The 242,013-nt window shown below is 34.7% G+C and overlaps 2 protein-coding genes and 7 long non-coding RNA genes across 17 annotated transcripts; 2 read left to right on the top strand and 7 right to left on the bottom strand.

Annotated features, from left to right (window-relative positions):
• Window positions 1–19,269: 19,269 nt before the first annotated feature.
• LOC109612095 (uncharacterized) lies at window positions 19,270–20,466 on the bottom strand. Its single transcript, XR_002194322.2, has 2 exons — window positions 19,888–20,466; window positions 19,270–19,657 (listed from the first exon to the last, which is right to left on the bottom strand). It is a non-coding gene; the product is annotated as an uncharacterized LOC109612095 (long non-coding RNA).
• A 4,625-nt stretch (window positions 20,467–25,091) lies between these two features.
• Window positions 25,092–39,015, bottom strand: LOC101889953 (uncharacterized). 4 transcript variants are annotated; one of them, XR_009342226.1, is made up of 8 exons: window positions 38,586–39,015; window positions 38,423–38,479; window positions 38,228–38,365; window positions 34,528–34,647; window positions 32,567–32,636; window positions 31,973–32,085; window positions 29,249–31,443; window positions 25,092–25,479 (listed from the first exon to the last, which is right to left on the bottom strand). It is a non-coding gene; the product is annotated as an uncharacterized LOC101889953 (long non-coding RNA). The 4 variants fall into 4 exon arrangements; XR_009342224.1 differs by having other exon boundaries at window positions 38,423–38,453; window positions 38,586–39,014; XR_009342223.1 differs by lacking the exon at window positions 38,586–39,015 and having other exon boundaries at window positions 38,423–38,579.
• A 1,073-nt stretch (window positions 39,016–40,088) lies between these two features.
• LOC101890117 (rabankyrin-5) lies at window positions 40,089–95,484 on the top strand. Its single transcript, XM_059122838.1, has 6 exons — window positions 40,089–40,306; window positions 40,407–41,149; window positions 63,001–63,135; window positions 63,191–63,285; window positions 63,367–65,685; window positions 95,115–95,484. The coding sequence occupies exons 1-6, from the start codon at window positions 40,303–40,305 to the stop codon at window positions 95,251–95,253; spliced, it is 3,435 nt and encodes a 1,144-aa protein (XP_058978821.1). The 5' UTR covers window positions 40,089–40,302; the 3' UTR covers window positions 95,254–95,484.
• LOC105262399 (uncharacterized) lies at window positions 44,182–52,204 on the bottom strand. 2 transcript variants are annotated; one of them, XM_011297352.3, is made up of 4 exons: window positions 51,394–52,204; window positions 51,123–51,334; window positions 44,578–44,792; window positions 44,182–44,526 (listed from the first exon to the last, which is right to left on the bottom strand). In XM_011297352.3, the coding sequence occupies exons 1-4, from the start codon at window positions 51,414–51,416 to the stop codon at window positions 44,338–44,340; spliced, it is 639 nt and encodes a 212-aa protein (XP_011295654.2). In that variant the 5' UTR covers window positions 51,417–52,204; the 3' UTR covers window positions 44,182–44,337. The 2 variants fall into 2 exon arrangements, 1 of the variants encoding a protein (XP_011295654.2); XR_002195383.2 differs by lacking the exons at window positions 44,182–44,526; window positions 51,123–51,334; window positions 51,394–52,204 and adding an exon at window positions 44,850–45,290 and having other exon boundaries at window positions 44,653–44,792.
• On the bottom strand, window positions 77,871–86,073 carry LOC131802485 (uncharacterized). Its single transcript, XR_009342227.1, has 3 exons — window positions 85,362–86,073; window positions 79,399–79,737; window positions 77,871–79,330 (listed from the first exon to the last, which is right to left on the bottom strand). It is a non-coding gene; the product is annotated as an uncharacterized LOC131802485 (long non-coding RNA).
• A 45-nt stretch (window positions 95,485–95,529) lies between the features above and the next one.
• LOC131802487 (uncharacterized) lies at window positions 95,530–102,279 on the top strand. Its single transcript, XR_009342229.1, has 2 exons — window positions 95,530–95,774; window positions 95,857–102,279. It is a non-coding gene; the product is annotated as an uncharacterized LOC131802487 (long non-coding RNA).
• On the bottom strand, window positions 95,590–129,413 carry LOC131802486 (uncharacterized). Its single transcript, XR_009342228.1, has 2 exons — window positions 128,917–129,413; window positions 95,590–95,990 (listed from the first exon to the last, which is right to left on the bottom strand). It is a non-coding gene; the product is annotated as an uncharacterized LOC131802486 (long non-coding RNA).
• A 78,011-nt stretch (window positions 129,414–207,424) lies between these two features.
• Window positions 207,425–212,207, bottom strand: LOC109614060 (uncharacterized). The gene is made up of 3 exons (XR_009342202.1): window positions 211,804–212,207; window positions 207,673–209,658; window positions 207,425–207,585 (listed from the first exon to the last, which is right to left on the bottom strand). It is a non-coding gene; the product is annotated as an uncharacterized LOC109614060 (long non-coding RNA).
• An 8,523-nt stretch (window positions 212,208–220,730) lies between these two features.
• Window positions 220,731–226,204, bottom strand: LOC131802452 (uncharacterized). Of its 5 annotated transcripts, XR_009342199.1 has the most exons (3): window positions 224,399–226,204; window positions 223,621–224,152; window positions 220,731–221,087 (listed from the first exon to the last, which is right to left on the bottom strand). It is a non-coding gene; the product is annotated as an uncharacterized LOC131802452 (long non-coding RNA). The 5 variants fall into 5 exon arrangements; XR_009342198.1 differs by lacking the exons at window positions 223,621–224,152; window positions 224,399–226,204 and adding an exon at window positions 223,225–223,614; XR_009342200.1 differs by lacking the exons at window positions 223,621–224,152; window positions 224,399–226,204 and adding an exon at window positions 222,076–223,218.
• Between the last annotated feature and the right edge of the window lie 15,809 nt (window positions 226,205–242,013).

A 242,013-nucleotide genomic window follows, 5' to 3' on the forward strand; every position in this document is an offset into this window, starting at 1 on the left:
CAAAGATTACCAAAAAACACCGTCTCATTCTGGGAACAGACGGTCAAAAACAAATCGGCACTGTCATCATGGAAGGATTTGGATCATTTCCTTATGGAACGGATTCAAACCCTTACGTGTCTCCGAGATATTCGTGGCATAGATTCCTCTAGAAAATCTAAAAAGAAGGTGCGAGCTCATTTTACGAAGACAGCTCCTTCTGTTAATTCTTCTCATGGTCCTTCATGTAGAGTGTGCGTTCTTTGTCCGAAATCTGTTCATCCTTTGCGTTCGTGTCCAGAATTCAACAAATTATCAGTAGAAGGTCGCTTTTCGGTACTCAAACGGTTCAATTGTTGTATTAATTGTCTTACGATTGGTCATGGGGTCAAAAAATGTGTAAGTAAACAGAACTGCGGTAAAAAATGTTATTTTAGGAAGTAATGGTTCATTTAATTCATCAAGGTATAACATATCCTGCTCGTGCCTTAATTGACCCAGCTTCTGAAGCTTCCTTCATTACTGAAACTTTACAACGTCGTCTTGGTATTTCTACTACGTCGACACAAGCTACTATTTCTGGCATAAACCAAACTTTGTCCACTACATCAAGCAAATTGTGTTCGTTATGCATAGGTTCTCCAATCGATACATCAATATTCATGGAATTGTCAGCATTAGTGGTTCCCGCTATTTCTGGCAATTTACCATCTTTTTCACTTGGTGGTGACTTAATTTCCCGTTTACCAAATATCCGTTTGGCTGATAGAAATTTCTTTGAATCTAGATCAGTTGATCTACTCCTAGGCGCTGATTTATATCCTAGAATTCTTCTTCGAGGAATTCAATCCAACATTTTAGGGTCATTATGGCTCAAAATACTGTTTTTGGCTGGATCATTACTGGTCCAATTCCCTCTTCCAACATAACGGTATTAACTACCACATTAAATTATTCCGAAGATAATCTTAACAAGACACTTCTTCGATTCTGGGAATTGGAAGAACATCCAAAGCGCGCAATTCTGTCTCCTTCGGACAAGTTTTGTTAGGAAAATTACAAAAGTACAACGTGTCGGGACTCAAATGGCAGATATAATGTCAAACTTCCCATTATACCAGAATTCTCAGGTCAGCTTGGTCATTCCAGGACCAACTATTTATGTCAATTTTCCGTAATGAGGCTTCCCTCATTAGAAAACCACAAATTAAAACCATTTACGATGGGGTGGTCCGGGAATATTAGAATTAGACCACATGAGACTGGTTTCGACTCCGTCAGCAAGCTCTACGGTTTGCTACCTACCTCACCATCCGGTTATTAATCCGGATAAACAAATAACTAAATTGCGTGTGGTTTTCAATGCCTCAAACAAGACTTCTAATGGAAATAGTCTAAATGATATTCTTTATGCCGGCCCAACCCTTCAGTTGGATTTAGTGCTCCTTATTCTAAGATGGAGACTTTTAAAATTTGTTTTTTAACTGCGACATAACACAAATGTACAGCCAAATTAAGTAGATCCTGCTCACACCCACCTCCAAAGAATTGTTTTTCGGGATTCTCCCAACAAGCCGGTTCAAGATTTTGAACTTCAAACCGTAACATTCGGAGTAAATTATGCTCCATATCTTGCCATTCGGACCTTACTGCAATTGGCCGATGACACAGAAAATGAATTTCCATTAGCTGCACACATCTTTCGGAAGTGCGTGTACGTAGATGACGTCTTAACCGGCTATCACGATTTGGAGAAAGCGCACAAATCTAGAGACCAACTAATCGGTGCTCTATCTTCCGCCAAGTCTGAATTACGTAAATGGACAGCCAATGATCCCAGTATTTTACAACCACATCCTTCAGATCATCTTTACGATGCTCAGCTTCTAACTTTCGTAGAAGCTAGCAGTTCAAAACCGCTGGGTATTCGTTGGAATGCACAGCTGCACCATTTTTATTTCAGTGTAAACGCGCTGGAACATCGGTGCAAATATACTAAACGGGAACCATCGCTAAGCTCTTCGATCCAGTAGAATGGTTAGGACCAGTAATTGTTGTAGCAAAAATCATCATGCAGCGTATTTGGCTAGACAACATTGGTTGGGACGATTCGCTTCCGTCTTCGAAAGAACGCGAATGGGAAAAATTTGTGATTTCTTATCAGGGTGTTAATTCCATATCCATTCCTCGTTGGGTCCAATATTCACCTCTTTGTCATGTCGAACTTCAAGTCTTTTCCGATGCCTCGGAAAAGGCCTACGCGGGGGTAGCGTACATTCGTGTCGTTGCTTCAAATGGGAAAATTTTCACAAATTTGCTGACTTGCAAAACAAAAGTAGCTCCGCTTAAGTCCATTTCCCTACCTCGCTTAGAATTTTGCGATGCTGTATTAGCATCAGAACTTGTCAAGGGTATTTTGAGTGAAATTGACATATCTTTTAATAATATCCTTTGTTGGACCGATTGTACGACTCTATCTACATGGTCTACTTTCGTTGCAAATAGGGTATGTCGCATTCAAGAGAACGTTGTGCAAAATAAATGGTTTCATGTTCGATCTGAAGACAATCCTGCTGATTTAGGTAGCAGGGGGCTTTCTCCTTCGGAGTTGGCCTCTTCTCAAATTTGGTGGCACGGTCCTCATTGGCTAAGCCTTAATAGTTCTAGCTGGGAAATTCAAAATGTTTCTGTTGACACTGAGGTCGAACTTCGTCCTGGTAAAAGTCATGTCACTTTTATCAAAGACTATGATGATGTTTTAAATAGATTTTCGATTTTTCCACAATACACATTCTTTTCATAGAGGTAAACATCATTATGAGGGTTCCGCTCCTAACAATTCAGAGATCCTAGCAGTAAAATTACGTCTTGCTGCGCTTGCTCAAAGGCATACTATTCAGAGGAATATTATGCCTTACTTCATAAACGAACACTTAATCCTAAAAGTGCTATTTTATCTCTAAATCCATTTCTGGATAAAGAAGGGGTAATGAGATTGAATGGACACCTATCGCAGTCTCCGACTCTCTCCTATTCTGAACGGCATTCTATTCTCTTACCTTATCATAGTAAATTCGCAAGACTGTTGTTGGAACAAATTCATATAGATTCGCTCCATGGAGGAAACCAATTAATGCTCCGTATGCTTCGCGCTACTTCACTGATTAGGTTAACCATAAGACATTGCAAATTGTGCGTTTTAGCAAAGAAACGTACTTGTACCCAAATTATGGCATGTCTGCCTCCAGAAAGAACGGTTTTGGTTAGGCCTTTCACTTCTACAGGTATCGATTTCGCTGGCCCATTCGTCGTTAAATCCTTTATAGGTAGATGTTGTAAAATTACAAAGGGGTATGTATGTGTCTTCGTGTGCTTCTCTACGAAAGCAATACATATAGAGCTAGCCTCGGATTTATCTACCACCACCTTCCTGGCTGCATTTAATAGATTTATATCTCGTCGTGGATGTCCAAAGACTATCTTCTCGGATAACGGCACTAACTTCGTTGGTGCATCTCGAGAGATAAAACGGGAATTTAAGCAAGCATTAAATGAAATTCGCTATAATTTCAAATATACGTTTGAAGAGTTTTCTACATTGCTAACAAGAATTGAGGCATGCTTAAATTCTCGTCCGCTCTGTCCCATGAATGATAGTCTTGACACTACGGTAGCCCTTACACCTGGGCATTTCCTTATAGGATCTCCGATCCTCGCTCCTCCGGAGCCCATAATAAATGAATCTCAATTGGATATCGTTAACCGGTATAGAAAATTAAAAGCGCTCTCACAACAATTCTGCCTTCGGTGGTAAGAAGAATATTTAAAGAGCCTGCACCATCGTTACAAGTGGAAATTTCCGCAACGAGATATTCATGCGGACGATTTAGTAGTCCTTCGACAGGAACATTTACCTCCCACAGCGTGGAAATTAAGTCGCGTTGTCAAAGTTTATCCGGGAATTGACGGTCACGTTCGCGTCGCTGATATAAAAACGGAAAACGGTATCGTAAGACGACCTGTAGTTAAGATGGTCATTTTGACCGACGACGATTAAAATTTTCACCTCTCTACCATGCCATCTGCACTTTTTCAAAGATGGAAAATTTGAGTCACATGGGCTCTGGGCTCCCAAGACTCCGACATACGGGGGGTTAGCAATGCTGCCGGGAACCTGCACCGGCACTGCCAAATCAAACGGCTCTACGGCCGATCTAAAAGTTTCTGCGTCTCCTCTACAGGAGAATAGCACCGCAGAGCTTGCACCTAATCCGGGATCTTCGTCCCAAACGGCAGAAGATACCCCTCAGGTGGTCCTGGGCTCAACCAGTGGTCTTTCGACCGCAGGTGCAGACACCGCTGCTCCTCTACGGGAGATTGCACCAGCGAGGTCTGCATCTCACCAAGTCTCTGCCTGGACCGTCGGTACGGCGTCTCCTCTACGGGAGCTTGCACCCGTCGTACACGAACTTCAATCGACAGATGTGGCTACTACAGGCGGAGAGGTTGCTCCTATACGGGAGACTAAACCTTCCACTTCCGCCGAAACTCCTCAAGGCAAAAGCACAGTGGCCAGATCCATTCGACAACAAGGACCTAGATGTGTTTTGTGCACACAGAGGCACGTCCTTCGGGAATGTCCCAAATTTCTTAAATTGACCTGCGAAAAAAGAATTCGATTTGTGCTTCAGGAGAATTTCTGTTCCAATTGTTTCGGCAGGTCACCCTCCGAAAATGTTTGAGTCCACATCGTTGTCAGAAGTGTAAAGGCGACCACCATACACTTCTTCACCTCGGCAAAAAGCCCCTATCCAAAGGAAAAGTCCGACCTTCGGGTAAAAAAGATTCCACGTCTCGTCCATCCACCTCGTCGCATATACCCACTTCGAAAAAGTCCGTTCCAAAGAAGTCCTCTAAACTAAGTTTGTCCGCTCCCCCTTGTATCGTCCAAGCCGTCGAGCTTTGTTGTTCCGACTATACAGTCCATCCAGCCCATTGTTACGCTGGGGCCGACAATGGTGGTTAATATTATCCTTCCGGATAGAAAAGTACAAGTCAGAGCGCTGTTGGACCCCTGTGCTGGACATAGCCGTATATGCTCAACGCTGGCTAGTAAGCTTCAACTCAATTCTCTGAACGTTGGCCAAGAGCTTTATTGCCAACTTACTTTGCAATCATTTCATGATTCGTCCCAACTTCTGCGCGTTTCCGCCAGAAGTATGTCCTTGAGGCATATGGTCACGCCGTCGCAATCAGCCCCCGACTATTTCAAGGACCATTATGCCGGGATACAATTGGCAGATCCCGAATTCCATAAGTCCGCTCACGTGGGGCTCATTCTTGGGCCTGACGTGTACCCGAAGGTAATAAAGTCACAGACTTATTCGAGTCCCGGGTTCCCCTGGGCTCAATTAACCATTTTTGGTTGGGTGATATCGGGTCCTTGTCCACTGTAGGATCGCCAGAGATGATCAGCCAACATCTGTCTCTATCGCCAAGCTGATTATTGGAGGCAATCTTCTATTGTCTCGATGGTTATACGACCATCAATTGTTTTTTGAAAAAATTAAGAAAAATAAATAAAAATGAATTTTTATGCTCAAAATTGACGGTTACGCCTCATATTTATTATAATTGTATTTTCAATTTATTATAAGTTAAGATTTGTTTTGTTGTAACAAATCTAGGCTTGTTCGCTACTTTTTAGCTACTTGTTTTCGGATCTTCGTCCTAACAACAACGCAGCAACACCAATTGTCCAACAAAGTAAATTATATATTGGTTTATTCGACTAATATAAATCATCAATAAAACCGCCAATTTTTAATTTTAAAAATATTAATTTTCCTGTGTTTTATTTCCTTCTTTATATTTACACTGCCCCGCAACACTTAGGTTCTCGGTATTTTAGACAAAACTCTTGAATAGTTCGTATCCCTTGGGTTTTCGGTATTTTAGGTTTAATCCATGAAGAGTTCGTATTCCTTGGGTTCTCGGTATTTTAGGGTTAAACTATTGCGTAGGAACAGTCCGTATCTTCTGGGCCCTCACGGACATTAACCGTACTTGAGACCCCTAGAGTATTCTCTCTCTCCCTCTGTAGTATCACTCAAAGAACTAAAGAGCAAAGAGGTTGACCGTTAGCAATATAATTGGAAGGGCAGGTCAGGTCAGCCAGGTCACCCCCGTGAACGAGATACGTAGTACGGGTGAACTTATCCAGCAAAGCAAGAACTTTAAATACCCTCCGCCATTTGGAACGAATATGGATATAAAATCCCTAACATATTCTGTTAAAATTTTAAAAATACCGAATATAGCCGTTATATTGGTGTCTATACGACGTGGATCTACATAGGCATTGTTCGTCATAAGTCATTACCAAATTCGGAATATGAAATAAACGGTTAATAATGTAGCAAAAATCATCAAAATATCGTACATAGGGATATACCGTTATATCGGAGTTTTGCGAAGACCTGGACCAGCATAGACAATTTTCGGTCACAGACTTTAGTTTCCATTACAAACTCTAAATGCGTAATTTGCAACAATTTCGTTGAAAATGACGCTAAAATCACTAAAATACCGAATATAGGGAGGTGCCGTTATATGGGGGCTAACGAAGACGTGGACCTGCACAGACAATTTTCTGTCTTAGGCTGTAGTCTCCATTTCAAACTTTTAATGCCAAATTTGAAACAATTCCGGTGAATAATATCGCTAAAATCATCAACATACCGAATATAGAGAGGTACCGTTATATGGGGGCTATATGAAAATGTGGACCTACCTGGCCCATTTACGAACATAACCTGCCTACTGAAAAAATAAACATGTCTGCAAAACTTTAGCCTTCTATTTCAATTCGTTCGAAAGATGGCGTGATTACAACAGACAGACAGGCGGACATCGTTAAATCGACTTAGAATTTTACGCTGATCAAGAATATATATACTTTGTTGGGTCTGACAAGAGTATTTCTAGGAGTTACAAACGGAATGACAAACTTAATATACCCTCCATAGTATGGTGGAGGGTATAAAATGAACATTTTATGAATATGGATTATTAAATTTAAAACGAAAAGAACAGTTCTTAAAAGATCCATATTCGGCCCTATTATGGTTATCATGGAAAAACTATTTGAAATTTTGGTTTCCGAATTGGAAAAAAACCATGTTTGGCAAAAGGATTTACCAAAAGCAATGTTCCAGCAAATTAATTCAGATTGGGAATCCATTGTACAAAATTAAAAATTAATTAAAACAAAATTAAATTTTCTAAAATTCTTCTAGGTTTGGAAAAATTTAAAACTAAAAAGAAACTTGTGCACAACAAGGGTGAAACCAGCAGCAATGGAGGTGGCATTTTTAAGCAAATATCTTTGTCGCCTTTTGAGTCTGTCGCGAATATAATACAGTTTCAAAAGTTATTGAATCCACCAGGTCGTGCACTAGGAATAGAAAATAAGGAAAACATAAGTGTAATAGACAAACGTCTATTCATGAAAATGAGCAAATGGACAATGCTGATGACGAGACTGATGTAACCTACTATTGAAGCTTCTCGATCGCCCAGAAAAAAACAATAGTAAAAAGTCATCAAGGAAAGTAGAAACTATTGAACTCTTGAAAGAGCGGCGTAAACTTTTGGAACAACACAATCAAGAGCCAGGCAATACAAATATGTTATGTTGGCTGCCTTAACACTCGCCGCTGCACTACTAATACATTCTTCTCTTCATCCTCACTTGAACTTAAGATATGTAACGCATTTATAATCTTCATTTTTTTCACTATATTTTTTATTTTTCCGAAAGAGTCGAAATTAGAATTCAAAATAAAAAAAAATATCTTTTTTTGGTAATAACAAGGGATTGTTGCCAACGTTTTTTTAATTGTAGCCAACTTTTATTTTAAACTGTCAATGTCGCTTCTATGCCTTACCATAATACTATTTTTGAATCGAAGCGACGACGACTATAGTAACGACAACCGTAATTGAGCCGATTATTCTCCAGAATGTGTAGTTGGTAGCTGTAGGTGCAAATCTCTGAACACCTCAAGCAATCGCTAGAAAATCTTGGAAAAAGCAACATCTCTTTCAAATTTAAACCACACTGCATTTATACATAAAGTATTCTAAGTTTTGCAATTTTAGGAAACGCTGTTCCTTAATAGCAAACTTTTCTATTATTGCGCAAAAAAATTTTTCACACTGCCCTGTACACAGTCTGTTGTGTTTTTCTTGAATAAAAAATTAAATTATTTGAAATTCAACTGCAAGAGAAATGAATATTTTCTACGTTAATGGGTAACAAATGGTAAAATTTTCGGATAGAACCATATTGGTCTACTGTCTCAGATTCAATTTTATGAAATAACCACAACAAAATTAAGAAAAAGACCAATGCTTTGAATTTGTCCTAGTTTCTTGAAGTTGAGCAATATAGTAATTTCACATTTAATCCGGTTTTTTAAATGTGCGACAGAACCACCGATTTAAAAATTAAAATAAAACAAGTAAAAAAACATTAACTTCGTCTGGGCCAAAATTTTAATAGCCTCCACTTTAGGGCAAAGGAAACATTAGAGCCCATTATGATCCACATATACCAATTTTTAGACAGATTCGTGGGAAAATGTGCCAAAAATCATCAAAATACCGAATATCGGGAAATACGGCTATATGAGGCTATACAAAAACGTGGACCTATACATACAGTGTTTCGCCACACGAACTAGAACCCATTAAGACCAATAAATATCAATTTCTGGACAAATCCGCGAAGAAATGTGGCAAAAACCATTAAAATGCCGATAATCAGGAGGTACCGTTATATGGGGACTATACCAAAACGTGGCCCTACACGAACTGGGACCCATTATGACCTACAACTACCAATTTTCAGAAAAATTCGTGAAAAAATGTGTCAAAAATCATTAAAATACCCATTATCGGGAGTTACCGTTATATGGGGACTATACCAAAACGTGGACCTATAATGACAATGTTTCGCCACACGAAGTAGGACTCATTATGACCTACAAATACCAATTTTTAGACAAATCGGTGAAAAAATGCGGCAAAAACCATCAAACTACCGAATATTGTGAGGTACCGTTATATGGGGGCTATACCAAATCGTGGGCCCATACATGCAATGTTTCGCCACCGGAGCTGGAACCTATAATAACCAACAAATACCAATTTTTAGACTAATCCGTGAAAAAATGTGGCAAAAATAATCAATATTCCGAATATCGGGAGGTACCTTTATATGGGGGCTATACCAAAGCGTGGACCTATACATGCCATGTTTTGCCACACAAACTAGGACTCATTATGACCTACAAATACCAATTTTCAGACAAATCCGTGAAAAAATGTGGCATAAATCATCAAATTACCGAATATCGGGAGGTTACGTTATATGGGGACTATACCTAAAAGTGGACCGATATATCTCATTATCAATACCAACCATCCTAGACACAATACAAATTGCTCTGCTAAATTTTGGTTACGTCTACGTCAAATAATGTTGGCTGTATCGTGATTTCAGCAGACAGACAGACGGACATCTTTAAATCGACTTAGAATTTTATGCTGATTATGTATTTATATACTTTATGGAGTCTACGACGAATATTTAAGGATGTTACAAACGGAATGACAAAGTTAATATACCCTCCTTTCCAAGGTGGAGGGTATAAAATACAAACACAAATAAAACAGAAACTGCAACACAACGTAAATGAAGGCTTAACACAACGTAAACGAAGGCCAGGGTAAAAAACTAAAAACTAGAAAATAACAAGTAAACAAAGGCTATAGACGTGCGGGGCCGACCATGTGATACCCCACAACACTACAACATGTTAGATGCCCCCTTATGACCAAATCCATTTTGGAAGACTTCGCTTTTGAAATCATGTCATGATGCCAAAATTTAGCAGAGCTATTTGCATTGTGTCTAGGATGGTTGGTTTTGAAAATGAGATATATCGGTCCACGTTTTGGTATAGCCCCATATAAAGGTACCTCCCGATATTCGGTATTTTAGTTTTTTTTTGCCACATTTTTTCATGGATTTTGTCTAAAAATTGGTATTTGTGGGTCATAATGGTTTCTAGCTCCGGTGGTGAAACATTGCATGTATGGGTCCATGATTTGGTATAGCCCCCATATAACGGTACCTCCCGATATTCGGTAATTTGATGATTTTTCCAACATTATTTCACGGATTTGTCTGAAAATTGGTATTTGTTGGTCATAATGGGTTCCGGCTCCGGTGGCGAAACATTGCATGCACGGGTCCATGATTTGGTATAGCTAATGTGACCATTTATATTTTTCGTCAGAGCGGGACGCCTGCGGAATTTTGTACAAAAAAAAATATGCATTTAAAAACAAATTTTATTCAAAAACGGAGAGAATACGTATAAATCTAATTTATGAAATTAATCTTATGTCTAAGTATTTGTTTTATATTTGTCAGCAGAGCAAATTAGTTTTAAAATATCGGGTCTAGTTTTCAAGTAGGAATGGAGCTGATTACATTGTTTGTTGATGTTAGTCTTAGTAATTAAAATAGCTTTTAAAACTGTCACACTTAACTGCGTTTTTTCACTTGTCCATATTTTATTCATTAGGGAAAAAACTCTTTCGACAGGTGCGTTACTTCCAGGCATACATAAAACATACTCAATAATTGTGCGAAAGTTTGTGCAGTTGAGATTATTAGCACGGAAGTGTTTAAACAGCTCCACCCAACGGTCTTCAGTAGCAACATTCTCATCGTTCCAGCTTTTGATTTTTTCAACTGTGACGTAACTGGAAATAAGCGAAAACTCATCGAACACCTCCTTATCTTGGCTACTGCTAAGAAATCTTTGTGTGATCAGCAAATCCGTCACATTCTGTACGTCTTCCCAAGTAGGGACTTTTCTCAAATTTGACCATTCAAATACTGCTAGTTGTGCATTGAATTGGCACCACTGTTCCAAGTATTCTTTACTTGTCTTATAAAAATCCGCTGCCGCAGTTTTCACATTCTGCTCATCAACAGCAACGTCAGTTTTTTGTAATTTTACCAGTAGATTGAGGACGGAATGAGGAAGGAAAATCGAATTCTCTTTAAGTTCTAAGTTATCTCGGAGACGATTAATTTCATTCGCAGACTCTATTGCGGACACGTTTTGTCCCTCGATTTTCAACACGGCTTGATGAAAAATCGTTGTCTGTGCGTGCAAAAAATATAACCACAATTCAGAGCTGGGATTTTCGAAAAACGTTTTTAAAATAGTAGGGCATTTATCTATGCTCAGAAAATAGGTTTTCAAAGGCTGAAACATTTTTAAAATTCTCTCAAGCACCGGCATTAAAGCAAGCCACCTTGTTTTACTGTAGCCCAACAGTTTCTGATACTCTGTGTCGGTGGAATCACAGAACTCTTTCAGAACTTCTACCCGAATGCTGTAGATGTAGAAGAATGAATAAATTTTCACAATGATGCATTCGAAGTCAACAGGGAGACAATCTGCGGCTGTTTTGATAGCATTATGAATTATATGGGCTCCACACCCAATCCCAATGAGCTGCCTTCCGACGGATAGGTTCAATTTGGCGTAAACATTATTTATCCCTTTTCTATTCTTTCCTCCGAAATTGCAGTTTGTATTGTCTGCACAAAATGCCACAATTTTCTTATTCAAATCATTGCAAGATAATACTTCTTTCAAATAATCCACAATTATATCAGATGATTCGCCTGGCTGCTTTTGAAACTCTAAAATCCTGACTCTCACGCCTTCGTATGGTACAAATAGCGAACTAAAACAGGGAACAATTTTATTGAGCAATGATTGGAAGCATCGGTTAATAAAGATATGCAGTGGGCTTCGTGAAGGTGTTCTTTCAATTCGTCCATCGCCATAGGTGCCAGCACATTTACAACTATAGCTTGTGATTTTGTACGGGCACATCTAAATTTTTGCTCAAAACATGTTTGTATTAGATTTGAAGCACAGTCATTCGAACGAAAACTGTGGTTTTCTTGCACTGTGTGGTACGCCCACGCACCCTACGCTGCAGCTATATCCAAGTCTTTGGAAGTCGCCAAATTTGTTCTTTTAAAAAAAGAAAGCATTGACGAGCTTGAAGCGGCAGCTTGATCAGAAAGCTTGTGTTTTTCCGATTTTAAATGCTTCTCAATATCACTGGCACCACCATGTCCAACACTAAAATCAGTACGACATTTTTCACACGTAACGTCTGATTCACCACTTCTTTGTTTTATAAATGGATACTTATTTTGCAAAGAAATGTTAAAAGTACACTTGCGTTTAGGCATTATTGTAATGTTACAATCACTAACATTGAAAATAAATTGTTTGACTTTGCTCGCCTTCTCCGACTCCGCGATGAAAATATACCAGAACAATTTAGAGCGTCTATGCTTAGGGTACTGACAGAGTGACAGAAACTTTTTCTGTTTTTATAAGCATTTTTAATTTGGTGATTTCCCTTGTTATGCTGAAGTTAATGTCAACGCAGTCGACGACGCCGAAAAAGTTGAAACAGATTGAACTTTTTCGGCGTCGAATTTCTTACGGCGTTAAGATTAACTGCTCTCATAAAATTTCATACGATTCAATTTTTTTGACATTTGACGGCGTCGACGACGTCGACATTAACTCCAGCATTAGCATTACAAAATCTTTCGAGTTAATTTTAATGTTAATGTTGCTTGAAAAATACTATGCAAATAAATTATATGTTCACGAGGAAAAAAATAACTCATGTATTTTTCATCAATATCAATATCCAGTATTTTCGAAAGCGGGACATTTTTGCTCTCGCTGGGGACAGCGGGACAGATAACCTCAAAGCGGGACTGTCCCGCCCAAAGCGGGACGTATGGTCATGTTAGGTATAGCCCCCATATAACGGTACCTCCCGATATTCGGTAATTTGATGAATTTTGCCACATTTTTTCACGGATTTGTCTGAAAATTGGTATTTGTTGGCCATAATTGGTTCCAGTGGTGGCGAAACGTTGAATGTATGGGTCCATGATTTCGTATAGCCCCTATATAACGGTACCTCCCGATATTCGGTTTTTTGGTGGTTTTTGCCACATTTTTTTACTGATTTGTCTAAAAATTGGTATTTGTGGGTCATAGTGGGTCCTAGTTTGTGTGGCGAAACATTGTAATTATAGGTCCACGTTTTGGTATACCCCCCATATAACGGTACCTCCCGATATTCGGCATTTTAATGGTTTTTGCCATATTTCTTCTAATGTTTCTTTTACCCTAAGGTGGAGGGTATTAAAAGTTTGGTCCGGCCGAACTTAATGTTTTTTTACTTGTTTTGAATTTGTTTGAAATCGTTGAAAAGATTTTTTCTGTCGCACAGTTGGAAGAAAAAGATGGAATGCAAAATTTTGATATTCTGAGTCACCTTGTAGTTTTGGTGAAAATCGATAGTAAGCAATGTTGCGAACCTGCGTGAAGTTAGCAACGTTGCTAACTATCGATAACATCGACTTTCACCAAAACTACAGGGTGACTCAAAACATCGAAATTTCACATTTAACACTTTTTTTCAACTGTGCGTCAGAGAAAAAAACTGGAACCGTTTTGAAAACAAAATTAATTTATAAAATTATGAATGAAAAAGTCCATGAAATAAACAAATTTTGTTCGATAACGAATTCTTATAACCCAGTTATTAATTCCATGCATAACATCACAAATCAGTTTATGATACAACAACATTTTCAAATTCTGATATTTCACTGGTGGTCTGGACGGTAATCTGCCTCTGGAAGCCTCCATATAAAAACGTCCAAAAAACTGTGAATGCCAAATGAAAGTGGTAGCCCTTACGAGCATTTTGGCATATAAAATGTTCTCCAAGTCAGTTTTTGGTAGAACAAATTTTCCAATTTTCTCATATTCCACTGGTGGACAGGACGGGAATCTGGCTCTGGAAGCCTCCATATAAAAACGTCCAAAAACTGTGAATGCCAAATAAAAGTGGAAGCCCTTACGAGTATTTTGGCATATAAAAGTCAGTTTTTGGTAGAACAAATGTTCCAATTTTCTGTTATTCCAATGGTGGTCAGGACGGGAATCTGGCTCTGGAAGCCTCCATATAAAAACGTCCAAAAAACTGTGAATGCCAAATGAAAGTGGGAGCCCTTACGAGTAATTTGGCATATAAAATGTTCTCCAAGTCAGTTTTTGGTAGAAAAAATTTTCCAATTTTCTCATATTCCACTGGTGGTCAGGACGGAAATGTGCCTCTGGAAGCCTCCATATAAAAACGTCCAAAAAACTGTGAATGCCTCCATATAAAAACGTCCAAAAACCTGTGAATGCCAAATGAAATTCGAAGCCCTTACGAGTAATTTGGCATATAAAATGTTCTCCAAGTCAGTTTTTGGTAGAACAAATTTTCCAATTTGCTCATATTCCAGTGGTGATCAGGACGGAAATGTGCCTCTGGAAGCCTCCATATAAAAACGTCCAAAAAACTGTGAATTCCAAATGAAAGTCGAAGCCCTTACGAGTATTTTGGCATATAAAATGTTCTCCAAGTCAGTTTTTGGTAGAACAAATTTTCCAATTTTCTCTTATTCCGCTGGTGGTCAGGACGGGAATCTGGCTCTGGAAGCCTCCATATACAAACGTCCAAAAAACTGTGAATGCCAAATGAAAGTCGAAGCCCTTACGAGTATTTTGGCATATAAAATGTTCTCCAAGTCATTTTTTGGTGGAAAAAAATTTCGAATTTTCTCATATTGCACTGGAGGTCAGGACGGGAATCTGGCTCTGGAAGCTTTCATATAAAAACGTCCAAAAAACTGTGAATGCCAAAAAAAGTGGGAGCCCTTACGAGTATTTTGGAATATAAAATGTTCTCCAAGTCAGTTTTTGGCAGAACAAATTTTCCAATTTTCTGATATTCCACTGGTGGTCACTGGAAGCCTCCATATAAAAACGTCAAAAAAAAAAAAACTATTGTGATTGGAACTAAATGTAAGATTTAATTGAAAAATGTTTAATACATTTTCTAAAAAACACTTCGATTTAACACTTAGTTGACAAAGGTCAGCATCTATGGGGGTAAGTTGAGTATCGGATGTGAGAATTTTATCAATGACAGCGGACAGTGTTGTAAGACCTAGAATGCAGCGAGGCTGACCAACCATTACATTTGTAAACAGATGACAGAATTCGTAATCTAAAATATAAGAAAAATAGTAAGACATTCAAAACTGACTAAAACATAGGTACTCACAGTAAATTTGTCGTATTTCTGAAACAAATGCAGGTGTGGATCAGGTCAAGGCAAATTGCCGAACCGTCACAATTTTAGAAAAGTAAGTTCCTTATCCTTTTATACCCTCCACAATAGTATGGAGGGTATATTAAGTTTGTCACTTCGAAATATACATTTTAGAATCCACAAAGTAGATATATTCTTAATCAGCATAAAATTCTATGTCTATTTAGCTATGTCCTACTACCTGTATTTTTCTACCATGGGTAAACCGTGTGTAGAAAAATACAGGTGGTCACATCACAGCTGCTGGGACAATAAATTGTCAAACCAATTTTGGAATTAAAAATGTTAAATTAAAAATTATTTGGTTCTTCTTCTATTGAGCTTACTCGGCATTTGGGTAAAAAAGTTTTTTTTTTTTGCCATAGAAGCTATATTTAAAATAACTTCTGGGGACAATATTTCAGAAAAAAAAAACAACGGATAAGAATTGGTGGCTCTTTCCGAAACGTGGGTATTCCCTGCTTTACCACCTGGTAAACATTTTTATAAAAAAAATAAAAAACAATAAAAGGATTAAGCCTGGCCATTTTGCAACAACAGAATTATTGAAATTTGTAAAAATTGTTGAAAAATACATATCATAACAAACTCTGATTTGCATCGTATAAGAATACATATAAAAAATCTACTTATTTTTGACATAACATTTTAAATTTTTTGAAATACCAAGCGTTGCTGCATCTACCTGTATTTTTCTACCATTGGTTAACCCGCCGAATATATTAAACCCTGTGAGTTAATCATCTATAGTCTAAAAGTACCATTCATTGTACAATCGTGTGTGCTAACTCCAAAGCATGGTAGAAGAATATAGGTAGACGCATCGACACAGCTGCTGCTACAGTGAACTGACAAACCAAGTTTGGAATTGAATATGTTGAATGAAAAATTATTTAAATTTGTCAAAATTGTTGAAAAACGCAAATTATAATAAATTCCGAATGGCGTCGTATAAGAAAACATACAAAAATCTAGTTATATTTGAAAAAACATTTATGATTATTTCACATATCAATGTTTCCAAGCGTTGATGCATCTACCTGTATTCTTCTACCATGCTCCAAAGATAGGAGAATGAAAAGCGCACTATTTTAAATATTTAGACGGCGACAACCGCCGTCGAACTAAGTCAACCTAAAACTCCTTTGTTCATCTACAAAGAAGCCAGCCGATGACTTCAGCCGGTCAAATATGCGCTTTATGTATTTCTACACTAAAGGTAAGGTCACATTGGGCAAATATTTGACGAAAAATGTGAAATATTTCTTTGTCACAATCTGACCACCAAATATTATTTGACGGTAAATACAAAAACAGCTGATTTTGGGAAAACAAAATTATTTGCTGGAAAACAAACATTTGACCAATGTGTCCATAATGTGAACATATATGATCAATTATTTTCCTATTTTTTGGTCAAACATTTATTTGACGGTGCAAATGTTTTGTAAGGATAAACAAGGGAAAATATCAGTTTAAAACTTTGGGCAACATTTTGCTTTAAGAACAGGAGCATTTGTAGCATGATGTTTAATGAATAGAAAAACAAAGGAATACAATAAGTGGCTTTGTTTATTTGATATTTTTGAATTAACTGAATTTGAATGTTTAGTAAAAATGTTTATATTTGGTCTGTTCCAGAACTGCGAGAATGTAAGTGTTTTTACTACGATAACCGATTTTCCCTTTATTATATCGAAGAAAATTGCGAAACTAGTAGATTCTTGCAGGTTCTCGAACAGGATATAGGTAGATGCATCAACGCTTGAAACAATGATATGTCAAAAATTTTGAAATGTTTTTATAAAAATAAGTAGATTTATTTTCCTATACGGCGAAAAATCGGAGGTTGCAATGATATATATTTTTCAACAATTTTTACAAATTTAAATAATATTTTATTCATTATTTTCAATTCCAAAATTGTTTTGACAGTTCATTGTCCCAGCAGCTATGTCGATGTGACTACCTGTATTCTTCTACCATGATACAAACAAAAATGCAAAAAAAATTGTTCTGACAAGGAATTTATTTCACAACAGCTGGTCTTTTGCTTCCCTTCTCCAAATAAATTATACCCGAAACTATATTTTCTTTATGTCTCTCATTCACTCTCCCTGTCTATTTTTCTCGGCCAAATAAACTTATGTTTCCTCACAGTTTGATCGAACAATTTAATGGGAAAATATATTTTACGAATGTGAACATGTGTCAAACATGTTTTCCCATAGCACTGTTTGACGCTGTTTGGTGACTGCTTGAACAAACAAAATCTGTCAAATATTTGACTGTAATGTGAACATCGAATCAACTCTGTATGAATTTCACATTAGTTCAGTCAAATATGGGAAAAAAATTTCGATCAAATATTTGCCCAGTGTGACCGTACCTTAAGAAATGTTGGTCAACTTCGAAGAATCTAAGAAAGTTCAACTCTGTGCTGGAATCCTTTAGTGTCAAATAGACTTTTATATATGCAACAGTTGATTTTGTTAATGTTTATTTTTTTAACAAAATTCTTATATTGGGGAAAATCCGCGAAACAAGAATGGAATTTTGGGGTTATTCCAAGATTGAATCTAATAGAGCAATACAGTTTATGCCAAAATTTTACAATGTGTTGCCCATGGCTCAATAAGAAAGGTTGCACAACTTCAAGAAAACTGGAAAAATGTATCTCTGTAATATAGACTTATTATGACAAATATACTTTTTAAACATGAACAATTGGTTTTGTTAATCAATAATTTTTTCACAAAAATATTATATTGCGGAAAACCACAAAACTTTAAGGGAATATTGGGATTTCTCAACAAAATTGAATCCAAGATAGTAGGACAAGATTGTTTTATTCCACATTAATACAATTTGTTACGTGCTAGCATTAAAAATATGCATTTTTTATTGTCCCTAAATTTGAAATAATTTCAAATTATTTTTCTTTTTAATCAAAACATGTTGCAAGGCCATGTCCGGCCCTGTAAACAAAAAAATGCGTGGAAAGGCCTTAAGCTGAGACCAAAACGGAGGACAACAGCGGCATCTAGGAGGAAGGACATCAACCACATTTATCCCATGCTTGTCGCTATTTTTAAAAAAGGTAGGAAATAAATTTTCCCAACATTTATTTGAGATAAAAAAAAACTGACCGACCGCCATCTATGGGTCAGTACCTGTTATCTCTCTAGTCTCCACTCATTCCAACTTCAACACCAACATATTAACTTGACCGAGACAAAAAGTCAATTAAAACAGGCGAATTTGCCACATTTGCGCTCGTCAAAATATTATAAAAACGACGAAAATATATATAAATTCTAGAGCCCAAGAATTATACCAAGATCCTTACAATAACGCTGTGATTGCTTTGGAATGTTGATAACGGAATGAGAAACAACATAAGTCTATTCCAAAACATCACCTGAGACCACATCAAATTGAAACTGATTTTCACGGTTTATATTATATTAATTTTGCATGACATTACTATATATTAATTTTACATGATTTTATTATTTATTAATTTTGCTTGATTTTGATAAATAGTTATTAATATTTATATTTAACAACATTGTATTTGTTCTTTTAGTTATAAATATATATTTATTGACTTTTTATGATTGCATAATATTCTCCACAGCAATTTCAAAACTAATTTTAATTGATTCGCCCTTAACAGCCTTCCAGAAAAGAGCTCTTTTTACGACGACATTAGAGTGGGAAGTGTTATTTAAAACATATTTTTTCATCTTGTCTAAATTCTGTGTTTGTTTGCTTTGCAATTGAAGTTCTACAACTATTATCAGTGGATGAACTCAAAGTAATGATATATTGTCTGGTGGTCTTAAGACCGTTCGATTCAGTCATTCCATACAGGAAGTACGTTTGCGTTAAAAAAATCTTAACAGAAACTAATTTCAAAACAACTTTTTATTATTTTGTATTTATTTTTATTCAATTTTTTTCCAACGATGCATTAGGTTAAGGAAGGTCATGACGAGTACAACCCATCATATTATTTGTCCTACAGTGTTATAGGTTTACACGAGGTAGTAGCAAAACGTATGATGATTTAAAAAATATAGTATCAGCTTAGTACTTGTTGTAGTGATTCAATTCTACATACATATACAGATATAAGCATAACGTATCTAAGGTTGATGTATCTATTACAGTGGGATTGAGGGATACTGCCGTTGGTAGAGCATATCCAGTCACAAAAAAGGTTGTAGTAGTATCTACGTATCAATTGTTAGCATCAACATCATTGAAAACCATTTTGAGGGCTTTAAAACCGCCTCGACTTTTAATCCTCCTGAAAAAAATTAAATAGAAAATAAATAACTGAATTTACAATCAATTTCCTAAACTTTATAGTAATACTTTGTGTGAAAACTTGTTAAATAGTCTAAAGAGGAAATTTGATGGTGTTTGAGTGGTATGAGCTGTGAAACTCGTGCAAGAGCAAAGAATCGGCCTACAACTTTTGATTCGAATCGGTCGATCATAATCGAAAATAAGAAGAAAAAGGACAACAGTACTGACCCCGACATGGCCGAAGCTAATCCCAGTGGAGATAGGATAATTCGGGACCTTTCCCAGACCATAAATGTGAGTTCACCGGTGTCTAATTCCATAGGGCCCGTTTTCCTTCAAGGTGGATCGGGATAGTCGCGTCAAATTCAGGATGCATCAGGATTCTCATTCCGGGATAATGTCTTAGGACATCGTCTAATAGAAAACGAAATACAAAATCTTCAGAAGGAAATGAGTTAAATAAAGAAATCTTTAATAGAATTAAACACCGGGAAAACAAATGAGTCTGAATCAACACTGAACTCTCGGGAAATCGACAGCCAGGTTCTGCTAGGGCTATGAATATCCTTCCACCGATGACTTCCTCTATCTCAAGGATGCTTCCAATTCCGAATCAGAGTAACCCCACCGTGTTTCATATAAATAAAACAAACCCAAATCTGACTGAGCCAAGGACAACCCAGCCAATGGCAAATATGCCTTGTCATAATGGGACGCATGTCGCTAAAGGCCCTGTAGGCAACATGTCTCCAGTAGGAACATTTGACCCTAGGTACGGATTTGGGATAAAAAAAATTAGGATTGCAATTTGATGATAGTTCCTCGGGATTGGGTGTTGAAGAATTTGTGTATTGATTGGAGTATTTTCAATTGCACTATAACATACCATGGTCTGAGATAATCCGAGATTTCCCATTGCTACTCACTGGTAGAGCGGAATCTTGGTATTGGCTTTTCCAAAAGACCAATCGATTTCATGACTGTGAAGGATTGAAATATAGTCTATTGAGCCAATATCAATCCTCAAAATCGAACTTTGGAATCATAACCGAACTAGCACAACGAAAGCAACAACACAATGAGTCAATTAATACCTATTTTCATATCATGGGTCAGATTCGGGCAAAGCTTGTACAGCCAATATCAGGGAATGTGCAGATACAGTCCGGTCCCTCTTCTTTTATAAATGCGGTAATCCTGGCACTACGACTACGAAATGCAATTAACCCATTAATGTTAAGGAATCTTAAATTCATAAATTATGAAAAAAAAAAAATAAAGAGAAGAGAAAGGAAATGAATTTAATTGTAGATTCAGTCAAAAACATAGATCATGTGGATCATATATTATATGCAGAGGTCGAAATTAATTAATGAGCTAAAGATAGATAACATACCAAAAGAGATACTCGAAGACGAAGCGAACAAAATGAATTCCCATGAACTATCCACCAAACAACAACAACTCGACGATCTCATCAAGAACTTTGCGACGTTTGAAGAAAAGGGTCTCGGTAAAACACACCTGGACATACGATCCAATTGATTGAGGGAGCACAACCCGCCAAAGATCGTCACTATCCGTTATCCCCTGCCGTCCAGGCAATTATGTATGAAGAGATAGATAAGATGCAGCGGCTGAATATTATTGAAGAGAGCAACAGCTCGTGGAGCAATCGCACCACTGTGGTTAGAAAGGTTTTGCCCGGACGCTAGAAAATTAACAAAACAGAGATGGTATGGAAGGCCCGTATACCAATTCAGGGTTATGCCATTCGACCTCTGTAACGCAGCGCAGCGATTATGCAGGCTAATGGATAAGGTTATTCCTCAACAACTAAAACAACATGTTTTCATTTATCTAGGTGATCTGTTGGTGATCTCCAGTTACATCAACGAGCACTTGCGTCTTCTCAATGAAGTGGCAATATGCCTAAAGAGGGCAAACCTCACTATAGGAATAAAAAATCGCAATTTTACTTCAAAGAAATTGAGTACTTAGGGTTCATCGTAGGACAAGGCCAACTGAAGACCGATTTTTCACGACATTTTTATATCCAGCGCGATGCATCAAAGCATGGTATAGGGATTGTTCTTTACCAATTGGATGACAATCAAGGAGAGCATCCCATTGCGTTTTACTCCAAAAAGTTGAATTCTTGTCAACGAAATTATACGGTCACGGAGAAAGAATGTTTAGCAGCAGTAATGGCCATAAAAAGATTCAGACCTTATGTCGAAATGATGCCGTTTACGGTTATCACTGATCACGCATCTCTAAAATGGCTTATGTCGTTGAAACATTTAAGTGGGCGCTTGTCTCGTTGGTCACCTTTATTACAGTCTTACGATTTTGATATTAAGCACAGAAATGGATCATGTGGAATATTTCGATTTTGAATCGGAGAATTTAAGAGTGATGAGTACAGGGACTTGATAAAAGCCATTACTGCCAATTCAGAAAAATTACCTGATCTCAAGGTAGAAAACGAAATAGTTTTTAAAAGACATCTCTCTAACCAGGAAGTAGATGGCGGGGGTGGACAATATGGCTTTCAAGTGGGATCACACAAAAGGTGATAGAAAAAAATCATGACGCAACTACTTTATGTCACGGAGGGGTACAAAAGACTCTTGAAGGGATCAAAAGATTATTATATTGGCCAAATATGACCACACAAATAAGGCAAAATATGCGCTTTATGTATTTCTACACTAAAGGTAAGGTCACATTGGGCAAATATTTGACGAAAAATGTGAAATATTTCTTTGTCACAATCTGACCACCAAATATTATTTGACGGTAAATACAAAAACAGCTGATTTTGGGAAAACAAAATTATTTGCTGGAAAACAAACATTTGACCAATGTGTCCATAATGTGAACATATATGATCAATTATTTTCCTATTTTTTGGTCAAACATTTATTTGACGGTGCAAATGTTTTGTAAGGATAAACAAGGGAAAATATCAGTTTAAAACATTGGGCAACATTTTGCTTTAAGAACAGGAGCATTTGTAGCATGATGTTTAATGAATAGAAAAACAAAGGAATACAATAAGTGGCTTTGTTTATTTGATATTTTTGAATTAACTGAATTTGAATGTTTAGTAAAAATGTTTATATTTGGTCTGTTCCAGAACTGCGAGAATGTAAGTGTTTTTACTACGATAACCGATTTTCCCTTTATTATATCGAAGAAAATTGCGAAACTAGTAGATTCTTGCAGGTTCTCGAACAGGATATAGGTGGATGCATCAACGCTTGAAACAATGATATGTCAAAAATTTTGAAATGTTTTTATAAAAATAAGTAGATTTATTTTCCTATACGGCGAAAAATCGGAGGTTGCAATGATATATATTTTTCAACAATTTTTACAAATTTAAATAATATTTTATTCATTATTTTCAATTCCAAAATTGTTTTGACAGTTCATTGTCCCAGCAGCTATGTCGATGTGACTACCTGTATTCTTCTACCATGATACAAACAAAAATGCAAAAAAAAATTGTTCTGACAAGGAATTTATTTCACAACAGCTGGTCTTTTGCTTCCCTTCTCCAAATATATTATACCCGAAACTATATTTTCTTTATGTCTCTCTTTCACTCTCTCTGTCTATTTTTCTCGGCCAAATAAACTTATGTTTCCTCACAGTTTGATCAAACAATTTAATGGGAAAATATATTTTACGAATGTGAACATGTGTCAAACATGTTTTCCCATAGCACTGTTTGACGCTGTTTGGTGACTGCTTGAACAAACAAAATCTGTCAAATATTTGACTGTAATGTGAACATCGAATCAACTCTGTATGAATTTCACATTAGTTCAGTCAAATATGGGAAAAAAAATTTCGATCAAATATTTGCCCAGTGTGACCGTACCTTAAGAAATGTTGGTCAACTTCGAAGAATCTAAGAAAGTTCAACTCTGTGCTGGAATCCTTTAGTGTCAAATAGACTTTTATATATGCAACAGTTGATTTTGTTAATGTTTATTTTTTTAACAAAATTCTTATATTGGGGAAAATCCGCGAAACAAGAATGGAATTTTGGGGTTATTCCAAGATTGAATCTAATAGAGCAATACAGTTTTATGCCAAAATTTTACAATGTGTTGCCCATGGCTCAATAAGAAAGGTTGCACAACTTCAAGAAAACTGGAAAAATGTATCTCTGTAATATAGACTTATTATGACAAATAGACTTTTTAAACATGAACAATTGGTTTTGTTAATCAATAATTTTTTCACAAAAATATTATATTGCGGAAAACCACAAAACTTTAAGGGAATATTGGGATTTCTCAACAAAATTGAATCCAAGATAGTAGGACAAGATTGTTTTATTCCACATTAATACAATTTGTTACGTGCTAGCATTAAAAATATGCATTTTTTATTGTCCCTAAATTTGAAATAATTTCAAATTATTTTTCTTTTTAATCAAAACATGTTGCAAGGCCATGTCCGGCCCTGTAAACAAAAAAATGCGTGGAAAGGCCTTAAGCTGAGACCAAAACGGAGGACAACAGCGGCATCTAGGAGGAAGGACATCAACCACATTTATCCCATGCTTGTCGCTATTTTTAAAAAAGGTAGGAAATAAATTTTCCCAACATTTATTTGAGATAAAAAAAACTGACCGACCGCCATCTATGGGTCAGTACCTGTTATCTCTCTAGTCTCCACTCATTCCAACTTCAACACCAACATATTAACTTGACCGAGACAAAAAGTCAATTAAAACAGGCGAATTTGCCACATTTGCGCTCGTCAAAATATTATAAAAACGACGAAAATATATATAAATTCTAGAGCCCAAGAATTATACCAAGATCCTTACAATAACGCTGTGATTGCTTTGGAATGTTGATAACGGAATGAGAAACAACATAAGTCTATTCCAAAACATCACCTGAGACCACATCAAATTGAAACTGATTTTCACGGTTTATATTATATTAATTTTGCATGACATTACTATATATTAATTTTACATGATTTTATTATTTATTAATTTTGCTTGATTTTGATAAATAGTTATTAATATTTATATTTAACAACATTGTATTTGTTCTTTTAGTTATAAATATATATTTATTGACTTTTTTATGATTGTATAATATTCTCCACAGCAATTTCAAAACTAATTTTAATTGATTCGCCCATAACAGCCTTCCAGAAAAGATCTCTTTTTACGACGACATTAGAGTGGGAAGTGTTATTTAAAACATATTTTTTTCATCTTGTCTAAATTCTGTGTTTGTTTGCTTTGCAATTGAAGTTCTACAACTATTATCAGTGGATGAACTCAAAGTAATGATATATTGTCTGGTGGTCTTAAGACCGTTCGATTCAGTCATTCCATACAGGAAGTACGTTTGCGTTAAAAAAATCTTAACAGAAACTAATTTCAAAACAACTTTTTATTATTTTGTATTTATTTTTATTCAATTTTTTTCCAACGATGCATTAGGTTAAGGAAGGTCATGACGAGTACAACCCATCATATTATTTGTCCTACAGTGTTATAGGTTTACACGAGGTAGTAGCAAAACGTATGATGATTTAAAAAATATAGTATCAGCTTAGTACTTGTTGTAGTGATTCAATTCTACATACATATACAGATATAAGCATAACGTATCTAAGGTTGATGTATCTATTACAGTGGGATTGAGGGATACTGCCGTTGGTAGAGCATATCCAGTCACAAAAAAGGTTGTAGTAGTATCTACGTATCAATTGTTAGCATCAACATCATTGAAAACCATTTTGAGGGCTTTAAAACCGCCTCGACTTTTAATCCTCCTGAAAAAAATTAAATAGAAAATAAATAACTGAATTTACAATCAATTTCCTAAACTTTATAGTAATACTTTGTGTGAAAACTTGTTAAATAGTCTAAAGAGGAAATTTGATGGTGTTTGAGTGGTATGAGCTGTGAAACTCGTGCAAGAGCAAAGAATCGGCCTACAACTTTTGATTCGAATCGGTCGATCATAATCGAAAATAAGAAGAAAAAGGACAACAGTACTGACCCCGACATGGCCGAAGCTAATCCCAGTGGAGATAGGATAATTCGGGACCTTTCCCAGACCATAAATGTGAGTTCACCGGTGTCTAATTCCATAGGGCCCGTTTTCCTTCAAGGTGGATCGGGATAGTCGCGTCAAATTCAGGATGCATCAGGATTCTCATTCCGGGATAATGTCTTAGGACATCGTCTAATAGAAAACGAAATACAAAATCTTCAGAAGGAAATGAGTTAAATAAAGAAATCTTTAATAGAATTAAACACCGGGAAAACAAATGAGTCTGAATCAACACTGAACTCTCGGGAAATCGACAGCCAGGTTCTGCTAGGGCTATGAATATCCTTCCACCGATGACTTCCTCTATCTCAAGGATGCTTCCAATTCCGAATCAGAGTAACCCCACCGTGTTTCATATAAATAAAACAAACCCAAATCTGACTGAGCCAAGGACAACCCAGCCAATGGCAAATATGCCTTGTCATAATGGGACGCATGTCGCTAAAGGCCCTGTAGGCAACATGTCTCCAGTAGGAACATTTGACCCTAGGTACGGATTTGGGATAAAAAAAATTAGGATTGCAATTTGATGGTAGTTCCTCGGGATTGGGTGTTGAAGAATTTGTGTATTGATTGGAGTATTTTCAATTGCACTATAACATACCATGGTCTGAGATAATCCGAGATTTCCCATTGCTACTCACTGGTAGAGCGGAATCTTGGTATTGGCTTTTCCAAAAGACCAATCGATTTCATGACTGTGAAGGATTGAAATATAGTCTATTGAGCCAATATCAATCCTCAAAATCGAACTTTGGAATCATAACCGAACTAGCACAACGAAAGCAACAACACAATGAGTCAATTAATACCTATTTTCATATCATGGGTCAGATTCGGGCAAAGCTTGTACAGCCAATATCAGGGAATGTGCAGATACAGTCCGGTCCCTCTTCTTTTATAAATGCGGTAATCCTGGCACTACGACTACGAAATGCAATTAACCCATTAATGTTAAGGAATCTTAAATTCATAAATTATGAAAAAAAAAATAAAGAGAAGAGAAAGGAAATGAATTTAATTGTAGATTCAGTCAAAAACATAGATCATGTGGATCATATATTATATGCAGAGGTCGAAATTAATTAATGAGCTAAAGATAGATAACATACCAAAAGAGATACTCGAAGACGAAGCGAACAAAATGAATTCCCATGAACTATCCACCAAACAACAACAACTCGACGATCTCATCAAGAACTTTGCGACGTTTGAAGAAAAGGGTCTCGGTAAAACACATCTGGACATACGATCCAATTGATTGAGGGAGCACAACCCGCCAAAGATCGTCACTATCCGTTATCCCCTGCCGTCCAGGCAATTATGTATGAAGAGATAGATAAGATGCAGCGGCTGAATATTATTGAAGAGAGCAACAGCTCGTGGAGCAATCGCACCACTGTGGTTAGAAAGGTTTTGCCCGGACGCTAGAAAATTAACAAAACAGAGATGGTATGGAAGGCCCGTATACCAATTCAGGGTTATGCCATAGATAGATAAGATGCAGCGGCTGAATATTATTGAAGAGAGCAACAGCTCGTGGAGCAATCGCACCACTGTGGTTAGAAAGGTTTTGCCCGGACGCTAGAAAATTAACAAAACAGAGATGGTATGGAAGGCCCGTATACCAATTCAGGGTTATGCCATTCGACCTCTGTAACGCAGCGCAGCGATTATGCAGGCTAATGGATAAGGTTATTCCTCAACAACTAAAACAACATGTTTTCATTTATCTAGGTGATCTGTTGGTGATCTCCAGTTACATCAACGAGCACTTGCGTCTTCTCAATGAAGTGGCAATATGCCTAAAGAGGGCAAACCTCACTATAGGAATAAAAAATCGCAATTTTACTTCAAAGAAATTGAGTACTTAGGGTTCATCGTAGGACAAGGCCAACTGAAGACCGATTTTTCACGACATTTTTATATCCAGCGCGATGCATCAAAGCATGGTATAGGGATTGTTCTTTACCAATTGGGTGACAATCAAGGAGAGCATCCCATTGCGTTTTACTCCAAAAAGTTGAATTCTTGTCAACGAAATTATACGGTCACGGAGAAAGAATGTTTAGCAGCAGTAATGGCCATAAAAAGATTCAGACCTTATGTCGAAATGATGCCGTTTACGGTTATCACTGATCACGCATCTCTAAAATGGCTTATGTCGTTGAAACATTTAAGTGGGCGCTTGTCTCGTTGGTCACTTTTATTACAGTCTTACGATTTTGATATTAAGCACAGAAATGGATCATGTGGAATATTTCGATTTTGAATCGGAGAATTTAAGAGTGATGAGTACAAGGACTTGATAAAAACCATTACTGCCAATTCAGAAAAATTACCTGATCTCAAGGTAGAAAACGAAATAGTTTTTAAAAGACATCTCTCTAACCAGGAAGTAGATGGCGGGGGTGGACAATATGGCTTTCAAGTGGGATCACACAAAAGGTGATAGAAAAAAACCATGACGCAACTACTTTATGTCACGGAGGGGTACAAAAGACTCTTGAAGGGATCAAAAGATTATTATATTGGCCAAATATGACCACACAAATAAGGCAAAATGTTCGTAATTGTCAAAAATTTCAGGAATCAAAGTCCTGTAATCGAAATTCAATGCCTCAAATTGGAAAGGAAGTTATAACGGAAAGACCGTTTCAAAAGTTGTTCATCGACTTTTTAGGGAAATACCCTAGGTCCAAATTGGGAAACACATATATATAGTAGTGGATCATTTCTCAAAATTCACCTTTCTAAAGCCAATGAAAGACGTCACTACGGCCAAAGTAATTAAGTTCCTTGTGGATGAAGTTTTTCATAAATTCGGAGTGCCTGAAGTCATCCACAGTCATAACGGGCTCAATTTACATCGAAAGCTACAAGATTACGCACATAAAAATCGCGTTCTATTCCCCACAGTCAAACGCATACGAACGCGTTATCGAATGTGCGCTACGTAACTCGGTGCACTCTGCAACTGGAACCACACCATTCTTTGCCCTTTTCGGATTCCACATGTATTTGAGAGGAACCAATTATGAGCTTGTCCGAAAACTCATGTCGATGACGGATCATGAGGTTAAAGAGTTGCAGAGGCCCGAGAAACTCGAGCTTCTGCGCAACAAAATAAAAGAAAACTTACACAAAGAGTATTTAACCAGTTCCGAGAAGTATAACAAGAGGACAAGAGTGGTATAAATTAGACCAGGGCAAGAAGGGTATCGCCTAAAAATCGTGCAGTCTGACTTCTCAAAGAATTTAAACGCTAAATATTGCAAAAAGTTTATTAGATGTCGGATTGTGAAACCCTTAGGCGAGAACATGTATGAACTAGAAAATTTAAAAGGTATTCTCGTAATCGTAAATGCAATATAAAGAACGATAAAATTAGGATTAAGCATTCATGTTGGCGATGTCCTAACAGTATTTAAACCTTAAAGTTGTAGTGCAATATAACGATTTCCTGACTGTGATATACGAGGTACCTGAATCTTTTATGAACGTAATTGTCCGACTTTATTTTTACACTCTCCACTAATTATGGGCTATACCCAATTTAAATATTTGGGAGGTATTTTAAAATAAGGATTTACAGTTTGAGATACCACAGTAGATCCATCCTTGCCCAGAAGCCCTAAGCTGGTTCGTCCATACACCTGAAACGATACACACATTTCACAAATGTAATTGAATTACGTCGAAAAATGGCATATTTATACTTCCCTAAAGTTATGGTCCGGCTTTATCTCAGGCTGTGAGAGTTTCCCACGTTGGCTGCAGAAACTACCAAGGTCGAGGACCACGCAGCGTTGGGGTTTTGTTGCGGGGACCGTCTAAAGACCAAATCCGGCCCTGTACACAAAAACAAATTTTGCGTGGAAAGGTCTCAAGTTGAGACCTTTTTCTCCCGTGGCGGTCTCAATATCCACGCAAAATTTTTTCATAACTCCCACATATATGGGGGGATTTTATCATTAGACAATGTTTGTGTTTTTTGGGGCACTTCAGGAGGGTAACTATAGGATGGTGGTATGGTTAGCCATGCCCATTGCTAATTATTGTGCTTTGGGTGGCAAAGGTTATCCCAGTCCCTTGCCACCGATGTGTGTCTTGTCTTTTGTTAATGGAAGACACTATTGTCATGCCTAGGTATGCTCAGCCAGGACTTTTGGTGGAGATAACCGGACTTCCACATGTGAAAAAATGAAGCGGTCCCCAATCCCCAATCAGTGGATGTAGTTGCGACCCGGAAGGACGGGAAGCAAGTCCATGAAGATTTATTTTTAGAAAAGGTTGGAATTAAATTTTCCCAACATTTATTTGAGATAAAAAAAAAAACTGACCGACCGCCATCTATGGGTCAGTACCTGTTGTCTCTCTGATATCCACTCATTCCAACTTCAGCACCAACACATTAATTTGCCCGAGATACAAAGTCAATTAAAACAGGCGAATTCGCCGCATTTGCGCACGTCAAAATATTCTAAAATGAATATTTTTAAATATATATAAATTCTGGAGCCCAAGAATAACACCAAGTTCCTTAAAATAACGCTGTGATTGCTTTGGAATGTTGTTAACGGAATGAGAAACAACATAAGTCTAATTCCAAGGCTAAATCAAAACATCACATCAACTGAGACCACATCAAATTGAAACGGATTTTCACGGTTTTTTTAAATTTTTAATTTGCATGATTTATCCATATATTAATTTTGCTATATATTAATTACTATATATTAATTTTACATGTTTTTTTTATTTATTAATTTTGCCTGATTTAACTATTTATTAATATTTATATTTAACGACATTTTATTTGTTCATTTATTTATAAGTATATATTTATTGATTTTTTATGATTGCATGATTTTCTCCACAGCAATTTCAAAGCTAATTTTAATTGATTCGCCCTTAACAGACTTCCAGAAAAGATCTCTTTTTACGAGGACAATAGAGTGGGAAGTGTTATTTAAAACAGATTTTTTTCATCTTGTCTAAATTCTGTATTTGTTTGCTTTGCAACTATTATCAGTGGATGAACTCAATCATCAAAAAAGTAAAGAGATATTGTCTGTTGGTCTTAAGACCGTTCGATTTAGTCATTCCTAACAGGAAGTGCGTTTGCGTTAAAAAATCTTTACAGAAACTAAATTTAAAACAACTTTTTATTATTTTGTGTTTCTTCTTATTTAAAATTTTTTGGTTTTTTTTTGTTTTTTGTATAAAATTTTTAAGAAAATTTATAAATACCTTTGACGATATTGAAGATTTTTGTTAGAATTAGGAGTTTTTTTTTAATAAACATGATGTGACTTATATAGTATAGTATAAAATGTTAAACAAAATATGGAGGATTAAAAGGATGAGGTAAGTGATGGATGTGGGCGGTTCATAGGGGTCACTGGGAGTATGATAGAAATGCAGTGATCATAGTAATGTGTTCGAACTTAAAGCCATCGGGTTTAGGTTTCATTGATGTTGTTGCACTTTTATTTTAGCTTCATTTTGATTTTGGTTTCCTAGTTTTTATGTTGCGTGTCAGGGGCTGATGGTATCCGGGTTGGGAGTACACCCTAGAGAATAAGGCTGGGTTGGCCGGAGTCCGAATGGGAAACATCCCCAAGCCGCCTCCTTGGCGCACGTAACAAACAATGCACAAAATGTGTATATGGGGCACCTAAAGGAAAAATATATTTAGGGGGTAGCTTTGTTCTACATTCTGTAATTGTGCCATGGTATTACCCAAATACGTCAAGGCCATATCTTAAATTCATGCAATCATATGATTACAATTTTGTCAAATATTATTCATTTGACAACATTTTGGCAATTTGTATTTATAAATCCATTGTATATACACAAACCAGAGATGGGAACCTGTTTCTATATTGTAAAATGTGACAAGGTAAATTACAGAAAATGCAGAAATGGGTATTTTTGAAATGACGTTATCTTCTTAATTTTACCATGGATTCTTTCAAATATAAGAAAAAATGTATTTAGGTAGTAACTTTTTTCTACATTATGTAATTGTGCCATGGTCTTACCCAAATACATCAAGTCCATATCTTAGAATCTACCATGGTAAAATAAAATCAAGGTAAGGCTATGATACCATAATAAATCGTTTAATTTTCAATGCTGAACATTTTCAACTTTGAAATTTTTATACGCCCGACTTATTTGGGTAACACTCATATAAATACATGTTTTCAAATTATGCGGTAAAAATCGTCGACTCAGGGCGTCGAATTTTAGGTTCCACTGTTAGGTATCGCTGTAACCATGGTAAAAGAATACAGGTAGTCGGATCACACACCTACAAAACCAAATGAAAATCAGATTTTATTGGTGCGCTATAGAAAAAACATACTTCGTTTGCCAAAATCGACCATTTGAGAAAAGTCGGCATATAACAACAATACAAAATTAAGTTTTATTGACGGGTATATACGGCTGCGTGTGATGGATAAAAATCAAAGATGTAATTTTAAGCTATAGTGTTGTCTAATGTCGTTTGTAACAAGTGTTGTGTCCCTTCAATTTAAGATGCCATCAGATTGCAAGCCATTGCGAGGCCTTCCAACAGTTTACGCGGAAGGTCGCCTTATTTAAACCGGCTATATGTCATAAAAAATTTGTGCCGACATCTAAAATTCCTATTATTGCCAGCAGATTGATGCGACAGTGTCCGTTGTGCCAGAAAAGGGCCATATAATTTCCGCCGACATAAGTTCCCACAAGCTAATTAAGTATCTGGCCAAGCAGGCAACGAAGATAAAAAATTTTTAAATAGTTACCTCAGGTTATTCGGAACCGGCACCGAAGCGCTTTATCAACGGGTGTGAGGTGACCGCTAACCAATTTGACCTGAAATAAATTAACAAAGAAAATTAAATAATTATTCAATTGATTCGACGTAAAATTTAAGTATTATTATTGTGAGGAAAATTATTACCACGAAACTTGTTCGACGTGAGTGAAGGAACGCCCTCCACGTTCAACTAGGTTTAGACGAAACGTTTTTTTTAGACAGGTTAAATAAATGTCTAACACTACCTAATCGAGCTCCATTAGGCAGAATATCTTAGATGAGTAAAAATAGCCCGAGTTGGGCGAATACCTAGTGTGAAAATTGTTGTCGTCCAGAATATTGACTCACATTCCTCGTGTTGTTTGGTGTTAATAATCCGTTAAGAAACCATGATAAAGGTAATGTTAATAAATGTATATGTTTGAATGTTAAAATTCTTTCTAACTTGAACTTAAATTCTTTCTAACTTCTTGTGGAAAAAGGGGCCCTTGAAACCAATGAGAATGGGTGCAAAGGATCAAGGTTGGGTGGGCAGAGTGGAGGAGTCATAACCACCAAGCTCTTTTTGCCATGAGTGCGTGTCGTGTTTGTGATCGTGTTGTTTTATTTGTGTTTTTCCCCTTTACATTTTGATTGTTAGTACCCTAGGCCTAAAGGTGGAAGGGTGGAGAACCCCCTGAGAGTTGCATTCCTGAGCTAGATGGAACCCCACCTTAAGCACCACTGCAGGCGGTACATAACAAAATTTGAAAGGAATTTTATTTTAATTCGTTAAAGATGTTAAAAAATGCATATCTTAAAAACATCGGATTGTCGTCGTATAAAAAAACATTCTTCAAATTTTTGCATATCAATGTTCCCAAGCGTTGGTGCATCTACCCATGGCTAAATAAGAAAGGTTGCTCAACTTCAAAGAAACTAGAAAAATGCAACTCTGTGCAGGAGTCTTATAGTGTCAAATAATATTTAAAATATGCAACCGTAGGCTTTGTTTCATAGTCGCTCATCAACTTCTGTTGACTGTAGAATTTTTCGCGACATTTAAAAAACAACAACAAATCCCAAAAACGAACAAACAATTTTCGCAAAAATAAACACAAACATACGTGCCTTTTTTGAATTTTTTCATTTCTGAAGAGGATTTGGATATCCTCCGCCTTTGCGGAAACAAAACAAAAGGAAAGCTAGTAGAATTGCAAATGAAACAAAAGTATTAAAAATCAATAATGGAATGCCGGTTAATACTCCAAACACCAATACAAACGCACTAGTAAAAACACAGATGAATACAATTACACCGTATTATCCTGGCCCTTTCTTTGTATTAGTTTCTTCAGAAACCCCTATTAGTACAAGAAAGAAAAATTGCGTTCTACACCTCTATGCCAAATTTCAGAAAATAAACATCACAGATTAGCCTGCAAAAATATTGGTTACAACACCTTAACGTTTACCTTTAATAACGCAATCTCAGCAAACCTTTTTAGCCCAAAATGCAAATTTAAAACAAATAGGTCTCAATCAAAGACTTCATTCCGGAAGGGTTCGTGCAACGTTTCTACACCATCAAAAACGTACTACCGCTATTACGATAAAACAACAAGTTGAAGCCAACAACGATATGGACGTAGTCTCAGTTTATCGGTTCTCAAGAAAACCAAAAAAAATATTTTTGAATACACTGAAACCATTAAACATATACGATGGCGTACCCACTGAAATAGTTATATGTGGAACAAAAATAATACCAGAACTGTATGTGCCTCCTTTACGCCTCTGTTTGAATTGTGGACGTCAAGGACACATTGCCATTTATTGCAGGTTAACAAAAATGCCTAAATTGCAATAAAATGATAATTTTAGACATATGCAGCTCGCCGCGTTGTATTCTTTGTAACAGTATTGGCCACTTTGCAACGGACTCAAAACTATGTCAAAAATACTCACCTCTCTCAATAGTACAGAAGGTTTAAACGTGTTAGAAAGCTTCCAGCAATATCTACTCCCATTTGCAGCAAGAAAACCATTTATAGAATCCAAAACACAATGCTCATAAAAATACATAACCTGTAAATTAACATTTTTATACAAAACATGAATCTACTACAATATAATGTACAAAGTTTAACAAAAAACAAACATTAAAATAGATATATGATTACTTAGTGAAATATTTAATTAATTAATTAAAATTAATAAAAGTAAAAATTTATCACCTTTCAAGTGATAAGTATGTTGGCGTAGTCATACTCTTTAAAAGAAACATTAATTTCCAAAAGATCTCATTTGAACCCCCTCTTAACATACTCATATGTCAAACTAACAATTTAACTTTAGTTTCAGTTCATTAATACCTCTAGTTAATATCAACCAAACACTCATATGTGGTGACTTTAATGCGAGACTTCTGCCCATGGTAATATATTTGTTTCACAACGTGGGAATACTATAAATGAAATTTTGATGCTACAAAATTTCGATGTTTAAGTGATGGTAGCCATACCTTTAAAAAAAGCTGTTATTGACTTAAGAGGATTCGGTTTGGACCTATCCTTTACAAATTCTAATTTACCCATACAATGGAAAAAAAATTCTGTGATTTGTGTGTTCACGGATAAGTGAACATGTTTTTATAATAAAAAAGAATAGCGGGGCTACCTAGTGCAGATGAGAGGGATTTGTTAAACAGGGATCTTAATACAGTCCACATTAAATAAAAAAAGAAAATGCGGTGAGCAGACCTTCGAGTTAGAAATAAATAATATAGAATTTTCAATTGCTGCATGTGTTATGGTGGAGTTAGATTAGGGGATGTAATATTTACTCAGACTGATAAGCAAGTGCAGAATGTTTGCTTGCCACATGTGAGATAGCTATGCGTGTTTATGACCTCCCCCTAAGGTTTATGGTGCATAGGCATGTGTACAGTTGGTATCTATCTCTCTCTCTCTCTGTCATTTACACTCAATGATAATTTAGATAAAGTCATGTTATCATAAGTAGTTCTTAAGAAATATTTTTAATAAATAAATTTAATGTCTTACAAACGCTCAAACGGCAAACAATTTGCGTCTTTTAATTATTGATCCCGGTTTACATTGGTCCTTCGAGCCGGATCGGTAGAGGATAGTGGAGAAAAAAATCTCCGCATACATGTTGAAGAATTTTAATGTCGAGGAAGTCCTGTCAGCTAGGCTAAATTTGGAAAAATTACCGAGCTAAAACTACAGCAGGAATTGATCTCATACAGAGGAAATTTACAAGTCAAATAAAAGGATGCGGAGTCAAAAAGAGACTTCAGCACAGAAGACTGTGGGGGCGGTGTACACCGAGTCATATTTGAAGACAAAAGGGGTGAGGCATATACCCAGGAGGAAGAATCGGTAAAATGACCGCCAATGATGAAAACAAAGGAAGAGGTTGCCACTCTTCTTGAGTACATTAAAGACGGAAGAAGCCATAGAAGGCGTATTTGACTTCGCCAAAGAAAAACTTATGGACGCGGCAAGAGACGTGATATGCTATCCAGGCGTTCATAGGCGGTTTTTAGAGATGCTTCTAAAGAAGTCCAAACTAGCCGCTGCTACCAGAGCAAGTCAACTGAATGCGACAGCGAGGCTGTATTCGGAAGATGTTAAGGTCATCCTTACAGTCACGCAGGCTCTTAATGTGGAGACCAAAGAGAAAGTCCTTGGCTTGAAGAAACAAATGGTTTATGGTGTATAGGCATGTGTACAGTTGTTATCTATCTCTCCTTTTCTGTCATTTACACTTAATGATAATTTAGGTCAGCTATGGGCAGCCTCGAACGAAAAAGTATAAGTAAACCAACACGAACTCGCAATGAGAATAAGAATCAGTCGTCGATGAGACACCGACGAATGAAGACGCGTTTCGCTCTACGCATTGCTACCGTTGATGCACTTAGCGAAACAATTGTTTCATTTACATTTTTCATTTCAGCTTAACTACATGCCAGAATGCTACAATCATATTTTATGGTTAAAAATGCTTTTGGCAATATTCAATGCATTTTATGTGGCAAAACATTTATGCATAAAAGTTATGACGAATTGAGACGTATTTTAACAATTTTCATACAGTGAATTGTTTATTTACATATAATTTTTTATTTACGTTTTTTGGTTGAATTGAAATTAAATTTATATATTTGTATTTATACAAAACATTTCCCCCTATAATATGCTAGTACACTGTAAAAATAATATCATTATGCATTAGTTGGCGCTAACAACTCATGAATGCTAACTGAAATTTCTTTGAGTATACGTTCTCTCTCTCTCGCACCAATACACATTCATTTTTAGTTTTGAGCATCCCTGATTTAGGTTAAGTCATATTATCATAAGTAGTTCTTAAGAAATATTTTGATAAATATATTTAGTGTCTTACAAACGCTCAAATGGTAAAGACTTTGTGTCTTTTAATTATTGTTTACAGGTGGAAGCCACCAGCTTCCCATATTACTAAAATGTAAGAACATCAAAAGCAAAGGGAAAACATTTTTGGCAAAAACAACTGTTTCATAACTTAGGGAAACTATCTTTAAAACCAAATTTTAATGAAATTCAATCCAAAATTACGACTTATACCTTTAAGAAAAACAAAACTCCAAAAATTTGGTAGAATGCTTATGTTAGGAGGCAATACCAACTTCAATTAGCCGCACAAAAAACGTATGATATACACAATAATGATACTAATGCAAGAAATTATTTGAAATGTAGTAAAGTATGATAAGGAACAAGCACTTGAGGCTCCGCTGCCGGCTTTAATGGTATTACTTACGATATAATTCAGATTCAGCAAAGGTAACCCTATTTGAAGCAATGAATCAGTTAGGGAAAAAATGCGAAATCCGAGACGACGGGAGAAAAAGTAAAATAGTCCCAATATCAAAGAAAGGAAAATATCTGGAAATGTTCAGCAATTTCAGTTCCCTTTAAATTATTAATCTTACAATAAAAGAATGCAAAAATCTGTTGATGATAACAATATACTGCCACACATGCATATATAAAACATATGTCTTTTTCCATGTGCATCAAAAAAATACTACACACTATTAATTATCATAAAAGCAAACGTGAAAAGATTATCATTCTATCAGTAAATGTTGAAAAGGCTTATAATTGTGTCAACATAGAAATTATTCAAAAAATTCTGCATGAAATCAATTCCGCCTTATCAAATTTCTTAGTCGTCGAATACTGGCAATGAGAAATGATTCTATAGACATCTACAATCGACCTCCCTTAGACAGTTGTTTAAGTCCTATGCTCTTTAACATTTGCATTCTCGGCTTATATGGAATTTTCATCCTCAACACATTTATTTCAATTTGCGGACGAATTTATTTTATTATCTGCACACAAAGATTTTGAATCAGCAAATCAAAGTCTTCAACAAAAAGCTACAGAAATTCATAATTTACTCTCTGCTAAATCTAAAATATAATACATACGACCGACATTACCGATGACCACAACGTTTTCTTTAAAATACCAAAAACCATTCTAACAGAAAGAAAGAATGAGTGCCAAATTCTATAATACAATTCTGTTCAAAACCATCTGGCTAACGACATTCTGCGAAAAGTGAAGAATAGTGATATATCTCTACTCACCTTTATTTGGACCCATTCCCCATAGGCATTCCCGCTAAGGAACGGGCTAAATGTTTTGCAAAGCACGCCGCTCATGTCGGTGCCATCATACATACAGAACTTTCCGTTAAGGATGGTTTCTTTTTAATCTACCAGCACCTAAGGAGAAAATGGAATGAGCATTATAAAAATTTAACAACTACAAAAGGCACCTACTTTTCACAGTTTTCCGGTACAAACCTGACTCCTGGAAACATAAAACTAAGCAATAGACTTTTCAACAGGAACACCGAACACCGACAACAACCAGATTTTTATATGTCCAAACACAACAATGAGAGGAAAAATTACAAGATATATACAATATTCTTAGACTTACTTCTTAAAACTTTGTCCAGCGATCATTTTAATGAATTGTGTAAATTCTTTAATAAAAACAACATCCAGCTGTAACTTTTAAAATTACTACAAATAAGTGACATAAAGTAACAAGCAAAGAATACATAAACGGTAACCAGTAACCAAAAACACTAAGTATTGGTACATGAATACTTTGGGTATCGTACAAACCATGGTAAAAGAATATAGGTAGACGCATCGACACAGCTGCTGGGACAATGAACTGTCAAACCAATTTTGGGAATGAAAATGTTGAATGAAAAATTATTTAAATTTGCAAAAATTTTTGAAAAACGCGAATTATAATAGCCTCCTTTTGACTTAGAATAAGAAAACATATAAAAATCTACTTATATTTTAAAAAAACATTTCAATTTTTTTGACATATCAATGCTCCTAAGCGTTGATGCATCTACCTGTATTCTTCTGCCATGGTACAAACATAGCTCATCATAAAAGAAAAAAAATGTGTTTGGGGTAGCTTTGTTCTACTTTGTTCTGTAATTGCGCCATGCATCTATCCATGGTACAATGATATTAAGGTAGGGCAATGATACCATATGATTTCAATTTTTTTATTTTCTTGGCTTAATATGTCATCTTTATTTGTTTATGTATGTGTTTTCTTTTCAATAATAAAAAAATTGTTCAGAAAACATTCAAATTCGGATGTTTTCAAAATGTTTATTTCATCGTATGCATCGACAAAATCTAGAGTTTTTGTAGTGAAATAATCCTTAAGAGATATATAGAACCTGGTTTTGAAAAGAAGTGTTGACCTTTCATTCAGTTTTCGCGGTTTTCAATTATTTATTCAAAATAAATGCAACAAGTTGTTTGATTTTGTTATTGTTTTGATACTATTTCTGACATTACAAGCCAAACAGGTAGACCTCTATACTTTCAATTTTTTCAAAGTTGACCTACCTTCTCTTCATTGTACCATGCATGGTAGGTCAACTTTGAAAAAATTGCAAGTATAGAGGTCTACCTGTTTGGATTGTAATGTCAGAATTACTATCAAAACAATAAAAAAGCAAACAACTTGTTGAATTGATTTTGAATAAATAATTTAAAACCGCGAAAACAGAATGAATGGTCAAAATTTCTTTTCAATATCATGTTCTATATATCTCTTATGGTTTATTTCGCTACAAAAACTGTAGATTTTGTCGATGCATTCGTTGCAATAAGCATTTTGAAAACACCCGAATTTGAATATTTTCTGAACAATTTTTTATTATTGAAAAGAAGACACATACATAAGCAAATGAAGTTGACATATTAAGCCAGAAAAATAAAAAAATTTAAATCATATGGTAGTTCTGCCCTACCTTGAATTCATTGTACTATGGTACAATGCATCTATCTATAATCTACCATGGCTGCAACTTTTGTTTTGAAACGTAGTTTACCAACAGCTGTTTTCACAGTGGAAGTAGGTTTTTAGAACCCTTTATGCAGATTTTTACATTCTAAAAGGCTATCTGTACTTGTCGGGTTTTTGTTTTGATTATAAATTTTATCAGGCATTTTTGCTTGGTCGATTTTTTTTTCTCCCTACTTCTCATTTTTAAATGAGCTCCAGTTGTGTTTTCGTGTATTTTGCGTGATTAAAAAAGGAAATTATTTTCAAATTTCAATTGATTTTCATCTAAATTTGTTCATTTGTAGTTGGAAAAAGCTTCGGCAGCACAATGAGTATGAAATTTAAATTTTTCTGACATTTGTGTGAATTTTCTAAAATATACCAAAAATATGGGCGTTGCATTATTCAATACAAATTTCTCATTTCGAATAGGTGGATCACCGGATGTTGCTACGTTACAAAAACTAGAGAAACATTTAGCGCTGCTTAAACAAGAATACACCAAACTACAAAAAGGATATGCGGACTTAGAAAGGAAATACAGTAAAGCGGTTGCCTCATCCGACTCAGAATCGGTTGGCGAATTTAGTAGCTTTGTTTCTCGGCTGGTGTTAACAGTTGCTTCCTTGTATGGGCGAACGGTATACTCGGACTTAACTATTAAAATGAATACAAAAGTTATGCCTGCCCATAAGTTCGTTCTTCATGCAAGGTCCGAAGAATGGCGGGAAGATGTCTTATCCGACGTCAACCAATTAGATTGGAGTGATATGGATGAGGAAATATCAATAGCGCTATTACGATGGATTTATACGGATGTTGTAGATCTACAACATGACCGTCTATCATTAGGTCTTCTGAAAGCATCCCACCGCTTTCGTCTTCCTGGTTTATTGGGATTGTGCGAAAGAGCCTTGGTGGCATCAGTGGGTGTTCGTTCCTGTGTACGATTCTATTGTGTAGCAGAAGAGGTTGGTGCAGCCAGTCTTCTTGATTACTGTTCTGGACTAATTTCTACACATTGGGAAGATTTAACTCCTCAAGACTTTGAGCATATGTCTGGACCTTTACTTTTTAAAATGTTAAAGAGCAAAACAAAATATCCCCTGCATGCTGCTATACGTCTATTGCGAGAAGATGTTGTATTCCTATGCCTTGTAGAAAATGATGGCAAGGTAAGGTAACATAATGGATTCTAATCTAAAGAAAATAAAAAAGTGGCTCCTCGATTAGTAAAATTTAAGTTATGTAGGATACCATTTATAAAAGTTTAAAATTTTAACATGTAGCCACTCTTGGAAATATTTTCACATTTATTAGAGATGGGACTCCCACTAGAGTGAATCGTTATGGTTTGTGTTTATACCCTTCAAAACACTGTGAAGCATGGTATTATGTCTTTGTCGCTTTGTTCGTAACATGCAAAAGGAATATATACCCATAATTTCGTTAGATCTCCACAGTAGAATTATATTCTCAGTCGATTTATTTCTGCTTGTCCGTCTCCTTTATTGTGCATCAAAAAACATAAGGCCGAATTCAACCTAGAAGTAAGTCTGTCAAATCAGACTTACTTCCAGGTTGAACTGAAAGTCGTAATATTTCCCCATATCAATATTATTTCGTAAAATGCGGAATATAAACTATATATCTCCACAGTAGAATTATATTCTCAGTCGATTTATTTCTGTTAGTCCGTCTCGTTTATTGTGCATCAAAAACATAAGGCCGAATTCAACCTAGAAGTAAGTCTGTCAAATCAGACTTATTATTATTTAATATTTTCAGACAAATAATTTCACCAAGTTTTTCAAAATATCTTGGACACAACCCATTAAACTCTGTTCCAGAACCTGCAATAATCTACTAGTTTTGGAATTTTTTTTCGATATCATAAATAAAAAGGTAGATTATCGTAGTAAACATTTTTACACTATTGCAGATCTGAAACAGAGCATTAGTTTTACTAATAAACCGTCCCTAAAATAGAAATGAGTAAATAAATGCGGTTATATATTATATGATATTCACCGATTGTTGTATGCTAATCATACTTGGTCTTTTCCAGAACCTACAAGAATCTATTAGTTTTGCAATTTTTCTCCATATCTTAAGGGGAAAATCGGTTATTGTAGTAAAAACTTTTACATTCTACCAGTTCTGGAAAAAAACAACTGTTTAACGAGCTGAGTCGACCTAGCCCGGTCACTTCCCGGCAAAGAAGCATAGGGTAAGTGTACCAGTAGTCGGCACTTTTAGAATTTCCAATGTTTCAATCTTTCAACATTCTGAGTGAAATCTTTCAATTGCAGAAAAAAAATGTTCAGATTCCAAATTTTGTTTAGTTTTCGAAATAATAAACAACAATTGAATTTGTTTTTATTAAATTGGCAAAATTTGCTATTTTACTAAAATAGTAGTTTTTTGCCAGTAGTCGGCACCATTTTCCAATGCTCGGCATGTCTATTTGCCAGTAGTCGGCATATAGTATTTCAGTAAAAAATATTATTTTGTATTTTTTTTTATTTCTAATAGTATAAAACAATGCTATATTACTAATTCACAGTTCAATTAATTAATTTCGTTTTTAAATAGTGTTTTATTTAATAATCATTCTAAACCAAATACAGGTAGAAAATCAAGAATAGTATGGTTACCTTCAGTAACGTATGGATTTTCAATTAAAATAAAAATGAGATTAAATAAAAAAGAAAAAAGGTTTTTTTTATATTTGGAATTTGTGAATTGATCTCTTACCTTTCTTTAAAAATGCCACCGTTATCTAAAACGTCAAATAGCTGATTTAAAAAACCTACTTAATTTAGAAAAGTTGGTCAAAAAGCACAAATAAAAACAACTGCCGACACAAAAATATTTTTTTATTTGTGTAGTTTTTGGATATTTTTTAATAGTTTTCTCAAGTTTTGGTGAAATGGGTCAAAAATTATATTTTTCTAGTAATCGGGTCCCCCTGCCGACTACTGGCAAATCTCTTTTTTTCTGTTCCTAATGTCGGCATTAAATAATGTAACAGAAAAATGCTTGATTTGTATATTTTTTAAGTTATAAAATGATCTTTAGACTGTTATTTACTTTAATAAAATATTTCTGATTCCAAAAGTTTTAAATTTAATTTACTTAAATCGATTATTTAGTTGACACCACCACTAATTTTTTCTTTACAAACAAGCACTATCGCATGCGTTGGAAGACACTCACTGACGAAAACCGTTATTCTCTCGTAATAAATGATCGGAGCTCATTGTTTTTTTTTTACAGAAAGAGAGCAGAGAACACTGTTGACGTTTGTTTGCATTTATTTCATTATTTGGTCAATTCTATTCTTAGTTATTTAAGTTTAAATTTCAAAACTGCCGACTACTGGGACATGCCGACCTTAGGCGCACTTACCCTATACAGGATTTGATCTTTACATTGAAGTTATTTTCGTTGATATTTAAAGTCAGATTAGGATATTAAAATCGGATATTTATACATTACTAGCTGAACCGGTCGCCATATATAATGTATACATTTGAAACTTTACACAGGCGTTTATATTATTCTTTGGTATATATTGGTTCTCTCATGTTAGTTGATACATTCTTCGACTCAGGTCTGCAAACCACTTGTCGGCTTGGGTTCAGTGTTATGTATTAATGCATACATATCCAGTTTTGCACACAAACTCCTTGTCAAAATATATATTTCATTATATGATTTTTACTGTATGTTATAAGAAACTAATACAAAATAATAAAGCGCTTTTAACGTTTCGACACAAATTCCTAATTTTGTTGAACCAAACCATTTTTTTAATTGAAATGTTTTTGTTCATTTACGGAAATAGCGGTTCGGTTCAAAATTAGTTCGGTCCAACCATTAAATGGTTGAAGATTATTTCATGTAAATGTTGACTGCAACTGCGCCTCAAATAGTCCATGCGCTTAGTCCGATTTTTTATTTCTCTTTCCGACATTTCTCACGTATAAATACTTCAATCTTATCGAAGTTCACATTGTGCCTAAAATGTGAAAAAAGCGTGCGAAGAACTTCCTTAACAGATCATGTATTTTGATGTATGTAGAATATGTATATTCTATGATATTCAGGCGCTGTTGTTTTGTAAGACCATTCTTGACTAAGTTTTGGACAAAACTGTAAATGATATAGAAACAAAACGCGAAACGTATATATATAGCCTGGTTTTATTTTTCACAGTTTCGTAAAAACTTATCCTAACTTGTATTCATTGTACCATGAACAAACTGTTTCATTGGCTAAATGAAACGGGATTTGTCAATTATATAATACTTTATTTCAAAATTAGAAATAACAATAGATATTTCACTCAATTGAAAGTCTAAATAAATTTAGTAAGAAGAGCGAAAATAATTATGTGTTCTATTTTTGAATGTATAAAATACATTTTAGCAGAATTACACAAATTTCCTCGGCAATAGCAGTTCAAATTGTTTTTATTTTTGACACAGTCTTGCGGATATATTTCCTCAACAGTAAATTCCTCTTCCCAAAATCCGTTTCGTAGAACCTATAACATAGTTTTTAATTATAGTTGTTGTACATTGAATCTGATACTTACATGACGAGTTTGTCTTTGTGGAGCACATCCCAAAGTAAATGTATGTAGCGTAATTCCATTATTCAGGTACAGAGTATAGACTGTCCTTAGGCACATAGTAGAATAAGGACAATCGACGATAAACTGGTGAGATCCGTCAAAATGGGAGCATGGAGGTAATACATCGATGCCACTTGTTACTGAGCATCTAAAACATTGGATCGCTATAGTTGGACCTATTTTAAAATTGAAATTAGATTTGGGAGAATCTAAGCCTTTAAAACAATATGTACCAATTGTGAGAAACATTATAATAACTGTTTGCAAAATATGAATATTTTGGATGGGGATTGAATACATTTTTCCCAGCGCTGTTTCCCGATTAAGTGTTAATAGCACGAACAAAATTCTTGGATATTTTTTGTTATACTTATTCTTTTATATGACTAATAATGACACATGTCGACCTTTTTCTTATCGGGTACATTTTTATGTCTGAGTATTAAGTAAAGAGTGTATGATATTTCATACTTTTTGTTAGCGCAACGAAACCACATTGTTGAGTGATTTATAATTGGATGTTGAAATTGTATGAACCAAATTATGGATGTTATATTTATATTGAAATGACCAATGAAAGCGTGATAGTGTGATTTCTCTATATTTGGCTGGAAAACTACAAGTGGCTATCGTTAGAGCATTTCAGCATTTAAATGTGAATAAATCTTTTGTGTCTGTACCATCGCTCGTTATCGTGATACTGGTAGCGTAGCCCGACGTCAAGAAAGCGGACGGAAGAAAACAGCAACATCAGCAGAAACGGTTCGAAAAGTAAAGAAGCGACTTGATCGAAACCCGCGTCGCAGTGACCGAAAAATGGCTCGCAAGATTCCATTCGGCAAATATTGAAAATGAATTCGGGGTAAAGCCATTGAAATTCTAAAAAGTGCAGCAACTTACACCGCAACTGACAGAAAATAGAGTCAAAAGAGCTAAAAAGTTGTTTAGCTTGGGCGAAGGTAGTGAACTGCCGAATTTGGTTGTCTCCAATGAGAAAACATTCGTTGTCCAACAGTTTGTAAACAAGCAAAATGATCGTGTTTACTTACTAGGAATAACAATAGACATTCCACTCAATTGAAAGTCTAAATAAATTTAGCAAGAAGAGCGAAAATAATTCTGTGTTCTATTTATACCCTACACCACATAGTGGTAAGGGTATTATGTCTTTGTGCATTTTTTGCAACATGGAGAAGGAAATGAGATAGACCCATAGTTCCTTTTTGTGATCAGCTTAGAATCACATTTTATTTTTGTAAACAAAATGCAGGTCGCATTTATTATTCGATTGAGGTGAAATTTTCTAAATAACATTTGTTTAGCTCAAGGACGAACCCTATTGTAATTGGAGAAAATCGGCCCAAAACCTAGATATAGCTCCCATATATATCTTCATCCGATTTCAGGTTTATTGTGCACCAAATGGCTAATATTAGTCCAAATGGATTTTCGCACTTCAACCGAATTTAGCATAGAAGCAAGAATTTCAAATTTGCTCCCATATATATGTTTCATCCGATTTGGTGTTTAAATCGCCAACATTCGGAATATGCACTCTACCATAATCATATGTTGTACCAGGTATCTCATAGAGCTCAGAAATGCCCAATATAAACGTTTCTTTTACGAAAGCTCTACTAAATATGCATAGCGGTGTATGGTATCATATAGTCGGGCCCGCCCGACTTTTTAACTTTCCTTACTGGTTTTGAATGTATAAAATACATTTTAGCAAAATTAGACAAATTTCCTCGGCAATAGTAGTTCAAATTGTTTTTATTTACGACGCAGTCTTGCGGATGTATTTCCACAACAGAAAATTCCTATTCCCAAAATCCATTTCGAAGAACATATAACATAGCTTTGAATTATAATTGTTGTTGTACATTAAATCTAATACTTACATGACGAGTTTGTCTTTGTGGAGCACATCTCAAAGTAAATGTATGTAGCGTAATTCCATTATTCAGGTACATAGTATAGACTGTCCTTAGGCACATAGTAGAATAAGGACAATTGACGATAAACTGGTGAGATTAACTCCATATACTTTCTTCTGATTGTTATTTTCATCGATGCCACTTGTTACTGAGCATCTAAAACATTGGATCGATATTGTTGGACATATTTTAAAATTTAAATTAGATTTGGGGGAGTCTAAACACTTTAAATCAATATGTACCAATTGTGAGAAACATTATAATAACCGTTTGAGAAATATGAATATTTTGGATGGAGATTGAATACATTTTTCCCAGCGATGTTTCATGATTAAGTGTTAATAGCACGAACTAAATTGTTATACAGGGTTGATAGCACGAACAAATATATATATTTACAGGGTGAGATAAAAAAACTGCAACAATGTCAAACGCCATAATTCTTAAATTTCATTTTAAAAATGTCGGAAAAAGCAACATTTTAGAATAAGTTTAGATATCTTCGAATTGGTCACCTTTGGCACGAATTATGGCCTTCAAACGGCCAATTAAACCGTCACACGCTGCCCGAATATTGTTCTGCGGTATTTTGGCCCATTCCCGGCAAAGCGCTTGCTTGAGGTGATCGACACTTTGGTATTTTTTAGTGCCAACCTTGCTTTCCAAAATGCCCCAGACAATAGTCCAACGGATTGGTATCCGAAGATTTTGGTGGCCATTGTGCGATGGTGCTGAGTCATGTTGGAATTTCCAAGATCTGCGGCCAAAATGTTTGCGTGCCCAAGGCTTTAATACACGCTCCAGAATATTTTCGCGATAATATTCCGTATGTATTCTGATGCCACGGTCGATTAATACGAGCGGAGAGCGACCATCGTCTGTTATTGGCGGCCCACACCATCACCATGGCCGGCGCTTGAGCTCTGGTGGCCAACCGAAGGTGCACCTCTTTGGCAAGTAAACACGATTTTTTTATTTACAAACTGCTGGACAACGAATGTTTTCTCATCGGAGAAAACCAAATTCGGCAGTTCACCACTTTCGGCCAAGCGAAACAACCCTTTAGCTCTTTTGAGTCGATTTTCTTTCTGTTGCGATGTAAGTTATTGCACTTTTTGGAATTTCAATAGCTTTACCCCGAACTCATTTTTCAATATTTGCGGAATGGAATATTGCGAGCCATTTCCGAACCATTTCTGCTGATGTTGCTGTTTTCTTCCGTCCACTTTCTCGACTTCGGGCTACGAGCGATGTTACGAGACACAAAAGATTTATTCACATTTAAATGCTGGAGTGCTCTACCGATAGCCACTTGTGATTCTCCAGCCATATATAATGAAATCACCCTTGAATTCCATCATGAATAACTTTTTTCTGGAAAATTCTCAACAAAATGCTTTTTTACGCTTGTAAACAATATAATGAGCTGTCACTGGAATAATTATAACAACTGTTGGAGGAGTGGCTTAGAAATGAAAGCAGCCTAAAGTTAGTTTCAGTTTTTTCATGTCACCCTGTATATATAAAAATCAATTGTTGTTCGTTGGTAATGGAATCAGTTGAGAACGGCAGGACCGATTTGCCTTATTTTTTGTACAAACGTTCGTCATACCCCGAGTTAGGTTTTTAAGGAAAAAAATTGACCACTCCTACTTTTACGCCCACTATTACGATTTAACTAGAATCTACCCGGTGTGTGACCCCAAACCTACCCAACTTATTCCAGAAGATATTTAGGTTCAGCACGTTAAAGTACTTGAATTTTTAAACCTGAATCAGGGCTGCCAACAGCAAAAATCGTTAATTTTTCAGAAAAAATCGGCATAATCGGCATTTGCATTTTTAAAAATCGTCATTATTTTTTTCTACTGAACTTGCATTACACATTTTCAGTAATTCATTGTCAAATTTGGTATTAAAACAATTTGAGTTATTTAATTCCAGAATAAAGTATTCCTTTCAATTAATCATTCTCAAGTAAGTTTCTAATTTCAACGTTATTAAGGTTTACATAACAAAAAATTCGTTCCAAATTTGCCATTATCTTTTGTACGAAAATGGGATCCCAAAATGGGATCCGTTGGCAACCTTGTTGTGTGAAAGTTGATAATTTTATTTGTGCTCAGTCTTAAATAAAAAAAATATTTTAATTTGTGGCTATTTTAAGATAATTGTGCTTAAATATAAATTAATCTCTTCATAAGTATACATATACTTATTGGTGTACTTATTGATGTTTAAGTGTTTTGTGTTACTTACAAAATAATCTTGTAAATATTTTTTTGTCTAACAAGAAGCATTTCCCTATTCCATTTTGAACTAGCTTTTGTTTTTTCTGTTTTTCTATCATTTTTGTTTTGTTCTTTTGTGTATTTCATAAACAGAGTTGCCATCGTGCAATTTTATGAAAATTACGCGTCATTGATTATTAAGTCTATAGTATAAAATATTTTATTGCTGTTTAATAATTTTTAGTTTCTTTACTGCTTTATAAATTTTAACATATCTAAAATGTTCTGCTCGTATGATAATTGTACTAATCCCACAGACTCCGATAATACAATTTAATGTGCCTCAAACGGTCACATGCTATTTGCGCAGGAATTGATGCAAAAATAGCTGATGCACTCAATTTAGAATATAACGGACTAAGGTGGTGTTGTATAAAATGTCGTCATATAAGTGTAGAATTTTATAATTTCGCAAGGGATATTTCTTCTGAAATAGTTAGAGATATCTGGCATTTTTATCTCAGAATTTCTCATTTTAATTCAATTTTTGAAAAATTTCCCATACTGGATGAGTTACTGTCTTCTCAACTCGTGTCTGAACCGAAGCGTAAACGGCATTCTAAGAAGTCGTCGGCTAAGCCAGTGGCTTCAAATGCTCCAAACGCTACAGTCAGCGTACCCACACCGGTTTCTACTAATTGCGATGTAGAAACTGGTGGGACGAATTCGTATGCTGCTGTTGTGTCCGAAGTATGTATGCCAATCCCAACTGCCGTAGCAGATGTTGTCGCAGGACTTACTAATCCTTCCTTTGCAGCGAGTATATCTACTCCAACTCTAAGGAGGGGGAAACTTTAAAAGTTTCTTCCAATTGTACGAGCGAAGCTAGTTCATGGACTCCATCTCTTAGGAGAAAGGCAACCAGACAAACTTCCACAAGGACACCCTTACCGGCAACTACTTCAGCACAGACATTGCATTCTGGCAATAAACCATTGTCGATGGCCCCAGCTATGAAAATGGTTTTTGTCTATAGGTTTACACCAGACACTTCTACTGAAGACATTAATTATTATATTAAATCTGAATATTTTAAGAAATCATGAATTTTTTTTAAGAAGTTACAAACTTCGTTCGTCTTTCTCAGAAAGTAGATCATCTTTTAAAATTGTTGTTCCACCTGAAATTTTTGATAAAATAATATCGAATCGATCTCAATCTTTATCAATTAAATAATATAACTAATGCTTATAATAAAATACTAGATCTTGCATATGTTAACACTGCGCAATATTTCGATTTATTTAGAATCTCACCAGTATCGATTCCCGAAGATAATCATCACCCTACTTTCTGCATATCTATGTCTTATAGCAGCTTATTGAATCGCACAAATTCTTATGGTTCTAGACCCCCTAAAACATTTCTATACTATAAAAAACGAATTTTGGTCAACTAAATTCACTACTGTCTTCCGTAGATTGGGTCTCCCTATGTACTTCCAAAAATTGTATTGATTACGAACTTAGCATCGAGAAATTTTATGAAACGTTAAATAAATATATAATAGAATGTGTCCCTAAAATTCAGAAAAGTTGTTCAAATAAGTCACCATGGATAACATGTGCGTTGATGAGGTTGAAGAACTTGAAGAATAAGCTTTTCCGTAAATTTAAAAAATCGGTATCTGAATTTGACTGCGCTAATTACTCTATTTCAAGGTCTAAGTACACTATAGAGTCTCGTAGATTGTATAAAAACTACCTTGATAAAATTAAAAAAAATTTAAAACTAATCCAAAATCGTTTGGCCTTCTTGATTTCACCGTTGTACTTGTTGAAGTCTGATTTGTAAGCCTCCCAGTCCGTACCCAGTTTGGTCATGTTGGCCCTATTGTAAAGGCGTCTGTTTATCGTCCTGAGCTGGGCTAGGTCTTTCGACCACCAGGCAGGTTGGCACCTTTTTTCCAGGAAGGTAAGCGGACAAGCTCTTTCATAGTTCCCAATCAGGATTTTAGTTAACAAATTCGTCCTCATGGGAGGTGTAGTCTACCGGGAGAAAACCAGTAGATCTCAGCTTCCATGCAGTGTGCTCCGCAAATTTATCCCATCAAGTCTTTCTCGGGTTCCTATGCGGTTTTTGATGCAATCCCTCTACCGATACCTGGAATGGTTTCTTCCGACGATCCGAAAAGGAACAATCGGTGGATACTTTCCAGCTCACTATGAGTGACTCATCCAAGTTAGTAAGGGTGAGATCTTTTGAAAAGTTGCCTCATTTCCCCTGTTACATATTTTGAGATTATGTGTTAAAATAAAATAAAAAATGGACTCACCTCTTGCGTTCGTATCCTTACTGCCCCATTGAAAATGGTGAGCTTTAGCATCACATCCAACGACGAGATTGCCTCTGCTTCCCAGCTCCGTGAACAGCCTCTCTACTACTTCGCTTGGCGGGTCGGGGTACTCAAAGGGTAGGTAGATGGAGCCAACAAAGAGTACCCTTCCGGCTCGTGCTTCCATCCTAACCGCCGTGGTGTCTCCTCCGCTGAAATTGCTGAGGAAGATTAAATTTAAGTTCTTTTTAGCGACGATACACGTTCTAACCTTATCTCCATTGGAGGTAGCATAGGTTATGAAACGCTCACTCCTAGCTCAGTCACTCTATTTTTGACTATATAAGGTTCCTGGACTTCAAACTTGGTGAGGGACAAGAGAAGTTCAGCTGCAGCAGCCTGCAGATGCAGATTAATCTGCACAACGTTGAGCAGCTGCGGCTTTCTTCCTCTTACTTCGACATCGGCGTTAGACGGAATCGAATTCATCCTGTGCCAAAGTGCAGCTTTCCCGCACGAGCCTGAAGGTAGTCCTGGCCAGCTGTATCAATAGATACTTTGACGACCAGGCCTCCCCCATCCGTGCTTGAGCCGACTCTCCGTACTGAGGTTGGGATTTTGATCCGTATGTTACCAAGCAATTGTTTGTATCACTTGTTCTGCCTATATTAGAATATGCTTCAGTCGTATGAGATCCTAATTATGCCATCTACTCCTATAAAATTGAATCGGTGCAAAAACAATTTCTGCTTTTTGCGCTGAGGGATTTTCATTGGAACAGGGGCTTTGCATTACCGCCCTATACTAGCAGACTAAAATTAATTCGATTACCTACATTAAAAAGTAGACTATTATGTTCAATACCATAATGGCGTATAGAATCTTAAATGGTAACGTGCCTTCGGACTCTCTTATTTCCTCTTTCAGAATTAATATCCCATTTAGATTAAGTAGGTATTGTCAGTTTTTAAATATTGAGTTTCACCGAACTAATTACTCTATGGGTGAACCTATAAGTAGAACGTGTCTAGACTTCAATTCTTTGTATGATGTCATAGATTTCGGTACTAGTATTGACATAATAAAATCTAGAATAATTATGTATCTAAATGAGTAGCAATAGATTTTTTTCTATTTTCTGTAGCTGGTATTTCAATGCCTACTAATTTTCCACCATGGTACGGATCATGATGAGTACGCGATCCCTACGTAATGGGGAGGTCGCCCCCACGGTGGGTTGGGGTGGGAAAGAGTGGCGTTGGGAACGTTCGAAAGAAAAAATCCCCACGTTTCATTTCAAAACTTGAAAATGTTAACTCCCTAAGCTCGGATTCTGAAGATTGTTCATCAGATTCTAAAATTAAAGTGTGCACATTTTTAGAAATGTCTAGCAAAAAGAATTATTTCTCTTCTTATTACACTTCCAGTATCAAAAAGTCTTAATCACTAAAACAATTTTAAATTAAAATCAAATAGTTCCAATATTTGAGTTGCAAGTTCTATATAAAAAGTCACGCACTAATTTTGAAGTGAAGTCTGGTAAACTTTTAAGTACAGAATATGTAGTATAGAAGTTTCTGCTGCCTACTATATATCTACGGGTACCTTGAGGTTCTATCGGTTATAGGAGACCTTGAGGTCTTTTGTTGACTATAAGAGACCTTGAGGTCTTTTTTTTCTATTGACAATAGAAGAGCCTGAGATTCCTATTAGCTATAGAAGAGCCTGAGGTCCCCTATTGGCTATAGAAGAGCCCGAAGTCTCCTATTGCTATAGAACAGCCTGATGTCTATGGGCAATAGGAGATCTTAAGGTTTTCTATTGGTTGTAGGAGACCTTGATGTCTTTTACACGTTGAGTGCCACCGTACAATCTCAAAATATATTAGTTTTAGGGAATCGCTTAAAACGCTAGTAAATCAATTTGATTATTTATATTGCGAATTTAGGTTGATTCTTTTTGAAATAGTCTTACTATTTACATTGAGAATATACTTAAAATAAGGCATATGTATTTTATTTAGATGTTCTAAAATGAATTAAGCAACTTTTAATTACGTATTGAATTCTAATGGAAGAAAATTTGTGTCGACCGTTAAGATATCGTCATTTTTGAACATGAAATTGGCAAAATCGGGTTTTTATATTTTTGGAGTGAAAAATAGTCAAAATGCCGATAAATCGGCAAAAATGGCAGCCCTGGCACGAAGCTTTAACCAGATTAGCAGCATACAAACATCCACATGTACTACAACAACAACAACATTATTTTTCCCTGTGCCAGGCTGAATAGTACTCAGTCTAACGCGGTCTCAGAAGTCATGGAAGGATTTAGAATTAATACTGTTCTAGGAGGCCATCCAATTCCCACCGCAGTTTTAGAGCTGTGCCGACAAACCCAGAACATCTGCCCAGCTTCTGGCACAGGGCACATGACACGCTGCACCTATTTCGCTGAATGACTAAAGGTGAAAGAACATAAAAAGCTTTTTTGAATGGCTTAAGTCATAGGCTGGCTTCTTCGTAAAGAAACAAACGAGTTTAAGGTTGATCTAGTTCTGTTTCGGGCCTAGGCTCCATTGTTCTTTTTCCAAAGAAGCCAGACGAAGACTTAAGCCAGTCAGAAAAGCGTTTTATGTATTCTCACCTTAAGTCTCGAAGCGACTTTGCCAGTGTTATCTCCTTTGCCTTAATCCAACGTTCCACACGATGATGATAGGTACACAATAAAATAAATTGTCAATCAAACGTCTGACCAAGATACATCTCAAATCCACATCAGCCTCAGCTAATAACGAGTTTAATTCGAAGTGATTTAGGATTATAATACATTTTCCTAATTTGCGTTATTACTGCTGCCAAATTTGAAACAAAGGGTTGCAAATATTAGATCATGTATATTGTACCTGATCGCAATAATTAATAAAGGAAACTCACTAACCAACATATAATCAATTAATGAAGTCGATCTTCTGCCTAGATCAAAATGTGTTGTTTTTGAATTGCCTTAGAAATTTTTAACAAATTATAGTTAAAATCTTCCTATATGGCAATGTTATAATACTCGGAAAATATGTCCACATGAAGATGTTCAAATTCATACAATTTTTTTTTGTTTACAAGAACATCTCTTATACTATAGATTTTCAATAGATGATTCATCAAAAATTTATTTACATGCTGGCTGAGATATTTGTAACACATTACATTGCAATAATGTATAGCCAGATATGGATAGTGTACATTACATATGTCAAACTGCAAAATTTCTTATAATTTCACTGTTCCATAGCTAGTCTGCGTTATGACAAATTCCAAGTGGATTTGACTCGTTTCTTACTCGTTAATGAACCAAGACCTCATAAGAGTTTTGTTTGATAATTTTGAATCCTACTCCCCTCCCCTCACATTCCCACCCCTGCCGACCGAGGGGGCGACCTCCCTTTACTCAGGGATCGCGTACACATAATGGTCCGCATCATAATGGGAATTAGTAGGAAATTGAAAACCAGCTACAGAATCTAATTCATCATCTAGTATGTCAAATAATAAAACATGCATTTTAATTGTTTAAAAGTAAGATATTACCATTTAATATTTTTAGTACAAACATGGAGTTCGACATAATACGTCTGCTTTTAAGTGTAGGCAAACTAATTAATTATAGCCTGCTAGCATAAGAAGGCAAAACAAAATTACTATTCCAATGTAAACCTCGTAAGAAAAATAGCAGAAATTGTTTTTGCACGGATTCTATCCCCAAATGAATATTCAGTTGATAATGAATGACCGTCAATATTATATTACAACTAGCTGATGAATTTAGATTCTGTAGCTGGTTTTCAATTTCCTACTATATTCCCATTGTGATGCAGATCATGATGTGTACGCGATCCCTTCGTAAGGGGAGGTCGCCCCCTCGCTCGGCAGGGGTAGGAATGTGAGGCGTGGGAACGTTCGATAAAAAAATATCAGAGAAGAAGATCTGGAGAAGCACATATGCTTACATTTGCTTGAATTTAAATCCGTACAATTTAACCTGCTCCATTGAAAAAGGCTATCCAAATCGTTTTGAAGTAAACTAGCTTGTTTATCTCAGTTATGGGAAATGAATAATTTAACATCATCTGCGTACATTAACAATTTCGAGTAATTTAGGGAATTAGGTAAATCGTTGATAAATAAAAGAAAGAGGGTCGGTCCAAGGTGACTTCCTTGCGGAACACCCGATGGAACGTTAATTGATTTGGATAGATACCCTTCAAACAAAACTAGTTGTGATCTATCTTGTAAGTAAGATGATATCCAGTTGACTAAGTTTTGTGTTAAGAGTTCATGGTTAACCCTATCAAAAGCTTTATTAAAATCAGTATAAATGATTTCAGTTTGTTTACGCTGAATAGATCCTTTTATTACTGTTGACGAAATTGTATAAGATTTGTTGTAGTAAACCACTACGAAAACCATGCTGATTTGGACTCAATATAGATTGAATTTTCAGTGAAATTACTGCAGTAACTAATTTTTAGAACAATTTTGGAATGGCACTTAATTTTCAGGCACAACGATTTTGAAAGAAGATCTACTTTCAAAAATTGCAGATCGGAGCTTATAACATCTCAAAAAGTAATCTCCCTCAATTTTTGATTTTATGTAATAGCTTATGTCATCGGCCGTTGTTTCGGGTGCAAACCTTGTCGCAAATATCATTTTCATGGCGGGAGCCATAGATTAGATAATGATCTTTGGACAGGTTGAGTTTTGTCAGTAACAGTCTCAGGACGATCACTAGATATGGGAAGTGATAATTCCTGAATGTCATGAGTGGATTTTTTTTTCGAACGTTCCCACGCCTCACATTCCCACCCCTGCCGACCGAGGGGGCGACCTCCCTTTACGAAGGGATCGCGTACACATCATGATCCGCATCATAATGGGAATTCAGTAGGAAATTAAAAACCAGCTACAGAATCTAATTCATCAGCTAGTTTGTCAAATAATAAAACATGTATGTTAATTGTTTAAAAATAAAATTATTCTAGATTTAATAACTTCTAAACTCATACAAAAATCTACATTACAATACACAGAATTAAAGTCAACACACATTTTATTAAGAGATTCACCCATTGAATAATTCGTGCGGTGAAAATCAGTATATAATAATTGGTAGTATCTACTAGATCTAAAAGGAACATTAATTCTAATAGATGAGATTAGGAAATCTGAAGGTATATAACCATTTAATATTTTTAGTACAAACATGGAGTTCAACATAATACGTCTGCTTTTAAGTGTAGGCAATCTAATTAATTTTAGCCTGCCAGCATAAGAAGGCAAAACAAAATCACTATTCCAATGTAAACCTCGTAAGGCAAATAGCAGAAATTGTTTTTGCACGGATTCTATTTTATCTGATTATATTGCATATTGAGGATCCCATACAACAGAACCATATTCCAATATAGGTCTAACAAGAGACGTAAATAACTGTTTTGTTATATATGGATCAGAAAATTCTTTGGCGTTTAACAAAACCTAAAACACCATTTGCTTTATTTACCATTGTTATTACATGGCTATTAAAATTTAATTTTGGATCCATCAAGAGGCCTAGATCGACAAATGAATCTATAGTTGATAATGAATGACCGTCAATATTATATTGTAATATCAGAGAAGAAGATCTGGAGAAGCACATATGCCTACATTTGCTTAAATTTAACTCCATACAATTTAACTTGCACCATTTAAAAAGGCTATCTAAATCGTTTTGAAGTAAACTGGCTCGTTTATCACAATTATGGGAAATGAATAATTTAACATCATCTGCGTACATTAACAATTTCGAGTAATTTATGGAATTAGGTAAATCGTTGATAAATAAAAGAAAGAGGACCGGTCCAAGGTGACTTCCTTGCGGAACACCCGTTGGAACGTTAATCGTTTTGGATAGATACCCTTCAAACAAAACTAGTTGTGATCTATCTTTTAAGTACGATGATATCCATTTGACTAAGTTTGTGTTGAAACCCATATAATTTACTTTATATATTAGGAGTTCATGGTTAACCCTATCAAAAGCTTTACTAAAATCAGTATAAATTCTATCAGTTTGTTTACACTGAACAAATCCTTTTATTACTGTTGACGTAAATTGTATAAGATTTGTTGTAGTTGAAAGAACACTACGAAAACCATGCTGATATGGACTCAATATAGATTGAATTTTCTGTGAAATTACTGCAGTAATTTTTCAAACAATTTTGGTATGGCACTTAATTTTGCAATTCCTCTATAATTTGACACATTAGTAAGACTACCAGACTTATGTAAAGGTATAATATAAGATTTTTTCCAGAAAGTAGGAAAGTGACCAAATTTCAGTGAATAATTAAACAATATAGTTAACGGAAGTGCTAATGTTTCTGAACAATATTTAAGAATTATATTAGGTATGCCATCCGGTCCTGGACATTTAATCGATTTTAAACTACGCAGACTATTGTACACATCCTGACGTTGTAGAAAAGGCATGCAAATTTGATCAGCCTGTGATAACTTATAAGGATACGAATCTTTAATTTGGCAAGATGTACTGGAATATGTTGTGGCAAAAAATCTGCGAAACATTCAGCAATATCTGTGCCTGTGACAAATTCTTTATTGTTATATTTCAATACTGAGGGCTTTGAGGAAACTTTTCGTTTTAGATTAACAAAATTATAAAAAGATTTAGGATTGGATTTAAAATTATTTTTAATCTTGTCTAGGTAAAGATTATACAATCTACGAGACTCTAAAGTATATTTAGATCTAGCAACAGAGTAATTAGTGTAGTCTATTGTTAAGCCTGATTTTTTTATATCTACGAAAAAGCTTATTTTTAGAGTTTTTTTAAACTTGATAACTCAGAGGTTATCCATGGATATTTATTTGAATTTTTAACTCTAGTGGTTGGAACACATTCCAGTTTAAATCTATTTAAAATATCATAAAATTTATCAATTACATATTCTAAATCTTTATGGCTGTTACACAGGCACACAGAACGAGACGTTTTCTTAGAAACCTCACTATCAATACTCATAACATCAGGATTATTTACCCCTTTATTTATATCGCTGTTAATTGCCGGAACTCGGAGTGTAACAACGCTGGCATACGCGACTGTTCACGCCCAGTTTCAGTTGTATCAGTGGTCTTAACTGAAACCGGTTGTGGAACAGTGTTCTCCACAGAATATTTTGCCATCAACCCAAGAATTGTGTAACTCTTTTTTCAGCTGTGTAATATGTATTATCCGATCAGCGTAGTTTTTTGCCAGCATTAATCTTGGAGGAGTTAGGTTAAAATTGAAGTTATTGCTGGTGCAGGATTACTTTTCATTTATTATATTTTAATATATTTTTTCCATTAATAATATGTTTATTAAGTCTAAATTCCTAATATACACATATACATACATTATAATTATATAAGTATGTATCATAAAATAACTATAGGATCTTTATCTAAAGTTGAATGAGAGGGCCGATATGCAATTTTTGACAGACCATCTTACAAGAAGTATCTATTGATTCGTTTTTGATAGGGGCTTTTGAAATCGGCTCAACATCAAAATCGTTTGGATATTGAGTCATTTCTACGTATTTTTAGCAGATCTTTCATTGTGGGCCATTTTTACAAAACTTTGTGGTAAACTACAGTTCACATAATAATGTTATGAACATATATTACTGAACGTAAATATCATGTAATTGTTTTTTGTGATAATTTAAGTTCAAAATCATAGTAAGGAGAAAACATTGTTTGAAAAAACGTCCCGATATTATATTCACGTGTTCTAATTTCAGAGTTTTTCAATACTATAACTCAAAATTAATATAAACCAGTAAATAAAGTCTACACCACTTGGCTAATTTAGTAGAGCTCCGCATAACAATTAAAAGTTTCTATGGGAGAATTCAATCATACACGCTATGATTATAATTATAATTTAAAGTTCAAAGGATTAAATATGCCGAAGCATTTGTATCTTTTAAATTCGGACTTGTATTGCCCATTTGGTGCACAATTAATTTGAAATGGGATCAAAATATATATGGGAGCTATATCCAAATCGGAATCGGAAATCTCGGAATCAAATCGGAATCTCGATAGAATTTGGCAAAGATATTTCTGAGCTGTATTTGATATATTTCCCTGAATATCGTTGTTACGGATTCCATATTACGGCTATAGGTAACACATATAACAAATCGTATAAACAGTATATATGGGAGCTATATACTAGCTTCTAGACTCAATTCGGTCGTAAATTCCATCCCATTTGGACAAATATTAGACGTTTGGTGGACAATAAAATGTAAATCGGACGAAGTTATGTGTGGGAGCTATATCTAAATCTGAACCGATCTCGATAAAATTTAGCAAATGTATTTCTGAGCTGTATTTGATATATTTCCCCAAATATTGTTGTTACAGAGTGCATATTACGGCAGCGGAGGATTGGTTGTAAGTGCAAAATTCCATACTATTCGGGTTTTATTTTGCCTGTTACAAACAAATGCACAAAGACATAATAACCTGAACACCTTGTGGTGTAGGGTATAAAAAGAAGACAATGACTTAGAAACCAAAAGATGTTTAGAATTGTTTTGAAAAATAAAAACAGAATATTTTCAAATTCAATGATTGGAAAACACGTCCATTGCGAGACGTGCATTAAAGATATTCGCCAGGTTTTACATGAATTGAAAGATAGAACTGTTTAGATCGTATTTTTTAAAGAAAATCCATCCACCATTTTTCTCGCTGTTTAACTGATTTTAAAAATGAGGGAAAATATTGAATAAATGAAAACAACTTGTTGCATGCAAATTTGACAGGAAGCGGGCATAGCCTCTGGGCTGTACTTCTGTAGTTTTTCAAAGCTGTTCTACCTCCTTATTGTATCATGGTATTTATAAGCTCTTTTATAATTTCTGGAAATTTTGATGTTATGAGTTTCTACTGCATAAAGGCTTTAGGTTGTATCACAACGAGGATCTGAAAAAGAATATGTCGTAAACATATAATACAAAATTTAAGATCATAAAAAATTAAAAAAATATATATTTATCGCCTATATAAAATTAAGTAATAACTGCAAAATTAACAAAATATTTCTTTTGAAAATCAAAACAAATAAAATCGCGATCTTTTTTTTTTTGTTTTTCTACTTACCAATAAAATGATTCGAAAGTGAAATAATTAGAATTTTTATATGGAACTAGCTGGCCCGGTCCGCGTTGCCGGCCCGTAGTTTTTGTCTATTATGCATATTTGTCAAAGCATAATTATTCACAGATATGACTGTTATAAGTGTTCACGTACTGGTCGATTAATTTTTAGTTTTTAGTCAAATGAGCAGTAATTTTGAATTTACTGTATTTTGTACACCTCATAATTGTGAGCTGAATGATTTAAGAATAGCCAAAGTTAATTACTTTTTTAAACCCATTAGCACCTCAGATTGTGCATTAGAGTCCTCATAAGTCCCCCTAACCATATCGGTCTGTTTGTCCGCCAAAAGGTGGACTTGAGGGGGTACTATTACATAGAGAAATTCTAAAATTTGTAAATATGTTGAAATTTTTGTGTAAGATTTTTACCCCCCAAATACACATTTTTAGCTAAATCCTTTGAAATATGGTAAAATCAGGAAGTATCTTCATATGGGCACTACTACAAAACATCGACCTACATTGAAAATTTTCTTCACCCCTTATAATCCAAGATGACAAATAGAGGCCAAAAATATAGCAGAAAAACATAGCATGTCATACCGAAAAAAATCACGTGATTTAAATAAGTAAAAATAGTTTTATCCACCTCATAATTGACGGCAGACTGATTTCAGAATAGTCAAATATAATTACTATTTTACACCCATTACCGTAACAAGGGAACTAATTTTATTGTCATTTAAATTGTAAATTGGAGACACCATAAAGTCCATATTTTTCATCATGGTATAATTCAATGACGATTCAACAAATATTCGGTCCCGTGCTACTTTCTTATATTTGTAATTTGTTCATGTTTTCACAATTTATTTCATATAGATGTACATCCCAAATATACGTTCCCAACCAATATTCTCTTGGGGGTTACAAATTCAATAGAATACAAATTTTTCTTTTCTGACCACACATTAGATGATGGGGATACTCTAATGTGGGGACTTTACTTAAATAAATTCCTATGTGCCAAATATCTGTATGATGGTTCCCTACCCCAAGGTAGCATATATACAATTTTTTAGCCAAATCAATTGATGAATGTGGTCAAGACCAATATGGGCCCTACTCCGAAAATTTTATGCGAAGAGGCTCTCTACCCCCTTAGAAACAAGATGCCAAATAAGGGCCAAAAAAAGAAGAAAGTTGCCAAGACCCCAAAAATAGCCTAAATCATACGATGGTTATATATTATCGATATCATGACCTGCAAAAGCGATTTAAGCTTTCTTGAATGTTTGGGAAGAATTTCTGGAAGGATAGAAATCCTTTTCTTATTAAAAGTCCCATTCGCTCTACTATTTTGCACCCTTTATATTTGGTATTTTACTAATTGAACTCCCAAAAAATTTTGCACTTTGAGCTCTCATTGGACGGATTATTGTCACATGAATGAAGTAGGTCCACGCTTTGAAATGAGCCCCATTAGTCTTTTTCGGTCATTTTTGTTTGTTTAAATGTGTGCGCATCTTCCAGCTGAAGCACGATGTAGGCTCTGGAGTTGAAAGGTAGATGTCAGTTAACATCGTATTTCGCACTTATTTCATTTTTTTGGTGAAAAATTGTATATAGTGAACAATTATTCTTTATTTTGTTCACAAAAAATGCACTGAATTCAATATGATAAGACAAATTGAAAAAAATGACAAAAGAAGAATAACAAATTGAAAAAATCTTCAACTTCTTCGATGATTTTTTACAGCAACTGTCTAAAGATCCTTACAAAGTTTGTCAATAGAATGTACTTTTATTTTAAAATTCAATTCCATTGAAAATTTTTTTCGATATTTTCCCGATTTGAGAATTTTTGCAATGAGATATCTTTTTCGTGATTTTTTAGAGATTTTGAAAAAGTAATTATCTTTTAACTTTGGTGTGATCACGTTAAATTATTTCGATGTCATATATTCCGTTTCGGCACCACATAATTCGGTACTACACTTCCATGTAACCCGCCATCAATTTCAGTTCTCAAGAAATCAAGTAAATTAAATAATTCAAAAATAAAATATAAAAAACACTACAAATGTACATTGGATATTATCCTTTTCAGATAGGAGACAATTCCGAATTTGTATGTATCATTAAAATCAGTTCAACGGTTCTTAAGTTATAAGCGTAGTAACTAACACAACTTTCTTTTATATATAAGATGTATAGTTAGATTAAATGTAGGCGTGTTCAGTTCCTCAGCCCCCAAACAAATACTTAGGGTTGGAGGGAAGGTCCACAGTATCTCGTGTAATAATTTTTAAACCAATATCTTCATTATTTGGGAAATATAAGGATTTTAGATAAATCGGAATAGTGGGTCTTTCTTTAAAGACCTAACTTGGGGTATGACGAACGTTTGTACAAAAAATTATGCAAATCGGTCCAGCCGTTTTCAACTGATTCCATTACCAACAAACAACAATTGATTTTTATATATATAGATAATTCGAATAACAAGGAAAAAAAATCGAATTTCAAATGTAGTTTTACGAATTGCAATAAAATGTTTCGAATTACAAATGGATTTTCAAATACAATTTTCACAAATACTTAAAAAACTACCAAACAATGTTAAGTTATGTTATATTTTTAATATTTTAGTTGACGGAGATAGTTAACAGTATTGCTGAGCAAGGTCACTTGCCATTACAAATGGCACTAATGAGTAAGAGTTTGCCGATAGCTCAAACACTCGTGAAGAACGGAGCAGCGAACATAAACGCCTACGATGCTGAGGTAAAAGTGTAACCATGTTGATATGGTTTTGAATATATTGCTTATTCACTTCTAGGGCTCAACAATACTTATTGATGCAATTAAAAGGGGCGATAAGTTCTCAGCCGAGTTCTTGTTGGAAAGAAATTGTGATTTGAACCTTGCTTCCAGGTAGGAAAGAATGCTTAATGCTCGATTTAGAATGCTTTTTTTTATTGATTTTATTTTATTTAATAAAAACCGGATTTACAGGTTGACAGCTGATACAGCTCTACACGTTGTCTGTGCCTACAATCCAAAAAACACCGACCCAGTAGTGTTTTCCAATATGGTTGATATTGGGAAATTAATAATTAATATGAAACCAGATGTTAATATACAGAATCGTCTTGGACAGACTCCACTACATGTTGCTATTGATTCAGGAAATATTGAAATGCAAAATGTTTTATTACGTGTAAATAATATTGACATTAACTTGCGAACTATTGACGAGAGGTGTTGTTTGGAGTCGAGTCTATCGAACGGAACCGAATGGGGCATAGAGTTTGCAAGCAAACTGCTTGAATTGGGGGCCAGAGCAAATCCTTTAAAATCTGAGAGTCATGATAATTTATTGCAAGTTCTAGCCAATAAAAGCTTGGAATGTTCGGCTATTTTCCTTGCAGACCATGCTAATTTAAATCATATTAACCGTCTTGGATTAACTACCATGCATATATCAGCTGAAAAAAATCTAAAAAAACTGACTGAAAAATTATTAGAAACTGGGGCTTCGCCAAATATTCAAACAAGCGTAGCAGAACTCAAATCTCCATTGCATGTTGCAGTGGAGCACAATTCTACTGAATTCATAGAAGCATACGTTGAATTTTCTCTAAAATATAACGGGAATGAGGAGAGCAAATTTAGCGATGTTTGTGAAATGCCTAATTTTAATTTAAAAAATGTAAATGGAGATTCTCCCTTAAGTTTGAGTCTACTTTTAAATCGTAGAGAATTGGTTCCCTTATTAATTAAAGGAGGCGCAGATGTAAATGCTCGCAACGGACAAGATATGACATTGTTACACCAGGCTATTTTAAATCATGACTCAGATATCGCAGTGTTTTTATTGCAACAAGGGGCGGATATGAATGCATTGACTGGAGAGCAAGAATCACCGTTGCAATTGGCAATACATTGTCGTTTGCCCCAAGTTGTCGATGCGTTATGTACGCGAGGTGTGGCTCTTAGTGCACCAAATAACAAGGGAGACCCTCCGTTGTGGACGGCCTTAGAACTGGAATACGAAGATGTCGCACAAGTGTTAGTTCGACATGGAGTTGATACAGATTGCTGGGGTCCTGGCCCCGATGGATGTCAGCAGACTTTATTGCATAGAGCTATAGACGAAAATAAAGAATCTATTGCAATATTTCTTATCCACAGTCAATGCGATCTTGATTCACCCAGACAACCAGGACCTAAAGGAGAAGGAGGGGACGAGGCAACAGATAAGGCTTCGCCTTTACACTTGTGCGCGCAATGGGGTCTTGTTAAGGTTCTTCAAAACCTGATCGACCATGGCGCAAATGTAAATTCTTTGGATGCAGAAAATAAAACGCCACTACATGTTGCCATAGAGAACCAACACGAAAAAATTATATCAATTCTTCTTTGCCACCCCGGAATCGATTTGAAAATTCGTGATAAATGTGGTAATACACCGTTCGCTACAGCTTTAACGATACGAAACCACAGAGCAGCACAACGGATTTTAGATCGCTTACCAAATGCAGCTGAACAAATGGACTCCAGAGGACGAAATTTTCTTCATTTAGCTATAATGAAGGATGATTTGGAAAGTGTTCTGTTTTTACTCGCCATACAAGTGGACGTAAACTCCAGAGTGCACGATGCGAATCAGTCTACGCCTTTACATTTGGCGGCTACCTCTCGCAATGAAATGATAACAAGAAACTTGATATTGGCTGAAGCTCGCGTAAATGAAAGAGATGCTATGCAAAAGACGCCATTGCATATTGCGGCAGAACGTTGCAATCTTGCGGCTGTTTCGGCGCTTTTACAAAATGGAGCAGACTTTGACGCAGTCGACGGAGAAGGCAACAATGCCTTACATATTGCAGTTCGTTGTGGTCACCTGAGTGTCGTTCGTGAGCTCTTAATAGAATCCAGTGTCAATGCGGAAACCATAAACAATAAGGGCCGAAATCCCCTTCACGAACTTTGCCGAACAGGGGAAGATAATAATGCTGCAGCCATTTGTGATCTTTTCATTGAGTGCATGCCTAAATATCCCATAAATGCACCGGACATGGATGGAAACACTCCCTTATTGCTCGCATTTATGCGTGGTCAAGCTCCTCTCTGTAAAGTACTAGTGAAAAACGGAGCTTGTCTAGGAACCGAGAATCGTGAAGGTATCAGCATATTCAACTTTAAACTAGCAACTGACCAACTTTTACACAAACTTCTTGACCAATTACCGCAAGAGTCCCCTTGGTCGGAATCCGATCTATGCCAAGAATGTAATACTAAATTTTCCCTTACAATGAGAAAGCACCATTGGTAAGTACTACTATTAACAATAAAAATTTTTGATGAATAATGGAAAAACAAGCAAATAAGGAAAATACAGAAGTCGAACGAGATTTATACTATGTATATGATACCCTCACAACCCCACGTTTATATTGGAAAATTTAGGCAGACATTTGTGTCTGAACACACACACACATATCTTGAACTTGTTAGCAGTTTTTTTTACAGCGAATCTTTAAAGGTCCTTAAGGAGTTTGCTAATAGAATGCGCCATTATTTTGTAATTCGATTCCATTAAAAAAAAAACCTCGATTTTTTCCCGATTTTAGAATTTTTTTTTATAATTCAAGGTGAACAACAAATACCATGTGAAATTGTTATCCGAAGTTAAATATACAACAAGCAGGCTTAATTTTAGTGCATTCACATACAAATTTGTATCCGAATTAAATTTCATTATTAGGATTTCTTTGTTTTTTGCATTTTCAATAAAAAAAAATTGTCAATATTGAAAATGTTCAACTTTGAGATTCTTTACACCCGACGTATTTGGATAACATCCATATAAATGCATGTGTTTAACTTCTGTGATAAAATACGTCCACCGGGTACTTCGAATTTTATATAATTTAAAATCAAAAAAAAAGCAGCTAAGTTTAGCCGGGCTTCCTTTTATACCCACCACCATTCGGATGTAACTTGAATAATTTCAAAAGAAAAAAAAACCTTCAAAAAATACCGTTCAAATAGGAATCTTTATATGGAGGCTATACGAAGACGTGGTGCTGGATAAGTAATTTTCTGTCATAGACTGTAGCACCGATTCCGAAACTAAAATACGAAATTTGACGCAATTCCGGTAAATAATGTTGCGAAAATCATGTAAATACCGAATATCTAGGGGTAGCGTAGTTACGATGAACTCCTTGTGTAGAATTTCAAACAATTCCATTGAAAAATGTGGTTACAAAAATCAGGGGTACCGTGGACCTTTATAGACAATTCTCTTCCAGGGATTAAAATACTCACAAAGAACTCCTTGTGTAGAATTTCGACATTTCCATTGTAAAAAGTTCCTAAAATCATCAAAATATTGAATCAATTATCAAAATATCGTTTTATGACATCGATATCGACTTCGAGCTTGACCTGCCTGCACACAAAAGACGGATCTGTGCAAAATTTTTGCTTCCTATCTTAAGAAGAAATTACTTACTATTTTCTTGCACATGGAAATTCCAAAAGTTATACACTCCATGTAAATAAAAGAGATGTTTCAACTAGTTAATGGTTGGATATTCACACTGATTGCTGGCACGGAATCGTTTCACTGCTCGTAGTTTGTCTTTAATCGACAAAACATATGATAAAAGTACTATAGTGTAACATTACAAAACAAAACATATTAATCAACTATTGTCGAGAATTGACGTGCCCCACGGTTTTATTTTAGTCTATATGTTTATAATTCCTACGACTATATCTATTTTATTATTTTTTGGTTTTTAGTGCATTTATCTTAAACATTGCAATGTATGTTTAACATAAAAGCTTTTAATTTAAAAAGATTTTTATCTATTTTTTATTTTCTAGTTTATAAAAACTAATTTCGCATTCTGTTTAATTCATTCAGTTCTTCATTATTGCAAGGTTTCATACCCGTTACTTTATTGCAATCAAACTCCTCTATACGTAGCAAAGATCATATTCTTCTAAGAGCCACATAGACTTGACCTTCTTCAAACAGTTTCGCACCTAAGTATACGACTGCGTGATCCACGGTGCGACCCTGCATTTTATGTGTTGTAGAAGCCTATGATAGTATTAAAGGCAACATTCTTCTTTCAGGCGTCCCGTAATTGTACTATTGTAATTGTATGGCTTTCGAGTGTATAAGATGTACTCCGTCTCTTGCGAAATCAATTCGGACGAAAGGAACATCTGTAGCATACATCTGCATTCGACAAAATTGCATCATTTACTAATCTTTTTGAAACGTCAATATTGGACCGTAGCATGACTTTTGCCCCCACAAATATTTCCAGTTCCGCTGGTAAACCCCTTAGTTTTGTTGATATCAGCTGGTATTATATTATACCGAATATCGGGAGGTACCGTTGTATGGGGGTTATACGAAAACGTGAACCGATATGGCCCATTTACGAACTTAACCTGCCCACTTGTAAACTATGCATGTATGCAAAATTTTAGCCTTCTTTCTCAATTCGTTCGAAAGCGTGATTACAACAGACAGACTGACATCGCTAGATCGTCTTAGAATTTTAAGCATGAACCAGAATATATAAACTTTGTAGGGTCTATTATGAATATTTCGAGCAGTTACAAACAGAATTACAAAGTTAATATACCCTTCATAGAATGGTGGAGGGACGTGGTGAGCTAAATAAAACGTTCTAAATATATGGATGTTTTATTTCTTTAGTTATTATAAGATTTGCAAATAAATTGACAAAGTATAGTTTAAAGATGCCGGATAGCTATATCATTTGCACCTGAGTCGTTGATTTTGTAAAAAAATTGCATTCGACGGGATCGCAGTGCTCGTAATAGTGTTTGTATTAAAAATAGCTTTGTTTACTCGGAGTCGAGCTAACGGTATGAAACTTCATCTAGAAAGAGATTGGATTATAGGTCTGATGAAGTTTTCGCTTCGAGTCCAAATTTCCACTTTAAATTAGTTCTAATTGAACTGTATTGTGCTGTAATTTCCGTAGGAAGACATGGTAAACTTGATACATTGGATACATTTCTATGTGGGAAAGAATGCACATTATTTTCATGTGATCGACATACATTTTGGGTAAAGCGTAATTGTAAAATTTGGCAAATATATTTCTGAGCTGTTTTTTATATATTCTCCAAATATCGTTGTTACGGAGTGCATGAAGAATAATATGGGAGCTATATCTAAACCGATTTCCACCAAATTTGACACACTTACTTTGTTTACAAAAATACATCGACAGACGGACGGACATACATTGAAATTCGATTCCATCTCCAAAGCAAACATTACTTTAAGTAGTTATGTCATAATTCAAGGTCGAACAATGAATATGATAGGGTATTAAAATCAAAGCATCAATATTTTCTGAAAATTTTAATACATGAATTAAAAGTGTTACATCAGTGCGTACATCATGTCTAAAAACGTTATATTGTATTTACTTCTTGCCCAACCTTATGTAGTCCTTGGTCTGTATAACAGGGTTACCTATACGTTTACCAAAATACAACTACAATTTCAGCATTGACAATCATTTGTTGAACATGGTATAATTATCACAGGTAGCGCCAAGACCAGCTGATTTGAATCTATAGCAATAGATAATAATTCCAATTCTTGACATACAATAGGTATACAATTTTTTGATATAAAATCTCACTGCAGGCAATATGAACAAATTTTTACCTAATAATAGAAAAATTCATTGTTGCTTTTTCAGGATTTTCTAGCGATTGCTTGACGTTTGGAGAGGTTTGGACCTACAGCTAACAACTATAAATTTAGGGGAATAGTATGAAAGCATTAAAATTAAATATTTTAAGAAAAATTCTTCTGCATTTTGGATTTAGTAATCCAAATTCCATAAATGAACATTTTTTTTGAAAATTAATGGTTTTGTTTACATTTTGGGACATATAACTCTGACACTTGTATTACGTACAAAAACAAATTTGTATGTGGTTGCTGTTACGTTTGTTGTACCATGTGTGTTGAAAATAGAAAGAAATAATACAAATAAAAAATAGGTAAAAAAAACTTTTTAAGTTAAAAGGTTTTATGTTAAACATTCATTGCAATGTTTAAGATAAACGTACTTAAAACCATAAAATAACAAAATAGATACAGTCGTGGGAGTTATAAACATATGCATAGAATAGACTAAATTAAAACCGTGGGGCACGTCAATTCTCTACAAATTATCGACTTTAATTCGTCGTTAGGCAGTTGGCCCGCAGACGGTGAAGAAATTAATTACTATTGTCTTGCTCATGGAAATTCCAATAGTTATACACTCCATGTAAATAAAAGAGATGTTTAAACTAGTTTATCGTTGGACATTCACACTGCTGGCTGGCAAGGAATCGTTTCATTGCTCGTAGTTTGTCTTTAATCGACAAAACATATGAAAAAAGTACTATAGTGTAACATTACAAAACAATCATTTTAATCAACGATTGTCGAGAATCGACGTGCCCCACGGTTTTATTTTATTCTAGTCTATGCATATGTTTATAATTCCCACGACTGTATCTATTTTATTATTTTTTTGGTTTTTACTACGTTTATCTAAAACATTGCAATGTATGTTTAATATAAAAGCTTTAACTTAAAAAGTTTTTTATCTCTTTTTATTTTCTAGTTTTTATTTCGCATTCTGTTTAATTCATTTAGTTCTTCATTATTGCAATGTTTCTTGCCCGTTACTTTATTGCAATCCAACTCCTCTATACGTAGCAAAGATCTTACTCTACTAAGAGCCACATGGGCTTGACCTTCTTCAAACAGTTTCGCACCTAAGTATACGACTGTGTGATCCACGTTGGTGCCCAGCATTTTACGTATTGTAGAAGCCCATGATAGTATTAAAGGCAACATTCTTCCTTCAGTCTTCCTTCCTTCGAGTGTATAAGATGTACTCCGTCTCTTGCGAAATCAATTCGGACGGATGAACATCTGCTGCAAACATCTGAGTTCGACAAAATTGAGGCCAAACGATTTCGTTGATGTAGCCCATGCACCATTCACTAATCGCTTTGAAACGTCAATATTGGGCCGTAGCATGATTTTTGCCCCCACAATAATTCCAGTTCGCTGGTAAACCCCAGTTTTGTTGATATAAGCTGGTATTATATTAGCTATATCTACATTGTCTGAATTTCGTGTGGTGTGTACTATCTGATCCTGCGCTATTATTTTGTAAATGCGAGCATCATTATTTCTGTACAAATTGAATACAGCAGAGTTGTGACACAGGCGAAACAATAATGTCGCCGGTGAATAATGTCGCTAAAATCGTCGAAGTACCGAATATCGGGGGGTACCGTTATAGGGGGTCTATATGAAGACGTGGACCTGCATACAAAAATTTTTGTTATAAACTGTAGTACCCATTACGAACTTTATATACGAAATCTTAAATTATTCCGAAAACGTGAACCGACATGGCCCATCTTCCTTAATCTGCCTACTGGTAAACTATGCATGTATGCAAAATTTTAGCCTTCTATCTCAATTCGTTCGAAAGATAGCGTGATTACAACAGACGGAAAACGCTAGATCGTCTTAGAATTTTACGCTGATCCAGAATATATATACTTTGTAGGGTCTATTGTGAATATTTGGAACAGTTACAAGCGGAATTACATAAAAAAAACCAACGGGATGAGCTAAAATATATGGATGTTTTATTTATATAAGATTTGCAAATAAATTGACAACGTATAGTTTAAAGGTGCCGGATAGCTATATCATTTGCACCTGAGTCGTTGATTTTGCAGATGTAACATTCAAATAATATATGACTGACCGATAGTGTAATTTTAAAAAAATTGCATTCGGCGGGATCTCAGAGCTGGTAATAGTGTTTGTATTAAAATAGCTTTGCTTACTCGGAGTCGAGCTAACGGTATGACATTTCATCTGGAAAGAGCTTGGATTATAGGTCTGAGGAAGGTTTCGCTTTGAATCCAATTTTCCACTTTAAATTAGTTCTAATTGAACTGTATTGTGCTGTAATTTCCGTAGGAAGACATGGTAAACTTCATACATTGGAGCCTGTTTAGCCGATTTTTCAGCTTGAACAATTCTAAGAATTCCTATGTGGGAAACAATCCACATTATTTTCATGTTATCGACACATATTTTGTGTAAAGTGTAGTTGAAAATTCTTTTGTGATTTCGTTTTATTGCCTTGATTACATCAAGACTATCAGTGCAGATAAGTGTTGTTCCCCACAGTTCTGAAGCGTGTTTTATGGCTCCAATAACAACTGCTAGCTCTGTTTTTAATGCACCTATTCTGTCTGGTAATCGTCGAGCACAAATAGTTTCATGGTTTGTGGTTGATACTTCTTTTGCAATGGAAAACGAGGAGTTAACTCCATTAAAAGAACCATCAGTGTCTGTAAGAAGATATCTTATCAGTCATAAGAGTTTTGAACTCATATGGGTTGGCACTATCATTGTTATATTTACTAAGGTCATGATCTAAAAAAATATTGCGAATTCGGCTCTAGAAGCAGACCATCACATTTTATTGCTATAGCTTTGGATGCAAGGCTTATGGATCGTTTCTCTAAAATTTTGTGGAAACTGGAGAATTCTTAAACATTCAATTGGTGGTGCCCTTAGAAGGCAAGAAGCTGTTCTAAAACATTGATTAATTGTTGTATCGATTTTTTTAATGTTTGATTAGACATCCACCCATATAGTATAATTCCATGAGATATTGTACGTATTGACGTTCAAAGCCATGTCAATATGAGGGTATTTTGTGTTGTGTTTACTCTACAATATACTTTATGTGGCGTTTCCACTGCACTTGATTCGCTCTCTATTCGTTGTTTGACCCTTAACTATGAAAAAACTACCTAATTCTTCACACAAAATTTCCTGAGCGAACACTCATATTTGTACGTTGTTCAAATCAAATCACTCTCAGAACAACGAAAAAATATGTCCCATCCCTAACAAATGAGAGCATTTATCGAAAAAATAAATTATGAGATTTAAAAATTAAAAATAGAAAAATTTGATGAAATTTTAAAAATTTTCGGGAAGACTGAAAATTATGAATGAAAACTACAATGTTGAATGGCGTATGTACATTCAAACGAAAGTAAATTTTGTTTTCTCTCTCATTCGAGGTACGCATTTTGTCCACGAGTTAAAATTTCCACAGAAAATGCAAACAAAAGAGGCAACATTTTCAAAATGTTTCTATCGGCAGAAAAAATGTTTGACAAGTGTCTCTCCAGCAGAATTTAAAAATGGAAAAAACACAAAAATGTGTTCAAAATGTCAACATTTACACAAAAAGTTGAAATCGTGAATGAAAATTGTAAAATTAATGATATAATAAATCTTTGGGAGGAAAACAATAATTTCTTCTATTCATATTAGTGAGAATTTCATGTATTTTCGTATAAATTCCCATTAAAATCAACAAACAAAATTTTTGAAAAAAGGAATTATTTTACTATGAATTACGAATCGTGCCGTATGAACGGGTTAATTCGTGTACCTAATTCTGAGAGCGAACAACGTTGTTCGGTTTCCAATGGAAACATGCTATTAAGTAAAGTTAATTCCAAGAATATCCAGTCTAGACGACAGGGGAATTATGTTATAGAGTTTTCTCGACAGCACCTACATCTACAAACATGTAATATTTTTGTTTTTTCATGAGGGATAGATGCTTCTACCTTATCTGCCCAATTCTGTAAGCAGGTTTCGAAGTGGAGGCAACGCTGTACTTCTAGAGGGGTAGCAGAGGTCAGCATATACAGGGTGAGATAAAAAAAACTGCAAACGCAATAATTTTTACCTTTTTTTAATTTTATTGAATGAAAGCTAAAAATGACGGAAATAGCATCAAATTTTCGAATAAGTTTAGATTTGTTCGAGGTGAACAACCTTTGGCACAAATTGTGGCATTCAATGAAACAGTCACACGCTGCCCGAACGTTGATCTGCGGTATTTGGGCCCATTCTCGGCGAAGCGCTTGCTTGAGGAGATCGACACTTTGGTATTTTTTTGGTGCCAACCTTGCTTTCCAAAATACTCCAGACAATAGTCCAACGGATTGGTAACCGGAGATTTTGGTGGCCACTGTGCGCTGGAAATGAAGCGAGGAACCTCATTTTGTAACCATTTTGTACGCTTGTAAACAATATAACGAACTGTCACTGGAATAATTTTAACAGCTGTCGGACGAGTGGCTTAGAAATGATAGCTTTGAACGGGTTTGTTTAGCCGACACCGTTTGTTTGTTTTATTCTTGGGTCAAATTTAGTAATTCAAATTTCACCCTCTTCGTGTCAACCGATTAATCTGAAATTTTGTATACACTTTGGATTTTGGTGTTTATTCATTATCATTATAGATCCTTAGGTAGCGGCCGCTACAAATTGGCGAATAACATAGGTTTTATCAATCTCATCAATATGGGTATCAAATGAAAGTGCTCAACAAGTAGAACACAATGTAAAAATAAAAATCTATGATAGCGGCCTCCACAAAATGACGGCTAACTTAGATTTAAAAGGTATCAACAAGTAGAATACAATTTACTATGCAAATTAAAATCTACGATGGCCGCCGCTACTAAATGGCTGATAACAATTTTTTTATCAATCCCACCAATATGGGTATCAAAAAAAGGGCTTGACAAGAAGAATGCAGTGCACTATAGAATCTCAATATTTAAGATGGGCGCAGCTATTAAATGGCGTATAATAAGATTTAAATTTAGAAATTGCATCTCTAATTTAGGTATCTGATTAATCCAGCCTGAATTCACCACCCAAGTCAAGATTTTGTATTGTGTTGAGGACTGTGTGGCGTTAGGGTGCCTAAAAATGATACGTCGTTAGCGGAACACCACCCAAGTTAAGGTGAAATGTTAAAACGCGGCGAGAATTGTATTGTATTGTATTGTATTGTTGGCGTTTTCCCCTCAAGACTCAGGCGCATCTTGTTGTCCCTTTATTGGACCTCTGGGGGTCGACCGTCTGAATGTCCATTATTCGTGGGAACAAAATGGTAAAAAATAGGTAAATAAACTTTTTACGTTAAACGGTTTTATGTTAAACATACAAAGCAATGTTTAAGATAAATGTACTAAAAACCAAAAAATAAATTATAAACATATGCATAGACAAGACTAAAATAAAACCGTGGGACACGTCAATTGTTGATCGCTGATGAAAATGTTTGTTTTGTGAAGTCACACTATTATTAGGCAGTTGTTCAACCGACAACGATGTACGTGTGATAAGTAGGACTAGAATGCGGAGACAAGCTAGCAAGCTTCATTGTAAGCGAGTTTTAGGATTTCACAGTGGTGAGGCAGTAGTACTTTTATCATATGTTTTGTCTATTAAAGACAAACTCGCCAGCCAGCAGTGTGAATGTCCAACGATAAACTAGTTGAAACATTTTTTTTATTTACATGGAGTGTATAACAATTGGAATTTCCATGAGCAAGAAAATTGTAAGTAATTTCCTTACCGTCTGCGGGCAATTGCCTAACAACAATTGACGCGCCCATGGTTTTATTTTAGTCTAGTCTATGCATATGTTTATAATTCCCACGAATTATTTTTTTGGTTTTTCAGTACATTTATCTTAAACATTGCAATGTATGTTTAACATAAAGCCGTTTAATTTAATTTTTTTACCTATTTTTAGCAGTACCATCAGCAAACGTTGAGATGAGAGTCTCATTGGTTGTGGGCATGTCCGCTGTAAATATCACATACAGAATTGGACCTAATAAACTACCCTGTGAGACTCCAGCCAATATTTTTCTCGACTTGAAAGTGTGTCTTTCGACTTAACAACAAATGTACGATTTAACAATAGCTACAAAAAAGATTATGTATGTTTTTAGGTAGAGTTTCGCAAATTTTGTATAGAATTCCAACATGCCAAACTCTGTTAAAGGCTTGGTAAATGTCTATAAATAACGCGGAACAATATTCTTTACTTTCGAATGGCATTCTAATGTTTTTGACTATTGCTGCACTTGCTCAATAGTACTAAGTTTCTTAAGTAAGCCGAATTGGTGGTCGGAAATAATATTAATAGATGTGATATGAGAGTTAACATTCTGAGTAATGTTGTTTCGAACAACTTTGAGAGTGTAGATAGAAGACTGTTAGGTCTATACGATTTAACCTGCGTTGGATATTTTCCAGGTTTCAGAATCATTACTATTACAGATTCTTTCCATGCAGACAGGAATTACCCTACTCGAAGAACACTGTTAAAATCTGATTAACAATAGTTGAACGGTCGTAGTTGGTAATTTCTTGAGCATATTTGGAGTTCTCTCTGTGGTTTCTAGGTTATTTAAGAATATTTTGAAGTTTCGCTCTTCGTTTAATATGAGGGCTTGTTTTCGTAGTTTTTCACATTCTATTAATTTATCCCGAAACCTAGGGGTGCTTCATATCTATTATCTTCTGGCCTTCTCCGGTTTAGGAAAGTGATTGGGAGAGACAGCATTGACAGTAAAATAAATAAGTGTTAAGATTAACATCCAGTTTGTATGTTTATTTGGCAGATAATACGGGGACGTAACGAGTTGAATATTCTTAAATGTAACTATAGTTGAGGAATGGTCTGACGACAAGTCAAATTTGGACATTTGTTCTCTGATATCTCTAATATTCTTTGTTGCCGCCTAATCAATTAAGACAGGACGTTTTTTCAGGTCTGAAGGCCAATAAGTAGACTGGCCTGTAGATATCACATCCAGTTTAGCGCACGAAATGGAGTTTAAATGTTGAATGAATGAAGGTAATTCATCTTTGCTTATTCTATGTATTGGAGAACAATATATTGCAGATATAACTGTATTCGTTGAATATAGTGCAACTGTTGTAGACTTATATTCTGACATGGAGTAATATTGAATTTAGTTAGAAATTATCGCCGCGGTGCCACCGCAAGCTCTTCCACTAGGGTGTTAGTGTCATATGTACTCCCACCGTTTAGTCTAAAACTGTTTCTAGAAGTTCCTGTTGTGTATAGTTAAAAATTGTATGATAATAAATTTTTATGTACAAACAATTTAAAGAGTAATGAAGTGAGATTTTGACACCTACAACGTCAATGTACGGTGACATGTCCGTCACTATTAAGTTCCGTGACTTCACTGTAATCCAATCTTCTGATAGTTTGGAAGCTATAAGATCCCAGCCGGTTTTGATCAATGGATTTATCATTATGGAGTGTGGTTGCTATGAGATATCTTGACTGGTGATCGTGGTTCTGTATATGAGATGAGTTTGATATGGTAATTTCAAGTTCTTGAGTGCGTTTGTTATGTTTTCTCCTTTTTTCGATGGGTGGGTCCAGTGATTAAACACTGAACTGATTATGAATGGGGGGGGGGGGGTTGTTGTTGTAGCAGTAGTACATGCATGAGTTTGCGTTCTGCTAATCTGGTTCCAGCTCCAAGTTTAGAAATTCGGCTACTTTAATGGGCTGTAGCCAGAGATCTTCTGGAGTGAGTTGGGTAGGTTTGGCTGTGCAATTAAAGAGGTGTAGCGTATTGTGCGGGCCTGTATCGCACGCCGGGCAGGCGTCACGCACATCTTCATCAATTCGTGGCCAATACGAATTGAGACGACTACACCATCCTGAACGTAATTGCGCCAAAACTACCCTGGTTTGTCTAGGCAGGTGACGTTCTTCAGCTGCAATGGATGGGGGTGGACTCCGAGGACGGCATTCACTTTATAACTGCTAATAGCATCCGCGACTGCATCGGTATGAATGCCATTCAGACCTGCCTGATAGGCTTCTTGATCTAGAGGTTCTCTCTTGTAGCGCTGGACCTCCCTCTCTAGATCATGTATGTCCTTCCTGACACGCCTGGGTGGGGGAGATTTATCCACCATATGATGGTTGGGATGACTCTGACGGTAACAACCAAGCAGGTACTGCAACGAAAGCATATGATTATGCTGACGTAAGGGAAGGACTTTCGCCTCCTCATGTAGATGGTTCTCAGGGCAGCGTTCTGGCAGTTCTGGATATGCTTCCACTGCGTAGCATTAGTATTCGCAGACCACACTGGAGCCGCATAGCTGACCACAGACCGACCTATCGCGTTATAAGAGGTCAGCAAGGTTTCTTTGTCTTTGTTGGAGGTGTTTGCTGATCGGAATCGCCGAATTAGCTGGCCCAGAACTCCAATTTTGAGAACATTAGATATCACGGTGAAAGTTTGAGTCGAATTACCCAATTGTGCGATAGTGTATGATGTGCCTTATTGCACTTCGAACACCGATGTTTGCTATCACATTTCTTTACTTCATTAAGATCTTGAAGCGGGGACAATGTATGACGTTGATTCTGACATATAACACAGTTTGAATTTTTGGAAGCCCGCGGGGGGGGGGGGGGGGGGGGGTGGGGTACGATGTATGGATTGTGAATGATTCCCGAGAAAAGCCTGAATCGAAATACTCAATGAGTTATGCGTTTCAACTTACGTTTTCAGCAGACTTGTAATTGGCGATTTTTCCAGGGTCGCACCTGGATAATGAGGATATTGAATCACTAACACTTGAATTAACAGAAGTAGAACGAGTCCGTCTTAATTTATCTAACTTCCTATTAATTTTCAGCCTGGTATCTCAGAAGTAAGATGGAAAGATCTATGATCGACTGCATCTATTTCTTCTCTTAATGTCTCTACAGATGTCATCATAAAGTCACAGCATTTTTCAAACTTTTGCTGAACTTTTCCCATAAATTTTCTTATACATTAAGAAGGGTTTCAATGTATGAAAATCTAGTTTATCGTCCCGCATAGATTCGAAATGAGCGTTGAACTGAACAAGAGCGTCCGAAGCTCTCATAACCATATCAATTGAAGTCAATGTCATTTTGGACATTGTCACAAAATCTTCTACGATAAGGAACAACAGACAAATTTCAGCGATGTTAACCATTTACAAATTAATTATGTTCGTTTTGTAAAGTTACACTATTATTAGGCAGTTGTTCAACCGACAACGATGTACGTGTGATAAGTAGGGCTAGAATACGGAGACAAGCTAGCAAGCTTCATTGTAAGCGAGTTTTAGGATTTCACAGTGGTGAGGCATTAGTACTTTTCTCATATGTTTTGTCTATTAAAGACAAACTCGCCAGCCAGCAGTGTGAATGTCCAACGATAAACTAGTTGAAACATCTCTTTTATTTACATGGAGTGTATAACAATTGGAATTTCCATGAGCAAGTAAATGGTAAGTAATTTCCTTACCGTCTGCGGGCAATTGCCTAAAAACGAATTAAATGATTTTTCTATCGCACATTAAGCCGATAATTTGTAGACAATTGACGCGCCCATGGTTTTATTTTATTTTAGTCTATTCTACGCATATGTTTATAATTCCCACGAATTATTTTTTTGGTTTTTAGTACATTTATCTTAAACATTGGAATGTATGTTTAACATAAAGCCGTTTAACTTGAGGGATCCCATTGTTATTGCTAAATGAACCTGAGTAATGGCCATCTATTTTTACAATAATACGGCAGTTGTTAAGGAAAGATTTAATCAGGTTTAAAGATATATTGTTCAAGCCCCATTGAGTAAGTTCGGTTAAAATTGATGTTAGAACAATTCGATCGAAAGCCTTTTCGATATCCGATGAGATGGCGTCGAAGTGTTTCTTCTATTTGATATCCAATACTATGGAGACCACGACCCGGAAAGAAGACATGTTGCAAGTTGGAAGAAAGTTGTTTTGTATTTTAGGAAAATCGACCAGCTAAGATTTTTTTAAGAATTTTAGAGAGTATGGACAGCAGGGATATAAGTCTATAGCGCTCTATTTGGGACAGATTTTTCCCGGGTATCGGTGATAGGATTGCAGTTCTCTATGCATGTGGGAATTGGCCTGAAGATATAATTAAGTTGTAAAGATTACAGAGACGTTTTTTTGGTAGAAAATGGAGCGTTTCTTACCATTGGATAAGAGAGTTTATCTCGTGAGTGAGTCATGCCTTTCAGTGTTGCCAATGTTTTGTCGAGTTCGATCACATCATTTGTTGAAGGCTTTAGATTCTGCATGAGTAGATATGTCGAAATGTTGTTTTGAGGCGATTACATTTGTCGTTGTCAGAGCTCAAGGAACTCCAAAAGACCCTGAATTCCGATGTTATTTCTTTATGGTTTGATACAAATCTATCTGATTTTGTTATAGATGGGAAATTTGGGAAGACTATCTCCAGAATCAAAGATTGTGTTGATCATTTCTTGGTTTGTAGTTACGTCATGTTCTTCATAAGATTGCGTTTCCAGAGTCTATTTCAATGGTGTGGATAAGAAGATGTAAAGAGGATTTAATATGGGAAGAAATGTTAATATATTTTTTTGACTAGATAAGCGATAACTGATTTTGTATAGGTATAATTCTTATTACCATACAAAACTTTGTAACCGGTAAGTTTACAAAATTGGACATTTCTTTCAATAACGTGTGTCCGCTGCAATTCAATTACATCTGGATTATGTTTTGCTGCAATTTATATCTTGTATACAGTTATATCTAAGTAATTCGCGGACTACAGGAATAGTCTTACGAATGTAATGTTGCTTTGGTTAGTTACAGTTATATCTTATCATCTTGCGGACTACAGTAATAGTGTAATCGATTTCTTCACAGAAGCGATTTCCATATTAGCACACTGCTAGCTGTAGAAGTATAACATTAACGTTCACTTGACTTAATGAAAAAGTAAGACAAATATTAACTATGTGACAAAATAATATGCCCGCCGAATAAAAGGTGTTGACGGGCCAAACTATTTGGGTGCACAGATAGTTTGCTCAAGTACTTTCGGCAAAGCTTCTTTATTTCCTCTTCAACGGAAGGCAAACATCCACAAGTTTGCGTTTTTTATGTCTTCGGTACAGGTGCATTCGGAGATATTTTACGGTATCTTTCTGTGGAACATGTGTATTGAAGATTTTTATTGTGGGACAAAGTTTACGTCTTAGAGCAAAAGTAAACCTTGCATTTACCGATGTCAGCCAAATTTCGAGGTTATCTACATTTTTTGTAGTTTTTTTTTTCGAATGAATGGACCTAATAAACTACCCTGTGAAACTCCAGCCAATATTTTTCTCGACTTTGAAAGTGTGTCTTTCGATTTAACAACAAATGTACGATTTAACAATAGCTACGAAAAAGTTTATGTATGTTTTTAGGTAGAGTTTCGCAAATTTTGTATAGAATTCCAACATGCCAAACTCTATTAAAGGCTTGGGAAATGTCTATAAATAACGCGGAACAATATTCTTTCCTTTCGAATGGCATTCTAATGTTTTTGACTATTGCTGCACTTGCTCAATAGTACTAAGTTTCATAAGTAAGCCGAATTGGTGGTCGGAAATTATATTAATAGATGTGATATGGGAGTTAACATTCTGAGTAATGTAACGATTTAACCTCCGTTTGATATTTTCCAGGTTTCAGAAACATTACTATTACAGATTCTTTCCATGCAGACAGGAATTAACCTACTCGAAGAACACTGTAAAATCTGATTAACAATAGTTGAACGGTCGTAGTTGGTAATTTCTTGAGCATATTTGGAGTTCTCTCTGTGGTTTCTAGGTTATTTAGGAATATTTTGAAGTTTCGTTCTTCGTTTAATATGAGGGCTTGTTTTCGTAGTTTTTCACATTCTTTTAATTTATCCCGAAACCTAGGGGTGCTTCCTATCTATTATCTTCTGGCCTTCTCCGGTTTAGGAAAGTTATTGGGAGAGACAGCATTGACAGTGGTGATAACTACTTATGTAAAATAAATTAGTGTTAAGATGGCAGATAATACGGGGACGTAACGAGTTGAATATTCTTAAATGTAATAACTATAGTTGAGGAATGGTCTGACGACAAGTCAAATTTGGACATTTGTTCTCTGATATCTCTAATATTCTTTGTTGCCGCATAATCAATTAAGACAGGACGTTTTTGCAGGTCTGAAGGCCAATAAGTAGACTGGCCTGTAGATATCACATCCAGTTTAGCGCACGAAATGGAGTTTAAATGTTGAATGAATGAAGGTAATTCATCTTTGCTTATTCTATGTATTGGAGAACAATATATTGCAGATATAACTGTATTCGTTGAATATAGTGCAACTGTTGTAGACTTATATTCTGACATGGAGTAATATTGAATTTAGTTAGAAATTATCGCCGCGGTGCCACCGCAAGCTCTTGCACTAGGGTGTTAGTGTCATATGTACTCTAACCGTTTAGTCTAAAACTGTTTCTAGAAGTGTATGTTCAGTGATAGAATAAAGTTGTCGACATCGTGTTTATATTGGCTTAGGACGTTTGTGTTCAAAAAACAGATTGGAATTTTATCTATTTTTGTTTTAAAATGATTTGCATTAGCATATATTGATTTCTCGTCATTTCTTTGCATCATGCTTTACATGCTTGTCATGAAAGAATTCATTGTTTAGATAAGTTATTTCGATAGATGATTCTATATTTGGATTTTTATTTATATATCAGAATATAAGTATTGCATATTGTGAGAATATTCTTATTGGGGGCCGTGATTTTCTTCCTCTTATTGAGCTCGGGGGAATCAGCTCTTTTTTCTACTAAATTGTGGGTTTTCTCGTACCCTGTAGTTTGTAGAATTTTTTGTGGTTTCCACTGTAATTGCTGCACTTCTTGAAGTTTGGATCAGTTTTGGGATGTGGACATTCCTAGGTCCTTACAATGTGACTCAGTATTAGTTCGTATTTTGTATCTTGGAGATTTCCTCTCTTAATAGATCTTAATAAAAATCAGATTTACCCAACAATTTGGAGAGTGTGTTCACTAGAATAATTGTTCTTCCTTCGCGAAGATATGGTGGGGGAGGTTTTTGGGATCTAGCCGGTTGTGTTATTTCGTCAGCCTCGTTATTAGATCTGAGAAATGAGAATCTGTTGTTGCAGTCATTATTTGTTGAATTTTGGGTTTTAGCATTTGGTTCCTCGGTTTGAGTTCTAGAACTGGCCTTTCTCTTCGTTACAAATATCCCAGATTTTTGAGCCGAGAGTCCCCGCGTCCCAAAAAAAGAAATTGTTTTTCGGAATCAGGGTAAAAATACCTACCTCTGAAAAAATGTTCTGCTTCATGCTTCGCGAATAGTGCAACGATTATTAAGTTTTATTTTATTAACAGATTTGTTTTGTCAGAAACTGGGACATTTTGGATCTTATGGAGGGTATCATTTTCGCAATTAACACAGAATTCTATGTTACATGATTCATGTGGTGTTGAAAGATCACATTAAGCACAAGCGGCATTACGCTTGCAAAAATTATTGTTATGGCCAAGCTTTTGAATTTTTTTGCATTTTATGGGGTTTGGAATACTACTATTTCACTTATTAATTCCTGTTGTGTATAGTTAAAAATTGTATGATAATAAATTTTTATATACAAACAATTTAGAGAGTAATGAAGTGAGATTTTGACACCTACAACGTCAATGTACGGTGACATGTCCGTCACTATTAAGTTCCGTGACTTCACTGTAATCCAATCTTCTGATAGTTTGGAAGCTATAAGATCCCAGCCGGTTTTGATCAATGGATTTATCATTATGGAGTGTGGTTGCTATGAGATATCTTGACTGGTGATCGTGGTTCTGTATATGAGATGAGTTTGATATGGTAATTTCAAGTTCTTGAGTGCGTTTGTTATGTTTTCTCCTTTTTTCGATGGGTGGGTCCAGTGATTAAACACTGAACTGATTATGAATGGGGGGGGGGGGGGGTTGTTGTTGTAGCAGTAGTACATGCATGAGTTTGCGTTCTGCTAATCTGGTTCCAGCTCCAAGTTTAGAAATTCGGCTACTTTAATGGGCTGTAGCCAGAGATCTTCTGGAGTGAGTTGGGTAGGTTTGGCTGTGCAATTAAAGAGGTGTAGCGTATTGTGCGGGCCTGTATCGCACGCCGGGCAGGCGTCACGCACATCTTCATCAATTCGTGGCCAATACGAATTGAGACGACTACACCATCCTGAACGTAATTGCGCCAAAACTACCCTGGTTTGTCTAGGCAGCTGACGTTCTTCAGCTGCAATGGATGGGGGTGGACTCCGAGGACGGCATTCACTTTATAACTGCTAATAGCATCCGCGACTGCATCGGTATGAATACCACACAGACCTGCCTGATAGGCTTCTTGATCTAGAGGTTCTCTCTTGTAGCGCTGGACCTCCCTCTCAAGATCATGTATGTCCTTCCTGACACGCCTGGGTGGGGAAGATTTATCCACCATATGATGGTTGGGATGACTCTCACGGTAACACCCAAGCAGGTACTGCAACGAAAGCATATGATTATGCTGACGTAAGGGAAGGACTTTCGCCTCCTCATGTAGATGGTTCTCAGGGCAGCGTTCTGGCAGGACTGGATATGCTTCCACTGTGTAGCACTAATATTCACAGACCACACTGGAGCCGCATGGCTGACCACAGACCGACCTATCGTGTTATAAGAGGTCAACAAGGTTTCTTTGTCTTTGTTGGAGGTGTTTGCTGATCGGGATCGCTGAATTAGCTGGCCCAGAACTTCAATTTTGAGAACATTAGATGTCACGGTGAAAGTTTGAGTCGAATTACCCAATTGTGCAATAGCGAACACCGATGTTTGCTATCACATTTCTTTACTTCATTACCGCTACATAACTTTATACCGATTAGCGAGTTTTAAGATCTTAAAGCGGGGACAATGTATGACGTTGATTCTGACATATAACACAATTTGAATTTTTGGAAGCCCGAGGGGGGGGGGGGTTGGACCATGCGATTCTGAAACATTATTATAATAGAGGTAAGCGGAGTCTGGATTTGTGAATGATTCCCGAGAAAAGCCTGAATCGAAATACTCAATGAGTTATGCGTTTCAACTTACGTTTTCAGCAGACTTGTAATTGGCGATTTTTCTGGGGTCGCACCTGGAGTTTCTAATAATGAGGATATTGAATCACTAACACTTGAATTAACAGAAGTAGAACGAGTCCGTCTTAATTTATCTAACTTCCTATTAATTTTCAGCCTGGTATCTCAGAAAAAAGATGGAAAGATCCATGATCGACTGCATCTATTTCTTCTCCTAATGTCTCTACAGATGTCATCATAAAGTCACAGCATTTTTCAAACTTTTGCTGAACTTTTCCCATAAATTTTCTTATATATTAAGAAGGGATTTCAATGTATTAAAATCTAGTTTATCGTCCCGCATAGATTCGAAATGAGCGTTGAACTGAACAAGAGCGTCCGAAGCTTTCATAATCATATCAATCTACTACGATAAACGCTACGTCGAATTTTTGGATAACGCTCTAAAAATACAAACACGAATTACCAGTACGAGCGCAGGTATTTGGTACAAAAAATCGCAGTCTCGTCAATCTTCACTGTTTCCTGTCCTAATTTTACCTATAGTTCATTTCTTTCTTTGTTCTTGGTCTGGGCCACACCTACTTGAAAGTCTATACCTTCTATTTCTATAGTAGCTACTATTTTGTCTGTGTCTTGGTTCACTCTAGACAGCGCGTTGGCCATTTTCGCTCCTGGCCTATGCCTACTGTACACAATTCAGTCTTCGTCGTCCATTATCTTTTTTCGTTCAACTATTTTCTTTATTTGATAATCTCCCTTTTCTTTTGTCTCATTTTCCCCACTCAAACTCTCATCAACATTGAAAAGAGCACGCGGGGCACTGTCATTAGGTATCTTAGGATTAATTTTCCTTATTATTCCCCATATGTCTGCAAATGTGACCTCATTTTTCTTTTTTATTTTATTGCTTTGCAGCTTATCAATTTCCCCTTTCAGTTTTGGGGTATTCTGTTGTGTTTGTATATGGGCTTACTTTTTGAGATTGCTGTGCTTGTTCTTGCTCACTTACTTGTTGTTGCGGTGGCTGGGCTTGGTTTTGCTAACTTACTTCTTGTTGCTATGGCTGAGCTTGATGCAATGCATCATCTCCAAATACCTCTGCCAGCAATCTTCGTAACTACTAGGTAGTTACTGCCTCCCGGAACATGACGCCCATCTGTCTAAGTTGGATTTTCAATAGGTCCGAGAGTCTTGCGTGATATCGATTATCTTATTACATAGTTGTATTTTCATCGCATTTTCGATATATGTTTTCATTTACAGTATTTGTGTTCACTTACATTTTATGAGATGGCCCGACCCAAGGAAAATGAAGGGGTGCCAAGTCACTTCATTTATTAGACCTGGTGACATTATGGTCAAGTCTGTCGAACTGTAACACTCTCCTCTTATTTGTTTATGATGCAGAATGTGGAGCAATCAATCTGCTCTAGTCCTTACGTATGATGGAATGCCGCAACTGATAGTGGGCATTAAAATCCACTAGTACCGTGCAGTTTTTACCTAGCAGCAACTGGCTAATATCGGGATAGGCGCCCACTTTTATTCTTAGTTGATCAAAGCTCACTAATATTTCAATGATGAAATTCTTCCTGGCCTGAACCTTGTCTGACAGTCTTCTCTATGGATCTGAATTTATGTCTGAATTTATGTTAGGCAAGTTTACTTATGGAAAGTATCTGTGTGTACTGACCATTCGTTTTGTGTTTTATTATTAGAGCCTTATCAAAAAATTCCAAGTAGCGTTCACAAATATTCAACTTCCCCACTATGGTAAAAGGTTTTGTACGTCCATATTACACAAATACGTAAGGTCCATATAGAAAAATCTATCAATGCTGAAATTGTTGTTGTATTTGTGTAACAGTATATCGAATTATAGGCAACTCTGTTATACAGACCAAGGGACTACAACCAAATACAATATTAAGCTTTTTGACAAAATTTTCAGAAAATGTTAATTCTTTAAAAAATCTCTTTTTGGTTTTAAATTCACCAGACATTACAGCGTTACCTAAAATTCGAAGTACTCAGATATAGTAACGAATAATACAAAAAATGTGAATGTTTGTAAATGGAAAATATTACAATTGGGTGAATTTAATATCAATTTTTACAAGGTACCTTGCGGATTTGGGTAATACGGACGTACAAATTGTTTTACCATAATGAGGAACTCGAATATTTTTGTACGCTGCGTCGAAGGCCCATATAAGGTCGGACAGGAAGAAAACACAATATTGTTGTTTTTAATCGAATTCATAGTGTAAAAATGTCTTTGCGGAAGTACTTCAGACTATGGAGCATGCCGCATTTAAAACCAGTAATGCAGCAATCTGATTGAAATGTCCACATAAAGTAAATAAATCCAGATAAGGACTATTAATTCAGATTAACATTTGTAGGTGAATGAACTAAAAGTAAGCCTGCCAACTATTTAACTTCTGATAATAAGTTAAAAAGGAACTTATACATTCTCTATTCGATGTTCGACCCATATTATGGAATAACTACTTAAAGGCATGTTTCCGTATATTCCCCATATAACGGTACCTTCCGATATTCGATATTTTAATGATTTTAGCGACATTATTCACTGGAACTGTTTCAAATATCGTATTTGAAGTTCGTAATGGGTATTACAGCATATGACAAATAGGTTGACGTATTCGTATAGTCTCATATAACGGGTTTCAATTAAGTGTTAGTTTTCAGATTTTTTTTTTTTTTTTTGAAAATTTTCAATCTCGTTCCAAATGGTGGAAGGTTATTATTGTTGAACGTAAACGTACTATAATTCCCCAAGAAAACTTTATGAGTGAAGAATAATTTTGTACATCGTTCACTTCAAAACACTCAGGAAAACGACGTCCCATACCTTACAATGATAGTACTTATCAAAACAATGTAAATCATATTGCAAACACATTGAAAATTGAATGAAATTAGGAAATTTTGCACAAAAAACTCAAAACCATTGAATAAGAAGTTATATCTTAAATATTTTACATTTAAACGGAAATAGAATATTTCCCTTTCCAATTTAATACAGGCTTCTTGACCACATCGTACAATTTTTGTACGAATCGGGAAACAAAATACGCCAAATGAATGGAATTCGTTGTTAAAGCTTATAAAAGGTCATACAAGAAGACTACTTTTGTCAATAGAACTAGTAGTTTCTAAACTATTGCCATTTACTTCATTTGATTTTCAAATTACAGTTACGTATTTTGACAACATTTCGGCAAAATTTGCTGAAATTAAGAATATCATTCTTTAAAGTAAATTGGACGTGGAATGATCCAGAGGGGATATATTTATGCCTGGTCTAATGCATGTTTATACTGTTTGTCCGCAAAAAAGATTAAAGTTCACATAAGTTATTAGGATTGGTTTAAAGAATTAACTAATTAATTAAGAATTAACGACTGTTTTCAAATTAAGTGTTCAGGGTCTCTTTATCAAATAAAACTGACAACAAATGGAAAAATTGTTGATGGACAAGAAACGAAGCTAAATCAGTCATGAGGAAGGATACAAGGAAAGTTCATGTTGCTTACTTATCAAAAGTGTCATTTGCCTACCTTTGGGCAATCCAATTAGCAGCAGTGAAAAATTACACAGTACGCCTGATATACGAATATTGGGGTTAAAGATTTAAATCGAAGGATACACCTACCATTACAAAATCATTTTTTCAATCCAATGAGACGAACATTTCCCCCAATAATATTGGTATGCATAATGTACGCCCACGAAATTGATGATTTTCTGTTAAATTTTTAAAATTAGTGTTACATTGAGCACTATTTTAATGATTACTCTTCTTCCCTTCGCAGTGGACAGTAGTAGACTTAACTCATAATAACCATAAAATAAAAAGACAACATATTCAGATGTGACCGGAAAACAAAGCAAAATGTCAACCGGAGAAGAAAAAAAGCCAAAATGAAGAAAACTTAAGAACATAGAATTCGGTAAAAAATCAGCAAACAAAACGAATTGTAAGGAGCAACAAGCTGATAAAACTACACAGTCGACAGAAGCAACCGAAAAACAGAAGTCATACAACAAATTAACAATATGGCGAAACAAGTGCTAATCAAAAGCAAATTGTTTGGAAATGTTGGAAAAAGAATTGCAGACAAAAATTCGAATTCTACAGTGAAAAAAGGAGAGTCCTTGAGAAATATGAGGAGTACAACAGAATCCAGCGGTAAGCTTTACGGACGCAGAAGGTTCGTTATCGAAATTTACGGGAGACGACGGTTATTGCGTCGCAAAGTGGACGAATGAATAGTAGTGGAGGGAAAGTAGAAATATCTTGCTATTGCAACAAAATGCCGAAGATGTCCTTATACAAGAGCATGAATTGGTTGAGTACATAGTTGAGGGGCTGCTGGACAGAACCTAAGCCTTAACCTTTTTTACAATGTTGGCACAGGAGCAGAATTTAAACAGAGGATTCCTAAATACAAAAAGTTATTAGCGGAGACCAAACAGGCCTAGATAACAAGTAAAGAAAAGGAAAAGGTTTTGCAACCCCTTCAGTCGGTGGCGTCGCCAAAATAATAGGAAAATACCCTTGGGTTAACGAAGTATTAAAAATACTTATGTGCACATGTTTTTAAAATGAAAGACGGTACACCATCTGGACCCAGTGAATTGGAACATTTCAATGAAAGTAGACCTTTCTACAATTCATCTGATGTGAGAATAATACGAGGAAACTAGGCCTCAATTCTTGTTCTATGAAAATGTGAAATGAAAACTTTTATAAAGGAAAGAAATGTCAAATGAAAAATTTTATAGAGGAAATATTTTTCAGTAGAATGTCTGGAATACGTACTTTGAAAAAAATCTGCTATTTCCTTAGGTTCACATGATTCTCTACTACCGAATCGCATACTACTGGGAAATTCACGGACTTTTCTCTTTAAATTAACGAATTTATAAAAGTTCTTAGGATTTTTGTAGAGGCTCTTTTTCATCTTGACTAGGTATTCAGAGTAACATTTAGAATTTTCAGTGTTTTATAAACTTCAAGCTTTTGTAATTAATAAAGTTTATGATAGAATTGATTTTTAAAAATTTTAAATAACCTGCTTTTTATGTTACGTAAGCGCCTAAGTTGTAGAGTAAGCCAAACTGGACCCATATCACAGCACATTTTCACAAGTGGGACTGAGGTTTCTAATGCATTGTTATTTTATAAAAGCTTGAAATACAAAAATCCAAATTACCTTAAAAACACCAATTTATATTGGATAATGTAGAACGCACCAGATCAACGTCAGTCTTGCCAAAGTTTAACTTACGCGACCTGTTTTGAGATGAAGTATGTACTGTTTGAATGTTACTAAGTTCAATGGATACCATACGAGTAGGATGATACATATCCTCTGGCTCTGAGAAAGGAGGACTTCTGCACACAAAAGAAGTTATGGATGGAGAAAATTTTGAATCTAATATTTTACCTTTCGCGTTATAGATAGAATTTATTTGATAAAGACATTGCTCAAATAAGATTTCTCAAAAAGATGACATCTCAGTAGAAAGTTCTGTAGAAGATACTGGTACATAATCTACAATATTTTCTCCTGGGACCCATGATAGATTAGGCAGATGGAAATCCCCCAGACAAATCATTTCCGCGTTGGAGGAATGATATAATTATAATTTTATTAAGGCTGAATGCATAAGATAAATATCAATGTCTGAATTTGGAGGAATATATGAACAAGTTATAATAAAATTACAATTTAGATATTTTAATTTAACACAAAGTAATTCAATCTTAGGGTGTTCTGTAACCAAAATACGTTCTGAGGCAATGGAATTATGAACGGCAATGAAAACTCCTCCACCCATTTTATTTAATCTGTCTTTTCTGTAAATTTGGTACTAATCAGATAAAATCTCAGTGTCACGAATTTGTGGTTTTAACCATATGTCCGTGAATACCAAAATTTTGAAATCACAGTCAAAGGATTTTAAATAAATATTTCTAAGTTTAGTGTTAAGACCTCTCAAGTTTTGATAAAGAAGAGATAGTGATTTAGTTAGTTTTTTGACAATGGTACAACTTCTTTCCCAAAATACAAGTTCCTTTTAAATTAAATAATTTAGCAGGCGTAAAGATTTTAAATAATGAAATATCGCGAAGTTGGGACGTGTTAAATTTAAAAATTTTTGTGCCATTTTCAGGTAAATTTGGTTGTTGTTTTTTTCGGTAGAAATTACAGGAATAGTATAAGCTTTGTACCGGACGAATTAACAACAATTGCGGGCGCTAAGAATTGAGAAGCTATAGCTATAGGAGCGTTTCATGTAACAATTTCAATAGTTTTATCATCAATAGAGTGTGGAATGTCCAACCAAAAGATTTGGCAGCGTTGTGTGGCTGAGCCCCAGCTGGTGAATTTAAACAGATCAAATCATCACCAGGTACAAAAACTGAGGATATATTTCGTATCGGAGATCCATCTAGGAATTGAAAATTATTAAACTTTTTTTCGAAATTCCGAAGCTTTAAAAATTCTTCGTCGAAAACCTTCTACAAAGCTGCTAATTCAATTTTAGACTCCTTGAAATGAATATAAAAGTTAATTTCTAAGGGCCTACAATCAATACATCCCCAACGTAAACCATATTTTTCGCGATCAGTAAGAACATCAAAATGGCGGCCATTAAGACCTGCACATTTTAAATTTTCATGCTTATCGCATAGACAACATGTTAGTAAACGTTCTTTAAAATTAGTAATTTAGCAATTATTATTCGAGCACTCCATGTTAATTCGAAATACTAAGCTAAACAGTGTATTAGGAAAATAGTGTAGTAATCAATTTAAAGTAACAGCCTAAAAGTATGCTTAGGAAAGCTAATTTAATACGTACAGAACAGCAAAAGGGAATCAGGCACAAACGTCAAAGACAAAAGAAATAACACTATGTTGTAAATAACGAACACAGAAAAGAATATTAAAACACCAAATGATCAACGCGCACAAAATTAAATTGAGCACAATGTCCCCTTAAGTCTGTGACAGCTATTGCTAATCATTCTGAAAATTGCTCCCTGTGACCTTGTGCTCGGGAGAGACTTTATAAGTTTATTTAAAATATCTTTACATATTAATTATGAAAATTCGGCCACAAAATATTTCACAAATTCCGAAAAAAATTTTTGAAATTTATTTTTGTGTCTAAAGCCCAAAAGTAAATTCAATTCGGGTTTAGATAAAGTAAATGTTTTATGGTCTCAATTAAAGATCAATGAGGAAAAAGAGTGATACGGTTGATGCATTTCAGATAGTTTGTAAAATTAATGTAGATACGAGGTAAGAAATATAAGATATTTTGTGTTAGCCGAGAGTGGTCAGAGTTCACCGCGTAAATATTAGTAAACACGGGGAATACATCATACTGTTCACCACGAAGATTATCCTTTGTGGAAAAGCAACAAGTGAATGAAATAATTACAGACTTAAATAAATACAGACATTACAGTCGTTAAATAAGATAGTGATTAGAGACAACTATTCTCACAGATAGATGGCTGCTTGGAGCACTTAAAAGGGAAGTCGTGGTTTACAGTAATGGACTTGATGTCATGTTTCTATCAAGTCAGTTAAGTATCTGTTGTTTCATATAGACTATATAAATTCCTGAAAAGTGGACCAGTTATATTTCAATGATTTATAGTGGGCATTTTTAAAGATATTTTGGATAAAAATGAAATAGTAATCTATATAGATGATATAGTGGTCGCGATGAGAATATGGCTTGAAACTCTGGTTACAAACATATAAAGTCGCATTCTCAGAAATGGAAAACTAGGAGTATAAAGTATCCAAGGCCACAATAGATCCATCAAATGGAGATATAGAAGTTATTAAAAGTTATCCGCATCCAAATAATGTGAAAGAAATGCAGTCGTTTGTGGGGCTTTGTTTATATTTTAGGAAATTTGTTTTGGGATTTTCTTTAACAGCCAATCCATTGTGCGATTTTACAAAGGATGGTGTGAAATACTTTTTCTCAGAAGAGTGTCAGAAATCCTTTGTAACGCTTAAGGGGTGTTTGACATAAAGTCCTGTGTTGGCACGAAGGGAGATAGAATTGCATTGCGATGCAAGTGCAGCTGAATTTAGTTCAGTTTTATTACAGAAACAGGATGACGGTTCATTTCACCCTGTTGCATACTTTTCGCCTCGGTACAAATCGAGCTGCAGCTGCAGTTGTGTGCAACACAATGTAGTGATAAAATGATAAGTAATAGAGAAAGGGACCGTGGAGGGTTATGATATGGTAAATGTAAAAATTGGATAACATCCTAAGAACTGTTTGAAATGTATAATGTACTCCACTCCTCATAGGACAAATGCAAAAGCATTACATAGTATCCCGAAGGAACATAGAGCGTTTAATACAATTTACTTGGATCATTTAGGTCAATTATCGTGTTTACTGTCGAAAAGAAAACATCTATTAGTGATAATTGATGCATTTGATTTTTTTAGATTTTACCCAGTTCTTACGACCAGCACAAATGAGGTCAAAGCGACACTTTAAAATATTTTGATTACTTAAGCAGGCCAGTGACGTGTATAACAGATAGGGACAGTTGTTTTACCTCAAAGGAGCTTTCTGAGTTCTTAACAAAGAAAAAGCAGTGAAGCAGTTTGATAAAATAGAATTTCCTTACCCTGGGGAGGGTGTTGAGAAACTAAGAAACATATCTGAAGTGGCCATTGAGAAGAGCGCAGGACTAAAAGGTTAAAGCGAAAGAAATCAAGGTTAACACATGGTCGAAATATATGGTCTCCATGGAAGGTTAGCTGAATACCAAGTTTAATGTCATAATAAATTATTGTCATTGAAATCGCAGATCAGAAGATAAACAAGTGCACAACTAGAACTGCAAGAACGTACAACTTTTTACTACGATAACCAATTTTCCTTTATAATCTCGAAAACAAAAAAAAATTAAAACTAGTAGCTTCTTGAATGTTCTGGAACAGAATAAAGGTGTAAACAAATTTTGACAATTCATCTGGTATTTAAAATTTGCAGGAACACCTGTTTATGCGCCATGCTCACCCGTATAGAGGGCGCGGTATTCTTTAACTTTTTTCAAAAAATCATTGAAAATTTGAAAAAAAAAAAAACAATATAAACGTTGAGTTGTTAAGGGTAAAGCTAAACATAGCGGTGTAGAGTATAATAAATCATATTACAACTTTTATCTTTTTCTTATTGGTATAATTTTTATTGTTTATTTTCATCAAAAAACAAATAAATTCAGTCAAAGCTAAATTTGTTCAACTCTAAAGTTTATGTTAAGTTACATAGTAGGCCTACTGGTGGCTTCAGAATATGCAGAATGAGCCACTCGACTTTCAAAACACATTTACTATTTTTTTCACGAATTATATTTGATTTCTGCGTTTTCTTCAATGTCATTAGTAAAGTGCACTCACATTTTATTGTGGAACAATATTCAACTGCCAATTATCCTGTAATTGTCGATATTTTTAATATTTTAGATTGAGTGACATCAGTATTGTTTTATTAATTTTTTTCGTTTGCAGTAACGGTTCTATTCTGTAAAAATGTAGATTAAATTTTTAATAAAAATATAATATACAACACAAGGCAAATACAATATTGAAAATTTATTCGATAAATTAACAACGACAATTTTTGTATTGTTTTTAAAAAGACGACCCTTACAATATTTCTATAAACTGTTATAGAATAGCACTGTTGTTAATTTTAAATAAAATGACAATAAAGGATGTCATCAATATTTTCAGAATAGACCTACAGTATATATTTTTACCAGAGGGCTGCAACGAGTATGAAAAAAATCAATCATACTCGGTTTCTTACATGATTTTTGTTGAAGCAGTAGTTTGGTTAATCTGAATGAAATCTGAATAGCATCGGACCGAATGGAAGAATATTGTGATAGTGCGACCGAACTTGTTGCAAGTAGAAACTACACTCTGTGTAGGTAAACGAAAAGATCGAAGTACCATTGATGTGTTTCTTTACTAAAATATTAAGTCACTGAAGTCTAACATACCAACAACCCACATAAAATTTTATTAAATATAATTTGTACCAATTTATTTTATGGGGACAGCTTTTAGTTATGAAATCCTTAGTAAAATTACAATCATGATTTCACTCAGATTCGAACATTTGTGTTTCAATCAAATCAAATCACTCACCTAACTAGGATTTATCAAACCGATCAGACTCATCATAGATGATCGCCCCCTTATGAACAATTCAACATAAGCTCGTAAACAAATAAGTCATGTGAGCTGTTTGATATCGATCACAAAGCTTCCATCAATTCATGTTCGCTCACAATTTTTTTGTTTCGCATGAGCAACTAGAAAAAGCACGTTACATCTGACCGACTGTTTGAGTTTGATTGTATTTCCACTAAGTGTGATCAAGCCTGCTCAATCAAACTCATTGCAGCCCTCTGATTTTTACCATTTTAGATATGAGAGATTTCAGCATTTTCACTTAAACACCTGGAACTCGAGGTCGAGTAGGTCGGCTGGCTCAATCGGCATTTTGACTATGCCGCATACTGGAAGGCATCTGGATAAAATTACAAAACACAGTTTCCATTGCCTATATATTAATTTGTCTATTTCATCTGATCAATCAATGTATTGTTCAAACGCTTTGACTTGTATAATATATCTAATGTAATGTATATTTGTCTTTTCAAGTCGACACTGTGGACGAGTTGTATGCTCAAAATGTTCTAATAACGATGTCCCCATTTTGAAGTTTGGCATTAATAAACCAGTACGTGTATGTGGAGTATGTTTTGATGTATTGCAAGGAGTGAATGGAAACCTGCCGTAGACAAGAATTCATATCATACTCTATGCATGGAAAAGAGAGAACATTTATTGATGCAACGTTGCGCTCAAATAATATTTGCTCGCAGTTCATTCCTCTTTGAATATAGGCATTTGTAATGTTGCATAATTTTAAGATAAACAATTTTAAACCAGCCGTCGGATATACTTTAATCGTACTTGTTATGCCTTTATATTATATATATCGCAAATAAATAAACATATTGTTTTTTTATTTTGTGCTCTTCTTTCATTTTTCTGTTTTATATATATATATATATATATATATATATATATATATATATATATATATATATATATATGTATATATATATATATATATATATATATATCAGCACGAACATTCCAAGCGTCATATTACACATGTCGATGAGACTGGACAACAATCAACATTCCCACACTCATTACTCGGCGGGTGGACTACGTCAGCACTTTAGAATTATTATGTGAAGCTAAAACCAAAATGCATTTTATAAAATTAGTTCGGTTTTTGATATTAACAAAGTAAGACGTGTTGCACTCCAACACGCACACCTTTTTTAAATAATAAAATAATTAATTAATTTATTAATTGGCGTCCGAACAGGGACCTCTTCCTGCATGCTTACACGTATTTGTCTGAGTCGATAGACAAGTAAGGACCAAGAGGTTACCCCCAAAGGAAGGTGTAATAAAAAACCGGCTCAACATCAGTGAAGGGAAAGGAGGCGCTCCAGTAGCCTAAAATAAAAAGAGAGGTGGCACGGGTTACCAGCGGCCTTGCCATTACATTAAGAAAAACAGAATATTGAAAAGAATATGAAATTGAATATGAAAAATAGTGAAGAAAATTGAAAAAAAGAATATTAAAAAAATAAATAAGAATATTAAATTGTAAAAAAAAATTATTATATCAAGAAAAATACGGAAAATAATGAAGAAAATAGAAAAATAGAATATTGAAAAAATATGAAATTGAATATGGAAAATAGTGAAGAAAATTGAAAAAAGAATATTAATAAATAAATAAGAATATGAAATTGTAAAAAAATTATTATATCAAGAAAAATACGGAAAATAATGAAGAAAATAGAAAAATAGAATGTCGAAAAGAATATGAAATTAAATACGGATAATAGTGAAGAAAATTGAAAAATAAATAAGAATATGAAATTGTTAAAAATTTGTTATATTTAGAAAAAACGGAAAATAGCGAAGAAAATAGAATCTTGAAAAATAAATAATAATATCAAATTGTAAAAAAAATTGTTGAATTAAGAAAAATACGGAAAATTGTGAAGAAAATAGGAAACTAGATTATTAAAAAACCCATAAGAATATGAAATTGTAAAAAATTGTTAAAAATAAAAGGAAATAATTTAAAAAAATTATTATTACAATTTAAAAAGAATCGACATTAAGAAATTGAAGAAACAAATTAAAACAAAATTACAATATTTAAAAATTCAAATTGAACTTGGGAAATGTTTATAAGGTAAGTGACGGCTTTTATTATTTGATTGCTATCTCATTATAACCCAAAATAACAAATCAATTCCCAAACTAAACTGAACAAGTGTTAAAGTTATTAACGAAGAATGCCAGGTGACAGCATTGTGGAAATATCTGAGATATTGAGTAAAACTCTATCCATGAGTCAATCGCAAGGCCTAGTACTAGTTCCAGTGGGTTATCGCAGGCGAGTTCGGCTCGTGGCGTAAATCCGTCGAAAGGGTACTTGGACTTTTCGATAGCATCAAAAATACTGGCAGGTATTACGCTATACTCCACACAATACGGAGTAAGATTGTCGGGGAACCAGATACTGCTCTCGACTCGTACAGGACACCTCTAGACTGGCCAAAAATAAGAAAATGCCTTATGATGCATTATTCAGATAGGCAAGACATTGGTACGCTCGAATACCAAATGGCTACAATGTGTCAGGGCCACAGAACGATATCAGAGTTTTATCAGGCAGTATATCAACATCTGTCCTTGATATTTGATAAGATAGCCTGCCTTGACCTGGACGAGAGTAGTCTCGTCTCGATGACAAACGCCCATAGGGATAAGGCGCTTGATACGTTCATCAGAGGCCTAAAGGGCAACTTGCCGAGATTATTAAGCATCAGAGAACCTACATCCTTGCCTCAGGCATTACACATCTGTCTGAAGCTAGATAATATGGCCTATCGCATGCAACATGCTCACGGACAGATACCCAAGCCGAATGCACGTGGTTATAATCAGACCTCTCATGCATTCACTGGCAGTAGATTTTTTCCTGAACTCGCACATGTGAGGGGCCATCAAAATGAACCTCCCATACCACCACGGGTAATGCAAAGACCAACGAATTGGCAGGTGGGCCAGCACCAACCCTGCCAACAATATTATGCGTTCAACAACAATGGGTTTCAGAGGACACAAGGATTGACCCATAATCAGCAACAGAATCCTGAACCAATGGATATTGATCGCTCTCTTCAGACAAAACAGATAAACTATTCTAACAGGCCGCCGATCAATAATAGTCTCAAATGAACTTATGGAGGCTCTTTCCAGGGCCCGCTAACAAAGCCTAGGGGAACTTCTACGTAAGAGCGGAAATACCCCCTACCAACAAGTAGAGAACCAACAACAGGATATCGAGACGGAACCGCTTGAAGCAGCTGTAGGAGGTATGCAGGATGTCAGCGAGTATTTTGAAAAAATAAATCACGAGTACGTCGATGAATCGGTACACTATTTTGGCGAAGAATATAGGGCATCGGAGAACCCAGCAGAAGACTATTCTGTCGAAGACCTTAATGCAGATCTTATTTTTTTGGTTAAACAGTTCCTCGTTGCCATACTTTAAGATTAAGACGAGGGATGGAGAGATACTTAAAATTCGTTTGGATACAGGCAGCAACAAAAACTATATTAGTCTATTTTAGCGGAAAAGCCTCAAAAAAATCTGGATATTTTTCGCGCAAAAACTATATCAGGGGAAGTGCAAATAACACATCATACCCTTGTTATTCTATTTGGTGATAAAACCCAACCTATAAAATTCTACCTTCTGCCAGGATTTCGAACTTTCGATGCAATTTTAGGCAACGATAATTTAAGAGAACTATCAGCAGTAATTCATACAGCAGACAATTACTTCGCTATTAAAAATGACATGAAGATACCAATATATCAATATGTCTCGCAGGACGTTAACAATCTCGAAATCAAAGGCGATCATCTTTCCGAACATCAAGCGACAACAATGAGGAAAATAATAAAATCCCACAAAAATCTTTTTGCAGACCCTGATGAAAAATTAACCTATACCACAAAGGTCATAGGCGAGATCCGCACAACCTCCGAGGCACCCATCTACACGAGAAACTATCCCTACCCAATGGCATTAAAAAAAGTAGTAGAGGAAGAAATAGATAAATTACTCAAAGATGGAATTATAAGACCATCTCGCTCCCCATATAATTCGCCTCTATGGGTGGTTCAAAAAAAGAGGACGCGTCGGGGAAAAGGAAATATAGAGTCGACCTGAAGAGCGGATTTCATCAAATTCATCTAAAGGCAAAGGATATCGAAAAAACGGCATTCTCGATAAATAATGGGAAATATGAAATCACGAGACTGCCGTTCGGCCTAAAAAATGCCCCAGCAATATTTCAGAGAGCATTGTATGATATTCTTAGAAATTTCATTGGAAGAACTTGCTACGTCTATATAGATGATATAATCATCTTTAGTAAGGACGAGGAATCGCACTGCAAACCTCTGAATGAAATCTTTAGCACACTTGCAGCGGCAAATATGAGAGTACAAGTGAATAAATGTGCGTTCTTTAAGACAAAGGTCGAATTTCTAGGGTTTTCAGTTTCCGCTGAAGGCATCAGTGCCATGCAGGACAAAATAGAAGCAATGCTTACCCATACAAACTTGATGCAGCACTTGGAGCCGTACTTAGCCAGGATGATAGACCAATAGCTTTTATTTAAAGAGTATTATCACAAACGGAAGAGAACTACGCTACAAATGAGAGGGAGATGCTAGCTATAGTGTGGGCTCTACATATCTTCAGAAATTATTTGTATGGAACCGCAAAAGTTATCTTTACTGATCATCAGCCTCTGACTTACGCTCTAAGCAATAAAAACACCAATATTAAAATGAAAAGATGGAGGGCGATCCTCGAAGAATACAACTACGAGATCAGATACAAACCAGGAAAGGCGAATATCGTGGCAGACGCTCTCACTAGAGCACCAATAACCAAAGTTCATTCGCTAACCGGTACCATTCACAGTCAAGACAGTTCCGGAGAAAATTTAGTACCTTGGGTAGAAGCCCCTATTAACGCATTTAAGAATCAACTTTTTTTCAGTGCGGGTAATGTCGCATCTTATCAGTTCCAAATAATATTCCCCGGTTATCACAGACACACCATTGTGGAAAGGGAATATGATCAGCAAACTTTGTTGACACTGTTGAAAAGATATTTAAATCCGTCTGTAAAGAATGCTATAAGTGCTCCATAGTTGGTATTGGGTAAAATACAGGAAATTTATCCACTGCATCTCGTCAATTATAAGGTTTCTTTTACACGAATATTTGTGGGAGACGTCATATCTGAGAGCGACCAAGAAAACATTATCATTGATACGCATAACAGAGCGCATAGAAACGCGGCGGAAAATAAAATGCAGATCTTGGAGAAGTGGTATTTTCCAGACATGTTTTCGAAAATAAAGAGGGTACTTAAACTTTGTTCAATATGCAAAAAGAATAAATATGACAGGCACCCTAACGATCCGATAATCAAATAAACTCCTATACACTGATACCCCGGACAGGTAATTCTCATCCATATTTTTTCAACACACAAAAAATTGGTACTGACTGCTTTGGACAAATTTTCGAAGTACGCACAAGTCAAAATTCTTTACGGAAAGTCTATCGAGGATATTAGAAAACCCCTCAGGGATCAATTATTTTTCTACGGAGTGCCGAAAACGGTCGTGATAGATAATGAAAAATCTTTGAATTCGGCTACTATTCTATTTATGATGAGGGACGAATTGAACATTGAAGTATTTACTACTCCTCCTTACTTTAGCGAAGCGAACGAATAAGTTGAAAGATTCCATTCCACCCTCGCAGAATTGCTCAGGTGTCTAAGGGCGGAGGGAGTATGTAGAATTTTTGAAGAACTCCTCGAAAAGTCGGTGAATGAATACAACCATTCAATTCATTCAACTGTCGAGAGGAAACCTGTGGATCTATTCTTTGGACGCACAGTTGACTTTTCTCCCGGTAGCTATGATAGAACCCGATATTCAAATATGGAGAAAATAAAAGAAAAACAGGAACGGAATCTAAGGTATCACAATAAAAGGAAACACGATATTAAGGAATATACACCGGGTCAGTTAGTTTTTGTTAGGGTCAATAAAAGACTAGGAACAAAACTCTCCGAGAGATTTAAGGAATAAATAGTAAGGGAAAATAGGAATTCAACAATAGTCACAAAAAGCCGGCGAATCGTCCATAAGAGGCATATAAGAAATTAACTCACACCTCTATGCACAAATTTTCATTTACAGATTATTGATCTTAACGGCGCTGTGTGCCGGAGAAATTCAGATACTGTATTACTCAAATTCAAAATTGGTAGCGATGCACTCAGGACTTGCAAAGGTTCAATCTGGCTCTTTCAAGATAATCCATACCATAAACCTAGAAAGCTATGACAAACTCATCGTGGAAATAGAAAGTAATATTGTTCAGAATACCAACTCAAATCACCCCCTCATCCCTTACCTAAAATACACCATATCCCAAATCAAATCCTACATATCCCGCCTCAAACCAAATAATAAGTTTGAAAGGTCACTAGACTTTTTCGGCAGCGCTTGGAAATGGCCCATCAAGATTATGACATAATTCAGAAAAAAAAAATAGAAATTTTATTGGAAAACAATAGCAATCAAATCATAATTATTCGCCTGTCACTTGAAAGAATTAATAAGCTTACCAATGCTACAAATGAAATAATTAAGATAATAAAAACAGAACAAAATCTCCATAATGAAAAAATACTTGAATTTAAAAACAAACTTGAATTTTTAAAAGAGGACATTGCCAATGTTGAATTCGCAATCCACCTAGCAAAAGCAAATATAGTAAACTCATTTATCCTTTCTACTTTTGAAATTGAGACCCTTAATAATATATTTAATATAAGCAATATACCATTCTCATCTACTGATGAACTGTTGCATTTTGGTGAAGTTAAGATAGCCATTAAAGGACACAGCATATTGTATATTCTTAGCATTCCAACTACAGACACCGGAAATTGCAATAAATTATTGATTAAAGCCGTAAAGAGAGGGACTATAGTAACTAAACTAGATTATGATTACGTATTAGATTGTAAGAATAAAATTTTTGTCCTAAAAGGTAAATGCAAGACATATAATAGTTTATCGATATGTAGTCCGGAAATGTATGAAGATATCAAAGAAACTACGTGCATCCCAAAGCTGTTATCAAGCCAACCCTCTAAATGTATCACAACCAACAACGAGCATATTACTACAATAGAGGAGATTGAGGACGACATATTCCAACCCAACCAAACTGTAAGCAGAACCCCGAGGATACAGATAAATAACCAGGATAGGAGCATTCACAGCCTGCCATTTTTCTGAGGTTCCATTCGAGACGTATGGAACTTAGAGGGGGAAGAATTAACACATTTCTCATTGCAACTGTTGCTACACGCGCATATTACCCAGCCACACCATCATTCCAAGCGTCATATTGCACATGTCGATGAGACCGGACAACAATCAACATTCCCACACACATCACTCAGCGCGTGGACTACGTCAGCACTTAAGAATTATTATTATGCTAAGCTAAAACCAAAATGCATTTTGTAAAATGTTTGATTCGGTTTTTGATATAAATAAAGTAAGACGTGTTGGACTCGCACGCACACCTTTTTTATAAAATAAAATAATTAATTATATATATATATATATATATATATATATATATATATATATAATTTTGTTTTTTTATTTATTAATTTTTTCCAATATTTCCAAACTCTTTGAGTTTTATCATCTACAAATTACCTAAAAACATATTAACATTACCACTGCTGTTTTTTTAAATGTTTGGAACCTAAACACGTAAAAAGACAATCGCTTACTTCCTCAGACGGTCCTCAATGAGAAGCCACCAACTTTCGCTGATTTTGCCTTCCGTCTCAGCTCGTTCGATGACCGCTACACGGAGATTGTCCGGGTATAAGGTTTGGGAATATTTCCTCTTCCTTGAATTCTGGCTCGAAGGTTGTGGGTTGGTGGTAGCAGACTTAGCCTTAGCAGACTTAGGGTCCACAGAAGCTGTTTGTACCGGCCTTGCCACTGTCTTTTTGCCAGCTACTGGCGCAGAATACGCAGTTGGCGGAGGAGGAAGTTTGCCCGTTGACGGTTTCTTTGCCTCGGGGTGTGGTTCCTCCCTTGACCGTCCTCTCTTCATCGTTACACGAGAAGAGGGTTTGGCCTCCTTTTATTCCTCCGCTTCTCTGCGTTACATATGGGGGGGCTACACTTGATTCCGTTGACGGTGCAACAGCCGAAGCTGTCTTACCATCTTCGGGAGTGGTGTTGCCCTCCACGAGCTCCTCGTCAGAGAGGGGTGAGTCATTCCCAAAACCAGAGGGCACACTCTCCTGGCTGAGCCTCAGAGTGGTCTTCTCTAGAAGGGCGGACAGCTGTTCGCTCTGTGGCTGTATGCTCTCGCATACCACGTCTCTGTATGTTTGCAGAGTCACGTCCCCGCCCGAAGTTAGGATCTTGTCCGTGGCCATGCTCTCGGTCGACACCTCCGAAGAGGTGGTTGAATTTTTGTCGATTGTTGTTGTTTTGTTGCTAAAATTATTCTCCATACGATATCTGGACAGTGGAGGTGACGAGGTCCGCCATGACATAGCCTCCATATCATGGTAAGGACTTGGCAACTAAGCCTGTTACTCGTCGAGGCGCCCAGGTATCGACGAGGACACGTTCTAATACAGTCCGTACCCTGACTGCAAACCTTGGAACACTGATGGGCACGGTTTACGTAACACCCCAGCATTAGGGAGTCCGTTCGGTGGACCAGGCCGTCGACTGGGTAGTTTAGGGGCGCCAGTGTCGCCTCATCGAGTCCAGGGAATACAGGCACTCGGATATTTGGTCCGAAACTCTCCCCCTAGAAACCACTGAGCTGTCCGCGACTGCTTATTTAATTCGCAGCTGCCCGATATATCTACCGTCCCACTATCCGCAACCCGTGGACGCGTCCGATAGCACTCAGCTATGCTTCCGCGAACGGCGGAGACCATGTTTAATAGTTTTTGTAAATTATAATCTACTGTAAACGTCTGTTGTAGACCCAACGCTGTATTTGCCTGCTGCATAAGATAACGAGCATGTAATAAAGATTTTATGACCCTCACAAGAGATATGCAGGCAAGACAATGTACGCAAGATGAGTCGCGTTGGTCTGTCACCAATTTATATGTATTCTTGAATAGAAAATAAGGGTTGCTAGATAGTGTGTAAGGTTAAGAATTATTTTGTAGGCTAGCACTTAAGATGGAATTGTGAAAAAATAAAGTCAGTGTCGAATCAAGCATCATACGAGCATTTTCATTCTTCTTTCAAACAACCCCCAAGAGAATATTGGTTGGGAACGTAGATTTAGGAAGTACATCTATATGAAATAAATTCTGAAAACATGAACAAATTATAAATAAAAGAAAGTAGCACGCGACCGAATATTTGTTGAATCGTCATTGAATTATACTATAATGAAAAATATGGACTTTATGAGGTCTACAAATTACAATTTAAATGGCAAATAAAATGAATTCCCATTTTACGGCAATGGGTGTAAAATAGCTATATTTTTGATTTGGCCTATATTTGTCATATTGAATTATAAGGGGTAGAAAAAAGTTTTCAATGTAGATCGATGTTTAGGAGTAGAGCCCATATAAAGGTAGCTCCTGATTTTACCATATTTCAAAGAATTTGGCAAAAAATGTATATTTGGGGTGGAAATCTTATACAAAAATTTCTATATATATATATATATATATATATATATATATATATATATATATATATTGGTCACCTTTGGTACGAATTATGGCCTTAAAACGGATGTTGCTCTGCGGTATATTGGCCCATTCCCGACGAAGCGCTTGTTGGAGGTGATCGATACTTTGGTATTTTTTAGTGCCAACCTTGCCAGTCCTGTTGGAATGTCTAACGAACTCATCGCGCAAAGCGGACTGGGCCAGCTAGTATATATATATATATATATATATATATATATATATATATATATATATATATATACATATATATATATATATATATATATATATATATATATATATATATATATATATATATACTAGCTGTCCCAGTCCGCTTTGCGCGATGAGTTCGTTAGACATTCCAACAGGACTGGCAAGGTTGGCACTAAAAATACCAAAGTATCGATCACCTCCAACAAGCGCTTCGTCGGGAATGGGCCAATATACCGCAGAGCAACATCCGTTTTAAGGCCATAATTCGTACCAAAGGTGACCAATGCGAACAAATCTAAATTTATTCTTAAATTTGAAATTTGAGAAAAATTAGCTGTTTAATATTTTAGATTATACAAAAATTACTAATACAATTCAATATTATGAAAATAAAAGCTGAATGTATTTTATATGTCATATATGTTTAGATGCGTTGCGAAATTGAAGAAAGTAGAAAGATGTGGGAACAGGTGGAAAAAGGACCAAATCTGAAGTGATAGTAATTTGTATTTAACCATTGAAATTTGAAATCCGCAAAATAGGGTATTTTAGTGGTTGCGTTGAATGGGTTATTATGCAAATAATTTAGCTGTTATTTCATCGTACCGAAAAATCAATGAATATAGGTGTAAAAACCAAATATTTTACAAAGTATGGCTGAGTGTTTAAAATCAGTTTTATTGATTTCGATTTTTTTAATGTGGTGCATGTGGTACACTACAATTTTTTAAAGCTCCGTTTGCGGAACACTATTTTTTTTAGTGCTCCGACTCCGGAACGCTATAATTTGTAAGTGTTTCGACTGCGGTACACGACGATTTTTTAGTATTCCGCCTGCGGTACACTACGATCATCGATGTGTTCCGGTACAGTATCACTAAAATATTTTTTTGTGGTAGTGTACTAATTTTTTTTTTTGTAAATACACCAGAGTTGCAAAAGACAGAACCATCAAAGATATACAAATCCCCTATATATTTACCAAAGATATCACAAAGATTTGAAGTCAGAAATGTATTACAAATATAAATACACAATAGCACATAGCTCACGTAACGCAACGAAATCGTAAATTCCAAAAATGGACCAACATAAGGTAGTGTACGAAATTGAATGTGGCGGTAGCAAGGAAGAACGTTGCGAATAAGTGTACAAAAAGAGATCGCAATAAGCAAACAAGTATCAGTGCAATAAAAACACTTGACGAAAGTAGTCACACTAATTGTTTGCAAGTAAACGTTTGTCTTTTTACGTGTCTAGGTTCCAAAAATTTAAAAAAAAACAGCAGTGATAATGTTAATATGTGGTTAATAAATAATATATATATATATATATATATATATATATATATATATATATATATATATATATACATATAGTCCACGGCCTGTTTGTCCGTGGTACTATTGCCCTAAAAAATTCTAAACTTGAAATTTTTGTATAAGATTTCCACCCCAAATATACATTTTTTGCCAAATTCTTTGAAATATGGTAAAATCAGGACCTACCTTTATATGGGCTCTACTCCGAAACATCGATCTACATTGAAAACTTTCTTCTACCCCTTATAATCCAATATGACAAATAGAGGCCAAATCAAAAATATAGCTATTTTACACCCATTACCGTAAGATGGGAATTAAGTTTATTTGCCATTTAAAATGTAAGTTGTAGACCTCATAAAGTCCATATTTTTCATTATAGTATAATTCAATGACGATTCAACAAATATTCGGTCGCGTGCTACTTTCTTTTATTTATAATTTGTTCATGTTTTCAGAATTTATTTCATATAGATGTACATCCTAAATCTACGTTCCCAACCAATATTCTCTTGGGGGTTGTTTGGAAGAAGAATGAAAATGCTCGTATGATGCTTGATTCGACACTGACTTTATTTTTTCACAATTCCATCTTAAGTGCTAGCCTACAAAATAATTCTTAACCTTACACACTATCTAGCAACCCTTATTTTCTATTCAAGAATACATATAAATTGGTGACAGACCAACGCTACTCATCTTGCGTACATTGTCTTGCCTGCATATCTCTTGTGGGGGTCATAAAATTTTTATTACATGCTCGTTATCTTATGCAGCAGGCAAATACAGCGTTGGGTCTACAACAGGCGTTTACAGTAGATTATAATTTATAAAAACTATTAAACGGACGCGTCCACGGGTTGCGGATAGTGGGACGGTAGATATATCGGGCAGCTGCGAATTAAATAAGCAGTCGCGGACAGCTCAGTGGTTTCTAGGGGGAGAGTTTCGGACCAAATATCCGAGTGCCTGTATTCCCTGGACTCGATGAGGCGACACTGGCGCCCCTAAACTACCCAGTCGACGGCCTGGTCCACCGCAACGGACTCCCTAATGCTGGGGTGTTACGTAAACCGTGCCCATCAGTGTTCCAAGGTTTGCAGTCAGGGTACGGACTGTATTAGAACGTGTCCTCGTCGATACCTGGGCGCCTCGACGAGTAACAGGCTTAGTTGCCAAGTCCTTACCATGATATGGAGGCTATGTCATGGCGGACCTCGTCACCTCCACTGTCCAGATATCGTATGGAGAATAATTTTAGCAACAAAACAACAACAACCGACAAAAATTCAACCACCTCTTCGGAGGTGTCGACCGAGGACATGGCCACGGACAAGATCCTAACTTCGGGCGGGGACGTGACTCTGCAAACATACAGAGACGAGGTATGCGAGAGCATACAGCGACAGAGCGAACAGCTGTCCGCCCTTCTAGAGAAGACCACTCTGAGGCTCAGCCAGGAGAGTGTGCCCTCTGGTTTTGGGAATGACTCACCCCTCTCTGATGAGGAGCTCGACGTCACCGTTATACCCTCATCTTTGAGGGGTGAGTTGGTCCGAAATAATGAAGGGGACACTCAATCTAGAGCCAAGGCGAGGTCAACTCCTGTGGAAGGGGTTCCATCGGTACCCACCGGTGCGGCCAACCTCCGGATCGAGGAAGGCGTCGTGGAAGGGGACACTGATGTTCCTATTAACCACGATGACTCCGGATCGAAGGAGGGAAACATAAGGAGGGGATACAAACGATCGGTGAGGTATTGTAAAAGCTTCATCGGTCGCGATCCCCTACAGATTACGGAGAGGGATAAGGCCCTGATTAAGAGGAACCTAAAGGCAGTGCGGAAGTTCGAAAAGAACCATCCGGAACTGCCAAAATGTTCACTCGAAAAGGACCTTGCCTCTCTATTTACAGACCTCGCCAAGAAGGTAAGTCCATCTGAGGACAAGCCAACTAACGATGCTGGGGTGGAGGGCAACACCACTCCCGAAGATGGTAAGACAGCTTCGGCTGTTGCACCGTCAACGGAATCAAGTGTAGCCCTCCCATATGTAACGCAGGGAAGCGGAGGAATGAAAGGAAGGACGCCCCTAGCGGAAATGCTGCCCCGGTGGATCCAAAGGAGGCCAAACCCTCTTCTCGTGTAACGATGAAGAGAGGACGGTCAAGGGAGGAACCACACCCCGAGGCAAAGAAACCGTCAACGGGCAAACTTCCTCCTCCGCCAACTGCGTATTCTGCGCCAGTAGCTGGCAAAAAGACAGTGGCAAGGCCGGTACAAACAGCTTCTGTGGACCCTAAGTCTGCTAAGGCTAAGTCTGCTACCATCAACCCACAACCTTCGAGCCAGAATTCAAGGAAGAGGAAATATTCCCAAACCTTATACCCGGACAATCTCCGTGTAGCGGTCATCGACCGAGCTGAGCCGGAAGGCAAAATCAGCGAAAGTCGGTGGCTTCTCATTGAGGACCGTCTGAGGGAGCAGGTTTTCCTAGGGGATGCTCCTTCTAGGCTACAATTTGGCAGTGCTACCGTCTACAAGGGAGTGAAGGTCATCTGCTGCGAAAATGAGGAGTCGAAGAACTTTCTTGTGGCCGCAGTAGCTGGCCTTCAAGGACTTTGGGATGGAAGTGCACTTGCTGCTGTATCCCTGAAGGAAATCCCCAGCAGGAGAATATTGACAGCATGGGTGCCGCCGCCCTCTGTGGACCCGTCACGCGTGCTGACAATATTGGGGAAACAAAATCCCAATCTCTGTACGGACAGCTGGCGCTTAGTTGGCTCAAATACGGAGGGAGGAGGCCTGGTCATAAAGGTATCTGTTGATACTGCTGGCCAGGAATACCTTCAGGCGCGTGGAGGGAAACTGCACTTCGGCACAGTATGGATTCGATTCCGTCTAACGCCGCTGCCGCAGTAGGAAGAACGAAGCCACAGCTGCTTAACATCGTGCAGATCAGCCTGCATCACTGTAAGGCAGCTGGGGCTGAGCTTCTCCTATCCTTCTTCAAGCTTGAAGTTGACATAGCCCTGGTCCAGGAACCTTACATCTTTAAGAATAAGGTAACTGGGCTAGGGAGTGAGCGGTACATCACCTATGCCACCTCCAACGGGGAAAAGGTTAGAACGTGTATCGTTGCTAGGAAAAACTTAAACTTAATCTTCCTAAATAATTTCAGCGGAGGAGACGCCACGGCGGTCAGACTGGAGACTCGGGCGGGCAAAATCATCTTCCTCGTCTCCCTGTACCTACCCTTCGAATACCCCGACCCGCCAGGCCAAGTGGTAGAGGAGCTGGTCACAGAATTGGGTGGAAAAGGCTCTCCAACGCTCACCACTCTCAATGGGGCAGCAGCATCACTAATGCCAGAGGTGAGTCCATTTTTGATTTTATTTTGACACATAATCTCAAAATTTGTAACCGGGGTAAGGAGTCAACTTTTTGTAACATACTGAACTGGAAAGTTTCGACTGAACGCTCCTTCTCGGATCACCTGAAAATAACATTCCAAATTTCGGTAGAGGGCTCGATGGAACCAATTTGCAGAGCACACTGCATGGATGCTAAAGTCCACTGGAGATCTTCCCGTGGCTTCTGCATCGGATGTGGATGACTCTGTCAAGCTGTTAACAAAGATCTTGATCGGCAGCTATGAAAGAGCTTGTCCGCTAACATTCCCGGGAAAAAGGCACCAGCCTGTATGGTTGTCGAAAGACCTAGCCCAGCTCAGGAAGACAAGCAGACGTTGCTACAATAGGGCCAACAAGACCAAACTGAGTACGGACTGGGAAGCTTATAAATCAGCCTTCAATAAGTACAACAGTGAGATCAAGAAGACCAAAAGACGGCCTCCAGATTCCGTAGAGTACTTTCAAAGGATCCAAAATCCATTGGAAGCATAAAGCGGGCTGACGGTAGCTGGACTGACTCAGGTCTAGAGACTCTCAATCTACTAGCCAATACTCACTTTCCGAACTGCTCTGATGCGGTATTTGACCGATTGGTAGATCGGCCTAGTCAGCATCGTGGGACGGAAGACGTAAGTCTGGCTGATAGAATTGTAAACGCTCCTAAGATCTTGTGGGCCATAAACTCATTCAAACCTTTCAAGTCACCGGGTCCAGATGGCATTTTCCCTGCTATGCTACGGCATGCGTCGACGGTGATAATACCATTCCTGGAAGTGATTTTTAAGGCTTGTTTGCGTCTTTCTCACATTCCATTATTGTGGGGGGAAGTAACAGTCACTTACATTCCCAAAACTGGGAAGTCAAGCCATGTACTTCCAAAAGACTACAGGCCTATCAGTCTCTCGTCCTTTCTATTGAAAACGTTAGAGGGACTAATAGACATAGAGATCAGATCTCTAATACCCTTGACATCGCTAAGCACTGCTCAGCATCTGTTAGTGTTCTGTTAGGAAAACGGTCATTAGGGGTTAAACTATCCAGATGGGCGCGCTGCAATGGTTTAGGCGTGAACCCATCCAAAACTGAGCTCGTACTCTTTACAAGGAGGCGGAAAATACCTGTCTTCTCTCTGCCAATGCTGGACGGTATAATTCTAAGCCTTTCTTCGGGAGCAAAATATCTCGGTACTATCCTAGACCAGAAACTAAGCTGGAAGAGGAATATCGAGGAGCGAGCGAAGAAGGGCTTAAATGCACTTTACTCCTGCAAAAAATCCATAGGAAAGAGTTGGGGGCTTAAACCCCATATTATCCGATGGATATATGAGTCAGTCGTCCGACCAATCCTAACCTATGGGGGACTTGTTTGGTGGCATTCCTTAAGGAAAACCACCCTCAGCAAGAATATTGATAAAGTTCAAAGAGTTGCATCGCTACTAATTACAGATGCGGTCAGGAGCACGCCACAATCCGGATCTGAGTCAGTAGATCTAGAGATTGAGACCTCAGTGAAGCCACCTTTATGCCACTTCTTTCAAGTACTTCATAATCACTATCTTGGGAGATTTCAACAGAACTGGTTATCTGGAAGGGGATGTAACATCTCCACAAAGATTTGGCCAGTGAACTCTAAAAGGAGATCACGGTCACTCACATCCATGACGAAGTTGGACTTGAAGCTTGTGGTGGGTCTAATTACAGGTCATTGCAACATAAAGGCCATGACTTCAAAATGGGGGGTGACGAGACTGAATACTTCAGGCTTTACCAATTTATTTAATTGACTTGATTTCTTGAGAACTGAAATTGATGTCGGGTTACATGGAAGTGTAGTACCGTTTTGTGTGGTGGCGAAACGGAATAGATGATATCGAAATAATTTAACGCGGTCACACCAAATTTAAAAGATAATTACTTTTTCAAAATCGCTAAAAAATCACGAAAAAAGAGATCTCATGGCAAAAAATCTCAAATCGGGAAAAAATGAAAAAAATCAATCAAATTTTAAAATCATAGTACGTTCTATTGACAAACTTTGTAAGGATCTTTAAACATTTGCTGTAAAAAATCAGCGAACAAGTTGAAGATTTTTTCAATTTGTTATTCTTCTTTTGTACATTTTTTTTCAATTTGTATTATCATATTGAATTCAGTGGATTTTTTGTGAACAAAATAAAGAATAATTTCTCACACTATACAATCTTTCACCAAAAAAAAAAAAAAAAAAAAAAATTAAATAAGTGCGAAATACGATGTTAACTGATATCTACCTTTCAACTCCAGGGCCGACATCGTGGTTCAGCTGGAAGATGTGAACACATTTAAACAAACAAAAATTACCGAAAAAGCCTAATGGGGCTCATTTCAAAGCGTGGACGTACTTCTTTCATGTGACAATAATCCGTCCAATGAGAGCTCAAAATGCAAAATTCTTTGGGTGTGCAATCAGTAAAATGCCAAATATAAATGGTGGAAAATAGTAGAGCGAATGGGACTTTTAGTAGGAAAAGGATTTCTATCCCTCCAGAAATTCTTCCCATACATTCAAGATACCTTAAATCGATTTTGCAGGTCATGATATCCATCATAACTCACGGATAAGGGTACAACCCGATTTCATATTTATATAACCATCGTATGATTTAAGCTATTTTTGGGGTCTTGGCCACTTTTATAATTTTTTTGGCCCTTATTTGGCATCTTTGGTAGAGAACCTTCCATAAAATTTGAAATTTTTAGAGTAGGGCACATATTGGTCTTGACCACATTCATCAATTGATTTGGCTAAAAAATTGTATATGGTGTCCCTTGGGGTAGGCAACAATCATACAGATAATTGCCTCATACGAATTTATTTAAGTAAAGTCCCCACATTGCAGTAAAAAAAAAAAAAAAAATATATATATATATATATATATTTTTTTTTTTTACTGCAATGTGGGGACTTTACTTAAATAAATTCCTATGAGGCAATTATCTGTATGATTATATATATATATATATATATATATAATATATATATATATATATATACCTATATATATATATATATACCTATATATATATATACCTATATATATATATATATATATATATATATATATATATAATCATACAGATAATTGCCTCATAGGAATTTATTTAAGTAAAGTCCCCACATTGCAGTATATATATATACCTATATATATATATATATATATATATATATATATATATATATATATATATATACTATATATATATATATATATATATATATATATATAGTTTTTATATATATACAGTTCGTCAAATAATTCTTTGCAAAATTAAAAAAATTATTTTTTTTCATATATAAAGTAAAAATTTATTAAGAAAAATATTTTTTTTACATTTTGATATTAATGAAAAAAATTATACGTTTCTACATTAAATAAAAAAATAAAATACAAAAACAAAATAAAAGCAAATATTTCCTTGTCAATAAATTCTTTGCAAAACGAAAACTCATAGTAGAATTACAACAGAAACTTTAAAATTTTAATATTTGGTATGGTGTCCATTAGCATTCATGACTGCCTTTAGCCGACGCGGCATTGACTGTATTAGTCCATTTATATCGTAATATTCAGGAATTTTCTGCCATTCTTCTTGTATTGCTTTGACTAAAGCGTTTTTATTGGTAGGACCGCGTTTTGCAACCTTTTTCTTCAACAATGCCCACAAATTTTCTATGGGATTTAAGTCAGGACTTTGGGGAGGAGCGTCAAAAAGTTTGCTGCAATTATAAACCAACCAGGTCCTGCAAAGTAACGATTTGTGTTTGGGGTCGTTGTCCTGATACAACTTATACTTAAGTTTATTTGGCTTTTGGGGATCAACAAACCCGAAACGTTTGGCACTCCTGAATAATTCATTTTTCAGAATGTCCAAATAATATTCTTTCGTCATAGTTTCGTTAAGAATACGCAGCTCCCCAACGCCCTTTGAAGAAATACAACCCTACACCATTACAGAGAGCTTGCCAAACTTAACTGTTGGTATTATATTTTTTTGTTGAAGTGCAGAGTTTGGCTTTCTCCATACTTTACTGGGTCCGTCATGATGATATAACATGATTTTTGTCTCATCGCAAAAAATTACGTCGTTCCAGTACTCCTCAGCATTTGTAACATTATTAGTAGAAAAGGTAAGCCGCTTCTCAATGTTAACAGCAGAAAGCAATGGCTTCTTTCTGGCTACATGAGACGAGTACTTGTGGATTTTTAAGACTTTTCTAACAGTCTCGTGGCTCACTTCCTTATGACACTCATTTTTTATGTCCAATGCCAACTGCCTCAGATTTGTTTGCGGATTTTCTTCTATTTTTTAAAAATTTTGGACTGATCGCGTCTGTTGAGTTTTGGTGGTCTTCCCTTAGAATTGTTAAGGTGCAGACGATTTTCTTTTTCTGCACGATTAATTATATTATATATGGTCCTCAATTTAATATTAAACATTTCCGCCAATTCTTTTGCCTTTTTTCCCTTATAATAGTTGTAATAAACAAACTGAATTAAATTATCATCAACTCGTTTTCCAGGCATGGTTAAAATCGCAGTGTCTGTTTAAATGTGCACTTGTCCAAATAATAAATCGTATTAAAATATTAGTGGAGAGCAAATTAATAAAGCAGCCCAATTTTTTTTTTCGAAAATGATGTACCGTTATTTAGTTTTGTTTTCCTTTTCGACCTATGTTTACATTTTGCAAAGATTTAATTGACAAGAGAATATTTGCTTTTGTTTTGTTTTTGTTATTTTTTGGTTTGCTTTATATAGAAATTTACATGTTTTTTTTAATTAATGTCAATAGTAACTGTCACCTTTAATATAAAATAAAAGAAAAAGTGTAAGAAAGTTCGTTTTTGTTTATACATTTTCAATTTAAATATCAAAATTACGGCTTTTTTGCATTTTGCAAAGAATTATTTGACAAACTGTATATATATATATATATATATATATATATATATATATATATATATATATATATATATATATATAAATAATTAATGTCAATAGTAACTGTCACCTTTAATATAAAATAAAAGAAAAAGTGTAAGAAAGTTCTTTTTGTTTATACATTTTCAATTTAAATATCAAAATTACGGCTTTTTGCATTTTGCAAAGAATTATTTGACAAACTGTATATATATATATATATACATATATATATATATATATATAATATATATATATATAATATATATATATATATATATATATATATATATATATATATATATATATATATATATATATATATATATATATATATAATTGCTCTTTACTTTGAATGTACTATTCGCAGTTACACTTTTCATTAGTCAACATTATACTTTCCATTCGTATTTTTCGTTATATTCGCAAAATGTTTAAAACTTCACTTCAGATGTTTCAAACTTCATTTTTAATTGTCATAACTTTGGTTTGAATGGAACAAAGAGCAAAACTTGTTGTTTGCTCAGAAAACAGCTCATTTCCCAAAGTTAAATAGGGAGAGAAATTAATGCTCCCAATTACAATCTCCCTTTGCAGAATGACACACCTAACCAAAAAAAAAATAAAAAAAAAATATATACAAATCCTTATCGACCATGAATTCTTTTATGAGAAATATGCACAGTATGATGCTAGAAGAAATTACGAGAAATATATTTGTATTAGCATAGCAAATCATTTTAAAACAAAAATAAATACTATTCTAATCTGTTGTTGGAGCGCAAACGGCTTAAGCCAACATAGATGTGTCAGATCTCTGCCCACAGTTACAAGAATATGCAATTTTGACACACGTGAATCAAACTGTGGGTTGTCTGTGGGTGCCAATGTCCATGCAATAGTAAGAAAAGAAAGAAAAAAAGCTCAGTTTAAACAATTCGTTCTACCGGCTAGTGCCATGAGGACCTTGTTCATACTTGCCCTCTGGAGAGATAGAGGTTAAACAGTTCATGGGTTTGGATTTCTTGTTCCGGAATTCCACGTGCGACTGGCGTCCACACATAGTTCAATATCTAACGTTTCAAATATGGTCTAAGAGTTGTTTGCAATACATTCCTAAACAGTGTGGCATGGTTGACCATATCAAACTTCTTTGATAAGTCAAGGACTTCCAATACTGTTGTGACACTCTGAATATGTAATTTTTTTTTTTTAAATAACTCAGTAATTTTAATATTTTTCCAATCACATCGTTTGCATTTTTTGTTGAAAACTTCAAATTTGATTCTCCTTCGTGTACATACCATTTTCAAGTTTGTTCTCTAATTAGTAAAACTTTTATAAGAAAAATAAAAAACCACCTCGTTTTATCTCTGCAAGAGTATTATAGGAGGTTATGGGCGATATCAAGCAAGAGTCAATCCGTGGAATCTTGAAAGCCCGTGGAACTAATTTTGAGAATTGGAGTTTTCGAGTGTACATCCGCATTGCTGGATGCCATAGAGTAAACTCCACCAGCCTAATAAAACTGAGCAGACGCATTCTCTAAAAAGTATAAAAAGGCTTAGACAACAATCATAAGCATGATAGCAGATGATTATTTGGAATGTGTTCGCGACAACAAAACAGCGAAGGAGATGCGGTCTGCTCTGCAAAATACATTTGCTAAGAAGTCGGTTACGAGCCAGACATTGGTAAGAAAACAATTAGCGGTTTTGCGAACGCTGTTTGATGAGCTTTTACGAAAATTAAAAACGTCTGGAAGAAGAAGACGAAAAAATTTCTTTGGCAAAGGTCCGCTGTAAGGAAAAGGTCCATAAATAAAAGAATTGCCGCGTTCGTTTCAAAAAGGAAAAAGCTAATACAGCATAAGCTTCGAAGTCAATTTGTTTCATATCAGCGATCTCTGGTGGTAAGATAATTAAAGATAAGTTTGAAGATTTAGTATTCAAGATAGATTCTGGGGCGATCACATGTGTAAACATGATTGGTGTTCCAATAATCTCCAAAATTACCATAAATGTTGTGAAACATTGTTGACATATGGCCAGTAAAGTGCAGTTCTGACAAAATATATTTAAAAGCTACCTTTGAAACACGAAAGCGATGTTTAAACCTTCAATGTGAAAGAAAAACTATAACAGCGGTTGTGGTTTATTAAAATGAGTGTACTTACATATTTTCTGGCAAAGATAGAGGATTGCTTTTATCGAAGATTTGTTTTCTTAAGATGGTTACATTGAAATCATCTTGTGAAGCCGACGATGACATAAAAATCCTCATCCATTTTTTCAAAATTTCACTTTTTCACCAAATAAATAACAACATGTTTTTTATTCTTAAAGATGGCAAATTTTACATTTTTAAATGTAACAAAATCGATAAATTAGATTCTAAATTAGGATCGAATTCAATCACCCCAACATATAAAAAGATAACACTTATTGATGTTACGTAGCGCTCAAATAAGGGTGAGAATAAATAAAGCGCATATTTGGTTGGCTTCTTCGTAGAGGAACAGAGGAGCTTTAGTTTGACTTAGTTCGGAAATGGACTTAGGCTCCTTTGTTCATTTCCGAAGAAGCCAGCGGGTGACTTAAGCCAGTCAAATATGCGCTTTATGTATTCCCACCTTAATATTTGCTCGCAGTTCATTCCATTTTGAATATTTGTAGTTGTGTCGCCAACTTCTAGGTTATTAAGGAGATTTTGTAGTGTAGGGGATAAAATAAAAGAAGACGTCATTTAGTGGAGTAGGATAGATTTTTTTATGACATGCAAGTGTTCACACAAAGAAATCATGTTATATAACTTGTTGTAGTCAGCACATAAACTCCGGAGAGGGTTATTTAATTCATAGTTGGATTTTGCAAATGTTAGTTTAAGTGGTATATAACTACGCGTACTTCGTGAAGGGACATTGAATTTTATTTCACCAGTTAAAACTCAGAATCAATTTGACCGCGTAAAATGTTGATGATAAAAATACATCTAAGCATTAATCGCCTTTTCTCTAGTGTAGGAATATCAATAAGTTTAAGGCTGTTCTTATATGGTGGAAGAAGTTCATTTGAATTCCATCCTAAATCTCTAAGAGCAAACAATACCGGAAGGCATAGGAGTGCCGTTGTAAAGGTGTGCAGAAACAGACATTTTATTAATACCGGATGTATATGCTAAAACAGATCGATTATAAAAAACGATATATTTTTATGTTTATCTGCAGGAACAGTTTTTGTACTTTAGCCGATGGATCCAAATAGAAGGATTGTTAGATTCTGCAGTAACAGAAGTTTCATTCAACGGTGCCGTAAAAGGCAGAGAATATAACGTTTGCTTATTAGAGTTGCCGGTAGATGTTAGATGTTTATCTTTATCTGCAGGAACAGTTTTTGTTCTTTAGCCGATGGATCCAAAATTTTCAATTTAAATATCAAAATTACGGCTTTTTTGCATTTTGCAAAGAATTATTTGACAAACTGTATATATATATATATATATATATATATATATATATATATATATATATATATATATATATATATATATATATATAAATGCTCCTTTCTTTTGAATGTACTATTCGCAGTTACACTTTTCATTAGTCAACATTATACTTTCCATTCGTATTTTTCGTTATATTCGCAAAATGTTTAAAACTTCACTTCAGATGTTTCAAACTTCATTTTTAATTGTCATAACTTTGGTTTGAATGGAACAAAGAGCAAAACTTGTTGTTTGCTCAGAAAACAGCTCATTTCCCAAAGTTAAATAGGGAGAGAAATTAATGCTCCCAATTACAATCTCCCTTTGCAGAATGACACACCTAACCAAAAAAAAAAATAAAAAAAAAATATATACAAATCCTTATCGACCATGAATTCTTTTATGAGAAATATGCACAGTATGATGCTAGAAGAAATTACGAGAAATATATTTGTATTAGCATAGCAAATCATTTTAAAACAAAAATAAATACTATTCTAATCTGTTGTTGGAGCGCAAACGGTTTAAGCCAACATAGATGTGTCAGATCTCTGCCCACAGTTACAAGAATATGCAATTTTGACACACGTGAATCAAACTGTGGGTTGTCTGTGGGTGCCAATGTCCATGCAATAGTAAGAAAAGAAAGAAAAAAAGCTCAGTTTAAACAATTCGTTCTACCGGCTAGTGCCATGAGGACCTTGTTCATACTTGCCCTCTGGAGAGATAGAGGTTAAACAGTTCATGGGTTTGGATTTCTTGTTCCGGAATTCCACGTGCGACTGGCGTCCACACATAGTTCAATATCTAACGTTTCAAATATGGTCTAAGAGTTGTTTGCAATACATTCCTAAACAGTGTGGCATGGTTGACCATATCAAACTTCTTTGATAAGTCAAGGACTTCCAATACTGTTGTGACACTCGGAATATGTAATTTTTTTTTTTAAATAACTCAGTAATTTTAATATTTTTCCAATCACATCGTTTGCATTTTTTGTTGAAAACTTCAAATTTGATTCTCCTTCGTGTACATGCTATTTTCAAGTTTGTTCTCTAATTAGTAAAACTTTTATAAGAAAAATAAAAAACCACCTCGTTTTATCTCTGCAAGAGTATTATAGGAGGTTATGGGCGATATCAAGCAAGAGTCAATCCGTGGAATCTTGAAAGCCCGTGGAACTAATTTTGAGAATTGGAGTTTTCGAGTGTACATCCGCATTGCTGGATGCCATAGAGTAAACTCCACCAGCCTAATAAAACTGAGCAGACGCATTCTCTAAAAAGTATAAAAAGGCTTAGACAACAATCATAAGCATGATAGCAGATGATTATTTGGAATGTGTTCGCGACAACAAAACAGCGAAGGAGATGCGGTCTGCTCTGCAAAATACATTTGCTAAGAAGTCGGTTACGAGCCAGACATTGGTAAGAAAACAATTAGCGGTTTTGCGAACGCTGTTTGATGAGCTTTTACGAAAATTAAAAACGTCTGGAAGAAGAAGACGAAAAAATTTCTTTGGCAAAGGTCCGCTGTAAGGAAAAGGTCCATAAATAAAAGAATTGCCGCGTTCGTTTCAAAAAGGAAAAAGCTAATACAGCATAAGCTTCGAAGTCAATTTGTTTCATATCAGCGATCTCTGGTGGTAAGATAATTAAAGATAAGTTTGAAGATTTAGTATTCAAGATAGATTCTGGGGCGATCACATGTGTAAACATGATTGGTGTTCCAATAATCTCCAAAATTACCATAAATGTTGTGAAACATTGTTGACATATGGCCAGTAAAGTGCAGTTCTGACAAAATATATTTAAAAGCTACCTTTGAAACACGAAAGCGATGTTTAAACCTTCAATGTGAAAGAAAAACTATAACAGCGGTTGTGGTTTATTAAAATGAGTGTACTTACATATTTTCTGGCAAAGATAGAGGATTGCTTTTATCGAAGATTTGTTTTCTTAAGATGGTTACATTGAAATCATCTTGTGAAGCCGACGATGACATAAAAATCCTCATCCATTTTTTCAAAATTTCACTTTTTCACCAAATAAATAACAACATGTTTTTTATTCTTAAAGATGGCAAATTTTACATTTTTAAATGTAACAAAATCGATAAATTAGATTCTAAATTAGGATCGAATTCAATCACCCCAACATATAAAAAGATAACACTTATTGATGTTACGTAGCGCTCAAATAAGGGTGAGAATAAATAAAGCGCATATTTGGTTGGCTTCTTCGTAGAGGAACAGAGGAGCTTTAGTTTGACTTAGTTCGGAAATGGACTTAGGCTCCTTTGTTCATTTCCGAAGAAGCCAGCGGGTGACTTAAGCCAGTCAAATATGCGCTTTATGTATTCCCACCTTAATATTTGCTCGCAGTTCATTCCATTTTGAATATTTGTAGTTGTGTCGCCAACTTCTAGGTTATTAAGGAGATTTTGTAGTGTAGGGGATAAAATAAAAGAAGACGTCATTTAGTGGAGTAGGATAGATTTTTTTATGACATGCAAGTGTTCACACAAAGAAATCATGTTATATAACTTGTTGTAGTCAGCACATAAACTCCGGAGAGGGTTATTTAATTCATAGTTGGATTTTGCAAATGTTAGTTTAAGTGGTATATAACTACGCGTACTTCGTGAAGGGACATTGAATTTTATTTCACCAGTTAAAACTCAGAATCAATTTGACCGCGTAAAATGTTGATGATAAAAATACATCTAAGCATTAATCGCCTTTTCTCTAGTGTAGGAATATCAATAAGTTTAAGGCTGTTCTTATATGGTGGAAGAAGTTCATTTGAATTCCATCCTAAATCTCTAAGAGCAAACAATACCGGAAGGCATAGGAGTGCCGTTGTAAAGGTGTGCAGAAACAGACATTTTATTAATACCGGATGTATATGCTAAAACAGATCGATTATAAAAAACGATATATTTTTATCTTTATCTGCAGGAACAGTTTTTGTACTTTAGCCGATGGATCCAAATAGAAGGATTGTTAGATTCTGCAGTAACAGAAGTTTCATTCAACGGTGCCGTAAAAGGCAGAGAATATAACGTTTGCTTATTAGAGTTGCCGGTAGATGTTAGATGTTTATCTTTATCTGCAGGAACAGTTTTTGTTCTTTAGCCGATGGATCCAAAAAGAAGGATTGTTAGATTCTGCAGTAACAGAATTTTCATTCAACGATGCCGTAGAAGGCAGAGAATATAACGTTTGCTTTTTAGAGTTGCCGGTAGATGTTAGAGGATTGTTGTAAGCAATTGTACTGGATTAGTTAGCAACAATTGCGGGCACCGAAAATTGAGGAGCTGTAGGTACAATTTTAGAAGATTGCATTTCGGCTGGAACATTTTCAGAATCATTTTCCATAGTTGTACAATTAATAGAGGGTAGAATGTCCGAGCCAAAAGATATGGCAGTATTATGTGGCTGAGCCACAGCTGGTGAGTTTACCCGAATCAAATCTGCATCAGGTACAAAGACTTTTCAAAATTTTAAAGCTTTAAAAATGCTTCGTTGAAAACATTCTTAATTTTTTTTTTAATTTTTCAATTAAAAACATTCACATACAACAGAAGGCAAATCCAATATTGAAAGTTTTTGGTCAATAAATTAACAAGAACAATTTTTGTATTTTTTTATAAAGACTATCCTAACAATATTTATTAACACTCTCATAGAATTTAATTTTCAATAAAATAACAATATATGCCTAAGTATATATTTTTACAATTTTAGGTGTGAGTGATTTCAGCATTTCCACTCAAACTCCTGGAACGACATAGGCATACGCTGTGTACATTAATGATTAATTTTCGAGGGTGACTGGCTCAATCTGCATTTTGACTATACCAAAGCATGCTAAGAGGCATCTGGATAAAAATCCCTATATTTCGCTGTCTATACATTAATTATTCTATTCCGACTTATTATTTTTTAGTTGCTTGCCACACTGTCGACTTGAAAAGACAAATATATATTAGATTTGCATGCTCAAAATGTTCTAATAACGATGTCCCCATTTTGAAGTTTGGCTTTAATAAACCAGTACGTGTTTGTGGAGTATGTTTTGATGTATTGCAAGGAGTAAATGGAAGCCTGTCGTAGACAAGAATTCATATCATACTCTATACATGGTAAAAAGATTACATTTATTGATGTTACGTTGTGATAATATTTGCTCGCAATTCATTCCTTTTTGAATATTTGTAGTTGTGTCGCCAACTTCCTGTCGTAACTTTGCATAATTTTAAGATAAACAATAAAGTTGTGTACCTATATTTTTCCGATTTTATTCGTACTTTTTATGTCTTTCTATTTTTTGTATCTCAAATAAATATAACAATTGTGTTTTTTCCTTTTTTGTGACGTGTTCACAGGTTGCGGATCCTTTTGAGGTCATAGTTTTTACTGACATAAGGCTTTCATTGAGACCGGGAACATACAGCACATCTTGAAGTAGGATTTTGTTATGCTTTCCTTCTATGAGGCCTTCCCAATCCCCTCTACATCTAAAGCTTTTCCATCAGCTACATACGACTTACCGTTCCTGATTTCCGTCTTAGTGAAGAATTTCAAATTACTTGTAATATGAATAGATGATCCGTAGTCCATTCGTGATCTAAGAAACATTCAAACATACCTGACGAAATATGAATTCGATTTGTTCGTCTTTCTCTTTTTCCAATTTAAAACAGTTTTTCTTTAATGATAACAGTTAATTGCCTTAAACTTCATTTTCTTACGTATTATTAGAATTTCCTGTTTCCTGCGATCGACTCCTCTGGTTGACGTAACTAATACACCAAAAGACTTCGGCAAACTATGTAACAGCTATTGATGTAGTCTTGTACATTTCTACTTCTATCATTTATGCAACTTAGACGTCATAGTTTTTTTTTTCTCATATCATTTTCAATGTGTTCCACGTGCACTTTGCTGACGTTGACATCCTGATAAGATGTATTTGCGAATTCTCCACACATATTGCTATAGTTTTTTTTTTTTGGCTTTCTGAACTCTGCTGTAACATAAATTGCCGCATCCTTTTCCACAACATCCCACAGATCCGTGTGAAATGCATTTGCATCTCAAATTTCCATTTATAATAGTTAAAGGAATTTTACAATGGAAACATCACTTTTTACTCTATTTCAAATTAACACGAATAATTATATTGCAAAATTGAACAGAGAAAAAATATGTATACAAGTCGTTTTAAGAATACAATGCAGAAAGAATATACATTTATTGAAAAATTTGTCTATTACAATTTTTCAGTTTCAAAGTTTGTTGAGAATAATTTCAAAAAAGTATATCTAACATAATTTTTATTTGAAACACCCAAAGACAATAATAATAAACACTGCATAGAATTTTATCAATCTCGATTAGCGACAAAAAATTCTATAGAGAATACATAAAGAAAATAACATCAATATTGACTAAGTACAGCTTCCCTTTGAAATCTATAAATTAATAAAAAATACTATAATAATAATAAAAATCAACAAACTACAGAACAAGATAAAAAGCAGTAAGTTCGGCCGGGTCGAACTTTGAATACCCTCCACCATTTGGAACGAATTTGGAAATTTTCAAAAATTCTGTTAAAATCTTAAAAATACCTAATATAGCCGTTATATTTTGGTCGTCGACGTGGGCCTACATAGGCATTGTTTGTCATAAGCCAATACCATATTCAAATTCGAAACTTGAAATAATGGTTAATAATGTAGCTCAAATCAACAAAATACCGTATGTAGGGAGGTTCCGTTATATCGAAGATATACGAAGACCAGGACCTGCATAGACAATTTTCTGTCACAGGCTGTAGCATCCATTACGAACTTAAAACACGATATCTCAAACAATTTCGGTGAGTATTGTACATAAAATCGTCAAAATACCGAATATAGGGAGGTACTGATATATGGGGCCTACCGGAAGACCTGGACCTGCATAGGTCTTCGGGTAGGCCCCTGTCACAGACTGTAGTTCCCATTACGAACACTAAATATGTAATTTGAAATTACTCCGGTTAATAATGACGCTAAAATCAACAAAATGCCGAATATTGGGAGGTTCCGTTATATGGGGGTTATACCAAGACGTGGGCCTGCACAAACAAATTTCTGGCTTAGGCTGTAGTATCCATTTCGAACTTCAAATACCAAATTTGAAACAATTTTGGTGTATTATATCACTACAATTACAATCAAAATACCGAATATTGAGAGGTACCGTTATATGGGGGTTATATGAAAACGTGGACCTACATGGCCCATTTACGAACTTAACCTGCCTACTGGCAAAATAAACATGTGTGCAAAATTTTAGTCTTCTATCTCAATTCGTTCGACAGAAATCACTAAATCGACTCAGAATTTTTTTTCAAAAATTATGTTTGTTGATTTTATGGGAAATTTGCTGTTCAACATTATACTTTTCATTCGTATTTTTTATTATTTTCTCAAAATGTTTAAAACTTCACTTCAAATGTTTAAAACTTCATTTTTAAATGTCATCATTTATTTTATTTATAAATACTCTTATTTTTTAGGTATGGCACATATTTCATCGACGTTCTGAGAGTGGTTTGAAAAGGAACAAAGAGCAAATCTTGTTGTTTGCTTAAAAAACAGCGGATTTTCCAAAGATAAAAACGGAGAGAATTGAATGCTCACAATTACAATCTCCCTTCTCAGAATGACACACCTAACTAAAAAAAGTCCAAATATAGAAATCCTTATCAACCATGAATTATGAGAGATATATTTGCATTAGCATAGCAAATCATTTTAAAACAAAAATAGATACTATTATAATCTGTTGTTGGAGCGCAAACAACTTAAGCAAACAATAAATACGAGGTCGAAAACTTTATTTGATCTCTCGCAGAAACTCATTACACGTCTAGAAACTGTTTTAGAATAAAACGTTCAGTACATATGACACTAAACACGCGAGTGGAAGATGTTGTGGTGGCACCGCACCACAGGCTAGCCTGACCACATACAAACTACATCAGGCAATATCTTAAACAAATATAGTTAAATCTGCAATATGGTATCTCAATGATGAATTCAATCATTTTTCTCATCTTTTGGGAGCAAATACATTGCAACTGGCGATTTTAATGCTAAGCACACTTTCTGAATATCTAGACTCCTTACACCCAATGGTAGACAGCATTTAAAGGCAATTTCGTCCTATAAACTAAATGTGATATGTACCTGTCAGCCTATTTACTGTTAAGGCCAGTAAAATTGTCTAACTTACTTGACCGCAAAGGTAAAAAACAAAATTATTAGAGAACAAATATCCATGTTACCTTTGTTCGACTTGTCGTCAGACCATTTCCCAACTATAAGAACATTTAAGAATCGTAACAGAATAACATACACAAAATATTTCTGTACAAACGTGCACTCAAATTAAACGAAGAGCGAAATTATAAAATATTTCTAAATAACACAGAACCCACAAAAAGAAATCAGTTTAGGTTATGGAAAGCAACAAAAAAAGTAAATAAATTTGCTAAGAACGTTGAATTAAAATCCCAGACCAAATATATACATACAGGGTAAGATAAAAAAACTGCAACAAAGTCAAACGCCATGATTTTTACATTTTTTTAAATTTTATTAAATGAAAGCAAAAAAATAGCGGAAATAGCATCAAATTTTAGATTTGTTTGGTGGCCATTTTGCGCTGGAATGAGGTTCCTTGCTTCATTTCCAGCCCGCAATGGCCACCAAAATCTACGGATGTATTTCAAAAAATATAAAAATTGTGTTTTTCCCTTTTTTGTTACGTGTTCACAGGTTCCTGATAGTGGAAAGGCAACTGTAATAGGTTTTATCAGACATGTCACAAAATCGTATCGAAATGGTTTGAATTCAAAATCGTTTTAGCTTATTCAGATTTCGTAAGATTAAGTGAACTACGAATTCAGTGTAAAAATGGCAAAATTATATATTCAATATGGTAACATTAGGGGAATGAAAGAACGAATGAATGAGGAATCAAAACAAAACACATGATTAGAAAACATTGTAGAACTGTAACTTGTGAAAAATAATCTGTTAATGAGTGTTTTTTGTGCAAAAAGAAAGTTCATTTCATTATTTTTTACGCAATGTTTTGATTGTTTCTGTAATTGAGGAGCAAAGTAATAAACACAATACAGAAAAAAACACGCCGGAGGAATTTAAGAGATGCTTCGCACAGAATTCCTTTGCCTGCGTCTAAAATACATATTAATTAATGATTAGTTGATTAAACAGCATTCCGCAATACATATTTCACATATTTTAAGATACATTTTTGTGTGTTCTTTTTGTTTTTTTCTCTGTGCTTCAATTTATTATTCGCATATTGTTTGGTTTCACAGATGAATAATTTTTGTTTAACGAAAAAAATGATTTTGCAACACTTTGTTAATAATTGACTTCGTCAATTTAGATTAACTGGTTTCTCAATTGACGAATTGCTAATTATTTTGAATAAAAAGATTAAAAATGTTTTTATTACATAAAAGTATTTTGAGTGTGTTTTAAAGTCACAAGTTTCTATAAAAATACAATTTCACTTGCAAAAACAAAAGTTTCAAATAAAAAAAAATGGTTTGACAACTTCAGAATGTTGACGACTTAAAATATAAAATGTGAGACAACATGCTAAATATTAGCATTTCCGTAATCTGAATCAATTTTTACTTCATATTTTAATACACACTGTCGATAACTCCGAAGTTTTATAAAAAGTGATATTTTTATTTCTGATAGAATTGCCGGGTTTATCAATATTCAGCCGTTTTTTTACATTGTTTCGAGCGCCTCTGAAGTATGACGGCAATGACTGGCATCGTAACTGCTTGTTATACCCTCCACCATACTATGGAGGGTATATTAACTTTGTCATTCCGTTTGTAACTCCTTGAAATAATCATGTCAGACCCAACAAAGTATATATATTCTTGATACCTAGCCATGCCGATACCTCCCGATATTCGGTACTTTCATGATTTTAGCGACATTATTCACCGTGATTGCTTCAAATTTGGTATTTGAAGTTCGAAATGGATACTACAGCCTATGACAGAAAATTTTCTGTGCAGGTCGAATAGCGCCCATATAACGGTAACTCCCAATATTCGGTATCTTTATGATTTTAACGTCATTATTCACCGGAGTAGTTTCAAATTATGTATTTAGAGTTCGTAATAGAAACTACGGTCTGTCACAGAATGTATTGATTGTAAATTGTATATGCAGGTCCAGTAGTGGGATTCTCTAAGTCATTATTTGAGTTACCGACAAAAATCGGTAACTTTAAAAAAAAAAAATTTTGATATAAAAAAGAAGTTAAAGTTCACAACATAGGCATCTATCGGTAGGTCTTAACGACTACTTTGATTTATACGCATTTTAAGTTCACCGACTTTTGTCGGTAACTCAAAAAATGAGTTAGAGAATTCCACTACAGGTCTTCGTATAGACCCATATATCAGTACCTCCCTATATTCGGTATTTTGACTTTATTTATTTTGATTTTAGGTACAATACTCACCAAAATTGTTCGAGATGTCATGTTTGAAGTTCGTAATGTATGCTACAGCCTGTGACAGAAAATTTGCTATGCAGGCCCAGGTCTTGTTATAGCTCCGATGTAACGGTACCTCGGTATTTTAATGATTTAAGCTGCATTATTCACCGTTTATGTCAAGTTCCGAACTTGAATATGGTAATGGCTTATGACAAATAATGCCTATGTAGGCCCACGTCGTATAGACTCCAATATGTTTTTAAGATTTTAATAGAATTTTTACGGCCAAATGGTGCAGGGTATTCAAAGTTCACAAGATATGGACTTTCGCAAAAGTTCGGAAATAAAGCTAATTTTTATACCCTCAATCATAATGCTAGAGAGGTATATATCACTTGATACGTCTAAAACGTGCCTCATCGTGTAATTACGATCATCAAGTAACTTTTATAAAATGTGGCATAAGATCTGTTACGAAGATGGTATATATCGGTTCACTCCCTCTGGTGCATCCCCCACAAACCGACAAAATGTTGAATATCCATGAAGCTAAAAATCTCAAAATTAACATCCGATTCCATTCAGACTTGGTACATCTCAATGTTTCCATCAACACAAAATCTGTTATGAAGATGGGAGACATAGGACAATTTCTTCCGATACATTCCCCACGTAGGGTTCAAGATTTTTACAAACTAAACGCATAAAGAAAGCGAAATAAGCATATCTTCAAATTTCACTCATTTAAACATATTTGCCTCTAAAGGGTCAATACTTGTATCTGTCAAAACAAAACGAGTCAGCGATTCCTTACAAATTTCTATATCCAAAATTTTCTCTCAACCAAATAATTGTGATGAATATAGAATTTATTGTTTCGCATAAAATTAGATATAAATATTCTATTTCTTTTAAATTTTGCGCATACCAATATTTTTATCTATATTAGATGAAGTATGAAAATGGAATACTTCTGTAGCTCATGCACATTTGTAATGATTGACCCTTAATGGTGTTGAATATATGATTTGATTTTTTACACAGTCCTCTTAGCGGCCAGCAAGTGCTTGCAGGTTAGGGGTAGTTCGTCGGAATTGGTGTGAATTCTTGCTAAAGGACTATGATTGGGCCTTACAAAGAAAAAAATCACGTGCTGTCATAGAAAAACTTAGTATATTTTTTCCGCTTTTGTGGCTCAAAAATTGGTCAAAGGAAGGAGATGTACTTTCACGAGCCCTTCCCAACCATGTTATAAATAAATCCTTGCCTTAATCTGCATAACCCAATTATCACATTATTTTCCATTGCTTACCTTAGGTTAAACATGTATTATTTATTCATATATTTTACAATTAAATCTTTCAATGATAATTTTAAATACTAGGGAATCATCTAAATGCTAATTTTATTCAAATGTGAAAGTTCATTGTGTTATTTTATAATATATATATTTTTATATTTAAGAATATAACCTCTTAAATCAGTTTAATTAGATACAACTTGTACAAAAAAAAAAAAAAAAAAAATACAGTAAATTATTAATTACTTACAATTAGTTCCAAAAACTCCGTACAGCAGGCCTGATGTGGAAGGATGGATGGATGATCTTACACGTGGTATTATAATATTTAGTGTATATATAATAGTTATTTTAATTGTCAGACATAAGCCTTTGCTTTTTTTTAAATATTAATATTTTCCAATAATTAGATTAGTTATTTTTATATTCTTTAAAATAAGTTTTCGTAAAAATTGACTTAAAAGGTGTAAGGCTTCAATGCCAACAATTGAGGAAAATTTAGTAAAAAATATTAATTATCGTCGCTACAATTCCGATTGGCTAATCCAGTTTAAAATTTGGAATCCATAAGGAAGGAAGGAAGAGCTTATTAAACAAAAATATTAGCCAATATTTTTGTTTCAGCACGTTTTGACATGCTTGGATCTAGCATGTGTTCTCCAAAGCAATTTTTTTTCCACTCGAAGGCTGATTTTTTTTTTTTTAAATTATCAAAAGGTAATCTTTCTTTCTTTAATGATCGACCAGTCTAAGCTTAACTTTCTTAATGATCCCTTCTTTTCTATTCTGTTTCTACCCTACCTACTATTCGAAACAACGATAGCCATACAAGATAAATATGCATGTCCCATTTCCACTGTTCCTATCTTAAATTATTAATCAGTTATTGATCACTCAACTTATAGCAGAGAGAGAGAGAGCATGCGTAGTAGAATGTAATTGGTAGCAACAACATTCATTCATAATCTTTGTTCATCATTCATCAATGAGATGATGGCAAAAACCGTAATATTGGGTCGACAAGTGTATTGAGTGTATCAAGTGTACTGCATAGCAACTAAATATACAGTGAAGAACAAAATATTTTGCACAACCGTCACAAAGCAGTCGATTTTGATTTTTTTTAAATGAAAATCTGCTGAAAACGTTTTGAACTAAGATGGATAGGCTTTTTGTAAATCTGTTGCGTGATAAAGTCCAATTTATATTTACCAAATTATATGTGGAATTCCCCAATCTTTTTTAAATTTTGGACTTTAAGAACTTTGGAGCGAGTTTAGAATTAAAAGCATTCTTTTTACTACTTTGAGCAAAATTCCTTCTGAAGGCGATTTCACCTTCAGAGAACGTGTTAGGTCTACTTCTTAAGTTGTAATTTCTTTTACTAATTTGGTAGGCCTGTTCTAGATTTTCGGTAGCTTGTTTTTTTTTTAAATTAACGTAACTTTGTCATTGTGATCGATAACATCAGAACCTTTTTCGAGCAAATCCAATTTTTTCAAAAGCTCATAATTCTTACCATGCGTTATCATCTGATGACCAAATATAACATAATATGGTGAAAATCATAATAAACTATGATAGGAACTTCTCAATGCGACTCCGATCTGACCTGTACAGTAGTCGATTAGGAACAGTAAACTCAGTTATATTCTCAGAGTTCTCCTTTAGGCCAACTTGCCAAAAAGCGTGTTTTAAATCGACAGATGAAATGAATTTTTCTTAGGTTGCGGATAAGCGTCTCGAACCGTTACACTATTTAATCTTCAAGAATCTAGACATAGCCGAAATTTTCCTTCTCTTTGGACGCACGCTACTATTACCCCTAATTCAATCATTTTATCGACTTCTTCGTGTGTTCTCTTCTCCACAGCAGGGAATACCGAAAAATACCGTTGTCGAGTGCTCTATAAGTGTTGTTTTTCCTAGTCTTTCCTTTTCGAAATCCGGAAAAAGAGATATTAACTTACTCAATCCTTTCATTTAGCTTGAGGTTAACAAGTTATCATCACCATGAGATAGTTCATTTATCTGTGTTAATATATCTTTGTCCAAAGACATCATTAATCCAAAAGCATGTCACAAATTCATTTGGGAATAATGTATAAACGAATATAATTAGTTTTGTACTTATAAGTAATGTCAATTTCTACATAACCTATAACTATAAATTTGTCTCCACTTGCAGTCTCAATAAACTTGTCATATTTTTTATAGGGAATATTCTTATTTAAAATTTTTTTTTCGCGGCCACTCCACTCATACATGATATCGACGCACCTGTATCGAGAAGTCCAAGTAAGTCACCACCAAAAAACTTAATTTGAGCATATGGGCTTATGTCTGATTGACTAACATTAATTGCTTCAATGGTGTTCGTAAGCATATCATGCATTCGGTTCAGATTTTGGTAGAATTTTCTCAGCACAAGGTGTTTCTTTTCATTTTTCTCTTGACATTCAAAATTTCATCAGCCGACTCGCAAAATATTCGTTTTCTTGATATGTGATAAAGTCGTAGTCTTTCATGGTAAGGTCTGATTGCGTGTAATTGAGCAATAAAATCTTCTTTAACCGACCTATTCAGAATTACGTAATTCTCTAATCTTTCATTTGCGTTATTTGTTGAGGTTTGAGGTGAAGTTTTCTTATTTAAATCTGTTTTACTGTCGAGCGACAAATACTGTTGTTGCTGAAGCTCCTCTTCCCGTTTCCCTGGTATTCCTCGCATTGGGGTTTATGCACACCTCTATCCCCGCATCGGGAACAAAACACGGTTGGGTCTTCGAAGCAATCTACATATCTATGCCCCTCGTTCCGACAATTCCAATAAATTGACTTATCCACGTTCTGCACTTATATTTAGTGTTCTATGTTGTATCAGTATCTCCTTTTTTCGGCGGTTTTAAGTAAATTTTTAATCATGTTTACAGTAATTTAGAATATAAACTTCTCCCAGGGGTCACAGAAAAATAGTCGACATAGGTCCACCCCTGTATTTAATTCAAACCGAGTTCAATAAAATTATTTCAATGCCAAACTACCATAATTGTACATATAAAATGTTATATGATATTAACTGCGATTGTTTTGTCAACATTTGCTATTCGCTTTAGACATTTTAGTAAAGCATGCTCTTTATTTTACGCATGTTTCCTCTCCTCACTTTCCCACTCATGACGTGTGGATTAAGTAAAAAAGAAAATTTTTCAATTCTGGAAATAATGATCCGCATTTTAAACTATGAAGCAAGTAACCATTTGTAATTTGACTAAAAATCATTGTATACAAAATTATTAAAAAAAAGTAAAATAAAAATTGGGTGCAGTAATAAATGTTCTCTTCAGGAAAATGTATCAATTTCACATAAAAATGTACAAGGAGAAGCTAAAATAAAAAAAGAAAAGTTTGAGTATGCGCAATTATTTACTAGCGTTATTCCCCTCCTATGTAATTTAATATTTTATTTCCTGTTCATTTATATTAGGGGAGATAGTGAACGTGAGAAGTTTCACCTGAAATGAAAATTTGCCTATTACCGAAAAAGTTGCCTAGTGGTACTACAATGATAAACACTACTGATATTATAAAGGGTGTAATATTTTTTGTATTCGTATTTTTTTAAAGAACAGTCCCAATTACCTAGATCTTTACCAACATAGGATCGAATCACGGCAACTATTGAGTGGTTTACTCCTTCCAGTCCGGTAAACTCTTTTGATTTTCTTCAATGTGCTTAATTAAACCACAATATTCTGCAGATGTAAAATGAGGTGATCTTAACTCTATATCTGGCTCTGTCAGGTCTAAAGAATCTATTTCTTTGATCATCTTTTCGACGTTATTTGAAGGTAATCGGGATAGTGCATCCGGCATTATATGTTCTCTTCCTTTTCGATGGAGCATGGTAAAGTTGAAGCCCTGGAGCTTGAGAGACCAACGTGCCAAGCGTCCGTTAAGATCCGGTTGTCGCATCAACCATTTTAAGGATGCATGATGTGAGATCACACTGAACTAATGCCTTTCTATATATTCCCGGAAATTGCTGATGCTTAAGACGGCCGCTATGCATTCCAATTCCGTTATAGAATAATTTTGTTGGACTCTATTCAACTTACGTAAAAAATGCAAGTGGCTTTTCTATTCCTTCTTTCCTTCTATTCCTTCTTCTTTTCTATATTGCACGCATCGCAAGATATTATGAATGATTTATCAAAATCTGGTGTTACCAGCACAGGGGCTGCTGTGAGTTTCTCCTTAATCAAGTCGAATGCTTTTTGAGCTTCAGAATTCCATCGAAAACGTTTTGTAGATCGATTTAGATCGATAATAAGACTAGTAAGAGAAGCAAAGTTCTCTACGAAAATTCGAAACCAGCCTACCAAGCCTAAAAATTGCCGAACTTCTCGTATGGATCTTGGGGGAGATAATTTGGTTATAGCTGACACTTTACCATTATCTGCCTTTATACAACCGTCGCCTATAATATAGCCTAAATATCTAACTTCATTTAAACACCATTCACATTTAGAAATATTCAAAGTTAAACACGTTTATATGATCTTCAAAACTACCACTCATTAAAAGTAAGTCGTCTAAATATACGAATACCCTGTTTCTTAGGTTTGGTGGTGTAATAGCGTCCATTAAGCGACAGAGGGTTTGAGCAGCATTCGTTAGACCAAAAGGCATAACTTTAAATCTGTACAGTGGTCGATTAGGAACAGTAAAGGCAGTCATATTCTTAGAGTTCTCCTCTAGGCCAACTTGCCAAAAAGCGTGTTTTAAATCGAGAGATGAAATGAATTTATCTTGGGTTGCGGATAAGCGTCTCGAACGGTTACACTATTTAATCTTCAAGAATCTAGACATAGCCGAAATTTTCCTTCTCTTTGGACGCACGCTACTATTACCCCTAATTCAATCATTTTATCGACTTCTTCGTGTGTTCTCTTCTCCACAACAGGGAATACCGAAAAATACCGTTATTTAATAGGCTGAGTTGCTGGCAAAAGTTTCGTACTTATAAGTAATGTCAGTATCTACATAACCTATAACTATAAATTTGTCTCCACTTGCAGTCTCAATAAACTTGTCATATTTTTTATAGGGAATGTTCTTATTTAAAATTTTTTTCGCGGCCACTCCACTCATTCTTGATATCGACGCACCTGTATCGAGAAGTCCAAGTAAGTCACCACCACACAACTTAATTTGAGCATATGGTCTTATGTCTGATTGACTAACATTAATTACTTCAATAGTGTTCTTAATCACATCATGCATTCGGTTCAGATTTTGGTAGAATTTTCTCATGCGCAAGGTGTTTTTTCTCATTTTTCTCTTGACATTCAAAATTTCATCAGCCGACCCGCAAAATATTCGTTTTCTTGCTATGTGATAAAGTCGTAGTCTTTCATGGTAAGGTCTGATTGCGTGTAATTGAGCAATAAAATCTTCTTTCACCGACGTATTCAGAATTACGGAATTCTCTAATCTTTCATTTGTGCAATTTGTTAAGGTTTGAGGTAAAGTTTTTTTATGTAAATCTGTTTTACTGTCGAGCGATAAATGCTGTTGTTGCTGAAGCTCCTCTTCCCGTTTCCCTGGCATTCCTCGCATTGGGGTTTATACACACCTCTAGCCCCGCATCGGGAACAAAACACGGTTCAGTCTTCGAGGCAATCTACATATCTATGCCCCTCGTTCCGACAATTCCAATAAATTGACTTATCCACGTTCTTTCTATCCCCTCGTTTCAACTCACAAATTTTAACTAATGTCTGTTCTTTTAGTTCTTCTCCTAATTCTATCTCACTGACTTCTTTCTTAAACATTTTCTGATTATTTTCCAATTCCAAAATTATAGCCTCTCTCCTCAAAAACAAACGACGAAGTTGTGCTACATTATTGATCTCAAGGTAAAACATTTCTCTTCTAAGATGAGGTCTTACATTTCTACTTAAAATTTCAACCAATTCGTGTTCAGATAATTTGTACTTCAATTGATCGCCCAATTGAAGAATGCCATTATAAAAATCGTCAAAGCTCTCCTTTGCATTTTTCTTTTTTTTCTCTCATCCTTTCTCTAATATCTATGTCAGATAACACACATAATGAGCTCCATTCCATTCTTCCTACTGATCTTCTATAACGCCAATACCAATCCTTGGCTTTAATTTTGGAAAATATCTGACAATGTTCACACAATAAGTTAAAAGCTCCACCCAAACTGTCTTCTGTCAAGGAATTGACCGTATAGATAAAATTTGCTACGGAACACCAATATTTCCTCCATGAAATGAAATATTCCAACTACTAATAAGACTAGCTATTTTTCCATGACTATTGATTCTATGAGACAGAATAAATGGACGATCAGTATTCCTATTCATATCAGGACCAGTGGAATTATGCATATTCGGAACGGACCGTTGTCAAATCTTTTTTGGCCACTCCGGTTCAATGTTCAGAGTTAAGTTCAAGTTTTCAAATTGTTGAGAAATTCGATTAACCATGGCTTGAACTTGGTTCATTTTCTCATTTAATCTTCTTCCCAAATCTGATTGATTGTGACCACTTAATATACCCCAGAGTTAGTGCTACTATTGTTTGTTCCTCCTCCACTTTCCTGATTATTTCTATTTTAATTGTAATGTTTATTCCTCTTGTTTCTATCTGTGAGAGTTCTTCCCTCTGCAGTATTACTTAAAGTGAATGTGTTCTGCATAGTACTCTCGTTCAAACTAGAAACTGCATATTCTAACGAACTATTTCTGGTAACAGATATTTGGCATTGGGGACAAAAAGGAGAACTGTTAATATTTTCAAATATACAATCTTAGTGGAAAACATACTTGCATCTAGTTCTCACGAAGTACTTGTTGAGTTGTACTCAATATGACAAATTTGGCAAATGTTAGCCTAAGTAATGAAAGCTGCACTTATATATCTTGTTCTATGTTGTATCAATATCTCCTTTATTTCGGCGGTTTTAACTAAATTTTTTAACAAGTTTACAGTAATTTAGAATATAAACTTCTCCCAGGGGTCACAGAAAAATAGTCGACATAGGTCCACCCCTGTATTTAATTCAAACCGAGTTCAATAATTGTACATATAAAATGTTATATGATATTAACTGCGATTGCTTTGTCAGCATTTGCTATTCGCTTTAGACATTTTAGTAAAGCCTGCTCTTTATTTTACGCATGTTTCCTCTCCTCACTTTCCCACTCATGCCGTGGGGGTTAAGTAAAAAACAAATGTTTTCAATTCTGGAAATAATGATCTGCATTTTAAACTATGAAGCAAGTGACCATTTGTAATTTGACTAAAAATCATTGTGTACAAATTTATTAAAAAAGTAAAATACAAATTGGGTGCAGTTATAAATGTTCTCTTCAGGAAAATGTATCACTTTCACATAAAAATGTACAAGGAGAAGCTAAAATAAAAAAAGAAAAGTTTGAGTTTGCGCAATTATTTACTAGAGTTATTCCCCTCCTATGTAATTATTATTTTATTTCCTGTTCATTTATATTAGGGGAGATAGTGAACGTGAGTAGTTTCACCTGAAATGAAAAAAAAAAGTTGTCTAGTGGTACTACAATGATTAACACTACTGATATTATAAAGGGTGTAATTTTTTTGTGTTCTTAGTTTTTTTTTTTTTGTATTTTTATACTCTGTTGTTTAGCTGTTATGAAATTTAAGAGCGAAAAAGTTAACTCCAGAACAACGCTTTCAAATTGTTCGCATAATCAATTAGACGAATTTCCGCTTTTTAACCGCAAAATTACCCAAATTATCAGGCATTTCACAGGAACGAATTCCGTACGAAAGTGATTTTAATTTCGTATTTGCTCCTTTAGCTTCTTCAGATTTCGTAGTTCACCAATTCGCAACATTAAATAGTCAATATGGTAACATTAACACCATTTTGATGCATCTTGAAAAACTTTAAAATTCCAAACAATGCCGTTTAAATGAAAACCTTTATACGGGAGCTATACGAAGACGCTGACTTACAATAGTACTTTTTGTCATAGACTGTAGTATCCATTAAGACATTCAAATACGAAATTTAAAACAATTCCATTGAAAAGTGTCGCTTAAATCATCAAATCACCGAATAAAGGGGGTAACGTTATATTGAGGCTATACGAAAACGTGGACCAACAAACGAAATTTTTGTCATAGGCTGTTGAAGCCATTAAGATCTACAAATACAAAAATTTAAACAATACTGAATAAAGGAAGGTACAGTTATATGGGGGCTATCTGAATCAGTGGACCTACATGGCCCATTTACGAACTTAACCTAACTACAGGCAAAAATACACATGTGTGCAAAATTTTAGCCTTTTATCTCAATTCTTTCAAAAGACAGCGTGATTACAACAGACGGACGGACATGGTTAAATCCACTTTATGTTGATTAAGAATATATAAACCTAGTTGGGTCTGACATGAGTATTTTTGGGAGTTACAAAGGAATGACAAAATGGTGGAGGGTATAAAAAAAGCCATTTCATAATTTGACATGTTTTTTTATTAAAATTTCAAATCAGCAATATAGTAGAAAGACATCCTTTAGTTTTATTGTTATATAAAATAAAATTTTGTTGTTGCAAAATGGTCAGGCTTATCCCTTTATTGTTGTTTTTATAAAAACAACGTTTGTTTATTAGTGGAGAACGATGGTAATGTTTACCAGGGGGTAGGGCAGGGAATACCTAGGTTTCGGAAAGAGCCAGTTGAACGAAAGCATAACAAGTGGAGAAAGATGTAAATGTTTATAAGTGCGGTTGTAAGATTTAGAAGACTTTCCAAAAGAATTTTAGTTTTATTTAATTCTTTGGTTCCTCTTCTATTGAGCTTACGATCTCGTCACTTGGGTAAAAAATGTTTTTTGTCATAGAAGTTATTTTTTAAAATAACTTCTGGGGAGAATATCCCAGACAAAAAACAAGGGAACTGATGAGGATTGGTGGCTCTTTCCGAAACCTAGGTATTCCCTGCCTTACCCCCTGGTAAACATTACCATCGTTCTCCACTAATAAACAAACGTTGTTTTTATAAAAACAACAATAAAGGGATAAGCCTGACCATTTTTCAGCAACAATTTCGTTTCTTGAAGAAGCTTAATACGAAATTAAAACCTCTTTTATACCGAATTCGTTCCTGTGACATTCCTGATAAACTAAAATTCTACTTATAAAATACAAATACAGCATTGAAGTTTCCGATTCAGATCATAAATATTTTGTATTATAAAAAAACAAAGAAAAAAATGGTTTTGAAATGCACATTGTAAGATTCTTTTTAATTTGTATTAATTGTTTTATACCATTTCGTACTATTTTATATTTGCTTTTAGTTCTGATATATCGCTGTTCTTAAATTTGTTTTTTAATAGTTTAAATGTTTATGCTGTTTCTTTGAGACAATGTTATACTGTTAAATTTTTCCCTTCAATTGACAATTTTTAAAGTTGAATTGCAAATGAACCAAAATTGGTTAAAATTACAAGAATAATGCAAGCTAAAATTCATTAAATACTGCAGGGAAAATTCCTATTCAAAACGTAGGTTTTTTTTACTATAATATCAATAGAATTGTTTTAAAATGTACATTGTACATTATTTTGTTTTACTGACAAACAGTCTTCATAATATTATTATTAAAATTTTGTAGAGCTATGCGAGGACGTGGACCTGCACAGACAATTTTCTGTCTTAGGCTGTAGTATCCATTTCGAATTTTAAGTACCAAATTTGAAACAATTCCGGTGAACAATTTCGCTAAAATCATCAAAATACCGAATATCGGGAGGTACCGTTATATGGCGGCTTTATGTATATATATATATATATATATATATATATATATATATATATATATATATATATATATATATATATATATATATATATATATATATATATATATATACTAGCTGGCCCGGTCCGCGTTGCCGGCCCGTAGTTTTTGTCTATTATGCATATTGTCAAAGCATAATTATTCACAGATATGACTGATAAAAGTGTTCACGTACTGTTCGAATAAGTGTTTTAAAATACCTGTACTCATATTTAAGCCGTGGGCATCAATATTTAAACCATGGACTTTAAATGTGTATATGTGATATACAAATCCATTAAAAAGTAAATATCAATCGTATCCCCATATAAGGGATCAAATTAATTTTTAGTATGGTAAAAATCGTAGCAAAATTTTCCAGCCAAATCAGTAGTAATTTGGAATTTACTGTATTTTATACACCTCATAAGTGAGGGCTGAATGATTTAAGAATAGCCAAAGTTAATTACTTTTTTAAACCCATTAACACCTTAGATTGAGTATTAGAGTAATCATTAGTCCCCCTAACCATGTCGGTCTGTTTGTCCGCCAAAATGTGAACTTGAGAGATATGTTGAAATTTTTTGTGTAAGATTTTCACAACCCCCCAAATACACATTTTTAGCAAAATCCTTTAAAATATGGTAAAATCAGGCGGCACCTTTATATGGGAACTACTCCGAAACATCGACCTACATTGAAAACTTTCTTCTACCCCTTATAATCCAAGATGACAAATAGAGGCCAAATCAAATTTAGCATGTCAAACTAAAAAAAAAATAATTAAAAATGGTTTTATCCACCTCATAATTGAGGGCAGAATGATTTCCGAATAGTCAAATATAATGACTATTTTACACCCATTACCGTAATATGGGAATTAAATTTATTTGCCATTTAAATTGTAAGTTAGAGACCCCATAAGTCCATATTTTTCATCATAGTATAATTCAATGACGATTTAACAAATATTCGGTTCCGTGCTACTTTCTTATATTTATAATTTGTTCATGTTTTCACAATCCCAAATCTACGTTCTCAACCAATATTCTCTTGGGGGTTACAAATTCAATAGAATACAAAATTATCTTTTTTTGACCACACATTAGATGTGAAAGTGGACTTGGGGATACCCCAATGTGGGGACTTTACTTAAATAAATCCCTATGAGGCAATTATCTGTATGATGGTTCCCTACCCCAGGGTAGCATAAATACAATTTTTTAGCCAAATCAATTGATGAATGTGGTCAAGACCAATATGGGCCCTGAAAATTTCAAATTATATGCCTAGAGGTTCTCTACCCCCTTAGAAAAACAAAGATGCCAAATAAGGGCCAAAAAAAGGAAAAAGTGGCCAAGACCCCAAAAATAGCTTAAATCATACGATGGTTATATAAATATGAAATCGGGTTGTACCCTAATCCGTGAGTTATGATCGATATCATGACCTGCAAAAGCTATTTAAGATATCTTGAATGTTTGGGAAGAATTTCTGGAAGAATAAAAATCCTTTTTTTACTAAAAGTCCCATTCGCTCTACTATTTTGCACCCTTTATATTTGGTATTTTACTGATTGTACTCCCAAAGAATTTTGCATTTTGAGCTCTCATTGGAGATTATTGTCACATGAAAGAAGATTTTTGTTTGTTTAAATGTGTTCGCATCTTCAAGCTGAACCACATTTAGGCCCTGGAGTTGAATGGTAGATGTCAGTTAACATCGTATTTCGCACTTATTTTATTTTTTTTGGTGAAAAATTGTATATATTGAAAAATTATTCTTTATTTTGTTCACAAAAAATCCAATGAATTTAATATTTAATATTTAAAAAAAAATTGACAAAAGAAGAATAACAAATGTTTAAAGATCTTTACAAAGTTTGTCAATAGAATGTACTATTATTCTAAAATTCGATTCCATTGAACATTTCTGTTGATGTTTTCCTGATTTGAGAATTTTTGCAATGAGATATCTTTTTTCGTGATTTTTTTAACGATTTTGAAAAAGTAATTATCTTTTAACTTTGGTGTGACCGCATTAAATTATTTCGGTACTACACTTCCATGTAACCCGCCATCAATTTCAGTTCTCAAGAAATCAAGTCAATTTAAATTAATATTCGATTTCAAAAACAAAATATAAAAAACACTACAAATGTACATTAGAAAAAAGTAAGTCAAAATGGAAAAAAATCATGCAAAATAAAACATTACTATTGTACGTTTCAAAAGTCAAAATGAAAATGTAAACATATCACATTTTTACGCGATTTTTTGGATATTATCCTTTTCGGATAAGAGACAATTCCGAATTTGTAAGAATCATTAAAATCAGTTCAGCGGTTCTTAAGTAATAAGCGTAGTAACTAACACAACTTCCATTTATATATATAGATATATATATATATATATATATATATATATATATATATATATATATATATATATATATATATATATATATATATATGTATATATATATATATATATATATATATATATATATATATATATATATATATATATATATATATATATTATATATATATATATATAATATATATATATATATATATATATATATATATATATATATATATATAATAATATCAAATTATATATATATATATATATATATATATATATATATATATATTTATATATTTATATATATATTTAAATTGGCACCAGATATATTTGAATTAAGGGAAATATTTAAACCCTTCTTGTTTGACAAATGTCTAGAAGCGCTACGTATAACAGCTCAATGGGACCCACAAAATGGATTCGCCACGCAAGCAGTTGCAACAAATTTTTCAAGTTTAATTAAAAAATGTGCCAAAATTCAATGGAATGAACTCATAAAATGTCAGAATGATGGCACGAAAAAACTTTTGGATGATTTTGTCTCGCTTTGGGTTGAAGAAACGCCAACCCTAATTCATAAGAAAGCCCTTGAAGATCATGCCAATCGAAGAAGGACAAAAAGAGAGGAACTGCCGAATAAAGACGATATTAAAAAGCTGTACGGATGTTTAATATCAAAATATTCAATGACATAGCAGAGTTAAAGCAGGAGTTTAATTTGAGAACCTGGAAAGACCTCTTGCAGGAAACGCTTAGCTGTACAAAGGTTTTCAACAGGAGGAGAGCTGACGAAATTGGGCGTCTCACAATAGGGCGTCTCACAATAACAATAACAAAGAACAAGTAACTGACTCTTTAGAAGCTGGTCTTTTGCAAACAATGTCCAAAGATACTGTTGAATTTGCAATAATATTAATATTTTTATACCCCCCACCATACTATGGAGGGTATATTAACTTTGTCATACCGTTTGTAACTCCTCGAAATACTCATGTCAGACGCAACAAAGTACATATGTTCTTGATCAGCGATGTCGGTCTGTCTGTCTGTCTGTCCGTCTGTTGTAATCACGCTATCTTTCGAACGAATTGAGATAGAAGGCTAAAATTGCACACATATTCATTTTTCCAGTAGGCGGGTTAAGTTCGTAAATAGCCTCCATATAACGGTAACTCCCGATATTCGGTATTTTGATAATTGTAGCGACATTATTCACCGGAATTCTTCAAATTTGGTATTTGAAATTTGAAATGGATACTACAGCCTAAGACAGAAAATTACCTGTGCAGGTCCACGTCTTCATATAGCCCCTATATAACGGTAACTACCGATATTCGGTATTTTGATGATTTTAGCGACATTATTCACCGGAATTGTTTCAAATTTGGTATTTAAAATTTGAAATGGATACTACAGCCTAAGACAGAAAATTGCCTGCGCAGGTCCACGTCCTCGTATAGGTCCGATATAACGGCCCCTCCCGATAATCGATATTTTGATGATTTTAGCGAAATTATTCTCCGGAATTTTTTAAAATGGTTACTACAGCCTAAGACAGAAAATTACCTGTGCAGGTCCACGTCTTCATATAGCCCCTATATAACGGTACCTCCCGATATTCGGTATTTTGATGATTTTAGCGACATTATTCACCGGAATTGTTTCAAATTTGGTATTTAAAATTTGAAATGGATACTACAGCCTAAGACAGAAAATTGCCTGTGCAGGTCCACGTCCTCGTATAGGTCCGATATAACGGCCCCTCCCGATAATCGATATTTTGATGATTTTAGCGAAATTATTCTCCGGAATTTTTTAAAATTACGCATTTAGAGTTCGTAATGAAAACTACAGTCTGTAACAGAAAATTGTCTATGCAGGTTTTGGTCTTCGAATAGGTCCCATATACCAGTACCTCCCTGTATTCGGTATTTGGCGAGTTTAGGTACAATACTCACTGAAATTGTTTGAAATGTCGTATTTGAAGTTCGTAATGGATGCTACAGCCTATGACAGAAAATTGTCTACGGTGGTTCAGATACGATATTCTAGCGATTTTAGCTACATTATTCACCTTTATATATATATATATATATATATATATATATATATATATCTATATATATAAAAATCAATTGTTGTTTGTTGGTAACGGAATCAGTTAAAAACGGGTGGACCGATTTGTATAATTTTTTGTACAAACGTTCGTCATACCCCGAGTTAGGTTTTTAAAGAAAAAAATATTGACCACGCCTACTTTTACGCCCACTATCTTGATTTATCTAAAATCTTTATATTTGCTAGATAATGAAGATATCGGTTTGAAAATTATTACACGAGATACTGTTGACTTTCCCTCCAACCCTAGGGATTTATTTGGGGGCTGAGGAACTAACCACGCATACTTTTAATCTATATATATATATAAAATAAAGTTGTGTTAGTTACTACGCTTATAACTCAAGAACCGCTGATCTGATTTTAACGATTTACACAAATTCGGAATTGTCTCTTGGCAGAAAAGGATAAAATCCAAAAAAAAATCGCGTAAAAACGTAACATTTTAAAATTTTCATTTTCACTTTTGAAGTGTACAATAGCAATGTTTTATTTTGCATGATTTTTTCCCATTTTGACTTAATATTTCGGAATGTACATTTGTAGTGTTTTTTTTTTTTTTTTTTTTTTTTGAATTCTAATGTGATGTGTAGTTTTTTTGGGTAGTAGACGAAAATTATGGAGTGGCGGAACTGAAGAGTTGATGTCAAAATAATTTAACGTGGTCAAACCAAAATTGCTAAAAAAAAGCAAAAAAAGCATATTGCACTGCAAAAACTCTAACATTGGGAAAAACTGAGAACATTTTTTTAATGGAATCAAATTTCAAAATAATAGTAAGGACCAAACTTCGTAAGGACCTTTAAATATTGTTGAAGTTGAAGATTTTTTTTCAATTTGTTTATTAGTTACTATGCTTATAACTCAAGAAGGTTTGACGGATTTTCACAATTCATACAACTTCGGAATGGAATCTTGCTAAAAAAAAAAAAATTGCGTAAAATATACCAATGAAAATATAAAAGAAAAAATCCTTTTGGCGTGAAATTTTTTCAATTTAAAAACTATATAGAAGTCTACATTTTTTATTGTGATGAATTCTGAATGAATAATATTAAAAATGAAAAAGTAGGCAATACGATGTTAAATGGCGATCTTTCATGTCTGAAATTGGCATTTAGCTTTCATCTCCAGGATCTACATCGTGCTTCAGATGGAAGATGCGAACACATTTAAATAAACAAAAATAACCGACAAAACGTTATGGGGCTCATTTCAATACGTGGACCTACCTACTTCTATCACATGACAATAATCCGTCCAATGAGAAATCAATATGCAAAATTCATTGGGACTGCAATCAGTGAAATACCGAATATAAAGGGAAAAGAATTTCTATTCTTTTAGAAATTCTTCCTAAATTTTCACGATACCTTAAATCCCCCGGATAAGGATACAACCCGATTTCAAGTATATCTTACATTTTAACCATATTTTCATACTATTTTCGGCAAATGTTGGTAACTTGGGAAGAAACCATCCATGCAAAAACTGATCACGTTTTGTATAACCATCATATGATTTAAGGAACCGGACATTTGTTTAATCGTCTTTGAATTATACTATGATAAAAGATATGGAAATTATGGGGTCTCCAACGCGCAATTTAAATGACAAATAATTCATATTACTTTAAAAACAAGTATAAAAATTAAGTTCGGCCGGGCAGAATTATTACTGTCATCCATCTGAGGGTAAAGGAAACATTTTTATATAAAAGTATAAGTAATTCTAGCGTGTTTCACTGTAAACTTCATATACCAGTAAGACTGTTTGGATAATGCAGTTAACTTATCAAAAAATGATAAGGTGAAGGAGGCCGTTATATGGGGCCATACCAAAACGAGAACCTCTGTGGACAATTTTATACTTCAAGGATTGTCTCCTTCTAAAATACCAAATTTGAAACAATTATACGCGTAAATATGTGGATTATCAACATACCCAATGTAGGTAGGTATCGCTATATATTACCGAATTTCGAGAGATACCGTTATGTGGGGACTATACCAAAACGTGAACCGATAGAACATTTTAAATACCAACCATCCTATACACAATACAAATTTTTCAGCTAAATTTTAACGCTATACGTCAAATAATGTGGGCTGTATCGTAGTTTAAACAAACAGACATACAGACGGACAAATCGACTTAGAGTTTTATGCTGATTATGAATATATATGCATACTTAATGGGGTCTATGACGAACATTTAGTGATGTTACAAATGGAATGAAAAGTTAATATACCCTCCTTTCCAAGGTGGATGATATAATAGCATTAAAGACTAAAATTACGGGCCGGCAACGCGGACCGGGCCAGCTAGTATATATATATATATATATATATATATATATATATATATATATATATATATATATATATATATATATATTTATATATTTATATGAAATTTCTGTGAATATTTGATTAAAATTGAGATTATATATATTATTGATATATATTTTTCGCTTTCGCTTTAATTGAATATTTATATAACAAATTGACCATTTCTAAAACAAAATTTCTTATGAAGTTTTTTAATATAAGCTTACATTAATTCATAAAATAAAAATACTATTCAAATAATGACAATATTTTTTTTTTAAATGTACATTCTTTCGTCTAACTAGTAATCAGTGTTTATAAAACTATTATACTTTTGTTTCAATTTTATTTCAATATAATATAATATCATTATAACATTTTAGATACTTATTATTTTATTATACACAGTCCTTGGTTTTCTTACATTTAAGATATTAAATATCAATTCGTATTCGTCTGCGACCTCGATATTACAAAAAGGCACATATACATTCGTTGATATATCTGTGTCCTACATGCGTTGACAAAAAAAGTTGTTGAGGCTGCGAAATAATGGATTAGTTCACCGTGTATTGCTCTGTATTCGTCAATGGAATAAGTACTGTAAAAAAAAAACAAACAAATTTAGAATAAATTTTAAAATTAACTTGTCCCCGTTGATTGTCTGTTGTTTTGAAGAAATTGCACTTAAACAAAATTTAACAAGTTAAAAAGCAGTACTTTGAATACCCTCTACCATTTGGAACGAATTTGAAAATAAAATTCTTAAAAAATTCTGTTAAAATTTTAAAAATACCGAATATAACCGTTATATTGGTGTCTTTACGACGTGGACCCACACAGGCATTGTTTGTCATAAGTCATTACCAAATTAAAATTCGGAACTTGAAATAAAAGGTGAATAATGTAGCTAAAATCGTTAGAATATCGTATCTGGACCACCGTAGACAATTTTCTGTCATAGGCTGTAGCATCCATTACGAACTTCAAATACGACATTTCAAACAATTTCAGTGAGTATTGTACCTAAACTCGCCAAATACCGAATACAGGGAGGTACTGGTATATGGGACCTATTCGAAGACCAAAACCTGCATAGACAATTTTCTGTTACAGACTGTAGTTTTCATTACGAACTCTAAATGCGTAATTTTAAAAAATTCCGGAGAATAATTTCGCTAAAATCATCAAAATATCGATTATCGGGAGGGGCCGTTATATCGGACCTATACGAGGACGTGGACCTGCACAGGCAATTTTCTGTCTTAGGCTGTAGTATCCATTTCAAATTTTAAATACAAAATTTGAAACAATTCCGGTGAATAATGTCGCTAAAATCATCAAAATACCGAATATCGGTAGTTACCGTTATATAGGGGCTATATGAAGACGTGGACCTGCACAGGTAATTTTCTGTCTTAGGCTGTAGTATCCATTTTAAAAAATTCCGGAGAATAATTTCGCTAAAATCATCAAAATATCGATTATCGGGAGGGGCCGTTATATCGGACCTATACGAGGACGTGGACCTGCGCAGGCAATTTTCTGTCTTAGGCTGTAGTATCCATTTCAAATTTTAAATACCAAATTTGAAACAATTCCGGTGAATAATGTCGCTAAAATCATCAAAATACCGAATATCGGTAGTTACCGTTATATAGGGGCTATATGAAGACGTGGACCTGCACAGGTAATTTTCTGTCTTAGGCTGTAGAATCCATTTCGAATTTCAAATACCAAATTTGAAGAATTCCGGTGAATAATGTCGCTACAATTATCAAAATACCGAATATCGGGAGTTACCGTTATATGGAGGCTATTTACGAACTTAACCCGCCTACTGGAAAAATGAATATGTGTGCAATTTTAGCCTTCTATCTCAATTCGTTCGAAAGATAGCGTGATTACAACAGACGGACAGACAGACAGACAGACAGACCGACATCGCTGATCAAGAACATATATACTTTGTTGCGTCTGACATGAGTATTTCGAGGAGTTACAAACGGTATGACAAAGTTAATATACCCTCCATAGTATGGTGGGGGGTATAAAAATATTAATATTATTGCAAATTCAACAGTATCTTTGGACATTGTTTGCAAAAGACCAACTTCTAAAGAGTCAGTTACTTGTTCTTTGTTATTGTTATTGTGAGACGCCCTATTGTGAGACGCCCAATTTCGTCAGCTCTCCTCCTGTTGAAAACCTTTGTACAGCTAAGCGTTTCCTGCAAGAGGTCTTTCCAGGTTCTCAAATTAAACTCCTGCTTTAACTCTGCTATGTCATTGAATATTTTTGATATTAAACATCCGTACAGCTTTTTAATATCGTCTTTATTCGGCAGTTCCTCTCTTTTTGTCCTTCTTCGATTGGCATGATCTTCAAGGGCTTTCTTATGAATTAGGGTTGGCGTTTCTTCAACCCAAAGCGAGACAAAATCATCCAAAAGTTTTTTCGTGCCATCATTCTGACATTTTATGAGTTCATTCCATTGAATTTTGGCACATTTTTTAATTAAACTTGAAAAATTTGTTGCAACTGCTTGCGTGGCGAATCCATTTTGTGGGTTCCACTGAGCTGTTGTACGTAGCGCTTCTAGACATTTGTCAAACAAGAAGGGTTTAAATATTTCCCTTAATTCAAATATATCTGGTGCCAATTTACTGGTTATACTGGTTTTCATTTGCGAATTTGCTACGGGGTGTACAAACTGGGTACATTTTCATCCTTCAATTAAGTTACTTCTGATATTTTTAGTTTTTAAGCATTTTCATAAAGGCGAACGTGCTGCATATTTCGTATAGAATCTCTTACAAGAAGAACAACACACATAGTCGTCCGATTTGTGTTTTGCATATTGCCGCTGTCGGTACAATCAGTTTTCATGTATTCTGTTCTTTACAAGTGTTGTGAATGAAATCGCCCTGCTCTCTGAGTTCTTCAATAATCTTTAAACGTGCCTTGCTTCTCTGTTTTACAAAAAGATGTCTCGAAATGCTGCACTACAATGTTTTACAAAACATGCGAAAATGTTGTTTAAAATATTCCTTTGACAACGGAACTACAACTTCGTCGATTTTTGTCGGAACAGGATCGATTTCTGTGAAGGAAGAACTCACATTTATGCTACTTTTATTTATGGTTGAATCTGGTATAAATTCTGACACAGTGGTTTCTTGATTAGTGGCAGTTGTACTTATAGGAGTATTGTATTTTATTGAGCTCTCATCCATTATTTGCAGTGGGCGATATTTGCTTGCTGATTCTATCGCAGTCTAATTTATAAAAGTTTTGGAACCAACTTTTTTGAGCGAATCTATTACAGTTAAATTCTTCAATTTGTTTAGCCTGTGCGAAGTTTCAATGCTTTCAATACCATTCAATTCTTCTCTGGAATAATCTGAACTTTTTCCAGATGTTTTCTTCCAGGGTGAATCTAAGGAATTTGTATGAGGGGCAGTTTCATCTAGAACTGGATCTAGTTTTTTGTGGCGCTTTTCTGACAACTGGAAGCTATATAAGTGCTTACAGTTCATTGATGGTGTATTAATAGCACAACCAGAAGAGGCGTCTCCTATACGTTGTAATTCAAGGGATGTTCCTGTATTAATGGACAAGTTAAGGGAACACCTAGCAGCACAATCTGAAGCATGTGGCTTTTGATTGGCTGTCGTTGCTGTGATATATGAGCTTGGGTGTAATTTTGATTTACGAACGATGGGATCAGAAGGAACAGCTGCAGAACCAGAATTAATTTAACATTTACGTGCACAATTTCCAGAATCGGTTAAAGGAAGTTCGTTTAGTGTGTCTCTCTTTGTTTTTGCATCTAATTATTTCTCAGAATTTTGTATATTATTATTATATATATTAGTATCAAATGATACTAAGGAACACATCTTAAGACTAAGGAATACAAAAAGACAGAAATATTACTTCAACAAAATAGTTTTAGCAATATTTTTTTTAGATATATGCCGATAACTATAACTCTCGGAAGTAGTAAGTGATTTTGTACAAATTTTGTTATCAAACTTTGATCGAGCTCGGATATAACTGCTCCTATCCCACAAAATGTTGAAAATTAAAAAAAAAATATTTTACTGCACAGAAAGAGAAAAGATAATCGCTTTTGCTCCAAATAATAATATCTGCATTAGTTCTAGGTCAAATGTGAAAATGGACAATATCGGTCAACTCCATCGAGTACCTCCCCCACAAATGGTCAACGTTTTGAATAATTATAACTCTTATAAAAGAGACCAATTGTCTTCAAATTACAAACCACACCGTTTTTATTAACCCAGGTGTGGTGTAAGACGGATAATATCGGTCCACTCCTTCTGGTACCTCACCCACCAAGTGTCACAATTTTCAATACTTTTATCTGTCATAACTTGTGAAACAAAAGTCAGCGATTCCTTACAATTTCCTATATCCAAATTTTTCTCTCACCAAGATACCTGTGATGAATATAGAATTAATGATTTCGCACAAAATTAGATGTAAATATTCGATTTCCTTTAAATTTAATTGCAAATGGTGAACGAATTTAATCAACAAAGATTTCTACTCTTTAACATATTTTATGGGGTCCTTAACTTTTATAAATCGATGAAACTTTATTTATGATAGTTAAATTAAAGTCATATTGCCAAGATTTCAATTTAGAAATTACTATCGATTATGAGGTCCAAAACTCCAAAAAATTGATTAGATATGGAAATAACCAATCCAATGAGAACTTAAAATGAAAAATACTTTTGGATTTCAATCATTGAAATACCGAATATGATGAGGCACTGTCATATGCAGACTACACAAAATAGTGGAGCGAAGTGAAAATTTAGTAAGAAAAGGATTCATATCCTCGGTAAATTCTTCCGAGCCCTTAAAATTAACCTTAAGTCACATGTAATGTTATACGGGGACTATGCGTCAGTAATTACACTTGGGAAAATGTTCAGGTCAAACGTTTTTAGAGACTATGTTTTGGTATAACCCTTATATGGTAACAGCTATTTCCAGTGTCTTGGTCACATTTTCCAAATGATTTTACTCTTATTAGGCATCTTAGCTTATAAGGGGGTAGAAGACCTCTTCGCGGAAATTTTTTAATGTCAATGTTTCGGAAAGTACCTCCTTATTTAACCTATTTCGAGGGTTTTGAATATATTTTTTCAAATGTATCTATCTATCTATATATATAAATGGAAGTTGTGTTAGTTACTACGCTTATAACTTAAGAACCGCTGAACTGATTTTAATGATTCTTACAAATTCGGAATTGTCTCTTATCCGAAAAGGATAATATCCAAAAAATCGCGTAAAAATGTGATATGTTAACATTTTCATTTTGACTTTTGAAATGTACAATAGTAATGTTTTATTTTGCATGATTTTTTTCCATTTTGACTTACTTTTTTCTAATGTACATTTGTAGTGTTTTTTATATTTTATTTTTGAAATCGAATATTAATTTAAATTGACTTGATTTCTTGAGAACTGAAATTGATGGCGGGTTACATGGAAGTGTAGTACCGAAATAATTTAATGCGGTCACACCAAAGTTAAAAGATAATTACTTTTTCAAAATCGTTAAAAAAATCACGAAAAAAGATATCTCATTGCAAAAACTCTCAAATCAGGAAAACATCAACAGAAATGTTCAATGGAATCGAATTTTAGAATAATAGTACATTCTATTGACAAACTTTGTAAAGATCTTTAAACATTTGCTGTAAAAAATCAGCGAACAAGTTGAAGATTTTTTCAATTTGTTATTCTTCTTTTGTCAATTTTTTTTTAAATATTAAATATTAAATTCATTGGATTTTTTGTGAACAAAATAAAGAATAATTTTTCAATATATACAATTTGTCACCAAAAAAAAATAAAATAAGTGCGAAATACGATGTTAACTGACATCTACCATTCAACTCCAGGGCCTAAATGTGGTTCAGCTTGAAGATGCGAACACATTTAAACAAACAAAAATCTTCTTTCATGTGACAATAATCTCCAATGAGAGCTCAAAATGCAAAATTCTTTGGGAGTACAATCAGTAAAATACCAAATATAAAGGGTGCAAAATAGTAGAGCGAATGGGACTTTTAGTAAAAAAAGGATTTTTATTCTTCCAGAAATTCTTCCCAAACATTCAAGATATCTTAAATCGCTTTTGCAGGTCATGATATCGATCATAACTCACGGATTAGGGTACAACCCGATTTCACATTTATATAACCATCGTATGATTTAAGCTATTTTTGGGGTCTTGGCCACTTTTTCCTTTTTTTGGCCCTTATTTGGCATCTTTGTTTTTCTAAGGGGGTAGAGAACCTCTAGGCATATAATTTGAAATTTTCAGGGCCCATATTGGTCTTGACCACATTCATCAATTGATTTGGCTAAAAAATTGTATTTATGCTACCCTGGGGTAGGGAACCATCATACAGATAATTGCCTCATAGGGATTTATTTAAGTAAAGTCCCCACATTGGGGTATCCCCAAGTCCACTTTCACATCTAATGTGTGGTCAAAAAAGATAATTTTGTATTCTATTGAATTTGTAACCCCCAAGAGAATATTGGTTGAGAACGTAGATTTGGGATTGTGAAAACATGAACAAATTATAAATATAAGAAAGTAGCACGGAACCGAATATTTGTTAAATCGTCATTGAATTATACTATGATGAAAAATATGGACTTATGGGGTCTCTAACTTACAATTTAAATGGCAAATAAATTTAATTCCCATATTACGGTAATGGGTGTAAAATAGTCATTATATTTGACTATTCGGAAATCATTCTGCCCTCAATTATGAGGTGGATAAAACCATTTTTAATTATTTTTTTTTTTAGTTTGACATGCTAAATTTGATTTGGCCTCTATTTGTCATCTTGGATTATAAGGGGTAGAAGAAAGTTTTCAATGTAGGTCGATGTTTCGGAGTAGTTCCCATATAAAGGTGCCGCCTGATTTTACCATATTTTAAAGGATTTTGCTAAAAATGTGTATTTGGGGGGTTGTGAAAATCTTACACAAAAAATTTCAACATATCTCTCAAGTTCACATTTTGGCGGAAAAACAGACCGACATGGTTAGGGGGACTAATGATTACTCTAATACTCAATCTAAGGTGTTAATGGGTTTAAAAAAGTAATTAACTTTGGCTATTCTTAAATCATTCAGCCCTCACTTATGAGGTGTATAAAATACAGTAAATTCCAAATTACTACTGATTTGGCTGGAAAATTTTGCTACGATTTTTACCATACTAAAAATTAATTTGATCCCTTATATGGGGATACGATTGATATTTACTTTTTAATGGATTTGTATATCACATATACACATTTAAAGTCCATGGTTTAAATATTGATGCCCACGGCTTAAATATGAGTACAGGTATTTTAAAACACTTATTCGAACAGTACGTGAACACTTTTATCAGTCATATCTGTGAATAATTATGCTTTGACAATATGCATAATAGACAAAAACTACGGGCCGGCAACGCGGACCGGGCCAGCTAGTATTTAATAAAATTGAGCTCGAGACGACAAAGACGTTTTTTTCCAAATATTTTTCGATATTTTGCCCTCTAACGGAAGACATTATCAGGGCTAATCATATTTAAAAATACAGAAAATCTCGCCAAGTATCGACGTCGGCCTTATGTTGCTGTCATCAGTTTTGTCACTGCAGTATTATCTTCGTATTGTACTTTATTTATTATACCCTCCACCTTGGAAGAGTATATTAACTTTGTCATTCCGTTTGTAACATCCCTAAATATATTTATAATCAGCATTAAATTCTAAGTCGATTTAACGATGTCCGCCTATCTGCCTGTCCGTCTGTCTGTTTAAATCACGATACAGCCCACATTATTTCACGTTGTTCCGTTGGCGAAACATTGTATGTAAAGGTTCACATTCTTATGTAGCCCCATATTGCGGTAACTCAATATATTCGATATTTTAATGATTTTTGCCACATTTTCCAATGAATATGTTTAAAAATTGGTATTTGTCATAATGGGCTTTAATGTTTCGTTTACCATACGGTGGAGAGTATTAAAAGTTCGGCCCGGCCGAAATTAATGTTTCTCTTTACTTGTTTTTCTAATAACATGTATCTCTGTATCTGGTTTTTAGTTTATTCGTTGTGCTGTTGTAGCATTCATTAATTGTAGAGTTTCCAACATAAGTCGCTCATGGCAGTTGTTCTCGTACTGTATCACTCTCTCTCTTATTCTAATTCTGGATGGACAGCATCATCCACAGTAGTATAAAGGCACAGTGGGTAGAAAGTGCTGTTTTCTGTGTTGTTGTCGATGATCTGTTTTTAATGTCTGATTTGTATCCGGATCAATCTGTTTTTAATTAAATTCAATTTAAGCGTGTATATGAGTGACCGATTTATAACACTTATTCAGTTTTTCTGTAGTTTGTTGATATTTTTATATTAATATAGTATTGTTTTATTAATAAATTTATTGTATGTTTTAATTAAATTTTTGCAGATGTTCGTGTACATTCGAAATAGTGCGAAAAGTGATGTTTCCATTGGATAATTCCTGTAACTATTTTACATGGAAATTTAAGATGCAAATGCATTAATTTCAAGTGGATCTGTGGGATATTGTGGAAAAGGATGCGGCAATTTCTGTTACAGCAGAGTTTAGAAAGCCAAAACAACTATAGCAATGTGTGTGGAGAATTCGCAAATACATCTTATCGGGTTGTCACATTCAATGCAGGTTGGGAGTGCTCTTGTCAGTAAACACGCGGTTCGGTGCACTGTGCTTAATTCTGCATTCAATCGCATGCCACGAGCCGATACACTCATAGGTCAGAACAAGTAAAAACCACTGCGACGTACATCCAGTGTACGACTTGTGGTCTAAGCCCCCAACGCTTCCATATAGAGTTCCTAAATTAATAAAGCACAACTAATATCAAATTGGAATTTCTTCAACGGTAGATTTCAATATTTATAAAAAAAATCGATCATTGCTACATAGCATTGAATAAAAAAATTGTGTTGTTTTAAAATATAGATTTCTTTTATTTACCTAATCTACGTGTTTACACTTTTTATTTCTATTCGTGTATTAGATGCGTATGAGGAGTAAAAACTCCTTATCTTAACTTATATGAAATATTATCATTCCCTTCATGCAAATGTGTTTTTGAGATTGGTAAATCCTTCTTGACTTAATTGCGTCATGGCATCTTCTCCTAGAAAGAGGAATCTCGCAGGCAGGTATAGAATTGAATTATCCAATTTCAATACTATCTTTTTTCCATATTTTTTTTGCGTTTTATATGCTCCTGCAATTACATATTGCTTATTTATTTCCATTTCCTTCATACTAAGGGTTTTTTGTTGTTCAGTCTTGATATTATACTGTGATATTTTACTTGACATTGCCTCCCTCCACCTCTTCTACTCCCATAAATGTAAGATAAAAAAATGATTTTTTTAATTATTTATTTAAAATCTTTTATAATTTTTTTTAACAGGATCACAATCTTTCAAATCTTCAACGAGTATTTTTAGTTGTTCTATATGCTTAGTAATAGATGCAATTATATCTACTAATAAATTCCTTTGTTCTGGTTCCGAATCTCTTCCGTTTATATGTGGACTTTCCGCACTGAATTGTATAAGGCATTCGTCATCATCATGAACTGCTGTCCATTTTTGCAAGACCTCGTCTGCTTCACTTATTTGACCATCAAGGTCATCTTCTATAGCATTACTGGTATTTAATATGTCTTGGGAAAGGAGGGGGTGATAATAATCAATAACACGTTGATAGATCTCTTGTGTTGTCTGATATTCTTCGTAGGGCTCCCCAGAGGATACTAAAAAATCTTCCGACATATCACCTGACAAAAGTATATCATTTATGATGAGGAGGTCTTCATCAATAAAGTTTCGGTTAGGTCCTCCAGTTCTCTCATCTTCACGGTATTCCATTCGACCTTCCTCCTGGGTTTCAACCGAATCTCCTCCTGGCGTTTCCTTTTTCATTTTCTTTTTTTAAATATTTCGCCACCGCTCCATCCAAATCAAAGTCCTCAAAAAAATCTGCGCCACTCCACTCGCACCCGATTACCTTCAAATCGTCAACGCAAACGTCACCCGAACGCAACACCGCAAGTCCCGATCTTCTTTAACCCGACATCATCATTCCCGATTGTCCACGAGTCGTACACCCTCTTGCCTAGCATACGGGTAAACATCGAATCCCGATCGTCAATTAAACACCTTACTTTAAATTCACGAATATCTCCGAAGTCCATTTGCATTCCTATACTCCATCTTTATTATATCGTATTTCAACCCGAGTAGATTGTAATTTAGCATTAAAAATCAATAAAACATCCGATTTTTACCCCCAGGAAAGGTAGAAATCTACTCTTATTATTTCATAAGGTTTAGTGGGTCCTTATTGAGACCTTGGGTACAGCTTAGCTTACCTCAGGCGACGACAAAACCACGTTACAACTTATTTTTTTTCACATTCGCAGGTCAATAAATCAAATTAAGAGGTATTTCATCCATTTTATATTCAGGGAAAACATTTATTCCGAACTCATGAAAAATATTTACAGGTGTATTATTCATGTATACTCCCGTAGTTATATTACCCTGAATTTGAATTGAATTTGAAAATATTTGCTGGAAGTTGTGGGCAATGTCTTCTACCTGGTGGTAAGATACCGCCCTTGAACCCAAATAGTAAGCTTATAGAACGGTGCTGATTCAAATCGATTGAGTCATGGGAGGAAAATATTTCAAGCTGTAGTGTGGTGTTATTAACCACAATTTCAATGAATTTTGTATTGATTTCCTTTTTATATGATGTTTTAATATAGGAATCTCTATAATTTTGTCCTCCAATATGAAGTGAATTATTATGATAATCATTATGAGTGTTTGCTTATAATTAAAAACACACTTTTCTTTACTTATATTATAATTTAATTTCTATTTAATTTTTTATAATATATCATTTTTCTTTATCCATGAATTATGATGGTTTGTAAACCAACCCAACCATTTTACATATACCTTATCACCTTTTCATTTTAAGACATTCTACCAGGTACGTTTTTGGGAAACGAGTATGCTTAATTTCTTCGTTATAGAAGCCTCTTTTGATAGTATTATCCTCATAATCCTACAAAATATATGTTACAGGATTTGGAATTTGAATCGATTTTATGCGAAAGATATCAGTGCTGTAGTTTGGTGTATAACCCTTTTCAAATACATTTTTATATTAACTTGTTCGAACATAATCTCCAGCACGATATTTTGGTTTAGGAAATGTTTTAATCTGATGGTAAACGGAATGTTGCAAAATTTGTTCACTGCTCTTAGTTACATCAATGGGTCGCAAATTTATAACTCCATGGTTAGTTCGATTGTATTCATCAATCAACTGTCTGTATATATCAATCCAATAATATGTACCACTGTAAAAAAATTCTCGAAACATTTTATTTTTTAAGGATCTTTTAACAATTGAGGCTTTCAAAACACTATATGTAGAATAGTGATTTATTGCGTATAGATCTGCTAATTTCTTAAAGTCTTTGTTAAAAAAACTCTTTTCCATCATTCGTTTGTAAATTGTTAGGTACTCTGCCAGCAATCAAAATTCTTTGAATAATTCCCCATTTCAAACAAATCTGCTTGCCATAAATCATCAATGCCTGTCTTCTCTTAGCTCTTATATTATTGACATTATCTTATTGTCCTGATTTGTATGAGCAGCATTTTTGGAGGCTATAAAAAATCTTTTTATACTACCAAAATTCTCCTTTCTCCCCCTCCTCTCCAGAATAGAACGTTTTATCATCATCATTAGTGTCATATTTATGTTCACTTTTGAATACTAAGTTCTTTTCTAGTTCTAGTTCGTTTTCCTTTTTAACAAGTTTTTCATTTTTAATGGCGTTTATCGATTTGTTTGTTTTATTTAAGTTTAAATGTGTGTTATAATGGGTTTAAATGTATACTGTAGTCGTCTTCCGATGTCATCCTCTCCTTCTTTTTCTCCTTTATTAAAATTTTCTCCTCAGAATACTCCTTGACTTAATGAGTTATTTTAAAACATTATCATCCATTCTTTTTCTTCCAGTCATTATTAAGATTTTTAAACTGAACAGAGGTAATCATAGACTGATCGGTTTATGGTGAACAGACAGCAGAGTTTATGTAAACAAGGCGGTTTACCGTAAGCAGGTCAGTTTGAAACAGGGCGCTTTATATTAAACAGGTCAGTTTACAGTAAACAGGTCAGTTTGAAACAGGACGGTTTATAATAAACAGGTCAGTTTGAAACAGAGCGCTTCATATTAAACAGGTCAGTTTACAGTAAACAGGTCAGCTTGAAACGGGGGCGGTTTATAATAAACAGGTCAGCTTGAAACAGGGCGCTTCATATTAAACAGGTCAGTTTACAGTAAACAGGTCAGTATGAAACAGGGCGGTTTATAATAAACAGGCCAGTTTGAAGCAGACTGTTTTTAACGAGAACAGGTCAGGAACAGTTTTTTGAAGCGATTTCGATTGAATATAGATGTGCTTTATTCAAGATATTTTAAAGCACTAAATATGAATGAACGTTAAATCCGATTTTATAGCGACCATTGGTTATGGTATCATCTTTACTTATAACCTAAAATCCATATTTATCACTCCAACATTACTCGTTGAATGACATATCACCTCCAATGTATATTGTAGTCGTCTTCCGATGTCATCCTCTACTTCTTTAATAGACCAAAATTTTCTGCTCAAAATACTCGTTGATTTAATGAGTTCTTTTAGAACATTCTCATCCATTCTTTTTCTTCCAGTCATTATTAAGATTTTTTTAAACCGAACAGAGGTGATCATAAACTGATCGGTTTATGGTAAGCAGACAGCAGAGTTTATGTAAACAGAGCGGTTTATAGTAAACGGGTCAGTTTGAAACAAGGCGGTTTATACTAAACAGGTCAGTTTGAAACAGGGAAGTTTATATTAAGCAGTCAGATTGAAACAGAGTGGTTTATGTTAAACAGGTCAGTTAGAAATAGGGCGGTTTACAGTAAACAGATCAGTGTGCAACCGGGGAGGTTTGTAATAAACAGGTCAGTTTGAAACAGACTGTTTTTAAGGAGAACAGGTCAAGAATAGTTTTTTGAAGCGACTTCCATTGAATATAGCGGTGCTTTATTCAAGATACTTATAACGTAAAATCCATATTTATCACTCCAACATTCTCAACATATAGCAGTAAACTCGTTGAAAGCTATTATGAAGTTGGCATTATTTCTATTAAGATGTTTGGGAATAATAGGTATAATTTACTCTTCCAAACACTTATATTTTGTTTTGAATATAAGTATATATTTTTTAATTTTAATCCTTTAGCGCTTTCAATTAAACTGATCACGATATTATTTTTTTCGGCTATTTACATCTCTAATGGAATTATGTAATAAGGGACTATGTTTACGCCTATCGTTGTTACGATTATTAAAATAAAAGTTTTTCACATTAATATTCGTATATAGTTTCACCAAAGGCATTTTGGAGATTGCCTATTACTTTGGATGCTTCATAAAATTTATAAAATTTTTTCTTATCAAATGGTTGTTTATTTTAAAAACTTAATTAATTATAAACCAATCGTTCGAGGAAGAGGACTATTGAATAACGCCATTGCCTGGATATGAATTTTGTGGTCCCGTTACAAAATTGGAAAAAAGATTGACAAGAGGCGATAAAGGAATAAATGGATTAGATTCAGCTTGCAAACTACATGATATTGAGTATTCCAAAACTAATGATATAAACGCAAGACATAAAGCTGATCAAGACCTAGCTGAAAGGCAACAAGTGAAAGCAAAATATAGTAACTGGGGTAAAAAGAGTGATGATTTTTTTAGTTAGCAATTCCATGAAGCCTAAATCAAAATTAGGTAAAGCTAAAAAGCTAAGTTAAAAATGTTGAATGCAGGAAAGAGCTATTTTCTTCGACAAGCATTTAAGGGTAAAAAATCTAATATAATTATTCCCAGGGTTAGGTATGGATATAGCTAAAATGTTGAATGTAGAAAAAGCTATTTTCTTTGACTTCGACAAGCATTTGATGTTTAACAATCTGATATAATTATTCCCAGAGATATACGAGTACCAAAACATGGTGGATTTATTTCTATAATAACAATATTAACAGCACTGAGAGCTGTAGGTGCATTGGCTACGGGAGACCCATCAATAGCGAAAGCAGTTAACTCAGCCAAGAATGCTCAGAATAATTTTAAAGAAAACATTCGTTTACATGTGGGATAAAATAGCTTATAAATCATAGAAACTGGAATTATAAATCTTGATTCTCATAAAGGACCTGGAACACATTGGTTAGAATACTATAGAAATAAGACGAAAAAACCATATTTTGATAGGTTTGCTAATCTTCAACCACCCTTGGAGATATTAAAATATTTAGGAACATGTGTATCTTATAATTATGTAAGAAAACAAAAATTTAATACATTTAATTGTGGTCATTTATGTTTAGAATTTTTATTGAATAAGAAGGTTTCAAATTTATATAAAAAATAGAAAAAACAAAAATTAGAAAAAAGTTTTGAGTTATGTTTAATAAGAAATATGAAATATACTAGCCCACTAAAATTAATAATGCAATAAATGCTAACGCTGTTATGAAAATACATAAACATTCCAATATGACATATAAGTCTATCAGCTTCGCCAGTATAATAATATCCAAACATTGCCATCTCGCTAGGGATATGATTTTTAAGGACCATGTGTGAAATATCTTTAATCGAAATTTGGCGTTTTTAAATTTCAAATATTGAAGAGATCCATTTTAATGATGAAAGCTGGATTACGTTATAAATTTCTTTTAAGGTAGAATTCAACATTTATAGAAAAAATCGATCATTACTACATAGCATTAAATAAAAAAAATTGTGTTGTTTTAGAATATATATTTCTTTTACTTACTTAATCTATGTATGTGTTTACACTTTTTATATCTATTCGTGTATTAGATGCGTATGAGGAGTAAAAAACTCCTTATATTAACTTATATATTATCATTCCCTTCATGCAAAGGTGTTTTTGCGATTGGTAAATCCTTCTTGACTTAATTGCGTCATGGCATCTTCTCCTAAGAATAGGAATCTCGCAGGCAGGTATAGAATTGAATCATCCAATTTCAATACTATATTCTTTCCATATTTTTTTGCGTTTTATATACTCCTGCAATTGCATATTGCTAATTTATTTCCATTTCCTTCATACTAAGGGTTTTTTGTTGTTTAGTCTTGATATTATACTGTAATATTTTACTTGACTTCGCCGGCTATTTATATATGTTTGCACATTTTCTACTCCCATAAATGTAAGATAAAATAAATATTTTTTTAATTATTTATTTAAAATCTTTTAAATTTTTTAACAGGGTCACAATCTTTCAAATATTCAACAAGTATTTTTAGTTGTTCTATATGCTTAGTAATAGATGCAATTAAACCTACTAATAAATTTCTTTGTTCTGGTTCCGAATCTCTTCCGTTTATATGTGGACTTTCCGCACTGAATTGTATAAGGCATTCGTCATCATTCTGAACTGCTGTCCATTTTTGCAAGACCTCGTCTGCTTCACTTATTTGATCACCAATGTCATCTTCTATAGAATTACTGGTATTTAACATGTCTTGGGAAAGGAGGGGGAGATAAAAATCAACAACTCTCTTTTGATGTCTGATCTTCTTCTAAGGGCTCCCCAGAGGATGCTAAAAAATCTTCCGACATATCACCTGACAAAAGTATATCATTTATGATGAGGAGGTCTTCATCAATAAAGTTTCGGTTAGGTCCTCCAGTCCTCTCATCTTCACGGTATTCCATTCGACCTTCCTCCTGGGTTTCAACCGAAACTCCTCCTGGCGTTTCCTTTTTCATTTTCTTTTTTTAAATATTTCGCCACCGCTCCATCCAAATCAAAGTCCTCAAAAAAATCTGCGCCACTCCACTCGCACCCGATTACCTTCAAATCGTCAACGCAAACGTCACCCGAACGCAACACCGCAAGTCCCGATCTTCTTTAACCCGACATCATCATTCCCGATTGTCCACGAGTCGTACACCCTCTTGCCTAGCATACGGGTAAACATCGAATCCCGATCGTCAATTAAACACCTTACTTTAAATTCACGAATATCTCCGAAGTCCATTTGCATTCCTATACTCCATCTTTATTATATCGTATTTCAACCCGAGTAGATTGTAATTTAGCATTAAAAATCAATAAAACATCCGATTTTTACCCCCAGGAAAGGGAGAAATCTACTCTTATTATTTCATAAGGTTTAGTGGGTCCTTATTGAGACCTTGGGTACAGCTTAGCTTACCTCAGGCGACGACAAAACCACGTTACAACTTATTTTTTTTCACATTCGCAGGTCAATAAATCAAATTACGAGGTATTTCATCCATTTTATATTCAGGGAAAACATTTATTCCGAACTCATGAAAAATATTTACAGGTGTATTATTCATGTATACTCCCGTAGTTATATTACCCTGAATTTGAATTGAATTTGAAAATATTTGCTGGAAGTTGTGGGCAATGTCTTCTACCTGGTGGTAAGATACCGCCCTTGAACCCAAATAGTAAGCTTATAGAACGGTGCTGATTCAAATCGATTGAGTCATGGGAGGAAAATATTTCAAGCTGTAGTGTGGTGTTATTAACCACAATTTCAATGAATTTTGTATTGATTTCCTTTTTATATGATGTTTTAATATAGGAATCTCTATTATTTGTCCTCCAATATGAAGTGAATTATTATGATAATCATTATGAGTGTTTGCTTATAATTAAAAACACACTTTTCTTTACTTATATTATAATTTAATTTCTATTTAATTTTTTATAATATATCATTTTTCTTTATCCATGAATTATGATGGTTTGTAAACCAACCCAACCATTTTACATATACCTTATCACCTTTTCATTTTAAGACATTCTACCAGGTACGTTTTTGGGAAACGAGTATGCTTAATTTCTTCGTTATAGAAGCCTCTTTTGATAGTATTATCCTCATAATCCTACAAAATATATGTTACAGGATTTGGAATTTGAATCGATTTTATGCGAAAGATATCAGTGCTGTAGTTTGGTGTATAACCCTTTTCAAATACATTTTTATATTAACTTGTTCGAACATAATCTCCAGCACGATATTTTGGTTTAGGAAATGTTTTAATCTGATGGTAAACGGAATGTTGCAAAATTTGTTCACTGCTCTTAGTTACATCAATGGGTCGCAAATTTATAACTCCATGGTTAGTTCGATTGTATTCATCAATCAACTGTCTGTATATATCAATCCAATAATATGTACCACTGTAAAAAAATTCTCGAAACATTTTATTTTTTAAGGTTCTTTTAACAATTGAGGCTTTCAAAACACTATATGTAGAATAGTGATTTATTGTGTATAGATCTGCTAATTTCTTAAAGTCTTTGTTAAAAAAACTCTTTTCCATCATTCGTTTGTAAATTGTTAGGTACTCTGCCAGCAATCAAAATTCTTTGAATAATTCCCCATTTCAAACAAATCTGCTTGCCATAAATCATCAATGCCTATCTTCTCTTAGCTCTTATATTATTGACATTATCTTATTGTCCTGATTTGTATGAGCAGCATTTTTGGAGGCTATAAAAAATCTTTTTATACTACCAAAATTCTCCTTTCTCCCCCTCCTCTCCAGAATAGAACGTTTTATCATCATCATTAGTGTCATATTTATGTTCACTTTTGAATACTAAGTTCTTTTCTAGTTCTAGTTCGTTTTCCTTTTTAACAAGTTTTTCATTTTTAATGGCGTTTATCGATTTGTTTGTTTTATTTAAGTTTAAATGTGTGTTATAATGGGTTTAAATGTATACTGTAGTCGTCTTCCGATGTCATCCTCTCCTTCTTTAATATATTAAAATTTTCTCCTCAGAATACTCCTTGACTTAATGAGTTCTTTTAAAACATTATCATCCATTCTTTTTCTTCCAGTCATTATTAAGATTTTTAAACTGAACAGAGGTAATCATAGACTGATCGGTTTATGGTGAACAGACAGCAGAGTTTATGTAAACAAGGCGGTTTACCGTAAGCAGGTCAGTTTGAAACAGGGCGCTTTATATTAAACAGGTCAGTTTACAGTAAACAGGTCAGTTTGAAACAGGACGGTTTATAATAAACAGGTCAGTTTGAAACAGAGCGCTTCATATTAAACAGGTCAGTTTACAGTAAACAGGTCAGCTTGAAACGGGGGCGGTTTATAATAAACAGGTCAGCTTGAAACAGGGCGCTTCATATTAAACAGGTCAGTTTACAGTAAACAGGTCAGTATGAAACAGGGCGGTTTATAATAAACAGGCCAGTTTGAAGCAGACTGTTTTTAACGAGAACAGGTCAGGAACAGTTTTTTGAAGCGATTTCGATTGAATATAGATGTGCTTTATTCAAGATATTTTAAAGCACTAAATATGAATGAACGTTAAATCCGATTTTATAGCGACCATTGGTTATGGTATCATCTTTACTTATAACCTAAAATCCATATTTATCACTCCAACATTACTCGTTGAATGACATATCACCTCCAATGTATATTGTAATCGTCTTCCGATGTCATCCTCTACTTCTTTAATAGACTAAAATTTTCTGCTCAAAATACTCGTTGATTTAATGAGTTCTTTTAAAACATTCTCATCCATTCTTTTTCTTCCAGTCATTATTAAGATTTTTTTAAACCGAACAGAGGTGATCATAAACTGATCGGTTTATGGTAAGCAGACAGCAGAGTTTATGTAAACAGAGCGGTTTATAGTGAACGGGTCAGTTTGAAACAAGGCGGTTTATACTAAACAGGTCAGTTTGAAACAGGGAAGTTTATATTGAGCAGTCAGATTGAAACAGAGTGGTTTATGTTAAACAGGTCAGTTAGAAATAGGGCGGCTTACAGTAAACAGATCAGTGTGCAACCGGGGAGGTTTGTAATAAACAGGTCAGTTTGAAACAGGGGCGGTTTATAATAAACAGGTCAGTTTGAAACAGACTGTTTTTAAGGAGAACAGGTCAAGAATAGTTTTTTGAAGCGACTTCCATTGAATATAGCGGTGCTTTATTCAAGATACTTATAACGTAAAATCCATATTTATCACTCCAACATTCTCAACATATAGCAGTAAACTCGTTGAAAGCTATTATGAAGTTGGCATTATTTCTATTAAGATGTTTGGGAATAATAGGTATAATTAACTCTTCCAAACACTTATATTTTGTTTTGAATATAAGTATATATTTTTTAATTTTAATCCTTTAGCGCTTTCAATTAAACTGATCACGATATTATTTTTTTCGGCTATTTACATCTCTAATGGAATTATGTAATAAGGGACTATGTTTACGCCTATCGTTGTTACGATTATTAAAATAAAAGTTTTTCACATTAATATTCGTATATAGTTTCACCAAAGGCATTTTGGAGATTGCCTATTACTTTGGATGCTTCATAAAATTTATAAAATTTTTTCTTATCAATGGTTGTTTATTTTAAAAACTTAATTAATTATAAACCAATCGTTCGAGGAAGAGGACTATTGAATAACGCCATTGCCTGGATATGAATTTTGTGGTCCCGTTACAAAATTGGAAAAAAGATTGACAAGAGGCGATAAAGGAATAAATGGATTAGATTCAGCTTGCAAACTACATGATATTGAGTATTCCAAAACTAATGATATAAACGCAAGACATAAAGCTGATCAAGACCTAGCTGAAAGGCAACAAGTGAAAGCAAAATATAGTAACTGGGGTAAAAAGAGTGATGATTTTTTTAGTTAGCAATTCCATGAAGCCTAAATCAAAATTAGGTAAAGCTAAAAAGCTAAGTTAAAAATGTTGAATGCAGGAAAGAGCTATTTTCTTCGACAAGCATTTAAGGGTAAAAAATCTAATATAATTATTCCCAGGGTTAGGTATGGATATAGCTAAAAATGTTGAATGCAGAAAAAGCTATTTTCTTTGACTTCGACAAGCATTTGATGTTTAACAATCTGATATAATTATTCCCAGAGATATACGAGTACCAAAACATGGTGGATTTATTTCTATAATAACAATATTAACAGCACTGAGAGCTGTAGGTGCATTGGCTACGGGAGACCCATCAATAGCGAAAGCAGTTAACTCAGCCAAGAATGCTCAGAATAATTTTAAAGAAAACATTCGTTTACATGTGGGATAAAATAGCTTATAAATCATAGAAACTGGAATTATAAATCTTGATTCTCATAAAGGACCTGGAACACATTGGTTAGAATACTATAGAAATAAGACGAAAAAACCATATTTTGATAGGTTTGCTAATCTTCAACCACCCTTGGAGATATTAAAATATTTAGGAACATGTGTATCTTATAATTATGTAAGAAAACAAAAATTTAATACATTTAATTGTGGTCATTTATGTTTATAATTTTTATTGAATAAGAAGGTTTCAAATTTATATAAAAAATAGAAAAAACAAAAATTAGAAAAAAGTTTTGAGTTATGTTTAATAAGAAATATGAAATATACTAGCCCACTAAAATTAATAATGCAATAAATGCTAACGCTGTTATGAAAATACATAAATATTCCAATATGACATATAAGTCTATCAGCTTCGCCAGTATAATAATATCCAAACATTGCCATCTCGCTAGGGATATGATTTTTAAGGACCATGTGTGAAATATCTTTAATCGAAATTTGGCGTTTTTAAATTTCAAATATTGAAGAGATCCATTTTAATGATGAAAGCTGGATTACGTTATAAATTTCTTTTAAGGTAGAATTCAACATTTATAGAAAAAATCGATCATTACTACATAGCATTAAATAAAAAAAATTGTGTTGTTTTAGAATATATATTTCTTTTACTTACTTAATCTATGTATGTGTTTACACTTTTTATATCTATTCGTGTATTAGATGCGTATGAGGAGTAAAAAACTCCTTATATTAACTTATATATTATCATTCCCTTCATGCAAAGGTGTTTTTGCGATTGGTAAATCCTTCTTGACTTAATTGCGTCATGGCATCTTCTCCTAAGAATAGGAATCTCGCAGGCAGGTATAGAATTGAATCATCCAATTTCAATACTATATTCTTTCCATATTTTTTTGCGTTTTATATACTCCTGCAATTGCATATTGCTAATTTATTTCCATTTCCTTCATACTAAGGGTTTTTTGTTGTTTAGTCTTGATATTATACTGTAATATTTTACTTGACTTCGCCGGCTATTTATATATGTTTGCACATTTTCTACTCCCATAAATGTAAGATAAAATAAATATTTTTTTAATTATTTATTTAAAATCTTTTAAATTTTTTAACAGGGTCACAATCTTTCAAATATTCAACAAGTATTTTTAGTTGTTCTATATGCTTAGTAATAGATGCAATTAAACCTACTAATAAATTTCTTTGTTCTGGTTCCGAATCTCTTCCGTTTATATGTGGACTTTCCGCACTGAATTGTATAAGGCATTCGTCATCATTCTGAACTGCTGTCCATTTTTGCAAGACCTCGTCTGCTTCACTTATTTGATCACCAATGTCATCTTCTATAGAATTACTGGTATTTAACATGTCTTGGGAAAGGAGGGGGAGATAAAAATCAACAACTCTCTTTTGATGTCTGATCTTCTTCTAAGGGCTCCCCAGAGGATGCTAAAAAATCTTCCGACATATCACCTGACAAAAGTATATCATTTATGATGAGGAGGTCTTCATCAATAAAGTTTCGGTTAGGTCCTCCAGTCCTCTCATCTTCACGGTATTCCATTCGACCTTCCTCCTGGGTTTCAACCGAAACTCCTCCTGGCGTTTCCTTTTTCATTTTCTTTTTTTAAATATTTCGCCACCGCTCCATCCAAATCAAAGTCCTCAAAAAAATCTGCGCCACTCCACTCGCACCCGATTACCTTCAAATCGTCAACGCAAACGTCACCCGAACGCAACACCGCAAGTCCCGATCTTCTTTAACCCGACATCATCATTCCCGATTGTCCACGAGTCGTACACCCTCTTGCCTAGCATACGGGTAAACATCGAATCCCGATCGTCAATTAAACACCTTACTTTAAATTCACGAATATCTCCGAAGTCCATTTGCATTCCTATACTCCATCTTTATTATATCGTATTTCAACCCGAGTAGATTGTAATTTAGCATTAAAAATCAATAAAACATCCGATTTTTACCCCCAGGAAAGGGAGAAATCTACTCTTATTATTTCATAAGGTTTAGTGGGTCCTTATTGAGACCTTGGGTACAGCTTAGCTTACCTCAGGCGACGACAAAACCACGTTACAACTTATTTTTTTTTCACATTCGCAGGTAAATAAATCAAATTACGAGGTATTTCATCCATTTTATATTCAGGGAAAACATTTATTCCGAACTCATGAAAAATATTTACAGGTGTATTATTCATGTATACTCCCGTAGTTATATTACCCTGAATTTGAATTGAATTTGAAAATATTTGCTGGAAGTTGTGGGCAATGTCTTCTACCTGGTGGTAAGATACCGCCCTTGAACCCAAATAGTAAGCTTATAGAACGGTGCTGATTCAAATCGATTGAGTCATGGGAGGAAAATATTTCAAGCTGTAGTGTGGTGTTATTAACCACAATTTCAATGAATTTTGTATTGATTTCCTTTTTATATGATGTTTTAATATAGGAATCTCTATTATTTGTCCTCCAATATGAAGTGAATTATTATGATAATCATTATGAGTGTTTGCTTATAATTAAAAACACACGTTTCTTTACTTATATTATAATTTAATTTCTATTTAATTTTTTATAATATATCATTTTTCTTTATCCATGAATTATGTTGGTTTGTAAACCAACCCAACCATTTTACATATACCTTATCACCTTTTCATTTTAAGACATTCTACCAGGTACGTTTTTGGGAAACGAGTATGCTTAATTTCTTCGTTATAGAAGCCTCTTTTGATAGTATTATCCTCATAATCCTACAAAATATATGTTACAGGATTTGGAATTTGAATCGATTTTATGCGAAAGATATCAGTGCTGTAGTTTGGTGTATAACCCTTTTCAAATACATTTTTATATTAACTTGTTCGAACATAATCTCCAGCACGATATTTTGGTTTAGGAAATGTTTTAATCTGATGGTAAACGGAATGTTGCAAAATTTGTTCACTGCTCTTAGTTACATCAATGGGTCGCAAATTTATAACTCCATGGTTAGTTCGATTGTATTCATCAATCAACTGTCTGTATATATCAATCCAATAATATGTACCACTGTAAAAAAATTCTCGAAACATTTTATTTTTTAAGGTTCTTTTAACAATTGAGGCTTTCAAAACACTATATGTAGAATAGTGATTTATTGTGTATAGATCTGCTAATTTCTTAAAGTCTTTGTTAAAAAAACTCTTTTCCATCATTCGTTTGTAAATTGTTAGGTACTCTGCCAGCAATCAAAATTCTTTGAATAATTCCCCATTTCAAACAAATCTGCTTGCCATAAATCATCAATGCCTGTCTTCTCTTAGCTCTTATATTATTGACATTATCTTATTGTCCTGATTTGTATGAGCAGCATTTTTGGAGGCTATAAAAAATCTTTTTATACTACCAAAATTCTCCTTTCTCCCCCTCCTCTCCAGAATAGAACGTTTTATCATCATCATTAGTGTCATATTTATGTTCACTTTTGAATACTAAGTTCTTTTCTAGTTCTAGTTCGTTTTCCTTTTTAACAAGTTTTTCATTTTTAATGGCGTTTATCGATTTGTTTGTTTTATTTAAGTTTAAATGTGTGTTATAATGGGTTTAAATGTATACTGTAGTCGTCTTCCGATGTCATCCTCTCCTTCTTTAATATATTAAAATTTTCTCCTCAGAATACTCCTTGACTTAATGAGTTCTTTTAAAACATTATCATCCATTCTTTTTCTTCCAGTCATTATTAAGATTTTTAAACTGAACAGAGGTAATCATAGACTGATCGGTTTATGGTGAACAGACAGCAGAGTTTATGTAAACAAGGCGGTTTACAGTAAGCAGGTCAGTTTGAAACAGGGCGCTTTATATTAAACAGGTCAGTTTACAGTAAACAGGTCAGTTTGAAACAGGACGGTTTATAATAAACAGGTCAGTTTGAAACAGAGCGCTTCATATTAAACAGGTCAATTTACAGTAAACAGGTCAGCTTGAAACGGGGGCGGTTTATAATAAACAGGTCAGCTTGAAACAGGGCGCTTTATATTAAACAGGTCAGTTTACAGTAAACAGGCCAGTTTGAAACAGGGCGTTTTATAATAAACAGGTCAGTTTGAAACAGAGCGCTTCATATTAAACAGGTCAGTTTACAGTAAACAGGTCAGTATGAAACAGGGCGGTTTATAATAAACAGGCCAGTTTGAAGCAGACTGTTTTTAACGAGAACTGGTCAGGAACAGTTTTTTGAAGCGATTTCGATTGAATATAGATGTGCTTTATTCAAGATATTTTAAAGCACTAAATATGAATGAACGTTAAATCCGATTTTATAGCGACCATTGGTTATGGTATCATCTTTACTTATAACCTAAAATCCATATTTATCACTCCAACATTACTCGTTGAATGACATATCACCTCCAATGTATATTGTAGTCGTCTTCCGATGTCATCCTCTACTTCTTTAATAGACTAAAATTTTCTGCTCAAAATACTCGTTGATTTAATGAGTTCTTTTAGAACATTCTCATCCATTCTTTTTCTTCCAATCATTATTAAGATTTTTTTAAACCGAACAGAGGTGATCATAAACTGATCGGTTTATGGTAAGCAGACAGCAGAGTTTATGTAAACAGAGCGGTTTATAGTAAACGGGTCAGTTTGAAACAGGGCGGTTTATACTAAACAGGTCAGTTTGAAACAGGGAAGTTTATATTAAGCAGTCAGATTGAAACAGAGTGGTTTATGTTAAACAGGTTTATGTTACAGTAAACAGATCAGTGTGCAACCGGGGAGGTTTGTAATAAACAGGTCAGTTTGAAACAGGGGCGGTTTATAATAAACAGGTCAGTTTGAAACAGACTGTTTTTAAGGAGAACAGGTCAAGAATAGTTTTTTGAAGCGACTTCCATTGAATATAGAGGTGCTTTATTCAAGATACTTATAACGTAAAATCCATATTTATCACTCCAACATTCTCAACATATAGCAGTAAACTCGTTGAAAGCTATTATGAAGTTGGCATTATTTCTATTAAGATGTTTGGGAATAATAGGTATAATTAACTCTTCCAAACACTTATATTTTGTTTTGAATATAAGTATATATTTTTTAATTTTAATCCTTTAGCGCTTTCAATTAAACTGATCACGATATTATTTTTTTCGGCTATTTACATCTCTAATGGAATTATGTAATAAGGGACTATGTTTACGCCTATCGTTGTTACGATTATTAAAATAAAAGTTTTTCACATTAATATTCGTATATAGTTTCACCAAAGGCATTTTGGAGATTGCCTATTACTTTGGATGCTTCATAAAATTTATAAAATTTTTTCTTATCAAATGGTTGTTTATTTTAAAAACTTAATTAATTATAAACCAATCGTTCGAGGAAGAGGACTATTGAATAACGCCATTGCCTGGATATGAATTTTGTGGTCCCGTTACAAAATTGGAAAAAAGATTGACAAGAGGCGATAAAGGAATAAATGGATTAGATTCAGCTTGCAAACTACATGATATTGAGTATTCCAAAACTAATGATATAAACGCAAGACATAAAGCTGATCAAGACCTAGCTGAAAGGCAACAAGTGAAAGCAAAATATAGTAACTGGGGTAAAAAGAGTGATGATTTTTTTAGTTAGCAATTCCATGAAGCCTAAATCAAAATTAGGTAAAGCTAAAAAGCTAAGTTAAAAATGTTGAATGCAGGAAAGAGCTATTTTCTTCGACAAGCATTTAAGGGTAAAAAATCTAATATAATTATTCCCAGGGTTAGGTATGGATATAGCTAAAAATGTTGAATGCAGAAAAAGCTATTTTCTTTGACTTCGACAAGCATTTGATGTTTAACAATCTGATATAATTATTCCCAGAGATATACGAGTACCAAAACATGGTGGATTTATTTCTATAATAACAATATTAACAGCACTGAGAGCTGTAGGTGCATTGGCTACGGGAGACCCATCAATAGCGAAAGCAGTTAACTCAGCCAAGAATGCTCAGAATAATCTTAAAGAAAACATTCGTTTATATGTGGGATAAAATAGCTTATAAATCATAGAAACTGGAATTATAAATCTTGATTCTCATAAAGGACCTGGAACACATTGGTTAGAATACTATAGAAATAAGACGAAAAAACCATATTTTGATAGGTTTGCTAATCTTCAACCACCCTTGGAGATATTAAAATATTTAGGAACATGTGTATCTTATAATTATGTAAGAAAACAAAAATTTAATACATTTAATTGTGGTCATTTATGTTTAGAATTTTTATTGAATAAGAAGGTTTCAAATTTATATAAAAAATAGAAAAAACAAAAATTAGAAAAAAGTTTTGAGTTATGTTTAATAAGAAATATGAAATATACTAGCCCACTAAAATTAATAATGCAATAAATGCTAACGCTGTTATGAAAATACATAAACATTCCAATATGACATATAAGTCTATCAGCTTCGCCAGTATAATAATATCCAAACATTGCCATCTCGCTAGGGATATGATTTTTAAGGACCATGTGTGAAATATCTTTAATCGAAATTTGGCGTTTTTAAATTTCAAATATTGAAGAGATCCATTTTAATGATGAAAGCTGGATTACGTTATAAATTTCTTTTAAGGTAGAATTCAACATTTATAGAAAAAATCGATCATTACTACATAGCATTAAATAAAAAAAATTGTGTTGTTTTAGAATATATATTTCTTTTACTTACTTAATCTATGTATGTGTTTACACTTTTTATATCTATTCGTGTATTAGATGCGTATGAGGAGTAAAAAACTTCTTATATTAACTTATATATTATCATTCCCTTCATGCAAAGATGTTTTTGCGATTGGTTAATCCTTCTTGACTTAATTGCGTCATGGCATCTTCTCCTAAGAAAAGGAATCTCGCAGGCAGGTATAGAATTGAATCATCCAATTTCAATACTATATTCTTTCCATATTTTTTTGCGTTTTATATACTCCTGCAATTGCATATTGCTAATTTATTTCCATTTCCTTCATACTAAGGGTTTTTTGTTGTTTAGTCTTGATATTATATTGTAATATTTTACTTGACTTCGCCGGCTATTTATATATGTTTGCACATTTTCTACTCCCATAAATGTAAGATAAAATAAATAATTTTTTTAATTATTTATTTAAAATCTTTTAAATTTTTTAACAGGGTCACAATCTTTCAAATATTCAGCAAGTATTTTTAGTTGTTCTATATTCTTAGTAATAGATGCAATTAAACCTACTAATAAATTTCTTTGTTCTGGTTCCGAATCTCTTCCGTTTATATGTGGACTTTCCGCACTGAATTGTATAAGGCATTCGTCATCATTCTGAACTGCTGTCCATTTTTGCAAGACCTCGTCTGCTTCACTTATTTGATCACCAATGTCATCTTCTATAGAATTACTGGTATTTAACATGTCTTGGGAAAGGAGGGGGAGATAAAAATCAACAACTCTCTTTTGATGTCTGATCTTCTTCTAAGGGCTCCCCAGAGGATGCTAAAAAATCTTCCGACATATCACCTGACAAAAGTATATCATTTATGATGAGGAGGTCTTCATCAATAAAGTTTCGGTTAGGTCCTCCAGTCCTCTCATCTTCACGGTATTCCATTCGACCTTCCTCCTGGGATTCAACCGAAACTCCTTCTGGCGTTTCCCTTTTCATTTTCTTTTTTTAAATATTTCGCCACCGCTCCATCCAAATCAAAGTCCTCAAAAAAATCTGCGCCACTCCACTCGCACCCGATTACCTTCAAATCGTCAACGCAAACGTCACCCGAACGCAACACCGCAAGTCCCGATCTTCTTTAACCCGACATCATCATTCCCGATTGTCCACGAGTCGTACACCCTCTTGCCTAGCATACGGGTAAACATCGAATCCCGATCGTCAATTAAACACCTTACTTTAAATTCACGAATATCTCCGAAGTCCATTTGCATTCCTATACTCCATCTTTATTATATCGTATTTCAACCCGAGTAGATTGTTATTTAGCATTAAAAATCAATAAAACATCCGATTTTTACCCCCAGGAAAGGGAGAAATCTACTCTTATTATTTCATAAGGTTTAGTGGGTCCTTATTGAGACCTTGGGTACAGCTTAGCTTACCTCAGGCGACGACAAAACCACGTTACAACTTATTTTTTTCACGTTCGCAGGTCAATAAATCAAATTACGAGGTATTTCATCCATTTTATATTCAGGGAAAACATTTATTCCGAACTCATGAAAAATATTTACAGTTGTATTATTCATGTATACTCCCGTAGTTATATTACCCTGAATTTGAATTGAATTTGAAAATATTTGCTGGAAGTTGTGGGCAATGTCTTCTACCTGGTGGTAAGATACCGCCCTTGAACCCAAATAGTAAGCTTATAGAACGGTGCTGATTCAAATCGATTGAGTCATGGGAGGAAAATATTTCAAGCTGTAGTGTGGTGTTATTAACCACAATTTCAATGAATTTTGTATTGATTTCCTTTTTATATGATGTTTTAATATAGGAATCTCTATTATTTGTCCTCCAATATGAAGTGAATTATTATGATAATCATTATGAGTGTTTGCTTATAATTAAAAACACACTTTTCTTTACTTATATTATAATTTAATTTCTATTTAATTTTTTATAATATATCATTTTTCTTTATCCATGAATTATGTTGGTTTGTAAACCAACCCAACCATTTTACATATACCTTATCACCTTTTCATTTTAAGACATTCTACCAGGTACGTTTTTGGGAAACGAGTATGCTTAATTTCTTCGTTATAGAAGCCTCTTTTGATAGTATTATCCTCATAATCCTACAAAATATATGTTACAGGATTTGGAATTTGAATCGATTTTATGCGAAAGATATCAGTGCTGTAGTTTGGTGTATAACCCTTTTCAAATACATTTTTATATTAACTTGTTCGAACATAATCTCCAGCACGATATTTTGGTTTAGGAAATGTTTTAATCTGATGGTAAACGGAATGTTGCAAAATTTGTTCACTGCTCTTAGTTACATCAATGGGTCGCAAATTTATAACTCCATGGTTAGTTCGATTGTATTCATCAATCAACTGTCTGTATATATCAATCCAATAATATGTACCACTGTAAAAAAATTCTCGAAACATTTTATTTTTTAAGGTTCTTTTAACAATTGAGGCTTTCAAAACACTATATGTAGAATTGTGATTTATTGTGTATAGATCTGCTAATTTCTTAAAGTCTTTGTTAAGAAAACTCTTTTCCATCATTCGTTTGTAAATTGTTAGGTACTCTGCCAGCAATCAAAATTCTTTGAATAATTCCCCATTTCAAACAAATCTGCTTGCCATAAATCATCAATGCCTGTCTTCTCTTAGCTTTTATATTATTGACATTATCTTATTGTCCTGATTTGTATGAGTAGCATTTTTGGAGGCTATAAAAAATTTTTTTATACTACCAAAATTCTCCCCCTCCTCTCCAGAATAGAACGTTTTATAATCATCATTAGTGTCATATTTATGTTCACTTTTGAATACTAAGTTCTTTTCTAGTTCTAGTTCGTTTTCCTTTTTAACAAGTTTCTCATTTTTAATGGCGTTTATCGATTTGTTTGTTTTATTTAAGTTTAAATGTGTGTTATAATGGGTTTAAATGTATACTGTAGTCGTCTTCCGATGTCATCCTCTCCAGTACAGTAAAAGGTCAGTTTGAAACAGGGGCGGTTTATAATAAACAGGTCAGTTTGAAACAGGGCGGTTTATAATAAACAGACCATTTTGAAGCAGACTGTTTTTAACGAGAACAGGTCAGGAACAGTTTTTTGAAGCGATTTCGATTGAATATAGATGTGCTTTATTCAAGATATTTTAAAGCAATAAATATGAATGAACGTTAAATCCGTTTTTATAGCGACCATTGGTTATGGTATCATTTTTACTTATAACCTAAAATCCACATTTATCACTCCAACATTCTCTACATATAGCAGTAAAATCGTTGAATGACATATCACCTCCAATGTATATTGTAGTCGTCTTCCGATGTCATCCTCTCCTTCTTTAATAGACTAAAATTTTCTGCTCAAAATACTCGTTGATTTAATGAGTTCTTTTAAAACATTCTCATCCATTCTTTTTATTTCAGTAATTATTAAGATTTTTTAAACCGAACAGAGGTGATCATAAACTGATCGGTTTATGGTAAACAGACAGCAGAGCGGTTTATAGTAAACAGGTCAGTTTGAAACAGGGTTGTTTATATTAAACAGGTCAGTTAGAAATAGGGCGGTTTACTGCAAACAGGTCAGTGTGAAATCGGTGAGATTTGTAATAAACAGGTCAGGGGCAGTTTATAATAATATAGGTCAGTTTGAAACAGGCTGTTTTTAAGGAGAACAGGTCAAGAATAGTTTTTTAAGCGATTTCGAATGAATATAGATGTGCTTTATTCAACGTGCTTTATATGTGTGCTTTATATAACGTAAAATCCATATTTATCACTCCAAGATTCTCTACATATAGCAGTAAACTCGTTGAAAGCTATTATAAAGTTGGCATTATTTCTATTAAGATGTTTGGGAATAGTAGGTGTAATTAACTCTTCCAAATACTTATATTTTGGTTGTTCAAGAGATTGTGAATTTAAGTATATATTTTTTAATTTTAATCCTTTAGGGCTTTCAATTAAACTGATCACGATATTATTTCTTTCGACTATTTACAGCTCTAATGGAATTATGTAATAAGGGACTATGGCTGTTACGATTATTAAAATAAAAGTTTTTCACATTAATATTCGTATATAGTTTCACCAAAGGCATTTTGGATATTGCCTATTACTTTGGATGCTTCATAAAATTTATACGATTTTTTTCTTTTAGATTACTGATTAACATAACAAATGGTTGTTTATTTTAAAAACTTAATTAATTATAAAGCAATCGTTCGAGGAAGAGGTCTATTGAATAACGCCATTGCCTGGATATGAATTTTGTGGTCCCGTTACAAAATTGGACAAAAAAAATGACAAGAGGCGATAAAGAATTAAATGGATTAGATTCAGAATGCAAACTACATGATATTGAGTATTCCAAAACTAATGATATAAACGCAAGGTATAAAGCTGATCAAGACATAGCTGAAAGGCAACCAGTGAAAGCAAAAGATAGTAACTGGGGTGAAAAGAGTGATGCTTTTTTAGTTAGCAATTCCATGAAGGCTAAATCAAAATTAGGTATGGGTATAGCTAAAATTGTTGAATGCAGAAAAGAGCTATTTTCTTCGACAAATATTTAAGGGTAAAAGATCTAATATAATAAGCCAAGAATGCTCAGAAGAAACTTAAAGAAAACATTCGTTTACATGTGGGATAAAAAAACTTATAAACCACGTAACATAGAATCATGAATTATAAATCTTGATTCTCATAAAGGCACACATTGGGTAGAATACTATATAAATAAGACGAAAAAACAATATTTTGATAGCTCTGGTAATCTTCAACCCCCCTTGGAGATATTAAAATATTTAGGAACAGGTGTATCTTATAACTATGTGAATGTTTGCGCCAATGCGGGGAAAGGGGGAATTGCAAAGCAAACCAATGTAACAAATAAAATAAATAAAAACATAATAGTGGGGTTAGTTTTAAAAGATAAAATAAGGCAAAAGACAGGCTTTATTGATAAATAATATGAAGGATTTGGTAAACAATATTACCTTTTTGCACAATAGCGGGGAGAGCCTTCGTTCGTATCGACGCGATAGAAGAAGGAAGAGTTTAACAACAAAACAACGATCCCAACATGAAGTAAGGTGGCGTTGTCGCCATTCGCCACTCGTTGAAATCTGTTGACATTGACAGATTTCAACGATGTTAATCATTTACAAGTAATTAGGCGTTAACCCATTGTTAACGTAGCAAAACACTAATCTAAATTAAACATGCCGCCCACTTTGCAACATATTGAGATGTTGTAACTAAAATACAATACATAATTACGTTTTATAACTTTTTTTCAATTCAATTCTTTTCTTTAGTTTAAATTCAATTATTTTTTTCAAAAAACATTTTATAACACTATATGTTACATATGCCCGACAATACCCACCCAAATATGGTGTAGTGGGATATCTGTAACCCTGGCGTCGCATGCACCCGATGCGTTACGACCCTGGCATAGGCTTCCGGCCCGAGTACCAGGGCCACCCGACCAGGCCTATTAAAATCAGGATCTGCCAAAGGAAGACCAAGAAAGGAGTCTTTTATGCGCTCTGGGATTGCGCACGCGCATGGTCCAGATGGGTCACCACTGCCACAATTGACAAGGACTGACTCCGGTCGTATATCGAGGTGAGATTAAGCCTACATATTTGGCTACCATCGATTTTAGAAGTAGGGATACGAAGACTATGCACAAGAGAGGAGCATATCTGACTCTGCCAACTACATTGATCCAATACCGCCCTCACGATAGAGGGACGGCCAAAAGCATCAACTTTGACTAACAAAGTCGGGGAAATGCAGATACCAGACTGGAGGGACAACAAGACGACCAGTCCTACCTGCGAATGGGAAGCATTTTCAGTCGGACGGTAGTAAGGACTATGACGCGAACGGTGCCTATAATCCGTATGCGGACGACGCCGACTATTACTTGTGGGTTTAAACACGGTCTTCGAATCAACATGAAGAAGAGTGTGGTGATCTTCGTTGCATACGGCACCCTTTCTTTTACTATGGCAGTTCCTAAATTGGTGGGATTCAGCTAAACACCGTATGCAATCATTAAATTTAACAACAATTCTCCGACGCATGTCTACATTCATGACGCGGAAGTCGCTACATCTATCAAGCGGGTACATGCGATCACAAAGGTGATATTTGTGTGAGGCCGCAAATGAATCCCGTGGTCTCATTGGGAGGACAATCCGGGGTGGCATTACCGTCATCCACGTTCTAGAGTTCGTCTTCGGTATATAATTTCATCGACATACTATATAACGAGAAGAGAACCATTTTAATTACTAATCGAGAGGTGGTCGGTCAGAATGACCAACTTGGTGGTGGACCGTCTCACAACGCCGTTCTCGGTTCGGACGTCCGCGACTCGAACGTGACCGTCAGTTCCCGGATGAACATATACGATACGGCCTAATTTCCACGACGTTGGCGGTCATGATGAACAACAAATAAATCATATATGGCTATATCGCGCTCTGGAAATTTCCATTTATACCTGTTTCAAATATTCCTCTTTCCACCTCAAACTAAACTGGTGGGCGAGGGCCTGAACTTTCCTAGACCGATTAACGAAGATTAATGGTTGCTCTGTGATGAGAGGTTCAGGCGGCGCTAACAAAGGGGGTCCAAATAAGAGAATGTCTTGGCGTCGACGCGACTATTTCGTCAGAACTGTACGACATCGGACAAAAACTTTCAGTAGCTGTTAAAAGTTAATCATTTTCCCTGTAACAATCATTGGAGGATCAAACAATTTCGCAAAAGCCGAAAGAACTTCCCTCTTAGTTTAACTGGTGTTATTAACTGTAGAGTTAACTGCAAAGTAGACAAAAAATCTAAAATCAAATTTCACCTAACGCCCAAAGGTTTGTGACTACTAGCTCCAACATACGATAATAATTGAGCGTCAACCAAAAGCTGAGGGGGGATCGATCCACAAATGATCTATTATTGGTGGTCCTGTGCTGCTGGTATAGAACCCGTGACAAGCCAGCCGAACACTGAGTTTTGAGCCAGTAAAGCTCTAGACAAAATTGGACGACAACCATCTAAAACAATATTGCGCTAAAGATCGGCTCCTAACAACAGATCTACTACAAAAAGATTGACATCTGCCAAGCGAAGGTCGGGGATTTGGGGCCTCAAGTCTGAATTTGTCACAAATGACGAAAGATTTTCTGAAATAATAGGCAACACTAAAACACTTGTTTCTAATGCCAAAGAATTATCAAGTGGACTGCCAATTTTTATACGACAAGCTTTACTAGCAGTAGCCGAGAGGGAACAATTAACTCCTGACACAACAGCATTAGCAGGAGATACGGGAAGCTTCAAACGATTTTGGAGCCGCTCTGAAATAAAAAAGGATCTATCAGCGCCCTAGCAGGATACAAAACACCTTGGTGAACGATATTCACCACCGCCGTACCTAAAATTACAGATTTGTTCTGTGCGGTGTGGAACACCTGGCGGGGTACACATCCAGTTGATGTTGCACAATTTCCCGAACTAGATGGACTGGAACTCGAATTTTGAGGGACATTAGATGTCACAGTGGAAGTTGGAGTCGAATTACCCAATGTAAAATCTTCCCGATGCAACAATGTATGATGTGCCTTATTGCACTTCGAACAACGACATTTGCTATCACATTTCTTTACTTCATGATCGTTACGAAGACAATTTATACAAAGGTGATGACGTTTCATAACTTTATAACTATCAGAATATTTTAAGCTCCTAAAACGGGGACAGTCATACAATTTATGACGTTGATTTCGACAAATGAGGCAATTTGAATTTTTTGAAGCGCGGGAAGAAGACGTCCATCCTAAAACATTAATATGCGAATGATGCGCTTGAACTTGTCTATTATAAAACCGTTTAGACTGGTCGGTGCCACGCATGTCATGAAGACCACTCATGTACGAATTCTAACAGTGAGAAAAGCGAAAGAGGGGATTTATACTTTACACTTTTCTCCCAAAGGGTCCGAGAAAGTTTTGGCAGTCGTTGAAGACACAAAAAAAAAGAATCGGATCCCAATTTTCAGTTTTAACATCATAAATTGCCATCGAAGTTAAACAACAATTTATACCGCGTTGGATCGTCTTTAATCCTGAACTAGTCTTACTATAGAGAACAGGAATATCGAATAAAACCTTCAATTGATTGTGAACAAGAAGCCGGAGATTGTCATAAGTTTCGATCAAAGCTTTCCAAGCAGGCGCAAAACTACGATTAGTTAGTGGAAACTTTGACACTATCTCGCGAGCTTCCCCTGTCGTCTTCCGGACCAAATGACAAAGCCTTTCAATGTCGCTTAGACGAGCATTTTTAATATATTCAGCGGTGAACAAATCCCTAAAGGTGGGCCATGAGTGGAAATAGCCTTCAAAAACATCTGTGTCACAAGGCGGCAGAGCTAGATTATGTACAACATCTGAATTTGAAACAAAATCTACTATTCCCAAAATAGAGGTAAGCGGAGTCTGAATTCGGGAAGGATTTTCGAGCGAAGCCTGATTCGAAACATTAAATTGGTTTCGCGTTTCAACCGACGTTTTCGGCATAATTGGATTCGGTGATTTTTCTGACACTTGAATTAATAGAAGTAGAACGAACCCTTTTAAATTGGTCTAACTTCCTATTAATTGCAGCCTGGCATCCCAGATAGAGTTGAGAATATGCATTATACTTCTGATCGACCGCATCTATTTCTTCTTTAGATGTCTCTACCGACGTCATCATGAAATTACAGCCTTTTTCAAACTTTTGCTCTTTCCCACAAGTTTTCTAATCCATTAATTTGGGATTTTAAAGTCTAAAATAACCAAAAACCAAATTCGACTTCGCACAATATACGATTAACAACGCAAAATTATTAACAAACTCAAAAATTTCCAAAAAATCGTCCAAATTTGTTAAATGTTCGAGGAACGTACCGAAAAGATTCCAAGAATTTACTAAAACCGCACTATAGGAATTGTATAAGGCATTCGTCATCATTCTGAACTGCTGTCCATTTTTGCAAGACCTCGTCTGCTTCACTTATTTGATCACCAATGTCATCTTCTATAGAATTACTGGTATTTAACATGTCTTGGGAAAGGAGGGGGAGATAAAAATCAACAACTCTCTTTTGATGTCTGATCTTCTTCTAAGGGCTCCCCAGAGGATGCTAAAAAATCTTCCGACATATCACCTGACAAAAGTATATCATTTATGATGAGGAGGTCTTCATCAATAAAGTTTCGGTTAGGTCCTCCAGTCCTCTCATCTTCACGGTATTCCATTCGACCTTCCTCCTGGGTTTCAACCGAAACTCCTCCTGGCGTTTCCCTTTTCATTTTCTTTTTTTAAATATTTCGCCACCGCTCCATCCAAATCAAAGTCCTCAAAAAAATCTGCGCCACTCCACTCGCACCCGATTACCTTCAAATCGTCAACGCAAACGTCACCCGAACGCAACACCGCAAGTCCCGATCTTCTTTAACCCGACATCATCATTCCCGATTGTCCACGAGTCGTACACCCTCTTGCCTAGCATACGGGTAAACATCGAATCCCGATCGTCAATTAAACACCTTACTTTAAATTCACGAATATCTCCGAAGTCCATTTGCATTCCTATACTCCATCTTTATTATATCGTATTTCAACCCGAGTAGATTGTAATTTAGCATTAAAAATCAATAAAACATCCGATTTTTACCCCCAGGAAAGGGAGAAATCTACTCTTATTATTTCATAAGGTTTAGTGGGTCCTTATTGAGACCTTGGGTACAGCTTAGCTTACCTCAGGCGACGACAAAACCACGTTACAACTTATTTTTTTCACATTCGCAGGTAAATAAATCAAATTACGAGGTATTTCATCCATTTTATATTCAGGGAAAACATTTATTCCGAACTCATGAAAAATATTTACAGGTGTATTATTCATGTATACTCCCGTAGTTATATTACCCTGAATTTGAATTGAATTTGAAAATATTTGCTGGAAGTTGTGGGCAATGTCTTCTACCTGGTGGTAAGATACCGCCCTTGAACCCAAATAGTAAGCTTATAGAACGGTGCTGATTCAAATCGATTGAGTCATGGGAGGAAAATATTTCAAGCTGTAGTGTGGTGTTATTAACCACAATTTCAATGAATTTTGTATTGATTTCCTTTTTATATGATGTTTTAATATAGGAATCTCTATTATTTGTCCTCCAATATGAAGTGAATTATTATGATAATCATTATGAGTGTTTGCTTATAATTAAAAACACACTTTTCTTTACTTATATTATAATTTAATTTCTATTTAATTTTTTATAATATATCATTTTTCTTTATCCATGAATTATGTTGGTTTGTAAACCAACCCAACCATTTTACATATACCTTATCACCTATTCATTTTAAGACATTCTACCAGGTACGTTTTTGGGAAACGAGTATGCTTAATTTCTTCGTTATAGAAGCCTCTTTTGATAGTATTATCCTCATAATCCTACAAAATATATGTTACAGGATTTGGAATTTGAATCGATTTTATGCGAAAGATATCAGTGCTGTAGTTTGGTGTATAACCCTTTTCAAATACATTTTTATATTAACTTGTTCGAACATAATCTCCAGCACGATATTTTGGTTTAGGAAATGTTTTAATCTGATGGTAAACGGAATGTTGCAAAATTTGTTCACTGCTCTTAGTTACATCAATGGGTCGCAAATTTATAACTCCATGGTTAGTTCGATTGTATTCATCAATCAACTGTCTGTATATATCAATCCAATAATATGTACCACTGTAAAAAAATTCTCGAAACATTTTATTTTTTAAGGTTCTTTTAACAATTGAGGCTTTCAAAACACTATATGTAGAATTGTGATTTATTGTGTATAGATCTGCTAATTTCTTAAAGTCTTTGTTAAAAAAACTCTTTTCCATCATTCGTTTGTAAATTGTTAGGTACTCTGCCAGCAATCAAAATTCTTTGAATAATTCCCCATTTCAAACAAATCTGCTTGCCATAAATCATCAATGCCTGTCTTCTCTTAGCTCTTATATTATTGACATTATCTTATTGTCCTGATTTGTATGAGCAGCATTTTTGGAGGCTATAAAAAATCTTTTTATACTACCAAAATTCTCCTTTCTCCCCCTCCTCTCCAGAATAGAACGTTTTATCATCATCATTAGTGTCATATTTATGTTCACTTTTGAATACTAAGTTCTTTTCTAGTTCTAGTTCGTTTTCCTTTTTAACAAGTTTCTCATTTTTAATGGCGTTTATCGATTTGTTTGTTTTATTTAAGTTTAAATGTGTGTTATAATGGGTTTAAATGTATACTGTAGTCGTCTTCCGATGTCATCCTCTCCTTCTTTAATATATTAAAAATTTCTCCTCAGAATACTCCTTGACTTAATGAGTTCTTTTAAAACATTTCTCATCCATTATTTTTCTTCCAGTCATTTTTAAGATTTTTTAAACAGAACAGAGGTAATCATAGACTGATCGGTTTATGGTGAACAGACAGCAGAGTTTATGTAAACAAGGCGGCTTATATTAAACAGGTCAGTTTGAAACAGGGCGCTTTACATTAAACAGGTCAGTTTACAGTAAAAGGTCAGTTTGAAACAGGGGCGGTTTATAATAAACAGGTCAGTTTGAAACAGGGCGGTTTATAATAAACAGACCATTTTGAAGCAGACTGTTTTTAACGAGAACAGGTCAGGAACAGTTTTTTGAAGCGATTTCGATTGAATATAGATGTGCTTTATTCAAGATATTTTAAAGCAATAAATATGAATGAACGTTAAATCCGTTTTTATAGCGACCATTGGTTATGGTATCATTTTTACTTATAACCTAAAATCCACATTTATCACTCCAACATTCTCTACATATAGCAGTAAAATCGTTGAATGACATATCACCTCCAATGTATATTGTAGTCGTCTTCCGATGTCATCCTCTCCTTCTTTAATAGACTAAAATTTTCTGCTCAAAATACTCGTTGATTTAATGAGTTCTTTTAAAACATTCTCATCCATTCTTTTTATTTCAGTAATTATTAAGATTTTTTAAACCGAACAGAGGTGATCATAAACTGATCGGTTTATGGTAAACAGACAGCAGAGCGGTTTATAGTAAACAGGTCAGTTTGAAACAGGGTTGTTTATATTAAACAGGTCAGTTAGAAATAGGGCGGTTTACTGTAAACAGGTCAGTGTGAAATCGGTGAGATTTGTAATAAACAGGTCAGGGGCAGTTTATAATAATATAGGTCAGTTTGAAACAGGCTGTTTTTAAGGAGAACAGGTCAAGAATAGTTTTTTAAGCGATTTCGATTGAATATAGATGTGCTTTATTCAAGATACTTATAACGTAAAGTCCATATTTATCACTCCAAGATTCTCTACATATAGCAGTAAACTCGTTGAAAGCTATTATAAAGTTGGCATTATTTCTATTAAGATGTTTGGGAATAGTAGGTGTAATTAACTCTTCCAAATACTTATATTTTGGTTGTTCAAGAGATTGTGAATTTAAGTATATATTTTTTAATTTTAATCCTTTAGGGCTTTCAATTAAACTGATCACGATATTATTTCTTTCGACTATTTACAGCTCTAATGGAATTATGTAATAAGGGACTATGGCTGTTACGATTATTAAAATAAAAGTTTTTCACATTAATATTCGTATATAGTTTCACCAAAGGCATTTTGGATATTGCCTATTACTTTGGATGCTTCATAAAATTTATACGATTTTTTTCTTTTAGATTACTGATTAACATAACAAATGGTTGTTTATTTTAAAAACTTAATTAATTATAAAGCAATCGTTCGAGGAAGAGGTCTATTGAATAACGCCATTGCCTGGATATGAATTTTGTGGTCCCGTTACAAAATTGGACAAAAAAAATGACAAGAGGCGATAAAGAATTAAATGGATTAGATTCAGATTGCAAACTACATGATATTGAGTATTCCAAAACTAATGATATAAACGCAAGGTATAAAGCTGATCAAGACATAGCTGAAAGGCAACCAGTGAAAGCAAAAGATAGTAACTGGGGTGAAAAGAGTGATGCTTTTTTAGTTAGCAATTCCATGAAGGCTAAATCAAAATTAGGTATGGGTATAGCTAAAATTGTTGAATGCAGAAAAGAGCTATTTTCTTCGACAAATATTTAAGGGTAAAAGATCTAATATAATAAGCCAAGAATGCTCAGAAGAAACTTAAAGAAAACATTCGTTTACATGTGGGATAAAAAAACTTATAAACCACGTAACATAGAATCATGAATTATAAATCTTGATTCTCATAAAGGCACACATTGAGTAGAATACTATATAAATAAGACGAAAAAAACAATATTTTGATAGCTTTGGTAATCTTCAACCCCCCTTGGAGATATTAAAATATTTAGGAACAGGTGTATCTTATAACTATGTGAATGTTTGCGCCAATGCGGGGAAAGGGGGAATTGCAAAGCAAACCAATGTAACAAATAAAATAAATAAAAACATAATAGTGGGGTTAGTTTTAAAAGATAAAATAAGGCAAAAGCCAGGCTTTATTGATAAATAATATGAAGGATTTGGTAAACAATATTACCTTTTTGCACAATAGCGGGGAGAGCCTTCGTTCGTATCGACGCGATAGAAGAAGGAAGAGTTTAACAACAAAACAACGATCCCAACATGAAGTAAGGTGGCGTTGTCGCCATTCGCCACTCGTTGAAATCTGTTGACATTGACAGATTTCAACGATGTTAATCATTTACAAGTAATTAGGCGTTAACCCATTGTTAACGTAGCAAAACACTAATCTAAATTAAACATGCCGCCCACTTTGCAACATATTGAGATGTTGTAACTAAAATACAATACATAATTACGTTTTTTAACTTTTTTTCAATTCAATTCTTTTCTTTATTTTAAATTCAATTAATTTTTTCAAAAAACATTTTATAACACTATATGTTACATATGCCCGACAATACCCACCCAAATATGGTGTAGTGGGATATCGGTAACCCTGGCGTCGCATGCACCCGATGCGTTACGACCCTGGCATAGACTTCCGGCCCGAGTACCAGGGCCACCCGACCAGGCCTATTAAAATCAGGATCTGCCAAAGGAAGACCAAGAAAGGAGTCTTTTATGCGCTCTGGGATTGCGCACGCGCATGGTCCAGATGGGTCACCACTGCCACAATTGACAAGGACTGACTCCGGTCGTATATCGAGGTGAGATTAAGCCTACATATTTGGCTACCATCGATTTTAGAAGTAGGGATACGAAGACTATGCACAAGAGAGGAGCATATCTGACTCTGCCAACTACATTGATCCAATACCGCCCTCACGATAGAGGGACGGCCAAAAGCATCAACTTTGACTAACAAAGTCGGGGAAATGCAGATACCAGACTGGAGGGACAACAAGACGACCAGTCCTACCTGCGAATGGGAAGCATTTTCAGTCGGACGGTAGTAAGGACTATGACGCGAACGGTGCCTATAATCCGTATGCGGACGACGCCGACTATTACTTGTGGGTTTAAACACGGTCTTCGAATCAACATGAAGAAGAGTGTGGTGATCTTCGTTGCATACGGCACACTTTCTTTTACTATGGCAGTTCCTAAATTGGTGGGATTCAGCTAAACACCGTATGCAATCATTAAATTTAACAACAATTCTCCGACGCATGTCTACATTCATGACGCGGAAGTCGCTACATCTATCAAGCGGGTACATGCGATCACAAAGGTGATATTTGTGTGAGGCCGCAAATGAATCCCGTGGTCTCATTGGGAGGACAATCCGGGGTGGCATTACCGTCATCCACGTTCTAGAGTTCGTCTTCGGTATATAATTTCATCGACATACTATATAACGAGAAGAGAACCATTTTAATTACTAATCGAGAGGTGGTCGGTCAGAATGACCAACTTGGTGGTGGACCGTCTCACAACGCCGTTCTCGGTTCGGACGTCCGCGACTCGAGCGTGACCGTCAGTTCCCGGATGAACATATACGATACGGCCTAATTTCCACGACGTTGGCGGTCATGATGAACAACAAATAAATCATATATGGCTATATCGCGCTCTGGAAATTTCCATTTATACCTGTTTCAAATATTCCTCTTTCCACCTCAAACTATACTGGTGGGCGAGGGCCTGAACTTTCCTAGACCGATTAACGAAGATTAATGGTTGCTCTGTGATGAGAGGTTCAGGCGGCGCTAACAAAGGGGGTCCAAATAAGAGAATGTCTTGGCGTCGACGCGACTATTTCGTCAGAACTGTACGACATCGGACAAAAACTTTCAGTAGCTGTTAAAAGTTAATCATTTTCCCTGTAACAATCATTGGAGGATCAAACAATTTCGCAAAAGCCGAAAGAACTTCCCTCTTAGTTTAACTGGTGTTATTAACTGTAGAGTTAACTGCAAAGTAGACAAAAAATCTAAAATCAAATTTCACCTAACGCCCAAAGGTTTGTGACTACTAGCTCCAACATACGATAATAATTGAGCGTCAACCAAAAGCTCAGGGGGGATCGATCCACAAATGATCTATTATTGGTGGTCCTGTGCTGCTGGTATAGAACCCGTGACAAGCCAGCCGAACACTGAGTTTTGAGCCAGTAAAGCTCTAGACAAAATTGGACGACAACCATCTAAAACAATATTGCGCTAAAGATCGGCTCCTAACAACAGATCTACTACAAAAAGATTGACATCTGCCAAGCGAAGGTCGGGGATTTGGGGCCTCAAGTCTGAATTGGTCACAAATGACGAAAGATTTTCTGAAATAATAGGCAACACTAAAACACTTGTTTCTAATGCCAAAGAATTATCAAGTGGACTGCCAATTTTTATACGACAAGCTTTACTAGCAGTAGCCGAGAGGGAACAATTAACTCCTGACACAACAGCATTAGCAGGAGATACGGGAAGCTTCAAACGATTTTGGAGCCGCTCTGAAATAAAAAAGGATCTATCAGCGCCCTAGCAGGATACAAAACACCTTGGTGAACGATATTCACCACCGCCGTACCTAAAATTACAGATTTGTTCTGTGCGGTGTGGAACACCTGGCGGGGTACACATCCAGTTGATGTTGCACAATTTCCCGAACTAGATGGACTGGAACTCGAATTTTGAGGGACATTAGATGTCACAGTGGAAGTTGGAGTCGAATTACCCAATGTAAAATCTTCCCGATGCAACAATGTATGATGTGCCTTATTGCACTTCGAACAACGACATTAGCTATCACATTTCTTTACTTCATGATCGTTACGAAGACAATTTATACAAAGGTGATGACGTTTCATAACTTTATACCTATCAGCATATTTTAAGCTCCTAAAACGGGGACAGTCATACAATTTATGACGTTGATTTCGACAAATGAGGCAATTTGAATTTTTTGAAGCGCGGGAAGAAGAAGTCCATCCTAAAACATTAATATGCGAATGATGCGCTTGAACTTGTCTATTATAAAACCGTTTAGACTGGTCGGTGCCACGCATGTCATGAAGACCACTCATGTACGAATTCTAACAGTGAGAAAAGCGAAAGAGGGGATTTATACTTTACACTTTTCTCCCAAAGGGTCTGAGTAAGTTTTGGCAGTCGTTGAAGACACAAAAAAAAGAATCGGATCCCAATTTTCAGTTTTAACATCATAAATTGCCATCGAAGTTAAACAACAATTTATACCGCGTTGGATCGTCTTTAATCCTGAACTAGTCTTACTATAGAGAACAGGAATATCGAATAAAACCTTCAATTGATTGTGAACAAGAAGCCGGAGATTGTCATAAGTTTCGATCAAAGCTTTCCAAGCAGGCGCAAAACTACGATTAGTTAGTGGAAACTTTGACACTATCTCGCGAGCTTCCCCTGTCGTCTTCCGGACCAAATGACAAAGCCTTTCAATGTCGCTTAGACGAGCATTTTTAATATATACAGCGGTGAACAAATCCCTAAAGGTGGGCCATGAGTGGAAATAGCCTTCAAAAACATCTGTATCACAAGGCGGCAGAGCTAGATTATGTACAACATCTGAATTTGAAACAAAATCTACTATTCCCCAAAATAGAGGTAAGCGGAGTCTGAATTCGGGAAGGATTTTCGAGCGAAGCCTGATTCGAAACATTAAATTGGTTTCGCGTTTCAACCGACGTTTTCGGCATAATTGGATTCGGTGATTTTTCTGACACTTGAATTAATAGAAGTAGAACGAACCCTTTTAAATTGGTCTAACTTCCTATTAATTGCAGCCTGGCATCCCAGATAGAGTTGAGAATATGCATTATACTTCTGATCGACCGCATCTATTTCTTCTTTAGATGTCTCTACCGACGTCATCATGAAATTACAGCCTTTTTCAAATTTTTGCTCTTTCCCACAAGTTTTCTAATCCATTAATTTGGGATTTTAAAGTCTAAAATAACCAAAAACCAAATTCGACTTCGCACAATATACGATTAACAACGCAAAATTATCAACAAACTCAAAAATTTCCAAAAAATCGTCCAAATTTGTTAAATGTTCGAGGAACGTACCGAAAAGATTCCAAGAATTTACTAAAACCGCACTATAGGAATTGTATAAGGCATTCGTCATCATTCTGAACTGCTGTCCATTTTTGCAAGACCTCGTCTGCTTCACTTATTTGATCACCAATGTCATCTTCTATAGAATTACTGGTATTTAACATGTCTTGGGAAAGGAGGGGGAGATAAAAATCAACAACTCTCTTTTGATGTCTGATCTTCTTCTAAGGGCTCCCCAGAGGATGCTAAAAAATCTTCCGACATATCACCTGACAAAAGTATATCATTTATGATGAGGAGGTCTTCATCAATAAAGTTTCGGTTAGGTCCTCCAGTCCTCTCATCTTCACGGTATTCCATTCGACCTTCCTCCTGGGTTTCAACCGAAACTCCTCCTGGCGTTTCCCTTTTCATTTTCTTTTTTTAAATATTTCGCCACCGCTCCATCCAAATCAAAGTCCTCAAAAAAATCTGCGCCACTCCACTCGCACCCGATTACCTTCAAATCGTCAACGCAAACGTCACCCGAACGCAACACCGCAAGTCCCGATCTTCTTTAACCCGACATCATCATTCCCGATTGTCCACGAGTCGTACACCCTCTTGCCTAGCATACGGGTAAACATCGAATCCCGATCGTCAATTAAACACCTTACTTTAAATTCACGAATATCTCCGAAGTCCATTTGCATTCCTATACTCCATCTTTATTATATCGTATTTCAACCCGAGTAGATTGTAATTTAGCATTAAAAATCAATAAAACATCCGATTTTTACCCCCAGGAAAGGGAGAAATCTACTCTTATTATTTCATAAGGTTTAGTGGGTCCTTATTGAGACCTTGGGTACAGCTTAGCTTACCTCAGGCGACGACAAAACCACGTTACAACTTATTTTTTTCACATTCGCAGGTAAATAAATCAAATTACGAGGTATTTCATCCATTTTATATTCAGGGAAAACATTTATTCCGAACTCATGAAAAATATTTACAGGTGTATTATTCATGTATACTCCCGTAGTTATATTACCCTGAATTTGAATTGAATTTGAAAATATTTGCTGGAAGTTGTGGGCAATGTCTTCTACCTGGTGGTAAGATACCGCCCTTGAACCCAAATAGTAAGCTTATAGAACGGTGCTGATTCAAATCGATTGAGTCATGGGAGGAAAATATTTCAAGCTGTAGTGTGGTGTTATTAACCACAATTTCAATGAATTTTGTATTGATTTCCTTTTTATATGATGTTTTAATATAGGAATCTCTATTATTTGTCCTCCAATATGAAGTGAATTATTATGATAATCATTATGAGTGTTTGCTTATAATTAAAAACAACACTTTCTTTACTTATATTATAATTTAATTTCTATTTAATTTTTTATAATATATCATTTTTCTTTATCCATGAATTATGTTGGTTTGTAAACAAACCCAACCATTTTACATATACCTTATCACCTATTCATTTTAAGACATTCTACCAGGTACGTTTTTGGGAAACGAGTATGCTTAATTTCTTCGTTATAGAAGCCTCTTTTGATAGTATTATCCTCATAATCCTACAAAATATATGTTACAGGATTTGGAATTTGAATCGATTTTATGCGAAAGATATCAGTGCTGTAGTTTGGTGTATAACCCTTTTCAAATACATTTTTATATTAACTTGTTCGAACATAATCTCCAGCACGATATTTTGGTTTAGGAAATGTTTTAATCTGATGGTAAACGGAATGTTGCAAAATTTGTTCACTGCTCTTAGTTACATCAATGGGTCGCAAATTTATAACTCCATGGTTAGTTCGATTGTATTCATCAATCAACTGTCTGTATATATCAATCCAATAATATGTACCACTGTAAAAAAATTCTCGAAACATTTTATTTTTTAAGGTTCTTTTAACAATTGAGGCTTTCAAAACACTATATGTAGAATTGTGATTTATTGTGTATAGATCTGCTAATTTCTTAAAGTCTTTGTTAAAAAAACTCTTTTCCATCATTCGTTTGTAAATTGTTAGGTACTCTGCCAGCAATCAAAATTCTTTGAATAATTCCCCATTTCAAACAAATCTGCTTGCCATAAATCATCAATGCCTGTCTTCTCTTAACTCTTATATTATTGACATTATCTTATTGTCCTGATTTGTATGAGCAGCATTTTTGGAGGCTATAAAAAATCTTTTTATACTACCAAAATTCTTCTTTCTCCCCCTCCTCTCCAGAATAGAACGTTTTATCATCATCATTAGTGTCATATTTATGTTCACTTTTGAATACTAAGTTCTTTTCTAGTTCTAGTTCGTTTTCCTTTTTAACAAGTTTCTCATTTTTAATGGCGTTTATCGATTTGTTTGTTTTATTTAAGTTTAAATGTGTGTTATAATGGGTTTAAATGTATACTGTAGTCGTCTTCCGATGTCATCCTCTCCTTCTTTAATATATTAAAAATTTCTCCTCAGAATACTCCTTGACTTAATGAGTTCTTTTAAAACATTTCTCATCCATTATTTTTCTTCCAGTCATTTTTAAGATTTTTTAAACAGAACAGAGGTAATCATAGACTGATCGGTTTATGGCGAACAGACAGCAGAGTTTATGTAAACAAGGCGGCTTATATTAAACAGGTCAGTTTGAAACAGGGCGCTTTACATTAAACAGGTCAGTTTACAGTAAAAGGTCAGTTTGAAACAGGGGCGGTTTATAATAAACAGGTCAGTTTGAAACAGGGCGGTTTATAATAAACAGGCCATTTTGAAGCAGACTGTTTTTAACGAGAACAGGTCAGGAACAGTTTTTTGAAGCGATTTCGATTGAATATAGATGTGCTTTATTCAAGATATTTTAAAGCAATAAATATGAATGAACGTTAAATCCGTTTTTATAGCGACCATTGGTTATGGTATCATTTTTACTTATAACCTAAAATCCACATTTATCACTCCAACATTCTCTACATATAGCAGTAAAATCGTTGAATGACATATCACCTCCAATGTATATTGTAGTCGTCTTCCGATGTCATCCTCTCCTTCTTTAATAGACTAAAATTTTCTGCTCAAAATACTCGTTGATTTAATGAGTTCTTTTAAAACATTCTCATCCATTCTTTTTATTTCAGTAATTATTAAGATTTTTTAAACCGAACAGAGGTGATCATAAACTGATCGGTTTATGGTAAACAGACAGCAGAGCGGTTTATAGTAAACAGGTCAGTTTGAAACAGGGTTGTTTATATTAAACAGGTCAGTTAGAAATAGGGCGGTTTACTGTAAACAGGTCAGTGTGAAATCGGTGAGATTTGTAATAAACAGGTCAGGGGCAGTTTATAATAATATAGGTCAGTTTGAAACAGGCTGTTTTTAAGGAGAACAGGTCAAGAATAGTTTTTTAAGCGATTTCGATTGAATATAGATGTGCTTTATTCAAGATACTTATAACGTAAAATCCATATTTATCACTCCAAGATTCTCTACATATAGCAGTAAACTCGTTGAAAGCTATTATAAAGTTGGCATTATTTCTATTAAGATGTTTGGGAATAGTAGGTGTAATTAACTCTTCCAAATACTTATATTTTGGTTGTTCAAGAGATTGTGAATTTAAGTATATATTTTTTAATTTTAATCCTTTAGGGCTTTCAATTAAACTGATCACGATATTATTTCTTTCGACTATTTACAGCTCTAATGGAATTATGTAATAAGGGACTATGGCTGTTACGATTATTAAAATAAAAGTTTTTCACATTAATATTCGTATATAGTTTCACCAAAGGCATTTTGGATATTGCCTATTACTTTGGATGCTTCATAAAATTTATACGATTTTTTTCTTTTAGATTACTGATTAACATAACAAATGGTTGTTTATTTTAAAAACTTAATTAATTATAAAGCAATCGTTCGAGGAAGAGGTCTATTGAATAACGCCATTGCCTGGATATGAATTTTGTGGTCCCGTTACAAAATTGGACAAAAAAAATGACAAGAGGCGATAAAGAATTAAATGGATTAGATTCAGATTGCAAACTACATGATATTGAGTATTCCAAAACTAATGATATAAACGCAAGGTATAAAGCTGATCAAGACATAGCTGAAAGGCAACCAGTGAAAGCAAAAGATAGTAACTGGGGTGAAAAGAGTGATGCTTTTTTAGTTAGCAATTCCATGAAGGCTAAATCAAAATTAGGTATGGGTATAGCTAAAATTGTTGAATGCAGAAAAGAGCTATTTTCTTCGACAAATATTTAAGGGTAAAAGATCTAATATAATAAGCCAAGAATGCTCAGAAGAAACTTAAAGAAAACATTCGTTTACATGTGGGATAAAAAAACTTATAAACCACGTAACATAGAATCATGAATTATAAATCTTGATTCTCATAAAGGCACACATTGGGTAGAATACTATATAAATAAGACGAAAAAACAATATTTTGATAGCTTTGGTAATCTTCAACCCCCCTTGGAGATATTAAAATATTTAGGAACAGGTGTATCTTATAACTATGTGAATGTTTGCGCCAATGCGGGGAAAGGGGGAATTGCAAAGCAAACCAATGTAACAAATAAAATAAATAAAAACATAATAGTGGGGTTAGTTTTAAAAGATAAAATAAGGCAAAAGCCAGGCTTTATTGAAAATAATATGAAGGATTTGGTAAACAATATTACCTTTTTGCACAATAGCGGGGAGAGCCTTCGTTCGTATCGACGCGATAGAAGAAGGAAGAGTTTAACAACAAAACAACGATCCCAACATGAAGTAAGGTGGCGTTGTCGCCATTCGCCACTCGTTGAAATCTGTTGACATTGACAGATTTCAACGATGTTAATCATTTACAAGTAATTAGGCGTTAACCCATTGTTAACGTAGCAAAACACTAATCTAAATTAAACATGCCGCCCACTTTGCAACATATTGAGATGTTGTAACTAAAATACAATACATAATTACGTTTTTTAACTTTTTTTCAATTCAATTCTTTTCTTTATTTTAAATTCAATTAATTTTTTCAAAAAACATTTTATAACACTATATGTTACATATGCCCGACAATACCCACCCAAATATGGTGTAGTGGGATATCGGTAACCCTGGCGTCGCATGCACCCGATGCGTTACGACCCTGGCATAGACTTCCGGCCCGAGTACCAGGGCCACCCGACCAGGCCTATTAAAATCAGGATCTGCCAAAGGAAGACCAAGAAAGGAGTCTTTTATGCGCTCTGGGATTGCGCACGCGCATGGTCCAGATGGGTCACCACTGCCACAATTGACAAGGACTGACTCCGGTCGTATATCGAGGTGAGATTAAGCCTACATATTTGGCTACCATCGATTTTAGAAGTAGGGATACGAAGACTATGCACAAGAGAGGAGCATATCTGACTCTGCCAACTACATTGATCCAATACCGCCCTCACGATAGAGGGACGGCCAAAAGCATCAACTTTGACTAACAAAGTCGGGGAAATGCAGATACCAGACTGGAGGGACAACAAGACGACCAGTCCTACCTGCGAATGGGAAGCATTTTCAGTCGGACGGTAGTAAGGACTATGACGCGAACGGTGCCTATAATCCGTATGCGGACGACGCCGACTATTACTTGTGGGTTTAAACACGGTCTTCGAATCAACATGAAGAAGAGTGTGGTGATCTTCGTTGCATACGGCACACTTTCTTTTACTATGGCAGTTCCTAAATTGGTGGGATTCAGCTAAACACCGTATGCAATCATTAAATTTAACAACAATTCTCCGACGCATGTCTACATTCATGACGCGGAAGTCGCTACATCTATCAAGCGGGTACATGCGATCACAAAGGTGATATTTGTGTGAGGCCGCAAATGAATCCCGTGGTCTCATTGGGAGGACAATCCGGGGTGGCATTACCGTCATCCACGTTCTAGAGTTCGTCTTCGGTATATAATTTCATCGACATACTATATAACGAGAAGAGAACCATTTTAATTACTAATCGAGAGGTGGTCGGTCAGAATGACCAACTTGGTGGTGGACCGTCTCACAACGCCGTTCTCGGTTCGGACGTCCGCGACTCGAACGTGACCGTCAGTTCCCGGATGAACATATACGATACGGCCTAATTTCCACGACGTTGGCGGTCATGATGAACAACAAATAAATCATATATGGCTATATCGCGCTCTGGAAATTTCCATTTATACCTGTTTCAAATATTCCTCTTTCCACCTCAAACTAAACTGGTGGGCGAGGGCCTGAACTTTCCTAGACCGATTAACGAAGATTAATGGTTGCTCTGTGATGAGAGGTTCAGGCGGCGCTAACAAAGGGGTTCCAAATAAGAGAATGTCTTGGCGTCGACGCGACTATTTCGTCAGAACTGTACGACATCGGACAAAAACTTTCAGTAGCTGTTAAAAGTTAATCATTTTCCCTGTAACAATCATTGGAGGATCAAACAATTTCGCAAAAGCCGAAAGAACTTCCCTCTTAGTTTAACTGGTGTTATTAACTGTAGAGTTAACTGCAAAGTAGACAAAAAATCTAAAATCAAATTTCACCTAACGCCCAAAGGTTTGTGACTACTAGCTCCAACATACGATAATAATTGAGCGTCAACCAAAAGCTCAGGGGGGATCGATCCACAAATGATCTATTATTGGTGGTCCTGTGCTGCTGGTATAGAACCCGTGACAAGCCAGCCGAACACTGAGTTTTGAGCCAGTAAAGCTCTAGACAAAATTGGACGACAACCATCTAAAACAATATTGCGCTAAAGATCGGCTCCTAACAACAGATCTACTACAAAAAGATTGACATCTGCCAAGCGAAGGTCGGGGATTTGGGGCCTCAAGTCTGAATTGGTCACAAATGACGAAAGATTTTCTGAAATAATAGGCAACACTAAAACACTTGTTTCTAATGCCAAAGAATTATCAAGTGGACTGCCAATTTTTATACGACAAGCTTTACTAGCAGTAGCCGAGAGGGAACAATTAACTCCTGACACAACAGCATTAGCAGGAGATACGGGAAGCTTCAAACGATTTTGGAGCCGCTCTGAAATAAAAAAGGATCTATCAGCGCCCTAGCAGGATACAAAACACCTTGGTGAACGATATTCACCACCGCCGTACCTAAAATTACAGATTTGTTCTGTGCGGTGTGGAACACCTGGCGGGGTACACATCCAGTTGATGTTGCACAATTTCCCGAACTAGATGGACTGGAACTCGAATTTTGAGGGACATTAGATGTCACAGTGGAAGTTGGAGTCGAATTACCCAATGTAAAATCTTCCCGATGCAACAATGTATGATGTGCCTTATTGCACTTCGAACAACGACATTAGCTATCACATTTCTTTACTTCATGATCGTTACGAAGACAATTTATACAAAGGTGATGACGTTTCATAACTTTATACCTATCAGCATATTTTAAGCTCCTAAAACGGGGACAGTCATACAATTTATGACGTTGATTTCGACAAATGAGGCAATTTGAATTTTTTGAAGCGCGGGAAGAAGAAGTCCATCCTAAAACATTAATATGCGAATGATGCGCTTGAACTTGTCTGTTATAAAACCGTTTAGACTGGTCGGTGCCACGCATGTCATGAAGACCACTCATGTACGAATTCTAACAGTGAGAAAAGCGAAAGAGGGGATTTATACTTTACACTTTTCTCCCAAAGGGTCTGAGTAAGTTTTGGCAGTCGTTGAAGACACAAAAAAAAAGAATCGGATCCCAATTTTCAGTTTTAACATCATAAATTGCCATCGAAGTTAAACAACAATTTATACCGCGTTGGATCGTCTTTAATCCTGAACTAGTCTTACTATAGAGAACAGGAATATCGAATAAAACCTTCAATTGATTGTGAACAAGAAGCCGGAGATTGTCATAAGTTTCGATCAAAGCTTTCCAAGCAGGCGCAAAACTACGATTAGTTAGTGGAAACTTTGACACTATCTCGCGAGCTTCCCCTGTCGTCTTCCGGACCAAATGACAAAGCCTTTCAATGTCGCTTAGACGAGCATTTTTAATATATACAGCGGTGAACAAATCCCTAAAGGTGGGCCATGAGTGGAAATAGCCTTCAAAAACATCTGTGTCACAAGGCGGCAGAGCTAGATTATGTACAACATCTGAATTTGAAACAAAATCTACTATTCCCCAAAATAGAGGTAAGCGGAGTCTGAATTCGGGAAGGATTTTCGAGCGAAGCCTGATTCGAAACATTAATTGGATTCGGTGATTTTTCTGACACTTGAATTAATAGAAGTAGAACGAACCCTTTTAAATTGGTCTAACTTCCTATTAATTGCAGCCTGGCATCCCAGATAGAGTTGAGAATATGCATTATACTTCTGATCGACCGCATCTATTTCTTCTTTAGATGTCTCTACCGACGTCATCATGAAATTACAGCCTTTTTCAAACTTTTGCTCTTTCCCACAAGTTTTCTAATCCATTAATTTGGGATTTTAAAGTCTAAAATAACCAAAAACCAAATTCGACTTCGCACAATATACGATTAACAACGCAAAATTATCAACAAACTCAAAAATTTCCAAAAAATCGTCCAAATTTGTTAAATGTTCGAGGAACGTACCGAAAAGATTCCAAGAATTTACTAAAACCGCACTATAGGGCCAAAAACTTGAAAACTTTCGCGAAATAATTGCCTTGAACCTCTCACACAATCAAAATTTTATCTAATATTTCCAAAATTCTAATCTCCAATGAGATATTTAACAACCGATAAAAAGGTACCACGAAAAAGGTGCGCAAATCAGTAAATATATATAAAATTCTCAAAAAATATATCAATAAATATATTTATATATATATATATATATATATATATACAAATTATCAAATTTTCTAAAAATTGTATATTTTACCGGTAATTTTCCAAAAAAAAAAAGCAGTATTTTAGAGTACAAAAAATTTAAAATATTTTAATTTTTACTATTTTCTAACGAAAATATGGAGATTCTTCAAATTTTATATCTAAAATTACCTACAATTTAGGCAACTATACTACCAAATGTAGCGTGATTTTCCAAAAAATGTTGACAAAAAATAAAATTTTCGAATAAAATCTCTTATACTAATCAAAAAATTTAAATTCCGAACGAAAAATATCAATTTTAACACTTTTTACTCAAAAAGTCGTATTGACCGATCGTAGGGTTCAAGCGTTATTTATTTTTTCCAAAAACGTCGTTTTCTTACACCCAATTATTAATAATAATTCAAAACAAAAATCAAAAATTTTGCATATATTATATTACAGGTCGTTTTATCACGGTTCGCCTGTAATGCAACGGACGATAGAAAAATATCAAACGTCTGCACCAAAGGTATGTATGTATACGCTTATGTGTGGCTGACCGACCAAGCAGTGATCATAAGCCGTGTGCCTATTACTGCGTTTGTATGTTTGTATATCGATCGTTAGCGAACAACCAAACAAACCAATGTAATTGCTGCGTGTATTTTTTGGGGGTGATTTTTAATGAATATTTTAATTAGCAAAAATGCAAATTTGAAAAAAATAATAACAATTTTTTAATTTTAACTATACCGATCGATAGGAAATTTAACGAACATTAAAATGACACCCGACAACAATATTTTATTTTCACTGGAAAAGCCAGAAAATACACTTTTTTCACAATTATTTTGGTTTATTTGTTTTCTATGATTTTTTTCGAATGCCGACGGCAAAACAAGAAGGCGGGGGAACGGGGTACACGACACGTTGTAAAACGGCCACAGAACAAATAAACGACACGATTGTTGTTGTTTTACACATTTTTTTTTTTTTTTTTGAAAATTCTTTCTTTAGAGAATACTGTTTTTCGTTTTCGGATCGGATCGAATCGAACGCTCAGTTTGAATCACATCACTTCCAATCAAACTTGAGTGTTCCATACGGTTTGATGTGTTCAGCTGCATGAGTTGATCGAACACATGAATGTAAATGAGCAATCACAACCGTGATTGTTTTCTTTGAATCGAGTTCGCTCAGCGTCATTGTTTATTCATCCAAATAAGCCTGCGCAGGTAATTTTGACGAACTATATTTGAAATGGAAGAAAATTGTGAGAGTGTAACCCAAAATGTTGCAAATGGAAACTACACGCTATCTACAAAACGAAGAGGTAGAAGTTTTGTGTGGAACATCATAACTCATGTTTTAAAATCAGATGGCACAGTTTTACCTGGCTTTGTTTTCTGCCGCAATTGTAATAAAACCTTGCGGTACAGCAATAGCCAAACATCAAATTTAACACGACATGGGTGCTGCAAAATGTTAAAGGAATCGCAACCCTTAAAATCCGTATCAGTGAACGACAAAGTAATGGCTTTAGAAAAATGTACAAATTGGGTGACGCAAGACTGACGACCATTTTCTGCCGTTAGTGGTGCTGGCTTCATTGAGTTAGCAAAGTTTCTCATAAAGATTGGGGCAACGTATGGTGAACACGTAGATGTGGACGATTTATTACCTGATCCTACAACAATTTCCCGAAAAGTAAAAACTTACGCCAACGAGAAAAAACAAGAACTCAAAGAAGAGATAAATGATATTGTAAACAGCGGTACAGCATCGGCTACCATCGATATGTGGACGGATAACTACATAAAACGGAACTTTTTGGGTGTGACATTTCACTACCAAAAAGACTACAAATTCTTTGATTTAGTGTTAGGAATGAAATCAATGGATTTCGAGCGGTCCACACATTCAAATATTCTGAAAAAACTAAAAAATGTTTTTAGTGAGTTTGGTGTTAACAATATCGATAAAGTGAAGTTTGTTACAGACAGAGGAACAAACATTGTTAAGGCTTTAGAGCAGAATGTTCGCCTGAACTGTAGCAGTCACTTGTTCTCCAATGTGTTGGATAAATCGTTCGCCGCCACCACAGAACTTACAGATGTCTTGGAGTCGTGTAAGAAAATGGTGAAATATTTTAAAAAGGCAAATTTGCAACACCTTCTTCCAACATCTTTGAAAAGTCAGTGTCCTACACGTTGGAATTCCCATTATAGAATGTTAAAATCGATAATGGAAAATTGGGGCGAAATAAACAATGTTCTAACGAGAAATGAGGAGAGCTTGCGAATGTTGCACATTGACATAACAATTGTAACAGCACTAGTGGAAATCTGTGAGAGTTTTGAAATAGTTTTTAAAAAATTGCAACTTTCTTTTCCCCATCGCTATGCTACGTGCTTCCATCCATATACACAATTAGAAATCTTTGTAATCCGAGTTCTCAAGATGCATCAGCAATTTTAATTTTAAAACGAAATATTACGAAGTACATTGAGGATATATGGATTCCCAATTTAAATTTGCTACACAAAGTTGCTTTTTTCTTATACCCTCCCGCTATAAATATGCAACCAAACGAAATAAATAATATAAAGGAGTATTGCATTTCCAGAATACGCAATTACGTTGCAAATTCAAATCCGAACACTCCTTCCCCAACTTCATTGTCGAATTTTACTTTCGAACTTGCATGTACAGTCGATATGGAAACAAGTAGGCGGACAACCTCAAATAAAAACAATGACACTTTCTTTTTTGCAAGTTTAATGCAAGTATCTTCTGCAACACAAATTTTGGATAAGCCTGAAGACGAAGTAGAACGGGTTGATATGACAGAAAATTTTAATTTGCTGGATTGGTGGAAAAATAACAAAACCAATTACCCATATTTGTCACAACTAGCATTAGAAATGCACACAATACCGGCCAGCAGTGCAGCAGCAGAGAGATCCTTTTCTTTGTCAGGCAATATAATTACAGAGAAAAGGAACAGTATTGGGCCGAGAGCTGTTTACAGTTTAATGTTTTTAAATTCTTTTAACAAAAATTGCAACTAAATATAAATAAGACTGATATATGTTCCTTTTGTAGAAATAAGCAACTGAAATACATTTTTTTGTTATTATTATTTTTATTTATTTATTTATTTATTTATTTTTTTTTTTTTTTTGAAAAAACGTGTTCCTTTTTTACATATAAGTGACTGAAGTCTGATTTTTTGTTATTTTCTTTAGAAATAATATGTTCTTTTTTTAGAAATAAGCCATTGAAGTCTGATTTTTTGTTATTTTTTTTAGAAATAATGTGTTCTTTTTTAGAAATAAGCCACTGAAGTCTGGTATACTATAAGCCCAAATGAAATAAAAAATCGTTATTTAATAAATACCATGTGTTTCGATTTCTTTAATGGGTACTGCTTCTAGTATTGATAACCATACCAAAACTACAATACATGATTACGCTCAGATTCGATCTTTCGTATTTAATCGAATCAAATCACTCACCCTTCAAAAAAAATCAAACCGATCATACTCATCCGAGATGATCGTTTCGGTATGTATTGTTCAACATTAGTTCGTAAACAAAACATTCATGTGAGCTGTTTGATTGCGAACACAAAACTTCGATCAATACATGTTCGATCACAACTTTTTCATTTGGCTTGAGCAACTCGAATGAACATGTTACATTTGACCGACTGATTGGGTTTGATTGTATTTCCAGTGTGTGTGATCAAGCCTACTCGATCATACTCATTGCAGCCCTCTGGTGTGGACTGTATTTTTGTTGATGGTGTTGAAGAAGTTTGGTTTACAAATAGAAAAAAGAAGAAACGATTAACTTCTTTTTACCAAGGGCTCATAATCCGGTACGAAGTGACCATTGTTTGCGCCAATGCGGGGAAAGGGGGATTTGCAAAGCAAACCAATGTAACAAATAAAATAAATAAAAACACAATAGTGGGGTTAGTTTTAAAAGATAAAATAAAGCAAAAGCCAGGCTTTATTGATAAATAATATAAAGGATTTGGTAAACAATATTACTTTTTTGCACAATAGCGGGGAGAGCCTTCGTTCGTATCGACGCGATAGAAGAAGGAAGAGTTTAACAACAAAACAACGATCCCAACATGAAGTAAGGTGGCGTTGTCGCCATTCGCCACTCGTTGAAATCTGTTGACATTGACAGATTTCAACGATGTTAATCATTTACAAGTAATTAGGCGTTAACCCATTGTTAACGTAGCAAAACGCTAATGTAAATTAAACAGTGAGAAAACAAATCTTTAATACATTTAATTGTGGTCATTTATGCTTAGAATTTTTATTGAATAAGAATTAGAAAAATGATTTGAATTATATTTAATAAGAAATATGAAATATATTAGTCCACTAAAATTAATAATGACACAAGAGCATAAATGCTAACGCTGTTATGAAAATACATAAACATTCCAACATGACATATAAGGCTATCAGCTTCGCCAGTATAATAATATTGCCATCTCGCTGGGGTTAGGATTTTTAATGCCATGGGTGAAATATCTTTAATCGAAGTTTGGCGTTTTTAAATTTCCAATATTGAAGAGATTTATTTTAATGATGAAAGCTGGATTACGTAATAAATTTCTTTTACGGTAGAATTCAACATTTATAGAAAAAATCGATTATTGCTACATAGCATTAAATAAAAAATTACGTTGTTTTAAAATATAGATTTCTTTTATTTACTTAATCTTTTTATTTCTATTCGTGTATTAGATGCGTATGAGGATTAAAAAACTCCTTATCTTAACTTATATGACATATTATCATTCCCTTCATGCAAAGGTGTTTTTGAGATTGGTAAATCCTTCTTGACTTAATTGCGTCATGGCATCTTCTCCTAGGGAAACGAATCTCGCAGGGAGGTATAGAATTGAATCATCCAATTTCAATACTACTTTCCATTTTTTGTTTGCTTTTTATATGCTCCTGCAATTGCATATTGCTTATTTATTTCCATTTCCTTCATACTAAGTGTTTGTTGTTGTTCATATTTTACTTGACATCACCGGCTATTTATATATGTTTGCACATTTTCTACTCCCATAAATGTAAGATAAAAAATGATTTTTTTTAATTATTTATTTAAAATCTTTTATAAATTTTTTTTTAACAGGATCACAATCTTTCAAATCTTCAACAAGTATTTTTAGTTGTTCTATATGCTTAGTAATAGATGTAATTAAATCTACTAATAAATTCCTTTGTTCTGGTTCTGAATCTCTTCCGTTTATATGTGGACTTTCCGCACTGAATTGTATAAGGCATTCGTCATCATTCTGAACTCCTGTCCATTTTTGCAAGACCTCGTCTGCTTCACTTATTTGACCACCAAGGTCATCTTCTATAGCATTACTGGTATTTAATATGTCTTGGGAAAGGAGGGGGAGATAAAAATCAACAACTCTCTTGTGTTGCCTGATCTTCTTCGCAGGGCTCCCCAGAGGATGCTAAAAAATCTTCCGACATATCACCTGACAAAAGTATATCATTTATGATGAGGAGGTCTTCATCAATAAAGTTTCGGTTAGGTCCTCCAGTCCTCTCATCTTCACGGTATTCCATTCGAACTTCCTCCTGGGTTTCAACCGAATCTCCTCCTGGCGTTTCCCTTTTCATTTTCTTTTTTAAAATATTTCGCCACCTCTCCATCCAAATCAAGGCCTCAAAAAAACTTTGCGTCACTCCACTCGCATTGAGAAAATTTCATTGCTGAAATTATTGGATTGGTCTATGTCTATTTAGTTACAACATAAACAACTAGGTTTTATATATGTTTTCTTACTACACACAAGTCGTACAGAAGAACATTAACTCAAGGTATCAATCAGAACTTTGCATATTTTATTGCCCGTAATCCCCTTCCCTTGGATTGCTCTAGGTGTGAAATAAATCCTCACTTAAAACATAAGTCTCCACTTAAAACTAGATCGATTCGAACTTGTTATAATTTTTTTACCGCTAACCTCCTTCCCTTTCTTATATTCCTTTACCATGATATACATTTTGGTCAAAACAACTGAAATAATCGCTGCAGCTACAAGGCTGATTGTAGAAGCCGATTTGCACAACTTCTGTCGATTTAAGAGCAGTGTTTTCATATTATCGCAGGTCATACTCACGCCAAAAGTTAAATAGAAACTTATATTTTTAGACCATTCCAAAATATTAGATGAACAACGTAGAAATTTGTTACTAAACCAATAACATTGTAAGTAATAAACATCACCTTCAAAAAAATTTCCAAATCTGTACTTTCCTGCGGGAATTGTCCAGCAACTTCCTTTTGAGAGAATAAGACAGTTTTATTCTCTTTTACAACAAAACTGCTAAAAGTTAACAAACGGAATCCCTGCAAAAACTTAGGAGGAATTAGCTGATTTGTCAAAACAAAACAATTTGTCGTCATATACAGAAATTAATCATGCAAGCGTTTTCCGCTGCCATATTCAGACCCGCAAAGGCGACATGACGGTCTACTCGAATTAGCCGTATACAATTGTGCATTGACTTCCATCGGTCTTGGTAATACATAGAATGAAAAGAAAAATAAGAGACAAATAGCAATCTGCCACTCCTTTTTATAGGCTTCATTTTGTTGTGAATCGTATTGGCGTTGTAACCTATTATGGCATAGGGCTTCCGCTTCTCGGTTTGCTCGTCAACATTGCAGGTGTAGTGCATTTTGGAGAGCACGTTCACCACTTTTTTCCTGCACGTATAAGCATAATGCTATATCCTCTTCGTTGAACCCAAAATAATGTACTATTGATGGTGCACTTCGGGTTCTTCTTGAACTCCTGGGGAATGAATGTTTTGTTGTAGCGCACTGTACCAACATATGCAGTCTTCCGCCTCAACAAAACACGCGCCAAGTCAAGAGTGGTAAAGAAATTATCCGCGTATATATTACGGCTAGATTTTAAATATTTTCCACAAGATCCAGCACAACGTTGTGCCCTTGGTTTATCTCCCGTTGTTGGTTTGACAGTTTCCCATAATATATCATTCCCTTCACAGGATAAAAACTCTATGAGACCATATTTAGCTGGCTTTGACGTAATATAATGTGTGCGGCCTCTGTAAGGAAACAACTACTTAAAAACTTTTAGTGCTCCATGAGGAGTGTAAGCTTCTGCCAAGTTATGTAGCAATATTTGCCAAATATCGTCAATAGCCGCAGATTTGCCGTTGTCGAGTATTTCAATTATCGAATCGAATAATTCAGCTTTGTATATTGTGCAACGCGTCGCGCTCCATAATTCCATAGCTGGTTAATCCATGGCTTGATCTTGTGAGTCCAGCTACAAAGGCGTCAAACTCTTTCACTGTCACTGGCTGCCACTCCTTTTTCTTCGTTGGATTCGCCAAATTCTATGCACCTACATCCTCCCTGTCATTACGTAGTATTAAGTGTATTATTTCCTATGTCATGATAGTTTCTTTCTTAGGAAGTTGAACATGTTATGATTACGAGTGCACCACCAGCATGGTATTTTTTTACTCCATTGGGTGTCATCTTTACCAGTATAGTAAATTTCATTCGTTTCCTATCATTTTCTTCCTCTTCATCATCGTTGTCATCAGTATCTTCATTTAGCTCGACGTATTCTTCAGTTTCGGCATTTGACTCTTCAGCAGGTTGGTATGTGCGATCTTCATCATGCTCAACTTCATAATTATCAATTGCGGCAATAAAATTCATGTCTTCGAATTTTTCTTAGAAGTTTTTGTTTTTATTATCATCCCTAGTGTCTGTAGTGGCCGAAGTAGGAGTAATTCCAGTTTGAAAAGGCAAAAACGTCCCTAGGGACCTTCTCACCCATCGGAGGTTGAAAGGACATTTCACATTAAAGACAAGAAAAATTAAATTTTCTTCAAATATTAATTATAATTTATTTACTCATAACTTACGTGTAGTATTAACTTATGCTTAAGTTGAGTTTAGTGGCTATGCTCGGATTGACATGAAACATGATATTATTGATGCAAATCATGAAATTGTGATTTTTTTCGGCCGGGGCTTAAGCTTCATGGATCCAATAACCCCATCATATGACCACTTGTTGAATAGGTAAACTTAATCGGTTTTGTAGAACCAGATGTTTCATCCGAACTTTCTGTAAAACATCCGGGTATTACCCCCAGGAAAAAATGACTTTCCCTTAATCAGGTTAAAAATACCTACTTGCGATAAAAAAAAAAAATGATCCGAGCATTGCCCCTAAATTCAATATTTCCAACCGCAAACCACTTGTTACGGCAGAATTTTTCTAGCTATTCAGTAGAAGTAAAATTTAGAATTCCGATAAAGTAGCTGTAGTAGTAGAATCTCAATCTTTGAAATATTTGGGTATAAAGTACTCTTCATAAACTTTCCAGTGATACTAACATTATCCCTATACAGAATTCAGACAAAAGGCGTCAAATATGGCGATTTTTAATCGTATCGTATATTTGAGTATGAATTAATTTGCGTAAGCTTTCCAGTGATACCCATATTGTCCTGTCAGAAATATCCTAGCAGGGGCACAGGTGGTCAAGGTTATCCTGGCACATAGAATTCCTACAAGTCATCGAATTTGTCGATTCCTAAAACGAATCGTAAACAATAATAATAAACTACTACTCAATATTGAGTAGGAAATACTCTTCATAAGCTTTTAAACGGCAATTCACCTGTTCCAGCAGAATTATTCTGGTACACACGTCTGTTAACACAAAAGTTTTGCAAGAGGGCGATTTAAAAAAAAAATTTTTGACAGTTCTTTCACTGAAAATTTGCAAATTCTCGCAGGACAAATTCCTTCTTGTAATCTCTTGCAACCCTTCTTCTTCCGGTGATTTATATTTGGACAAGCAATTTAAAAACATCTTCATTTAGGAAACTAATTGCTTTGTTTTTCGACTCATTTTTAATTTTTGTGTATTTCATTTTTTTTATGACGGACAAATTGTTTTGTTTTGACAAATCATCTGATTGCTTGCAAGTTTTTTGTAGGGTTTTCGTCTGTTTACCTTCTACATGAAACTTCTACATGAAACTACTTTACTCTCTCCGAAAGATGTTGCTGGACAACTAGAAACAACTAAGTATATGCGACAACGCCCACCAGGAAGTACGACGAATATTTAAATAAGTGAAAACATACTTTTTTAATTATATGTTTCTTACCATTGTTGTAATATATGAGTACTTTTGAGAAAAAAATAATATTATTGCAGATCTGTTTATCTGTTTCTGATTTGTGCCTTCGCTAATTTAATTCAAGTTATCTAAATGGAACAAAGATGGCCAGATAGACAGTTTCTAGGCTTTCGGCTGTTGAAAATTTGTGAATGATATAAACATGTATATAACGTTATAAACTTCTAAAATATTCTAATATCGCACATAATGCATCCCTAGTTGGCTGATAAAAGTTGAGGTCGTATTATTGAAACCTCGCTGCTGATAATGTTTCCTTGTGTACATTTTACAAATATAGCTAAGTTGGAGACTGACCGGAGACTGGATTTTTGTTCTACGAAAATATAAAAATAAAAATATGTTCTTTATAAAAATTTCCAAATGATATTTGTCGCCTTTGTTCTCAAATCAGATTTTCATAGGACAAAAAATGAGCCTCGGTGTTTTTTGTTGTAAAATATTTAAGCTTTCTAGAGAATAACTGCATTATTTTGCGTGTCGTTCTCTGCAACCAAACTAATTTTTTTAAATCAAATGACAGGCCTACGGCTATTAAAGATTAAAATTTGACAGACCATATATGAAATGGAGTGGTCCGGTATAAGGTATAAAGGTTGGTGGAAATATTGGTATATGCGAAATTTGAAGGTGGTCGGACATTTCATATTTTACGAGAATTATTAGATTTTATAAGAATTATGATTATTCAAAACTTTGACACTGTGTGAGGGATTAACCGTTGGTAGAAATATTATGATGTACCAAACAGTCGGATGCTCTTTTTGCATTTTATGAGGGTTATTAGAATTTAACATTTTAACCCGTTGTGTAGAAGGTACAAGGAGTAGTCCGATCTACCACGTCTCCATAAAATATATAGAGTTGGTAGAATTTTAGGAATATGCGAAATATGAAATTTGATAATCGGAGTCTTCTTTCAACTTCTTTCATATTATTATATTTTAAGATCAATGTGCGCACCAGCATTTTTTTACATTTTTGCTGTATCCAATTATATACACCCTCTGTGGCCATATGGCTGATATCATGAACCTGTGGAGAACAATCATTTGATATATACATCGAACGACTTCTTTTTGAAAAAATGAAGTGAAATGAAATTATACAAATAATACCAAATTTTTACAAATAATAATCTCATGTACTTCATTTATTCACAATTATTAATACGAATGTGTACCAAGACATACGATAGAACTCAATGTTTAGGGTAGAGATTCTTTCACACATTAAATATATTTATTTTGGAAACATATCATAAGTGCACCAAGCGCAGTTATCACAATGACAGTTTTTACATTAAAAATTTTATTTGATTTATTGCACAAATCTCCTCGGCAGTAGCAATGTGTTTTTAATGAGGCCGCCATGGTGTTTTCAGTTACTTCCTTACAACCTTCTTCATAGACTTCTTGTACTGAATACTCCTGGTTCCATCTACCATTATTAAATACCTAAAAAGAAACAACCGATTATCTATTTGGTAAAATCAATCGACTACTACTGATATAAATAAAAATATGTTTAAGATATGTATGTAAACAGATCTTCTTTTGATGTTGTTTTACCTCAAAATCTTTTCGATAAAGTAATTACGAATGAATTTTGGCCTGCTAGAGCATTTGTAATAGAATTTGTAGAAAAAAAAAAAAAAAAAAAAACAGAAAATTTAGCTCATATACCTCACTTACTAAAAAAAACTAAATAATGATTTATCAATTTGCTATCAGAATTTAAGGGGGATAAAATTTCAATTATATCGCTTATACGCTGATAGTTTTGCCTTTGATTACAACAGTTTATCATTTTCCGAAACTTGGTTAAAGCCATTTATTTGATACCCGAAATTGTATGTCCAAAATGTCAGTTATATCGCAAAGATCGTATAAATATACAAGATGGGGTGTTATTATTGTTGTAGATGCAACATATCCCTCCAATATATTTGAAATAAAAGATTTTAATGATATTGAATTTATCAGCACAATTGTCGATTTGGACAAACGTAATTTTTTTCTCACATGCTCTCATATACCTCCATCGTCAGACGCTGTCTTATATTATCGCCATATTTCAGCAATATCACCAATAGTTTAGAAAGTGGATGTTATTGATTATATTTTGGCCCTTGGAGATTTTAACATGCCATCCATTAAGTTGATCTCATTGCCAGATTCAGAATCAATGATTCCTTTAACCCCATCTGGGAAATGTAACCATTTTTTGCGATTTAGACCTTCATCAAACAAATAGTATAGAAAAAACTTTTGAAAAAATCTTGATTTAGCATTTGTTAATATCACACAGTATTTTAAAATTTTAAGAATCCCTGCTATCTTAACACCCGAAGATAATTATCATCTAACAGTGTGTATATTAATGTCACTGAGTAGTATAATTATAGTATCAGTAAGACCGTTTGGATAATGTTGGAAAACTTTTTAAAATACCATGAAGTGAGTGAGGCCGTTGTATCGGGGCCATACCAAAACGGGAACCTCCATAGACAATTTTATACTTCAAGGATTGTCATCTACCAAATCTTCTTAAATACAAAATTTGGAACAATTTTGGGGGTAAATGTGACTAGGATTATTAAAATACCGAGTATCTGTGAGTATAGTTATATGTGCGCTATAGGAAAACGTGGACATAAATTTTCAATGTTTCGCCACAGGAGCCAGAACCTATTACGTACTACAAATACCAACTTTGGGACAAATCCATGGAATAATGTGTCAAAAATTATCAAAACACCGAAAATCGGAAATTATGGGGACAATACAAAAAATGGACCTTAATCCATTATGAACTACAAATACCAATTTTTAGACATATCTTTGGAATGTGGCAAACATCATAAAAATACCGAATATAGGGAGGTACAATTATAATATAATATATACGGCTATACAAAAAAGAGGTGCTATGCATACAATGTTTCACAGCCGGAGCTAGAATCCATTATGAACTACAAATACCAATTTTTAGACAAATTTGTGGAATTGGCAAAAATCATCAAAATACCGAATTTCGGGATGTGTGTTATATGGCGGCTATTCCAAAATCTCATTTAAACACAATACAAATTGTTCTGCCAAATTTTGAAGCTCTGCGTCAATAATGTGGGCGGTATCGTGATTTCAACAGACAAACGGACATCGTAAATGGCCAGCGCACCACTTCATCGTTAAATCGACTTAGAACTTTATGGGGTCTACAACGAACATTTAGGGATGTTACAAACGGGATGACAAAGTTAATATTCCCCCCTTTTCAATGTGGAGGGTAAACAAATTTAAATGTAATCCAAAGTCCATTTGTAAATTTAGAAAGAAACATATTCTAAATCTTGTTTATTAAAAGTCGATAATTATGAACATATTCCGATACTGAAATCGCTGAATATTTTGCTAAGTGTTTCGCGTCTGCCTATTATGACAACTTTCCGCAAAATTTTTTCTATCCATATAAATTACCAGGATTTCCTGAAGTAACTATACTTTATTGTCAATTTCAACAGGTCCACGTAATTTAAAGCAATACATTCTGGGTCCGGAAGATGTTTCCAGTATAATATTACAATTCTGTTAAAATACCTTGTAGGTCCCTTTAACATTGCAGTACCATTATTCACTTGAATTTGGTCATTTCCCTTGTGATTGGAAACAATTGTATTTGCTTCATCTACATTAATCCGGCAGCTTAGTAGATGTTTCCAATTATAGAGGAATTGCAAAATTGACAGCCATTCCATTTGAAAAATTAATTACTGACGTAATTTCCCATAAAATCATATCTTTCTAAGTCCATTTCAACATGGTTTCCGCAGTAGACTCTCAACCATTACTAATCTTATCCAATTTTTATGAGAGGTAATTATAGGGTTTGTTCACAACAAATAAACTGATATAAATTATACCGATTTCAGCAAAGCCTTTGATGAAGTCAATCATAGGTTACTTTTATTCAAACGTAAATTATTTAATAGTTACTTGGTTTTATGGATTTCTTCCTATTTGTGCGATAGTTCACAGATAGTTTTGTTTGAAATTGCCATTCTAAATCTCTTGATGTTCCATCTGGTGTTCCACAAGGAAGTCATCCTGGGGCCAGCTCTATTTCTATGGTTTGCTAATGATCTACCAAATTCAATTGAGTATTCTAAAATTATTAAAGTACGCTGAAGATTTAAAATTATTCTTGACTCATAAATCTTCTTGACTCATTTTGACTTACTGTAAAGAGATTTAAATAGGCTTTTTAATTGGCGTCAACTCAATGGCATGGAGTTGAATTTAAAAAAGTGTAAGCATATGTGTTTTTTTTAAATCTAACCCTAAATTAAAATTAAATTATAGTATAAATGGGTATGTGTTATCAACAGTTGTTGTTGTAGCAGTGTTAACATGCTCCATTGTTTATATTCTGATTAATTCGGTTCTTCCTCAATGTCCAGGTTTAGGAATTCTGCTACCTTTATGGGCTGTAGCCAGATATCCTCTGGACCGAGTTGGACAATTAACCCTTTCAGTGTTTTTGTCAAATATATTTGACATTTAAAAGTACTCTCTTTCTTTGCCATTTCTTGTTTTTCTTACGAACCGTTATTTTTGATATTTTTTAATAACAGACACGTACGCTATTTAAAAATATTGCAGTTCTATTCTATTAGTTTCGTTTTCGAATTTCTGAGCACATTTTAGTAAATTAGTACGGAATTTCAGATTTTTATCTCGACAAAAATTTTCATTGACACTGAAAGGGTTAAACAGATGCGGCGTATTGTGCGGGCCAGTATCGCATGCTGGGCAGGCGTTCCGCACATCTTCGTCAATTCGTGTCCAACACGAATTGAGACGGCTGCACAATCTTGAAGGTAGTTGGGTCAAAACTACCCTGGTCTGCCTAGGCAGCCGACGTTTTTGACAAGTTAAGGACTTTGGTTAGATACTCAACTCCCGGTGTGAAGTTGCTTCAACATTGATATTCCGTCCGGGCCCAACGCGACTTAGCGTTTCGTATGACATTCGCAACATTACCCATCGTAAACTGTGGAGGTACATCCTCGGAGGGAAGAGCTCTTATACGACGTAGTACTCTTCGTCTCGCCCTGTCACTCTCAGGGTGCTCGACGAATTGGCGGTTAAAATGACCAGCGCACCTCTTCGGATCAGTCACCGTTACGTCGTTATGTGTAACTGCAGTCCTATCATCCTTTTTCCCAGGGTTCAAGAGTGACTTTACGTTACCCACAGTTTACTTAAATCGGTTTCAATGTTGCAAAACATCAAAACTGTGACACTCTCTTCTTATGCGGGTGGGGGCATCCTCGTTTACCGTGCAAAATGTGGAGCAGTCAATCTGCTCTGCCAACGCTGATCCCCTCTGGTCATTACCTAGGACGGAATGCCACAACTCATGGTGGGCATTGAAATCCCCTAGTACCAGGTGGTTATTGCCTTCCAAAAGTGGACTTATATTAGGCAAGAAACGCGGTTCACAGTTATTAACTGGCGGGATATACACATTAAGCACCTCTACCTCCACACTTGACTGCTACCCCACCCACATTCCATGTATGGGCCACTAAGGACTAGCTCAGGCGAGATAGGTCTGTATTGAATAGAATGGTGTAACAGGAACGCTAATCCCCCACCTTATAAAATGTGAAATAAGAAATAATAGAATTATTGTCTTCAAATACCGTACATCATAATATGTCTACCAACACAAGATCTGATATGAAGAACGGATAGAAGGACCACTCTTTCAACATCAACACAAAATTTGATATAGGGGTCTACTCATTTTTGTACCTACCCCACAACGGATCAAAATTTTGAATAACCATGACACTCATAAAACACAGAATGAGCATCACTTTCTTTTCAAACATAGCATATCCTAAATATTCTACCAACACAAGGTCTAGTGTGGAGATGTGGCCCCATCTCCTGGTACCTTTCCCACAATGAATCAACAGGTTGAACAATTATAAACTTTGTATATTACAACATTTTTATCAACCAGAGATCTGATGTGAATATGGAAGTTATCGGCCCGCTCCTTTTACCACCTTCTCCACAAGGCTCAAAATTTTGAACAATCATAAATCTTATACATGAAAAGGAAGGCAGGGATTATCTTCAAACATCGTGTATTTAAACATTTCTTCATTTTTGTTAACAACTATTTGAATACATTTGGAAAAATATTTTGTTTTTTTTTTTATTTAAACTTTGTACATTCCAATAATTTCATCAGCATTATATGAAGTTTGAAAATGGAATAGGTTAAAGTGCGCCTAAGTTCGGCATGTCCCAGTAGTAGGCATTTTTCAAATTTTTATTCAAATAAATAAAAAAATGTATAAAAACTTCCAATATAATGCCAATATTTGTAAAATTTCTTGAAGAAAAGATGATTTTTTCCCTTAAAATTGACATTTTCGTCTGTGAAGGTCCTTCAGCATAAACGAGACAATGCATATTCTTTAGAAAAAAAATTGGTAAAGACGCCAAATGTAAAAGATACGTAACTATATTAAAAATTAAAAAAAAATCAATAGGTCTTTTTAAAACATTAAAAAATTGTCAAAAAAAAAAAACTGTTTAGATAAGAATATTTTCGTAAAATATTTATAGTTATGCATTTTTTTAAGAGTGCGACTTTTGGAACACAAAAAAAATAAGGACTTGCCCAAAGTCGGCATGTGGGTAGAAGGTAGTGACGAAGGGAGGCACTTATTTTTTCTGGTGCTTATTACAGCAATCCGAGGTTTGGTCCATGTAGCAGTATTTTATACTATTACACTGATTGCATGTATGATATCATTAATATTTTTTACGATCACCTGTGTTATCAAGTATTGTATGTTATTTTGTATTAAAAATTAAATTGTATATTATGTTGCAAAAATTATTATCTAGTGTTTTTTTATTTCATCTTTATTATTCTATTTGTTTTGCCTTCCCATCGCATGCTATTTCAAACAAAATGATGTCTGCCAACCTTACTTTAATCAACTAAAAAATAGGTCACTGGAACTGCAGAAGTCTTAAACTTCCTTAAAAAATATGAGCTTAAATCTATTTTGAAGGATTAGGTTTTGGATGTATTAGCCATTTTAGAGCATACTTGTCACTAGATATATTGGATATATCTGTAGCTATTCCAGGATATAGGTTAATACCTAACAGGGGTGGAGGTTTCGTGATCTATATATCGAATGGGCTTCACGTTAAAACCGTATTTTCTGTTGTGAAAGTCAATGGTCTAAGAATTTTATTTGGTGTAGTATATTTGCTACGTTTTGTTTTTGTTCGTGTGCCATTTGGAGTAGAACTTTCGGTATTGGGAAGTATTTTGGAAACAATATACATGTGTTGAAAAGTAATAAAGCGTTCAATCATATTTAAAAAAATGGATCGGTGCAAACCTTTTTGAGTACTTTTGAGAAAAAAATTATATTATTGCAAATCTGTTTATGACCCTGTTAACAACTGTGCACAATGTGTGATTTGTGCCTTCGCTAATTTAATTCAAATTATCTAAATGGAACAAAGATTTTTTTTTTAATTTATTGAATCTTTCATATATTCAATGAAAATAACAATAAGGTTTCATATCTTATATACTAATATTTTTATAGGGAGGTTGTCAATACAATCACCCCATATTTTTTCATGCTTTAATTATTAATTATAGTTTTTTTTTATGATATAGATGTGTGTTATTTTGTGGGCTTGTGGATACAGTTATATCCGTGAATTGATTGAGTAGGTAGTTAAGATTAGGTTAGATACAGATATATCTAAGTGAATCGCGGACTACAGAAATAGTCTTACGGATATAATGTTGCTTTGTTTAGATACAGTATTATCTAATCATCCCGCGGACTACAGTAATAGTCTTTTCGATTTCTTCACAGAAGCAGCTTCTAATTTAGCATACTACTACCTGTAGAAGTATAACAGTGGGCGACGTTCAATTGGCCAGACAAGAGCTAAAAATAATGAGAGCGTAAGACAAAAAAATAAACTATATGATAGAAAGAGTGTCACGTCTGCGCAGTCTATCGTGTCCTCCGAATAGTAGGAGTTGGCGGGCCAAGTTATTTGGGTGCTCGGATAGTTGGTTTAAGTACTTGCGGCAAAGCTTCTTTATTTCTTCTTCAACAGTAAGTATATTTAGGTCCTTGTGGATGTTTGCGTTCCTTATGTACCATCGTGCACCTGTAATAGATCGAAGAATATTCGACTGTCTTCTTTGTAGTTTACCTACGTTGGAGGCACTAGCTGTGCCCAGAGCTGTATGCCATACGTCCAAATTGGCTTTATTATAGTCTTATATAATAGGACTTTATATTCTAATTTAATAGAAGAACGTATACCAATTAACCATTCAAGATTGGCCTTTTTTAGTTTAATTTGTGTGATTTTTGCATCGATGTGTTGCTTCCATGTAAGTCTTCGGTCCAGGTGCATTCCGAGATATTATACGGTATCTTTCTGTGGAACTTGAGTATTAAAGATTTTTATCGTGGGGCAAAGTTCACGTTTTAGAGCAAAAGTAACATGTATGCACTTGCTTGCATTTACCGATATTCTCCATTTTGTCAGCCAATTCTCGAGAAGATATACATGGTATTGTAGTTTTTCCGACGCAATCAGAGGATCCTTGTGTATGCTAATGAAGGCAGTATCATCAGCAAACGTTGAGGTTAGAGTTTCATTGATTGTGGGCATATCGGCAGTAAATAACACGTACAGAATTGGTCCTAAGATACTACCCTGTGGGACGCCAGCCAATATTTTTCTCGAATTTGAAAGAATGTCTTTCGATTTAACAACAAACGTACGATTTGACAAATAACTACAAAAAAGTTTATGAGTGTTTTTAGGTAGAGTTTCACAAATTTTGTATAGAATTCCAAGATCCCAGACTCTGTCAAACGCTTGGGAAATGTCTATAAATAGCGCCAAGCAGTATTCCTTCCTTTCGAATGTCATTCTAATGTTTGTGACTATGCGGTGCACTTGCTCAATAGTACTGTGGTTCTTACGGAAGCCGAATTGGTGGTCGGGGATAATATTGCTATTTGTAATATGGGGAGTTAACTTCCTTAGTAATGTTGTTTCGAACAGCTTTGAGAGTATAGATAGAAGACTGATGGGTCTATACGATTTTACCTGCGTTGGATCTTTTCCAGGTTTCGGAATCATTACTATTTCAGATGCCTTCCATACAGACGGAAAGTACCCTACTCGAAGAATGCTGTTAAATATAAATAACAATAGTTTAACGGCCGGTGTTGGTAATTTCTTGAGGATGCTTGGAGTAATTCTATCTTTACCCGGGGATTTTTTTAGTTTTATCGAGGCTTTAGAACTTTCGATTTCTTTTAGAGAAAATCGTATTGGATTCTTAACAATGTCGTCAATTAAAGGTTGAACAACTGTCGATGGTCCGGGATTTGGGGTAAATACAGATTCAAGATGTTCGGCAAATGCGTTTACTTTTTCTTCTGTAGATCTTGCCCAAGTCCCATTTTCTAGGCGAATTGGAGATTCGTGGGCAATAGGTCTTTTCAAGTTTTTTGTGGCTTTCCATAAGCTGTAGTCGGTTCTCTCCGTGGGATCCAGGTTATTTAGGAATATTTTTAGGTTTCGTTCTTCATTTAATCTGAGTGCTTGTTGTAAGAGTTTTTCACATTCTTTTAGTTTTTCCCGAAACCTAGGTGGTCGGTACTTCTGCCATTCTCTTCTGGCCTTCCTTTTATCAGACACGAGTTTTCGAATGGTCGATGGATTATAGGAATTATTTTCTAGTTTTGAAAATTTAGTGGGAGTGGCAACATTGACAGTGGTGTTGACTATCGAAGTAAATATTTTAACTGCATTGTCAATTTCTTCTGCGGACTTTAGAGGAGTGTTAGAATTCACATGTGTACTGACATATTTTTTGTACTTCATCCAGTTTGTATATTTATTTGGTAGATAACCCTGGGAAGTTGCGAGTTGAACATCATTTAATGTTATTATAGTTGGGGAATGGTCTGACGACAAGTCAAACGAGGGTACCACGGACATTTGTTCCCTCTTAATATTCTTTGTTACCGCAAAGTCAATTAAGTCAGGACGTTTTTGCAGGTCTGAAGGCCAGTAAGTAGGCTGGCCAGTAGATAACACGTCCAGTTTAGCGGACGAAATGGAGTTTAAAAGCTGTCTACCTCTGGGTGTAATAAGTCTAGATCCCCAGAAGGTGTGTTTGGCATTATAATCTCCAGCTGCAATGAATCTACTACCAAGAGATGAGAAAAAGTGTGCGAATTCATCTTTTCTTATACTATGTCTCGGAGGACAATATATAGCAGATATAGCTGTATTCGTTGAAGTTAGTGCAACTGTTGTAGCTTGTAGGTGGTCAAACTTATATTCTGGCATGGGGTAGAGCTGAATTTTATTAGAAATTATCACCGCGGTGCCACCGCAAGCTCTCCCACTGGATGTTTAGTGTCGTATGTACTGTAACCGTTTATTCTAAAACAGTTTCTAGAAGTGAAATGAGTTTCAGATACCAGTAAAATGTGTATGTTGAGTGAGTGAATAAAGTTTTCGACCTCGTGTTTATGTTGGCTTAAGCCGTTTGCGTTCCAAAAATATATTCGAATTTTATCTATTTCTGTTTTAAAACTATTTGCATAATCATAGATTGATTTCTCACAATATCTTGCATCATGCTTTGCATACTTGTCATAAAAGAATTCATGGTGACGATTAGTTTTTCGAGATGATTCTATATTTGAATTTTTATAGTTGGGTGAGTCATTTCTCAAAGTATCAGAATATAAGTATTGCATATTCTGTGAGGGGAGATTGTAATTAGGAGCGGTGGTTTCATTCCTCTTGTTTAGCTCAGGGAACTCAGCTGTTTTGATATTAAATTGTGGATTTTCCCGTACCCGGTAGCTTGTAGGCTTTTTTGTGGCTAAGCTAGATTTTGTTAAGTGGATATATACAGGACATCCTCTGTAGTTTGCAGTATGATTTCCACCGCAATTGCTGCACTTTTTGACGCTTGGGTCAGTTTTGGGATGTGGATATTCCGATGATTTGTGGAGGTCACCACAAGTAACACAAACCGATAGCAATTTACAATACGTTTTGGTATGCCCATACTCTTGGCAGTTTGTACATTGAGGTTGGCCTTTTCTTTTTTGAGGTTCTTCAATTTTCACACCGCGATTACAAAGAAGCCTAAGGCTATAAATTGGATGAAATTGCCTTTTTTCTTTAGTTGCGAAGATTCGTATGTTAGTTCTACTTTAAACATAGGTTGCGGAACTTTATCTTTATTGAAAATGTTGATGATAGACTTTGTTTCGAATCCTTCTGCTGCGAGAGCATCTTTTATGTCCTCTATGGGTGTAGAACTATGAAGCCAGTTAGACAGTTTCTAGGTTTTCGACTGTTGAAAATTTGTAAATGATATAAACCTGTATATAACGTTATAAACTTCTAAAATATTCTAATATCCCACATAATGCATCCCAAGTTGGCTGATAAAAGTTGAGGTCGTATTATTGAATCTTCGCTGATGATAATGTTTCCTTGTGCACATTTTTCAAATATAGCTAAGTTGGAGACTGGCCGGAGACTGGATTTTCGTTCTACGAAAATATAAAAATAAAAATATGTTCTTTATAAAAATTTCCAAATGATATTTGTCGCCTTTATTCTCAAATCAGATTTTCATAGGACAAAAAATGAGCCTCGGTGTTTTTTGTTGTAAAATATTTAAGCTTTCTAGAGAATAACTGCATTATTTTGCTTGTCGTTCTCTGCAACCAAACTAATTTTTTTAAATCAGATGACAGGCATACGGCCATTAAAGATTAAAATTTGACAGACCATATATGAAATGGAGTGGTCCGGTATAAGGTATAAAGTTGGTGGAAATATTGGTATATGCGAAATTTGAAGGTGGTCGGACATTTCATATTTTACGAGAATTATTAGATTTTATAAGAATTATGATTATTCAAAACTTTGACACTGTGTGAGGGATTAACCAGAAGTAATGGTACGATTTATACCATCTTCACACCAGGTCTTGTGTTGGTAGAAATATTATGATGTACCAAGTTTGAAAACAGTCGGATGCTCTTTTTGCATTTTATGAGGGTTATTAGAATTTAACATTTTAACCCGTTGTGTAGAAGGTACAAGGAGTAGTCCGATCCACCACGTCTCCATAAAATATATAGAGTTGGTAGAATTTTTGGAATATGCGAAATATGAAATTTGATAAACGGAGTCTTCTTACATCTTCTTTCATATTATTATATTTTAAGATCAATGTGCGCACCAGCATTTTTTTACATTTTTGCTGTATCCAATTATATACACCCTCTGTGGCCATATGGCTGATATCATGAACCTATGGAGAACAAACATTTGATATATACATCGAACGACTTCTTTTTGAAAAAATGAAGTGAAATGAAAGTATACAAATAATACCAAATTTTTACACATAATAATCTCATGTACTTTATTTATTCACAATTAACTTATCACAATTATTATTTAATACGAATGTGTACCAAGACATACGATAGAACACCATGTTTAGAGTAGAGATTCTTTCACACTTAAATATATTTATTTTGGAAACATATCATAAGTGCACCAAGCGCAGTTATCACAATGACAGTTTTTACATTAAAAATTTTATTTGATTTATTGCACAAATCTCCTCGGCAGTAGCAATGTGTTTTTAATGAGGCCGCCATGGTGTTTTCAGTTACTTCCTTACAACCTTCTTCATAGACTTCTTGTACTGAATACTCCTGGTTCCATCTACCATTATTAAATACCTAAAAAGAAACAACCGATTATCTATTTGGTAAAATCAATCGACTACTACTGATATAAATAAAAATATGTTTAAGATATGTATGTAAACAGATCTTCTTTTGATGTTGTTTTACCTCAAAATCTTTTCGATAAAGTAATTACGAATGAATTTTGGCCTGCTAAAGCATTTGTAATAGAATTTGTAGAAAAAAAAAAAAACAGAAAATTTAGCTCATATACCTCACTTACTAAAAAAAACTAAATAATGATTTATCAATTTGCTATCAGAATTTAAGGGGGATAAAATTTCAATTATATCGCTTATACGCTGATAGTTTTGCCTTTGATTACAACAGTTTATCATTTTCCGAAACTTGGTTTAAGCCATTTATTTGATACCCGAAATTGTATGTCCAAAATGTCAGTTATATCGCAAAGATCGTATAAATATACAAGGTGGGGTGTTATTATTGTTGTAGATGCAACATATCCCTCCAATATATTTGAAATAAAAGATTTTAATGATATAGAATTTATCAGCACAATTGTCGATTTGGACAAACGTAATTTTTTTCTCACATGCTCTCATATACCTCCATCGTCAGACGCTGTCTTATATTATCGCCATATTTCAGCAATATCACCAATAGTTTAGAAAGTGGATGTTATTGATTATATTTTGGCCCTTGGAGATTTTAACATGCCATCCATTAAGTTGATCTCATTGCCAGATTCAGAATCAATGATTCCTTTAACCCCATCTGGGAAATGTAACCATTTTTTGCGATTTAGACCTTCATCAAACAAATAGTATAGAAAAAACTTTTGAAAAAATCTTGATTTAGCATTTGTTAATATCACACAGTATTTTAAAATTTTAAGAATCCCTGCTATCTTAACACCCGAAGATAATTATCATCTAACAGTGTGTATATTAATGTCACTGAGTAGTATAATTATAGTATCAGTAAGACCGTTTGGATAATGTTGGAAAACTTTTTAAAATACCATGAAGTGAGTGAGGCCGTTGTATCGGGGCCATACCAAAACGGGAACCTCCATAGACAATTTTATACTTCAAGGATTGTCATCTACCAAATCTTCTTAAATACAAAATTTGGAACAATTTTGGGGGTAAATGTGACTAGGATTATTAAAATACCGAGTATCTGTGAGTATAGTTATATGTGCGCTATAGGAAAACGTGGACATAAATTTTCAATGTTTCGCCACAGGAGCCAGAACCTATTACGTACTACAAATACCAACTTTGGGACAAATCCATGGAATAATGTGTCAAAAATTATCAAAACACCGAAAATCGGAAATTATGGGGACAATACAAAAAATGGACCTTAATCCATTATGAACTACAAATACCAATTTTTAGACATATCTTTGGAATGTGGCAAACATCATAAAAATACCGAATATAGGGAGGTACAATTATAATATAATATATACGGCTATACAAAAAAGAGGTGCTATGCATACAATGTTTCACAGCCGGAGCTAGAATCCATTATGAACTACAAATACCAATTTTTAGACAAATTTGTGGAATTGGCAAAAATCATCAAAATACCGAATTTCGGGATGTGTGTTATATGGCGGCTATTCCAAAATCTCATTTAAACACAATACAAATTGTTCTGCCAAATTTTGAAGCTCTGCGTCAATAATGTGGGCGGTATCGTGATTTCAACAGACAAACGGACATCGTAAATGGCCAGCGCACCACTTCATCGTTAAATCGACTTAGAACTTTATGGGGTCTACAACGAACATTTAGGGATGTTACAAACGGGATGACAAAGTTAATATTCCCCCCTTTTCAATGTGGAGGGTAAACAAATTTAAATGTAATCCAAAGTCCATTTGTAAATTTAGAAAGAAACATATTCTAAATCTTGTTTATTAAAAGTCGATAATTATGAACATATTCCGATACTGAAATCGCTGAATATTTTGCTAAGTGTTTCGCGTCTGCCTATTATGACAACTTTCCGCAAAATTTTTTCTATCCATATAAATTACCAGGATTTCCTGAAGTAACTATACTTTATTGTCAATTTCAACAGGTCCACGTAATTTAAAGCAATACATTCTGGGTCCGGAAGATGTTTCCAGTATAATATTACAATTCTGTTAAAATACCTTGTAGGTCCCTTTAACATTGCAGTACCATTATTCACTTGAATTTGGTCATTTCCCTTGTGATTGGAAACAATTGTATTTGCTTCATCTACATTAATCCGGCAGCTTAGTAGATGTTTCCAATTATAGAGGAATTGCAAAATTGACAGCCATTCCATTTGAAAAATTAATTACTGACGTAATTTCCCATAAAATCATATCTTTCTAAGTCCATTTCAACATGGTTTCCGCAGTAGACTCTCAACCATTACTAATCTTATCCAATTTTTATGAGAGGTAATTATAGGGTTTGTTCACAACAAATAAACTGATATAAATTATACCGATTTCAGCAAAGCCTTTGATGAAGTCAATCATAGGTTACTTTTATTCAAACGTAAATTATTTAATAGTTACTTGGTTTTATGGATTTCATCCTATTTGTGCGATAGTTCACAGATAGTTTTGTTTGAAATTGCCATTCTAAATCTCTTGATGTTCCATCTGGTGTTCCACAAGGAAGTCATCCTGGGGCCAGCTCTATTTCTATGGTTTGCTAATGATCTACCAAATTCAATTGAGTATTCTAAAATTATTAAAGTACGCTGAAGATTTAAAATTATTCTTGACTCATAAATCTTCTTGACTCATTTTGACTTACTGTAAAGAGATTTAAATAGGCTTTTTAATTGGCGTCAACTCAATGGCATGGAGTTGAATTTAAAAAAGTGTAAGCATATGTGTTTTTTTTAAATCTAACCCTAAATTAAAATTAAATTATAGTATAAATGGGTATGTGTTATCAACAGTTGTTGTTGTAGCAGTGTTAACATGCTCCATTGTTTATATTCTGATTAATCCGGTTCTTCCTCAATGTCCAGGTTTAGGAATTCTGCTACCTTTATGGGCTGTAGCCAGATATCCTCTGGACCGAGTTGGACAATTAACCCTTTCAGTGTTTTTGTCAAATATATTTGACATTTAAAAGTACTCTCTTTCTTTGCCATTTCTTGTTTTTCTTACGAACCGTTATTTTTGATATTTTTTAATAACAGACACGTACGCTATTTAAAAATATTGCAGTTCTATTCTATTAGTTTCGTTTTCGAATTTCTGAGCACATTTTAGTAAATTAGTACGGAATTTCAGATTTTTATCTCGACAAAAATTTTCATTGACACTGAAAGGGTTAAACAGATGCGGCGTATTGTGCGGGCCAGTATCGCATGCTGGGCAGGCGTTCCGCACATCTTCGTCAATTCGTGTCCAACACGAATTGAGACGGCTGCACAATCTTGAAGGTAGTTGGGTCAAAACTACCCTGGTCTGCCTAGGCAGCCGACGTTTTTGACAAGTTAAGGACTTTGGTTAGATACTCAACTCCCGGTGTGAAGTTGCTTCAACATTGATATTCCGTCCGGGCCCAACGCGACTTAGCGTTTCGTATGACATTCGCAACATTACCCATCGTAAACTGTGGAGGTACATCCTCGGAGGGAAGAGCTCTTATACGACGTAGTACTCTTCGTCTCGCCCTGTCACTCTCAGGGTGCTCGACGAATTGGCGGTTAAAATGACCAGCGCACCTCTTCGGATCAGTCACCGTTACGTCGTTATGTGTAACTGCAGTCCTATCATCCTTTTTCCCAGGGTTCAAGAGTGACTTTACGTTACCCACAGTTTACTTAAATCGGTTTCAATGTTGCAAAACATCAAAACTGTGACACTCTCTTCTTATGCGGGTGGGGGCATCCTCGTTTACCGTGCAAAATGTGGAGCAGTCAATCTGCTCTGCCAACGCTGATCCCCTCTGGTCATTACCTAGGACGGAATGCCACAACTCATGGTGGGCATTGAAATCCCCTAGTACCAGGTGGTTATTGCCTTCCAAAAGTGGACTTATATTAGGCAAGAAACGCGGTTCACAGTTATTAACTGGCGGGATATACACATTAAGCACCTCTACCTCCACACTTGACTGCTACCCCACCCACATTCCATGTATGGGCCACTAAGGACTAGCTCAGGCGAGATAGGTCTGTATTGAATAGAATGGTGTAACAGGAACGCTAATCCCCCACCTTATAAAATGTGAAATAAGAAATAATAGAATTATTGTCTTCAAATACCGTACATCATAATATGTCTACCAACACAAGATCTGATATGAAGAACGGATAGAACGGACCACTCTTTCAACATCAACACAAAATTTGATATAGGGGTCTACTCATTTTTGTACCTACCCCACAACGGATCAAAATTTTGAATAACCATGACACTCATAAAACACAGAATGAGCATCACTTTCTTTTCAAACATAGCATATCCTAAATATTCTACCAACACAAGGTCTAGTGTGGAGATGTGGCCCCATCTCCTGGTACCTTTCCCACAATGAATCAACAGGTTGAACAATTATAAACTTTGTATATTACAACATTTTTATCAACCAGAGATCTGATGTGAATATGGAAGTTATCGGCCCGCTCCTTTTACCACCTTCTCCACAAGGCTCAAAATTTTGAACAATCATAAATCTTATACATGAAAAGGAAGGCAGGGATTATCTTCAAACATCGTGTATTTAAACATTTCTTCATTTTTGTTAACAACTATTTGAATACATTTGGAAAAATATTTTGTTTTTTTTTTTATTTAAACTTTGTACATTCCAATAATTTCATCAGCATTATATGAAGTTTGAAAATGGAATAGGTTAAAGTGCGCCTAAGTTCGGCATGTCCCAGTAGTAGGCATTTTTCAAATTTTTATTCAAATAAATAAAAAAATGTATAAAAACTTCCAATATAATGCCAATATTTGTAAAATTTCTTGAAGAAAAGATGATTTTTTCCCTTAAAATTGACATTTTCGTCTGTGAAGGTCCTTCAGCATAAACGAGACAATGCATATTCTTTAGAAAAAAAATTGGTAAAGACGCCAAATGTAAAAGATACGTAACTATATTAAAAATTAAAAAAAAATCAATAGGTCTTTTTAAAACATTAAAAAATTGTCAAAAAAAAAAAAAACTGTTTAGATAAGAATATTTTCGTAAAATATTTATAGTTATGCATTTTTTTAAGAGTGCGACTTTTGGAACACAAAAAAAATAAGGACTTGCCCAAAGTCGGCATGTGGGTAGAAGGTAGTGACGAAGGGAGGCACTTATTTTTTCTGGTGCTTATTACAGCAATCCGAGGTTTGGTCCATGTAGCAGTATTTTATACTATTACACTGATTGCATGTATGATATCATTAATATTTTTTACGATCACCTGTGTTATCAAGTATTGTATGTTATTTTGTATTAAAAATTAAATTGTATATTATGTTGCAAAAATTATTATCTAGTGTTTTTTTATTTCATCTTTATTATTCTATTTGTTTTGCCTTCCCATCGCATGCTATTTCAAACAAAATGATGTCTGCCAACCTTACTTTAATCAACTAAAAAATAGGTCACTGGAACTGCAGAAGTCTTAAACTTCCTTAAAAAATATGAGCTTAAATCTATTTTGAAGGATTAGGTTTTGGATGTATTAGCCATTTTAGAGCATACTTGTCACTAGATATATTGAATATATCTGTAGCTATTCCAGGATATAGGTTAATACCTAACAGGGGTGGAGGTTTCGTGATCTATATATCGAATGGGCTTCACGTTAAAACCGTATTTTCTGTTGTGAAAGTCAATGGTCTAAGAATTTTATTTGGTGTAGTATATTTGCTACTTTTTGTTTTTGTTCGTGTGCCATTTGGAGTAGAACTTTCGGTATTGGGAAGTATTTTGGAAACAATATACATGTGTTGAAAAGTAATAAAGCGTTCAATCATATTTAAAAAAATGGATCGGTGCAAACCTTTTTGAGTACTTTTGAGAAAAAAATTATATTATTGCAAATCTGTTTATGACCCTGTTAACAACTGTGCACAATGTGTGATTTGTGCCTTCGCTAATTTAATTCAAATTATCTAAATGGAACAAAGATTTTTTTTTAATTTATTGAATCTTTCATATATTCAATGAAAATAACAATAAGGTTTCATATCTTATATACTAATATTTTTATAGGGAGGTTGTCAATACAATCACCCCATATTTTTTCATGCTTTAATTATTAATTATAGTTTTTTTTTATGATATAGATGTGTGTTATTTTGTGGGCTTGTGGATACAGTTATATCCGTGAATTGATTGAGTAGGTAGTTAAGATTAGGTTAGATACAGATATATCTAAGTGAATCGCGGACTACAGAAATAGTCTTACGGATATAATGTTGCTTTGTTTAGATACAGTATTATCTAATCATCCCGCGGACTACAGTAATAGTCTTAGCGATTTCTTCACTAATCTTCCCGCTGACTACAGTAATAGTCTTTTCGATTTCTTCACAGAAGCAGCTTCTAATTTAGCATACTACTACCTGTAGAAGTATAACAGTGGGCGACGTTCAATTGGCCAGACAAGAGCTAAAAATAATGAGAGCGTAAGACAAAAAAATAAACTATATGATAGAAAGAGTGTCACGTCTGCGCAGTCTATCGTGTCCTCCGAATAGTAGGAGTTGGCGGGCCAAGTTATTTGGGTGCTCGGATAGTTGGTTTAAGTACTTGCGGCAAAGCTTCTTTATTTCTTCTTCAACAGTAAGTATATTTAGGTCATTGTGGATGTTTGCGTTCCTTATGTACCATCGTGCACCTGTAATAGATCGAAGAATATTCGACTGTCTTCTTTGTAGTTTACCTACGTTGGAGGCACTAGCTGTGCCCAGAGCTGTATGCCATACGTCCAAATTGGCTTTATTATAGTCTTATATAATAGGACTTTATATTCTAATTTAATAGAAGAACGTATACCAATTAACCATTCAAGATTGGCCTTTTTTAGTTTAATTTGTGTGATTTTTGCATCGATGTGTTGCTTCCATGTAAGTCTTCGGTCCAGGTGCATTCCGAGATATTATACGGTATCTTTCTGTGGAACTTGAGTATTAAAGATTTTTATCGTGGGGCAAAGTTCACGTTTTAGAGCAAAAGTAACATGTATGCACTTGCTTGCATTTACCGATATTCTCCATTTTGTCAGCCAATTTTCGAGAAGATATACATGGTATTGTAGTTTTTTCCGACGCAATCAGAGGATCCTTGTGTATGCTAATGAAGGCAGTATCATCAGCAAACGTTGAGGTTAGAGTTTCATTGATTGTGGGCATATCGGCAGTAAATAACACGTACAGAATTGGTCCTAAGATACTACCCTGTGGGACGCCAGCCAATATTTTTCTCGAATTTGAAAGAATGTCTTTCGATTTAACAACAAACGTACGATTTGACAAATAACTACAAAAAAGTTTATGAGTGTTTTTAGGTAGAGTTTCACAAATTTTGTATAGAATTCCAAGATCCCAGACTCTGTCAAACGCTTGGGAAATGTCTATAAATAGCGCCAAGCAGTATTCCTTCCTTTCAAATGTCATTCTAATGTTTGTGACTATGCGGTGCACTTGCTCAATAGTACTGTGGTTCTTACGGAAGCCGAATTGGTGGTCGGGGATAATATTGCTATTTGTAATATGAAGAGTTAACTTCCTTAGTAATGTTGTTTCGAACAGCTTTCAGAGTATAGATAGAAGACTGATGGGTCTATACGATTTTACCTGCGTTGGATCTTTTCCAGGTTTCGGAATCATTACTATTTCAGATGCTTTCCATACAGACGGAAAGTACCCTACTCGAAGAATGCTGTTAAATATAAATAACAATAGTTTAACGGCCGGTGTTGGTAATCATAATATGTCTACCAACACAAGATCTGATATGAAGAACGGATAGAACGGACCACTCTTTCAACATCAACACAAAATTTGATATAGGGGTCTACTCATTTTTGTACCTACCCCACAACGGATCAAAATTTTGAATAACCATGACACTCATAAAACACAGAATGAGCATCACTTTCTTTTCAAACATAGCATATCCTAAATATTCTACCAACACAAGGTCTAGTGTGGAGATGTGGCCCCATCTCCTGGTACCTTTCCCACAATGAATCAACAGGTTGAACAATTATAAACTTTGTATATTACAACATTTTTATCAACCAGAGATCTGATGTGAATATGGAAGTTATCGGCCCGCTCCTTTTACCACCTTCTCCACAAGGCTCAAAATTTTGAACAATCATAAATCTTATACATGAAAAGGAAGGCAGGGATTATCTTCAAACATCGTGTATTTAAACATTTCTTCATTTTTGTTAACAACTATTTGAATACATTTGGAAAAATATTTTGTTTTTTTTTTTATTTAAACTTTGTACATTCCAATAATTTCATCAGCATTATATGAAGTTTGAAAATGGAATAAGTTAAAGTGCGCCTAAGTTCGGCATGTCCCAGTAGTAGGCATTTTTCAAATTTTTATTCAAATAAATAAAAAATGTATAAAAACTTCCAATATAATGCCAATATTTGTAAAATTTCTTGAAGAAAAGATGATTTATTCCCTTAAAATTGACATTTTCGTCTATGAAGGTCCTTCAGCATAAACGAGACAATGCATATTCTTTAGAAAAAAAATTGGTAAAGACGCCAAATGTAAAAGATACGTAACTATATTAAAAATTAAAAAAATCAATAGGTCTTTTTAAAACATTAAAAAATTGTCAAAAAAAAAAAACTGTTTAGATAAGAATATTTTCGTAAAATATTTATAGTTATGCATTTTTTTAAGAGTGCGACTTTTGGAACACAAAAAAATAAGGACTTGCCCAAAGTCGGCATGTGGGTAGAAGGTAGTGACGAAGGGAGGCACTTATTTTTTCTGGTGCTTATTACAGCAATCCGAGGTTTGGTCCATGTAGCAGTATTTTATACTATTACACTGATTGCATGTATGATATCATTAATATTTTTTACGATCACCTGTGTTATCAAGTATTGTATGTTATTTTGTATTAAAAATTAAATTGTATATTATGTTGCAAAAATTATTATCTAGTGTTTTTTTATTTCATCTTTATTATTCTATTTGTTTTGCCTTCCCATCGCATGCTATTTCAAACAAAATGATGTCTGCCAACCTTACTTTAATCAACTAAAAAATAGGTCACTGGAACTGCAGAAGTCTTAAACTTCCTTAAAAAATATGAGCTTAAATCTATTTTGAAGGATTAGGTTTTGGATGTATTAGCCATTTTAGAGCATACTTGTCACTAGATATATTGGATATATCTGTAGCTATTCCAGGATATAGGTTAATACCTAACAGGGGTGGAGGTTTCGTGATCTATATATCGAATGGGCTTCACGTTAAAACCGTATTTTCTGTTGTGAAAGTCAATGGTCTAAGAATTTTATTTGGTGTAGTATATTTGCTACTTTTTGTTTTTGTTCGTGTGCCATTTGGAGTAGAACTTTCGGTATTGGGAAGTATTTTGGAAACAATATACATGTGTTGAAAGGTAATAAAGCGTTCAATCATATTTAAAAAAATGGATCGGTGCAAACCTTTTTGAGTACTTTTGAGAAAAAAATTATATTATTGCAAATCTGTTTATGACCCTGTTAACAACTGGGCATAATGTGTGATTTGTGCCTTCGCTTATTTAATTCAAATTATCTAAATGGAACAAAGATTTTTTTTTATTTATTGAATCTTTCATATATTCAATGAAAATAACAATAAGGTTTCATATCTTATATACTAATATTTTTATAGGGAGGTTGTCAATACAATCACCCCATATTTTTTCATGCTTTAATTATTAATTATTGTTTTTTTTATGATATAGATGTGTGTTATTTTGTGGGCTTGTGGATACAGTTATATCCGTGAATTGATTGAGTAGGTAGTTAAGATTAGGTTAGATACAGATATATCTAAGTGAATCGCGGACTACAGAAATAGTCTTACGGATATAATGTTGCTTTGTTTAGATACAGTTATATCTAATCATCCCGCGGACTACAGTAATAGTCTTAGCGATTTCTTCACTAATCTTCCCGCTGACTACAGTAATAGTCTTTTCGATTTCTTCACAGAAGCAGCTTCTAATTTAGCATACTACTACCTGTAGAAGTATAACAGTGGGCGTCGTTCAATTGGCCAGACAAGAGCTAATAATAATGAGAGCGTAAGACAAAAAAATAAACTATATGATAGAAAAAGAACAGTCTATCGTGTCCTCCGAATAGTAGGAGTTGGCGGGCCAAGTTATTTGGGTGCTCGGATAGTTGGTTTAAGTACTTGCGGCAAAGCTTCTTTATTTCTTCTTCAACAGTAAGTATATTTAGGTCCTTGTGGATGTTTGCGTTCCTTATGTACCATCGTGCACCTGTAATAGATCGAAGAATATTCGACTGTCTTCTTTGTAGTTTACCTACGTTGGAGGCACTAGCTGTGCCCAGAGCTGTATGCCATACGTCCAAATTGGCTTTATTATAGTCTTATATAATAGGACTTTATATTCTAATTTAATAGAAGAACGTATACCAATTAACCATTCAAGATTGGCCTTTTTTAGTTTAATTTGTGTGATTTTTGCATCGATGTGTTGCTTCCATGTAAGTCTTCGGTCCAGGTGCATTCCGAGATATTATACGGTATCTTTCTGTGGAACTTGAGTATTAAAGATTTTTATCGTGGGGCAAAGTTCACGTTTTAGAGTAAAAGTAACATGTATGCACTTGCTTGCATTTACCGATATTCTCCATTTTGTCAGCCAATTTTCGAGAAGATATACGTGGTATTGTAGTTTTTTTCGACGCAATCAGAGGATCCTTGTGTATGCTAATGAAGGCAGTATCATCAGCAAACGTTGAGGTTAGAGTTTCATTGATTGTGGGCATATCGGCAGTAAATAACACGTACAGAATTGGTCCTAAGATACTACCCTGTGGGACGCCAGCCAATATTTTTCTCGAATTTGAAAGAATGTCTTTCGATTTAACAACAAACGTACGATTTGACAAATAACTACAAAAAAGTTTATGAGTGTTTTTAGGTAGAGTTTCACAAATTTTGTATAGAATTCCAAGATCCCAGACTCTGTCAAACGTTTGGGAAATGTCTATAAATAGCGCCAAGCAGTATTCCTTCCTTTCGAATGTCATTCTAATGTTTGTGACTATGCGGTGCACTTGCTCAATAGTACTGTGGTTCTTACGGAAGCCGAATTGGTGGTCGGGGATAATATTGCTATTTGTAATATGGGGAGTTAACTTCCTTAGTAATGTTGTTTCGAACAGCTTTGAGAGTATAGATAGAAGACTGATGGGTCTATACGATTTTACCTGCGTTGGATCTTTTCCAGGTTTCGGAATCATTACTATTTCAGATGCTTTCCATACAGACGGAAAGTACCCTACTCGAAGAATGCTGTTAAATATAAATAACAATAGTTTAACGGCCGGTGTTGGTAATCATAATATGTCTACCAACACAAGATCTGATATGAAGAACGGATAGAACGGACCACTCTTTCAACATCAACACAAAATTTGATATAGGGGTCTACTCATTTTTGTACCTACCCCACAACGGATCAAAATTTTGAATAACCATGACACTCATAAAACACAGAATGAGCATCACTTTCTTTTCAAACATAGCATATCCTAAATATTCTACCAACACAAGGTCTAGTGTGGAGATGTGGCCCCATCTCCTGGTACCTTTCCCACAATGAATCAACAGGTTGAACAATTATAAACTTTGTATATTACAACATTTTTATCAACCAGAGATCTGATGTGAATATGGAAGTCATCGGCCCGCTCCTTTTACCACCTTCTCCACAAGGCTCAAAATTTTGAACAATCATAAATCTTATACATGAAAAGGAAGGCAGGGATTATCTTCAAACATCGTGTATTTAAACATTTCTTCATTTTTGTTAACAACTATTTGAATACATTTGGAAAAATATTTTGTTTTTTTTTATTTAAACTTTGTACATTCCAATAATTTCATCAGCATTATATGAAGTTTGAAAATGGAATAGGTTAAAGTGCGCCTAAGTTCGGCATGTCCCAGTAGTAGGCATTTTTCAAATTTTTATTCAAATAAATAAAAAAATGTATAAAAACTTCCAATATAATGCCAATATTTGTAAAATTTCTTGAAGAAAAGATGATTTATTCCCTTAAAATTGACATTTTCGTCTGTGAAGGTCCTTCAGCATAAACGAGACAATGCATATTCTTTAGAAAAAAAATTGGTAAAGACGCCAAATGTAAAAGATACGTAACTATATTAAAAATTAAAAAAATCAATAGGTCTTTTTAAAACATTAAAAAATTGTCAAAAAAAAAACTGTTTAGATAAGAATATTTTCGTAAAATATTTATAGTTATGCATTTTTTTAAGAGTGCGACTTTTGGAACACAAAAAAATAAGGACTTGCCCAAAGTCGGCATGTGGGTAGAAGGTAGTGACGAAGGGAGGCACTTATTTTTTCTGGTGCTTATTACAGCAATCCGAGGTTTGGTCCATGTAGCAGTATTTTATACTATTACACTGATTGCATGTATGATATCATTAATATTTTTTACGATCACCTGTGTTATCAAGTATTGTATGTTATTTTGTATTAAAAATTAAATTGTATATTATGTTGCAAAAATTATTATCTAGTGTTTTTTTATTTCATCTTTATTATTCTATTTGTTTTGCCTTCCCATCGCATGCTATTTCAAACAAAATGATGTCTGCCAACCTTACTTTAATCAACTAAAAAATAGGTCACTGGAACTGCAGAAGTCTTAAACTTCCTTAAAAAATATGAGCTTAAATCTATTTTGAAGGATTAGGTTTTGGATGTATTAGCCATTTTAGAGCATACTTGTCACTAGATATATTGGATATATCTGTAGCTATTCCAGGATATAGGTTAATACCTAACAGGGGTGGAGGTTTCGTAATTAATATATATCGAATGGGCTTCACGTTAAAACCGTATTTTCTGTTGTGAAAGTCAATGGTCTAAGAATTTTATTTGGTGTAGTATATTTGCTACTTTTTGTTTTTGTTCGTGTGCCATTTGTAGTAGAACTTTCGGTATTGGGAAGTATTTTGGAAACAATATACATGTGTTGAAAGGTAATAAAGCGTTCAATCATATTTAAAAAAATGGATCGGTGCAAACCTTTTTGAGTACTTTTGAGAAAAAAATTATATTATTGCAAATCTGTTTATGACCCTGTTAACAACTGTGCATAATGTGTGATTTGTGCCTTCGCTAATTTAATTCAAATTATCTAAATGGAACAAAGATTTTTTTTAATTTATTGAATCTTTCATATATTCAATGAAAATAACAATAAGGTTTCATATCTTATATACTAATATTTTTATAGGGAGGTTGTCAATACAATCACCCCATATTTTTTCATGCTTTAATTATTAATTATTGTTTTTTTTATGATATAGATGTGTGTTATTTTGTGGGCTTGTGGATACAGTTATATCCGTGAATTGATTGAGTAGGTAGTTAAGATTAGGTTAGATACAGATATATCTAAGTGAATCGCGGACTACAGAAATAGTCTTACGGATATAATGTTGCTTTGTTTAGATACAGTTATATCTAATCATCCCGCGGACTACAGTGATAGTCTTAGCGATTTCTTCACTAATCTTCCCGCTGACTACAGTAATAGTCTTTTCGATTTCTTCACAGAAGCAGCTTCTAATTTAGCATACTACTACCTGTAGAAGTATAACAGTGGGCGACGTTCAATTGGCCAGACAAGAGCTAAAAATAATGAGAGCGTAAGACAAAAAAATAAACTATATGATAGAAAGAGTGTCACGTCTGCGCAGTCTATCGTGTCCTCCGAATAGTAGGAGTTGGCGGGCCAAGTTATTTGGGTGCTCGGATAGTTGGTTTAAGTACTTGCGGCAAAGCTTCTTTATTTCTTCTTCAACAGTAAGTATATTTAGGTCCTTGTGGATGTTTGCGTTCCTTATGTACCATCGTGCACCTGTAATAGATCGAAGAATATTCGACTGTCTTCTTTGTAGTTTACCTACGTTGGAGGCACTAGCTGTGCCCAGAGCTGTATGCCATACGTCCAAATTGGCTTTATTATAGTCTTATATAATAGGACTTTATATTCTAATTTAATAGAAGAACGTATACCAATTAACCATTCAAGATTGGCCTTTTTTAGTTTAATTTGTGTGATTTTTGCATCGATGTGTTGCTTCCATGTAAGTCTTCGGTCCAGGTGCATTCCGAGATATTATACGGTATCTTTCTGTGGAACTTGAGTATTAAAGATTTTTATCGTGGGGCAAAGTTCACGTTTTAGAGCAAAAGTAACATGTATGCACTTGCTTGCATTTACCGATATTCTCCATTTTGTCAGCCAATTTTCGACGCAATCAGAGGATCCTTGTGTATGCTAATGAAGGCAGTATCATCAGCAAACGTTGAGGTTAGAGTTTCATTGATTGTGGGCATATCGGCAGTAAATAACACGTACAGAATTGGTCCTAAGATACTACCCTGTGGGACGCCAGCCAATATTTTTCTCGAATTTGAAAGAATGTCCTTCGATTTAACAACAAACGTACGATTTGACAAATAACTACAAAAAAGTTTATGAGTGTCTTTAGGTAGAGTTTCACAAATTTTGTATAGAATTCCAAGATCCCAGACTCTGTCAAACGCTTGGGAAATGTCTATAAATAGCGCCAAGCAGTATTCCTTCCTTTCGAATGTCATTCTAATGTTTGTGACTATGCGGTGCACTTGCTCAATAGTACTGTGGTTCTTACGGAAGCCGAATTGGTGGTCGGGGATAATATTGCTATTTGTAATATGGGGAGTTAACTTCCTTAGTAATGTTGTTTCGAACAGCTTTGAGAGTATAGATAGAAGACTGATGGGTCTATACGATTTTACCTGCGTTGGATCTTTTCCAGGTTTCGGAATCATTACTATTTCAGATGCTTTCCATACAGACGGAAAGTACCCTACTCGAAGAATGCTGTTAAATATAAATAACAATAGTTTAACGGCCGGTGTTGGTAATCATAATATGTCTACCAACACAAGATCTGATATGAAGAACGGATAGAACGGACCACTCTTTCAACATCAACACAAAATTTGATATAGGGGTCTACTCATTTTTGTACCTACCCCACAACGGATCAAAATTTTGAATAACCATGACACTCATAAAACACAGAATGAGCATCACTTTCTTTTCAAACATAGCATATCCTAAATATTCTACCAACACAAGGTCTAGTGTGGAGATGTGGCCCCATCTCCTGGTACCTTTCCCACAATGAATCAACAGGTTGAACAATTATAAACTTTGTATATTACAACATTTTTATCAACCAGAGATCTGATGTGAATATGGAAGTCATCGGCCCGCTCCTTTTACCACCTTCTCCACAAGGCTCAAAATTTTGAACAATCATAAATCTTATACATGAAAAGGAAGGCAGGGATTATCTTCAAACATCGTGTATTTAAACATTTCTTCATTTTTGTTAACAACTATTTGAATACACTTGGAAAAATATTTTGTTTTTTTTTTTATTTAAACTTTGTACATTCCAATAATTTCATCAGCATTATATGAAGTTTGAAAATGGAATAGGTTAAAGTGCGCCTAAGTTCGGCATGTCCCAGTAGTAGGCATTTTTCAAATTTTTATTCAAATAAATAAAAAATGTATAAAAACTTCCAATATAATGCCAATATTTGTAAAATTTCTTGAAGAAAAGATGATTTATTCCCTTAAAATTGACATTTTCGTCTGTGAAGGTCCTTCAGCATAAACGAGACAATGCATATTCTTTAGAAAAAAAATTGGTAAAGACGCCAAATGTAAAAGATACGTAACTATATTAAAAATTAAAAAAAATCAATAGGTCTTTTTAAAACATTAAAAAATTGTCAAAAAAAAAAAAACTGTTTAGATAAGAATATTTTCGTAAAATATTTATAGTTATGAATTTTTTTAAGAGTGCGACTTTTGGAACACAAAAAAATAAGGACTTGCCCAAAGTCGGCATGTGGGTAGAAGGTAGTGACGAAGGGAGGCACTTATTTTTTCTGGTGCTTATTACAGCAATCCGAGGTTTGGTCCATGTAGCAGTATTTTATACTATTACACTGATTGCATGTATGATATCATTAATATTTTTTACGATCACCTGTGTTATCAAGTATTGTATGTTATTTTGTATTAAAAATTAAATTGTATATTATGTTGCAAAAATTATTATCTAGTGTTTTTTTATTTCATCTTTATTATTCTATTTGTTTTGCCTTCCCATCGCATGCTATTTCAAACAAAATGATGTCTGCCAACCTTACTTTAATCAACTAAAAAATAGGTCACTGGAACTGCAGAAGTCTTAAACTTCCTTAAAAAATATGAGCTTAAATCTATTTTGAAGGATTAGGTTTTGGATGTATTAGCCATTTTAGAGCATACTTGTCACTAGATATATTGGATATATCTGTAGCTATTCCAGGATATAGGTTAATACCTAACAGGGGTGGATGTTTCGTGATCTATATATCGAATGGGCTTCACGTTAAAACCGTATTTTCTGTTGTGAAAGTCAATGGTCTAAGAATTTTATTTGGTGTAGTATATTTGCTTCTTTTTGTTTTTGTTCGTGTGCCATTTGGAGTAGAACTTTCGGTATTGGGAAGTATTTTGGAAACAATATACATGTGTTGAAAGGTAATAAAGCGTTCAATCATATTTAAAAAAATGGATCGGTGCAAACCTTTTTGAGTACTTTTGAGAAAAAAATTATATTATTGCAAATCTGTTTATGACCCTGTTAACAACTGTGCATAATGTGTGATTTGTGCCTTCGCTAATTTAATTCAAATTATCTAAATGGAACAAAGATTTTTTTTTAATTTATTGAATCTTTCATATATTTAATGAAAATAACAATAAGGTTTCATATCTTATATACTAATATTTTTATAGGGAGGTTGTCAATACAATCACCCCATATTTTTTCATGCTTTAATTATTAATTATTGTTTTTTTTATGATATAGATGTGTGTTATTTTGTGGGCTTGTGGATACAGTTATATCCGTGAATTGATTGAGTAGGTAGTTAAGATTAGGTTAGATACAGATATATCTAAGTGAATCGCGGACTACAGAAATAGTCTTACGGATATAATGTTGCTTTGTTTAGATACAGTTATATCTAATCATCCCGCGGACTACAGTAATAGTCTTAGCGATTTCTTCACTAATCTTCCCGCTGACTACAGTAATAGTCTTTTCGATTTCTTCACAGAAGCAGCTTCTAATTTAGCATACTACTACCTGTAGAAGTATAACAGTGGGCGACGTTCAATTGGCCAGACAAGAGCTAAAAATAATGAGAGCGTAAGACAAAAAAATAAACTATATGATAGAAAGAGTGTCACGTCTGCGCAGTCTATCGTGTCCTCCGAATAGTAGGAGTTGGCGGGCCAAGTTATTTGGGTGCTCGGATAGTTGGTTTAAGTACTTGCGGCAAAGCTTCTTTATTTCTTCTTCAACAGTAAGTATATTTAGGTCCTTGTGGATGTTTGCGTTCCTTATGTACCATCGTGCACCTGTAATAGATCGAAGAATATTCGACTGTCTTCTTTGTAGTTTACCTACGTTGGAGGCACTAGCTGTGCCCAGAGCTGTATGCCATACGTCCAAATTGGCTTTATTATAGTCTTATATAATAGGACTTTATATTCTAATTTAATAGAAGAACGTATACCAATTAACCATTCAAGATTGGTCTTTTTTAGTTTAATTTGTGTGATTTTTGCATCGATGTGTTGCTTCCATGTAAGTCTTCGGTCCAGGTGCATTCCGAGATATTATACGGTATCTTTCTGTGGAACTTGAGTATTAAAGATTTTTATCGTGGGGCAAAGTTCACGTTTTAGAGCAAAAGTAACATGTATGCACTTGCTTGCATTTACCGATATTCTCCATTTTGTCAGCCAATTTTCGAGAAGATATACATGGTATTGTAGTTTTTTTCGACGCAATCAGAGGATCCTTGTGTATGCTAATGAAGGCAGTATCATCAGCAAACGTTGAGGTTAGAGTTTCATTGATTGTGGGCATATCGGCAGTAAATAACACGTACAGAATTGGTCCTAAGATACTACCCTGTGGGACGCCAGCCAATATTATTCTCGAATTTGAAAGAATGTCCTTCGATTTAACAACAAACGTACGATTTGACAAATAACTACAAAAAAGTTTATGAGTGTTTTTAGGTAGAGTTTCACAAATTTTGTATAGAATTCCAAGATCCCAGACTCTGTCAAACGCTTGGGAAATGTCTATAAATAGCGCCAAGCAGTATTCCTTCCTTTCAAATGTCATTCTAATGTTTGTGACTATGCGGTGCACTTGCTCAATAGTACTGTGGTTCTTACGGAAGCCGAATTGGTGGTCGGGGATAATATTGCTATTTGTAATATGAAGAGTTAACTTCCTTAGTAATGTTGTTTCGAACAGCTTTGAGAGTATAGATAGAAGACTGATGGGTCTATACGATTTTACCTGCGTTGGATCTTTTCCAGGTTTCGGAATCATTACTATTTCAGATGCTTTCCATACAGACGGAAAGTACCCTACTCGAAGAATGCTGTTAAATATAAATAACAATAGTTTAACGGCCGGTGTTGGTAATTTCTTGAGCATGCTTGGAGTAATTCTATCTTTACCCGGGATTTTTTTAGTTTTATCGAGGCTTTAGAACTCTCGATTTCTTTTAGAGAAAATCGTATTGGATTCGGAACAATGTCGTCAATTAAAGGTTGAACAACTGTCGATGGTCCGGGATTTGGGGTAAATACAGATTCAAGATGTTCGGCAAATGCGTTTACTTTTTCTTCTGTAGATCTTGCCCAAGTCCCATTTTCTAGGCGAATTGGAGATTCGTGGGCAATAGGTCTTTTCAAGTTTTTTGTGGCTTTCCATAAGCTGTAGTCGGTTCTCTCTGTGGGATCCAGGTTATTTAGGAATATTTTTAGGTTTCGTTCTTCATTTAATCTGAGTGCTTGTTGTAAGAGTTTTTCACATTCTTTTAGTTTTTCCCGAAACCTAGGTGATCGGTACTTCTGCCATTCTCTTCTGGCCTTCCTTTTATCAGACACGAGTTTTCGAATGGTCGATGGATTATAGGAATTATTTTCTAGTTTTGAAAATTTAGTGGGAGTGGCAACATTGACAGTGGTGTTGACTATCGAAGTAAATATTTTAACTGCATTGTCAATTTCTTCTGCGGACTTTAGAGGAGTGTTAGAATTCACATGTGTACTGACATATTTTTTGTACTTCATCCAGTTTGTATATTTATTTGGTAGATAATCCGGGGAAGTTGCGAGTTGAACATCATTTAATGTTATTATAGTTGGGGAATGGTCTGACGACAAGTCAAACGAGGGTACCACGGACATTTGTTCCCTCTTAATATTCTTTGTTACCGCAAAGTCAATTAAGTCAGGACGTTTTTGCAGGTCTGAAGGCCAGTAAGTAGGCTGGCCAGTAGATAACACGTCCAGTTTAGCGGACGAAATGGAGTTTAAAAGCTGTCTACCTCTGGGTGTAATAAGTCTAGATCCCCAGAAGGTGTGTTTGGCATTATAATCTCCAACTGCAATGAATCTACTACCAAGAGATGAGAAAAAGTGTGCGAATTCATCTTTTCTTATACTATGTCTCGGAGGACAATATATAGCAGATATAGCTGTATTCGTTGAAGTTAGTGAAACTGTTGTAGCTTGTAGGTGGTCAAACTTATATTCTGGCATGGGGTAGAGCTGAATTTTATTAGAAATTATCACCGCGGTGCCACCGCAAGCTCTCCCACTAGGGTGTTTAGTGTCGTATGTACTGTAACCGTTTATTCTAAAACAGTTTCTAGAAGTGAAATGAGTTTCAGATACCAGTAAAATGTGTATGTTGAGTGAGTGAATAAAGTTTTCGACCTCGTGTTTATGTTGGCTTAAGCCGTTTGCGTTCCAAAAATATATTCGAATTTTATCTATTTCTGTTTTAAAACTATTTGCATAATCATAGATTGATTTCTCACAATATCTTGCATCATGCTTTGCATACTTGTCATAAAAGAATTCATGGTGACGATTAGTTTTTCGAGATGATTCTATATTTGAATTTTTATAGTTGGGTGAGTCATTTCTCAAAGTATCAGAATATAAGTATTGCATATTCTGTGAGGGGAGATTGTAATTTTCAAATATAGCTAAGTTGGAGACTGACCGGAGACTGGATTTTCGTTCTACGAAAATATAAAAATAAAAATATGTTCTTTATAAAAATTTCCAAATGATATTTGTCGCCTTTATTCTCAAATCAGATTTTCATAGGACAAAAAATGAGCCTCGGTGTTTTTTGTTGTAAAATATTTAAGCTTTCTAGAGAATAACTGCATTATTTTGCTTGTCGTTCTCTGCAACCAAACTAATTTTTTTAAATCAGATGACAGGCATACGGCCATTAAAGATTAAAATTTGACAGACCATATATGAAATGGAGTGGTCCGGTATAAGGTATAAAGTTGGTGGAAATATTGGTATATGCGAAATTTGAAGGTGGTCTGACATTTCATATTTTACGAGAATTATTAGATTTTATAAGAATTATGATTATTCAAAACTTTGACACTGTGTGAGGGATTAACCAGAAGTAATGGTACGATTTATACCATCTTCACACCAGGTCTTGTGTTGGTAGAAATATTATGATGTACCAAGTTTGAAAACAGTCGGATGCTC

The sequence above is a fragment of the Musca domestica genome, unplaced genomic scaffold (genome assembly GCF_030504385.1).
Source record: "Musca domestica strain aabys unplaced genomic scaffold, Musca_domestica.polishedcontigs.V.1.1 21, whole genome shotgun sequence".
Classification (NCBI taxonomy): Eukaryota; Metazoa; Arthropoda; class Insecta; order Diptera; family Muscidae; genus Musca; species Musca domestica.

Excerpts from the sequence above, each read along its gene's own strand:
- LOC105262399 (XM_011297352.3), bottom strand. The coding sequence starts at position 51,416 with ATGCTACCTCCAATGGAGATAAG. Across the intron at positions 44,793-51,122 it reads TAAGGATACGAACGCAAGAG|GTCCAACTATAGCGATCCAA; the intron begins GTGAGTCCATTT and ends ATTTTAAAATAG. Across the intron at positions 44,527-44,577 it reads CACAAAGACAAACTCGTCAT|GTTCTACGAAACGGATTTTG; the intron begins GTAAGTATCAGA and ends ACTATGTTATAG.
- LOC101890117 (XM_059122838.1), top strand. Across the intron at positions 41,150-63,000 it reads TTGTAGAAAATGATGGCAAG|TTGACGGAGATAGTTAACAG; the intron begins GTAAGGTAACAT and ends TTAATATTTTAG. Across the intron at positions 63,286-63,366 it reads GATTTGAACCTTGCTTCCAG|GTTGACAGCTGATACAGCTC; the intron begins GTAGGAAAGAAT and ends CCGGATTTACAG.